Genomic DNA, 288,358 nt, shown 5'->3' with positions numbered 1-288,358 from the left:
TTATTATTAGCTAATGACAAAGCAATGCAGGGGTAAATAAACAAATACATGTTTTCAGGAAACGGTGTCCAAAACTTTGGAGGCCCCGGGATGAGACAGTGATTTGTGTAATGTTTGGCTTTAGCGAACTCTTTCAATTATGCTTTACATCACTTTTTACAGACACTGTAAACCATTGTCAACTGTAAACCATCTACTTATCCTAAAACGTATCCAAAACACACATGAGAGCAGCTTGGGACTAAAAAACTGTTGAACCCACCTGCCTGAATACGATAGTTGCTCCTTTTCGCTTTCAAAGCTGCTCATACTTGTCTTCTGAAATGGGTTAATCCATGATATTAAATGTAACAACTCAAACATCACTTCTGAGCTATGAACACAAAGCTATCAGTTCTCCCTCAGTACTCCAGTCCTGTAGTGCCTGTGCTTTACTAGATATTCAAATTACATATTGCATCTCAACAAGAAGATCAGGGCCGTTGTGCTGTCAGACCAACGGGGTAAAGTCTTCCCATCGTGTCCTTTCTAACTCAGCTTAATATGATTACAGGTCTGTTTACTCACAGCATGATACTCTATTAGTTATTGTTTAAATATATCACGTGGTATTAAGACCTGCCACAGAGTGACACATGCTGCATGAAAGCGTGTGTATTTAAGGATTAGACTGAGAGCTATTGTTAATTGTTTCTGTCAAAGGGGTTATATACTCATTAGCCCTGGAGTAGATTATCATGGTCTAGGAAATTTTTACTTCAGCCACAGCTGCTTCAGGCGTCTTCTTACTGTTTTGCTTCTTAAATGCTAAAAAAATGCATCAAAGAAGTGGAGACTATTGGGACATAGAACAAACACTCTTCCTGTGGTTTGTAACCAGCAAAAGTGGTCTAGAAACCAGTTAGCTTCATACGTAGTTCATACATACTGTTAAGTACAGTGGTACCTCAGTTTTCGAACGTCTCTAAATTCAAACAAAAAATTCGAGATTATTTTGCTTCGGATTTCGAACAAAAATCCAGAACTCAAACGCCCCCGAAAAAGCCGGAAAAAACATATCGTGCGCGGACCGATCAGCTGACCCACGACGCGCTTTGTTATTGTGTATAATGCAGCCTCTGTATGCAGACGTGTCCCGTTAGCTACATTTACTGACTGTTTTTTCTTCATATTGAGGTGTAAAACCTTTCCTGTCTCAGCACTGGACCGTGGTAGAGTGTCACAGGTGCTCGCTCTCCACACTCCAGGGTTTGATGTCCTGTTGTGGGCTGGAGCTGGGACAGGGATGAGGCGAGTCTGGGACAGAGCGTGACTTGGTTTATGACTTTGTCACAGCCAAACTGCACAGAAGCGCACATTCAGAGCTGGACACGCACCGGGCACCTCTTCACTTCTGGAGAGACGTCACTCACTCGGCAACCCCTCCCACATGCAGCGGCCACACACATAGAGGAACAGTGCACCTGCAGCAGACACGCTACATTCACTCCTACAAAAGACTATTTTAAGGCTTGGAACGCATTATTTCATTTTCCATTCATTGTAATGGGAAAAAACGATTCAGATTTCAAACAAATCGCTTCTCGAATGGCCGTCTGGAACGGATTGTGGTCGAGAACCGAGGTACCACTGTATATGCATTTTTGTCGTGATTAATGGCATTTTTTTATATGTTTTTTATGGAAGAATTTTATGAGGGCAACACAAAATAACAAGGCAAGACACTGACCACCTTTACATGGCGGCTCAGAAAACCAAATTATTGCATTAGTCCAACTAATTTCGGACTTTGAAATTGCATGTAAACAGCTTAGTCCAACTACTGGAGAGAATTCTCTTAGTCAGACTACATAAGATGCATAAGACAGAGATTTTATGTATACAAAATGGAAGTAAACAAATTCCCAAACTAATTGTGGTCTAGTGATCTAGTGTCTAATAACCTTCTACAGAACGAGAAGTTGTGTGTCTAACATAATGCAGTATGTGTCTTCGATGTGCGTTGTACGGTCTTCCTGTCTGCGGTGAATACACATAACCACCACTTTGCATGGTGGCCAAGTTAGTCGCTGCCCGCACTGGTGATCAAAAGCACGACTCTTTACTTTAGATACTATGGCTCTTGTGATACAACGAAAGCCTAATCCCTGGGATATTTCATTTTATTCGGAAGGAAGTGTGTTTGAATATGGCGACATGGTGGTGAGGGCGTTGGACCATTGCTTTGACGCACTGATTCTGGACCTCAGAAGTTAAACTAGTTCATCGTTCAGCTCAACCGCTGTCTACAGTGTTCAATATAACAGTCTGAAATGGCTCCTGCGCCACCCCTCATCACGGAGGTGAACTACTCTGATTTATACTTCACTGCATGTGAATCCAGCATGTGAACAGAACTGACTAATACATGTATTTTTGAACAAAAAAATGCTACATTAATTTGCATCACATAATACGTTTCATTTTTACTTCAGAATTTACATCAGAAAATACCATGATTGAATGAAAGATACAATAAAATACTGATGGATTTTTCTGTTGAAGCAGAAGTTTTGTTTTTTTTTCTTTTGTCTGCCTGTCATCTGAGTCTAAAGTCAATGGAACCCATCAATGGGTTTAGAATGTTCTTGGTGAAAAGAAGTATTCAGTGGTTTCCAGTTGAAAAGAAAAGAAATAAAAGCTTGCAAAAAGTAACAAAGCTGATACACATAAAAAGGAAAATCAATTATAAAAACTGGCACTTCTTATAAGATTAGCTTCTTTCTTCCTTCTGTGTATGAGTTTTATTTCAAAGCAGCCAATTTTCCACCAGAAATGAAATAGCACCATTTGACTCTATTCTAATGAAGTCACCTGTCAGTCTCCTGTTTTGACAGTCGGTTTTGTTTTCTGTCCTCACAGAAGGCCTTTTCACACATTTTGTCTCGAAACAAAGTGCGTTCGGCGGAGAAGTCCAACATCTGAACACAAGCGAACCGGGTTTTGGCCACAGACTTGATCCCGCCTGGTGAGCTTCTCGCCTCAGGGGAATCGACGCTAGACGCCGGAAACTACGTGTACCGCGTGACTCCACACAGACACGGTAAATGCCGGGCAGTAAAGGGTCTGATCGCTGGTGTTTGATATCTCACTTGTTATTAGACTGATAAACATCTGATTTTATTGACATATTTACTTAACTGAATAATGCTGCACTCTACAGCAACAGTTTTCACAGCTGGCAGCTGCGGTGCTGTCTTCATGAGGAGGACAGTGAATTGGAGAGACGCTGATTTTTCCCAAGTAATTGAAGATTACCAGACTATTCGTTGATCATATTTGACGTCTGGATCTTTGTTTAAATAGCTTCCCGCTCCAGACGGTAGTGTCCCACGGCTGATGACAACTTCCTTCAGAAATTAGATAAATCTGTACTTGAACCTGGAGGTATGAGTCTTGTTGATTCTGGTTTATTGGTTGTGAGAATTTGGCAGGAGATATCAAACATTTTGGTGGCTGGAAAACAATGTTCTTGGTGCAGCGATGTGTATCACCACTGATTTGACTACAAATGCCATATTTTTTTTTACTTTAAATTGTTACTTTTTTTCTCGTGGCCTTATCCATGATTTTTACAGACAAAAGAGCGCCATCACAGGCGTTTCATTGACCTTACATTTTTCACCTGCGTGTCTGTAGCGCCAGAGAATGTGCACACGAACCAGATCGTCGGGTCCCCCGGCCTCGACTGCCAACTAGTCATCTTTGCACCCGACCTCTATGACTCCCTCTGCGGGTGATGGGTCCACAGGAGGGACGGCCCATGTCGTTCTTTCGGGCTAGGCCCGGCCGGGCCCAATGGGCAGCTCGGGGTGGAGCCGCTGCTCCTCCACATCGAGAGGAACCAGCTGAGGTGGCTCGGGCATCTGATCCGGATGCCCCCTGGACGCCTCCCTGGGGAGGTGTTCCGGGCATGTCCTACCGGTAGGAGACCCCGGGGAAGACCCAGGACTCACCGGAGAGATTATGTCTCCGGTCTGGCCTGGGAACACCTCGGGAGGAGCTGGAGGAGGTTTGTGCGGATCGGGAAGTTTGGGCTTCCTTGCTCCGAATGCTGCCTCCGCGACCCGACCCCGGATAAGCGACTGAAGAAGGTGAAGGTGAAGGTGTCCGTAGCTCTGGAGCCCTGAGACGAGAAGCTGTGGTGTTGGAACCATGGACATGCAGTCGAAAGCGTCACATTTTGTAAACTTCAATGAAATAAGTGAGGAGTTCGATTTAAGATCAGAACACTGTTTCATGACTCAATCTCAATGCTGGACCCCCTTTTCAAGACTAGTTCACAACTGATCCTCATACACTTTTTAAGACGAGTGCTCCACTGACCTGTCAAATGAGGCAGACTGCACAACTGCTCCTGCGGCTTATGCATGAATAAGATCCCTTTTCCTTCATAAATGTAGTTGTTTGCGGCTTATGTTTTGGTCCGCTCTATCATCTTTATATATAATTAAGGGGACATGACTGTATGTAACAACCAATGGATTGTTTTACCTTCCCTTCCATTGACCCTTCGCCTTCCCTTCGTTGACAAACATTTACAGTTTTGAATTGTAAAATCTTGCTTGACTTTTTCATTTCCATATCCACTTCCAAAGCACTCTCACAGCTTAGCATGCGCCTGAATCTGTCTGCTTTGTTTTCATACTTCGTATTTGTCACCAATGTTCTGAAGTCCAAAAAGAAAAAAAAAATCTCTTGGCTGCCGTGGTTTTTGCTGAGTGTATTGATTTACTTTTAGACTCACATGTATCAAATCAATTCCACCTTGTTTGCTCCAGCCATTCTGGGTGGAGAAAACACCCCAAAAATGCTTTCCTCAGTTCAATCTGAAGTGACGCCTCATGGCAGTTTGTAAAAAAAAGATGAAAGGACCAGCTGCTGAGAGTAATGAAGTTGACTTGATTGATTGAGATATATCTATTTATATATATATTAATTGGCAGCGATCCGTTGAGACGTTTGCGTGACAGTCTGTCAATAACCTACAATAAATACATGATTAAAGGAACTAAAAACGAAAGAGTGAAAGAGTGTTTTGAATGCCAAGATGCTTCCTGGCGGCTTCATCCTTATAGAGATAACATGTCTGGAGTGGGCTTGACCTTTTTTGACAAACTATCGCAATAATGAGAAATAAAATCAATACATGCAGCCGAGCCATCTGCCAGTCACAGCATCCGCTTCAGTCATGAGTGAATCATTGCTGGATGTCAAAAATGCTACAGAGATCAGTCTAATGCACATTTTTGAAACCCCAGATTGAACCATGGTATCTATTGTCTCTGTATAGAGATTTTTGTTTCATGGACATCTGGCTTTATTATACAAATGTTGCTGTGTTGCTGCTCCGTTTTCCATTCTTGGTGGGGGGAACATCTGAATAGAACAGTTGGAGTCGAGGTAGAAGGTAGAGCAGGATGGAACTGATAAACAGTTGAGGAAAACAAAAATGAATGGATGTACTAGACTAGAAAATATATTCAATAATTGTTGCAATTTACAACTTTTTTTTCCTATTATGAACCACATTTGTGCTCCCTATTATCGTAGATATTTCTTTACTGTTCAACATCATTCCACCACAATACATTAAGGTGTCTTTCAGGAACATAAATGAAATAGTGCTCTTGTTTAAACATAAATACTATAAAGACTGTTATGTTTCTGACATGATCACATGACTTGACATTGAGTGATGTCAAAAAAATAGAGGCAAAAAATCAGTCTATTAGTGTGAAAATGCATCTGCCTATGTGTTTCTTTCTCTCCTCCTGCTTTCCATCTCTTTGCTTTTCTCACATATTAAAAAGAGCTGAGCTGCTATGATTATCATGGCCACAATACGCTGAGGCGCAGAGTTTCCTGTATCAGCAAAAATATTCCAATAAACAGAGCAGGAGTGTGAGCTGGAGTCGGCTGATTTTTCAGGACCTGCGACTGAAGGCTTTGTTAGTCACACACCTATTCATCACAAAGCCCAAGACAACCAGGTGGCTTTTTTTTTTACCCCAAATAAAAATGTTGACATGCATGAAAGAACTCTGGTATGGCAATCTGCACTCAAACATAGTGATCGATCACATTTTCACGGAACACAGGACGAATATTTGATTTGACTTTGAGGTAGGATAGAAAGGCCATGAAGCTTACCAGCAGACCAGGATTATTTTGCAGTATGTCATATAACACACCGTGAGTTGTCAAGTTGGTAAGCAATCTTGTTTAACTCTATGATTCCGTCCACTTGGACACAGAGTCGGTTGTATCTATGCAAGTCATGTGTTTAGAGTCACCCTACCGGACACTTTTTGAGATCATCTTTCATTTTCTCAAACCACAAAGAACCACAAAGATCTATTGGTGAACAGCAATACAAACACAAATAATGCATGGAAAAGCAAATATAAAAATAAAATTTAACTCAAACATTAACTCAGTTCATCGAAATAAAACTTGTTTTCATGCACATAATATTTTACTGCATTATCTGATTTTCCGTCTTAAAACTGTGACTCTTAACACATTGCAATGTATCGTATCACGACTCCTGTATCGTGATACGCATTGTATCGCAAGACGCCTGCCGATACACAGTTCTAGTTTGCACCTTTTTGAAACTGGCATGGAAAATGATCAGATAGGAAATTATGCGTTTCCATGTGGAAGTAGCCCAAAAGTACGTCGCAACACTGTCACATGGATGTTGTTCGATAGCCGGACAATTCAGTGAATAGTTCCTGACTGTTCAAGAATGTCCCACGTAGAAGATTTCTATTGTTGGAATCGGCAGTGAATGGTCTTTGGCCACAACTCTGCCACTGTAAATGTTTGCCCAAACATACTGATGGTACATTCTGACCGTGCCGCTCTTCCGCTCCTTATTCAGGCCTGTACGTTGATCAGAAGGACAGCACAGCAGATTCGTCAAAATAATGAATCTGGCGTCATCGAAGGTGCGAGATTCTCTTTACAACCTCCTGCGACTAATAAATCCCATTTAATGTCCAGGTTTGGGGAAAATATAACAGCATGTCACAGAGTTCCAGTCAATTGAACTGTTCCCTTGACTGACCCAAAGAAGCTGTTCATTTGCACTGTTTGTGGAGTCTCTGTGGCCCTCGACTCCTGCAGCGAGCCGACTTGTGTCCTCTTTCTCTGGATTATGAGCTTTTCCTTCGACTTCTCGGGGGGTTAGAAGTTCCTCACCTCGCAGTACAGGATGTATTCCGGAGCGGTGATGCCAGGAATCATTGTGTGTTTTGCACTTCCTCTTACAAGGATGGCTTTGTATGTGTGCCCATCTCCTACTCCATTTCAAATGAATGAGACCTCTTTAGATCTTACGTGTGGTTACGCTCCTTGACCTCAATAGTCAACACATAATAGAATATTCAACAACATTTTTTTTCCCCAAACCTTCCTCTTAAACTACCCCACTGAATCCCACAGAATGTTTTAACTCACAGAGGGTTCATGTTACCAGGGCTGTAGAACACTAGAGCCTTCTTTCTTCTTCCGGCATTTCCACCATGCATCACATCCATGCGCCTTATTGGTTGTCCATCCTTCATCCTCATCTACCAATCTTCAGCATCCTCTCCACTGTCTCTTCTCTCCCTACCATCTGACCTCTCAAAGTTCACCATGTGAGCTTCCTCTGAAACATCATCATATTGTTGCCCAACACTTGACTATCTTGTTTTCTGCATCCTAAACAAATGCATTTCTCTGTAGTTAGTTCAAAAAGAATTGTTCTTCACAATCTGCAATATTCTCTTCACACTACTGTCTCACCATCCAGAGCATGTAACTACTCTTCAAAATGAAAATACCCCCCAGCATGTTCACAGCTTATGTCTTTTTGCTTTTATTTATAAATCGCCTGTTCGCACCTAGCAGGGACATCCATCGCTGCCATGAAGCCGTCTTCTCTTTCATTGATCACATTTGGTGCAATCTCACAGCTGTCTTTGTCTGTTTGAACCTGGAGACGGGTCTCCCACTGTTGATGAAATACATTCCATCTCTGTTGTTGTGTGTGTTGAGGCTCTTTACTGCTTTACCACAGTTTATTCCCGCTGTCTTTAAAACATCATCCTTTTTCAGAAGTGACTTGAACCAGGTCCTCTCAGGGCAACAGCACACACCTGGACTTTTACATTTACATGACTTTACTTCAATGCAAGACGTGCTGGTGTGGGAAGATGAAAGGATCATACATGTGCAGAAGACTCTCCACAATAATATACAAGGTAAAAAACAATTTAAGATCTTGAATATCCCTATTTTCCAAAACCAACCAGGAGGAACCACTAAAATCTAGTGGCAACCAACAAAATCTGACTTCCAATAAGCCAAACAGTGATTATTTTGGCCCGTAAACCCAAGTTAAAAGACTCACTTGTTTGAATTTGTTAAAATCTGACCGGGTCAAAATGGGAGCAGCACAGGACTGGAAACCTGTAAATAGTGCCACTCTTGTTCATCAGCGAGCGACCTTGTGGCGCATGATGACAGATGCATCTGGGTGGTTTGAAGAAGGGATACACAGATTCGTGAGCTGCTCCAGAACTCTGAGCACAGTCTGTTCGCCTTCTACTTATTTAATGAACATTCACCATCCCTTGAGGAACCTTGAGCCAACGTTTGAAATATTTCAAACCTGCACTCTCCGATCAGCAACCGTGACACTGAACCGTAAATTCTTTGATAAATATTAAACTGGCAAATAATGCAGAATGAGACGTCTGTGTAACTTCCGATGATTCAATGCAGCGCCAAGTTTAGCCGATTTAAACATGTATAATCTATTGCAAAGTGCTCTCCTCCTCCAACACTCCTCTCAGCTGTTCTACTGGCGTTTCAGCATCAACACAGCGGTAGTGAGATACTCACAGTCGGCTTCATGCTGCAGTTAGTGAGCCGTCAAGTTTGACCACCTTGGAGCTGAAGACATATACAAAAGCAACTTTTTGTTTTTTTAAGTTAAATGGCTTTCATTCTCTGATAGCATACCTTTAAAACCAGCATGTTCACATGGCGGCTCAGGAGTATTAGGTTAGTCTGCCTATGTTCGGACTTTTAAAATCCATGAAAACAGCGTAGACATCGGAATTTCTCTTAGTCGGACTACACGACCTTAAGAGCTCAACTAGTCTAGCGTGTAGCCGTGTGCAGCTGATAGCAGCTGTGTAACTCGCAACAACGCCGGTTGGTAGATGTGTGGATTTGTCTTCAGGCGCATTCACACTGGGTGTTTGGATCTTTTGTTCTCAAAGGAAGAATACAAGAAGTGACTTGTTGCTTTACAGAAAGTAAAATTACCACCACGTTAGCATCCGTTAGCATGGTTGCTAAGTTTGTCTAGCCGCACACAGGTGCTCAAAAGCATGACCTATCTATCATTCTTGTAATACAAAGAAAACGCACGTTAAACTAGTGAATCAGTCTGCACGATCGCTGTCTACAGAGTTCAGTGTAACAGTCTGAAACGGCTTCTTGCTACCCTGCTCAACATCAAGTGCTCTTGCTCTACAGAGAAAGCAGCTATGTGAGACCAGCGCTCGGCAAACCTGCTCAAGGTCCACTCATTCAAGTGTATTTGTAGACACCAGCCTTGCTACAAATGCATTACTTTTCAGATTTCCACAGGCAATAATATTGTTTATTTTGGTTACTGTGTTCATCATAAAAATGTGTTTGAGAGAGTGAGTGTTTTGGATGATGGCACGAACTAGTTGATCATGACAGACATGAAACATTAACAATAAATACCCCGACCCCCCAAAAATAGGCTTTGAACTTTAAAAAGTGCAAAGAAACATCTGCTGTTGGAGTCCGTTGTAGTTACACGTTCCTGAAACCTTAATGATTGGTTCCATAGGACACAGAATAAAATCTTTGGATCACATATTGCACGACGGAGCTTCTGTGCGTCCTCATGTGTGATAATCCATTTGGATGTACTGACACTGACAGCCCATCTATCCCTCCCGCTGACTTTAGTGCTTTATTGCGCAAAGCTCAGTGTGGATTTTGGATCTCAAATTTGAAGCAAGTGTGTAATAAGCCAACCATGAATGGCGTAAGCTGTCTTCCTCCACAATCTCGCTCTCGCTCTCCCTCGCGCCCTCCTTGTTGCTATGATGAGCCGCAGTGAAGGGAGAAGGACTTTGATCCCGTAGCTTGACAGCCGCCTGCCAAATTCCCTCCCCCCGCACTAAAATGCACAGATCGTGCCTTCTATCTGTTGGGCACACTCATTTGTAATCGTATAGATTACCTTCCCCACATGTGAGCACAATGAGCCACAGACATCTGAGGAAAAACATGCTATTTTCTTTCTCCAAACTTCAAGATGACGGAAGCTAAAACCAACTTTCCTCTGAATCACGCCATAACACCGAGAGAGATCCACAGCAGGGGGTGCTGATCAGAGAGCAGTACACCGTGGCTCATCTTTTCTCCTGAATTATTATTTTCATCCTCTACTCCTTTGAGAAGTGTTGAACAAACACTGTTAGCGGAGCAGCTCAGAGACTTTATCTCTGTTTGAACAGTGTACTCATTGGATGGAATTATTATTATTGTTTTTTTTATTTTTACAAGAAGGGTACTGTTTTCACATTACAATGATTATTAGGACTGAGAAATAAATAGATTCTGAAATATATACATATATATATATATATATATATATATATATATATAGAGAGAGAGAGAGAGAGATTTTTTTGCACTTGGCTACCAAACGCCTCTTTTGCGAGAGTTTCATGCTGGTTACAAGAGAAGTGGCAGCCATGCGCTAACATGTCATCGCTCTCTGCTAACTGTTGCTCAGTACAGCTCTGAAAGGCTGTAGATACTGGCGCAACACCATCTATGTGATGGATGGTCGTCCTGGCCTGTAAAACTGGGGGAAAGTAGTTGGATATTGGTTTGATACAGGCACCAGGGTGTAGATATCCAAGAATGTCGATTAGCTGATCGAGGCCGGCCCTGTTGCCCGGAAAGGAACAAGGAAACGGAAACACACAAAACCGGAGGTAACAAAATAAAGCACGAGGAAACTGAAAGGTGACACATCGCACCTTTCTACAGAATGGTGCTGACCAAAGTTGCAGCAAAAACATTTTCAATTAATGAGTTCAAGATCAAAACAAGTTGTAAATAAATAAATCATAAAGTCTTATATTTAATGTGTTAAATAGAAATGAACATAAGTAAAATTATATTGTACTTTGTTATGTATTTAAGAATCTAATATGTTTTCTTTATTGGCTTTATTTTGTACTTGATGTTGACGAAGTTTTTTATCTGATGTATTTTGCGTTGTTTCACTTCGAGACGCGGACATGCGTTAAAAGACAATTATAATAATATAAGTATGGGAGCCCTTTCAATGGGGCTCCCCCCAAATACATCTTGACCCTTAATAAAGCAAAAAAAAAAACAGTTTTAAAAACAGTGTTATCTGAAATTTACAAAATAATCTTCAATGTTTTGTTTTTCCTTGGGGCAGCCAGAATATATCAATGAACTCATGACACTACTAGGTGACTAAATAACCTCTAACCTCTACCGATAACTTCTCTGACGTTCTGAACAAAGAGTTTGCAGCTCGAGCAGCTAGGTAAAAGTGCTGCAACATTTGAGAAGAAACACCTTTAAGATGCTCAAGCTTGTCTTGATGTCGACCTTAAGCACTTAGACTTCCCGCTGAGATAAAAGATCATATAAGTCTGACTCATCTTGAAACGAGTGGATTCAAATGGTTCCGGCATCTGACGGAGTACCTTCCGGCTGCCCATCATCATAAATGTTTGGTTCGATTCCGAGACAAGGACAGTCTCTGGGGGAGTCCCAGAACACTCAGCATCGGCTGGTTTCTATGTGAGGTGCTTACTGAGGGGAACATTTAGCTTCTGGTGATGTGACCGAAGCTTCCACTTCATTCTTGGTACACCCTGGACAGGTCACCAGGTCCATCGCATTTTAGAGTGCTCAGTTAACCTAGTGAGCCTGTGGAGCTGTGGGAGGAAACCAGAGAACATGCAGAAAGGTGGTCTGACCCAGGCATCGAACCCTCAACATTCTTGCTGCAAAGCAAAAGAGCTAACCACTATGCAGCTGTGTGGCCCCCTATATTCATTTTGTTAATGTAGTTTTAAAATGCAGCTCTATCCTTTTTTAGAGGGGAGTTATAGGGGAGGATTGACTGAGGGAAGCGGTCAAACATTTTGGGTCTTGAGCAAACATGTTTTGGATAATTCAACCGATTAAAATAAGAGGCTGTATCGAAAGCTTTGTTGGAAACCACCAACCTCTGCTGCTTTAATTCAAATACTTTGTTGTTCATTATTTACACATTTGCAGTGGTGATGGCTAAGTTCATCTGAAACCAGCCTGGAAAGAACAACATTTTGACCTCCTGGGTTCTAACTCTCCTCGGGATATATTCACTGGCCTCCTTGGATAGAATGAAAAAAAAAAGGAGGGGCGGAAATTCTCATAAACTCAAAGCTAGCATTTTTCATTTCCCTCAGCCCTTCCAGTCGCCCCTTGGAGCCAAATGTTAATGTCATGTAATAACAGATACAGTCAGAAACACCAACTGAGTATTTCACCAGCATCTAGAAAAAAAGAATAGCATAGGAAAATGCAACATTCAAGTGTTTTTTTTGTGTATATAGGCAGTATGTGTTCTGATCCACCAGCAGTTTCCTAGTGAACAATACATACAAGTGCATCTTAAGATTTAAATCAGACACTTCGAATCAACTTCGGGACGGCAACACAAGAAGTCCATTTCACATCTTTTGTCTACACTGAAGCGCTCAAAATGCACTGCTTTTGCCCGGGTGTCCGAAGTTCCAACACCACAGTGGACGTCAGCTTGTCTCACGTCCTCCAGGAGATCGGCTCTATTGGCGGAGCTGCAGACATGTGGGCGAAAACAGCACATTTTGAACACTTTAAGGTAAATAAAACACCAGTGATTTCATCGGTCTGATGTGACGAAGCTCCGTATTTTGGCAGCATGACGCTCTTTAGCCTGTAAAAGTTGCATAAGCTGCTGGGTTCAGACTGCGAGAAAAATGTAGTGACTTATAGACTGGAAATGATGCTTCTTTTCAGGCCTTTTATTGACATACAGTATGTATAATATTATGACATACTGGTTATGGCCTGCAATCCTTGAGTTTTACATGCTGGCATAGACTATTATACAACTCTCTCCTGATGTGAAATGTTTGCCTTTGAATTTGCCTGTGGCAGTACTCAATGTTTAAAGTGTAGCAGAACTTTTGCTACTAAAACAAAAACAAACAAACGAAAATATAATATTGATTTAGTTCCTTCTCTGCATGTAAAGATTTACGGTCCAAACAAAAGATATATATTATTCTGCCACTTCTGTTTGTAGCCTGAATATTCCCTTATTTTACTGTAAAATGCAGACCCATTGTAAAACTTTCGTCATGTTAGAGAACTGACAGAGACACAAATGGCCAACATCAGGAGATTATATCATTTTTAGCCAATGTCTTAAACAATTCACGAGTTGCAGTGGATGACAGTATTGAGCGTGCCTCGCCAAATGAAGAGAAACTATCTTTTCTTTCCCTTTATGTCTTCAGTAAATGCTGTTTATGGGATGTTGATGGCAGCAGCAAATAGACCATTTCAATAAAATGATTCTGTGCAGAGCGGGGAGAGGCGCTGGCGCATGAACATCCTCACACTACTTAGATCCACTCAGCAAAATTTAGTTGTCCCGTTTTAGCAATAGACTCTGCTTTTGCCTGCTCAAAAGAGCGGAGAGAAGATTATGGAACATTATGGCTTCAATAATATGATTATGCTAGTGTGTCAGACGGATGTCCGCACATTTCATCTTTTTTTTTTAGACGCGAAAACACCAGCTTAAGGTTAATAGCATGGTTCATTATACTGATGAAAATGTGATTTTGTGAGGATCAATTTGACCCATTTGCCATATGCCTTTGCATCTCCATTTTATGGCTTTAATGTGTCAGGCACAGAAGAAAATGTTCTTTTCTTCCAACAATGCTATTTCCCTGGTGATGGTGTTGCTCTGTCAGAAGCTGTAACTTGAGGATTTACATTCATTAATGTACATGGAGGTTTAAACAGCCCGTATAGGATAACACAATTCAAGCGACAGGGTTTACAGTATGTTAAAGGATTTTTTTTTTTTTTTTAAACCATTTGAACATACGTTGTATGTCTCTCAGTTGCTCACCCTGACATTAACAGATGACGGACAGAGGCAGCAATTTCGCTTCAATAGCCCATCAGTCACTTCTCAATCCTGCTGTAGGTCTCGGACCCCGCCGCACGTGTGACTAATGGCTTGAGCAGAAGTGCAGTAAAAAGACCTTTGTCATTTCCCCCTTCAGCCGGAGTAAAAATTAGTCTCTGGCCTTGTTCGCCCTCATTCGACCACGACAAATTCAGGTGTGCACTCCAAGAAGCATGCACCACCTCTTGATCTGTGACATTGTGAAAGTTGGCCAAAAGAAATATGAACATTCTTGGCTGAAATACTACATCAAGATCCAGTATTATCTATTAGTGTTGCAGTTCTTGGTCTCAAGACCACTTTTTTTTTGGGTCTCGGTCTTGTCTCAGTCTCAAATGCATTTTTACTCAGACTCGGGCACAGGATTATTTATTTATCAGGGGGTCTCAAACTGATCCACAAAAGGGCCACAGTGGGTGCATGTTTTTGTTTCTAACTAATCAGGAGGAGAGCCAAACACAAATAATGTTTCTATTCTACTGTTGTTTGTCCGACTGGCGATGTTTTCAGTCGACACCAGTTAACCAATGTGTGCCTGCACCCTCTGCGGCTCAGTTGTGGATCAGTTTGAGACGCCATTTTTATACTTTCTTGGTTTTATCTCAGTCTCAACCTCCAAATGTCTGTGGACTCATCTTGGTCTTGATCTCCAAATGTTTCGGTCTTGGTACTCTCCAGTCTCGATAATGTCTTGGTCTCAGTTAGTGTGCTCTAGACTACGACACTAGGATCGATAAAAATAAATAACAACCTTTTTTCTATGGAAACAGGTTATGGGGATGAACGACGTCACTGCCGCGTCTGCCTCAACAGTTTTCTCGAAAGTCGCCGGTCAGATGTTGTGACAGATGCACTGTCATGGCTCCGCTTCCAGGCTCCGAGCCCTGGTTTTGCTTTTTTCCCTCTGTTCCTTTGGCACACGGCTGGAGCCGATTAACCCCTAATCAACGGAGTACTTAAGCACCTGGACTCTAGCAACAGGTGCCAGATCGTCACCTTTTCTCTGTTCCCCAGGATTGTCACTTCCAGTTCCTTGGACTAACCCATTGTTTCCCTTTCTTGGGATTTTGGACTTCTCGTTCGCCCGTGGTAACTCCCGAGTCGCGTGTCTCTCCCTCTCTGTTCGGCTTCTTGTTTTCTCATGCTAGCTAGCTCATTTAACTCCCGGTTCTCATTGTTTCGGTCTCTCATGCTAGCTAGCTCATTTAACTCCCGGTTCTCATTGTTTCGGTCTCTCATGCTAGCTAGCTGGTTCGCGTGTCTCTCCCTCTCTGTTCGGCTTGTTGTTCTGTGTGCTAGCTAGCTCATTTAACTCCCGGTTCTCATTGTTTCGGTCTCTCATGCTAGCTAGCTCATTTAACTCCCGGTTCGGTGACGCTTTCGGTTTGGACTTTGTTAGTTTGGTTACTCTGTTTTTTCATTCTGCGTTTGCTCTGTTTCTCCCGGTTCGGTGACGTTTTCCGTTTGTAGTTTGTTTAGTCATTAAATATTATAATTCGCTCCTGCCTCAGTGTGACTTTCACCATTTGCGCTTGGGTCCTGCTCCACGTCTTCTATACGTGGCTCTCATTCCCTCGTCCCTTCTCTTGATTCGTTACATGCACTTCGGATATGTGAGCAGCACATACGCTTCGGGAAAGCCAGAGTTTAATATTGCAAGCGAACGTTTATTTTGTCAAACATTAACTTATGGAATTTAAATTCAAGGCGAATGCTCGAATGCTATACCAGATGGGAAACACAAACAAACGTCAGTGTATTGTTTATTGTTTGACGCTCTTTGATGACATCATCTCATGGTGTTGTCTCCTCTGTGATCTCAAAAATAACAACAAATGGAAATGGGTATAAAGTCGCATTTTCTTTTTGCGCAATGTCAGAACATTGGGGTGGAAACCCCATCATTGAAGTGTGACTGTGTGGCATCCAAGTTTGAAGGAACAACTCTTTGTAATAGTTTTGCATTTCGGGCAAAAGGGGCCTTCAAAGCATCAGGGGCCTCGGCCATGGTCTATGGTTCAATGCTGATATGTTTTTACACAGTAATTCTGAGGATGAAGTCATTTTTGAAATTTCCGTCAGTATCAACACTGAAATCAAATCAGAGTGTGTGTGAGGGCTTTGCCTGCATAATGTCTTCAGCAGATACACAAGCCTCTCAGCGCTGTCATGTTTGTTATGAAATTACACAAAGCAGCGGTGAGCTATAGAAGGGAAACAAGAAATACGTCCCATCGTGGATGTGAGCCTTTTTGACAGAGGAACATCACAGTAACCAGAAAACAGGAAAACGTTGTACAGGTTGACAGCTGTGTTGAGAAAATGTGACAGTTACAATTCTGCCTCATGTTCTGTGTTTTCATGCTTTATTTGATGCGACTTCACATCATGTCCACAGATGAATTATTAACTTTAGTGTTTCCCATCATTCCCCATAAACATCAAAAGTACCCGTGAAATCTGCAGAGGTGTTGGATACGATCAGTAACCAAAAAAAACACTGAGATGTAACACGATGTCCAGATGTCAACACCTTGGTATTAAATATTAAAACATAGGGTAAAGTCATGACAGCCTGAGAGCACCTTGTTTGTTTTAGTGCAAACCTACCTTTTGCGCAAACAAGTCTGGGCTGGGTTTTTCATGACCCAACACATTCTCGCTCCCAAGTCGAGAATATTTTGAAGAGGAACGTCAGATGCCCAGTTGCATGGTGACAAGTGAGGCTGTGAATGAGGAGTAGAGCCACTGAAGTAAAAAAAAAAAGACAGAATTATCATTGTAAAGTCAGAATTCAGTCTTTAATCTCAGAATTCTGACTTCAAAGTTAGACTTTGCAGAAGGCAGAATTCTGAGATTAAAATCAGAATTTTCACCCTAATGTCAGAATTCTCATTTTGTGGTCAGATTGCTGAGATGTTTAAGAAATCAGAGGTTTTAAATCATAATTCTGAAATTTAGAATTCTGAGATTAATAAAGTGAGACTGACTTTAAAGATTGAATCAGAATTCTCACTTCAAAGTCAGAATTCTGCCTTTTTTTTCTTCTTCATTTGCCCTAATCCGTAGTCATGTAAAAAAGAAAAAAAAAACAAACACAGATGTTGTTGTCTTGTTTAAGTGGTTGGATCCTTTTCCCCTCTGAACAAAAAAGGTGCCACATTGTAGCTATAGCACCTCAAATTACAATGGATTTTCACTCAACCGTCTACATGCGTAGAATACAGTACCTAAGGTGCTACATCGAAACATCGAGGCAGAAGTATTTGTAGGATAATTTAGAGTGATTTGGTCAGTTGTGATGGGCAGATGAGATCTCATGAAACAGTCTTGCAGGGATGATGAAACAGTGTCCTAATTTTCAAGTGCCACTAGATGGCGCTCATGTCGGGTTTCACTGAATAAGTCTCAACATTTGGCACCAGACAGTGCCATCTGGTGGCCTTTGAAAATCTGGACACTGTTTCGTCAACCCACCACTATTGGTTATTGGCTGTTTTAGGACAGTTGATGGTTTTCCTCCATTCACCTCACACACATATCCAGCACTCTCCAACTCGTCCACCCTGAATGGCTTTGACACCAACCCCACCCCTCTAGTGACCATGGCACTCCCACTCAGCATGGACCTCCGTCTACTCTCCTCCTACCCTCTTTATCTTTTGTAGTGGAGATGGTGGTTGTTTCGCAGACTGGTGCAGTCCACGGCGTCCTCCCGGCACCGAATCGTGTCCATCATGCCATCGCAAGTTTGATCTGGAAAATGGAAAGATGTGGAGCCCAGTAAGACAAGGACTTGTGAAGTAGCAGCGCCAGGGTATTGGATGGGTTTGGCAACAGGGACAACATCTGATCTGCTGTAATGGTGCGGATGTTCGTTCTCTCCTTCTACTTATTGAAACAGCGACTGGCTATTTCACATAATTTTTAAAACCTGAGCGCCAGCTACTCATCTCTGAAAATGAGGAGGCTGTTTCACAAAATCCCTGTGAATATGTTGAGCCGTGTAACCAAGGTGACAAAAGCAATTGAGGCTAGTTGCATTCCCAGCAAGGCCTTGTCTTCAAACAACATTGGATCCATCAGTAGCAAGGAGACGCTCAAAATGCAGACAGATATCTTCTGCATTAGTCTGTGTTTCCATGACAAACACAAGTAGACTAGATTCTGCGCTTTGCTGATCTAGTTGCAAATGCTGATCAATTCACCGGGTCAAGGCTGAGATCCGTCGTGGGCGTTTGACAGAAAACACATTAGTGAAGTGTGTGACTTTGACCCCCCTGACGGTGACGTGAACCGAAAACAAGGAGCTGGCGCGGAGCCCTGCCCTGATTGACTTGTTTCCACAGTGGCTGAGATAAGTCTCTGTCAACAGCCTGTGAACTGTGCCAACACTGGAGCATTAGCATTGTTGTTCTTTCCCCTCACCACATTAAAATGCCATCAGCATGACTTATTGTGGTCAGTTGCACACAGAGAGAGGATCACCAGCAACTTTTCAGACCTTTTACTTGACACTGAACCACACTAGAATTGAAGGTCATTGAGATTTATATACTTGCGACAGCCATGGTCAGGCCAAGGAGTTAAAATACATCCATCGCTACACTGCTTTTGGATTTGCTGACTACCTCCTGATGCAAACATCAAGAGGTTATTGATGACTACAAATAGGTAAAGGTAGGTACTTTCCAGACTTTCCCGTAATTTCGGGACTACAAGCCGCCACTTTTTTTCTCGTGGTCTGAACACTGCGGCTTTTACAATGGCATGTCTAACATTTTTAGACTCATGCTGCACAAATTTTGAGCCTTATCACATCAAACCGATGAAAGCACAGGCATTTTATTTACCTTAAAGCGCTCCGAATGCGTTGTTTTTGTCCACGTGTCGGCAGCTCTGCCCACAGAGCCGTTCTCCTGGAGGCATGTCCGGGTTAGAATGAAGGCGGACGCATGGAATAGTGAACCAAAAAACCTTGATAAACTCTCGGTGGCATGTGCGTAAGACTGCTTTCTTTGCTATCCCTGAAACTTTGATAAATTGTATGAGTTTGAGTGAGTATGAGTTGATCATCTTTTTGTATTTGAAATCAATTATTTGCTCAATTTCAATCTTACTCTCCTCTTAAATGATCAATATTTTTACAGTGAAGCAAATTTATTCTGGAATATCTAACATAATGCAGGATGGTTTTAGCTTTCATGTGAACCATTTCTAAAACTAATGGAATAATTGTTACAGAATATACAATAGTTGTTTCAACAAGATGGATAAGCGACAAAGACTTTTGGTTCCTGAAAACAGTGAAAAGTGCTTGAAAATTAACCAAAAATTGCTAGTAAAAGTTTAACAAACAGGGACCATGAAGTGACTGTACTGCAAGTATGTCGTGACACAATGTAAACATAGAAAGATAAGCAGCATTTTGGTGTTACGTTGGGTTGGAATCAATCGCCGCTACTGGGCCTGAGGCAGACACTATCAGCTGTCGCCATCCCAGTGCAAAAGTATGAAGGAGCAGAGACAGGTTGCTGTCGCTGCTATTCTTCAGTGTCCTGGTTGGCAACAGTTTTGACATATCCTGGCAGCAGCCAGGCGCAGGTTGGCATGAACACATTATTTTCTGTAAACAGATACATGTGCATGGGTGAATTATTTTTGAAAACGGAAAGGGAGAAATGTCCCCCTCTGAAAATAGCCAGCTGCATATGAATGTTACAAAAGACACTGCTGCTAGCAACACATTCTCCCTCCACAGGCAGGAGTCACTATTTCAATAGTTGACACTTCAGTCAGCCTTCCAATTGCATGTTGCCGGTTTGATGTTATGCTGGGGTCAGATGTTTTCCATCCCACATGCCGAACCAGAAATGGCGACACATCCTCACTCCCATGGCGTTGGGACTGTGGAGTTTTGCGTGCTATGCTGACAAGAATGGCAGCCTTCAGCGGTGCCACTTTCCCAACGTCAATATCTTACGGCTGTTTAAAAAGGACAGGGTTGAGCTCTGACCACCGCTTTGACTTGTATGTTACATATAGCACATGATGTGACTGGAGTACAGGATAAGAGTAGAGGATGAGGAAGATTTTAAGACTTTTCGGGGCGAGCTATTACTTTTGCATTTGTCGAAATTCACACTTTCACAAATCCAAGGAAGGAGATGCTGCTCCCTACGAAGCGGAATTGATTGAGTTTACTTGTTGCTTATAACCCCAGTCACCTTAGTGATCTCCTTGGAAGGACTCGCAGCATGACTTTAATATGCCTGGCCCCATCACGAGTCACCTCATGGCACCAGTTCTCTGAACAATAATTTACTCTGAGTTGTTTCATCTTCTAAACCAATGGCTGACTAACACCTTGTGTTCAGCAACATAATGCACTCTCCATCTTCTTCTCGCTGGCCGCTCACCGGCTCCTGGATTGAGAGGCTTCACTTGCAATTTGCAAAAAATAATGTCATCTCCGAATGTGAAGAATTGCAGAGGCCTCTCTGAGATTACTCTTTCCTGTCTGCCTCAGTGATCAGATGAAACAAAAGAAAGCCTTCCTTCTGTCGTGCGTTTCCATTTTCATTTTCACCTCATCCATCTGGCAAGTTATTTTCAATAGGTTTCGAAAATTGGCACTCTCCACCATTCTCATTTCTTATTTTCAGCCAAGGTGTCTGGCAGTGTTTTAAAGTCTCTTGTGTTTGTGATTCTTCCTCAGCACTTTTTAGCGTTGCAGTGTCTTTGTGCAAAATCTTTGGTACAAAAAAATGAATATGAAGAATGAAGAGCTTTCACTCTAAAAAATGTTATCCGATGACATTATTCATTCACATTTATAAAATACAATTAACATCCATGAATCTGTGTTCACTGAGGAGCAATATCTCCACTGCTGCAAGATTTGTGATGGCAAAGGAGACCAGATGGCTTAAACTCCACCCATTGGACAACTGTAATTCTGCATGTACTGATTATTCTCAAATATTTTTCTTACTTTCTTCACTACTTTCACTTTCAGCATGAGGGCAAAATAGTCTCTCTAAACCCAGAAACCTGGGATTTAATCCCGGTCAGAAAGGTAGCTTGAACATTAAAGGGTTGTGTTTTCAACTATTAACAATGTTACTATTTTTTCTTTTTTATTCAGGTTTGTCAAAATGTTATGTTGAGTAATCTCCAAAAAAATAATGTTCTTTGAACATTCATAGCTGTAGACACGCATTCAGAGCGATATCACAACTAAACTGCAATATGTGTCAAATAAAATGTATTTTTTTCAATGTGAAATTAACAAAACAGCAGTATGTCTTGGTGTTTAGAAGGAGAAATAATTGTAACAATTGTGCTTGAAATGTAATTTCTGAAGTGCTATATGTTTAATGTGACTGGCTCCGATCTCCCAGACCACACAACCCTGTTTGGACACAGGGGACAATCGATAGCCAGCAAAAAAGGCACTTCGATACAGACTCTCCACCACAAGCTACAGTCAGACATATGCAGGAACATATTACTAGTGTTGTCCAGCCAGCGGGTTATACACATCTCCGGGCGTCGAGTCGGGAGCAGAAAGAACCACAGAAGCAGTGGGATGCAGGCTTTGGTGTACTCCAGATAGTACAGACACATGAGGGCGTTCCTCTTACAAGATACACAATATCACACACATACATGTCCAGATTTAGAATTGTAGGCTGTTCGATGACTGGAAGTTTAACGTCTACTTTTTCCCAGGATTCAGGACACTTGACTGAGTCGCCATGACATGAACTTCAGCAAACACTGGGCGAGACAGATATCCCTGTTTACACCCGAAGAGAGCCATCTCTGGCGTATTTGGAAACTTGGCCGGACTTTCTGTTTGCACAAAAGTGAATGTTTAAAGTGACCAAATCCAGCATGAGCGGATATCGATCCAACATTCCGTTGGTGTTAGGAATCAAGTTATCATTTGAGTAAACGTTGCACATTTTCCGATTGATACAACAAGAGAAGGATCAGACATAGTGATGGGTAGATGATAGTGACGGGTACATGGGGATTCATGACACTATTGAAGGGTAGATGAGTTTCTCTTCAAAATAGGACACTGTTTCATCAACCTTGCAACACTGATACCTCATCTACCCATCACTTGGAGATGAGGTTTCATGAAACAGTGTCCTGGTTTTCAGATGCCACTGGATGGCCTATGAAAATAAGGACCCTGTTTCATCAACTCTGCAATACTGTTTCATGACACCTCATCTATCCATCGTTTATCAGAGGGATCTGGGTCTCCTTCTTGTCTGTGTTTCAAATTGATATTCATCATTCAAGGCATGACGCGGTCAACCTGTCTGATGAAAGTATCCACTGGTGCGGGTACATGGAGGTCTGCATGAGAGAGATGACAGGTTCCTGTCTGGCTGGAGGTTTGAGGGGGTCAACCTCATTTATTTGGATTGCTGTTGGTCGATTGGAAGGAGGCATGGTGGATGGTCCTCATATGGGAATGTGTTATGGGGCCTTGATCTCCACTGTCCGGATGAGAAAGTCACTGCCAACTTTGAGCGGATACTATGCTTCACATTCTGACAAGCCCATTTTGAATTTGGAACTTCACACAACTGACACAACGTGTTAGCGATTCTTTTGTTCATATATGATGCATCTTAACAAGTTCGGCTGAAAGAGGTTTGAAACTTGCAGTGTGCGTTTTTGAGGCCACAGAAACTTCAAACCCAAATATCAGAAATGGTCTTCTTTTAATGGCCTTCTTCAAATGTCTGCCACTGTGACAAATTCCTTTCACGGTGAATCCCCTCGACTCCTCCATGCCAAGGAGAGAAAACATAACCATTGGCTCCTATGAATAAACAATCTCTGGTGTTGGGGATTCCGGTGATGAATAGAGGGGGTTTAGCAGGGATGAGAGGGGAGGGGAGACAGAATGGCAGCCTTGCATCAACGTAGACCATAGAGGGAAGAGAAAAAGTGGCCATTACTGCAACTGACAAGCTGAGATGGATGCCACTCTGATTTGCTATCAGATTAGAGCAGGCGGTCGAGGTGTAACCCTCGGCCAGTACATCACATAGTCATAATTAAATGAGTGAATGCACCGACTGCTCCTCTGAGTCCCATACTAGTACCTGAACAAAAATGCCTGTAACACATGGGAAATGCGCTATGATAGATGCTCCCACTTGAAGCAAAGAAAAATCTGCTTCCTGCTGCTGCTGAAAGAAGAGGAACAAATGAAATTGAGGGGAAAGGGACATTTTACAGGCACTGTTATTGCTTAAGAGAAAACAATACAAAACAAAAACAAATGTCATTTGGTCCTTCTACTGCAGTGTAGTGGATTAGAATGGCGTAGAATCGGCAAAATATGAAGCTATTCAGTAAAAATAAATAAATAAATAAAATACAGTCATTTCAGGACTATAAACTGCTGCTTTTTTTTTTCATGATCTGAACCCGGTGGTTTATGCAGAAATGTAGCTAATCCATGGATTTTTACAAGCTAAAGAGCAGCATGAGGTTTCCGTCTGACAAAGTGCTGCATTGTTGTCAGTGTACAGAAAACTTGAACCACGAGAGCAAAAGTTAACAATAAATGTAATACAAAAAACCCAAATTATACACAAACAGGAATGAATAATGAAGGAGAACTAAGACATAGGCAAGGTGTGAAAACCTGAAAACAGAAAAGCAGGCGAATGAAGCTCAAACCCGATTAACGGGAGGACAGAAACACACTCGGAAACAAAACTCACAAGGCCTGAATAACTCAAAGCGCTTGGTGGTGGTTATACACACACACACCAAAAAAAAAGGGATTGGAGGGTCACGACATAATTTTACCGTCGGAGCACCAAGTGACCATCTGGCAGCGCAGACTGGAACCCAGGTGTAGAAATCAGTGGAGTCTGTCCAGCTGCGCTGCTGTCAAGCTAAAACGAAGGAAGGAAAAGGAAACAACACAGAGGAAAAAGCACACAAAAGACAAAACACTACATCTGACTTTGGATACGCATGTGAAAACACATTTTAAGCACTTCAATGCAAATAAAATGTTATATAAGTTTAGAGGTGATCCTCATGTATTTTTAAGACAGGAGCGCCACTGACTTTCTAAAGCACACAGCACCACTGCACTCGCGGCTTTTGTATGAACAAGATCTATTTTCCTTCTTAAATTAAGTGGGTGTGGCCAATATTCGGGCGCTCTCTATAGTCCGGAATTTGCAATGACTCACCCTAAATTGTTCCAGAACCTAGTTACAAAAGACATTAAACAGGGACAGGCGAAGTCACGGCTGCATTCTCCAATCCAAACATATAATGGAGGTTGAAGTTCTCTTCATCGCTGGAATCTGTCACAAATTAGTAAAGAGTGATTTAGTGTCTGACACTGAGCAGAGGCCATTCGGTTCTGAGTGTCTGTTGTCAATAGACAGATCGTACAACATATATGCTACAACAGACTCAAAATAGGTTTAAGGGGAAACTAGTGTCGATGTTTTTAAATCAAAGGTAACGACATCTGAAATACATTTTTAAACATTTAAGTTTCAAAGTTGAGACAAATTGTAGTGCATGCTGGGAACATTACCTTTACACTGAATGACCATCAAGAACTACAAATGTGTCTGTGAGTTCCTCGTGGTTTCAACTGCTCACAAATGACAATCGCCGCAGCTTTTCAAGCAGCACCAATGAATCTGTTTGTTAATAAAACCAAAATCTAGTCAGGCGTCGTGAATGCTCATCTCGCGGACACCTCACAATTTTATTCATACAAGAGTTAATGTTTTTGCATGTTGCAAAATCACAGTATTCAGTTCAGTGGCAGCAGCCTCAGAGAAGAGATTCACAGATTCTGATATCAAAGGTCAGATTGAGGACAGGTCTACTAATTGACTCGACAAAACGTGTAATGGAGCTGGTCATGTTTTTCAGTCTTCAGTGTGTTTGCACCACAAATGTTGCTGCTGCTGCACGAGGGACGTCCAGCAGCAGCACTGCCTGACCAATTCATGGAGCCAGCATACTGCGTTGTTTAAATGCATTCTTCCCCCCTCAAAGCTAAAAGAAACACTTTTCTCAGGCCATGGTTAAAAGGTGCTGGGTGTTCACATAACAGTTTGTCGCCAATCGCTCTGTCAGTTGACTTCACGAGACAAACAGATCATGTATGGGGTAGCTATACTTCAGGCTTATTTTTAGAACTAAACAACTCAGAAATGGATGGACGTTTTTTTTCACACTTCATCATATATTAAACTGGGATTTTATTTTGATAACACTGGTGTTTATAACTCTTGGGATATGATATGCGGCCCTCCCTCAGTGTTAAATCACAGTTTTGGCATTTTCACACGACCTTGAGGGGTAAGGTAGTAACATAAGGACCTTTGGAACAGACAATGCTGTGGAGTTGGGGAAAAAAGGGACTCAGATCCATTAGATATGGTTCCTGCTGCGCAAACATATATTGGAAAGAAAAACGTTCCAAACTTGCTGTTGTTATCGATGTCTAGATGCGTACAGTTATTTGACCCAAATAATGGTGATAATATATATTGTATTTTGTAATATATATTGTATATATTGTAATACAATGTCACATCAGAAGAAAGTGCAAAAAATTAGTTCAACTGTAAAAATAAGAAAATAATTGCCATATGTTTATTTGCGTAATTACATAGCTGGACCAGTCTACAATCTACTGTTCTATGAACTGTCTTTCTGTTGAATAACTGAACATCAAACTCAGGATACATCACACCAGGCTACATGTCAGGCATTCAAGACCACTGGATGACCAGCCAAAGTCTGACGTTAGTTATAGGGCGGTGATCAAAAGTGCGACTTAGTACTTCTAATGTTCTAGTGATACATAGAAAACACTGTCTCCTGAGTTCATTTTATTCAGAAACGAACAAGTGTTGAACCAAAACTTCTGGGTCGAAAGAAGAGGAACAATCCGCCCACAGATGGGTGTTGGCAGTTCGAAAAATTGGTCGGGTCATTTCTGAAGTTTTGGCTGGGGCAGTCCCTCAATAGAAGGAACAGCAGCACCGTCTTTTATCGCTTGAATTAAAGCGGCATGCATCTTGAAAAGCCCACATATATCCCCCACTGTTCCAGACACGACGGCTGTGTACATGTTATTTTCACCCCCCTCTCTCGCGATTTCACTGCTACAATCAGTTTTCTTCAGTGATGTGTTGACAGGAATCAATATCTCATTAAAGAGCCGCTTACTTTTTTTTATTCCAAAAAAAACCCACAGCTATATCATTTTGAAAGTGATTTATGACGTACAGCCGTTTGTTTTGAGAGGCTGGTTATAAATGTAGTTGATGCACTGCCACAGCAGGACCACTGTGGGTCAAGCTGAAGTTGATGAGAGGGGTTGTGTGTTTGCTGGAAACCATGTGAGGAAATGTTATTATGGCAAAATATGTTTTTTTTGTGTGTGTGAGAAAGTTGCAATATGATGAGAAGAAGACTTTTACAGTCGATGATACTGTACAACTCTCGACCCATCAAATGTTGAGACCACGCACTGTTCAAGTTTGGCTTTCCTCAGGGTGCTTTCCAGCAACATCAGATTATAAATGTCAAGCATTTAACAGAAAATAGTTGATGGAGAATATATTTGTGCTGCCAAGAGAAAACAACAGTATCTCCAGTGTAAAGAGCCCAATCGGTGGTGAGGAACAGTGAACTTTTTTATGCTTAAATTTGCCTTCAGCAATTGGAAGGGAGAGTTGCAATCTTTTTTTTAGTCTCTTGCACAACTGAGCTGTGGCTCAGACACGAGACAAAGATCAATTGAGGTAAATAACCTTGAGAAGATAGTTTAATGAGAGAAAATATAATCTATGTGAGGACAGAAAAAAGACTCAAATGTTAAAAGAACAAACATCTAACAGTTAAAATGTCATCAAAATATGAGGAAAGTGCTCACGCTTTGGAGGGGCAAAAATATTATTGAAATTGACAGTTATGTTTCAGGGTTTTGTTTTTTTTTTGCACTTATTTTTCAAGTATTTAATTATTTTAATATTAATTCATATTGGAAATGGACGACTATCTCTTGGGCTTTTATCACTTCCAATATTCAATTATTTTTGTGATAAATCTAAAAATGATGAGATATGAACTCAAACAACACAGTTATATTTTTGTATTTCATTTTAATATTACCAAATGAAGGTCCCTCACAGACTCAAGAGGAGTCACCCGTCGTAATATTTTGATGAAGACGAAAGCGGTGCAGTTAAAAAATCCCACCTGCACAATCCAAATGTTAATATCATCGTATTGTATTCAGCACAGATTATCACTGCCTTTAGAAACGTACTGTGGAGAGCTGCTTCCTAAATTAAAAATGGCTGCTCCTCATTTGAGTGTCACTTTTATTGATAAATATCTGGATACCTCCTTTATTGAAGGAGGTAATAATTAAATAAGAAAGCAATAATAGATTCCACAATTATTTCTTTCGACGCCTCATAAAAATTTATAAAAGCTATAAATCCGACTTTCTTCCTCTTGTCAAGTGAAACGCAGGCTGCAATAGTGTCCTCACAGCTCCCCTGTTCCCATGTGGCAGAGTAAATCAAACTCACTTCTATCAGCTTTTGTCCGAGGTGGGTATTAGTGAAAAGTCATTTCTTTTGCTCAGTCATGGCTCCATGGAGCTTGTGAGGTGTATATTTTCTCCCACCGCTGTCACACCGCATCCCCGTCTCTTTATGCCGGATGAGAGTGTGACTGCAAACCTCAGGCATTTACACAATCCCTCAGCCACCAATGTGTGGTAATTTGTCGCTAACAAAGTCGGATAGCTCTCATCTGCATTAATTACACCCGGGCAGTTACTTGTTTTATTGTCCTAATCACCATTATTCAAATTAGAAACCAACAACGGAGATTACGGCGTGGAGTAGGTTTGCGGTAGTTAAACTGCGCTTTGAAAATATCCCCACACTGTTCTGGCAACATGGAGGACACCAAAAACTGCTTGTCATTTCCAGTATAAATAGCTAAACTGGTGGATCAAATAGAATACGTTTAATTCGTGACAGCATGGAGAAATGAGCATTTACTCGATATACTGACAACAGCCCCTTTGTGTGTCCAGGTCAAAGATGGGTCAAGGCACATAAAGGGTGAATTCCAGTTCCTCCCTCAATGTTCAATTCTTAACACACAAGCTCAAAACTCAATCTTAACCCTCAACCTTGTCATGGCTGCCTGAGGATGGACCCAGGTGCAAATGATCGAGTTACACACAGGCGAACAGTAATGAAAAACAAAAGGCACCAGAACCAGAACGCAAACCGGGAACTCCAGGTAGGGACTGGGGAAGAGTCTGAAACAAAAGAGAGGTGAATTACTATCAAGCCTGTATAACATGGAGAACACAAACACCCTCGGAGGTAAGCTCGCGATAAACGAAAAGCGCTCGGTGGTGGACAACACACACTCACACGAGGATAAAACGACATCAACAAGAAATGAAAAGTGAGACTAGTAAAACGCTCACATGCGGGCAGAATTTGTTTGAAAAGGAGTTCGAGCATGCACAGGAATTTAGGATATTCAGAGGAGCAAATGAGAGAGTGAAGTCTTGGGAGAGTTTACCATTGAACACTATGTGACCATCTGGCCCCGCAAGCTGGAACCCGTGTGTAGAAATCAGTGGGGGTTGATCATTTGATGAGTACCACAGCCATTAAGCTATTGAGAAAGCAGGAAACAAACGACACGCAATAACAAAATAAAAGCACAAGAGAAGACGCGGAAAACGGAAAAACAACAAAACAAAGTGTGAACATGACAAACCTTAGCCCTCAAAAGATGACTCAGAAATGGGCCCTGAAACAGAGGTACGTAACCATACTGTTGGGGGCAGCATTGCGCAAAAGTGGCATTCATACTTAGCCATGAGGACTCGCCATGACAACAATCGAAGTTGGTACTTGATACCGTGGACAAGAAAAACAAATGATCAGAAAGAGAGGAAACGTGTGAGACATGGGTCGGAATATGAAAATAATTTTGACTTGTGTTGTTCAGTCACCAGTCCACTCGGCAGGGAGCGGCATAGTCAGTGCTGTCACCACAGAAGTACTAAGCTTGTTTCACATGATTTGAAAAACCCATTCAATCACATCACGTTGTCGATTTGAAGCGAAAATCATCATTCCGACCTGCTCTGTTTTTTTACAGGTATGTTGTATAGGCTGCTATCTTGCTAAAACAACTGCATCCCAACCAAGAAAAATGAGCATTTTGTTTTGTTAACAAACTTAAATGAAAGCAACATGGCTTTGTCTCCATCCACACAGAAAATACATTTGTAGTTTGCTTTCTTCAGTGCCTTCAATGTCATTTTTTACAGGCAGAAAACGAAGGTGCCGGCGAATCTCAAAATTGAGGAAAATACTTAGTAAGTAATACTTGTAAGTAAGGCCAGAAATTTATTGAAAAACAATTGTACAATTGGAGAGCTATCCTCAGATCCTGTGTGCACAGAATCCAGTGAGGCTCTGACTTCTCAGAGCTCAGAATACAAGCATAAAACAACGATAACACCTTTCATTGATGTCATGCAGACAAATGAATTGAAGCAAATTCCATCTATAGCCTCATGGCCTTGGATGCATTTCATCTCACACCTTCATTTCTTTCTGCCCACATCCGGCACCCATCCTGTCCTCCCGATTTCCTTTCTGCCACCCTGCAGGTGGTTCCCATACTCAAGGAAAGTCATCAACCAATCATTTGAGTTGTTCAGGACTGAGGTTGAGGATTAAGGACACAATTGAAATTCAACCATAGACCACTCACATACTCATTTACACATCCAAACAAGTTACCCTGATGACCCAAGATCTGGTTTCAGTTCTGCTTGGATGAGGCTGCACGTGACCAGTTCGCTCAGTGGCACATAACAGCAGCTCTGTGGGGTTGTTGAATTATTTAAAGAGCCCAATGTCTCAAGAAAAGGTGACAGGACAAGCCCAAGACATGTCTCTGCTGAGCTTGTATTGTGTTAGACAACTTCTTGCTGTATTTCCTGCCATCTTCCGCCTCTGTTCGAGCAGTGACTGGAGTCCCTCTTGTGGGGGCAAGGAGCATCAGATCATCGCCAAGATTCAGTCTGGATGCAGGACCCCATTTTCTTGTGCAGTAATGATGATATCTTTTTAAGACAGTACATGGTAATCACAGCCCATTTCCTGAGCTCAAACACCTCAAACAACTGTGTTTACTCTTTTTGTACCACATATATTACACAAATAACCATGATCAAATGTTTACGTACTGGAGATTTTGACCTGATAACCTGCACACATTCTGTTGAAACCAAACCAATGTCAGGTCAACCAACAAAAATCTCTCCCCAAACAGCCAGGGAAGCTGAACAATCCCAAATGCAGGACTCTTTTAAAAAAAGTGTTGATGTTCCAACACACAAAAAGGAGGCACTTGGACTGCATGGTCAAGTCGGCAGAAGAAAGCCAAAAAATGAAATAAAAATTTAAAAAAACACGCTTACAATGTGCAAAACACAACAGCGACAAACCTCAGAACGTCTGGAACCAGATCATTTGGAGTGAACTTTTGGGCCACAAACATTTGGAGTGGAGTCAACAAGGTATGCCATTCCAACGTTGAAACATAGAGGTGGATCGCTCACATTTCTGGGATGTGTACAGGACATTCCAACAGGATCATGAGCCAAAGCCAAGTCAGTCTGTCTGGCGGTTCCCTGCCTTGCGCATTCCCAGTCCCTCTCAGCGTGTGGCGCTCCTCGCTCTCACCACGTCTGCTACTGCATATAAGCACAACAGAACGCAGACACATGAATCACTTATAGGCTATTTTCTATTAATCCATTGTCCTGACTCTGAGTTTTTTTTTAAGTCTACTCAAATGTTCTTTTGAAGCACGATACTTTCGAGTTACCTTAATTCATTGACTGGAGGAAGTAGGCTCCTTCACTTTGCCACGTCTTTAGAATGCATCCTGGACGTGAGTTGCTGCAGATCTAGCGAGGCTTTTGACTCTGACATTGTTCTGCGAGTCACTCTCTGTCTGTATAACTGTATGAAAGGAAGATAGCTTCGCCCTCTGTGTTGAACCAGGGTGGAAACAATACATCAAATAATGCCTGTTCCAACGTGAAATGTAAACAGAGGTAATATCTGAACACACTTCAAATCACTTGTACCATCTCTGAGTGAGTGGGAATCAAGACTTAAGTGAGCTGCAGTCCAGCTATAATTGTTTCCATGGCAAAATGAAGTGTTGCCAAGTCCTCCACCATGGCATGCCGTCTATACTTCCTTCTAATTCTACTTTTGTAATCAATGCAAGTCCTTGAAAAGTGTTTCAGCTCTTTATAGCTGTCAGCAGTGGTTAAACATGATTAAACGGAGTATTGCCCAGCATCAGGCGCAAAATAAAATCCCCACCCAACTCTTCCACAGACTGATCAGATCTGGCATGAGGACAAGATCAACAACATTCTACCAAGTAAATCCTGAATATACACTTTAAAAGGATGATGTGTCAACCACTGACGGACAGCTGAAAAGCTGCAGGTTGTTTGTCACCGGTGGACCGACCTCTGGTCTGAACTCTGTCACTGCGATCAGTCTTTAGATTTAATGGGGAATACAAACTCAATGATGGATTTGTTCTGTCCACAAACGGCACAACAATTTGGAAGAATCATCATGTCACATCACAGAAATACTCTATGCTGAAATACGTTTTAGGAGACATTTATATATTCAAATAAAGGATCTGAATTCATGGTCAACATACTAACAAAATATGCGTTTGGGGAATGATTCATACATACATGTTCTATCACAATAGAGCTAAAACCTAGAACTTGCTGCAAGATATCTTTGCTACATGGGCTACACGTAAGCAGAGTCAAGAGTTCACATAGTTTTAGTTGCACAAACTGTCCTGTTCCCTACCTTTCGTCCAGATTTCCTCAAAAGTCATCACATTCTTTTAGACCAAACATGTTGGGGCCTGCAGGCCACTTGATATCATTATGTATTGCATGGGCCATCATTGAATTAGTTCCAGGAGTATTGAAGGATTGATGTTGAGAAACCCTCAAACAATTCCTAGTACATGCACTGCAAAAACTCAAAATCCAAAGTCGTTTTTGGTTTGTTTTAGACTTACTTTTCGACAACAATGTGGTTGGATTAGACTTTGGAGGGACCCAAACTCAAAGCCAATGTGAGGCAGAGTAGAGCGTCATTGTTTTCAATTTGACTACTGTATGATGACGGAAGAAGTTCAGCTCACACAAAACTCTCTGATTTCAATTCAAAATCAGTAGTTTCTCTCACTGCAGTGAGAAACTGAGAGGCCTGATCAACCCTTTCATCTGGGTTGTTGACAGTCACTTAAAGTAAAGGCCCAGTTATGCTCAACGTTACGAGGGGGTTTGTGCTATGCATTCTCTTCCTCAATATTTCTGTACATTTTCACATAGCTTACGGATACGTACCTAATGGAGCAGTATCACCGGTCTTCAGTGCAGAAGTATATTACAGTGGTACCTCGGTTCTTGACTACAATCCGTTCCAGATGGCCGTTTGAGAAGCGATTTGTTCGAAATCTGAATCGATTTTTCCCATTACAATGAATGGAAAAAGAAAGAATGCGTTCCAAGCCTTAAAATAGTCTTTTGTAGGAGTGAATGTAGAGTGTCTGCTGCAGGTGCGCTGTTCCTCTATGTGTGTGGCCGCTGCATGTGGGAGGGGTTGCCAAGTGAGTGAGGTCTCTCCAGAAGTGAAGAGGTGCCCGGTGCGTGTCCAGCTCTGAATGTGCGCTTCTGTGCAGTTTGGCTGTGACAAAGTCATAAACCAAGTCACGCTCTGTCCCAGACTCGCCTCATCCCTGTCCCAGCTCCAGCCCACAACAGGACATCAAACCCTGGAGTGGAGGTGTGGAGAGCGAGCACCTCCCCTGTGACACTCTACCACGGTCCAGTGCGGAGACAGGAAAGGTTTGACACCTCAATTGACGAAAAAACAGTCAGTAAATGTAGCTAACGGGACACGTCTGCATACAGAGGCTGCGTTATACACAATAACAAAGCGCGTCGTGGGTCAGCTGATCGGTCCGCGCACGTTATGTTTTTGTCCAGCTTGTTTCGGGGCCGTTCGAGTCCTGGATTTTCGTTTGAAATCCCAAGAAAAAAAATCACGAAATTTTTGTTCAAATTCCGGGACGTTCGAAAGGTACCACCACTGTATTACTATATATTATTAGAGTTTCTTGTTGTCATAAACTTTAGACTCTTGGCTGCTCACGCTGGTGGATATATGGTTTCACCATAATATCAATGTAAAGAACCACCTACACCTCCTACACAACACAACATGCTGGTAATCCCGCCTGCAGATGAGTCCTCATCTTGGCCAGCTTTGCATCTGCTCCTGTCTCCACATCCACTCCATCTGCCACCGATGCTGATAAAACAAGACCAGATGACAACATCCCCGATATCAGATGGTACATAAGCGGTTGACAATGACGGTCAATTAATTTCATGCTGGCAGTAAATAATAGATTGTGCAAGCAGAAGGAAAAATTCCGATTCCATCGACCACTGGTGATTAACTTGGATTCAAGTTGAAGCAAGTCATTGTGGCCATGGCAAATGTTTCAGAATGATTCCAAATACATTTGAGAAAATAGTTTTTAAGCAAAACTTTTTTACTCTTCAAATATCAAATTGGAACATTTCAGAACTTTTTCATAGTGTCGTAATGATTCACACCCAAGTTCAAAGTCAGGAAATAGTTTTTACCCTCCTTTTTGTGGATCTACTTTTGTTCATCCTTTTACCCTTTTGGAATAAACCTTTGTTCCTCATGGTCCATCACCTGCATCGGGGTCTTCTCAAAGACAAACTTTAACAAACTCCTACATCTGGTGATGTCACCTTTAGGGAAATCGAATTCGTCATATTCGAGCATTGCTCATTATGGAAAACACTGAGTTTCAGAAGCTGATAGTATTATTGAGATTTTGTGTTTAAAATACTTGCTACAAAAGTCTGACTCTTTTTTACATGAACATAAACGCTTTATGACTCATAAGCTAAGGTGCGCAGGCTGCCACGTTCTCTGTGGTGAGATGGTTAAAATAAAGTGCTGAAACAACACAAGTAAAAGTGCTCTTTGTTGCGGTAAAGTAACGACCAACATGACCTTCATCTCAACCTCTACAATCCTTGTATTTTGACCAGTAAAATTACAGCCCTTCTTTTGCATTTCATAGTCAATTGGATACATGTGTTTCTTTCAAATTGCAATAACCAGCCAGATGTTTTCTCATTTCAGAAATTGGTGTTTTATTCTTGTTCAATATCCTTGTCTCAGATCCATTTTTCTGATGGGGAAGACCAATTTCTACAGAAGCATCGCAGACAAATGAGAAAATACAGGCTGTCGTCCTTTTGTGTCGAAACATAAACTTCTGCTGTGAGAGTAGAAGCAGCACATGTAATTGTGAATAGTTTCGTCCTTTTTTTTATCTATAATTCATGTCACCTGTCAGACCTTTTCAAGACATCCAGTCACACAGTCCATCAACCATCTCGACTGCACGCTGAACATCCATCTGGATGATGATGAAAATGCTTGCAAGCATGACAAGTGTAATTCTGCTGCAAGGTGCTCGCTTTACAAAATGCACGGCTCTTTTTAGCAGGAAGAGCTTAATGGCTTCATGAGGAAACATCAGAACATGAAACAATCATCAAGGCGGAAAAACCGATTCCAAGCATTCAGTGTACTTCATTTTCAAAGCTTGTGTTAGTAGTGGTTATGAGCCAAAAGAGTCAAACTACAAATTGATTTTTTATTTCCTCAGAGAATATTGATGTTTTATGTAGATGATGGAAATATTTAGATCCTCCCTCTTGTGGTGACCCAGAACCTGAATTAAGGTCCTGTTTTATGCAGCTGGTGGAAACGCCAGAATCACTCTTTTGTGTTGGATGCTGCGTTTGTCAACACCATGGCGTCGCCACCACCTGAATCTGACAGGTCGTGGAAATGTGGGAAATTTTGGCTGGGGTGTAAACGGACACAGCTGTTTGATGTGAGCACACTCTCTTCCAGCGCATCGCAAGCCCACATCAGTAGAGTATCATGCACCACTCTGATACAGAGTTACTGTGATATTTTCTTGTCGGAGCTGTCAGTCAGATTAGGAAGCATCTGCTTATTATCCACACGCAAAGTGTGGTTGGGAGCCACTGTAGCCCGTTGCCTGCCTTCTCTCATTTAGTCAATATTTGATTCATTTATTTCATTATACATTACAATGTATTTATTTGACTATATTTGAACTCCATAAGAAATGAATCACGTTCAATAACAATCTGCACATAAGTTTAAACATCAGGTTGGAAGTGCATTTGTTCTATATAAATTAACTGGATATATACGTAATACGTCAAGTATATTTTCATCACTGTTTACACAAATTGTAAGACACTGAAATTCATCTTTCCATTTTCTTTTCAACTGAACTTTATATTGTTGGAGACGTGTCTCCTTAGAAGCGTGCAACAGTTGTCACGCCAACGGAATGTTGGGTCAAGTTTCCAGTGCTATCATGAGCATGTCATGTCATGATAAATGGACAGCTTACAACACTAAATATGGACATGTGTGTGTGTGTGTGTGTTTGTGATATTGTGTATTGGATTGTGCAATGGATCCGAGGAACACTGTCCGTCCAGTCTCAATTTAATGTTTTGACTTCTTTGGTGCCAAGCGAGACAAAGAGATGTGAGGTGATGCCAAGCGAAACAACTTGATGTTAAGTGATGCTGTTATGCTGATCTGGAACAAACCGACGCTTGCATCCCACTTCGTCTGTTCTCTTCCATTCATGAGTTTGAATTTGTGTTGCACAGTTATTACTTGCATAATATAGGTGTCAGCTATATCATATTATATGTCATATTTTCAGTCATATTTGATTCTTTTAATACTTTGTGTTGATTTCCTTTCCCAACCTTTAAACTGTGTTTAAAGGAAATTATTTTGAATGTCTTTCCTCTTATTTCTTATTTGCCCCCATCTGAGCTCATCCATGGGTTACACTCGAGTCTGGATTTTTCCTGTCGAGGCTTGTGGTCAGCAGTATGAAATGTTCTGGTGCATCATTGTAACCATGTAGATCCATCTAAGACAGCTGTTATGGCAACAAGCACGTAAAACTTGATCGACGTTTCTGTCAGACAAGAATGAAGAATTGAAAGCCTTAATTCTAAAATGTAGTTTATGAAAAATGTGGCTTATGATACCAAATGTAATGTGCTAAGTTACGAATCAGTCATATAATCTGCCTTGATGCTTCTTTCTGTCAACTAAAAATTATGTTGCGTTTATGTTATCTGGTCGTGTCTGCGACTTTGTCTGGTTGAGGCAATGTGGTCAACGCTAAGAAAGTGGATTCCACTGAAGTTTGAGAGCAACTTTCAAGGTAAAAAAACAATCTCATCTCCAGTTGAACAGGTTGGACTTCAGAGGAAACTAAGCCCTTCAATTTCTGACTGAATTATTATTATATATTATTAATAATAATTATTATTATTATTAAATGTCCTTACATGTTCCACCAAACATCTTTCTCTTTGCTGCTGCTCAAATGTGACGCTACAAAAGCTAAAAATGCCACGGCATCCAAGCTGCGTCGACATGGTTCGAAACGCTTCCAAAGCTGTCACCTTGAGCTCCATGCCCCGTCTTCTCCTGATCCAACCTGCCATTACAATGACAAATGTATAGAAAATCCTCTGGGGAACAGACTGGTGAGCATCACTGATAACAGAATCTGCTGTCAACTGAATACTTTCTCTTGTGTATATATATTCCAGTGCCTTGGGACTACCACCTCAAAGGCTCTATCACCCCTTGTTTGGAGCCCACTGGAGCAACCAACAACCAAGAGGTCTTGGTCCACTAAGCTCAGTGATCTGGAAGGGTTGTATTCATACAAGAGGTTGGAAATGTAGTTCGGCGCCCCTCCATGCAGGGCTCTGTGAGTAATGACCAGGACCTTGAATTGGATTTGGAAATTAACAGGAAGCCAGTGAGGTGTGGCCAAGATGGGAGCAATGTGGCATGTTTTACTGGTCAACAGTCCAGCGACTAGTTGGAGATGATCAAGGCGTCATAGTCATTTTTGTATGCTTTTATTTTGTTGCCTTTTGGTCGAGGTTTTTTTTTGTCCTTGAGCATTGTGTAGTTGTTCTCCGAGTGCGTTTTTGTTCCCTTTGTTTTACAGTTGTGTTTGATTCTTCCCAGTTGTACTGTTCCATCTATGTGTTGCGTGAACATAGAATCAACAGTGAGCCAAACTCGTTTCACGAGCCAGGTACTTGAGCGCCTTGCTCCTTTATTTTCCGTAGGTACAGGTGAAAGCGAGTAAAACTGAAACAACAAAAGCAAAAAAGACCCTTACAGCCCGATCAGCAAGTTCAGCACTACCGAAGTAAAACAAACATGCATCGAGAGTGAATTTACAATGAAGTTAAGCACTTACAGACGTTGCTGCCTTAGTCGTAGGAAAACGGAAACTTATCTCGAGGCCGAACGACCTGATCCGCCATGCCGCAAGCCGACTTCTGACAGCTTCTGACACGCCCCAGCCGGTTTATACGGAAGCGGAAACAAATGGTTTAAATGAAAATAAATACACCCATTGTCAAAAATAAAAATCCACTTCTATATTACAAAACACCTATGAATTACCTTAAACAATTTAAACTTATACCGAAACACAAAACCGTGCGTCTTAACCGGAGAACAGAACAGCGCTTGTCGTTCGTCACCGTTGCCATCTAGTGGTCGGCAACCATATCACGGCAGCAAAAACACCCCTCATGCACTTTAGCCCCAGGACATAACACCAGTTTTCTGCAACACTGCAAAGCTTCCATCCCCACACCAGAGGTTTAATCCGGGCTTTTGCAAACCTTTTTTGTTTTAATTCACTGCTCGCTTGTGTTTGAAATACAACTGTCCCTTTGTCAGAATCTTAGCCGCTGAGGCAAACAGGAATGAGCATGCCCACATGTTGGCAATCCTCCATGGTCTGCCCCCTGAAATCAAGGACGAGTTATCCACTCGTGATGATCCCAGTTCTCTTGAAGAGCTTATCACCGCAGCCATCTGAATCGACAAGGGGATAAGGGAGCGAACCTGTGAGAGACGGACCACTCGACACTCAGCGCCGTCCACTCTATTCTTGGCCCCTGAGTTAGCTGAAAACTCTATCTTGTTTCTAACATTGATGCTTTCGAGCCAATGCTGGTGGGGAGAACAAGACTCACCTCTGAGGAGCACCAGCTCTGTCTATCCGAGGATTTGTGTCTGTATTGAGCCCTACCTGTCCATGTTATTTGATGCGTGTCCAGTTCATTCCAGGGGCCCAAGTCCTCCTGTCGACACTTGCTGGTACTGGAGAGCTATATTAACGAATTGTTGGCTAACAGGGTGCATTTGTGTCCAGCCCACTGTGCCACTGTACTGTGTGAGGATTTATTGAAGTGAAGAGCAAGTTGCGGAAGTCTGAACGGGACGAAACAACAGCATATATAAGTGTTTCTAATTCAGACGATGACTCTAAATGGCCACTCCCTGGAACTGCAACCTTATCATGGTGGGTAAGTTTGTGTACCTTGAATGTTCCTATGTTGTCGGGAGCGTTATGCCCCTGGTAGGGTCTCCCATGGCAAACAGGTCCTAGGTGATGGGTCAGACAAAGAGCAGTTCAGAAGCCCTTATGAAAAGACTACCAACAAGGACTGTGACGTCTCCCGCCATGGTGCAGCTGGGGCCCCACCCTGGAGCCAGCCCTGGGGTTAGGGCTTGAATGCAAGTGCCAGGTGGTCGTGCCTTTGCCCATGGGGCCCGGCTGGGGGTAGCCGGAAAAGACGACATGGGCCGGACCTCCTGCGGACCCACCACCCGCAGAGGGAATCATAGGGGTCGGGTGCAAAGAGGACTAGGTGGCAGTCGGGGGCCTGGGAACGCCTTGGGATCCCCCGTGATGAGCTGGAGGAGGTTTGTGCGGATCGTGAAGTTTGGGTTTCCTTGCTCCGAATGCTGCCTCCGCGACCCAACCCCGGAGAAGCGGCAGAAGAACGAAGAAGGACAAGGACTCTAAATGGCAGAGGTTGACAATGCTTCAAATGTTTTGAAGGTGGTACAGGCTCCAAGAGCCAGTCTGCGATGAACTATGGTTGTGCCCTCGCTTTTAGGAGCCCATTTGACAGAATGCCAAATGCAGGTGATCTACTTCCCATCGGTATCTGCAAGAACCAAAAAATGTGTTCCAATAATGCTTTCCTCATGCAAACATTTGTTTACGCCAACAACCCAACACAACAGATACTGCCATGAACATTCTTTAAAACAACCTCAGAGGCTCTGAAGAGGCTCAACAACATGCTAACAGCACAGCATTGTAAGCATGAATGGTCCCACTTGTGCTGATTAAATGTTCCTTTAAGTTACAGTACAGATACAAAATACGTGGGTAAATCGTGTGTTCACTCACCACTAGAGAATTCATTGAGATTGAAAACTGTAATGTATTGCCAGCCCTCATATACATTATCAGTAGGCAAGGGTCAGTGTGGTAAATATGCAATTCTTCTCGGCAGCCGAAAGGCCGTCAGCCCATGCCAGTGGGTTTCAGAATAGAGGCACAGCAAGGGGATATAGCAGCACATGTTATTAATCATCAGAAATTCACTCACAGACGCTTATAAGCACTGTACTCTTGAGACTTGGCTGTGGCAAAATCCACCAGCTTAATTACACTCTGCCCAACAGCAAGAAAATGCAATAAAGATCATTACCACTTTCCAGGTTTTTAATCAAAAGTTATAGCACTAAAATATGCATCGCCCACTTTTGTATACCACAGATTTATTGGTATTTGCATCCATTCTCAGGAAAACTGCTGCTGCGCTTCCACATTGTATTTCTTTGGCGAAGCAAGACTGATGTAAACAGTTGTTTACATGATAAGGGAGCCGCTTACTGCGAATGGGGTGGTTATGTAGCAATTTTGCAAATAGTGAGAGCAGCGTCTGCTCTCACTCGGTCGGTAAAACCCATAAGAAAATGCCAGGACCAGGAGACATGTCGCTGCTGCTAATGGCAGTTGCTATTGTTCATGCTGAATAGCTGTGTAACTAACTTTCACCCCCCAGGTCTTGCCAGGTAACGGAGAATATGCCCAAGTATAAGAGTTTTTCTGCTTTTATGAGGGGTTGTCAACACTTAACTTTGAGGGCTGGTTGAAAGGCCCGGATGCTAGGTTATGAATGTTAGCTTCTCACGAAAAAGACAATGTGAATCAATCTTCAGTCGTGCATCATGGTGCCTCTGTAATCTCTTTGTGTATATAGACGACTTTTTATTTGACTTCAAAAGTCCATCCAGATCTGAAAGAAGTGCATTTTCATTTTCAGTTTATCTTTGTAGAGTTAGCTGTTAATGTGCTTCAACAGAGTGATATGCAATTTGTCCAGTCATTTGAAATAGTAAATATGATTGAGTCAAACAGCATCATTAGCTAAATGTGATCATCTCTGCTTGAAAATTATTGTTATTGTTCAGACTAAGGGGCTTTTCACAGTGCGCACTCTGTCTCGATATGAAGTGCGTTCGGCTCAAAGGTCCGAGATATGAACACAAGCGAGTCGAGTTTTGGCCGCGGACTTGATCTTGCCTGGAGAACTGCACCTTGCAGGGGGTGGGCTTCTCGGCTCAGGTGACTCACTGCAAAATGCCGGAAACCACGTGTATGTCATGTGCCGTGTTTTCTCTCATGCTTTTTTTTTGTTGTTACTTGTTAGCTACTTTTTCCTTGTTTATTTCCAGCTTCCCAAGCGACACTGCTTGGACTCATTTTCGAATCAAGCCCACATGGATTTCAACACCTCAATTCCAGCTTGTGTCGCCAGATGGTTGCTTCACGTCCTCACGGTAAACCTTCCCGACCCTCGCTCCTCTCGTGTTTCTACATATCTAAATTCTGCGTGTGCTTGACGTCTTTTCTCAGCCAGCTCCTGAGTCTCTCTAGTTGCTTCGTATTCTTACATTGCTGTTCGAGTTTTTTTGGCTTGACTCACTTTCTCTGTTTCCCCGCGTTACCGTTATTCCTGGTGTGTGTGTGTGTGTGTAGATCCGCCACTGAGCGCCTTTCGTTACTAGAGCCTCGTGAGCAACCACAGAGTGCGTCTACTGTTGTCCCTCTTAGTCAGGCTTCCTATTAGTTGCCTGTTTCTGCTTGTGTTTCCTCACTCCACGTTTGGTGTCGACGTCAGTCACACATCAGCGAAAACACATTTGGCCACTTGTATACAGAATCTCGTTCTTTCTGTCATGACTCACAGCTCATGATCGAGTCGACTCAAATATAGACCTTTGTCTTTCAGATCTCTCTTTTTTACAACAGTTCGGTGGAGGGACTGTAATATCGTCCCTGCTGCGTCGATTTTTACTGATGTTTATCTGATACAGCAGAGGTGCTCGTCCTCATCTCTCAAAGAATAATGATGGTGGTTGAACACCGTTGTTCACCGTGACTGTGTGCAGCAGCCTCATCGCTATTTGCAGCACATTTTCCTCCACTTCTGCTGTCATTTCGTCATTTCTTTCCCTCAGATAGCATTGTCACCATGCTTCCACCAAGACCCAGGACACATTGTAGCGCCAATATGTGATGCTGACGGCAAATTAGTGTGCTGCCACTACACACCGAAGCAGAGCTGCTTCTGCGTGTCCTTTTGTGTGTCTCTCTCTATGATTTCCTTTAGTCCTATTCATAATCCGTGTCAGTCAAATTCGCTCTGTTATGCTCTTGCTACGAAACTACAACCTCCTTTGTCTCAAAATTTGAGAAACACATGGCCACAAATGTTGCTCTATTTAAAGTTAGAATTGTCTGCCACCTGCTTGTGGAAAGAACTAACTACACCAGGCGTCATATATGCAGCTTTGCTTGTTTAAATGCCACGATGTCTCTGGTCGTCATTTTGCAACTTTGGCAGGCAAAGCTTCAAGATAAACAAGAGTAAATACTGATCAACGGAAAAAATAGAAGAAATAAAAATCCATTCCAAACTATTTTCTAAACTTTGAAAGTATGGTATCAGACATGTGTTGAAAGTTAAAATTGAAATCCCAAAGACATGGTCTCAGTAACGGAATATGCCACACGAAAACACAAAAATGAGCATATATTATCACTTCAACAAATCCACATCTCTTCCACTGAGGAGTCAAGCTCATGAAAACTTCAAGTCAGTCAAGAAAAGGCCAGATCATATCATATTAAAATTGCTGTGGACTTTGACTCGTGATGACAGGTTCAGGAACGTTTTTCCCTAGATTAAAGTGCACTTAAGTATTTCAATGAGCGTAATAAAGGGTAATAACCCGAACCACTTGACGGTGATGAGTCAAGTCTGAACACTGAATTTCCTTAGAACAAACAGAATTGGCTTTACAGAATTGGTTGCTTTAGCTAAGGATCAAATAATATGGGTGTAAATATTTTGGGGTAACGGCAACAGACTAATGACTTGTTCAGCAAAGGGACTACATGAAAAACACAGGGCCACACTGTTCATTCTGCAGATGCTCAATTCCATTTCGTCAAGCCTTGATGCCACGTTGCCCCACTTTCACAGATGGCCTTAATCTCTGCCCTTAGCTGAGGCAGATTAATCCCGACAGCACTGACATTATCTCCTGTTCTACACAGTAGCGCTGGACACAGGAGGAACTCCCTGCGTCCTCACTTCTCCAGTCGGAAACGTCAACTCCGATGACACAGGAACATGGCCTGAATCCCCCTCCCCCCAAAAAAATGTAACCGGATTTGTCACAGTCTCAACTGAATTCCCAGAAATGTCTTACTTATTGGATGGGTTTAAAGGCCGGCCTGTGCAATACTTCTCAGTGTTTACTGCGACATATTTGGCATCAAATGAATTAGCGAGTGATAAGAAATTAATGAGCCGCAGATTCTTCTTCTGAATCTCAACTGTTTCACTGCCTCAAACACCAACAACAGGTGGATTCTGAATCCTACTGTTTTCATATATTATTCACAGAATTGTAACATAGGATTTTCTGTTGTATTCTGTTTTAACTGAACAGTCAAACATCTGTTACAGAACATTAGATGTAAGGGTTTACCGTTACTGTGCAAATATGTAACTGTACACACATCTATTTAAACTTGACTAAAATAAAATTGTGTAGGTCGAAGAATAAAGTGGATTACAAGTCACACAGCTCATGTTCCTCAGGAGATAGTTGAAAGAACATGAGAGATACCTTGTGAAGAAGAAGAGGACGGCAACCAGAGGTTTGCAGCTGTGCTAAATGAAGAGGACTGGTGTGACTAGAAGGGTTGCTCAAGTTAGTTCATTCTCGCAACTGGTGATCGCAAAAAAACATGCCAATACATCTTCTGAAAACAGGTTTGAACGCGTTGATAAATGTCTCTATAGACATTTATCAACCCGTTCGTTCAGACATGCAATTCGACTTGAAATCTTGCAGATGGAAAACTGACCAGCGTCCCACTGCATCTTCGGGATTAGTGTTTGCTGCATGTAGCGGATTTAAGTACGTCACAGTTAGGATGTTGATTGATGGGATGATGTGGAGCGCTTGAGTGATGATTTCACTCATCTAATATTCACCTTCACAGTCCATCATTCTGTCATGTGGTGCTGTAAGTGGTGTTCAAGCAGTGTATGTTTAAAAAAATGACACTTCAAAAGAACAGAATCATCACAGAATGTCATGATATTTTAATATAATCCGTACATTCGTGTGGCTGTTTGCGAGACACATCCCCACGACCACATTGTTTTTGAAAGACAGAACTACAAATGTTAATATCAAACAATTCACTGACCTAAAAGTGCGAGGCCTCAAACTGCTTGAGCTATAAATATATTTGTGAATACCTCACGGGTGCTCACCGCGAAAAACGCCTCATTCACAGGCAAACTGTAAAAAACTTGAACTGATTCAATGTCATTGCTGTGATACTCAATACTGTAGTTTCATCTAAATCCATTTAGTCAGAGCCCGGACTGGTTGAATATGCAGGTAGAGTACTTCCATCTTTAGTAGAAGCGTCCATTAAGATAAGTGTTTCACAATCCTGACCGAAGACAATGTAAAACTGGGAACATGCTTTTCTTATACGGTTGGTTGTTGGTTGTTGTTTGGAGGTTGAATATGCCTCTAGCTGACTTTTTCCTGTGTGAGGAACTCATATTTTCAGGATGAAGTTGTTGCTTTTCTTGCTACTCTTTTCTTCTTTTGTTCTTCTTTTATGACCCAAATGTTTTTATCCAAAATGTACGATGTGGCCAATATTCAAATATCTGTTTAAAAACCATAAATATTTTACAAAGGATATTGTGCTGAGTAAATTGCTACGTAAATCTGGTGGTTGAAATGATGTCTATTATGGATTTCATGTCAAGGTTGTGATGTGTCAGAAGGGCACCGGCTACAATCCAGCTCCAAATGAATATTTGAGGAGACAGGTTTGAGCAAGGAAAGGACAGACATGTTTGATCTCTCAATCGAGCATGAAATCTAGAACACACACTCACGCACACAAACACACATCTGAAGCAGTCATTTAAAATTGAACTTGCCAAGAAAAACACAACTTCTTCAGTCGTGGTTTGACCTTATAGTTTCCACAGCATTCTTAGTTTGATAGCATCTTGGCTCGGATCTTGTGGGCTTCTCCCTCAGAGGTGTCAAAGTTAGTCAGAGTAGGGTCCAACAAAAATAACAGCGGTCTTCGCGGCTTTTCACACTTTTTTTGGGGTGGCCTGAGTGCGACTGTCCCGCTCCTGCACAGACACACACCTCTGTGCTTCAGGCAACGTCCTTTTTTTTCTTTGCAAAATAGCTGGTTTGTGACCCACGACAAAGCACGTCTCAAGGAAGGCATGATCAACCAGGTGATACAAGCCCAAACCTATTTAGGACTATCAGCTTGACCACCTTATTTCTCTGGTCCTGGCCATGAGGCAACTTCCATGTCCCCGTTGACTTCCATTCATTTTTTCACGATGGCAAAAATCCAAACTTTCAATTTACTGCTCTACCTGCATTCCTACTCTAACCTTCTATGTGGCCCTTGAGTTCAAACCAGCTGTAAGATGGTGCTGAAATTGCAGGTTAATTAACCCCTCTGATCACCGATGATGGACAGGTGGAGGCTATGCATTTTTTTGGATACAAATGTCAGGGCGAGTCGGCTAACTTGAAAGTGATTTGATTTTGGTTCAAAAGTTCAATGGTTCATATATTGAATATATAATATTTTCATTGAATCCTATTGGACAGTAGCACCACGTGACCGAAATCCAGTGAATCAGTGAAAAACTTTGAATATATATATATATATATATATATATATATATATATATATATATATGTATATATATATAGTGGTGCCTCGGTGTTCGAACAAATTGGAATTCGAACAAATCAGATTTCGAACCAAAATCCAGGCCTCGAACGCCCCCAAAAAAAGAAGGAAAAACCATAATGTGCGCGGACCGATCAGTTGACCCATGACGCGCTTTGTTATTGTTTATAACGCAGCCTCTGTATGCAGACGTGTCCCGTCCTCCCCTACATTTACTGACTGTTTCCTGTCTCCGCACTGGACCGTGGTAGAGTGTCACAGGGGAGGTGCTCGCTCTCCACACCTCCACTCCAGGGTTTGATGTCCTGTTGTGGGCTGGAGCTGGGACAGGGATGAGGCGAGTCTGGGACAGAGCGTGACTTGGTTTATGACTTTGTCACAGCCAAACTGCACAGAAGCGCACATTCAGAGCTGGACACGCACCGGGCACCTCTTCCCTTCTGGAGAGACGTCACTCACTCGGCAACCCCTCCCACATGCAGCGGCCACACACATAGAGGAACAGCGCACCTGCAGCAGACACTCTACATTCACTCCTACAAAAGACTATTTTAAGGCTTGGAACGCATTATTTTTTTTATCCATTCACTGTAATGGGAAAAATTGTTTCGGATTTTGAACACTTTGCTGCTCGAACGGCCGTCTGGAACGGATTGTGGTTGAGAACCGAAGTCCCACTGTATATATATATATATATATATATATATATATATATATATATCTCATGGAATTGTGGGTTTTTATATGTGGGTGTATTTCGCCTCTTTCAGTGAAAAAAGTTCCAGCACCCTGATTTACAGCATCAGGTATTCAGGAAGCTTAACATCCCGAGTTTCAATGCAGAAATGGTACAACTGAGCACCAACACAACCATATGAAGATTGCAACCATCTGCTGTCTGATTGAGCGCAGTCTGAATTAAATCAATACAACAGATGCAGGGTAATAATTATGGGTTTAAAAAAAAGACTTCCTTTGAAGGCCATTCACATGTTCACGTACATTAATGAATGCTTTAAAAAAAAAAAGAAAAATAAAAAAGCAATTAATTGTGCTATTTAGTACAGATCACCCATGCAAATGGTCCAGTAAGCTCCAAGGTTGAACCGTGGTTTTTCTTCAGCAACTCAGCTCCGGAATATCATGTAGTCATGATGCATACATTGCCGGATTGGAGGCGTCTGTGATGAAGTATCATAAACGTTTTGGCCACCCTGACTGAAGCACACAGCTAAATGAGGTAGCATATATTTAAGCCACATCCCAATTTCAAAACAAGTGTGATGAAATTGGTATCAGCGTCCTCCACCTCCGTACACAGAGCCCACGGTCCAAAGCGACATTCCAGCATTCAGCATGAAAACCCCACAAACCTAACAAAATGACTCAGTCTGTTCAGTCCTTTCGTGCTTTTATTTTGTTATTTCCGGTTTGGTTGTGTGTGTCTGCTGCCTGCTTCTGTTCCAGCTGCCCAAGCAACACGGCTGGCATTCATCAGCTCATCAATCTTTCCCGGTTATATACACGTCGGTGCCAGTTTGTGTTGCCAGATGGTTACTTTGCGTTCCTACGGTAAACTCTCTCATGACTGCTTTTCGTTATTTGGGCCTCATGAGTTATTTGCGAGTGCGTTTTCATTGTCCCCCTTAGTCAGGCTTGAGTGATTTATTCACCTGTTTTCTGTTTCAGGTTCTTTCCCTGCCCATGTGTGTTCTCCTCGCTCGTTTTGGTTTATTCATTCCTCTTTCATACATCTTTGTGTTTTTGTCGTATTGTAAATAAATCTATTAATTTACTCTCAATCTCCCGAGTCAAAAAACGCTGCAAACCGTCATATCTTCTACATGTCCAACAGAACTTTTGTAGTTTGTTGAGAGAAACATTTGTCTTGATCAATACGCAACATTTTAGTTTCACACAACCACTTCTCCGAAAAATAGGGAAGGTGGGAATCCACAAAAGGAATGTTAGGAAGTGTTCTACACACGCTCCATTTCAATCTCTGTATAGTGGAATGCAACAATAATGAAGCCATGTGATGCAGTAGGTATTGAAGTGTCTTATAATCGCTGTGGTTCTCACACTGTTTTGAGGAAACGCAGGAGAACAGTGGGCCTCCGTCTATAGCTGCATCCCTTCAGGAGCTGAGGAGAATTCATTTAAGTCTCACTTGTTCATATTTTAAAACAATTTTTAATAAGGGGGGAGTTGTCATCGGTATGTCAAGCCATGCAGGGTTAGCCTCCAGAAAAACAACACGGCTCCCTCCCAGAGGTGTTTCCATGTATGCTGCCTCTGAGCCCTGTAACACATCTCCACCTGTCTGTGCAACATAGCCAACTGCTGTTTCCACGCTGTGCAGTAACTGGCTTTTACTGAAGCTGTCCTTTGTGCGTGGGGCATATCACACCAGCGTGAGCTGCCATGGCTGGACTCTGTCGACAGCAACAACACAGGAGGAGGTGCGGCACCTTCCCCAGCTCTCAGCTATGGGAAAGGGCAGGGCAGGGGCAGGACATCAACAATATCAACACAGGATACCTGCTTATACCTGCAGGACTTAAAGCACTTCATCCATGGCACAACACTCATCCTCTTCTTTAGCTTCGATGATATTGACTATGTGAGCAGCGCTACCTTATGTCTCACATCAACTGGAATCGCCAGACCTCGACCACGACAGTCACGTAATTTTCAGCGATCATTTCTGTTCCCAAATCTTCTGTAGAATGTGGCCACTTTTCCTTTGCAGGGCATCTACTTCAGCAGGTCCAACTTGTTCCTGTATAGCACATTTCAAACATAAAATAGCTCCTGAAATTATTCATGTTTGTCTGGACATGAGAACTTCTGCTTCTTTTCCAAAGCTATTTTTAGCTTATAACAAGCAGTTGAATTGGTACTAATGTCTTTAACATATCTGAATGTCAGACGTACAGTATGATGACAACAGTTGCTGTGAATTAAGTCCGCAGCGAGAAATTTTCTTTTTTACAATTTGAGTTTCAAAGTGAAAAAATCTGCACTTAAAAGCATGACAGACATGGAAGTGTGGACCATTTCATTGAACCAAAGACTGAGGCACAAGTGGCAATCCTTTTTGCTGCTGTGCAGGAACCTTTTGGCCTGAAAGTTCACCTCAAATGGCCTTTGAAATCACATGCTTTCACATGTTAACAGCTTTGCGCGTGTCTGCATCACCGTGTACTTTATGGCAGTACATAAAGTACAGTGGTATCTTGGTTTTCGAACGTCCCAGAATTCGAACAAATCGGAGTTCGAACAAAAAGTTTGAGATTTTACTACTTTTACTTCTATTACTTTGTCACAGCCAAACTGCACAGAAGCGCACATTCAGAGCTGGACACGCACCGGGCACCTCTTCACTTCTGGAGAGACGTCACTCACTCGGCAACCCCTCCCACATGCAGCGGCCACACACATAGAGGAACAGTGCACCTGCAGCAGACACTCTACATTCACTCCTACAAAAGACTATTTTAAGGCTTGGAACGCATTATTTCTTTTTCCATTCATTGTAATGGGAAAAATCGATTCAGATTTCGCACAAATCTTTCTCCAACGGCCGTCTGGAACGGATTGTGGTCGAGAACCGAGGTACCACTGTAAATGGAAAGTGGATGGATTGTACTTTTTTTCTTTACTTTTCTGAAAGCATAGATTGAAAACATGGCATTTCTTCTTTCTAATTATCACTCTGTTGACTTGATGTCGCTGACCCTTGAACTCACTTTGTAGCCATTTCAATGAGGCCGATGCACTCCATTGGTAGTGCGTTACACATCAGGTGCAGCTCTGGCTGTACATTCAAATCTGGGGGAAAACAATAGGATGCAATGGGTACGGACGATGACCATGAAGACCACTTAGCTCACATTGAAGTCAGTCCTTTCCCTTGATATTTGTCCAAAGAATCCCCCCTGCAAAAAACCAAAAAAAAAAACACAGTCCATCACGGTCACTGTAAGTATGTTGTTTTGTTTTTTCGAAGCTTATCAGAAGAAATGCAGTTTCATAGTACACCAGTTTTTAGAAGTTTATTCAATACCAATTGAAATAATGCAAGACAGAAATCCCGCTCAAATAGAAATGAACTCACTGAGTTCACAGTGTTCACACTTTGCCATTCAACAGGCTGTTTCTGTTAAGCAGAGACGTTCAATGTCAACTGCTGATAGAAGGGATTTTGATGAAAAACGTTGCGTATGCTTTGTGCTGGATGTACCCTTGCAGAATAACCACGAAGAAGAGATGTTTAGAGTTTTTGGCATGACAAGTTTGGCAGCCCTTAACATGAGAATTCATATTCGAGGCTCCTGTAATTGTCTACTTCTGCATCACTTTTAAAGCCATGGGAAGGGATGATGCAAGCAGATGTCGATCCTTTGGACCTTAGGGCTCATTTAGAAAAGTATAATTTAACTGCTGTTAATCGTAACAAAACACCACAATTGCAATGTCAGTGAAGTGGTGCAATCACACAGAACAAGAAAGCAAAACTGTGTCTTGTTTGATTCAACAGTTCATTTCACAGCTTCAATTGGTTTACCTGGGAAAACCTCTGCTCCAAAGTTGCACACACGTTTCAGCATAAAACAGTCAGCCCGACACAAAGCTTGTGGATGAGAAAGTTTTCGGGAATTTGGATTTTCAGTGCTGCGTTACATCACAAACCTCAGGAGCATCCTCACACTTGTACGTCTCTCTGATCCGAAACATGACGCCGCTTCAGACTTCAGATGATAATAGATCTCCTCTTCACTGGCTACTTCAAAAAACATCTTTGAGTAAGATGATTATACAATCCGCATGCATCAACGTAACAAATCAGAGACGCTGGAACAGTATGACTTGTGTCGCTTATACAGTTTATTCTTGAAGGAGATTTAACCCTAACCCAACAGACTGCACTGTGTCCCAAGATAAACAACCAGCGACAACAACAAGACTTGTGTGGCATTTAAGAAGACAACTACAGACAACTACATGCAGTCGATGTCGAATTGAAGATATAAATTGATGTACTTTTTCTTTTCACACCCTCTTTTAAAAATAGAAATGAGCCATGTGACTCAGATTCTCTCCTCTGTCACATTCAGAAATTTGAAATAGAACTATTTCACCCAGAGGAAACGATGACGGAGGGGACAAAGGCACATTCCAGAGTTGAACCTGGAATCAGCAGAGTGAAAGTCTGTCTATTCCTACTGTCTCGTGGTGAGCGAGCTGGATATTGTTTTCCAAACACGCTTGACATCGACCTTGCTGAATTGATGATTTGTCAGTTTAACATGGGTCACCACATCTGTTGTTGGTCGTCTTGTACCGTCGAAAAACCCCAACCACTCAACAAAAGACTGAGCAAGCTAATATGTCATGCTAAATGGCAAGTTATAGATCAATGTTTAGAATTAACATGAATTGATCATCATGCAGGTGCAGGCTCTATGACATGGAACATGGAAATGATTCAGCCACATCACGCGCTTTCATGTTGCTCCTCCTTCCACATGCCAAGGCAAACATCTTGAAAAACAATAACAGCGTGGACACTGTAATGAGTGTCACTACATAAACACATATATACATTAACCACTGCTTGGTCCTGTTCAGGGTTGCAGGGAGAGTGGGAGCCTATCCCAGCATTGACTCTTTATATTGCAGCGCACCAGTCATCTGATATGTCAGCCTTTGTTGGCGCCCATATGATAAATAAATAGCGTCCTCTGGCTTTAACACGACAATCTCAGAGGACACTTCACATGGACGTAACAAGATAAAAAGGATCCTTCCTCCATTTCCCACTCATGAATATTCAACAAGCCGGTCTTAGATGTGTCTTCAATGAGTAGGAGTCCAGGTATATGAGGCACTGGGCTTGAAAGAAGAATGAATGAAAGCATAAACATCTCTAGGGTTTTACTTTCCATCTTCAGCATCAGCTCGGCCTTGAGGCGAAGTGATTGAAAACTGTAGACCTCAGAAGTGAATAGGAATCGAAGACGCGCTCTGTAATCACCCGAGGTTTGCTTGTGTATCAACCTGTAAATGAGATTGTTCTGTAATATATGGGGCAGCTCCTATGTTTTTTAACTAATCCGTATATCCGTATCCGGGATTTTTTTCTTTTCCTTTTGATAGGGAGGCTGCAATAGCACTCGCTGAAGACATCCACGGACTCTTCACAGGGATTTCAGATGTGTCAGTCTTCATGACTGGAACCCACCTTCACAACAGCGCTCTGACTGAGATTCGTCCTCGACACCAGTGAAGCTCTGTCGCAGCTCACCACATATACACCATGAAGTTGTCCAACAAATGAATTTCTTGAGTTTGTCTGTGTACATCTCTTACATATTTGCATTAACTTGAAACCAGAGTGACACTTCGGTGATGCTTCTCTTGTTTTTGAGGAGTTCTCTTCAGTTCGGATGCATTCGCAGAGTAACCATAGCAATAAGACTGATCCCCATGTTGTTCCTTGAACTTCCCATGATACAAATTTGAAAAAGCTCCTTTTAAAAACTAGTTACTGAACTTGGCAGCGAGTCATTTTCGTAGCTTGTTCATTCTCCTGACAGCAAGTTCAAACCATCCTGCACGTTGAGATTTTGAATCTTGGGCATCTTAAGCATTCCTTCATTCCGTTGACAATGAAGTTTGACATTGTGGGACTCGTAAAGTCATCAATTTGTCTTGGTCCCTCTGGTACCTCTCACAGAGAATCTGGAGGTTGACTCCCGTTCTGAACAATACAGATTTTTTTTCATGGTATTTTTACTCACTACTTTACTTGTTTCTTAGTTCTTCATCACTCGTGCCTGACCTGTCGGCGTCCCATTTGTTCCTGCTCTTGGGTTCTCCTCCTTCTTTACATTGGTATTTCATTTCATTTCGTTGTCCAAGTTTGTATGTTTTCATGTTGGATTGTGACTGTGTTGGACTGTAAACACAGTGAGCGTTCCAATTCAATTCCAACACGGACAGTGCCACCGGGGTTTGACTGTCTAAATCTTCATTTTCATTATTACCATTGAGACCAAAAATCAATTTCTCCTCACCCTATCTTCAAAACCCACTTCATCCAGGTCATATGGAAAATCTCCAATTATACGGTTCTGCTTTCAAGTGTGCAGACAACTATTGAAGTGGACACGTCACCTCCTGCGGAAGATGGATTTTTTTTCTTCCTCTGGAACTAATTAGCCAGCATGTTCAGGCAATATGTTCAAATGCCAAGCCCTGAAGCTTCATCACTGCTGGGGCAGATGACCAAAGAAGGCTTCACAAGACTGGGAGAGGCACAAAGGCGCTGGAAATTGTCCATTAAGGCTTCTCAAATCAACTCAATGTTTTTGTGCCTTCTTGAATCAAACGTGACGGGTCACATGACAGAGGAGTGTGTGAGATTTGTCAATGGCACTTCATGTTCCTGAACGCAGAGTGCACAAAGGTCTCACTATAACAAATGTCCTTTAAGGGGAAAACAAACAAAAAAACATTATAAACACTGATCACATTTCTTATACACTGCACTTGAGCAGAATGTGACTCGAGTCAGTATATAATAGTGTTCTGGTCTAGACCACCTAACCCAAGGTGAGTCCGGAGACCTTGAAACTGTGGCCTTGAAACCTTACACACACACACAGATAGACACACAGTCATGTTTTTTTTTGTTTTGTTTTGTGAGGACCGCTCATTGACTTTCATGCTTTCCCCAGCCTTAGGGTGATCAAGTACAGAGTGACAACAGAAGTGTGTTGGGAAGATGGACAGAGTGCTTTGAAGAGCTGATGAATGAGGAAAATGAGAGAGAACAAAGAGTAGAAGGAGAGACCATCGTAGATCAGGACATAGCAAAGATTAGTGAGGCTGAAGTGAGAAGGGCATTGAAGAGGATGAAGAGTGGAAAGGCAGTGGGTCCTGATGATATATACCTGTGGAGGTGTGGAAGTGTTTAGGAGAGGTGGCAGTAGACTTTTTGTCTAGAACATTAAACAAGTCCTTTGAGAGTGAGAAGATTCCTGAGGAATGGAGGAGAAGCGTGTTGGTGCCCATCTTCAAGAACAAGGGAGATGTCCAGTGTTGTGGCAACTATTGAGGGATAAAGTTGATGAGCCATACGAGGAAGTTGTGGGAAAGAGTGGTGGAAAGAAGACTAAGGGCAGAAGCAACACTTTGGCTTCATGCCGAAAAAGAGCACCACAGATGCAGTGTTTGCTTTGAGGATGTTCATGGCGAAGTACAGAGAAGGTCAGAAGGAGCTCCATTGTGTCTTTGTGGACCTGGAGAACGTGTACGACAGAGTGCCAAGACAAGAGTTGTGGTATTGTATGAGGAAGTCTGGAGTGGCAGAGGAGTGTGTTGGAGTGGTGCAGGACATGTATGTCAGGTGTGAGACAGTGGTGAGGTGTGCTGCAGGTGGAACACAGGAGCTCAAGGTGGAGGTGGGACTGCACCAAGGCTCAGCTCTGAGCCCCTTCTTGTTGGTCATGGTGATGGACAGGTTGGATGATGAGGTTAGACAAGAAGGCAATTGGACGATGATGTTTGCAGATGACATTGTGATCTGTGGTGAGAGCAGGGAGCAAGTGGAAGATAAGCTAGAGAGGTGGTTTGTCTCAGAAAATAGAGGAATGAAGGTTAGTCACAGTCAAGTGGACAGGTGAAGTTTATGCAGAGATAAAGAAGGTGGAGGATTTTAAGTACTTAGAGTCAATTTCACGTAACATTCTTCAACTTGCTAGTGCCAGGCAACAGCCAGTCCTTGGACATTATCATCTGTGCTACGGCAGCTCTGTTGATCTTGAACATGACGTTCAGGCTGTCAATAAACTAATGTCAAAGTGTTTTACAACACGCTGTATAATACAACATATTTTCAGTGGGTGACTGACAGCCACAGACAACCCAACTCAGCAAACACCCTTCTCGACTTCAGCTGTACTCTTGCCATTTTCATGAGTCCCAGCATATAATTGTATTGTTTTCCACAGGACCACAAAACTGCTTTTAGTGAAGAAACAGCTGACCTCAAACAACAGATTAACCCTTTCATTGACAGGTCTACACAAAATCTTCAAATATTTGAGGGGGAAAAAAAGACATTGTCGGCAGAGAACAAGGCAAAATAATCATCAATAGGATCACAATGAACACACTGAATAACTTTGTGTGAGTGCAAGCTGGAATGCTCCATTCATTGAATTCAAGCTTTGATTTAATTTGAACTCAGTGTGTGTGCACTCTGTTTCCTTCTAATGTGAAATTATCTAAAAGCTTGTTTTTGTTGGCAAAACTTGGGGTGGAGCAAGTCGTGCATAAGTAATGAGATGAGCAAAATCCATGTTTTTGAAATTTGAATGTTTGTCAAAACCAGTTCTTTCATTTAACAGAGAATTCAACCACTGGTTTGTTTGTCGAAATATCAAGTGGTTTGAATGATTCCTAGCCAGAGCTGATTCGACATCTATTCAGAGCTGGGTGTCAAGATGTGCCAGTTGTTCCTCCTGTTTATTCCCAGACCTGGTCTAACTTGTTTATCTATCCCAGCTACCTTGGGTGAGAGACGGAAAAGGAAACAGGAAACCACAGGAGGCACACAAGGGTCATGTTCACCAAGTAATGTGTGTTATGTTGTTTTTTTTTTTTTCCTCTTATTTTGTAATGTCCAACTCTAACTTCTCATACCCTGAGTTTTCAGTTTCAGAATAGGGGTTAACAGTTTACTTAAACAACCTCAATGTTTTCCCATGCTCTGAGCTCATGCATGAAGGAATACGAAAGGCCTCCTCAATGCAAGGCAGATAAACACTAATCCACCAACTCAACATGTCAAACACCCACAGATAGATTCTTACGGTGGTCGGGAAAGCTCACAGCAAATAAAAATGCTGCAACAAATGTAGACACCTAAACACAACACCACTAACATAACGCATCTGCAAAGCCCAGACAAATGCAGAGGGTACACCTCAACAACATCTGCAAAAGCCGGGACAAATTCATACGCTACAGCGACACAACATCTGTATCTAGTATCTGCACTTCACCTGGTAAAACACAGGATTAGCTGAAGCACAGCTATTTATTGCCCAGTTGCATTGAACCTGTTTTTGTGAAACCAAAACAACAGGAGTTGCCGCTCTCTTATGGAATGCTGAGCAGCACTTGAGAACTTGAGATGATTCTCAGGGCTTCACTTTTCGGTATTTGCCTGCACCTCCAACACAGCATCACTCCCATGACGTTGTATGATGACGTTGGGAAAGTTGCGTTTTGCGTCCTATACTGACAAAAAAGGCAGCCTTCAGTGTTACATGTTGAGACATCAGGAAGGTTGGGGTTAGGTAAGCCGTGGGATTCTTCATTCTACATTTAATAATGTGTTAAATTGCTGTGTTTTAGACACAGTTACTTTCAGTAGTCACTGAGGAGGAGAGCCTCAGCACGTCATCCAGCGAGCCCCTGTCTTGCACATTCCACGTCGTTCCTCTCCACGACGTGTGATCCACATCCGTGCCAAGAGCATTATGGAAGTGTGTTTTTTGTTTTTGTTTCTTTCTTTCTTTCTTTTTTTTCTTTCTTTCCCCCTGTACATGATGTGCCGTGCGGCCCTGTACAATGTACAATCCACACTGCCCCGCCTGGAACGCTATGGAAGGAAAACGTTCTTGTAGTCACACATCTATATTCCACGCTGAAGGCTGCCTTTTTCACCAGCATAGTATGCAAAAGTCCACTTTCCCAACGTCAATATATTTTGCCGTGGGAGCGAGGATGGGTTGGCACCTCTGTGCCTTGTACTTGGAGTGGGATTGCCATTTCCTCCCTTTATTTGCTTTATTTTTTCATCCCTGTTGTCTTTGTTTAATGTCTCTTTTAGCTAGCCTAAATAAATAATTTATCTTTGTTCACTTTTATCATCTCTCCATGGTCCTGCAATCACTCTGTGGAAGGAAACTGGAGTACGTGAAATGTTAGACGAAGCTCCAAACAGAAAGGAGAGACCAGGACTTACCTCAAGCCGGAATCAAACCAGCAGCTGACCTGCTAATGCCGGAGCACTTACTGCTGCTTTTGGGTGCAATTTATCAGCATTTTAAAAGTATTATATTTACATGCTTAATCATTGTAAGTATAGATGTAACTGTAAGTATAGATGAGTTCATGTTCAGAATTTCCTTTTCAACAAGTTATACTCGAGAGCTACACATGCGACCGCTGTGTCCTCACAATGCCTCGGGCGATGAATCTAAAAGCAGCAGGAGGATCCATACTATTGTATTTCAAACTCTACACGCTGCGCGCCTCCCCACCTTCAACACAACTGCAAAGTTTGAAGCGATGTTAATTTCATCTGCCATTAATGTTGTCTCACTGCATGCGTGGGCGTGCGGGAGGGAGACGGGCGGCAGCATAATTGCATGCTTTCAGGCATAAACAAGGAAAGTGGTTACATCATTGCTTTGGTGGAAGTGAATTAATAATACTTCTCTTGACTTCTTCCTCACCGGCCTGACACAAAATGATTTACACACACTCACAAAAAAAAAAGACATGCATATGCTTTGGCAGTCTTGTTGTTGGCACTGGGACTCTTGCGATACAGCCTGCAAATCTGTCCGCCTGAATTATAGGTCAGGAGCTTGTTGTCTAAAAGTCAATATCCTCCGTTATTATTCCAGATAGATTTATGGAAACAAGTTAATAACTGGCTTTGGTGGCAGATTACCGCATTTCACAGATTTCACAGAGGATAAATGTGAAGGAAGTGGTCATTTTAAACCCATTACAGGTTTGTCATGTCTGCCACGTCGGCCTTAGGCGGCGTTGGAGGAATCATATACACTGTTAAATAGTAAACATCTCGTCCGATGAGATTCATTTCTCTTTGATATGCTGAGCCTGAATTTTAATGAGGATGGTTTAAAGTATCTTCATTTCAACAGAAAAATGTGTTGATGTGTAAATGATGTTGGAGTCATTCAATAGAGTTGAAAAAAAATAAATAAAATTAAATAAAAATCAAAGCATGGGGGAAGCAAAAACGTTTTTGAGATCTGAAATTCTATCATCAAGAAAGTTTGTGTCGTTTTTCATTTTTAACTGGACTTCACCAATCGCATTCCCCACCTCCATGTCTTCATGCTTCACGACGCACTATCCACCCCACATTTGCATCAGAAAGTATTGCTTCAAGTCATAAAAACAGGGAATAAATTCATTCAGATAGAGGGAACAAATTCCCCTTATACTGCAGCTAGTGATGAATCCTTCAAAACCTTCTTGGATCCAGGTGGAGGTCACCAAAATGTCATCATCGATCCCCTATCCCATTATGAACATTTCCTGAAAAAGGTATTGAAGAAAATACTCCGAACTTTTCAGGTTATTTTGCGATGAGATGGATAGTTCCCAAACCTCCATGGCAGAGGAACCAAAACACAGATTTGTTTATGCAGTTGGTAAAAACACCGTCCAAAAAACCTCAGTAGAGCGCAAGGTAAAGCACAGCGTGTTCAGGACACGGCGGCAAATCGAGCATGGGAACAGGCGATCTGGCGATGAAGGTCAGTCACGCTGCTATTAAGAGGGGGCTCCCTGATGCAACCGTGTTGCAACGTCCTCTGTTCAGTACGTCACAGCCCACCTTTCCCATCTAGAAAGAAAAATCACAGTTCAAGTGGCCGAGCATGTTATGCAAATTTGTGGGTGAACTCTTGGACAGCCATGTATTAAGGCGTTACTAACAACAACAACAAAAAAAAAGAAATGTAACATGAATATGACACAGTAAAGACACGCACAGCAACTGGATCCAACCAGTCTCGACCATTACATTCTCTGTTCTTCAGTCACAAGGTTGCTCCTGACATTGTCATCATGGAAATGATTCAATATTTCAAACCGTAAAAGCTCTCATTAAATTTTCTTCACTCTGGTCATGAAAGGCATTCCAATGGAGTAATGAAGATAATTAAAACCAGCGGTACTGTACCTGAGCCTTTAAGCTTGTCAAGTGTACTGAATGAATAATGGCCGACCAGTTAATGGACTTGACAACGGAACAGGCTTGGATCTTGCTCAGGACACCTTGACACATATGTGAATAGAGATTCAACGGCAGTTATTATCTTAGTCGTTTAATGGGTTGATGGAAATTTCACTTCCGCAACTAGAACTTTCAGATCAGCAGGGAATTATTTGGAGCGCCAGCTTGAAGTCTGCATGTGTTACAATGTCGCCCTGGATTCTAGTGATGTTCGATTCCACTGATTTTCTTCTATCCGCAGCTGAGTAATATTGAGGCTGGTATCGGCAATACTGATACCTACATTTATGCAAAGATATTTCGCTTCCATAAGAATACAAGGATGAGTAGCTTGTTTATGGCTTATGTATTTACTCTGAAAAAAAAAAAAAAAACTCAAGAAAAAAGTCAGGGAGGAAATCGAGAGCATGGAAGTCTTGATAGAGTTACCGTAACGGAGCGAGAAGCAACCATCTGGCAACAGGAGCTGGCGTTGACAGGATCATATCCTTGGAAGGTTTGATGAGGGAATGAACGCCAGCTGTGTTGCCTGTGAAGCTGGAGAGAGAGAAGGAACAGGAAACGAGGACAACCGCGGATAACAAAAGAAAAGCACGAGACAGAAATGGAGGAAATACAAAAATGAATAGACAGATAAATGTAACATATATATATATATATATATATATATATATATATATATATATATATATATATATACACACATTACATTTATCTATCCATTCATTTTTGTGTGTGTGTATATATATATATATATATATATATATATATATAACGTTAATTTCATAGTTGAATGATTGAAAATAATTATAAATATGTGGTAGATTAACTGCTTTAATGCTTTATTCATCTTTTCCAGTATGTCTTTCCCTAAGGCTGTTTTATTGTCATTGCGTTTTTAAAGATTTCCTTAAAATGGTGAGCTATCTAGGAATCCTTATGAATGAATAGGCTAAAGTTAGGATTGTTGAGATTAGTTTTGTGATTATCTCAGCGATACACATGCCATTACTTTATTATTATTATTATTGATAATAATAATAATAATAATATGTATATTATTTATTACTTTACTTAACCTGGATATTGGCTGCCTGCTGCATGGATCGATTCTGGTGTTTAACTAGGTTTGTTTTCCACAACTTCTTATCTTATGCTTTTTTTTTTTTTTTTTTTTACATATGTCACACACCGCTTCTTGGCTGTTAGTGGCACTGAAGTAGCTCCAGACATTGCTCTGTGACTGTCTGCCATTCCACAGCGCTGACAGCAATAGAGTAGTGACTGAGCGTGGAGCAGAGTTCTGCTGAGCTTATACATCATGCACCTACCCAGGCGGAAGAAAAGTAGTTCCCACCAACCGCGTGTCTAGACAGGATCACAATAGTTACTTTTCACCATGTCCATGTTAAGGATACATTTTACCTCAGACTTACTTAAGTGTCAAAAGTATTGATATTTTGGTTTGAGAATCGAATGCAGAGTACTGATATTTCAGGGTCGATCCACACATCACTACTGGATTGTTACAAGATGTTTGGGCTCCCGATGGAAGAGCGAGCTGAGAGGGACTCGGAGTTAACTGCAGAGTGAGGTAATGTGGGCTGAGGCCACAGTGAGAGAGCGACTTTGCATGTTGGCAGAGGAATGAGAAATCTGTCAGAGATCAACCATGCAGGTGAGCAGGGCTGCCAAGGTAAAGACTTATGAGGCAGGAGGTTGGCAGATGATTCGGCTGGTAGGGAAATAGTACGCTGATGAATAAAGGGGCTTAATATTGATGAGGTTTTGTCTACAAGCACAGCAGTCTGACAGCATGGGTACATTGATTTGTTCAAAAATTGAATAAACAGGCGACCTGGGGTCTAACACTGTGAAATAAATGACTTTGGTTTCATTTAACTGCCTGTGGGGGCAAGATGGCATAGACGTTCTGAACTTCCTCAAAATGTTTGTATCAAATCTGTCATAGACAGTCAATATGTTGTTTTATATATATATATATATATATATATATATATATATATATATATATATATATATATATATATATATATATATATATATATTCATGAAGACCTTTATATAATGGCTGCTTCTCTGCAAAAAGGCAGTTAAATCCAGAAGTGTAAACATGAAAGTGAGTCATCCGCATTGATGCATTACTACATTTCAATGTCATAAAATGTTTCCTCTCCTGCATGGTGTTACCAAATGTTTCCAACAGCACCTCTTGCACAAAAGAGGAAACTGGAAGCAGCCTTGTCGGAAGCATGTCGGGACTGGAAGATGGAGAATGGCCACCGCTGTTGTCGTGTCTCACCACGCTGAAATAAAAATGAAATGAACACAGAGCACAGACAGAAAGCTCTGTCTGTATCCAGATCTGTATCTAACGCTGAGTACTTATATATAAATGGTCCTTTACTCCAACCCTCTTTCTATTCACGTGATGTGCTGCCTATTGTGTCAGGATATGCCACCAAAGGCCAAACATGTGTGTCAATTGTAACTCTAATGCGTCTAGACATGACGCACACAGCCGAGTCGCCTGGGATGCAAAAGTCCACCTTAAAAACAATCGCTATCTGATGCCTTTGGAGTTAGTGCCTTGCCAAAACACCATTCTTTCAAATTGTTAAACACGTTAAACACCATTGAATACCAATGGAAGTCATGGAAAAGTGTTATCGGGCCCCTTTAATACGATATTTTCTCCCTCAGTGGTCAAAAATTTAATTCAAGGGAAGTGTATTATCACACAAAGTTCATTTGGTTCTCAACAAAAGAATGTTTCCGCTGCTGGATCAGCTCCTTTTTGGTTAGTCTGCACAGAATGAGTGCGCTGATAGGGATACTTCCTACCGAGTCATGCTTTTCAACAGAAATCTGTGCACTTAAACCTGCGCACAGGGGGACAATGACTCGCGCAGAGAAAAGACAAAAGCCATAGCCAAGTTCATCATCTCTGAATTCATATTATAAATGCGTTTCTTTGCACACAGGGTGAGCTGAAATGAGAAATAATGTGCTATTGCTCCATCTATTAAAGCAGCCTTACTATTATTTCACACTTGAAGGTTGTTCTCCTTTCAGCTATTAGGCGTCTTCAATTATTTGAGTCTGTTGCATGTTTGAAATCTCCCAGTGGCATTCACCCTCTGAGAAAAAGATCTTCCAAACATATTTACACAGTTTAATGAGACCCAATATTTATTTTGGTGATATGCTGGAGGCAATAATCCTATGTGCCCTGGAAGCTACATGGATTCATTTCACGGCCACATCAGAGCGTCAGTTTGAAAAGACTGACCCAGGTTTCAAAGACTGTTTTGGCTCCTGGAACCCTCATTTCAAAAAATGCCTGGGACGGCATTTGTCATATGTGCATGTGTATGCATTTGCATTTGTCAGCTTTATACCACGAGTGAAAAATACAACTTACGCACACATGAATTTGCTTTGATGTTTTGTTTTTTTTTTTGTTTGTATCATAGAAGCACACCAGAAATATGAGTGAAATTTGAGTTCTTCACATCCAAAAGAGTTTTTTAAATTCCCCAATGGATATTTGTCCATGAAAATAGTGAGCAACTGCATTGTCTGTTTACAAAACTAAAAAGAAAAAAAAAACTGAAATTATTGAGAAACTGTCTTTGTCTTTATTTATAAAGTGGATTTTGAGATGATTTAAAATCCATCTATTTTCCCACGGCCGGTTTTTACGCCAGCTGTCGGCATGTCAAGGTCTGTGATGTCAAGGTCTGACAACGCTGACTAGCATGAAGGTAGTAGTTGGGTAAAAGCATCAGCTTTCCAAACTTTTTTGCACGGTGTCTTTTGTTGAGTTTTTGTGACTGGCTATTTTTCTGACCTATGTCAATCTTCAGTCTTGTTCCAATCCACCATATTGAAGAAAAAAAGCAAAAACAAAAACAAAAAAAAATCGAAAGATTAAAGCCAACACCAAAAGTAATAAGAAAAACTAAGGTGAAAATAACCATTTTTTCAAAAACTACAACAAATTCAAATTAGCCAACCCACTCTCAATACTAAACTAACTCAGTTTGAAAGACAAAAAAAATCTAAGCCAAAAAAATAAAAAAAATACATGAAACCCTTTCAAATCAACCAGAAACCCCGCCATGTTTTTGTTTTCACTTTAGTCACAGCTTTATATTGTATAACTAACATTAAGTCCAAAACATGGACTGATCCATGAGTCCATAACTACACAGCACATGCACTTTGTTCATTTATAATCACTAGTGTACGACGACACCCATCATTTCATCAGTTGGTTATTGATAACTTTTATTCATAGACGCTGCATTGTCTCTCTTACCCACCGACAATGACATCCTCTTTTGTGTCCCACTCATGACAAGTGGTTTACACTGCTTCATCAAGTCTGTCTTGTCATACATGAAGAACACTTGCTTTATGGAGCAAAGATATAAATGGTTTTAAGCAGATGTTGTCTGGCGTCTGAAATGAATTTGGGTGTAATTCTTTTGAGTGATTCATAAACAGGGGTGGAACAAGTCCACATACCTGCATTGTGTAATTTGTAAAACATATATGTAGCTACATATTTGTAGCCACATAATATTAGGTAGGTAGCAGCATTAGACCCTTAGCAGCGGTAAAACAACACTAAAAATTGTTTTGCTTTGACGGATGCAAGTTACTAAACACAGGCTCTTGTGAGGCACAGATTTGTTCTGCATGACATTCACTGGAAAAAAACGAGTGAAGAGCACTTCATCAATTATTTCATATCATCATCATCACCATCATCATCATCATCATTAGTGATGACATCTGGGGTCGGTCGAGCGCTCATCCAATCAGCTCGCATGTGACAAGGCTGCTGAACGATCCTGATCACATTTCTTTGTTTCTTTCTCACTTGCAGACCAATAAAAACAGGAAAACAGAGGTTACATTCACTGGTTTAAATGAAATGTCAGAGTTTAGTTTGCAGGATTCATGTTCAAGGGTGGAAATGTCAAAATACAGAGGATATTGCTTTTCTAAAAATATAGTCATCGGAATCCATATTGTGAACATGCTGCCATTTGTACATACAACACAACGGTATACAGTAGTTTTTGGCCAATAACAGCTAATACTTGGATTTTTACTGGCAAGAGAGCATCATGCTGCCAAAATATTGAGCCTCGTCTGAGCAAACCAATGAAATCACAAGCGTTTTATTTACCATAAAGTGCTTCAAATGCGCTGTTTTCGCCCGCGTGTCTGCAGCTCCGCCAGCAGAGCCGATCTCCTGCAGGACCGTAGATGAGAAGCAGCAGCTGAGACCAGCTGTGGTGACGGAACCTCAGACATGAGCGGAACATTTTTTGACCACTTTAATGTCAATAAAAGATGTTCAAGTCAAGTTCAGAACATTGCCGATTTTGTTTCATGAATAAGTGTTGATGCTGGACTCCGCTTTCCAAACTCGTTTAGATGGGTTAATTTAGTGGGTGGGGCTAATATTCCGGTGCACTCTATAGTCTGGAATTTACGGTAAGGAACAAAAATGGTAATGAAGGACAATGAATTATTTTAAATATAATTCTCTATTTTAAAGCAAAAAGCCACTTCCTAACAATTGATTCTTTGATAATGCAGCATAAAAATGTAAGCACACAGAACAGTTGATGGGAACTTGGTACTGTTTGCTCAAGCGTCTGATGCCATATGGACAGAAACACGTTCAGCTCTGTTAACCCAATAAATTGCTGTTGACACTGCCCTCTAGAGATGTGTGCAAGTGCATTAGCGCCGCAGACCTCAACCCAAGCAGCATGGAAGACATGCGAAGGAGCGTTTTTTATGAGCCGATCTGTGCAGGTTTCATTTCAGAAGTAGCATTTGGTTCTCTCAGGCGACATTGGCAGTTCCACCTGAACATTTGCAAACCTGCAGCAATGACAAAAAATACACAATGAATGCCATATTATAATAACCGAGTGCCGTGACAGACAACAGCATGAAGCAGAAGAGACTTGGATTTGAGACAAATGTCAGTACAAATCATACAGTGAATCGCTGTGACATTTGCGAGGACTTTCTTATCCATTAAAGTGACGACAATCACGTACTGTAGTTCCAAATTTCAGCTGCTTGCTCATGAAACGTACACTTGCCAGTCTTCAATATCCCATTCTTTCATTCAAACACCTGACTCTTGTGTTCCGTTTTTCAAGGGAGATAACCAAGAAGCAAGCCTGAGTTTAAGTGGTGTACAGCGCTCTACTTCTGCTTATATGGGTTTTGTCCAAAAGGAAAAGACATGAGTTCATATCCACATAAAAACAGTCAGGGATGAGTCGAGAGTCAAGACTCTCTATAGAGACACTCTATAGAGTTTGACAAGATGCTGTTTTATGTCCACCACCTTTTCACTGCACATCAAAATAGCAAATTAAAATCATTGAGATATTCATTTTGAATTTATAATTATTTCAGTCACATTTATGTTGAGATTGTGGAGAATATGACTTTTTTTAAATGTAAATGCTCATGGCCACATTGATGAATAGAAAGACCTTAGAGCTGATAACCATGGCATGTCACATGTCTTAATAAAAATACTGCATTCATTTAAATGAATACAACATCTTCCATGACTAAATCATAGTATTGATTTATAACTGATGAATTATCCTCCACTATAGACGAACAAGTGTCCTTAGGATGCACATTCCCATGCTCTAACTATAACGCAACAGTGGACTTCTGCAGTACAGTATAGTGAAGTCCTTAGAATCAGAATAGAATTTATTGCCATGGTCAGTGGGGCTTCCACCAACTAGGAAAGTGCTTCAAAGTGCTGTTAATAAAATAAAATAAAATCGCTAACTGGTGTCTTAAAAAGATGTGCACATTTTGAGCGCTTTAAGGTTAATAAAGCATGTGTAATTTTGGAAGCATGACGCTCTTTAACCTGCAATATATATTAGCTGTGTCGTTGTATAAGCATCAGGGTTCTGACCGCGAGGAAGAAGTAACAGCTTATAGTCCAGAAATTACAGCATATACACCTGAGATGAATGAGTAAGAGCTAGAGTGTAATATTGCAACAACCCAAAAATCATTCCATCAATATCCGTAATTCATGAAGGTTTAGTATTGGGAGTCTCATCTATTTATAAGCAGATAAAAACCAAGGTATTTCAGTGAAAGGCAAAAGGTTGGTTGTAAATCAGTTGAATGGAAAGGATTTGATTTTGGTGGTTTGTTTGGGAAATAAAGTCATGTAATGTGCTTGGTCTCTGGTATGGAGGTCACGACAACCAAACCACATGTAGCTCACAAACAGTCGTCCAACCTTTATTCGTAGGACATGACGCAACTCGGGATGCTTTATAAATCAGTAACAAGAAGAAATGTCTCCATACAATAATCCAATATGTAACTGAGAGAAGGTTTCTGAGGTGTTCTGGGGTGTGTCTCTTTGCTCTAGGTAGTGGATATTCAATAGTGAAAAATCACTTAAAAAAGCACAATCTTTATCAGATATGGCAGACATTTCCTCCATGCTGTGAACTACAGGCAGACTTTTTGTCATTTCAGTCTTGATCCGGTGTATGCTCCCTGTAAGTTCATCTTCCTGCATATTTCTGTCAGACTGTCAGCTTTTATTTTCAAACTGAAGCTTCAGTTGGCCAACACCTGCTACATGGGAGCTGCTTTTGGGTCTCAGCCACTCGCCATAAGGCAATTTTTTCATTCAAAAGCCTTGTAAACACATGTACCTTACCGATGACATAAGTGTCTGAACACACTGTACATGTTAGCATGCATGTTAAGATACAAAAATCTTAAAGCGCATACTTCCTGGCGAAAAAGGGGCCACACAAGGTGGTGCAACAATCCAGAATCCACGACCAAGAGCAATAGATGGTGACGATTTCTGACAGTTTTTACTGAGGATTGCTTTCTTCCTGTTTGGTAACAGGTTATCTCCTGAGAGCAACTGGTAACAGTCACTTACTTCTAAAGCAATATGAGTCCACGCATGTGCCACAGACCATGTTTCCGCATTTAGAAACATTTGAGCCCTGGATGCTGAATAAGTGACTTGCAGGATGGTTGTTGTAGAAGTCGATCAAAAGGTCAACATTCGATTGTGGCTGGATGTACGTTTATGTAAATAATGTGGGATGTTTGTATATGCGTTTCTATAAATACCTTGTTGCTGTAATCTGAGTATTAACACATATGGATTAAGGTCATTGCTGGGTCAGTGTGCTCCGGGGATACAGGAGCACAACAGCTTGTTGATTTGAACGTGTGCTGTATTCTAGATGTACATATTACCTTTCATATATTGCGTACATGAATTATAATGTTGTGTTTTTTTCTATTAAGAGTGTTAGTTTTCTCATCTGCAGTCCCATGTTCCACTTGTCTGTTTTTTTTTTGCAGGCCCAAGAACCAAAGTGGCCCAAAGTTTCCTCACCTTGGAAACGTCTTCTACAGCTCCAGGAGGAATGACAGGTGTTTTCTGGGTCTGCCACAGGGTCTCCACCTACCCCGAACACTGAGCCACCGCCACTGACTTCCTTTGATATGCAGGAGCAGTGGTCCTAACTTTCATCCTCTGCTCGGTGAGACCCTCACCCTTCATCATGAGGACAAAGCCCGGACACCCTGTGGTCACCCTGTGGAACCTTTGCCATCCAAGTCAAACTACTCTTCACTTGAAAAATGTTTGTCCCTTACTTCAAACCAAAATCCTCATGAGACAGTGCCACATAGCTTGTTGCAAGAAATTGGGTGAAGTTAATGTAAGGAGCGACCTAGCGGAACATACACAAGCATACACATCATTACACAATCAATAGTAAAAAATTTTTTTTAATATTAAATATCTTAGTTGAAAAAAATACTTAAGTCGTAACAAAGCAAGAATTTTATTGTTACTCAGGCCACAGTTTGGACTGTACAGGTGTAACTGAGACTGGACCGTGGTAGAGTGTCACAGGGGAGGTGCTCGCTCTCCACACTCCAGGGTGTGATGTCCTGTTGTGGGCTGGAGCTGGGACAGGGATGAGGCGAGTCTGGGACAGAGCGTTACTTGGTTTATGATTTTGTCACAGCCAAACTGCACAGAAGCGCACATTCAGAGCTGGACACGCACTGGGCACCTCTTCACTTCTGGAGAGACGTCACTCACTCCCAACCCCTCCCACATGCAGCGGCCACACACATAGAGGAACAGCGCACCTGCAGCAGACACTCTACATTCACTCCTACAAAAGACTATTTTAAGGCTTGGAACGCATTGTTTCTTTTTCCATTCATTGTAATGGGAAAAATTGATTCAGATTTCCAACAAATGGCTTCTTGAACGGCCGTCCGGAACGGATTGTGGTCGAGAACCGAGGTACCACTGTACTTCAGTAAAGTGTTATCACATCCGACACAAAACAATGCCGGATTCAGTCATTCAGCCGTTTTTGTAAATGGTTCATAAATCATCAGCTCTTAACTTCTCAGGCTTTTTCCCTCCTTGGCCCAGGTAATGAGAGCACAGGGGGCTCAGGGATGACGGAGAAATGCTCTCACTTCTTCTTTTGCGATATGTTATAGCCTACTGACCTTGTACTTTCCAAATCCTGACCTTTTCACCATTCCATTGGCTTCTGGAACAATATGAGTTCTGGAGTCCAGAGTTCGATCGTAAAATGGGTCTTGCTGAAGCACATTCATAACTCATTTGGCTTTATTAATTGGGGTTTTCCTCGCTGGATGTGAACGTCTGAATTCCTCCCTTCCTCACTGTGATCCCATGCGTGTTTGTTCTTGCACTAGTCTGTGACATTGGCAGCTGAAGGACATCAAAATAAAAACACCATTGAAGGAAGAGGACAGTCAAGCAGATCGCCGACTGGCCTGAATAAGAGCGGTCAGAATCCAGGGTGGGATTAAGGAAATTGTGTGAAATAAAAGAGCGAGTGATCAGAAATGACTGCGCGTCTGTCTGGAGGGCGGGAGAGAGAGAGTGGGGGCGAGAGGAGGGGGGAGCAGAGCGAGTGAGAGAGAGAGCGAGTGCATTTCCATCCAAACCTTTACGCTGTCTCCATCACAGCAGCGCGGATCCGCTCCGCTCTCCATTGTTTAAACGGCATGATAGAAGATTCCGCCGCGCCTGACACACTGCCGCTCTTTTGACGCCTGTTTTCTCGTCGCCTCGGTCCCTGCCGTGCGTGTCTCTGAATGCTGCAGCCAGTCAACTTCTGCGATTTCTCCACCACTTGGACTTCGGCTGCATCATGAATAGTTTGCGGGTCCCTTTCCAGCGCATCCCCGTGGAATGGTGGGGATTACACGGCCGACACCCGGAGCGCATGTAAACGCCGATGGAGTTTGGGATTTATTGGCAAATACGGGAAAGATGACCGTCTTCTTGTTGTGCTTGCTGCTGTGCGCCGATCTCCTGGATTTAGCCTTCGGTGAGTCCCGGTTTTCTTGACAAACTGCGGGAACTGGGGGCGACTTGATTGATATGTGCACGCCACCTCGGATGCGCGGTCATGGATGGAGGCGACCTGTGCCAAGCAGGTCTCCCTCCGCCATCCCAAATCACAGCTCAGATCCCAACGCTGGTATGATTTTTGAGTGGAAAAAGGGGCAAAATCCAAATGACGCACGGCAATCGGTGCCATCTCGGAGGGTGTCCTTTCCGTGTGAGTGCTGATCGGTGATGCTGGCACGGCTGCGGCGTGACAGGACAACAGTCAGTCGATGGAATTGCCAACTTTGTCAGAGATTTGGGGTCTGATTGTATCATACATCACGCAAGCGCCAGAAAAAAAGCAGAGCATATTCACGTTCTTCCTCAGGAAAGTTGTCCGGCGACACGCTCTCTCTCTCTATAACCCCTGATGTTAGGGAAGGATTGTGCTGTTTTGAAGTGTGGCTGACCTTTGCTGACCCACAAGAAGTCGTTGTAAGCGGGATTTAACCCAACGTAGGATAAATAAGCCGGGTGGCACATGAGCATTGGAAGAAGGATTTGCTAAGGATGGGGAAGCGGTTGCAGATTTGAGGTCAATTCAGATTGAAAGTAACATTTGGCTGTTATTAAAAAGTGTGATTTCATCTCCTGTTGTGCACGTTTTTAGCAATATTAAGTAGTGACCAGTCTGTTCTGCTTGGTGAATTGATGTTGTCAATCCAAATTGATTTAAAAAAAAATAAATAAAAGAATGAATGGTAGAATGCAGAGATGCTCCCCATCTTTTTTTTTTTTTTTTTGCAAGTGCAAGCCAAGTCTCAAGTCTTTGCTCACAGATCCAATTCAAGTCTCAAGTCTTTGGTCAAGCCATCCTCACTTCTATGGCGTGAAATATTGAGGTTGGGAAGGTGGACTTTTACTGACTCCGAAGGCAGCCTTCAGCCTTGCATGTTGACGCATACGGAATTCCATTCAAGCACATGTCCCTCCTGATGCTGCCGGCAGCGCATCTCTTAAAAAAGGAGGTTGGAGTTAGCTTAACCACGGGATTGCACTCCTGTCATTCTACATGTAGCCACTCAAATGGCCATGCAAGGGGTTATAAATAGCAATGCAATTCAATTACGCAGGGATCTGACTGTCTCCCTGCGCCTTGCAGCAGCCGTACTGATTGTTATAAATATACTTTATTGACATATTATTGGCAACATTTTAACAACTTTGGACTTGTGACTATATATGGTGCGGTGACAGGCACGCTCCGACTGATGCCGCGAGACCTCGAGAGGCGGCTGGGGGCCAGCCCTCCTGTGAAATTTTGAACCTCCTTGAAACTCTGTTTCCTGCCTTCTGTGTGGCAGATTCTGTGGAGTTAAGGCAGTAACTTGCTAAAAGCCTGGCTGAAATGTTTTGTTTGAGACGCTTGGATGTTTAGATTTTTTGTTAAAGTGATGTTGCTGAGATGTGACCACTTTCTGGGAGACAGCCAAGACAGACATGTCCACTGTCCAGCATTGGATGCGGTCAGTGAAAACGCCAGATCTGCGCGTGTGAAAGGTGTAGCCTCCCGAACCTGTGTCAACCCACTCCGTCAGTTCATGCTAACACTGCGCCAGCAAGTACCATTGGCTTGCTCTTGTTTTTCATCTGGCCTACACAACTGTTTTATATTGAAACAAATTCCAGTTGTCAATATTTGCCTTCTTGGCTAGTGTAGACATGAGTATGTTTCGAATGAATGACGTGTCACGTATTGAAACCGAGCTTCAAATACCACCTGTCTTGGAGATGCCGGATCCTGCAGTCAACTTTACATTTACAGTCAGAACCAATGACAGTCGTGTATCATTCAGAGGCTGATTCTTCATGGAAAATTATGCAATGGGTCCTTTTTGCTGGTCTATAGGTTTTTTCAGCATTGAAGACATTAAATCAAGTGGTGCGTCACACTCAGAATAAACACCAGTTATTTTGTTGCGCATTGAAAACTGCAATTATTATCAAAGTCAACATCAACACTTTCTCTTTAAAACAATCCATTGACATTTCTCAGCAAGGCAAAGTGTTGCTTTGTGTGACATTGGCGTAATTGTTGGTGCACGGCTCAATATCCTTCATCCTTCATGTTGATAAATGGTAGTCACTTTATTCTTCTGAGCCTTGAATAGGAAAAATCTTCTTTGATAAGTATTTTAGATTGATTAAATGCTTTGACAATTTGAAAATTGATTACATGTTCACTGTTAGTTTTGGCATCACACTCCTCTGGGGGAGGTGGAGGCGGAGGACAGTTTCTACTATATGGAACTGTGTTAAATCTTGTGGAAAATATCACCTGGAGAGAAGAATGGAAAGAACATTTGTGTAAGTGAGAGGAAAGTAGGAGGAATGATGGCGGTCTAGTCTTAGCCTGTGTCCCATTTCTCACCCCAACACTGGTTTTTGACCCTGGGTTTTATGTGTTCACGTGTCAGTGTAGTGTGTATCAACACTGCTAAGACTGAGGGCACTCCCTGTTCACCACTTGAAACGATCCCTTCGAACCTGTGGGAACATGAAGTGAGGATAGATTTCCAGGATACCGAAGTACTTTATTTAAATACAATGTCGGATAGGACACCAGGGTGGTTGACATTCTCTCATATTACATCTACAGTGTACAACGTGAACAATACAACATGTATGGACAACAGTATGTGTATATTTCTTCTTAACCAACAACGGTCAACTAGCATCCAGACAGTAGCCGGAGACGCACATGGGATGGACATGGTGTCATGTAAAAAAAGAAGATTAAGATGAACAATGGGTGGGGATGTGAGTGGGGTGGATGCACCTGATTTAAGGTGGAGGAGACTTATTTTCTGTGGCACTCCATGATGGGAAATACTGAAACACTGAGAGAAGAAGCCCATATAGATACACCACATTCAGAACATACAACTCCTTCCATTTTCCTTGGTGTGGAGAAAACATCTATATCCATTCAGAAGACATGAGGACATCTGATTCAAAACAGTAAATAGCAAAACAGTACATATTATCACACTTATGAATTCAACAGCGACACAGTTATACTCCTCTGAATTCTGAAATTCAGATCCTTTTTCGCTGACTTGATGTTGAAATAGTCATTTTTAACCAGAATCCACAGCAGCTTACATCTGCTTTCTATGTGAAAGCAAAGCACACTTATCTATTTGTCTCTTCATATAAATCTAAAATTCGTATTCTCCTTAAGATTTCCTTTCATCTCAGCAAAACATTTCATGTAGACTGCTGTTTTTATCCTCTGCTCTGCTACTGCAATGCCAGTGGACTACAGACGTATCGTGGCCACTTCACTCCACGCCAGCCTCAACAAGGGATGTTCAGCAGTTCAGGAATTATATTTAGCTGTATTTAGCAGTGTCACTTCATACCGGCGACTCTCTCTCTTTGTGTTTTCCAGCAGCAGACCACATAGCCCAGGGCTGCATGCTTGATGTGTCCTCAGAGGTGTTGCTTGTAAATACTTGCTTCATGCATGCATAGGGCAAATTGCCTCCCAACCAGGAACACAACATGAACAAAAGCAAATTTGGAAACAGTCTGGAGTATTACTAAGTCCTCTTTAAAGTATTTGGTTTGCTTGGGAGCGGGTCTGTTAGTCAGGTAGCCAGCAATAACAATTCAGTCTGGCAGCAGCAAGGGAGCCTTCTGAGGGGAACTGTGCGACTGCGATGAAAGTGAAATTGCATTTCTAAATGCAGTCCATGTGTTTTTGATTGAGAGTGATATGAGATCTTCGAAAGTGATTTTCATCAAAACTACGTACACCTTCAGATTGAGTCTCAGTTTAGCAATAAACAGCTTATTTTGTTGTCTTTTTTGGGGGGGGATTTCCCATCAGGCAAGTCAGGTCACCCTCTGATTTTCCGATCTTGTCACTCCCAGTGACAGCCACAGTATCTTCATCCATGTTGGTATTCACTACACTGTAATTCTATATAAGACGCTACTTTTATTTCGCAGTCTGAACCCTGCAGCTTATACAAATACACGAGTAATAGATGGATGTTTGCTGGCTAAAGAGTGTCATGCTGCCAAAATATTGAGCCTTGTCACATCATACCGATGAAATCAAAGCCATTTTATTTACCTCAAAATGTGCTGTTTTTGCAAGCTGCAGCTAAGACAGGCAGTGGTGTTGGGTCTTAGGACACTTAGGACACATTTTGAGCACTTTAATGCCAATAAAAGATGTGAGGAGTTCATGATTCAAGTACAGAACATTGCCAAGTTTTGTTTTCTTTTTCATGCGTTGGTCTCGATGCTGGACAAAACTAGCCACCACTGTTCACCACTGACTGTTCTACTGCACCACTGCACCCGTGGCTTAGAGACTGGTGTGACTTGTGTGTGAATTGTCCTTTAATGGGTGTGGCTAATATTCCGAAGCAGTCCAAAGTCAGAAATTGCTGGTACTTGTTGCCATCTGTGAATCGTGGTGGACCACTTCCAGTAAATGATCAAGACTAGATGCAAAATGACCTTCATAGTTCCCTTTTTGTCTCCAACTATTCTTGACAACAAAGTGGCGAACAACTTACTGAAGGTTACCTGAGGTTATTACATGATCCCTGCCAATGAAGGATTGGTGAATGATGATGAAAATAAGCAGCTGGTCGAGACCTCCTGACTGCCTTCCTCATGCTCATTTGATAATACAACTCTGTGACGCGATGGCACTCAGCACCATAAATAATGCAGCATCTCACTGTACCAGTATAAAACATTGACAATTGACGGTAAGTGAATCATTGCTGAGATGACTTGATAGTGCTGGGATCATCTGCAGATGTGCAAGTTACGGCAATGGGCATATTGAGTGTCGCTATTAGGCCTATCACATGGCCATGTTTGTAAGAGGACTGTCTACATGCTTTAAAAATGTATATGATCAGAAGACAATGAACAGTTTATTTGTGGATGGATTTAGATTCATTGACAAAGATACATTGTACTGGACCTATTCAGAGGTAAGAACATCGCAGATGTTAATATTGCAAAATCGACAATATCGATGTCTCTGGCTGGTCCTGCATGCAAAGCTGTGGCAGTGGCAAAGATCAATTTTGCCCTTTCGTTCAATGTACAGATAGGAGGGCCTCAGAAGAAAACCTTTTTCCTTTACTACTGCACCCCAGGACAACCTTGATCATATTGTTGGTGTTAAACCAGCATCTACAACACCAGAGGAAGGATACTGAGCAGCTCTGTTGAAGTTAGCATTGCGCAGCTAACAGTGATTAGCATTCCCTGCGTGGATCCTTGTACGAGTTTGCAGTAAACGTCACCTCAAGTTATTGTTTGATTTAGGTCTGAAAATTGAACATGTTTTGATAGTCTTTACTTACGTGGGCATGACGTTGGTTATAGTGGTAAATTTTAGCAATGGTAAGTGTGGAACTGATCTGCGTTTCCTCCTGTCTTCACCGTCTGACAGCCCATGGGAAATGATAGCACGCTGCCATGCTGCATCTCGCGTCAAATCGCGAGATGTGAATAATTGTGAGATTGTGCCGGTAAACAAACATGGCGACCACGATCGCCAAGGTACAGCTGCAAAAGGGTGGAGAATCTGCGAAATTCTAAAATATTCGTTGGAAGTACGGGGGTAGAAACACCGTTTTCATGGAAACCAGTGTGGTGACACGACGAGTTGGGCATTGTACTACTACTACTAATAATTTAGGGCGCCGTACTGAAGAAACTCGCCATCCAATTTTTCATGTTTTTCAGTCCTGGTGACACACAGACGCCCTCGTAGCTATAAAAGCCTCATCTGGGTCAATGACGTATCACATGGTCTTTAGATAACCTCACAACATGTTCTTTTGTGACAGATATGAGAGGCTGTTTTTTAATAATATTGATCTGTCAATATTTATTTCAAAGTCCACGCATGCCGACTGTTGGAATTAAAAATGTAGATTGAAGCCTTGCGGCTGGCACAGGAGCAGCGGCGCCGCCAACTATCACTCTTAATTAAAGTGCAACTCTTGCGATGACCATCCTTTATTCTGGACCCATTGTAGCCTAAAATTTTCATTAAACGTGATAAAGGAGTCACATTAAAACTCGAAACAGGTCAGTGACCCAGAAATGACAGCTTTTGTCGAAGGACTTTTAAGGGGCTTTTAGGGGCCGTGCTGTTGAGTCCTTTTCTGCTGCCTTATGATATGATTAAAAGGGGGGAGAGCATTACACTCGCCGCTTCAGATTTCCAAGGGGAACTGAATACGTGCGCGGGAAGAAGACAAGGGTGGGATTCCATTAAATCTTTAAAGTTCAAATCGATTTTTCAAATGTGGGAGTAGACGTGGGGCAGTCGTACGCCCACTTTGTCAAACTCTTTCAACTGAATCCAAAGCTTATGTGCTCAAAACTCACTATACTGTAACACGTGCATCGTATCTTTTTAAGTTTAGGTGCATTTCGAATGAAATGATGATCTCCAGCTGTTCCATCATGACGAACAGAAAAGAGGCCAACCTTTATAGAAGAAAGGACATGCTAGATACCACTGTGACTCAAGTACAGAGCATTTGTTTCATGTTAGGAATCAGACCTTTAATGTCTATTCATCGTCTCCGAAAATATGCTGCTGAGTAAAAATCCAGATTTGACTTGCAAAAATGAATCCACTTTATTTCCTGCAACAAAACACTGACTAATATTTGTCCAGCGTATCCCACAGTCTCTGCCGTTGCTCTCGGCGCTGATATAAAAATGACGCATAAAGAAGTTGTTTGTCAGCATAAAAGCGTCTTAAATGTTATGCACTGAGTACCACTTTAAGGCAACAGTAAAACATCAGCTAAGCTCAGCACTGGGAGGTGTAAATACCATAAAACCGCCACAAAAACACAATAAAGCAAACACCTGAGCAGTTTAGTTTATGTTCGCTTGCACTGAGTAGCCAAGTTGAAAGGTTCTCTTGAGTGTTGTGCTGGAATAGGATTCAAAAGCCTCCTTTTAAAAGCCTTTTTCAATGAGCTGTTAATCACACAAAAGCTTACGGTGAAATAAGAAGGACACAATCCATGGAGAAACTGATTTCAAACGGGATGTATGTCGAATGTTCAAAAGCGCAAGTTGTTCCCGTAATTTAGTGTCAAAAGTTCCTATCTTCTCGCCCCTAAAAGTTGGATGCAGACCAATACGTTTTTAGATGTGATGTTAACACAGCATTTTCTCCCCTGTTTGCTTGTGTTTTCCCTTTGCACTCTGAGTTCCTCCAACAGTCTAAACATATGAAAAGATGTAATGATGAGAACGAAATTATGTGGAGGTGTTGGTGAATGTGTGTTTGTTCAAGATCAATATTCCCTCAAATTTCGTGTCACAGTAGGGATGGGCAATAACTTATGGTGCATGAAATATCTCCAATAACAATTTCCGCGTTGGGAATTCTGCATACCACGCTAAATTTGATAAACACGCAACACACTCGCTGCATTTGACTTGCATACATGAATTAGATGAGACCGTGATGGCGCCCTCGAGCTCCGTGGTGTTTGACAGCCGACACCAGCGTGTGACAGTTGTGCAGAGTGTGGTGGACCGTGGTTCATGATCGTAGTTTTAAACTTATTTTTAATACAATAAACTATTGATGATGACACTGGTGAACTCTGAGACTCTGGATCGGTGTTTGTATTATTAGATGGAGTGGTCCTTGCCTTGGTTCCCATCAACACATGCAGGTCTCCCCCTTGCGCTGGCGCCTCAGCAAAACACCCAGGTGAAAATAGTTGGATATTGGACGGACATCCGCTCTGGCGTTGGCGGGAGCGTCCTCTTCCGTTTTCCCTATTAGGATTCTGTGATCGCAGACACACTCTCACAGGCAGCGCTGATGCTACAACCCAGTTAGGGACCATCAGCAAATTCTGAAGCAGTCGAAGTATTTGTTAATAAGCCAATGAAAAACAACCTTTTAGGGGAGAGAATTGTCAAAAGGTTTTTCTTCCCCCAAGACAAAGGACTGGTACTTTGTATAATGATTTTGATAAATGATAATTTATTAACATTATTTCTTCAATAGCATGTAGGAAATGCGTCCGTAAACTGTTAAGAGATACAGCAGACAATTTAATCCCTAAACAAAGCTGGCAGAGCAGTCTGTCAGACACCAGCGGGTTCTACCAGAGTACCACACGGTCGAACAGCGCAATGAGCGCTTAACTTCATTGGTCTGATGTGATGAACAGTTGTTTAAGCCTAGGGATTCAGGCCATGGGAGAAAAAGCAATGGCTTATAGCCTGGTAATTACAGTATTTTATTTTCAATTCAGGATGGATTTTTTTTTTTTGTGCATGGAGAACGTATGTAGCGTGCAACTGAGAGAACAGTTTTCAAGTTGAACTGTCATAGCTCTGGGTGATGGACCCAAGTACAGGGAGTGTTGGTCGGCAGAAGGCACGGGAGACGAGGTTAAATTATAAAGATTTATTCGTCGGGGCGAACAAATAAATACAGACAGACAAATATCTAGAAACTATGGACGCCGGGAACCAAAACGCAGACCGGGAACAACACACAGGGAACGGGGTGAATCTGGAAAACAAGAGAGGTGGATTAGAATCAACGACCTACTATATAAATGGGAGAACAGAAAACACACACCTGGAGTTAAGCTCAACGTGGTGGTGGGACTAAACTGAAAGCGCTCGGTGGCGGCGGCTAATCACACTCACGCACACGAGGAGTAAACTAACGGATCTATAACTAAGAAGTGAGGCTTAGATAAACAGCTCACACGCGGACTGAATTGAGAGTAGGGAAGTAAACACAGGAGTAGCAAGGAAGAACAAAAGGCGGCGACAGAATAGGAATTCAGCGCGGAGGAAAAATCTGGAAAAGGTCAGGGAGTAAAGCGAACGCACAGGAGTCTTGAAAGAGTTTTACCTTGACAAAGCGAGAAGCAACAATCTGGCAAACAGGACGGACGTTCACAGGTTTGTATCCAAGAGGAATCTGACCAGGAGATTAACGACAGCTGTGTTGCCAGCGAAGCTAGAGACAAAGCAGGAACAGGATACAAAGGCAACTGAGGGTAATAAAAAAAGCACGAGAAAAAAACACAAGAAGTGCAGACATGACATGAACTGTCAAGAAATTCTCACTTGTTTTTCAAGTGGACGTTTGTGTCACCGAAGTGAGCCTTCAGTCATGTGAAAAAATACTGAGGTTATGGCCAGGGCTAGTGAAGGGTTGAAGGGTTTCATGAAACAGTGTCCTGATTTTCAGTGGCCACCAGGTGGCACTGTCTGCTGCCAAATGCTTGGATTAGAATGGCTAATTCAATGAGAGCTAAACCAAGAGCGCCGGTTAGCACATCATTAGTTGCGTCAACCCTGCAATATGGTTTCATACCTCATCTACTATCATTAATAATGGTTAACCCATGAGATGGCACTCCTTTTGCTCACCACAGCTCATTGCATCACTTGGTATATGAAGCACTTCAAGTGGCTCGGTCATCCAGGCGGAGGCCTGTGTACGCACTATATATACCAAGTGTATACTGTATTGAAATAGTGATAATTCGGCATTTTAATAGAGGAGTGATCGGATCACCACTCTACAAAAATACATGCGCTCACATTCAATGCAGCAGGCTGACTTCGCTGTCAACATGGGATACTCCTGTATATAGACAATACTATATAGGGAGAGAGAATGGATGGATGGTGACTTGACAAGGGTCAACAGCAAACATTTGTCTGGTTTTGTTCTCTACAAACAGACACTGTACCACCTCAGTCACACTCACATTGGTTTGATACTATGTGAGTTTTTTTTGTGTTTTTTTTTTTCTCTGAAACACTTAAGAACTGTTATTCCGGCGGCTTAAATCCAAAATGTTTGATGTTGTTATGCTTTAATAGAGCTTTTTGCTGAGAGGTCATCACACTGTACTGAATCCTAAACATTGTTGCTCAGCTTTTTTTTTGTAATGGAGCAGGTCTTATGAGACCTTTTCCAAGCAAAGCTTCCACACTTTCATTCTGATCTTAGTGAACCGCTGGCTTCTGAGAGAATCGGAGTTGCTTCAAACTCCCACACAAGCCAAAGACATCCGCAAGGAAACCTATGTCTGCGCCGAGAGAGGACTTCAAGGCTAGAAAGGGGAGTTACAGTGCTGTTTGAACTTCAACGCCCCAAACCGCAAGTTGTCTGCACTAATCAAGGGTTTGATCATGTGATCATTTGGAACACATCTGCGAGAGCAAGCGCGTGTATTTGGCCAAGAGAGAAATATATTTTCCTTTTGATTTCATCCAGATTTTGTGCTTCTTGTTGTGGTTGGGCAGAAATGTGACAAGGGAAGGCTATTGTGAAGTGCAGGTCTGTTCCTGGAATTAAGTTTGAAACTTGTCTCAGAGTCATGAAAATGTGTGGTGGTTAACCGTCGTTCAGCCATGTTAATGAAATGCTAATTCTCTATTTCAGGAGCATTTAAATGCTTTTAATGTATTCAAATGTAACCGAGCCAAAGCAAATGGCTCTGAGAAATATTCCTGCAGCTGAACAAGTGTTGTCATTTGCAGCCTCAGGAATTGTGAGACATTAATTCTGATCAAAGACTGCGAATGGAGCCCTGATGCGACGTCATATCAAAGTGGATGTCAAGTGAAGAAAAGGATTTATTTAATTCATTTTAAAGTTGGAGTGGTTTTGGTTTCCACTAGGGCTGGGGCGATATGCATTTGGCCCGATCCAATATATTCCACACACTTGGGTGCCGGTTCGGTTTATAATGCAATTTATTAATTTCAAAATAAATAATAATAAAAATTCACGTCGCAGACATTTGGCCACTTCTCAGGTAACCGGCTTAACACTGTCACAGAAGAGGCTTCTGTCAGGTCACACTTCCCATGACTTTCAAATGCATATATATTATGAATGAGTCCGTCAGCTGCGCTAACAGCTGCTGAGGAACCGGCGCTCTCACTTTCATGACCATGGAACACTCTCCATGCTCCGTCCTTTTTCTCGTTTTGAGGCCCGGTTTGTCATCCATATTCCTTCAGTTTCTATCCTGTCGCCGACCTACCAAATCCCTACCGCATTCACGTCACCAGTGAAGCACGTGACTACAAGGCGCTTCGTCATTGGTTGAAGGAGAAGTCACGAGCATTGTGGGAACTCAGAATGTAGTAGCTAGCAGCAGTAGCTTGGGAGCGTAAAACTCACCAAAGAAAGTAGCATTTGTGATGCAAATCCAGTCGGTTTGTAAATTAAATGTGAATCGAAGTGAATTGAAAATTTTATCGGACGCAAGGTTGAATCGAAATCGCGATTTGTCGTGCAGGCCTAGTCAATAGTATTAAACTTCAGTGTTCGATCGACTCATCTGTCAAGCAGGAGACACACTTGAACTTGCCTTCATAAGGGTCTAGCAGCAAATGGATATGACGTTGCCTATTGCTAGCGTCCTAATGTGGGAAAAAAAATCAATTCCGGCCAGAAAATTCAATACTGTAGCTAAAAAAAAAATCACCAAATATTTGAGAATTTCTTTTCTCTCTCCAGCCCTAGTTTCCACCCATTTATTGTTTGTCTAAGCCAGGAAACAGAGGGTGTTTGTTCCACCCTCTCTAGACACCTGTCCAGCGAGAAGACCCAGATGTTCCCTGTACACTACGCCCGAACAAGTTGGCCATTATTGACACACCTCAGTGGGGATCATACCTCAACCCAATGAGCTCGCTTTATTTATTCATTTTTTTAAATATAGACTACAGAGATTCTCAACTTACTTGATTTAACAGTCTTGCTGTGAGACCGGAAGAGAAAGAGAAGAAGAAAAGCTACGCTGTGGATGTACCTCCACGTGTCATTGGCTGTCTTATCAAAGCAGTGCTTCTATTCTTAGACTGATGTACGTCGGGACGTTTTATTCACAACTCAACCTTGTAACTTGTGTATTCTACTCTTGCAATGAGCATCCATGAACAGCTAAGGCAATTTAATAACTCAAAAGGAAATGAAAAAAAAAAATGATCTGGACAATTTTGGCAATTCTTGTAGTGCATGAATGGATGTTATTTGGAGTTTGGAGGTTCACTGCACTCTTCAGACCTTCAATACCTTTTGCTTGAATGACATAAATAAATAGCTAGACAGGCATTGAACATTCAGAGACATTGTGAATCATAAAAATTAAACAAAGTGTAAAGAAAGAAGCCTGCGGTTGTCCGAACATCAACACACCATCAGAGGCAAACTCAAATTGTGTTCTTTTTCCTCCTAGTTCATAAGTCGGTTCATAGCATTCCTTCTATTAGAACATCACTAGAAATGATTGCTTCCAGAGTGTGCTTGGTTTATGATATCAAAAGTGCAGAGCGGAGAAGAAACTGCATTAATCTGGCTGCTGACGTCACACTGGATCTGCCAGAGCGCTGCAGATGGAAGGAGAGGAGGATTGTGTGGGCTACGCATTTTCTGACAACAGATTATGTCCTTTCATGCATGCCAACTTCCTACATATAAGCCACAGAGAGATTTCCCTCCTGTGGGATAAGCAACCCCCCCCTCTCACCCAATTCTTATCACTGCAGGAATCAAAAGATGCCAGAAATATATGTGCAAGAAAGATAAGAACCAGCCATTCTTTAATGTCCCTGCACTTAATCATTGCTATGTTCCATCTCATACATGAGAGCAACTTTTATCGTATGTTTTAAGTACCTGTATTGGACTAGTGACCCCAGGTAACAGGGATAGGTTTCATACTCCTGGTCAGCCTTTTATGGGAGAAATAGTAGAAAATTGTCTTTTTGTTTTACATTAATGTGCATTTAAATCTTGTATGTCCTCTTTAAGTATTTATACATTTTCTGCTCTTTACTGCAGTGATTCTTAACCGTACGGTGGTTGGGCTGCAAGCGCCTCCTAGAGGACCACTGAAAAAAGCTGAATTTCAATGCACCACCCTGCTTTTTTGGTGGCAGCAGCTCATCAATCGTCTACAGAGTAATAATGGTCACATTTTTCATGTAGATTTTGGTCCTTCCTGATCGGCAATGGTAGATGCACGATAAACTCTTATAAGGTTAAGAAGATTCTGAGGTGTGTGGAGGGTGAATTTGCAGCAGAGATAACATTAGGTTTTCAGTATTTACTGACAGAAATCTTTGTGTGTGTGAGAGCCGATTGTGACACAGGAATCCTCCTCTTCATCGAGACCAGTCCTTCTCGAATAGTGGGGCGGGCCAACCTGGGGGGGTGCTGTGGGGCGATGCCGTGCCAAGGGCAGCTCTTTGGCCCTACTAGAATAAAGTGTAATTGCACAGCCACTCATTGTTATTATTATTTTTTCATTATTTTTTCTTCTCTTTAATGTTAACAATGATACAATGCTGTGCAGAGGTGCACTTTTTTAAGTTTACAGACAAATCATACTATTTACAGATGCGGCAGAGAGTTGGGGGGGTCACACTCAAGACTCACACTCTTTGAATTTTGCAGGACTGAACACTAAGCAGCACAAAACTAAACAGGTCCATGGAATTAGTTATCGCACCAAGGGAGCGTGGTGTGTATGTTATATGTACTTGGGATGGGAGATAACTTATCGCACACGATACACCGCCAAACACAATTTCCGTGATGATAATTCGATAAATTCGATAAACACGCGACACACTGGCTGCATGACGGCGCGCCACGCTCTCCAGCTCAGCAGTGTTTGACAGCCGACACCGGCGTGTGACAGTTTGGTGGACTTCGTGTGGTAGTATATACTAGTGATGGGTAAGTGAGGTATAATGAAACAGTATTGCAAGGTTGATGAAACAGTGTCCTAATTTGCAGAGGCCAATAGATGGCGTTCTTGGTTATGAAATGATGTGAGGTTTCATTGAATTTGTTGTTCAGTGCCATTTGGTGGCCCCTGAAAATCAGCACGCTTTTTCATGAAACTTGAAACAAAACTCATGAAACAATCTTTCAGTACCACGTCATGAAATTATCTACCTGTCACGAGGATACACGATGCACAATTGGTCCTCTGTAGAGGTTTGTACTCTTGTTGACATTAATACTAAGGTATTAATACTACAGTATTACATGATTAAGGCAATGCACCGCAATTTTGTCTTGACCTGTTGTCAAAATCCAACACATCGAGACAAGAATCTTGGGAAAAGAATCTTGGGGAGAACATTGAAACCATTAAAAAATGCAGTTATAGATGCTAAAGCCAGTTTATTTAATTTTGCTGATTATCATTTATAATGGTAATGATATCGGTATCAGCCGATAATCAAATTCAGGATCAGATCGGACGTGGCATTGAGTGCTGCAAGTGCTGTGGTGAAGACCGGGCATCATTTCAACAAGTAAAGAAAGAAAGTGTTTCTGATAAAAATATTGAAACGTATCACTTTTTGCAAATCATGACGAAGCTGACATAAAGCTAAGTTACAAACGTTCTACTCTGCGAACAGGCCCAAAAACTACAATCGATTTGTTGTGTTTTTTAAATTATTTTTTCCATCATATATTCGAGTCTGAAGGTGAATTACTCGGCATACCTTTAACTGACTTGGCGAGCCTCGCAAGTGAGTCAGACATAGTGGCGGTTCCCTTGCTTCTGAAAGGTGTGGCGTAAGGCACTTGTGATGTTCTCGTGTTTGAAAAAGAGCTCAGTCTAATTTAATACATCAGTTTTAATAATTACGTTGGTTTTTCAAAGCACATGCTCAGCGATTTAACATGTTTTGGTATTTATTTTCTTCAGAGTCTGTTTTCAAGGTAGAGAAAATCATCTGGGTTTCCAATGATCTCCCGCAACAGTCAACTTTACTGAGAGCAGTTAACATCACTTGCAAATCCTGACATTTGTGAGTTGTTGAAACTAACAGAACAACTAACAGAATGTGAGGATATGATGAACAGGGCGAACAGAAGGTTGTGACTAGTTCTTGCGTTGGAAGTGTTACATCCATCAAGCATCATTAGACGTTGCTGTTATTCATCTATTATCGTTGAATGTTTATTGCAAGTCAACAGGACTTGTTCAACGCTGCCACTCACAGTTCTGGATGGGATACAGGACGTGTCTGCCGTGAGGATACTTTCAGCCAACATTGGCAGCACTTCACCTTCACCCTGGCTCACCTTCGCTGGCTCCACGTCAAGTCCTGGATTCTTTACAAAATTCCTCCTCCTCAATGTCAGAGAACCTTGGTGCGTGAGAAGCCTCCTGGTGTAATGCTTGGTTCGACTACTACAACAATAGGCACTTTCACAAGATGTGTCACGTGTTCACTACTTAAAAAGGACTTGAGTTGAAGTAGAAATATGAATGATGAGTCTTGATCAAGGTGACATCAGGCATCTCTAGACTGCTCTTTGGGTTGTATTTAATCCACATTAACAACGTACAGTATGCAGCAAAAAGGTCACTGAGGCAGTCACTCATCTCCAAACACACTATGTCATTGACTGAACTTGTGACTTGCGTTATAAAAAACAAGCTGTAAACATCGATTTGTACCAAAATAACAACAAACATCAGAGTCAAATAATCCTTAACTGAGATGAACTGAGTAGCTGGTGCCACAATAACAGATGCAGAGGGTCTCCTGGGCAGCTGTTTTACTCAGGTGACCCTGATATTTTTTATGATTCTTTACCTTACAACAGCTAAATGTCAACAGTTTTGTTCAGCGCCTTTTGTACATTTATGCAAGAGAAGCATACTGCCGTATCAGTCAACAAAATACTGTATATAAGAAGGCTTGCCTCTGGATTAAATAAATAGAGCCACGTGAATTTTGATCCCTGGTAAACTATTTTGCTCAGTGCAGTTAATAATAGCTATAAATTTTATTTTTTTTAAACAATTGTTTAAAGTTTGCAACCTATCATTAGTATCATGTGTGGGGATGGTTCGATATGCCCAAATATCCGCAATTTCTCTGTGAATGTAATGTGTATTTATTTTTTATTGTGGTGTCTCAAAAAAGTTTTATAGCCAAGTATTTTTTATTTTGATTCAGATATGGTTGCCATGTTGCACTTCTATTAATTCCACTGAAGTTTTCATAAAGTCATAGCAGTTGATTGTTGAGTGTTTTCAGGTGTAACTGTGAAGCATTGAGGCCCATTTATGATCCGTTTATGTACAAAATTGTCACTGATCACATGCTTCCCAATGCTTCACCAATATATCCACCAGGGGGAGCAGCCCAACTCCAAAACAAACATGGCGACTGTGGAAGAAATATTGATAATGTACCTCTTACACATTTTGCAATGCCATTCAGCCGTTGTTGTTTTCATCATGTCTCATTAGAGCTACGTATACGGTCGTAACAGCAACACCGCCTGCGGTACTGCTCCGTTTGGTCCATATCGTTAGGTAAGGTAACTTTATTGTCAAACATGCTACAGTACGAGACATATAGCATGGATGAAATATCTGCTAATAGCTTTGTGGAAACGTGCGTCAAATACAGTGGTACCTCGGTTGTCAACCACAATCCGTTCCAGACGGCCGTTCGAGAAGCGATTTGTTCGAAATCTGAATCGATTTTTCCCATTACAATGAATGGAAAAAGAAATAATGTGTTCCAAGCCTTAAAATAGTCTTTTGTAGGAGTGAATGTAGAGTGTCTGCTGCAGGTGGCTGTTCCTCTATGTGTGTGGCCGCTGCATGTGGGAGGGGTTGCCGAGTGAGTGACGTCTCTCCAGAAGTGAAGAGGTGCCCGGTGCGTGTCCAGCTCTGAATGTGCGCTTCTGTGCAGTTTGGCTGTGACAAAGTCATAAACCAAGTCACGCTCTGTCCCAGACTCGCCTCATCCCTGTCCCAGCTCCAGCCCACAACAGGACGTCAAACCCTGGAGTGCACGCTCCAGCACCTCCAGTGTGACACTCGGGACACGTCTGCATACAGAGGCTGCGTTAAACACAATAACAAAGCGCGTTGTGGGTCAGCTGATCGGTACGCACACATTGTGTTTTTTTCCAGCTTTTTTCTGGGGCGTTCAAGTTCTGGATTTTCATTTGAAATCCAAAGCAAAAAAATCTCAAAATTTTTGTTCGAATTCCGGGATGTTCGAAAACCGAGGTTCCACTGTACAGACGAAATGAATGGAGAGCATTAGAAGGCTCCATCCATGTCCAACTGAAAAAGTTGTTCAAAGAGGCACATATGACATAGAAATAGTTAAGAAGTAGAAGTGTTCAGATAAAAGTGCTGTAATCCTCTAGCCTAGTCTCATGCTGATTCTTTGCAGTCGACAGGTGGATCCTCCACCTGGCTCCGGAGCCCAGTCATCCTTCTCATTTCTCATCGATTCCTATATATTCAGCCAATAATGAATGTGATTAACCGGAGGAGAGGCAGGGATCATGGAGAAATAATTACTGCAGAATAGCACCTGCTTTTGTTTTGCTGGCGCACAAACTGAAGGAATGAACGCCGGGCGTGTAAAAAGTAACTATTCTTAGATCTAACTGATGCAGAGTGAAGCGGAAATCAGTTTCCAGTTGAAGTCATAGGAATTCAACAACAAATTCTGGGCAGTAAAATAGAAAAAATGTCTTTTTAATTAATGAAAATAATTTAAAATATATCTTTTTTTGGAGACAAACGTAGAAAGGCCAGCATGTTGAGAAAAGAGAAAACAAAAAGACAACCAATGAGGTTCATGAAGAGGTCGATGTGATTGGAGATAAACATTCATCGCCTTCGTCTGAGTCATCGAGCCAATGTATTTTCTCCTATTTTTCTTCTCCTTGACTTGTTAAAATTTTGTACTGTTGACTATTCTTAAGAGACTATAACACCTATTTTTTTTTATCCTTATTTCACTGTTATGGATGCAACCAATGTTCGTCACTAAGGCCGGGGCCCCAGCATCACTTCCACAGCAATGTAGTTTGAACAAAAATAAGTCCTTGGGTAAGGTTTATTACAAAAACGGCAGAGCCGACACAAATGGGACGTGGCCCAAGTCCAAGGCAGACAACTGAGAGAGACTCCAACGGAGCAAGCTCAACCAAAATGCAGGGAGCAATCACAAGAGTCTAAAAACACACTGAAGACAGGTCAGGCACGAGGAACTAAGAAACAGGAAAAAATAAATCAGAATAAACTGACGGAAATTCTCAGGTACAAAGGTAAAACACAGGGCAAACCAGGAGGTAAAAATACAAGGAAGCAAAAAGTCCAGAACATTCAGAACAGGAGTCCAAAGCCTAAAACCACGACATAGAAACATTCACAATCTGGCGCTGAACAACCTCCAGCTTCTCCTTTGGCGGAGGTGGTTCCTCCGTGAATATTGACTGCAGCTGCCGATTGTGCTTGACACTCTCAAGAGAGACAAAGACACACACACAGGAGCAGGAAGTAACTGACAAAAATAAAAGCATGGTGGGAGGGGCCACGGCAAAAAAAGGCAATAAAATAATTATAAAGCAAGTGATTTAATTCGCTCAGTAACTGCAGAAATGCAACATAACCCCAACAAATTGTAAAATAATTAAATAAAAAATAAAAAAAGACAACAAAAGATTGAATTGTAAACCATCAATTACACAACCATGTGTTTGAAAAAACAGCCAACTCTCAACTATTTTGATCTGATGAGCCCCCTGTGGGGATGTACGCTAATTGTATATATTCCTTATTATCAAAAAAAACTATCTGTAAATAGAGGGACAGAAAGAGCAGGCAGTGTGTATGTGCGTACGTGGAGATGCGTGTGTGTCTGTCTGTGTGATCCAAAGTATTCACATTCACAGGGTTTGCTTGCGTTCATGTTGTTGACCTCGGTGGCATTTTCTCTTTGCTTTCAGTCAACTCTCCGGGAATAGAAAACATGTATAAGTGGAATTTAAATCATCCCCCCTCATTTCAGCTGTGTGAGTTACGCGGCCACTCAGTCTCTTCGTGTGGCTGCTTTTTTTCCCCTTCAAACGGGAGTTGAAAAGAGGAGATGGCTCACATTAGTCCTTGACATAGCTGACTGAGCATTAGGCTCCATTCTGCCGGATAGTGAGACCTTTATCATGTGACACTTCAAGGATGGAATGTTTGCCGTATGCTGCGAGACCAGAGTGCATCATCAGTGTTGTTTCACACCTCAAACTAAAAGGCTTTGTCAAACACAACCGCTGAGTTTGTGGGTGTGGCTTATTTCCAGAGAGCAGGATGAGCTTGAGAGATTCTAGAAGCCATGTCAGAGTCAGAATCACAATCAAATTCATTGCCATGGTCAGTGGGGATCCCACCAACTAGGAAAGTGTTTTGGAATAAAGTGCTGACAGAAAAAATAAAATAAACAACACTGATCACGAATTCAACAGTCTGACGGCCGAGGGGAAGAAGCTGTTCCTGTGACGGGAGGTTCTGGTCTGGATGGACCGTAGCCTCCTGCCAGAGGGAAGAGGAACAAACAGTCCATGTCCAGGGTGAGAAGGGTCGGCTCTGATCCGGCCTGCATGTCTCTGGGTCCTAGAGGCATAGAGGTCCTGAAGAGGTGGCAGGCTGCAACCAATCACCTTCTCAGCAGAACGTACGATGCGCTGCAGTCTGCTCTTGTCCCTGGAGGTGGCGTGTTGTACCAGACGGTGATAGAGGAGGTGAGGATGGACTGGATGATGGCCGTGTAGAACTCCACCAGCAACTTCGTCGACAGTCGTAGTTTTCGTAGCTGCCTCAGGAAGAACATTCTCTGCTGGACCTTCCTGATGAGGGACCTGATGGTTGGCTCCTATTTGAGGTCCTCAGTGATGGTGGTTCCCGGGAAGAAGAAGGAGTCCACAATAGGAATAGGTAAACCAGCCAACGTGAGAGGGGACAGAGAAACTGTTACTCTCCTCTAGTATATGACCATCTCCACATCTCCATGTAAGCAGTAATAGTTGAAAAATATTGTGGCTGCACTGATCTGCCAGCAACCCGATTTTCAGTCACAGACAGCAGGCCACAATGGCGGTCATTCTACAATACTTCTCAGTCAAGGAAAATCACAAATGGAAATGCAGTTCGCAACATGAGCATCCATGGACATTTTTTTGCGTGAAATCGCTGCACCGAATTCAACCGCGACCAAGAGACTAACAAACAAAAGCTAAGCTAGGAACGGACTGTCCAGTTATAAGGCAGCATTCTGGTATTTAACAAGTGATGACTGAAGTTTTCATGGTGGGTTTGATCTGTTCATTGATCATTGAAAAGGGAATAAAAGTGAATTATTTTATGTTGATCACTTTGCCTACTGTATTGTTTATTTGTTGTTTCTATTATTTATATTACTATGAATAGGTTAGAGTAAAAAAGAGAGAATTATGTGTGTATTTAGCTGGGGGGGAAAAAAGGAATTGTCAAATCATCCAAAACCACTATAGGTCTATTGGGGCTTTCAAAATATCGGCAAACATGGCACAACGGGGTACAATAACAGTCCAAGACTTAACAAAACTCCTGAAGACTTAATGACACTGGGGAATGCAAAACACCACACTAAACCACACAAAAGGCAAGAAAATGAGTGTGGACATGCAAGGCTCAGTGGTGCCAGTTCGAGTCATGAGGGAATAGTCCCAAGGCTGTAAGCACTGTCTCACTGGGAGGTGTCACAAACCTCGCCCAGTCCGACCTCGTGTGGATCCATTTGAGAACCACGGCTTTTTGCAGAAAACCCGACGTGTCGACAACAAGGTCAGAAACCAGAACCAAAATCTTGCCAAACCTTTTGGTTCATTCTGAAGTTTGTTGACAAAGTTGTCTTCTGCATCTTTCTGTACTTGAACTGTAAAGTGGTTCATTAACTGCAGCTAAAAAACAAAACAGTCTTCTTTTTGATGCTGCTGCATTCGGAGAGAATATTGAAGCAGAGCTCCAACGTGGTGAAAAATTATTAACCCCGGTGTTTGTTATGACTCAACTGCGAAGTCAGTAAGATGAAACCGTGTCACTTCTATTGTTTGTGGTAATGCACACGTGGGACCGGAACAACGGATAATTATAGAAGACCTACTTGCGATGAGTGCAGGTGAAACCCACAGCCGACGGTGTTCCACATTCTTCTCTTTCACAGTGAGCTGCCATTAAAGCATCATGACAAACGCTGCCATCAAGGCAAACAGTGAGAAAACACTGTCGGTAATAGAAAACCACATGTGACAAAACCTGAGTTAAAAGGTGATGAAAGAAGAGACGAGGCGACCCGCAGCTTTATGCCATTCCACTCTGCGGAAAGAGATGATAAACACAACACAAACCCTCCTGTGACAACTCATAATCTTGTTTCAAGATTTCCAGGTAGAATTTAATGGCTTCATACATGTCTGGAGTGTCGAACATCACCTGGTTAAAAAGGTGGATGGAGGGTTAGGTGGATTTGGTTTTTGTAAAAGGTAGCAAAAAATAGGTTTATAAAAATGAAAAACTCTGGCATCAGGTCTGTATTCCTTCCTTCTTCGTAGTTCTCAGAAACTAAAATTGTTGCCAAGGTCCTATGTTTATCTGAATTCATCCACTCTATACAAGAGTCTGACCGATATATTGGTTTGCCAGATATATCGGCCGTTTTCGGGCCGTGTTTTCACTTGTCGTCCACATTGCTATCGGCCTCCATTATATCTGTGCTTGCCTATATTTTTCCAAGTGCATGTCCTTGTGTTAAGAATATAGCTTGTCGCTCTTTCATCGCTTTGGCAAAGTCCAAGTGAAATCTACTGCGTTTTTTATCTTTTTTTAAATTCATGTGTTCATCAATGACAGATTTATGTCTGTCTTTCTCTTTTATCTGTCGGCTAGGTCACTGACTGCATTGCATGTTGTTTGTAATGGTTATTGAACCACTTTTGCAAACTAGTCAGTCAACATTTTTCCAGTCAACTTGAGCAATAAAACCATTCCGTATAAGAATGTCAACTGTCTATTTTTTCATGGAAGGTTTGCAAACAAATGAATGTCTCCATAATGTAATATTCTTAACTGAAAAGCTAAATCTGACAAATATCGGCACGGAACATCGGCCTGATATTGGTGATTGGCTTCCCTAAGCCGCCGGATATCGACACCAGTGTGACCCCTACGACCTGCATGTTAGACTGAGACAAAGAGGAATCTGCAAGATTTCAACATTGATGCAGAACACCGAAAGTATTCCCCTTCAGTGTGCGCAACAGTATCCATCACCAGTGTAGAGATACACTATATGACCAACAGCATTTGTTGACCTGCCTTGACTCACATATGAGTGCCTCCCATTCCTCATCCTTAGGGTTCAATATGATGTCGGTCCACCTTTTGCAGCTATTACAGCTTCAACTCTTCTGGAAAGGCTGTCCACAAGGTTGAGGAGTGTGTTTATGGGAATTTTTCAGCATTCTTCCAAAAGCACATTGAGGTGGTGAGGTCATCATACACTGATGTTGATGGAGAAGGCCTGGCTCTCAGTGGCGCTCTAATTCATCCCGAAGGTGTTCTATCGGGTTCAGGTCAGGACTCTGTCATCCATGTCTTTATGGACTTTGCTTTGTGCACTGGTGCACTGTCATGTTGGAAGAGGAAGGGGCCCACTCCAAACTGTTCCCACGAGGTTGGGGACATGGAATTGTCCATAATGTTTTGGTATCCTGAAGCATTCAATGTTCCTCTCACTGGAACTAAGGGGCCAAGCCCAACTCCTGAAAAACAACTCCTCCTGCACCAAATTTCACACTTGGCATAATGTGACTTGTCCATCTGTCAGCACGGAGAAGCAGCAGCTCTACTCTGAGTCTCTCCTGAGTGACAACCTCTGAACTGAGCTACCCGTCAGACAAAACTAGCTTCAACCACTACGGGATCTCGTTCTTTCGGTCATGACCCACAGCTCATGACCCTCGGTGACGGTCAGAAATAAGACTGATCGGTAAATAAAAAGCTTTGCCTTTCAGCTCAGCTCTCTCTTACATATAACATGACTATCACCCTTTATCAAACCCATATTTTCTTATTTCTCATCATCATATTGTTCCTGTAGTTTAATTTTATCCTCTATTTACATGCATTATTATTATTATTATTATCATTATTATTGTGACAATTTTGTCCAGGCTCTTTCATTCATTTTCCTGACTGCTGAGTGTATTGATGTACCAAGAAGAGAGGGCTACTTTTTTTTCAGACTGGCAGAAATAACTAGCCTGGACTGCATGACTCTTTCATCTAACCCTTTGTAAAGAGCCGCACACAATTGAATCAGCAGGATACATGCCGCCTTGCCTCAGCCCGTGGGTTGAATGCTTGGCGGCCCACCCATCTTAAGTAGCCTCCCTGCTGGGTGCAGACATTAGGGATATAAAAAGCTAAATGAGGGATGTGTAGCAGCAGAGCCAATGTGATGTCCATCATGCAGTGGGAACGTCGACTCCATCGCATGGCTTTTCAACACTTCACTCAGCTTTTCTTGTTTACATTTGGCCCAGTTGTGAAATGGTTTTGTTATGTTTCTGTTTTACTGTGGAAACAATCTTGGGTACTTTTTATGTATTTTCCCCCTTATTAATTTACTTATATCACACTTTGCTAAATCTTTATTTGAAAAATGCTTTTCCTATTTTTTTTTCCATTTGACGTTTGACGTTTGACATTTTATTTCAACACATTTTAGTAAAATTCTCTCATTTATATTTTTGGATCTTGAATACATCTTTAATATAGTGCCATCCTTTGTTTACATATCACAGTTTATTGCCTTTTAAGCATTTTAATATTGACTATTATATATTATTATATATGATTATTATTTTATGACAATCATCCAACTTTTGTACAGTGTTCAAGATGAGTTAAAAAAAACAATCACACATAAGTGTCCAGGTAGACCATGCAATGATTTTTGTGTGTGTGTTCTTAAAATTCTTTATCAATGTGAAACCTTTCATAAATGAGCAAATAGAGACGGCCAGAAAAGCCTCTGTTTTGTCGTGACTCCCTCAAGATAGGAGGAGCACACAAAGTAGCAGTGGCCATGTGATACATTAAAAATACTCTTGTCCTTGTGCCCTTAAAGCGGAAACAGCAGAATTATCATGTGAATGCAGGACTTGCTGTGTCCTTGCTTGCCACTGTGTTCACAACTGTATTTTAATGTGGGTTGTATATTCCTCAGGCTTGGCTCAAGGTAAGCCGCGTCACTGTAAGAGAAAGCAGCGTGCAGTTTGGCATTCAGTGAGCTGAAATAACACAGACTTTACTTTCATTGATGAAAAGAATCACAACAATTGTAATGCACCTCCTTCAACCTCCTCAGCGTCTTCACCTTTCTCCAAAGGTTTGTGTTCAGATGTTCACTTGTTCGTCTGCTGATCCACTTTGCATGATCCACTTGCAGCAGAAACTCACAAGTATTCAAAGGGTGATCGATAAAGGCCCATTTCCAAGCCACCATTCTGAGACATCCCCACTGTCCCTTCAAGTCAAGCAAAATGAAATTGTGGCTTTGTGAAAAAGTGTGTGGAGGTGATATTGATCGATACTCATGGACCGTCGATGGTGTCGTCCACTGAATTGTGGCATTTCTGTGAGTGTTGTGGATGTGATTGTGGAAGTTGGTCTGGCATCAGTTGTAGTGAAGGTGGTGGTCTTGGGTCACCTGTCTTTTCATCTGCTTGGTCTGATGTTGGTCATCTTTCTATAGCGTTCATCACTCCTAAAGTTGATACTGTTTTCGAGGAGCATTTCACCCTGCGGACTCATCTGCAGATCGAAGTTTGCTTCACCCTGAGATGAGAACATAAAATAACTAGGCTTTGAGCAAGACTTCAGTCTTCATGGAGAGCTGGATTTTGTCACAGGCTACTCAGTGGGGTCGTAATACTTTGCCGCAGAAATTAGCGTAACTGGTGGAGTGGGTAAATTGGTTGTTGACCTGGACAGGATTGAACACAGAGGTCCTTATTTTGCAGCAGCAGCAGCGAACAGTTCATGGAGATCCAGTTGTTAGCAACGACTGCTACTTGTTGTAGAGCGAGTCTGAGCCCCAGCTGGCCATGTGAGTACAGAAAAAAGACTCAGGTGGAATGTGGCACAGCGCGGGGTCAAACATCCGACTCAGGCCTGTTTTCTGGAAGCCCCTGTCGGCTACATTTGGCAAATACTGGTGCGGGCTAGACAATCGTTGGCGCCCTCTGAAACCTGCAGAGAGATTCTATAATCTTCCAGAATCTAACAGACTGTTGAGACTCAAATTTTTGGTTGAGGATCACAAGTTATGGGGAAAATAGACATGTGAGGCTTCAAGTCAGATGTATCTGGGCTGTGGGGGACTTCTGCCAGCCCTATTAAAATCCCTCCCCGGGATCATCCGAAACCATAGCAGGGAGCCTTTGAAATCTTTACTGATCCCTGAGCTGAGAACTATGCAATATATGGAGCTGATCCATGTATTTTTCATACTTCTGCCATTAGTTAAATCCCATCCTGTCAGGATCGTGGACCCAGAGTCTCTGCCGGCTGTAAGGGCAATAAGAGATAGTCACTGGGCACCACCACTCACCCACAGGCAACACTAAGGAACAACTAAGAACCAGCTTAACTGGAGGAGACCTGTGGAAGCACGAGGAGAACAAACTGGGCTTGGGTTGTACTACACTCTCTGCGTACCAGGGACCATCTTGCTGTGAATTCCTGCTATGTTTCATTGAAAACCTCTGCAAACCTACTGGGGAAGGCTTGTCTTCTTATGCCACTCTGTTGGCTTACGTCTGTGACACCGTAACCAAGTTAGTCTTGACGTTACAATGCACAACACGACTGACTAGCTTCATCTGCTTGGCAAAGAATCCAGGTCTGCCCGCGCAGAAAGGTTGCCTGACATTAGTGAGAGTGAAATTAGGGCTTCTGCCCAGCTGTATGCGGGGAATTGATTAAACGCTTGATTAAACGCTAGGCGGAGGAGTCTGCCAGTATAATTCGAAAGCATATGCAAATAATCCTGTTTTGTAGATTGTTGCCTTTATGCACACTTTCACGCACAAGCCTTTTGCAATCTGGCGAGTGCATTTTTATACACAGGCGACACGCGCGGTTTATATTTGATGACGGCGACAGTGGCGTTTGGAAATGTGCCGTGTAACGCGGAAGTGTCTTCGCATTTATGTTTTCTTGAAGATTGTTCTCAAAGTTTCAATGCTGTAAACACCCCAGGGCTGTTTTTCTCTTGCTGCTGTGTCAGTATTGCAGTGAACCATATAGTGCAGGACTGTTTGTTTTGGTCACATTTTCAACCCGTATCGTGGCATCGTGTATTCACATTTGGAGGAAGACAAAGTTCTTTTTTTTATTTCATTTTGTCTTTACAACTCGAAACTTAGGATTCATCATATTTTGTTTAAATTTGTGACACAATGAGTGACAGCTCTATCTTGTAATAATAATGTGTTGATTGAAGAGAATTTGGATGGTTAGCTGGCAGACTTTTTAGTTTCTTGCATTAGCTTTAAGCTATGCAAAAAAAAGTACCCTGAATCCGTCCATCCACCTATTGTCTTCTGTTTATCTGGAGTTATATTGTAGGGGTAGCTTTCACAGTAATGGCCCATTTATGCTCAACATGAAGTACGAATTCGGATACAGAAGGAGCCTTCTGGCCATGCTCTGCATACATGTCTGTATTTCTGCACGCGTCCACAAAGCTTACAGATGCGGACCAAACAGAGCAGCACTACAATACAATATACAAGTCTGTTGAGAAGACACGACAATGGCGGCAATTCTCCGTCCTCCAGTGGCGATATATTTAACGCCCTCACCGACCACCGCCTCGTACAACGCTGCCTCCGTCTTGTCAATACTTCTGTTGGAGAACAATCTGATAACCGGCATCTTTATTCTGGAGTTTGTTTGTGTCAAAAACGTTTGACTCTGAGCTGCTCCCACTGGTGCCCTTCAACCACCCTCATGATGGTCATTTGTATACATTCACTGTAGGCAAGGTGGGTACGATATTTATACGACTACAGCGATTGGGATGGAGCAGGATTCGATCTGCCAACCCTGATTTTTGGAGCGATATCTAATAACTGCGGCCTAATAACTGTCTTTCCTGAGGCCCCAGTTTGACATGCCAGGACGGTTTCAGGCTTCTCTCAATGCAGAGGAGTAACTGTTCTACTTGGTGTGCTCCTCCTATCTTGAGGGAGTCACGACAAAACAGAGCTCAGCTCTTTCTGTGCTCAATATAGATTCATCATGACTGAAGATGTGGCACAGACCCACGTGTTGATATCACCATCCATTCCTCACTTACTTCATGAATGTGAATCAAGAAGCTGGAGCAAGAGGACCACATGCTGAAGCACCAGCACATTCCCTCAGGTTGGGGTTCTGACTGACTTAGCAGTGCCACGCATGCATCCCTGGGAAACCCTCGGTAACCAAACTCAAAGCCCTGATCCCTGGATGTATCAAGAAATAGTCTAGGACAGTGGTTCCCAAGTTTTTTCTCTTTTTTAAACTGGGGATCAAGCGCATCCCAAATGCCGTTCAATGATCTACTTGTGACGCACACACCAAACAGATGCAAGTACAACACAAATAAACAGTACAGTAGTGAGTGAGATGCTGAATTCTGACAACTAATGTCGCAACGTTGGCGGCAGACCTTCGCTGAAGTATGAGAAGAGAAATGGATTGTGAGCTGCTGAGTAGAGAACGGCTCTGTCATTGCTCTTATATATTGCGTTTTTTCTTAAGTTTATCTTCATCTGGATCATTTCATTTTGTTTTTTTCTTCAACTATCATCATCTTATCTTGCGACACAAGACCTCACAATACATTTCCATCTTTGTTTATTTACATTTTGGGTGCACTTTTATTTGAAACAGCATTTACAAGGAGGAAGCCATGTATGCTGTATGTTTGTAAATAGAGTTTAGAAATTAAACGTGAGCCGTTAGCTCTGCGATGTAGTGAGTCTTTGGTGGCATGTTTTGAACAAGGAACACGGCATCATTTAGTCAGTGCATGTACAGTGGGCAGAGGAGTTTCATCTGCCAGGGACTTCTGAGGTCTCAGAAGAAGAACGGTTAAATGTCTTGGTGACTGTAGCGGAATAACAAGACAGCCAGCAAGACTGCGGCGAGTATAACTCATCCCTCAGTCCAGCAACAGAATGCGAGGAGCTGCCATGACGGCTGCTTGCGACCCTACCCAGGATCGGTGTGAATAGACCCAATAGTATTTGTTGAATCGCTGGTTCAAAGGTTCACAAAAAGCATGAAATAAGGCACTATATTAGCCGAGTGTTGGAGCAGGCGTCAGCACACTCTATACACAGCCATTTATTGCGAAACAAAAGGAACAGAGGAAGCAATCCCACAGAGCTTGCAGCTCATCAGCACGAGTGAAAGGAATGTGAGGTTTATCTAGGCGTCTTTTTTAAATCCAAAGGCTAAAGTGTGAGTCATGTTAGTGTTGTATGACAGCTGCTGCATCACATTTCACTGCAAAGAATGATCTGGGTATAACTTAACATTCATTTGAAAATCACTGCTTATTCAGTGCTGTTAGGTTGGAGGCAAAAAAAAAGGCATCTGCAACATCATTCAAGATGAAACGGTGTGTTTTATAAGACACTGTTGGGTCACGCATTACATCGCATCAAAGCACTTGGGGCTTTTGCTTACACGAGCGCTCAAATATCCTGCAATGACTGGAACAAAATGTGATCCAAGAATAATGCTGAGAAGTAATGAAAAGCAAAGCGGTCACGGTGGCTCGGAAGTGGGGTTGGGAGAGGCCCTGGGGCCGACCCAGGTCATGCACAAGAGCCTCTGTATTGGTGGATGTTTTTGAAGAGAGAGAAGTCTGGGCCTCTTCACTTCCACCGCAGACAAAAATGGATGGCCAAATCGAAATATAATTTCCTTTTCTCACCAGTTAATTTGTATTTTTAATCATTTTTATGAAAGCTTAAACAAGTGCTAATTTGAATGTCTAAATGTGTATCTATGGGAAGCTAACAGATGAAGCGGCGCCTACATATAAGAGCCGTTTCGGCAGCTAAAGGATCGATTTCATTTGCATTTAGATGAAGTACCAAATAAAACAGGTTAAATAACGTGTGCTTGAAATTACAGCCCGATAAGTGAAAATGTCATCAGACCCTCAATGGATTCCTCTATACGTACGCAATCCTTTTAATAATCATTCAAGGACCTGTTGTTCCATTTAATTCCTGTGGCTGTTTAAGGCCATTTCAACTCGGCTCTTTGGTTTACACTGTAAAAGACTATGGAGGGAAATCTCCAGCCCAAGATGGAGATGGATTTCTCTCAACCATAGTGTATAATGAACCATTATTGCGGTCAGCCACTGAAAATAGATGAGATAAAAATGTTATCCTGATGAACACAGCTAATGGGTTTGCTTATAAAACCCAAGAGTTCCGTCAGCGATGCATGGCCGGCGTCTCCGTCTTCCATATTTTCCACTTGATCATGCAGCTGCTAATCCATCAGGATTGACAGTGATCATTAGAATAATAAGGGGAGCAGATATTCGATATGAACTCGCTGGATGTGAACAAGACTCCCCCACAGGCGGCGGAAACCTTGTCAGCCAGTGACTCTGAAATAAAACCTTCATTTCGCAAAAGCTCAGATTAAGTTTTCCGTTTGCCAACTCAAACATGGATGCAGTGTTGTCTGACTCCAGAAGTCAAAATAGTTTGAGGGCATTGTGTCGGTGTATTTTGAGGCATGGCTCTTAATGTTCAACCTATGAACAATCTATATTTGCCAAAGTGTTATCAAGCCATGCTGAGGGCATAAACACAATTTGTTATGCAGCGAAGAAGTTTTCGGCTTGATGTGTGTGTGTGTGTGTGTGTTGTTGCTGTTTCAGGTGTCTGTATGCAAATGTTGCTTTAGATTATCTGCCAAACTGAGAAACAAATGTGTGCATATCTGTGAGCATATTTTAAGTTCTGAACCTTATTAGAAGGCACACACGTCTTGAATTTTGAATATTTTAAATATTACCGGTGTAAACAGCCAACTGAAATAAACTAGCAAACTCTCTCCAGACGTGAGCAATGGAATATGGATATGAAAGTAAAACCAGTTGTTTGTCACACATATTGTCATTTTAACTATCTGCAATTAATAAACAAATTATTAGTACGACAAGGGGTGTAAGAAAATATAATGCTCAAATTTTGCGAGACCTACAGCTCACGCTGGATCGGTTTGAGTGTGAAGCGGCTGGGATGAGGATCAGCACCTCTAAGTCCGAGACCATGGTTCTCAACCGGAAACGGATGGATTGCTCTCTCCGGGTACGGACTGAGATCTTGCCCCAAGTGGAGAAGTTTAAGTATCTCGGGGTGTTGTTCTCATGTGAGGGGATTAGGGATTTGGAGATTGGTCGGCGAATTGGGGCAGCAGGGGCGGTATTGCAATCCCTTTGCCGCACTGTTGTCCATAAGAGAGAGCTGAGCCAGAAGGCAAAGCTCTCTATATACCGATCAATCTTCGTCCCGACCATCACCTACGGTCATGAGCTTTGGGTCATGACCGAGAGAGCAAGGTGCCAGATACAAGCGGCTGAAATGGGTTTTCTCCGAAGGGTGGCAGGAGTCTCCCTTAGAGATAGGGTGAGAAGTTCTGTCACTCGGGAGAGGCTCGGAGTAGAGCCGCTGTTTCTCCACATTGAGAGGAGTCAGTTGAGGTGGTTCGGGCATCTCATGAGGACGCCCGCTGGACGCCTCCCTTTGGAGGTGTTCCAGACACGTCCAGTTGGGAGGAGACCGAGGGGTAGACCCAGGACCAGGTGGAGAGATAACAGCTCTACATTGGCCTGGGAGTGTCTCGGGATCCCCCAGTCGGAGCTGGTGGATGTCGCTCGGGAGAAGGGTGTTTGGCCTGACCTCCTGAAGCTGCTGCCCCCGCTGAAATATTATGATACTTGATTGTGTGATAGGGTCATGATATTTTATGTTGGCTATATCAATATTTAATACGTAGATACTGCTGCATTTGTGACGTGTTTAATACGAGCATTTACATTTATTTTGTTATTATTTTTTGTTAATAATTTTATTTTTATTCCTCTGGTCGACTGCATTTTTTTTCTGAATGTCTACCCGGTCTGACATAACAATAAACTTGTTTTCATGCCTATAATATTTTACTACATTATCTGATTTTCCATATTTAAATGGTGGCTCTTGTGGCAATATATTGCTGAACTTACAGCATCGCAATATATCACAATGTATCGTATCATGACTCCTGTATAAGGATATGTATTATAAGATAACTGCCAATAAACAGCCCTAACTACTACTACAACAACTACTGCTACGACAATTCTCTCCATTCTCGCCTTGCAGCAATAAGGTTGCAGGGGGTCCCTAGGTGTGAGATGGAATGGCGTCCTGTCTCGCCCAAAGACTGCTGGGCTCCACCACTCCCCGCAGTCCTGAACAGGATTAAGTGATGGTTAACTGATGATATATGTTTGTAAAATAACAATAATACAATAACATGTTACATGTCTAAGAACAGTAACAACACAATGTTACTTACAATAATGTATTCTTTGTTTTAGTTTTGTGTAGAAGTCGATCCACTCGACGCATGATCCTCGCTGTCCCGCCAGGATTGCTATGCAAGGATAACGTACTTTTCGTCCACTGAAACACATATTGCGCATGCGTCAACATTCAAAAGGACTGCAAAGTCCACTTTTCCAATGTCGATGTATTACGCTATGGTAGTGAGGATGGGTTGACAGTTTAGTAAAAGTAAAAAAATTCTGCCTCCTCATTTTCTATCACTCATTTATTGGCTTTTTTTTGAAACTTTTGTGGGGTGGTTGGAGGATAATCAGGAAGGGCATCCAACGTAAAACAAAGGATCTCATACTGGATCAGGAAAAGCTAAATTACAAGTATTTCATTCATTTCTTCAAAAAAGAAAAATGTATGTACGATCCCACCAAAAAGCACCACTTGAACTCGTGTTTTTTTGAGATTGACGACTTGTCCAGGGTGCCCCTTCCTGCGGTCGCCTCTATCCCACTGTCACGGTCCGAGACGCGGGGAGGGACCCAAGTGCACTGATGGAAGTGACAGCAGGCGGATGCGAGTCAAATACACTGATTTAATAAGAAAACACCAAAATATTTAATAGAAGGCATCACCGAACTGGGAGAAGAACACAGAGAATAAATGCAGAGCGTCACCGAAACCGGGAAGACAACAGAATGAGTCCAAATAAAAGCATCACCGAACCGGGAGAAAGAATGCAAGAAGAGTCTGTAACAAGAGAACAAGCACACGAGGAGCAACAAAACACAACATAAACTATAGAGGTTGTCAATACAAACGCACAAGTAGGGATTAACAGATACAGAGAGAAAACCCAGAAGCCACGCGGAGCAGGGAGAACAAGGGGAGTCAAAATACAAAAACTCAGAGCACCAGGAGACAATATACATGACGGATAAATGTGCGACGGCAGAGAAGAGCGAACGGCCACACAAACAGGAAGGAAGGAGGGAGTCAAGGGAACAAAATAAAAGCGGAATCATGACACAGATTACTGGTTAGGGAGCAGAAGAGAACGCATGAATGGATGATAAAAGTTGCTTGCTATTGATAATTTCTCAAATAGTTACTTCAAATGTGTTGTCACGACAAGCCTCACTCACAGCTTGCCTTCAACACCACCCTCGACAAACTTGGCGTCGCCTGGCTAAATCAATGATCAAGGCCATTTAGCGCTAATGCAGAAATAGACCATTGCATAATTTCATGACTGAGGTCGGCATTAGAGATTCATTGATGGCATAATGAAACTAATGGAATCAGCCCCCATCCGTCTCTCTTAGTGGGAACTTGGATTAGCAAATGAAGCTTACACAGATTTATGAACCAGCCTCGCCAAAGCACGGTAAAATACATCTGCGATGGGGCGTTGAGGCTGCTGGACTGAAAACGTCCTGGCGTGAAATGTCGTTTGAGGTCGAGGTAAAGACATAAAATAACAACAGGGAATCCTGAGTCTTGTTAGATGGAATTTACTGAGAGACATATCTAGAGGTACCGTAGGTGAAGAACATTCCTACACAGAGCGATTGAGTGGGTAAGTGTCGCCTTGTTGGTGACCATTGTAAGAGCGTTCATCTCTTTTTCTCTCGCTAACATAGCGAAACTGCTCTCAACCGGTCTTTAATGTTACTTTGAAGAGCTCGGCGGATGGAGTGGGAAACACACAACACAGCCGCATGATCACGCCGGTCTTTCTGTGAGTTTAGATTGTTCGATACCTGCAAACATGCTTTTCTTTACTTCCTGTGTAGCTTACTTCCAAAGGCTATGATCGGGTTTGGGATTCTCATTGTTGCAGCCTGGGCTGCAATTTGTGTTGCCAGTTTGAAGAGAGAAAAACAGTATATTTCAGGGATAAAGCCAGAGCTGCTCAGGCTCATTTGCGTTAGTCATCAACGTCGCCAACACCAACTGTTTGTTTCTTTGTTCATAAAAGCGCTGATTGTGTTCAAACTGGACCATCTCATTTGAGACAACAAAATGATCTGCAAATTGTGTTTTTGTGTCTCTGCTTCAAAACTATTCACCAGCTTATCGCAGTGATCATGTTCGTAAAGGGCTGGGCGACGACATGATAATGTTCTGGTCTCGATCATCGCCTGAGACGCCTGTCTCTCAATAAAACGTAGACCAGCAGAGTTTGTGTTTTGAATTAGACTCACGCATCAAATCGAAGTGGAAACATTGAAACAAGAGGAAAACACAAAAGGCATCACGGTGGTGAATATGAACACGATGGTTTTAGACGTGTTATTCACAGATTCACACATTCTGGCCGGACATATGAGGAGATAGTCCGCTGCTGACTGGAGAGAGATTTACTTCTCATGATGAAAAGCGTTTTTATTGTCACCAATTCAGTAAATGTCAAGACTTTCCTGTCTGCCTCATTGTTTCTCCAGAGTTTTTGATTGGCTGCATTCAGATCATTTTTTCTGCCACAGTTTCAAAAACTCCTGGTGGAAACCATGTATTTTATGTATTTTTAGATTTTTTTTAATGTCTTTTAACTATTTAAATAACTATAGTTTGTACAGTTTTTTTTCATTTCAAATGTTGCCACTACCGTGTAATGCTTCTATTAAAGTTGCACTACTTTTAGTCCAATTTCAACATTGCATTCTGCATCTGTTGAATAGACTTATTCATCTCGAAAACTTCTTCATCTTCAAAACTTCTTCATGGACCAGAATTTAAATATGGTGTGGTTGTTTTGGTGTGTCCTTGACGAAGTGAAGTGGACATGAACATTAGCACACAGAACAGAAACTTAATGCAGTATCTTTGGTAACCAACAGTTGCCATCACAAATGACTATGAATCCATAAGACACAATCTGAATGACTCCTGACCATGGAGTGCCTGAGAAGCATCTTGGTGATGTATGAAGGGAGACCTTTTCTGAAAGCCAAAATAATGGCAGGCATCCTAAAAATAACAGGGAAGGCCAGTCATTCGTCCCTGCTCACTTTTCACGTCATGTGTCACCTGCAGCTGTGGTGCCAGGTTATTAGACCACACACACACACAGGTTTGTTTTATATCCTAGTGATGGCACGTGGGGTTTTGCATTAACATAACCCTTTCCCCAGCCTCACACCGTAAACGTAACCATCCAAAACAAGTGGCTACTGTTAACCATGACTCCGAACCAAATTTAAACCGAATTATAATGACCCAGTTATTTTGAAGTCTTCATCCTCAAATTGAGGCTTAATCTTGTGGGGACCAGCCAAATGTCCCCACAATGTCATACGGCCCTCACAAGGATAATGTTTTGTCAATAATTGGTCCCTACAAAGTCGGCTAAACAAGCTCACACACATGCACATGATTATCCTACCTGCACTATTATTCCTTAGTTTTTTATTTGTATGCTGGCAAAATGAATAACTGATGTGCAAGTCACACTCCATTGTCCCGGAATCTTAGCTTTAGATTTTACATTTTCTTTTTGCACACTTATTTTGGTGATCGATGGAGTGATTCACTCCTCTCTGAAGACTGCGAAATTTTACAGAAAGTCGAACTGGACGGACATAAATTTGTTTTCATGCACGTGATATTGTAGTGCATTATCTGATTTTCCCCCTTAAAACGATACATTTCTAAGCTTGACAGTATCACAATGTATTGTATCACCATTCTTGCATTCGGATATTTATCGTATTGCGAAATACACAGCCCCAGACATAACATGAAAATGAACTGCACTTCTTGTTTGTGAAGCAAATCTAAATTTTACATCTGTCTAAATTAATGCGTTAAAAAGTGTGCTAACTATAGTGAGCATGGAGTATAGGGAGTAGATTTTGACGTGCGATCGAAGCGTTCGCATTTTGAACCGTACCAGGAGGCTGAGCAGTAGTGAGCGGTAAATAAGTCCTGCCAACTCTAGTTAGTCACATTTGCTGCAGATGTGAACTGAGTTACCATCAGAGAGCCGAGTGTCATGCGGAGTATTTACACTCTGATGTAGCCGCCATTGCCGCTGAAGTTTTTCACTCTGGGCTTATGTTTACCAACGCTGTCAAATTCAATCAGCACCCATGCTCTCGCTGGATGAACGAGCACTGCATTCAGTCAGCTACATTGGTCTGACCTAATGTACATGAGCTGCATTCATCCTCAAACATTAAGAAATAAAACTCGACAATGTACCATAACAGGGCGTTTGCCCTTTCCATGACCATCAGTTGTTTAAAGACAGAGTACGTAGCTTTATATATTTCAATTAACACAGTGTAAAACAACAAAACAAGAAAGATAAGAATCCTTTCAGAGTCTGTTCTCTATCCTTGTTGTCCTGCTCTCTGGGGCATGTATTCAATCATGCTTTTAGGACGTGTTTGGGCTTTCAGCGCCTCTTCTAAAGAATATCCTTGACAGTATCTGTGATGTTGGGTTGTTGGAGTGACAAATGTTTGCACTCTTGCATTGATACAGTACAGTCTGCCCATGACATACGTTTAGAACAGATGCAAAAGGTGTGAATAATTTGAGATTAACTGTAAGTTAACTACAGCTGTAGTGCGATTGAAAGCCTTTATTCATTTTAATTTCAAGATATTATTTTGGATGCAGATGATCTGTTTTGTCCGATGAATTAGTGAGACCTGGCTGGAGAATCACCTGACCTCATACATGTGAACTTCATAAAGACGTTACAGTCATCTGCATTGACTGTATTTGCACAAGTCTTACAAGTCGACTCCACGGCTTTTCTGTGCTCTGATGTCAATGCTTCTGATAACCAAAGCAGATTCATGATTCTCTCACGTCCCTGGTGCTCAGTAACGTATTAGCTGAATTTTCTGAACGTTTCCGACATAGTGTCCCTCAGCAGTGGTGATGTGTCAGACACACGGCTTCAATGAATGATTAGTATTGTAAATGAGTAGTGAAATACATCAGACAGCTTAATCCATCACCAAGTCCGAGTGACCCTTTTGCCTCTGGTCTCCGATGAAGCCACTCTACCTTTTAAGACTGACTCATAGCTTTAATGTTCAGCTTTAATTCCAAAGAATTTGACTTTATTTCCAGTCTGTACTCAAATGATAGAACATCCCACAGCCATAAGTCATGAGCCGAGATTATGTGGGAGCTTGTGCTGTTCCACCCGAAAGATTTATGGCCAACGCAAGACTATTAGTCCTTCCACTCTATCACTTTTTATGCTGGCGTCAGGCTGAGTCCAACTGTGATACAATCTCTAAAGCCGTGTAATATTCTTGTTTGAATATGTTCATTATGATGCAGGTATGTCCAACAATATGATGTGTTGGTGAGGAGGAGAACCCAGACGTGGAAGTGGGATCACCACCAGATGCAGAATAATAATATAATAATCCACAAAGGCAAGGTAAATCCAAAACATAGTCCAAATCCACAATGTTGTAGAACTGACAACTAAGGAAGATCCGAGCCGCAAGAAAGGAGGTGGGGCATGGCAGGAGACGGGACTCGCACGGGCAAAAGAAGAACTCAAATAGCTGACAACGGTCAGTCGGCTTGTTCTGGGTTGGGGTGTTCTATAAATAGGAAGAAAAGCTGCCACTCAGATCACGTTGATTTGATCCAGCCGTGCACACTGGCCGACTCTGTCAAAAAGCAAGAACAGAAAGAGGAAAAAAAACGGAAATACAAAAGCAAAATAAAATGCAGCAAACACAAGGTCGAGATGTGGTGGCAAAAACAATCTTATAATTCTCCTTTATTTCACAAAGATCGTGTTGATGCTTTCCAAATTGATTGTCAATGTTACATCAAACCTTTGAAAATCCAAGGTTTTATGACTATGTGTATGTCTTTCAAATTGTTGACATGTTGTGACTGAAGTGTGACATTTTGAGAACAAGAGTAATAAAAACTGGAAAATAGTGAAAACAATCTGGGACAAAAAATCAGAATTGTGTGTCAACAAGCAAAAAAAACTTGCCAGTTAAACACCTATTGATGTCAACACCCCCCACATGAAGTGTTAATATTTACAGTCACTGTGTGAGACAAAGTGGGAGAATAGCACCTGATGGAATTGTTTTCAAGCTGCTTTTATGAGCGACCTTGTACTTGTTTATTTATTAACTGTGACTAACAGTGAGTTGGCTATCAGACTGTTTATTATGCCAGGCCAGTTTAAAAACTAATTTCACATACCACACATGGTACTGCAGAGTCCCAGACTAATATCACGAGCTTCCAGAGGTTTGTTAGACCTCTAAACTCGATATGCCTCTCACTGTGCACAGAACATTGCCTGCTGCCAAGCTTTTTCAAAGAGTGAGATAAGATTATATTCTCATCTCGATGTCTGTGTCCTGTCCTTCTGCTACATGACCAAGATATAAAAAAAACTATCAAATTCAAACTCTATATATATATATATATATATATATATATATATATATATATATAGATAGATAGATAGATAGATAGATAGATAGATATAGACTCTCTGTTGTCGTATATATATATATATATAGATAGATAGATAGATAGATAGATAGATAGATACAGATCTATATCTATATCTATATATATTTCTTTCATATATATATATTATTCTTTCAAATATAGATAGATAGATAGATAGATAGATACATAGATAGATACAGATCTATATCTATATCTATATATAATTCTTTCAAATATATATATATATTATTCTTTCAAATATATATATATATATATAGATAGATACATAGATAGATATAGATAAAGATATAGATATAGAGATAGATAGATAGATAGATACAGATCTATATCTATATATATTATTCTTTTAAATATATATATAGATAGATAGATAGATAGATAGAGATCTATATCTATATATATTATTCTTTCAAATATATATATATATAGCTAGATAGATAGATAGATAGATAGATATAGATATAGATAGATAGATATATAGATAGATAGATAGATAGATAGATAGATAGATATAGATATAGATAGATAGATAGATAGATAGATAGATAGATAGATACAGATCTATATCTATATATATATTATTCTTTCAAATATATATATAGATATATAGATAGATAGATAGATAGATAGATAAATAGATAGATAGATAGATGCTTGTACAAACATTGTGACATTGTCCTGAAACGAACAAACTTTCTCCAATATAATAGATTTGAAAGAATGAAAAGACGGAAAGAATGAAAAACGGAGCGATGTCTCAATCTGTTATGTCTCCATGGCAACGCATTTGGGTGGAATTAGCTGTGTGATGTAACTAGAGCCGTGTTGGGCCTCTGCTCCTGCAGGACGTGCCAGGCTGCTGACTGCCACTGATATAGACTGCACAGAATCATCAGGCATCCATTCATGTATCTCGCCAGCAACACAGAGGTCATTTCCTGCTCATTAGAGACACACTTACGCACTAATGAGGAAGCAGGAGGGGTGTTGGCCACGGGGTGGAGACACTCAGCGGTCAATTTATTTTGGTTTGAAGGTGACCAGAGGGTTTCAGGTCTATCGCACTCGGCATGCGATCCATCGCCGCTGTGTTGTTAAACTCTGCGACGCTTCTGCCTTCTACACTTGTTGTCTCCTTGTCTATGTCTTTGTCTGATGTGCAGGGGCAACGGAATAATGTCAGTCTAATTCAAACAACGGGACCGGCCAGGCCAGCGTGCAAAAAATAAAAATTAAAAAATAAATAAAAATAATAAAAATGAATCTGTCAAAAAATAGTCTGTGCCCAAAACACTGTGTTCCCGTATGTCAATGGGAGTTATTACAAAGTTATTTTCTGGTCCACTTTTCCTCGTGTCCTGGATCACATGTATGAAGTACCTCAATTTAAATGATAAATAATGAGGTGAATTTCGACTACGTTTGTTGTGAAATTTATGATTTATTTGCTTGTGAAAATACAAAATTAATTTGACTGCAATGTATGACGTCACAGCAGAATCTGACTGCTCCGGCGCTAGGGCCGATGCTAAAGGTACTAAACTATCGAAAGTAGGAACTAGCAAACATTAGCTGACAGTGTTTAACACTTGATACTGTAGAGCTTGTCTCACATTCTGGCTCGCATTCTACAGACGATGGAGTGGGAGCCTGCGATGAGCATTGTATTTTGATCCTAGATTTCACACAAAACCTGAAGTAACTTTGGGGCCCGGTCGAAAAGCAGTGCTCTCACGACAATAGAATGTTATCATATGTGCGATCCATGGCATATTTCAAGCTAGATCAGGAAATAACTTTATCTCTCCATTGACTCCTCTTCTGTAGAAGTAGTAGAATATTTGGGATGCACTGAGGGAAGGTGGTTCAACTCTCCCATCATCATTGCAAGAGCTTGGTGAAAACGCATGAGAGGTTTCATTGTCACATTTTTTTTTTTTCAGCCTGGCACTGTAGCATATGTTAGCAGTGATAGCAAAGAGGTCCCAGTACATCTGGAGAAGTATCCCCAGAAGAACCTGTAAATGTGTCGCTTGTTTGACTTCCAGACTACATCGATGTAGCCTCTCGTTCCCACCTGAGGGAGGTTCCTCCTGCCTACCGTTGGAGAACTTCCCTTCCACTCTAGCTGTCACTCTTCTGCGCTCTCCACTTCACCCTCTCTAATACCAAATACTTGTCCCCTTCCTCCTCCATTCATTTGCACACATGTATTCAGTCTTGTTTAAAAGACTGAGATCATTCACGCTAAAAATACCGAATGCACTTTCTGCTCACCCACCTGGTGCTGGTTGCTGCTCGGCCTGTCGTAAATAATACGCTTCATCCACAGAGGTCATCGATGGTAATGGGGCTCCCCCTGATCGCAGAGTATCTGAGCTTGTCACAAAGTGTCAAGGGAGGACGCTGGATGACCGCTGTCTCCTTTAAGCATCATGGATGTAAGAAAAAAAAAATAACAATGTCACAAATGGTTTTGCATCATGGGCTTATGCTCCTTTTTATTTGGCAGCGGCAATGTCGTTTTTTCATCGCAGTTCATCTATAGGTCACACATTCTTGTTTGTCTTCTACAAACTTAATCCTGGACTGGGCGACAGCCACAGCCGACAATCATCTCACACGTGCCGCATAAAAGCCAATATTTATTGCATCTGTCTTCTTGTCATTGAATGACTTTGATGTCTCTTTTCCACCATAACAGAGTCCACGATTGAGCCTTATTTCAGTCAGGGCCCGTGGTATCTACTTGAGATTTACAGCTCCACTGACTGCGCTCCTCTCTCCCTTCCTAAAGCTGCATTTAATACCCGACAAAACGTCACATGTTCAGGGACTCGGTGACTCTCTTTCTACCTTGAGATTATCGGTCGAAATTGAATCCCATTAAAAGTCAATGAGCCATTCTTGTATGATTATAGGCAAAGGCATTGATGGTGCACGGAATAATCTTTTGAACCCATGAGTCAGTGTTTGCAGTGACTGAACGACACACACTTTGATGTTGTGGGCATCTGTCTTTGAGAGAGTCGTCCTATAGGAAATAGAAAGGCTGGCGACATTTATATTCACAATTACATTCAAGTCATGTCTAATAGAGTCAAATAGAGTCTTTTAGTACATTCAAAGAAGTGCAGCATAGTAGTAATTTTGACTAATCTACCCGTTGAAAGGAGTCAGTTGTGTTGGTTTGGGCATCCCGTGAGGGCGCCCCCCTTTGGGGGTGTTTCAGGCACGGCCAGCTGGATGGAAACCAAGGTATTGACCCAGGACCAGGTGGAGGGATTATATCTCTTCACTGGCCTGTGAGTGTCTCGGTGGATTTTGCCCGAGAGAAGGGCGTTTGCCGCGACATCCTTAAGCTGCTGCCCCTGCGACCCGGCAACAGATAAGCGAATGAGGATGGATGGATTTGAGTATTGTATGTATTTATTTCCCTATTGTTTTGAATTAAATGTCAGCATGCGGCTCACCGATTATTGCTCAAAGCCTCCACCCGCATGAATACCTGAATACATTATCTCAAAGTTCTCTTCTGTCATGGACAGACTTGTGAGCTGTTTGGAATTTGGTGTTTTAAATCGCGCTTTAAATTTGCATAATTATGTGCAGTGTATTCATATCAACAACCTCTTCCAGACAAGGTCATCGTGTTCAATTGAATTATCTCCTGTGTCCCTCAGGGTGACCACTGTTGCTCCTCCTAGTCCTGCAGCGATAGTGAAATTGGAATCTCTCGTGTCTCCAAGGGCAGTAACCCCAGTCCCCGGTGAGGTTGCCAACCTTGTGGACGGGTTCACAGATTTGCCAAGGATGCCACTTGCTTTCCTGATTTAGACTGTTTTACTGAAGTAAAGGGGTTAGACGGATGCAAGTCATCAGCACAGCTGCTGCAGGGTCCAGGGGTGACAGCAGGGATTTTTGTCACTTCAGTCTTTCCCAGTATAAACCCACTGGTACACACCATGACCCCATGGACTGATGAATAAGTGGTTACTTTGTTTGATCCATATTATCAGTATTTTCAGCTTTAATTCTGCAGTTGAAACGGTGAAATAAAATTAGCAAGTAAAGCAAGACACAAAACAGTGTGAGTGTCGAAGTGTTAATCGGCGTCTACACAACACATGTGTAGTGGTGCCTTGGTTCTCGACCACAATCCGTTCCAGACGGCCGTTCGAGAAGCGATTTGTTCGAAATCTGAATCGTTTTTTCCCATTACAATGAATGAAAAAAGAAATAATGCCTTCCAAGCCTTAAAATAGTCTTTTGTAGGAGTGAATGTAGAGTGTCTGCTGCAGGTGCGCTGTTCCTCTATGTGTGTGGCCGCTGCATGTGGGAGGGGTTGCCGAGTGAGTGACGTCTCTCCAGAAGTGAAGAGGTGCCCGGTGCGTGTCCAGCTCTGAATGTGCGCTTCTGTGCAGTTTGGCTGTGACAAAGTCATAAACCAAGTCACGCTCTGTCCCAGACTCGCCTCATCCCTGTCCCACAACAGGACATCAAACCCTGGAGTGTGCGCTCCAGCAAGTCCCCTGTGACACCCTACCACGGTCCAGTAAATGTAGCTAACGGGACACGTCTGCATACAGAGGCTGCGTTATACACAGTAACAAAGTGCGTCGTGGGTCAGCTGTTTGGTCCGCGCTCCTTAGGTTTTTTCCAGCTTTTTTTCTGAGGCATTCGAGTTCTGGATTTTCGTTGGAAATCAGAAGCAAAAAAATCTTTGTTCAAACTCCGATTTGTTCAAAGTCCGAGGCGTTCGAAAACCTAGGTACCACTTATTATATTACTATTATTATATTATAATGATGCTAGTTTTGGTTAGGGTTAGGGTCCAAAGAGCTTGTCAGCAGTATGAGTCTCAGAACCACTTGTTTGTCTCTCCCAAAATCCACAGCTCACAGTTTTGTCACGCACGAGTCAGAGCAAGATGTCTCTGGCCAAAGTGCATGTGTCTGAAGCAGGTTTTGACCACCTCAAATGTGTCAAACTCTTCTGACAGACACTGAAAACAATGCAATGTGAGGCATCAGCAGTAGCTTTGTAGTATCTGTGTGGCGCTTTCATTCGACTCACCAAATTACTTTTAAATAGCTTTTTTGTTTTCCTTGTGGGAGGTCATTTTATACTCATTGACTTGTGAGTTTTAAGTAATACAGGGACACTTATGAGGTCTTTTTTTTTTTTTTTTGCAGCATAGAGGTTGTCTCTTCTCAACGGGGTAGGTGAGGTTCCCCTCAGTGTATCATGTCTCAAAAACAGCGGAAAACACCTCTTATTCAGGGGAAAACCCTGGGGAGTTTTTTTTTGTGTTTAGCTTGAAAAAAAATCAGATTTTGTCCCAGAAAATGCACTGTTTCTTTATCAAGAGCTGAACTCTGTGGCATGGTAATAGAAAATGTCCAGCTCTGATACAAAAACACCAGTGCTTAAATGTGTTCCCTCATCGAAAAAAAAGCCCATGCTTGTGACGTATCACTGTTTGACCCCGGTGCTGGGTGCTTTCCTCGCAATTTGTCGAAGGGCATCATGTTTTATCTTCCGCCATCGCTCCCCCAGATACGGCGCTTGATGCCTGACTTAACCACCTCAAGGCTCCGTTATGAGGAGGTGGTCCTTGGAGAGCTAATATAGTCATAAATCTGCCCTGCAATCACTGGGGTGGTTCTATTAATTAATTTCCAAATGTAATGGCCATTGACTTTGCGAGGATCAGCGAGCATAATGTCAGCGACTCGTTACTTGTCAGGGCTCTCATGATAACAACAGCGCTCCTGGAGTGTCGCCGCGGAAAGACGGAGCGCTCGCATAATGGCGAAGTACAGTCGCATCTGCGGAATCTGTGTTCACAGTGACATTCATTTGACACATTGATCTTCAAGCTGCAGTGTTTGACTATTGAGACATTTGCAGAGGGATTGAGAGGAAATCTGTTCCTGCAATGCCGCAATTGGAAATGAAATGTCAAGAATTGTGGATTTTACTGGAGCTCTGCAGAGCCAAAATAAAAGCACAAACCGAAGCCTTTTTTTAAATTTACGTTACAGTTTCAACAATTTCTTCTTGTCCTTTCCGTTTTTTTTCCGTGTGATGTTCGGTATTCCTTGGTATTTGCTTTTGCTCTTAGTGATTCCTGGAGGTCCTCATGACTCCTTGGATAAGATCCACCAGGCCTTGAATGCCACAGTCCTGTGTAAAACTCCAGATTGTCTGTGCTCCAAGGCGAAATAAATGCCAGCAAACAACCCACGTTTATATATAATTGGCTTCACGGGCAGTCGCTTTCACTATCACTTAGACATATGCAGGGAAAAAAAAATACATATGACACATTTGCCTGCTTTGATCTCATGAACCTGACAGATGTGATATATCCACGTCTGTTTACTGTTGTGAATGAATTCCCCGCTGCAGTGGCTAACTCGCACAATTAACACGGTAGCTCTTTTACCAACAGTGTGCGATGAGGAGAGCGTGTGCATGTGTCACACTCGCACAGTCTGCTGCAGCCAAGTGCCGAGCGAAAATGGAGGGAATGGAGTGAATACCAATGGCTCCGACTTCGCCTCCGTCAGGAAGAGTGATGGCTTGTGTTCTTTGTCCCTCGCTGTTTCTCCTGTGTTTGCTTTCCTGCTATTGCTTTCCTTTTATTTTAGAGTTTGAAGAAAGGAGGTGAGAAATTACTGTTAAGGGAAGCAAAAGTGCTCTGTCAGAAATAGTAGGCCTTGGCGGTATTGTGGGATTCTATACGTTTGAGGAAGCAAAATGAGTCAGGAAGATCCACTTGCTATGAATGAGAGGTGTAATTCTGGAGTATTTTGCATCCAGCTGTCTCGAAGTACTTAAATTTAAAATGACAGATGCCTGTATTCCAGCTACAAAAGAGCAGATAAATGGACGGATTTTCTCTGGCAAAGCCATGAAATAGGGGGGTTGTTTCCTGACTCATGGTGAGTCTGAAGAGATTATCTTGTGTTCGGGCTTTAGAGGACACTCAACAAATTGGGTCCCCATATGTGTCAGAGCTCGATTATAGCACTTTTTCAGTCATGTGGTTGAATGGGGTGCACATATATTTAGACATGAGTCGCAGGTGCACTCGCCTTAATTTGACTTCCACCACGCTCTTTTAGAGAAGACAGACATGAAAAGAGGATGCAGAAATGAACCCGTATTGTCTGGAGCGACTCTCTCAGATGAGTGCGATTCAACATATCCGTGACTTCCGTTCAGGGTTCCATTAGTGAGAAAAGAATTCCAACCAAGGCGGTAGATTCCCAGCGGCAGCTGAGGACTTGTGGAGACTAAGCTAACATGGGGGGGTCATGTGTATGCGAACGCCATCACAAGTCCTTCATTGGCCGAGAGAAATGCGATAAGCTAGTCCTTTATACCACCCACAATTTAGCCTGTCACAGCAGCACAGTAAACACTGAGAATTAATGATGTTCAGTAGAGTAACAACATCAATTACAAAAAAACTGCTGCCTCTCAGCGAGAAGGTTCAGGGTTCGAATCCAGATCTGGCCCTTTCAAGGTGGAGTTTGAGTGTACTCTGGTTTCATCCCAAAGCTCACTAGTTTAATAGGACACTGTCCGTGTGAATGGTGTGTGTCCTGCGATGTACTGGTGACCTGTCCAGTGTGTATGCCTGTCTCTCGCCCAATGACTGCTGGGATAGACTCCAGCACTCCTCCGCAAGAGGAGTATGAATATGTAAGTTAGGGTGGTTTCACACTGCGGGTTCTGTCTCAGGGCCTGAGCCCCCTGCTGTGCAGCCTCGCACCACTGCGCCTCAGGTGATGTCCATTTTTTCTCTTCACCATCGGCTTGACCACTTTATCTCTGTGTCACTTCTCAGCACTACGAGTTGTCGTCACCTCAGATATTAACTGATGACGGACCTCTGCCATATCTGTTACAGAATGTGTCACTGAAAGATGGTTGTCATGCTTATTTTACAAGGAAATAATGGAAACAAGCTACGTAATATGGAGCATCTTGATTTATTCACGCTGCTCTCACAACCCCAAAGTGAGCGAGATTACTGACGATCGAGAAGATTTTAGTCAGTGAAGTACAGATCCAGACGTCTGAAATGATCAATGAATAGTCTGGTGATCTTCAGTATCTAGGGAAAAATCAGTGTCATTCCTCCTCGCAGTCCTCCTCATGCAGTCAGCTGCGCTGCAGCGGGACCACAACAGTGAAAACAGTGCAGCATTTTTAATTTGAGCAAATCTGTCGGTCAATAAAACCAGATGTTTATCATCCTAATAAAGGCGAAAACACATGAGTTATCAAACACCCGCACACATCGAGTCCCGGACTGCTGCGCTGCGCTTTTCTCTCCCACAGCTGCCGGCATCACACTGCAGTGTTCAGGGAGTTTGAGACGTTGTTTTTGAACCATGTTGTCCAGCCAAACAGCGATCAGACCCTTTACTGCCTGGCATCTATCATGTTTGTGTGTAGTCGCGCTGTACACGTAGAAAACGGCATCTAGCGCCGAGTCGCCTGAGGCGAGAAGCTCACCCCCCTGCGAACAGTTTCCAGAGACAAGGTGCAGCTCTCCAGCCAGGATGAAGTCCACTGCCAAAACTGGAGTCGCTTGTGCTCACATCTCGGACTCCTGAGCAAACAGTGAGTGTGGCGTCTGAAACTGCCCTAAAGTACTATAACAAATAAATAAATGAGATGGACGAGAAACGTAGCAATAATATTCTTAACAAAGTTCATTGTTACACAGAGTCCAGTAAGAGTTTATTATTCTCCAACCTGACAGCAGTTGCTCCTTCATTCAGCAAGGTGGATCAGTCTGACATTGAACGTTCTGCCCAGTGCCAACAGATGGATATGTGTGTAAATGCAGTGTGTCCTCTGAATGATCAAAATAATCTGATGAAGCAGCAACTTAATTTGGTATCTTTACTTTTAATTTTGAGTAGAATGTATCGTCATATCACTATACAGTATATTGCTACGACTCTACTGTGTAGCTAACACCATGTGCAATAACCTCTGGACCTGCTGACCACCTGTAACCAGCAACCATCACCATATACACCTGACATGAACATACTTTTGCTAAATATTGGACCGATGTTACCTGTTTGCAACTACTTATTTCTGCACCTTTTTGTAACTTTTGCACCACACAGTGTGTTCCAAGAGCTCATGTAACAGTGAATCTCCTTTGTGAGATTAATAAAGTCTTGTCTTATTACGATAATATCGTATCGTGATCCAAGTATCATGATGCTTATCGTATTGCAAGGTCCTATATTGTGCCATATCTATCTGTGTTTCTGGCATGATATCATAGTTGAGGTTCCGATATATTATATCAGGTAAAAAATAATAATAATAACAACTTGATAAAGGATGACATTTATCAATGACTTATGGAAAATGCTGATGGAATTTAAAGGTTAAGTCAATGCAATGAGCTTGAGCTCAGCACAGGGACCTTTAAGTTAAAGGCAAAGCCGGGGCTTAAACGCAATGTGGACGCACGTTTGCATGTTTTTTTTCCAAATGCTGACCCAAATAAACAGATTAACAGGAGCCTGAGGAAGCACCATGGCTGCACCACTATCGTAGGGAAACTGGCCAAGACGGCAAGAATGCACGGGCCATGATTTTTCCGCATGATACATACATACATATATACATATATATATATATACATACATTCTTAACTAAACGTGTATTGTGTATTTTATTATTTATAATCTATCACTCAACTAAGCACTTCACTCAACACACACAGGCAGCTGCTGCAGATTCATTCAAGTTTGCGATAAATAATGAACCACGATTGTACGGTGAGCCCAAATATACGTGGGTTACCTGATCATTGATTTACTGAGTGATGTCATCCTCGATTACTGGTCTCTTTAGATGCATCAAACATCTCGCGATTCAGCCGCTCCACTCAGCTTCAGGTGAGAATTGACAACAGTGCTGCAGCAACGCTGTACCTGCTGTCAGCTGCTGCCATGTTATCGTCATGACAGGTGCCGCGTGTGACGTCAATGTGAGCACTAAACATAGAGTGTCAATGTCAGGATTGGCTCCTGGATCGGCAATTTTTCACCATTGCCCGATGCCACTTTAAGAGGCTGGATCGGGTTGATGGCCAATATGTATCCCACAGACCTCTCTGTCTTTTTTTTCCGCAATTTCTCAGCTCCTTCTTTCCTTTTTGCCTTCGGCATTTTACCTAATGAAATTTCATGGACTCACCTCAGGGCAACGAAGTGTTCCGATGCAATTCCGATTGGTCCAGATCACTGACAGTTTGCTGGTTTGTTTGTAGTTTGTTTGAGTTGTAAAAGCACATGGAAATAGGCATGACTGTGGTTTAAAATTATCACCACTCTCTGCTGCCCCGGCAGCTAGATTCACAAATTTAGCACAGCTGACTCGCACATCTGCTCATTAGTTTTCCCTCTTGCGATTCAGAAAATGAATTTCATTGTGTTTTTTGTTTGGTTTTTAAAGTAACAATAGTTTTCAGTTTTCAAAATAGATGTACTGTAGAGTGGAACAAAACAGTTTTAATACGTTTTGTGTCCTGTGAACAACATAGACACATAAGGAGAACCCGAAATGCTGAGAAATGCACATTTCATGACTGTTTTATTCATCATAGAGGCATTTCTGCAGACTCTGCGACCTAATGGTTGTCCAATTCGCCTGTGCATGGGATAGGAAGTCATGAAGGTCACCATTTGGACCATAAGGACGCCATCCCAGGACATGGAGGACAGGAGCTGCAGTCTCTAATCCTCTTTAATTTGTTTTCAGGCAGGGGGGTTGGAATTGCAGGAAGCTCCCTAAGCAGAGATCTCATAGGAACGTGGTACAGGGACAACTGTCTCCTCTGCTGCCTGTTTATTTATTAAAGCTCTACTGGTCTCCATCCAAACCAACTCCTCTGTTTTTGGAGGAAACAAACCAAAATATCACCCTAAGTCGTGCAGGAAAGGTTTGAGAATGCATGAAGGAATTAACACGATTGTATAATATCCACAGTTGAGTTGTATCCAAAAATTATTATACACATGGTACAAGAAAACCAACATTTATTCCTTACTGTCTGATTTTAAATCACTTTTTTGACAGTCCGTAGGTTTGGCTGTCCCAGTATTTGTGTGAATTTCACCAAACTTGGTGTCACTGAGCTCTGTTTGTTTGTGACTTGCTCACAAATGCTTTTACATTGCTGCCCAGGACTTCCCTATTTCAGGTCAGGGAACTCCAAAATATACACTTTGTTATTCTGATGCCACTTTGTAGCACCTTTGGGGTTGACTTTTGTTGGCCTAACAGGACATGTGGCCAAAAAATCATGGTAGTTCCTCTTCATGTGTTTGCAAACTGCTTCTTTGACTGTGGATAATAACACTATGTCCAGCTTTAACATCTTCACAAGGTCCTTTGCTTTTTCTTGGATCAACATGGCAGTCCAGAAGCATCTCTGGGACATAAAAGCCATCTTCTTCCTGTCCTGTACCATGACTGGATTTAGTGCAATAGTGTTGTGCCAGAGGATGGACAACACAAACGTACACAAAACGTTTGTGTTGTCCCAGTGTTCAAAGCCATGACAACAACATGGTGCATTTAAGACCATTACTTCTACTGTCAGGAAAATAAAGAAAAAACATGGTGTTGTTGAATGGTATAGATAAAGCTTCGGGAGCAGGGACAAGTCAGTGATGTAACTTTTTCAGTAATTGAGAACCAAGAAATACAGAACCTGAGCCCAGGATATACTGCAGAGACTCGCCTCATCCCTGTCCCAGCTCCAGCCCACAACAGGACATCAAACCCTGGAGTGAGCGCTCCAGCCTCGGAGGTGTGTGTGTGTGGTCTGTGACACTCTACCACGGTCCAGTGCGGAGACAGGAAAGGTTTTACACCTCAATATGAAGAAAAAACAGTCAGTAAATGTAGCTAACGGGACACGTCTGCATACAGAGGCTGCGTTATACACAATAACAAAGCGCGTCGTGGGTCAGCTGATCGGTCCGCGCACGTTATGTTTTTTCCGGCTTTTTTCGGGGGCGTTCGAGTTCTGGATTTTCGTTCGAAATCCCAACTAAAAAAATCTCAAAATTTTTGTTCGAACTCCGATTTGTTTGAAGTCCGGGACGTTCGAAAACCGAGGTTCCACTGTACTTATAATTGGGAAAAAAAACATCTGCTTTTCAAAAATTGGTGATCAGTGATCGGAAAATATGAATATATGGAAGTATGTCTACTCATTTCATAGTGACACAACTGTTGCTACTTCATTGAAAAACACAACAAGACCAGACAAAAAGGGGTAGGATGTTGCTGTATAATGAGAAATGTCAATATATAAGAATTCCAAATTTTAAGCTTATCCTAATGTTTCCTTTGAGGCGCAATTTGAAGCTTTCGTCGCTGCTGTCTCAGGATGTCTTTTTTACTCCATCACACCACACAACACAGTCTATGCTTTTATTGAAATATGCTCATTTCAGAGGGGATGGATCACAGCAAAATAAAAATAAAACGATGGTCAATACTGACCACAAAAAAAAAAAAGGAATTTGTTTCATATCAGCATCTAACGTTGTCGTGTGGAGCACCTCCGATGGAAAGCAAGTGGTGTGTTTGTTTTGTGTTTTGTGTCTTTGGCACTCATGCAGTCACCTTGTCCTCCTTTGACTATCTCAGAAACGCTGTTTTGTAACTGGGTTTGGGCGTGTAGCCTTTCTCCTTTGTCTGATGGCAAAGGTTGAACTGAAACACAGGAACACTTCCAGGAGTTTTGCCTCAGTTGCAGCAAAACGCTCCAATATCTGGTCCATCTGCTCCAAAATGCCCATTGAAGTGATGAAGTGCATCTTGAAAGGAAGAGGGAGGTTTTAAGCTGTTAAAACAAGGCGCGCAGTCAGTGGGTTGGGGATGCTGGCAGGAAGGTGGCAGTCCTTTAATCCTTGCCAAAGTGCTGATAAATCGGCATGTGAGTTTCATTTTTATCCCACTTGCCAGTTTGCTTGGCTCCTGAGTGAGGCATGAACCCCCCACTTGCCTCTGAGGCCCTTTGATGTAAAAATCCAATTATGCATTATGCCCACTGCTCTGCGTCTGATTGGTGCAGAGAAATTGGGCTAACAGGTGGGTTAGCAGACATGTCACCTTCAAATGCCCACCTAAGCGAAGTTTAAATGAGTCCTTTTCAAGCACGGAGCCTCATTGCTTTGTCAGGCAGAACACCGAGACTCGTGGACTTAATACGTTAGAAAAATTAAAAAAAATACAATTAATGTTCGGATGAGAATTGACATCATAAAAAAATAAAATAAAATAAATGATAAAAAAAAAACACATGAATATATATGTTAGTAGTAGAAGGCTTTTCATGCTACAATGAGCATCTTGTGCATACGCAGTTTAACAATTTCGCACTCACCTGATGGCCCTAACTGCATCATCGCTGTCCCACACTGTTTGACAAGTGTGTTCCCTCTCTTGTAGTTTCAGTCATTGGTCGCTGAGTGATCTGTTAGTTGAGAATACATGTAATGTTTGCTCAAACTAAGCTCACCAGCATTTGAATCCTTGTGTTCCAGTCGTGTTTTCCCAAATCCACCTGTTTAAAATCCCAAATGGCACTTGCTCTGCTCTCTTCCCATTATTGAAGGACTTTACAGATAGACCTTCCACCCACCTGCTGCTGAAACAACACATTGTGATTTGGAGTGTTGCATGCTCAGACTATGCAGCAAAATCAACTTGTGGTTTTCTACTGTTTGTTGATTTAAAAATGGGTAAGTAAAAGTTAAGTGAAAATTGTGCAGTTGGGTCTCAGGTGTGAAGGGAGGAAGGGGTGAGGGAGAGCTCCTTTACTTGCGGTTCATTGTTGTTGTCAGTCACAACAACGTGTTGATCGTCCATTGATGCTGCTGAAGATCTACGACGCTGAAGAGGCAGAATAATGGCTCTAGTGAATAGTGTGCGTGGCTTGAAGTGCTTTGACCGGAGGATAGACTGTGTGGATCAGTGAGACAGTTGACATCTCACTGGACCTTTGTTCCTGAGACACACTGTTGTCATTGTTAAAGTAACTGTACATTGCACAGGTTTTGTTTCTGACAATTGTGAGATTGTGAGGACGATCTGAATTTAGAGCCAAACCGTCTGCGACGTGACCGTGTCTCGGTACGCGCCACTCCCTCCTCCGCCAGCGTGAAGTTCTGGACTCCAGATCGATAGAAAAGCCTTGTTTGTGCTCGGATCATTTGGGATCTCTGCACATTGAGCAACTGGTGACCATCAATAGTTCTCAGACATTAATGAATGAATGTGGCGAGTGGTGCGCTCCGTGCATTGAGGAGCCCGGTTTTGCTGTGCATGGCTGTCAAGTACAGTCACATGCTATTTTGTTTGGTAAGCGATCTGTGACACATTAAGCAGAAAGGTACAGTCCCACGACTGAATTCGCTGTGGATAAACAAGGCGTTGCAGCTCAGGCTGTTTGGGGGCGATCCCTGCTGACTTCGTCATCCCTGCAGGGGTCCATGAAAGGAGTGGTCATGAACCGCTCTCCAAAGCAGTCAAGTCAGCTGCTGCTTCTCATCTCCGCTTCTCCAGGAAATTGGCTCTGTTGGTGGAGCTGCGGACACGCTGCGAAAGCAGAGCATTTTGAGCGCTTTAGGTCAAGAAAATGCCTGTGAATTCATTGTTTGATTTGACAAAGCTCAATATTTTGGCAGCATGATGCTCTTTAGCCTATACTATGATCCGCAGGGTTAAGACCAAGAAAAAAAAAAAAAAAAATAGCGGTTTATAATCCGGATATTATGAGAATTTTTTAACCCAAATAATATGTCCAAAAGGTTGAACTTTAAGGTAAAAATAAAAAGTAGCAGTCAGAATGAAATTCCAAATTTTCATGCATGCTTCTGTCCACTTCCTGCCAGACACTTGCCTGAGGACTAGACTGATGGTTCCTCTATGTCCATTGTGGACCATATTTCTCGGGAGATGTATAACTGACCGCATTGCATTTCCATTGGCCTTGAGCTCTTCAAACTTAAAGGCAGCCGTGAACGTTGTCTCCTTGAACTTCTCCTGTCCTGTCACAGACGTACTGCTGCATTAGGATTACGCAACAAATAAAAACAGAGGTATGCCGGTTCACATACTAAAATCTGCTGAGCTGGGCGCTTCTCTCACAAAGTGGTGGAGAAGTACATGAAATAGTGAGTCAGGCGGTTTGCGCTCTATCCATCAGCAAAGGTGAGGAGTCAGCTTTTCAAACACCTGTGTCATTTTTACTGCAGCCCTCCAGAGAAGTGAGATCCACATGCATATCGCGCCCGTCAAAGGGATGTTGATTTAGCTGCCGTTATATAAGTTGGAAATTTGTCAGTCCACAAAGGAATGACTTCGCCATGAACTCCCTCGACCATCCACAGTGATGCTCATATCACTTAATACTCAGCTGCAGGAGCCTTTCCAGGCACTCATTTTTTATTCTTTTTTTCTCGCCGAACTGAGAGTGAACTACAATGTGGAGGTATAAGGTGGGTGCTTAGAAATTAGTATACAAGGTTTTTAAATGTTGTTTTGTTTAAATATTTTTAAATCAAGTCCCACCGACAGTTATATAATAATAGTTAACATATATATCATGTCAGTTTGTTCGAGCAAGAGTACACAATAAAATATTAGTCATAAAATAAATGGACACCCAACTGGGATTGGAGTCTATTTACATATTTATTACTTAAAAAATAGAATGTTTTCATATTTAATATCTTTTATACCTAGCGTGTTGCTATTCTGTGCCACGCTACTGGAATTACAATTTTTCTTCTTCCTCAGGGATCAATAAAGTTCTCTCTCATCTAATAATTACTTTAGAATTTGAAATGAAATGAAACTCAGAAAAGCCATCTGACAATAAAAAAAGATAAAATCAACACAATGATCACAAATGAAATTTAATGCAATGTTGTTGCATGTGATGAAATAAAAGTCATTTATTAGACAGCAATAAGAAAGACATAATGTAAAAATAAACATAATCAGTAACTGAATATATTTCGCCTAGTAGTGGAAAAATTGCTGATGATCTTGAATGGATATTTCAGATGGTAGTGAATCTGCTTATTCAGTCATAGCTTCACTGACATATTGTGTACTCCCTTAAAGGCACGTCTCGCTTTTTAACTGTCCATTAAATGCGAACAATCCACAGCAGGTTCAGGTTATCACCTCACTGCAGTCAACGCATTTCTATCAATCATGCAGTTGGTGTCCGATCAGAACATTTCGACCTTGCATACTGGACCATGGGTATGCTGTCTGCATCCTACAGTACTCTGTGTGTCATATTTTCTTATGACGTGACCGTGAATTTCCTCTCTCATGGGGCCTCTTGCATGGTCCGATGTCGCTCTTTTATTATATTATATTTATTTATTATGCATCCAGGGTTGCTGCAGTGGAAAGCATTTAAACTATATATATATATATATATATATATATATATATATATATATATATATATATATATATATATGTGTGTGTGTGTTAGTCATGAAAGCCACGCAGAGCTGATGACTGGTTGGTAAGATAAGAAGCAAGTTTCCTGCATTTTGAGATGAAGGCATCCTGTTTGCCTTTATACTGCAAGACTGAGTTACAGGCAGAGCAGCCCGACTAAGACAATAGCTCAAGTAAGCCACTCAGTCTGGTCATGTTGTTCCAGTTGACATGCAGTGCAGTGAACATCATCCTGAGTAGTTCACCTCCGTGATGAGGGGAGGCGCCCTGAGCTCTTCAGGCCTTTCAGTTCCTGTCCCCATAGAGGAAGAGCAGTCAAAGTAGCCAGGAGTCATTTCAGAGTTACATTGAACTCTGTAGATAGTGATCGTGCTGACTCATTCAATAGTTTAACTTCAGAGGTCCAGAATCTGCGCAATGGGTCGACGCTATCAGCATTGTCAACATACTTCCTTCGCCAGATTTTGCAAAGAAACTTGCAGTGTCAGAATGAAAATAAAGAATCCAGAGTTTGTTATTGTCTCTATATGGAGTATGTAAAGTACAGAGTTGCGCTTGCGATGAATGTAAGCCTCCGACTAACTTGACGGTTGCCAACATGGATGTAATGTCATCGCCTTAAACCAACTAACCCCCCGAGTGAATGCGGCTTGCGGATCGGCGTGGCAAGTTACAGCAGTTGTCCTGTGCTCACCGTAGACATCGGCTAAGACCGAGGAACACACGTGCTGCACTTCAGGCTACACCCACAAACATTTATTTTAGTTTTTATTTACTTTTTTTTTGTATATTTTATTTGTGATTTTTACAGTCTGCTACTTACAAAATCAACAATCTTCCAGCGAGAGCACAATGATAAGTAGATCAACTCACACACCAAAATTTCTCTCCAGTTGTCGGACTTATCTGTTTGCATACGTTTTGAAAGTCTGAACGTTGCCAGACTTACACAATAATTTGGTTGTCTGAGCTGCCGTGTAAACATGCAAAGAAAGAGCATAAAAAAAACCCTAAATATATATATATATATATATATATATATATATATATATATATATATATATATATATATATATATATATATATATAATTTTTTTTTTTTTTTTTTTTTTTTTAATTTATTTATTTTTTGGAATGCTGCCATGATATCTGCAGACGTAGAGAGATGTAGGACAATAAACCATTTCCCCTTGTATGTGGGAACCGTGGCACTGGAAAGGATCTAGATTTGTCATCTTGTTTTTTCGCAGATTTACTCGACAAAAGTGGTGCAATTACATGTAAATTATATGCGTATTTTTGGTATATTATTGAAATCAAACGGTAAAGCGCTCAGTGCGGTTGACGATTGTTGAAATCTTCCTCTTTTAGTTCTTGTCTCCTTGAATCGGTTATGATGCATCAGTTTATTTCGTCATTCTTTTGTGAATTTTAGCCTCTGCAAGGCATTGGAGAGGTGTAAATGTAGCACCCCACTGACGGAAGACTAAATGTACGGTGCATGAAACTCGCACGACAAGAAAATGTAATAGCTTCACGTCAAGTCCGGGAAAATGAGCAGACTCGCCGACATGATAAGCACAAACACGGTGAAAAAGAGAGCGTGGGATGCAGCGGAGATTAATTGCTTTAGTCAGCGAGCTAACTGCGCCTGTGATATACACCCCACTGCATCTGACTAACTCTGTGTGGGAAGACTGGCTACATTTTCTCCCTGGCTCCGACTTTACTCAACAATGACATGATAATTCCACATGCCTGGGGCCCTTCAAATTGAAGAGCCACTGATAGAGTTCCCTGTGACTGTGTGAGCTTGTGGGAGGCCAGTGGATTACAGCAGCCGGGCGATGACACACTTGAAGCAGAGGCATGTCATTAAACAGTAAATCACTCGGATTGCAAAACGGTGTTGGCCCCTGCTGTTTGTGCGTGGCAAAGGGCCTTCTCTGGAAGCGTGTATTCAGTTCCTGGCTTCAGCAGACGACATACTCAGTTTAGATTCTCCTTTATGATGCATATTTGTTGTAGTGACAAAGCATTAGCTGTTACGAGGCTGCCTGGAATTTGTCATCAGATGAGGTGCCTTTAGAATACTTCTCCTGTCATCATCTGGATTTATGATCCTCCCGAGTCACACCTCCTCCCTGCCATGCTCTCATGGACACCTGTGGTGGTGTGATTTGGGTGATGTTCTCATGGATTTCAACACAGCAAATGTTAATATTAATCAAACGTTTCCATCGAGTCAAGTGCTTATATAGTTAAAGTAGTACCATAACTTCTGGACTATAAGCTATATGCACTTTTTTTCTCGACTGAACCTTGCAGCTTAGCTAGCGACACGGCTAATATATGGATTTTTACAGGCTAAAAAGTAAAGTACAGTGGTGCCTTGGTTTTCAAACGTCCCAGACTTCGCACAAATTGGAGTTCGAACAAAAATTTCGACTTTTTTTTTTTTTTTTGATTTCAAACAAAAACTCAAACTCCCCCGAAAAAAGCTGGAAAAACATAACACGCACGGACCGACCAGCTGACCCACAATATTGTTATATTGTGTATAACGCAGCCTCTGTATGCAGACGTGTCCCGTTAGCTACATCTACTGACTGTTTTTTCTTCATATTGAGGTGTAAAACCTTTCCTGTCTCCGCACTGGACCGTGGTGGACCGTCGGTAGTCCAGGGTTTGATGTCCTGTTGTGGGCTGGAGCTGGGACACGGATGAGGCGAGTCTGGGACAGAGCGTGACTTGGTTTATGACTTTGTCACAGCCAAACTGCACAGAAGCGCACATTCAGAGCTGGACACGCACCGGGCACCTCTTCCCTTCTGGAGAGACGTCGCTCACTCGGCAACCCCTCCCACATGCAGCGGCCACACACATAGAGGAACAGCGCACCTGCAGCAGACACTCTACATTCACTCCTACAAAAGACTGTTTTAAGGCTTGGTACGCATTATTTCTTTTTCCATTCATTGTAATGGGAAAAATCCATTACAAAATTTGAACAAATAGCTTCTCGAACAGCCGTCTGGAACGGATTGTGGTCGAGAACCGAGGTACCACTGTATTGAGCCTCATCACATCCAGCCGCTAAATTGACAGGCGTTTTATTTACCTTAAAACGCTTAAAATGCGCTGTTTTCTACTGCATATCTGCAGCTCCGGCAACGGAGCCTGGACGAACAGAGACGAGAAGCAGCACCAGAGACCAGCTGTGGTCTCGGAACTTCGGACACGCAGGTGAAAAAGCGCATTTTGAGCCATTCAATGTGAATAAAAGAAGTGGGGAATTCATGATTGAAGTTCAGAACATTGCCGAGTCGGCTTCATGAGTCAGTCTCGATGCTGCACCCCATTTTCAACTAGTTCAGAAGTGATCCTCATGCATCTTTCAGATTGATGTATGGATTCCTGTGATCCAACAATATTGATCTGTGCTCAATTGGTTGACCTTCAGAACAGCATACATTAATCTTACATGATCATATATATATATATATATATATATATATATATATATATATATATATATATATATATATATATATATATATATATATATATATATATATATATATATATATATGGGTTGCTTGAATTGTAGCTGTGACCTTCATATCATATCTTGAGATATGTCTTATCTGAGAAATTTCCATCAGCTGAGATGCCTGAATGACTTGAGCAACTTCATGTTTTTTTTCCTCATATATTTCGTTTCATTGACATCCAGGCAAAGGTAGACCGGGGACATAAATCATGGCATGCAATAACCGCCGCATTTGTGGTCAGTCCATCACTGGACTGCTTTGTTTTCTCATCGCATCTTGGCAAATTGCTGTTATTAATGAGAGAAAGCCTACTTTGCAGCCCTCATTAGATGTTGCTCCAACAGCGCCTCTGATGGATTAAGACAAGCCGCCGGCCAGGTCTGCCTCTGCAACCAACTAATATGAGCCAATTAAAAGCCTTGCTCACTCTGGGCACTCGGCCCCTCGCCATGACCGTCCGATATTCCGCCAAATAGATTCTCAATAAATAGATTGTTTTTGGCTGCGTGGATTTCCAGCCCTGAAATTCAAGATAGATTGAATTGCAGCTGTGACGCTCCCTCTGATCAAAAATGAATTCTTTTTAATTGTTATTTTTCTCATCTTGTCTTTGTGATTTCAGGTATTTGTTACGCAGCAGCATTTCAGCGTGAGCTAGTGTCACCGTCATTTCTCACTCATGGCAAATCCACTTTTGTGGAGGATGATATGCATGTTAGAATAACACACCCCACCACCACTCTGCAGCTGGTGAAGGGCTGGAGGAAACACGGGAAGGATCGATATTGTTCAGCGCAAACACAATACAGGTATTTCTGCCTGTGAAATTTAAGCTCAGCTGAACTAATGGCTGAATGCCGCCTGCGCAGGGCCATTTCTAGCTCCGTGGGGGAGATATTCCAATCCTTTTAGATGGTCTACGAAGATGCCACAATCTGTTATGATTCAGAAGCAAAACAGACAACAGGTAAAATTGACCGTCTTAAGTTGAGTGAGGCGATCCTGTCCCATGGATATGAGCCTCAGCTTTGAGAAGCTCTTCTCTTCTGAGGCCGCAGTCACGGACCGAGTGCAGGCAACTCCAAAGGCAAATCCACGGATTTGGAGCATTTGGAGTTTCTCCAGATGTTTGGTGTGAATAAAAGTGAGAAGCTCAAGAACGGTCATTATCATTAGACGGCAAGTTTTTGACCTCCACAGCCAAGTCCTTCCATCAGTGTTTTACCCAGTTACAGAATCAGTTTTGACAATGATGCACTGCCACCATCCATCGGGCTTCTAGCTATGAGGGCATCTGGGTGTTTGCAAAACATGAAAAAATGGACGCCCAAGTCTTGACTGTAGCTTGGCCGCCAGATGCCGCCATATACCAGCATAATCTGACAGCCAAGCTACGGTCGAGAATCGGGCGTCCATTTTTTCATGTTTTGCAGACGCCCAGACGCCCTGCTAGCTAAAAGCCTGCCATCCATTCATCCATTCTCATCCCTGTATCCGTTGACGGGTCACGGGTGCAGCACCTTCAGAGAGCCATGCCAAATGCCCTTCTCCTGGGCAACATCCACCCGCTCCCACTGGGGGATCCTGGGTCGACCCCTCGGTCTCCTCCCAGCTGGCCATGTCTCTCCTGAACTACTCCCCCTATCTCTAAGGGAGACGCCTCAGAAGAAAACTCATTTCAGCCGCTTGTATCCGGGATTCTCATGACCATCGGTGAGGGTTGGGATGAAGATTGATCGGTAAATAGAGAGCATTGCCTGTTCTCTGTTACAACAATGCGGCAGAGCGACTGCAATACTGGCCCTTGCAGCGCTGATTCGCCGACCAATCACCAACTTCCTTACCCCCGACTCGAGAACAAGACCCCAAGATACTTAAACTTCACCACTTGAGGCAGCGACCCGTTCCTTACCTGGAGAGAGCAAGTCACCCTGTTTGGGTTGAGGACCATGGCCTCAGACTTAGAAATGCCAGGTATGTTCATAAAGGCGAGGGGCACTCAAATTTCCATTACAATTACTTTATACTTCGGCTTGTTTGGGTCGAGCCGCCTGAGTGGATTCCATTGATGAATGTCCCACATGGAGGATTTCTTCTGGAAGCCATGATGCCACTAGTCCAGTATACAGGGCAACATGCTTCTGTAACAGTTGTAACATATGCCTATGTAATGGCGCAGTTGTGATCACCATGTTCTAGCTGAGAAAAAAACCCAGTTGAATAACTCTAGTACAGGGCCAACCGCCAAAACTGAGTTGCTTGATCTCATTTCAACGCAGAAGACAAGATTCGATTTTCGAGTTTCAATGCTTTTAAATGAACTGGCTTATTTAGTTGTATGTTGACAGGACACGCAGCATGTGAGGATCCATCACTCTCCAACAATAAACTCAGTTACGGTTGACTTGAACCTTAACAGTTCCCGTGAAGCTTAGCAACCCAGTAGACCAGTCACTGTGCATGATCAGTAGTATACGGAATTTACCGGCACACAAGCTGGACGTGGCAAAAATCGAACTTTGTCACATCAGACCATTGAAATTACAGGCGTTTTATTTACAAACATTCAAATGTACTGTTTTCAGCCATGAGTATAACACCGGCCAACTCTCTGGCGTCCCCGCAGTTGAGCTGGTCCGTAGAGGAGGAACTTTGGTCTCAGTGGAGAATTAACTGGGACGAAAAATATCAATAAAACATCTGTAATTCCATCGGTTTATTGCCGTCTTGTTTTCAAAACGTCAGACGTGATGCCACGTATTCCTGCACGTTTTTAAGTTGGTATACGGAATACCTGGTTTTTCTATGACATAGCTTCTAGGCCACTGGGAAAAAAGATCTGACTTGCATTGTGTAATATGGATTCATGTAACCTCCTGTTTTAACAGAGCTATGTGAAGAAAGATATTTGTCTTCTTCCTTTGTTTTACAACTGTATTAGACAAAAACATCTGCTTTTTCTGAACCAGCTGCAGATAGAGAAAGAATTACGAACAAGACCAGTTCAGAAAAAAAAACAACATATACATTTTTTTTTTGCATTTTTATAGTGCAGTACATCTTTGTGACTTGTTCATTTATAAGAATTTGAACAGCCCTGCTGTAGAAGGCCACGCAGCACCCCAAGGGCGAGAAGTGAATTTGGTACCTGGGCCTTCAGTGGGGAACTGTTTTACCTAATCACTGTTCTGTCATTCTTCTGTATTTTGGGTAACACCCTAATTCAATGAAGCAGTTAAGGTGGGAACTGTTTGACATTGAGAAGTTTATAAAAAAATAATAATAATAATAACACATAATGTGGTGGATGGCTGTACTGCAGGGTTGCTTTAGTGTGTATTTTTATTCTGAAGTGTCACTCTTGCTGCATAAAATCGTGCTTGTTCTGGCGGGAAACAGTTACCTGGTAATAACTGCAGTTCTATGAATTTGTGTGAAGCCCACAAATAGACTTCACTATTGAATGACTGTTGAAAATTGACTTGACTGACTATTTGCCCAGGTAGGTTCCACCTCCCCCATAAATCACCCTGCTACCTGCCCCTGAACTTGAAAGCCAGCAGCAACTGATGCCACTGTTATTACGGAGTGTCTTTTTGCACAAAAAATATTATGCTGAGTTTGTTTCATGCGTCAGTCTCAATGCTGGAACCTGTTTTCCAAACTAGTTTAGAATTGATCCTCATGCATTTCCAGTGCACCACTGACCTTTCTACGGTGCAGACAGCGTCACTGCACCCGCAGCTTATAGCCCCCTGCGGCTTATGTATGAACAAGATCTATTTTCCCTCTTAAGTTTAGTGGGTGTGGCTAATACCGTCAATTATGTTATCGTTGTGTATAGCCTTAGAATGAACTCTGGGCCTGTCAGAAGGTGTATTTCACAACCTTGCTGCCACCTGCTTATCCTCTCGTGAGTAACGTTCCACACAAAAGAGGAGCATTTTCAGGGCCACATTTTCTCTAAGATCGTCTGCTCCGTGTTAAGAGCTTACAGCCGACATCCTCCTTCATCCTGCTGATTCAATTAAGATTCTTTAATTAGCATATTGAGGTGCACTGACACGAGACTCGCGCTCAGCTTTGTCAACCGATCCGAGTTTCTGCCCTGATTATTGCTTGTTAGTCACTGTATCGCGGAAGGTGAACGTGGAACGGAGACAGATCCCTTCAGGTGCTGTTGGTTTGACTATCACGAGGCTAGTGAGTGGGACGGAGAGCCAGTCACCGGGGTGAGGTGCCATGGCTTCAGGCTAAGTAGTAAACGTGTACTGAAACAGAAGTGCCGTAACATTATTCCACCTGGTGATGAAGATGATGTGGCGATGCAAGCTATGGTAAGCTATAATATAAGAGTGTTGCTTCCTCCCTATGGTCCTGTTTGCATAGCGATTTGTGGATGTTACTTATTAAAGTCACTTAAAATACCATTAACTAAAAGCTTACTACAAACCTTTGGAGTATTTTGGTCTGCAGTGCTTCATTTCTGGGGGTGACACCTGAAAGTCACTTATCACTGTTCGCTATGATTTTGCACTTGTCTTAGTGCAACAGCCTTGTCAACAAAATACACACCTTAGTAGTTTGTCAACAGCATTTGCTCCTGGTTGCTAAAAATATGTAATGGTACGAGCGGAGCGGGACCCAAATGCCTTAATGCAAAGACTCCCAGGAGACCAGAGTAATAAACTATTATTAAACTATTATTAAACTATTATTATTAAATATTTAATCTAAACTAAGATATCACAATAATCAAACAAATGGTCACAAAATCCAAATAGAAAGTGTCACTGAACTGGGAGATCAAACAAAAATAGAAAGTCCAAAAACTGAGGGCGTCACCGAACCGGGAGGAGTACACAAACGGAAATAAGTCCAACCAAAAGTGTCACCGAACCGGGAGATCACGAGCGAAGAAACTGGAAATACATCAGAATAAAATAAATAAATCAGAGGGAATAAGAAACACGCAGAGATCGGAAACAAACTACAGTTCGAAACGACAATGACTCAGGCACCAGAGGAAAAACCAAAAGATCAGAAAACACGCAATGCTTAGACCATTGCTGGAACCATGGTGCTTTAAAAAGGGGTGGATGATGATCTGTAGATCAGTTCCAGCTGTGTGCCAAATCCAAGGTGAAGCTCCAACAAATCAGAGAAGGAGAAAGAGGTGAAAAAAGGAAGTGGAGCAAAATAAAAGCGATGACAAATTGTCATGTGAGAGCCTGGGCATCTTGTTGGATGTGGAATGGTCTTGGAGGTTCACAATGTGTTTAATAAGGACATGAAGAGTGGATGTGACTCAGAGAAGCATTATGTGATAATAAAATATTAACTATGAACCGATGCAGGCAATTAAAACTTGCATCTATTAAAGGGTGTTTTTTGTTGTTTGGCCCTCATTGCTAATTGATTCCAACAGCCTCCTCTCCTCTCTTATAAACAGTAAAAAAAAAATACAGCGAGGGAATGTGACCATCACTCGTCTGCATCATCTGTCGTAGTAATAGGACCAAATTATCGGCAGTCATCTGTTTGTGTTTGCCTCCACCTTGTGCCATCAATTAGAAAAATTAAGCACTTATTTAAATGATATTTCCAGAAGAGAAGTGAAAAAAAACCCACATCAGAGTAGGGCAATAAACAAACACAAAGTGGTGTGAAAATCTCAGGTCACTTTGTGAAGCAAGCTGCCCAAATATTTACGAGCGTTTGTTGGCACTTTAAAATGTTAAATGTCTCCTTTGATTTATCCATCTTGAAGTTAGAAGTTTAAATGTGACCTGTGTGGTGCCTTGAGGACCCTCAGCGTTGAGTGCGGGACCAATGACATGATCTGGCTTTATACGCCTTTTATCGAGACCATTATCTGTTGTGAGCACTTCTTTTTTTATACTGCAATTTCAAGGTGACGGGCTTCTATTTCACCAGCTGCAGTTCCCTCATTAAATGCTGGAAGTGTTGAAAGTGTTATTGTAGCTTATTTCTTCAGAGGAAGTCCACACAGCTGCCGCCTGCCAACAACCATGGGTCAGACATAAAGGGATAAATCATTGTCCGATGTTTCTAAATTGGCAGTTTACTGTGGATTAGCACTGCATAGGAAGAGTGTGCGGTTTTGTTTCCTGGGGTCACAATGGATGCATGTTCAAAACTGCAAAGGAACTTGGACGTATCACTGCAGTTTTTTCATGCTGTTTTCTACTGGATTTATGATTCACTTTGCATCGCCATTGTTTTAGACCACAGCTAGTCCAATCCCAAAAAGAGAAGATGAGCCCCAAAGACTGAGGCTTTAAACTAAGAGGACTCCATATCAATCCTAATAATAATCCAGGTACATCCAGTCCAATCCTAATCTTCTACACCAAGGAAGCACAATGATACAGTCGGTTGGTGCTGCATCGTCAAAGAAAAAACAAAAAAAAAGATGAAGAAGCAATAGAGAAACAATGAAGAAGAGGGGCAGGTTGTGACATTTATTGAATTGGTGACAATAAAAAACGTTTTTAATCATGTGAATCTGCAGCCGAACTCAGGTGGTCTGTATTTTTTATGTCTGTCTGGAATGCACGACTTGAGTTCCATGAGCAACAGACTTTATTCAATACGATGTTTCTCTCTGGATTATTCAGTGAAAAACATACTGAAAACTGTCATGTTCCTGTCCACCTCCATGATGTGTTATGTGTTGTTTGTTTCCGTGTTTCCACTTTGCTTAAATACGTTTGTTCACATTAAATTCGATATTTTTTTGAAGGCGCCTTCAGAAAAAAATTAGATATTTCTCTGAAGGCGTCATTTATGTTGTGTCGGAGCGTCACGCTCGCCTACATGTCGCAGAAACCTTATGAATGATCGTACAAATGGGTGGCCTGACTGTAAAGCAACCATTTCTGGCTGTCCCCCATCACCCCATTTGGGCTCAAACACAAATACAAAAAAAATGATGAAAGGATTAATGAATAGCTGTGGCCCAAGTGGTCTATTTGGAAAGTTGTTTTTTTTTTTGTTTTAAATCCTACCAACTTAGAGAGGATTGCTGGAGACTTATGAACATATGACCTTGGATGCTCTGACCTTGGTTGAGTGAGTTCCCGCCCCTCTGCTGAACTAATGTATTACTTTATGCGTCCGGAAAGCGAACACTATCCGACTTTTGAATTAGATTTTTTGAGTCCATTCATGGCAAATCGTCTCATCCACAGTGACCTCAAACATCCTCAGCATTCTTTGTTCATGATGCAGCAAAAGGACTCTTTCTTTTTTTTGTGTTAAAACTAGGTTCTGGTGGGCACCTGGTTCAGACGTTGCCTTTCCAAAAGATGGTACATGGATTACCCCCCCGTCCAACTCTGAAGCTGCTCGATAAACCAGTCATTTGAAAGTCGTAGCAGCTTCTTGCTTTGATGAATGAAACTATAGACTGCGAAGCCAGTCAATGTTCCATCGATAGATAAAAACAACAAAGAAAACAGTTTAACCTTTTCCTGTTCTATTTTCAGGATATTTGACAGTTACCATTGAGCCGCTGCCTCCTGTTGTTGTGGGAGAGACCGTTACCCTCAAGTGTAACTTCAAAACAGATGGAAGGCTCAGAGAAATCGTTTGGTACAGGGTGAGTAGACTATTTATATTTTCACGCTTTGAGGCAATTGCTTTGTTTGGAGTTGCGTTTGATGTTGCCGCATCAGAGCGTTCTATCTGTTAATAGCTGCTCAGAGTTCTTAAATAAAAATTTGGTACATGCAAAAACGCACCTTTTTCATATATATATATATATATATATATATATATATATATATATATATATATATATAAAATGAAATGGAAATTTCCCTCCATTACGTGTTTTTAGTGTTTCATATTTGACTACATTCCTCAGGTTTCTGTTGCAACATATCTGCTTTTAAAAAAGGAAACAATATGATGTGAATGTGATGTGAATACAGCACTGCTAGCAAGTTAGAAAATGACATCTTTTTAACACCATAAATGTGTCTCAGGAAATGAACCCAATTCTTTTGAAGCACTCTTGGCTGCTTTCTATCACAGATGTTCGACATTCAAGAAAGTTTTTATGCCCGTATGAATGTTTTTCTTTTATTAAATGAATATAAAAGTCTTCCTTTGACTCCTTCCAAGACATTCAACACGGAAGAACTTGACAGTCCTCCTCTCAAGGTTTTCCACTTGCTGCGCACTTTAAAAACAACTTAACATGCCGAGCAAAATTGGTACATCATCAGTTTTAATGCAGGAGAGGTGGTGATGGTCCCAGTGGGAGTTTGACGGGCCCCATTCTGTCATCAGGCAGGATGCTGAGATTCTGGCCAGCTGTACAGGAAGCAACGTTGGTTTTGGGAAAATAGGATTTCTCAAGCCACTGGTCATCGTCATTATTCCTTCACAGCTGGTGTCTCCGGAGTTATTAAAATCCCACTTGGTTTACTTGTCTGCCTAACTGCCGCTGATAATTAAATCGCTGTGTATGGAAAATAATTAAATTTGTGTGTGTGCAAGACTTCATTTGATCCATGAAGCAGCCATACTTCTGGCCGCGGGTGAACGATAACATTCATTTACTTCACATTAAGCCATTTACTGTCCGGCTAGTTAAAAGCCTGAGCAGATGTTGATGTTATTCCTGTTCTAGTCAGAAGTTCTTCCGTCGTCTCAGATTTCGAAGAGCGGATGACACGTAAATTAAAATGAGAGGGTGAAATTGCTGAATTAATTTACGCATTAATGTCAATAACGTCAAGCATTTAATCTTAGGGAATATCTTGCTTACACTTTTTGATCTTGTAACTTTCAAAAATCCTGCACCAAGCTTTAATAGGAGAATTTTCGTACTGATGAAGCCTCAAAAGGAGTGACTGCAACTAGTATATATATTTACAAAAAAACAACTTTCACTCATGGCCTTTTCATATCCACTTAATCTACCATTATTACTTCATATTTCTACTGAAAAAAGTACGGTAAATCTCTTTCCCTTAGCTCCACAGATTATTTTAATGGCTGTGAAGTTGCGGTATTTATGTTGTTCACGTGCCGTCTTGTTGGAGTCTTTCTGATACCAAACTGAGACTCTGCAAATGAGGGTTTCCGACAAGTAAAAACTAGCCTGGCGGCTTACATGAGAGCCGCCACGCCATCAGAAAACTGATCTATTTCCAACGATGAAATCTCACGTGATCTATGCGCTGATCAATTGCTGCTGTCTGTATCAATGGTTGAAAATAAACGTCATCCACTGCAGACCTGAAATCCAACTTATGGTCAGTGTGATGGAAGTGGTTTAGCAATGTCTGCTGCAGAGCTGGAATTGAAATGATATGACATGAACACGGATTCCAATAAGGACTGGAAAGCCTTGTGGTCAAAGCACAGCGCTCTAACTCCAGTGATTTTCTTGAAATACTCACATTAAAGTAGATTTGTATTAGTGATTTGAGTGTGTGCTGTGCCTTACAAGTCTAGTTTTCCCATTTCTGTTCAAGCACGACACGAGACCATTAGAGAAACCAGTTCCCCATAGAAATCAACGGGGCATTTTCTTCCTTTATTTTTCTTTTAGTAGTCGAAATTCCGAACATAATATCAGGCAATGAAATCTTCTCAAACAAAAATGTATCAACACAGAGATAGATGCCGTTCATCTAATGCATGTAAATCATAACTGAGTTATGCCTGACAAGAACAAAAACTAAATGTGTCAGCGAGACGACATGACTCGCGTTCGTTCTCGACATAGTGTCTGTCAGCCATGTGAGTGGAGCTTTCTCCTGCCACGATCAGCGCAGTGCAGCCGTGTCCAATTAAAGTGAGAGCTGGATTATAAACACAGGTGAGTATCAGTCAATATAATGAAATGGGCAAAAGTGGGCTGGAGGTTGTGATGGAAAGAGGAGCAGGGAGTCTGCTCACAGTCCTGACAGGCAAGCGCTAAATTAAGGAAGTGTCTAGGTAAAGACTCCTGGTGAGCTGGAGGATCCCGGAAGAGTTATGTTGGCAGAGATGGAGAGAGTCTGTGATGGAGCGAGTGAAGAGAGAGCAGGCGAAGAGCAGCAGTTGATCCAGTCATTAAAATTAAGCAGAGTGCCGAGCCTTGCTCAACAGGTAACAGACAACTGCATGCACAACGGATGAAGCTGAACAGTGAACCTTCTGCTTTTTACGGCTGCAAGCTCAGTGGCACTGGATTCTCAAGGAAAAAGCCTCAGGACATTTCTTGCCCTCCTATTCCTCTGTAGTGTAGTCTCCTCGGGCCTCATCTATCAACTGTTACCTACCAGTGGTACCTCGGTTTTCGAACGTCCCGGAGTTCGAACAAAAATTTTGAGATTTTTTTGCTTCGGATTTCGAACGTAAATCCAGAACTCGAACGCCCCCGAAAGAAGCCAGAAAAAACGTAACGTGCGCGGACCGATCAGCTGACCCACGACGCGCTTTGTTATTGTGTATAACGCAGCCTCTGTATGTAGACGTGTCCGTTAGCTACATTTACTGACTGTTTTTTCTTCATATTGAGGTGTAAAACCTTTCCTGTCTCCGCAGTGGACCGTGGTAGAGTGTCACAGGGGAGGTGCTCGCTTTCCACACCTCCACTCCAGGGTTTGATGTCCTGTTGTGGGCTGGAGCTGGGACAGGGATGAGGCGAGTCTGGGACAGAGCGTGACTTGGTTTATGACTTTGTCACAGCCAAACTGCACAGAAGCGCACATTCAGAGCTGGACACGCACCGGGCACCTCTTCACTTCTGGAGAGACGTCACTCACTCGGCAACCCCTCCCACATGCAGCGGCCACACACATAGAGGAACAGCTCAGCTGCAGCAGACACTCTACATTCACTCCTACAAAAGACTATTTTAAGGCTTGGAACACATTATTTCTTTTTCCATTCATTGTAATGGGAGAAATGGATACGGATTATGGTCGAGAACCACTGTTCCTGGTCCCTGTACTACTGTATATGCCTTTTAACATAGCTGGTTGAGTGAAAAAAAAAATATTGGGGGTAACCAAATTCAAATGAAGCTTCTTGGCACAGTGTGGCGCAGAAATCATCAAATTTCAGGTGCATGCTGTGGCATGGAAGAGAAGATAGCAACCCAAATACCTATAAATGTCAGTTTTGCATAATACGGGACCTTTAAACATCAAGCATCACTCTGGAATATGGCACCGTTCTCTATTACCATGCAGGCATTTGAACTTTATTTGTGAGGAAAGAAAATGCAATTCTCCGTCATCATTGCACAATCCATAACCTTGTGTTCTGGTAGCAATTTTGCCAACACACACACAAAAACCAAAGAAACAATTTGCCACAAAATAAATCTGTCTCGCTCAATTCTTTTTAGCCTCAAATTGGTGACTGTCATCATCTGCAAACTGATTGTCACAGGGCCATTTGACTTGATGTCAAATACATGACACTTTGGATCGATGACACTCCTCCATTAAAGAAGTCTCAGCTTTAAACACTTGGCTTGTGTGTATTTTCACTGTCTGAAAAGACTAAAGTTATCCATTAGGATGCATTTAGAAACTCCTTCTGAAGCATTAACTCAGCACTCCGAGGTCAACGCTGTTACATTAAGAACTTGCGGTGCCTCGAAAAGTCTCCCCTGGGTGCGCTGCTGAATCTCTGAAAGTTTCAACACAAGTTCGGTTGAAGAGAGAAGACGATTCTGCGCACGATGATCACTGAACACTGTACACTGCTGGACTTAATGAGGAGCAAAGGCATGCAGCTGGAATTTATGAATATAATTTCTTGTGTTACACAGACACCAGACACCCGCCGGAGAAAATACTGTATAATTTTGCTGCTAACCTTCCTCTTCTAGTCCTCTTAGATTTGCAAGGTGTGAACACGTTCTGACTCAGAGTTAATCTTGATATTACATGAGCTGACTGCAGCTCTTAGTGTCTTTGCGGGAGTTCTTACATCTAAATGAACGCACACTTGAAGTACTGGTATTATCTTAGCGGCACAGAAGGCTGGTATATGTGGACTTAAGTGTTCGCCAGCTGTGTTTGGACACAAGCCAGCTGCCTTCTTTGCTTCGAGAATATGCTGTTCATATTTGGAAGTAGGGTAGCATCTCTGCGAATAAACCACTGACCCAGCAGACTCTTACTGTGGGAATGTATTACTGGATAATACCAAGACACTTGATGCCCACACAAGTTCTGGTCTAATACTTCCAGCTTCTATGACGCCTCTGGTGGTGTTTCTCAGATTTATATTTTGGCCCACATTTTGACAAATCCCATTAAATCTGCTCAGGGTGTCAAAGCACAATATAACAGCTATGTAAATGACTTATCTCTTGTCACAGTGTGTCAGAAAGTGAGGGAGGGAACTTCACCTGAGGGCACTGTGACGCCGGATTTACTGTTGACTTTTTGCAGCTGCTCATTTCCTGAAAGTGCAACGGGAAATATTTGTTACCAGCTCATGGCTTTTTTTGCCCCCCATTTTTAAAAAAAAATAATCCTGCTTCTTCACAGTGAACAGACACAGGCGGCAACAAACACTCACAATTCGACTTTTAAAATCTTCAAGACAGGGTTGCCAGGGAAACAGAACTCTGTACCAACAGAAGAGTGCTCACTATCTGTGTTCCTGCAGCTCGCTCCTGTGGGGGTTTTCAGTTTCTAAGTTTCTGCTGCTGTATCCCCATGTGGTGTTGTAGGAGGTAAAATATTCTGCAATGTTTTTGGGTGTGATTGCTGACATTTTTCTTTTTAAGCAAAGTTTAAAAAGTTGTTAACCCCGAGGTAATTATTTTCACTTTTTTGGTGATATATATTTTTTATCTGGCTTATAAATTATATACACAACCCTGCTTTCCGAGAGCTGTCCTTTACTCTAAGTAGTGATGTGTGGTGTCAGTGGCTACTCTCAGATGCACAACTCTCTCGCGAAGCTGTAGAGAGGAGTTGGAGGAGAAGCTGGAGTGATGGAGATATGAGTTGGAATGAAGGTCAGTCAAAGCCGGGCAGATGAACAAGAGGGGCGAAGGAGGTTGTGAAGACAGTTCAGTCATTTGGGACCAGCCATCCGGAGTGCTTGAGTGGAGGTAAAGAAAATGCACTTGGTTTGTTGGTTGAAAAATTGACATTTTGAAAAGAGTCTTTCAAAAAACAAAAACAATATGAACAATATGAACCTTACCTTGTAATAGTACTATGCTTGTATATCTTCACACTCGTAAAAAAATTGCAAAACCTATTGAAAAAAAAAGTGCATTATCTGCATTACTGTTTTATTATTATTATTATTGTTTTTTATTTTTCGTAAATTGACCTCATGATTTCTTTAGCAGAGGTTTCGACTGCCCTCAATGACAGAACAAGTCGGCTTTATAAAAACCCACAAGAGCCGTGTGAGGTATAATGATAATTTTGAAGTCAGTAGCCCAAGTTATTACCATGCATCCTATTTAAACACAATTTGTACTTTACTATCACATTTTTTTACAATGCACTCCGGGGCTATTAGACTGGTGTTTCTTATTGTGGAGAGATCTCACGTGTACAGTCTCACTTGTCTCATTAAATCCAAAACAAGAGTCACTGTTGAGTAAAGAGCCAATGAATGTACTGCAGCTCATCGTAAAAGCAACTAGAGGACCGTCCTTCCTCCAGTGGGGACAGCTTTGACTCCAGTCTTAAATTGTTTCACTTAGATTTTCTCTGACTGCATCATTTTATGCTGCTGCGGAATGTGCTCTGCCTCTTTAAACGGCGGCATAAACCTCATCTTTTCTCATAAGCCGGCTGGTCTATGCCGAATATGGTGCCCTTAGGGAGTTGCGGATAAGGCGATATGGATCGCTGCACCACGACCTTCCCCTTTGAGGATGTCACCCAGGCAAATAGGCAGCCTGTAATACACAGAATGATAATTGTACACATCTTGTCAGCAAACTTGGGCACCTTTTTATGCACAAATGCTAATAGCGACTGAGGCACAGTTCCATTCCCGCCTGAGAGGGATGCAAATGGCTGAAGCTGCAACGACACTGGGATGTTTTCTTTCTCAGCTGCATAGGGTGAATAATGACTCCTCCTTGTTGGCGTCTCCAACTAAAGTAAGCCGTCAAAGAAACACTGGCGAATTCGCTTTGTACTTCACCACAGAGAGAAAAAGAAATACTTCAATTATGAATTGTGTTTCGTCTTCAACGTGTGCAGAATATTAGAATGTATTGGAGTCTGTATTTATCTCCAAATCTCCATCTGTGCTCTACATTTTTTTTTTTTTTTGGGCGCTTGTGTAATCTTCCAAAAAGATTAAGACTGGATTTTTGAAATCCATTTTCAGCATCACACCAGTCAAACAAGAAACCGATTGCTTAGCGATTAGAATCAAGTCTTTTTTTTTGTGAAGTTTTCATGAGAGAGTTTTTCTTGGAATGGGGCTCTTGGCAGTCGCCCTCAGTCGTAGGCTGGCTTGAGAATCAGGGAGTTCATTCCTCTATCTAAAAAAAAAAAAGCAGGATAGCTGAGAAGTAACTGTTTTAAATTGCAAGTTCCTATTAGACTCGTCTTTTATGTTTATTTATGTCTCCCATTGAACGTTTTCTTCAGTGGATTATTCATCAGAGGATTATTGACTTTGTTTAGGGCTAAACAATAAATGAAAAAATAAAGAAATAAAAGACAGAAAGAAAGCCTGGAGTCCTCAATGGTCTCTGTGATTGCATGTATGATTGATGTGTGAATGCAGCTGAACAAAACATTAGCAGCCTGTGATGTAACGCTTGCGTGGGAGCTTGCTAGACAGAACATATCTTTTATCATTAGATTCATGCTCAAGGGCGTTGAAGAAACAGCAGCAACCAAAGAAGAAAAAAAAATGTGTATTGACAAAGTTATGAATTAATCAAAATTTCCATTTCAATTTATTTCAACAGTTTCTCTGCCTTTCCTTGGACAAAAACTTTTTATTGCTATTTATTTAAGGCTCTATATGTGAAGCTTCCTGTGGATGATGTTAGTTTTAGGGAACAGTTTTCTTCAGATGGTTATATAGTTTTTTTTTTGGTTTTTTTTTTTAAAGAAAGAAAGCATTCGATCAGTTGCTCTGTGATTGTTTTCTGCTGAGCCAAACAAGGTGCTGACCCCACTGAGAAGTGCCAGCCAAGGTCAGGCCTGAGTCCAAAATCTGTTACAGCTTCATTCTTACTGGTCAAACAGTAACCATGTTTCCCGCTTCAAGTGTTATCTATCATTTTATCGCATTATAGATTAGATTATACTCCCTTTATTCTATCCACAATGGACGTTTTTATGGAGGTATGATAACACTGTGATGATCTGTGTTTTGACTCTGGTGCCCAAACATTGCGTGAACTGCTTTCTTTATAACCTCGTGGGCACGATCTGCTGTCTGGCTGTTGTGGTCTAAGAACACAGCCTCCTTAGCGCTCATCTGCGCTCTCAGCAGTTGATATCCATTGCTTCCGCCTCCACTTTGCGCAGTGACTTGCCCACATAATCGACTGCAATCGACTATTACATTTGTCACCGGTTGTTTCATGTGTCGACGAGTCGCGATGCTATCGGTGTCGTTCCATTAAGAAAGTCAGTAAGTAAGGTGAGTGGTGGAGGCTGAAGTCAGGAGGAGGACATTTCCCAATGTCAACGCAACAACTGCTGAACATCCCTGTCAAAACAAAATATTGAGCATTTAAAATGTTCAGATTGACAACAGCATTTAACACGACGCAACAAGTCGACTAATGGTTAAGATAAACAGTGACTAGTGGACTATCGAAGTACCGTAAATTCTGTAGTACAGATTCCAAGTGCAAACAGATCCAATACAATCATTGAAATTCATAAAAAAAAACTTTGGATTATATTAGAGAAAAAAAAAATTTTGTTCATAAAAAAAAAAAAAAGACATTTCCTGCAGGATATTTAAATACAGTGATACAGTTGATTTTCAAACGTCCCAGACTTCGAACAAAAATTTCTGGATTTTTTTGCTTCTGATTTCGAACAAAAGTCCAGAACTCGAACAGAAAATACATACCGTGCGCGGAGCGATCAGCTGACCCACGACGCGCTTTGTTATTGTGTATAATGCAGCCTCTGTATGCAGACGTGTCCCGTTAGCTACATTTACTGACTGTTTTTTCTTCATATTGAGGTGGAAAACCTTTCCTGTCTCCGCACTGGACCGTGGTAGAGTGTCACAGGGGAGGTGCTCGCTCTCCACACCTCCGAGGCTGGAGCGCTCACTCCAGGGTTTGATGTCCTGTTGTGGGCTGGAGCTGGGACAGGGATGAGGCGAGTCTGGGACAGAGCGTGACTTGGTTTATGACTTTGTCACAGCCAAACTGCACAGAAGCGCACATTCAGAGCTGGACACGCACCGGGCACCTCTTCACTTCTGGAGAGACGTCACTCACTCGGCAACCCCTCCCACATGCAGCGGCCACACACATAGAGGAACGGATTGTGGTCGAAAACCGAGTTACCACTGTACATGATTAAAATCTGATTCAGCATTGCTTTGAACAGGGCTTACAGCTCAACCCAAAAGTCTCCCTCTCTGTCAGTCTGTCTTAATCATTTCCACCGCCTTTTAACAGAACTAATGCAGCAGTGTGTAATGAGAGTGAAGTTCATGGAGTTCAGTTCCAAGTGACCTCGTCACCATCAGGCCCATTAGCCGGAACCTGGTTCACTTACAACAAGGCCTGTTCTGCAGCCCAGGGAAAAAGAAAAAGGAAAAAAAAAAAAAAACAATGAATGAAAGGCCTCTCTTTTCCCTTGTGGGTTTCATGCTCATTGCGAGAGATAAGTTCGGTAATAGATTTTTGGTGGTGTAAAATGAGAAGCTGACCTCCAGGGCCCAGACACTCAAAGACATCAGAGGAGCTAGACGACACTCTCCCAGTGGGGCTAAAGGATATTCATCCAGGACATCAGCCTCACTGTTGGTGTGAGTCATGCTCTCTGCAATGACAAGGTAATTATCATCCGAGAGCCACTAAGGATGCTGGTGTCAAGATTGCATCTATGTAATCAAGTTTTCCCACAATTGGCACTTGCTTTTTCAATATTTGTCTCACTGCCGAGTTGTAAATCATGTCAGTATTTTTGCCTACAGGAAAATAGATTCATACCTCTGTCGGTGAAGGCCGACAGTGTTAGCAGGTCTACATTCTTCATGCTTTCATGTTTCAAGAGTTTTCAATGGATTGCATTGGTTTTACACACACACACACACATATATATATATATATATATATATATATATATATATATATATATAATAACACTATAATACGACTGTCCTGAATGCACTGAGAGCTGCCAAGAACGGCAGTCCATGTTTGCTTCAAGAAGATGAGCGTTTTTTTTCTTGTATTTATGTTCATAAGCTGTGATCTGTTCTTCAAGTTTTTGTGGTCAATATCACATTTAACATGATGTTTGAAGTGTCTGTGGCCAGTTTCAATATCTTCATCTGTCATGTTAAGGTTTGTGTATAATAATTGCTCCTTGAAGCAATGCTACTGTACTGTATTATATTGTATCCTTTTAGGCCTAATTATGGAAAAAAAGATAAAATATATGAAATACATAATACAATAAATAAATATATGAAATATAGATAGATATGAAATAGAATAATGCGTTTATTTCTGACCTGCGATCACACTGGTGCGTTAAATTTCAATTCAAACAGAACAAAAATATAGCGTGACACTATCATAATAGAATATGACGTATCACATTTATACTATAGTCAGGATCCCTTTTTGTAGTATTGAGCTGGTACAGAGTCATTAAACTTGTTCCGTCTTGGCAGTAGTCGGCCGGTCCAACTTGCGAAAAATCCTCAGCTATTCTCAATGAAGCAAAGTACTTTATTATGTAGTGACGGGTAGATGATGCATCATGAAACAGTATTGCAGGGTAGATGAAACAGTGTCCTCATTTTCAGCCACTAGATGGCGCCCTTGCTTTCATTTTACAGCAGACAGTGCCACCTAGTGGCCTCTGAAAACACTCATTCATGGAGCCTCATCCAGCCATCACCGTTATTAAGAATCGATGAAGATTTTTATTTCAATTTCTTTCATTTGAATAAGGATTAACGCCCTGCATGCCACTGGACATTGAGAAAGAGCAACCAGGTGCATCCTCAGAACCCTGGTTCGCCCAATTGTCCCAAAGTGTCCCTTTTTTTGCGACATGAAAGGTGGCTTATCTCGCTAGTGCTAGAGAGCGTTACATACAGCAGTCACCCATGGTAGATTCCTTCCTACCCGTCACTATATATATATATATATATATATATATATATATATATATATATATATATATATAGAGGGAGAGAGAGAGAGAGGCAGTTAGACTTACTAGTTGTTCGATCTCTGAATTGAATTTTAGATATTGTATTACGAAGATATAAAAGATATACAGTGTTGAGTGGAGGATTTATTTCGCCTTACCCAAGGAGTGTTGTCCTGATATTCCCTGACTGTAGCTACCCCTGTTATTTAAGATATAGAATGCAGAAAAGTGCTGCTTAAATGAACGAATCCGCAAACTGTTTCTATAATTCGCCTTCATTAACTTGGAGGAATAGCTACTGGCTTTTAATCTTCCCTTTTTGCCCGCAGAAGCTGTAGATGCCCACAGCTTTGTAGCATCCTGCTTTGATCCAAACGTTTAGGATAACAGGCCAACAGAGGAATCTGGGCACTTTAGGTATTCACAGCCTCTGATTCCCCCGCTGACCTCAGCAGATCTGCAGAACCAAATCAATCCTGTCAGCCTTTATAAGTCACAGAATGTGAGTGGTCCCACTCCAGATCCACACTATCGGCACTTGGATAATCTTCCTTTTAGCGGTGCTCGTACCAAGATGCTAATTGCCATTGATGCTGAGCGTTTGTAATTCATAAAATATCACGGCAAGTTCTCCGTAATCGCTTTCTAAATGATCGGCGATAAATCATTGATACGGTGGTGTAAATGACAACCAGCCGCCTTGAAATAATGTGCTCTCATTGTACTCATGTCGTGCGAGGACCTTCCAAAAATCGACGGGGAAGGATTTCACCATCGCTGACTTTGAACGATCCGTCAAAATAAATAGGGCGACATTCCATCTCAAGCCTTTTCCAGTCTTCAGAGTCAGTTCATTGAGGAACGCAAAATAAAGCAACAGCCTGCGAAGTACCTTAGAAATATAAAAGGCTATTCTTCCAAACTGTAACTAACTGTAACTCTCTTGCAGATTGTCATGGTGTCAATTTCCAGGTTTGTTCATGACAAGTATTCGATATCTTCTTAGTTCGACCTGTGAATAATGATGATGCATTATAGAACAAACGTTCATATGGAGAAAGCTGTTGTACTTGAGAAACTTGAAGCTCTTCACGGAGACTGATCCTTCACCAATTTCTTTTTGCTTTAGTTATACCTTTTTTGTATGGATAAGGATGAAAGTCTGACAAACCTTTTGCCTCTTCTTGTTTTGCTGAACCCCCTTACTCAGTTGACAAAAAGGTTGGTTGTCATATGCATCTAAAATTAAGATTATGACCTTGCTACCCAACAAATTTCCACTCCTCTACTATATTGGTACTTACTAAAACCAAAGTGCCTGTGCAACTGACTCACATGTACCAAGTAATGCATTATTTTTCCTGGTGCAACTAATATTGAGGTAATGTCTGACGTGCTCACAACACGCTCAGATCTGCCACAGCCTCCAAATCAATGAGTCGCTCTAGCTTTATTTTTTTTCATGAGAAAGAACCCCGTGGAATCATCCACGCCAGCTTATGCATTTCGACATGGCCAGTATGTTTCCGCGATTCACTGACTTAGCACGCACAAATTGAGGAGACAGCTAAGGGTCATGCGTAGCCATCAGTGAGGCCTTTTGTGGGCATCAGTGTCACCTCCTATATGTACTACTTTATAACAAACAGAATGCATGATTTGTCTTGTCACTGAATGACTCACAAAATATGAGCCAGTGGAAAGCGAATTGGTGACTCACAATGCTAAGTTTATAGTTTAGCTGTCATAGGAAAACTAAAGAAAACTAGGATTGTGACTGCCAAACATGAAGGAGGAAAAACACTACCATCAAAATTAGTATTAAAGAGGCAGGTCAACATTTTTTTGGAAATATGTTCAGAACACTCCAAAAGTTTGGACACATCTCTCATTCAATGTGGTTTTTTTTATTTCCTATGAACTATTTACATTGAAGATTCTCACTGAAGGCATCAATATATGAGTGAGCACACCTATGTAGTAAACAAAGAAGTGTGTACTTACTCAAAACATCTTTCAATTTTACGTTCTTTAAAACAACGGTCCATTCGCTCACTCTTGACATTCACGCAATGAGCTTCATGATGTAGTGACCTGATAAGGTTTTTCAGTAGGTGACTCCATCATGAAGCGCATTAAGAAGGCCAAAGGTTTGCAGTGCTGCCAACTAAGTGAAAGTTGGCTACTTTGAGTCGTCTAAAATATTAAAAGATATTTACAGTTATTCACACCATTTTTTCTCTTGTCTTCAGTTTGTATCTAGAAGGAAGAAAGTTGTAAAAATGAAGAAAAAACACTGAATCAGAAGGACTCTCCAAACATTTGGCATGTACTGTATATTTGAATGAAATTTGAAGTTGGTACAAACGAAGATATTTGATACACAGTACCAGGGTTCAAAAGTTGACGAAACTAAAAGCCCTCCCCAAAAAACTTTTCATAAACAAATATAGAGAACATTTGTGTGTGTGTTGGTGTGTGTGTGTGTATGTGTGTGTGAGCACACAGCAGAAAGATCACGGGATCAGATTTACAGAGCTGTAGCTGTAGAGCTGCTTTCAACATGTTAAGTCTACAAATGTATGATGATGTTTTCTAAGTTACTTTTTTTTGCCAGAGGACTTCACTTCAGACAAATGAAAGTTCCTCCTGAAAAGCCACTTCACTTGTAATAACTGTGTTTGTCTTTGTTTCGCTCATGAATGATATATTCACATTCACAACCTCACAATGTTTCATGCAACCAATAACACACTTGAATGATCAAATAATTCTGTTTACCGTGAACTTGAGCATGAAAATCCAAGAACAAAATTAAAAAACAAAAAATCAAAATCCCTCCCATGAAAGGACTACTGCACTGTTGGGAGGTACAGGGGTTGGACAAAATAATGGAAACAATATTGCATTTGTCATTTCATATGTGATCCTAGCAATTTATTTGTTTATTTTTTATGATATTGTTATCTGGTGGCTTGGGAAAGCCGATAATCGATATTGGGCCGATATTCTGGGCCAATATGAGATTTGGCTTTGGTATGAACAAAATGTAATTGAGGAGATATTCATTTGTTTGAAAACCTTCCATGGGAAAAAAAAATAGACAGTGTACATTCTCATTCATAATTGTTTATATATTTATTTTATTTATTTATTTTTATTGCTTAAGTTGAACAGTCAGTTGTGTACATGTAATGTAATTACATGTGTACAACATGTAATGCAGTCAGTGGCCTCAGATTAAAGGAGTTAAGTAGAAATGCAATGGCTGGCTATATTCTTAACACAAGAGTGCACAATCGGACAAATATGTGCGGGACTGATATAAAGAAGGTTGGTAGCGATGTGGACTGGTAAGTGAAAAATGGCCCAAAAACGGCCGATATGTTGGTCGACCTCTAGATGCTAGTGTCCACCTGAAGGAGTCCTGGTTTGGGACAGTGCATATACTACATAAGAGACGGTCTTGAATTTTCTTCCCTCTGTCTTGACACTTGTGTAGTCCGTAATTCATATGTTCTCACTCAGTTACCAGATCAGGCTGGAAGACGTGACCCGAGCAAAGACTGCTTTCCTATTTGCTTCTTAACCTGAACTACATTAGCGACCCACTAGGAACTGAGGCAGGCCGTTTTCGATCATTTAACATATCAGACCATCACGCGAGACAGCGGGTAATATGCTTGGTCTCCACGGCACCTTGCCAGGCCCCTGTTGACACGTGCACTCGGGGGGATTCTCAATTAAATACTGCGTGTTCTCATTTTCTTTGATGCATCCCTGACCAAACTAGCCTGACGTGTACACTCCAGCGTGAAATCGCTCACTGATGACTTTCCAGCGATGGATGGCGTGATTCGGATTTTTGATGCTGGGAGAAAACATGCAGCTGAAGAATTATATCACAGGACTGATGCGTATGCTCTCAGGTCCCGTGTCCACATGCTGAGGACACTACCTTCTTCCTGTCTGCACCATTCTACTTTGTTAATCTTGCAGCTACATATAGGGACACTGCCCACACTGCTGGACAGAAAATGGTATCCAGATTTAGAGAATGAATCCAGTTTACACACAATAAAACTATAAAATATCATATGACTTTGAATGTTAGTTTTCGTGGTAATATAGTAATACATGCCCCGTTTCTAATAGCATTTTATATTTATTTTAGGTATATTTTTATATTTATTTTAGGTATTTATTTATTGATTTGTTATTTTTTTGTGAATAAAACTTTCCTATTCAATGGAAATCTGTGATGTCATATTGCCCCTGTGTTAATTTCCATCTTGTATAAACAGAATGAATCTATATATATATATATATATATATATATATATATATATATATATAACTTTATTAATCCCTAGGGAAATTGTGTTTGTAACGTGCTCTGTACACAACATATCACAATAAATTAAAAAGATATAATTGTATGTTTTTCTTGCCACAGGAAGAAAGGAGCTCCTGTGGCACTCGGTCTTTGAGTTGGGTAGTCTCAGTCTCTTGGTCCATGTGCTTTTGTATATGCTTAAACGGTAAAATAATGATCATTTTCAATGGTGTACACATTGTCACGGCACCTTGAGTGGATGTTTTCAGAAATTATGCATCAATGTCGGCAACTACCGTAATTTCCGGACTATATACTATCAAAATAGCAAAGTGTGGCGCTGTACGATATTGAAAAAAATGGACATTGCAATTCATTTTTAATGATGGCATATATTGCGACATGAACATAAACTAACAGTAATTCCCACCTGATAACATGAGCAGTACCTTACCTTCTTCTACCGCATATCCGGGGTCGAGTCGCGGAGGCAGCATTCGGAGCAGGGAAGCCCAAACTTCCCGGTCCGCACAAACCTCCTCCAGCTCTTCCAATAAATATTCAGTAATGATATAATAATAAATCCATGCTTATTATATTATTGTTGTTATTAGTAGTAGTGGTTGTAGTAGTAGTTTTGAACAGCAAAGGACTCATGTTCATGCAACAGATCAAGTGTAGATTATTCAGGTTATATATGAGATGTATAACTTCAGACTGTTTCTGACATATTCTGTGACCCAAACAACTGCAGCCTGGGGGCACGTCACTTTCAAGTTGAAAAGTTGAAGTATTGAAAAGTTAGTATTGTGCACCGTTTGGTTGTTTTGTCACTGCACCATTATTATTATTCGTATTATTGTTGTTGTTGTGGCACAGCAGCGTGTCGGACCTTGCTTAACATAAAGAAAATGACAGCCGATTCATTTATTTTATTCTTGAGTGATGTGTTTAAACAAACACTGTATTCATGGTGCTCTAATGAATAATCCTAATGCTTTGAATTCAAAACATTTTACATTTGACTTGGTGCTGTCCAACGTCCTGACAGTGCAGATTAGGTATTTAAGATGTCTTGTTGTTTACTGGTCCAATTACAGTGTTCAAATAGGCACATAAAAGCAGGGGACACATAAAAACCTGACACAATTTATTGTGCGAGATAAATCTGTCAGCTGATTTCTTTATGCTTCCTGGGGAGGCTGTTAAGATATCTCCGAGGCAAGCCATTTCCACCCAGTATCAGGAAGATGCTCTGCATGCACGGCTCAAACAACTTCCAGAATAAATTGACTTGGGAGCAGTGACAGGGAGATAAACTGTGGTGTAAAGTAAGTGGGAGCTACTGATAAAGCACACAGAGACCTGAAGCTCTTTGGACATTTTCTTTCTGGGGATATAAAAAAATAAATAAATAAAATACACGATCTGATCAGTCACTGTTGCTGTACTCCTCTCTGGTGCTTTAAAAACTGTCAAAGCTTCATCTCCCTGGGTGTTTAACATGATGAACCATATTACTCATTTTACAGTGCACCTTGCAATTCTCAAAGTCACATGCAACATAGGAATCAACAGCAAAATGCAGATTATTTTGTTTATTATGACTTAACTATTGATGGTGTAAGGACCCGGAAATATAACAGAAATAAGACACTGAACTCATGTTGGCCGTAACAGCTTTTTTTAATGTTGATCAATGTCACCGAAGTAAGCATCAAACTGTCAGTGGAGTTCCTGCATACTTCCAGCTATGTCCCAGCTAAGTGCCCACTTGTGTGCCTCTTACCAACTTCTTGAGGTACAAGTTACGACCTGGCGCTTTCAAATAATAGACAGAGTTTTGTCTGATAAGAGGTATCTTCAAGAGACAACTTCATGTTGCCATCCAGCATTACAGCGGAATGGCTCAACCCAATTGCAGCTAGCTTATCATTGCCGAGGTCACGCTGCACCCAAGTGCATGCCGGCGACCATCCAAGGATCAGCTCATGTTGAATACTGCTTATTTTGCTTTGATGCTTTTCCTGGATCTACTTGCTTTAATTGCTTGAATTGAACAGGTTTCTTTTCCCCGAGCCAAGGACACTTAACATCAGTGTTCAAGCCTCTTCAACCTTCATTGAAACGGTGAAATCATTCAAGTCAGTCACCAAAATGACAGTTTGTTTATAGCTAAACAGAAACTTTACTGCGTTTACTGCACAATAAAACGTGCTTTCAGCCCCGCACTGGACCTTCAGGTACAGTGAATAGCCAGAGGAAAACATTATGGATATCTGCCTGAGACGAAGGAATTACAGTAATTCCTGGGCTATTAGCCACTACTGTTTTCTCGCGGTCTGAACCCTGTGGCCTACACAACGACGCAGCTAATATATGGATTTTTACAGGCGAAAGAGTGTCATTCTGCCAACATATTTCTTTATATAAATATTTTTGCCGGCGTGTTTGCAGTTCCGCCAAGTAGGCCAGTCTGCTGGAGGACCGGAGAGCAGCTGAGACTGGCCGTGGAGCCCGATTTTTTGCCAAGTTTGTTTCATGAATCAGTCTCGATGCTGACCCCATTTTCCAAACTAGTTTAGAAGTGATACTCATGCGTTTTTAAGCCAGGTGCACCACTGACCTTTCTACGGTGCAGACAGCACCACTGCACCTGCAGCTAACAGACCTCTTAAATTTAGAGGGTGCGGCTAATTCCGTTGTGCTCTGTAGTCCAGGATTTACGGTAACCATCCGTTGACTGGACAATGGAAGCTCAGACGAGTTATGATGTTAGCTGTGTTGTGATTTTGAACTTCAAAAACGTTGTAATCGGTGCCCTTGAAGTGACTTGTTTCTATTGTCAATTCGCCGTTGGATGTTATTGTGTCAATCGTTTGTGAACGTGGAAGCAAGACTTGGTTTCCCAAGAGTTCAAGGTTCTCGATGATCAAGATTTGTTTAGTTTTTAGTCATTTAACTACGTGCAGTTTTATCCTCTTTGCAGTTGTTCAAGTTGATTTTACATTGTACGCATTTGTCATCAGTAAATGAGCGTCACTGGGTAAATTCACTGAAGACAAAATGATTTCCTGAAGGACACAGGCATGTTCACAGCTGTCATAATGTAAAAACTAATGGGAGCTGAGTTGTGGCAGCAGAAGTGAGGAAGAAGGAGGAAGTGACAGATTAATATTTTCTCATCGCTGCCAGCTCTTTCCTCCTCATATTTTGAAATGTTTTTTTTTTTTTGCCAGTGTTGTTACAGCTTATCAAACAGCAACAAGACAAGTCAACTTCTGGCTGTGACACGGTGTCACCGTGACCGCACAGCATGTTGGTCATTGTTCCACGGCTTCTCATCCCAAACAGCACTCGGTTAAAAATATAAGCCTAACCCAAGAAGCAATGTGCTTTATTCTGGAGCATACAGGCCACAATATGAAGCAAATTGTACACAGAAAATACACTGGTGCTTAGACTGTCAGTGTCATCTCTTTTTAAGGTTAATAAAATTCCCTGGTTTGATGAAGTCAACCATGAAGAGAGATGCTGCTTTAACCTTCATAAACTCCATGCTGTGTTCTAATTTTCTGCACAGATTTCTGCTTTCAACCAGTTTCTGTCACAGTTTGCTCAGGTGATGAATGTTGGAATGGTCTGAAGATGTAAAAACCTTTATCATAATAAACTCACGGTTGCCATTTGCACCGCAAAACAAAAAGCTTTTCTAGTCTAGTTAAGCAGTGAGACAACAGCCATGCTCTGTTCCTCAGCACATTAGGTGATTTATGAGTTACTCAAAGAAAAACATTACTTATAAACTCATCGTGCACCAGCTGGCTGGTTGATGCGGTAGGGAAGAAAGACAGCTCGCTTGAGTTGCTAACATCAGCAGATATGTATTGTCCATCACTGAGCTTGTGTTTTGTCCATGACCATCTGTTTCTCCACAGGTGCAAAATCCATGAGCCGGAATGCTTTGAACAGAAATAGGGATTGATTCCTACACTCCAATAAGTGTCTGTACAAAAGATAGTGTTTTAGTTAATTGACTGTGCACACATTTTTTACACATGATTATTGTCCTACATGTATTTTATCTTACACGTTATTTGTGTTCCAAATATCAGTAGGTGGTACACACACATGTTCATATTTCTATGCTTTTGGACTTTTGGAGGTTTCTCAATGACGTATTGTTTTCCACTGCCTCTCCCCCTGAACATAACCACCCGAAACTAATGTCTCAACGCAACCAGAACTCTTAACCAAACTGAAACACAATCATAATGACCTTGTTATTTTGATGCTTTAACCCTCAAATGTAGGCTCAACCTTACACACTGGTGACACGAAGAAGATGTGCTGCAAGGAGTGAGTAAGAAGAAGTGGACGGGGGTTATCTGTTGGTTCTCAGCTTCTCAGAACGCCACAACTTTCACTCAAGATTTTACAATTGCCATCTGTCTGCCGCTTTGCCTTTTTACTTGCCCATTTTTGAAAGAAATAAATTGAAAACTAACCACTTAAACGGCAATGCCTTGTTTTGACAGCATGTTTGACTGTGTTTTAAACAAAATGCATTACATTTCCATGGAAATTTTGACCTTTCGTGATGACTGTACTTTAATTCCACTAGCCATAAATCTGTTTGACGCATCAAAAATTGTCTATTTGTCATCTATGTACCTTCATCTGTTCATGAGCAAGGGGCTCTCAGGTTACCCATAACAAAAGTGTTTGGAGACATCAATTGCACTCACATAGAACTGTTCAAGTGCCACAGGCATTGTTGTAGGATGTTTTCATATAATGTATAATATTTCCAAATTGTGATGACTTCGGACTGAAGAGCCCGTCATAGCTTTAAAATTACGTCTTGAACATAAATCAATGATCAGCTGTGCACCATATGACAACGTATACTGGACAGCTGCTGTTACGTCTGAGGATGGAAAGGAGCAGGATGAATAATAGTAGGAGAATATCTTAAAAATCATTGAAACATTCTCTCATTTGCACCTTTTACTCTTCCTAAGATTCATAGTAAATGAACCTGTTGTGATTTCGGAAGGATGGATGCAAGTACAGGAAGTGCTGGTCAACAGACGGCACGGGAGAATAAACAAGAAAATGGACAGACAAGTAACGATAACGAAAGACGCCAGAACCAGAACGCGGACCGGGAACAACACAGAGGGACTAAGGAAGAATTTGAAAACACAAGAGAGGCGAATTAGAAGAGAGAAATGAAAAGTGTTACTATAAAACTGCTCACACACGGGCTGAATGGCGAAGGGGAGAAACAGAAGTGCAGCGCGGAGGAACGAGGGACTAAAGGAGGCGGCTGAATAGGGATTCAAGCCCCCAGAGAACTCAAGACAAAGGTCAGGGAGGAAATCATGGAAGTCTTGATAGAGTTACCGTAAAGGAGCGAAAAGCAACCATCCGGCATCATGAGCTGGCGTTGACGGGTTCATATCCTTGGAAGGCTTGATGAGGGAATGAACGCCCGCTGTGTTGCCCGTGAAGCTGGAGAGAAAGGAGGAACAGGAAACAAGAACAACTGAGAGCAACAAAATAAAAGCATGAGACGCTCTACGGAGGAAAATGTGACAGAATCACTTATAACAGATGCAAAGGGTGAGTGAATACAGCATGTTAACGTTGTACATTACTGGTTATAAATACTTGAGTCTGATGATACACTATGACTAAAAATGATATGGAGGTATACAGTGTACAACAAGTAGACCAGACCAAACCATGTGATCCTAGCTCAATAGATTTCTGTTTTGCACAGGGTCTTTGATATCATCATGTGACCAAGGTTGGTAGGGCATGTTAAATAACAACGTGTTCGAACACAGTTCCTAGTTTCCTGTTCCCAGTACCATGATGTGAAAGTCATGTTACTTGATTATTTTCTAAATTACTGAGGGATACGAAATAAGCCAAAAATAATAACATCAACAAAAATATCTAAATATCTAATATATATATATATCTAAATGGCGTGTTCTGTTTGACAGCTGAACAATGTAGAATTTTGAGATTTTTGAGGAACCCAAGTTTAGGCAACAGCGTTGATGAAAAGAAGGTCTTGACCACCTGTTTCTTTCTTGTAAAGATTTTCCAGGAGACACAGATCAAGTCTACACCTGATGGCAGAGACAGTATCTAGCATCTCTAATGTATTCACCATAAAAAAAGTGTGAAAGAAGACAACTGACTCTACTCGAAGCTCTACATGTCTCCCATTCACACAACACCCAAACGTTCATGCTCTCCACAACTCTACATACAAACCTTGTCAGTTAACCACATATGCATTTTAGCCGAAGAGCTGACAGTTGTTACCATCACACTAGAAGTAATGCAGGTTCTTGGGGTTCTCAGAGAGTCACATCTGGCCTGCTGGCTATCTGTTGCCCATCACTGCCAGAGAACATCAAATCACACTGGGCTTTATGTAAAAAGAGAGAGCGGCACCCTCAGTTCGAAAATCGTAGCGCAATGAGTAGGTGGGGTTCACATTATTCAAAGACCCTCCAGCCGCCTTCCCAGCCGCCTGGGAAGCGAACATATGAATGGCTACTGCTGTATATGTTTTTAGCTTACAAAAAAATAAAACAAAAAGCAAGGAAAAAAAGGTCCCTGAGATCAGGCGATGGAGATAGTCATGGTGTTGTCACTGGCAATATCTCCGCATGGTCTGTCAAGTGTCAGCCTCTTACATATCACTCATCCAGTCTGAATATGATCCATCAACTCTGTTGCCTAGCAATGACGACAATGCTGCTGCGAAGAAGTGCCCATTGAAACACTGGAGCATTTGTCTGTCCCCAAAATCGTGATGAGAAAAAAGCTTCAATGCAAGAGGTGATGTTTTTTTTCCTCCAGGCCACTGGCAAATGGGTTCAGGGAGACTCTGCCATGTCACACAGCCTCTGCAGAGGCCAATGCTGGAGGGCGCGTCCCATATGTGTAACTATCTGACAAGCTGTCGGTTGTCATTGACAGTTGTATTGGTCCACTACATTTGGCTTTGCTGCTGGCGGGTGTGAATGACGTCACACCCGCATCGCGTGGTTGTTTGGTTGACGTCAAAGAATGTGTTTTAGAGAGTACAACAAACAGCATCATGCCAATGTTTGTGTTTAATCATCATCCAACTGTCATACAAATAATAAATAATCCAATAATATTTTGGTACTAAAATACTAATGCTACTCAAAATATGTGATTCACTTCATTTGCGGTCATATCATACTCTCTGCTTTTTTATGAGGCACCAAGGTTGGATCCCAGAAGTGAGCCCCATGTCCAGAGGATAGCGTTTTTTACGTCTATTGAGGTACTGTAGACAATGAATTAATATACCTTATTCGGGGTGAGATGGTTTTCATTTGACACATCATCTATTGGCTTGTTGACTTTTCACCACCTGTGCGAGTCTAGAATGTACTTACCACCACAAATTTTACAAGGTGCAGGCCTTTATTTGTTTTGATACTTTTCATGCAGACCTGGAGAAAGTTTTTTTTTTCTTTATTTGTCCCCATTACAAACGCTACCAGGCTATTTCCTTGAATTGAAATGTGTGATGTACTGTGGGTAGCTCGATGGGTACATTTTTTTTACTTATAAACCATATCTAACATATTTGGGAAAGGTTAAGTTTCACACATTCCCTTCTTAAAAGTGCAATGGAGAACAAAAAACTTAAACTTAAGTGACAAGGAACTTATTTATTGTATTTATTTTTACCATATTTGTGCAGCCCTTCTGGAGCCAGATTAAAACTACAAAACAATTTCATGTACTGTTTTCAATTTGTAATTTTTGTATGAGTGCAACTCAAATATAACTTTCTTGTTTTATTAATTTATTTTCCTTACCATTTGGCTATTTTATTTTTTGTCCCTTAAAATTCATAGGAATTTAAACTAGAGCTCATCCACATATCGATGATGTTTTCATGGAGTGCATTTTAAACGTGACACAAAAAACAACTTTATGATTTGTATTTATTTATTCATTCATTTAGTGTTCTGTTTATTTGTTGCCTCCTTTCTTTTGGCTTCCCGGCACCTCTCAACAGTCACAGTATCTAATGTGGCCCCTGAGGAAATAATAAATGAATTAAATGAGTTACATGTATAAATGTAAAAAAGTGTCAAATGAGTTCAACTCAGCAGTTGATTTTTGTTGTCATTCGTGTGACTGTTGCTGGAGTATGAGTGGAAGGGATTCAAGTCAAAGAACTATATTTAGCTGCAGAGTTTTACATAATGACTGGAGCAGTGCACATGGAACTGAATCTGACATGAAGACACAAGCAGCAACTGCTGTAAGCTAAATTAGCCAAATTTGCCATCCAAACACCTCAACGCTTCTTGAGTTGATGAAGACCGCTGACCAGTCGTGTGCGGTACGTCTTGTTACCGCTGTGTGTTTCCATGACTTGTTGAGGCAGCACTTCATTATCGGCCACGCCGCTCCTCTGTTGCTCCCAGTCTGTTCAACAACAAGAGCTGGTGCAACGTTACTAATTTCCAGTGCGACATGAATGAGCATTAATGGGGAGAAAAGTATGGGTAATGTGAGGATAGATTCGCCTCCCGGTCAGTGCAGCACAACAGCAATGCCGTCATAGAAGACGACAGCTGAAAGAAAAAGGGGGAGTGAGAGACTGGGTGTAGTGACTTGAAGCACATGTGAGTGGAATAGAACACAATTGAAATTAATGCAAATCAAAATAAGTACGCAATTGAATTAGATACGGGACATGGGCACTGAATTAAGTTTTGCTTCTGGACCCTTTTCGTACAACTAAAATGTACATTACAAGCATTTTATTCCTGCTTCTGTACAGTTAAGTCTGTGTCAATATAGACTTATGTAACATGCTTTAATTATTATGGATAAATGTTATTTAATTTCAGATATTTAGTCGTGCTTTTACAATTCAAACAATGATCCGCTTATGGAGATGATGAATGGTGGTGACCGATCCGGGCGTTGAAGATTCCAGAATCCTATAAGTCGGTCTCTCTTGCGTTCACTCTTGCTTTGTCTGCTTCAAGGGGAATTTGTGCCTGCTAGAAATGGACTCCCTCGCATGGCCTGTGGGCTACAAGCAGGGAGTCAATGCAGCACATGTGTACGCTTTAGGGCAGGGGTGGACAACCAGTCAGAGGCTAAGAGCCACATTGTTTTACTTTGTTGCTGAAAAGAGCTCAACCTGAACAGCTGGTCACGTGACTGAGCATCAGTATAGCAGTTAAAGCACATCCGTGTGTGTCACAAGGTTGATGGTTCACGTCCAGCGTATGTCTCTTGTGCATGTATTTTTAAAATTCATACTTTTTACCATGATCCTCCTTGAAATATCAAGCGACGTAGATAGAAATGTGTGCACAATTTATTTTACTTGTATATTTTTTTACGTGGCTCATGCCACCAATAACATGACGCCCCGGTCTGTGGGTGTGAGCGACGCTGCAGACTGGAGCGTCTCATCTTCACTTCACTGAATTACACAACAATGAATAAGAGGTGAAACACATGCCATACCTTTAGTTTAGGGAATGACAAACTTTGGTGAAGAGCCGCATGAAACTGGGAAAAGAGCCGCATGTTCCTCGGGAGCCACGGGTTGGCCAGGCCTGCTTTAGGGGAATTTATTTTGTCAAATACAGAATATAAAAAGAAGGTTTTACTCCACTTTCGCAGTTCTGAAGGTCACGTTAGCTTGAGATGAATTGACCATCCTTCTAAAAACAAGCTTGCCGAGTTCAGCACCTGGTAACCCTTACAATCCTTACTTTTTTTTTTAACTGCCCTTCTACTTCCTTCCATTTAAAAACATACATGATACGGTCTGTAACTCACAGCTATCGATGAACTGGACTACCGTTCTCTCAGTGCATTTCCTCCGGATCTCGCCATGTCTCTGACAGTAGCTGCCTGAATTCCCACCCCAGAGGTCACAGACCCTCGCCTTGCATTCTCCGGGGTGCAGCAAAATACAGCTGCTCTCTAACTGTTGGTGACATCATTCTGTTGAGGTAGGGCCCTGCTCTAATCCCCTGTCCAGAATCTGGCAGTCTCAGCAGCAGCAGCCAGTCCCAACCTGTTTGTGTGGCTGGATTAGGAGCTTTGATAGCAGAGACGTGACAGTCACAACGTGTATCAGTTAAGTTTTTGGTTGTTGTTAGGTTGTCTCGAGCGTGACTGGGTTGGAATGTGCATGCTCACTTGGCTTGTGACAGACTGATGCCAAAGAAGTAAAAATTACTAAATGACTCTGGAAGTAAAATGTGTTTGATATTAATGAAGTTATATTACATATAGTATTTATGTGTGTATTTTTTGTTTCTTAAATAAGCAAAATACCTTTAAAATATTGTGATATAAGTAGCGAGGATTCTGCACTTAAACTGCTGTTAAAAGAACAGAGTGCTTTGGAAGATAACAAACACCTCAGACAATTGTGGTAACAATAAACTCAGAATTATGATGTGTATTCTAGATATACAATAATGTTTCAGTAAAGCACGAATCACATGCACAGACTAGTTCCCAAATGTGGCAGACACATTTGTCAGTTGCATGGTGCTGTGCCTGTGATGGTGTGGTTCAATTCATGACAGTATTTAGAATTGTTCTCATCTTTTCTTTCAAACACTACTGAGGTTCTTCTTTCATTCCAGTTGCATATAATCTGTCGTAGAAATGTTTTGTGTCCTAAATAATAATGAGAAGGTGAGCGTAGTTGTGTTCTGTGTCACAAGTCCAGGACTTCATGATCATTTTCATCAGATTCTGGATGTCCTGGAACAAGCAACACTTTACCAAGTGCATTCATTCATTCCTCGTGGGTTGAGCATAGCATCAATGGGATACATAAAGACAACCACATGCAACAGTGAAGACATAGCGAAGAACATAGCGAGCCAATTCTTTCATCCTCAAAATGTGACAGAATGAATCATTGTGGGTTTGAAGCAAGTTGGGTCAAATATTCTTAAAGATATGTCTGGAAATTCTCAAATTGAAATCATACGAACAACGTTGTGATAAATTCGGAATAAATAAAAATCTAAATGAAAATAAATCATGATGTTCTTTTGCCATATTGCTCACCCCTATCTACATTTTCTGCAATTTGTTCCTGGATATAAAGTGGCAAAATCACAGAGTGTCAGTAGCTGAGGCGGTGAAAGTCAGGGCTTTCCAGCTCTTTAATTTGTCACACATGGATGTGCTGCATGCAGAGGTATAAAATCACAGGTAAAGAGACTGTACCATTGATACCGCCCACACAGATCTACACAGCTACTGTAGATCAGCAAAACGCAAACCACTCAAGGATCCACAGCTCAGCAGCTGGACTCTCCACGCCTCAAACTCACACAGATAATGTGGTATTTTGGCCACTTTTTGCAACACTTTATTGTGTCTCTTCTGAGACGTGTCACCCTCTTGCTTCATGAATGCAGTGACAAATAATGTAATCGCTTTTCATTTGATGCAACCTGACCTCTGATGGTGTTTTGCTTTGACTCTAGGACTTCAGGTCATGACCAAGTCAGTCGTTCTCCTTTCAGGTTTATAACCTTCTTCAGCCTCTTTCCGTAACTGACTCATACGCCAACATATATGTGACTTCTTTTTTTCTATGTGATCAGCCAACTATTGTACAGTTACTTGTGGACATGCCCTTTCTGATGTGTGAACTCACTGACAACGGTAATATATTCTTGGGGAGTCCTCAACTGGTTTGACTTGAGAGGCAGTAAGGTGGACATAATAAATGACTGGACCTCTGGCAAATCTAGTGGCTAGCCATCGATTGTTAGTGCAGTAATCCACACATCTTTTCAATGACATCTTTCTTGGTCCTCCATTATAGGCTGCCTTGAAAGGCAGAGTCCTTCAGGTTGACTTCAGGTTGACAAAAACATGTAAAAATTCTGGGAGGTTTTTCTTTCCTATGCTGTTAAAACGCTGGGTATAACTCAGGAACTTTTAATAACAAATGCACACGGTCAAAAGTGACTTGGTTCAGTGCTGCTGTCAAGACCTATTTATGTTCAATGTTGTGCTGATCCAGATATGGACAGAGCCTTCTGTCCGTGCTCTGCATTCATTTCTGCGCGTTTCCACAAAGCTTACGGACCAAAGGGAGCAGTACCACTGGAAACCATGGGGGGCAGTGTTGCTCTTACTACCCGATACGCAGTTCAAATGACACATGAAGAAGACATAACAATGGTGCAAATTCTCCGTCCTAGTGGTCCAGGTGGATATATTGGAGAACAGCAATACCAACATGAAGAAGGCATGAAAGCATGTGAGCAGTGACGGTAACATTGTTGGAAATGGACTGGTTCAATGTTTAAGGTAGCTAAACAAAACACTGCATGATTCATGGTATTTTGTTTCAATATGTGCATATTTAATTCAATCGGAGGCAAAGGTTTGAGGTTTTTCTTTGAAAGTAAACACCTCTTCTCCTTAACTGAGGACTGGGCAGCCCTTTCTAGACTGTAGACCAAACCAGAAAACCCGATGATGTGCCTACATTGAATTGCATTTGCCAGTTTGCATGTTCAAGACAGGCTGCTTAGAAAGACACCATTGTTGTGAGCGAATGATCATCTCCTTTGTTGCTGACAGACTCAGTCTTTTAATGAGTCAGTGGAAAGAAGACTATCTTATGAAGATGTCCATTTAGTGGATGTTCAAATGATCTACATGACAAAGAACTGCAGCTGTATTCCAGTGCACATCTTTCATCAATCGTGTCTCATAGACCATTGAATCAAGAGCAACTGTCGACATTTTATTTTCACCATTGGACTTCATGAGGTTCTTAAATATTTTTATAACCTACCCTAAAAGACAGCTTCTCTGCCGTGCTCCATCCTCACCATCTTATACAAGTTCTATCGAGGATGTGCTGTAATGATTTTACGTCTGCTGCCTAGAATATCGAAGCTGGATTCAGGTTGGATCTTTCCGAGTTTGCCTGCAGTCTGTTAGTTGAATTTCCTTCTGTGGCTGCTGATGCAGCTGCAGCCTAAAAATAGGCTCCACCACAGACGGGCACTTTGAGGAGGTTTTTGGTTAACCCCTGAGACCGAGTCCTAATCAGACCCTGACTATGGGAAGCATCATTAGAGACTCGGCTCAGCATCCACAATGAAGTGTTTTTGTGTGTCTCAGAGAAAAAAAAAAAAAGCTGAGATTTGAGCATGGAACAGCTGAGGCTTCTGATCTGAAGATAAAATCTATTACCACAAGACAATGAAATTGCTATTAAAAGATCAGATGTTCTTTGAGAACCCTTTCAAGGAGTTGAATGGATGGTTGTTTATTCTGCTGTACCATGAAAACATGGACGTCCTAGAGACTGGTGGCGCCATGCTCATCGTGTCATCACACTGGCTGCCATGAAAAGGGTGTTTCTGGCTGGCAATTTTGTCGAATATGATGTAAATTCACCTACTCTCGACCCTTTTGTTTGTTTGTCCATTGCTGTCGCCATATTGGTTTCCCGGCGTAATCTCGCGGTTATACACATGTCGCGAGTTGTTGATGGGATGTCTGACGCTGATGACAGGAGGAAACGCAGATAAGTTCCACATTTTAAACAATTCTTTACATAACAAACTCATAGCTTTTTAAGTTTTAGTATTTTGGCATCAAGCCCGCTTTCCCTACTTCTCCCACTCCCCAGCGACAGGCAGTCATGCAACTGCTCTGGGGAGTGGAGGATCACATGCTTGCCGATTATGAGTAAAATAGATTAAAATTCATGTGGTGCTGTTGATTTAATCGAGCAGCAGACATTTATATATGTACCGTTTGAATAAATCACGTGCAAAAATTTAAAAGAAAACATCACAGACACACAGCTGGTACAACTGCATGCTTATTTTGCATAAATATGTGAAAGAAGTTGAACAAAACTCACACAATAGCTTGTAGTAAGGGGAAGAATCATTATGAAAACAAAAAAAAAAATTTAATTGTGCATGGTCAGCCAAGTAAAACATCTGCCCAGGAGAGCCCAAGCATATGAAAGTGACACTGAAAGTGTCATTGTGGTAGCAGCTACTAGTTCTTTTCTGTTCTGTTATTTGACTCACGTTTGTTTCTATAAAACAATATTATTGTACAGCTTATTTTTTTTCAAAGCAAGTTTGACATGGTGTGTCAGGAATGGGCCGGGGATCGGCACTTTTGCCCCTCTGTTTCAAAATCCTGGCTAAAAGACTGCATGAAAAGCACTAGTACGTGATTTTTTTTTTTTTTTTTTTACACAATAACAGACATATAGCTCAGTCAGTCCGACAGCATCAAGTGAGCTGCACAGTTTGACTTTATAGTTAGCTCAAGCATAGAGTGTGTGTGAACAGTCAACAACTGGTAGGTTTGATTCTCATGCGTACGGCACGTTAACAATAGTCGAACGTTGTAAATCCCTTCAAATGTAACTTAAGCTATTTAAGCAGATAGTTTTTATGATCTAAATAAATGATAAAATGTAACAAGTGGAGGGTACATTTATGGTCAGAATGGTGAGACGGCCGTGTAGTTTAAAGAGCTTATGGTCAAATCTTTTCTGACTGATGCATATGTTACAAATGTTGAAGTCTTTCACTCCATGATGCAGCAAGTCGCCCATCATGATGATGCTCCCTATTGCAGTTCTTACTTTATAAAGTCTGAAATCTCTGCAAATGAGACATTACGAGAGGGAAGCCCACAGTGGATTGAATCAGCCTGCCTTAAATCAGCTCTTTTGGGCTGACAAGAAAGTGGGGCTTTGGCTTTTAGTGACTTTAGCTCTCAGACTTGCAGTTAAAGAGCTCCTTTTTCAAGGGGTTCCTGAGTAGAGCAGTGATTTGAGTCGCACTGAAGGTTTCCTCCTGACCAATCACAACAGAGGAAGGTGGCTGGGGAGGACAAGATTTCAGCTCCCCACGAAACAGTGTTTTTGATGGGCAGTGCTTATGCACATTTTCTAATGTAGAAATTTCTAGTCACAGCGAGTTTGGTGTCTCATAGGGGGTCCAATACCATCTTAAAAGACATGTTCCTCAAATATTGACCGTGACGGAGACATTGAATGACGACTTTTCCACAACTGCTGATAGACTTTGGAGCAAGCTGGATGAACGATAACACCTGATAAATGCTGTCCATGCCTGCATATTAATACATTTTCTGCCACCATCCCTTCAGGCATGAATTGCGTGTCCTTAAATCTACAGCAAAGCGTTGCCTCCATGATCTGTGGCAGCAAATGAAGCCATTACGAAGCATATCTACGTAAACCACGAGCCATTTTTTATTTCCCTCCCCGAGTCAAACAGAAGCAGATCTCTCCATGGCATCAGGGGAAGGCTTATGATGTGCTGATTCTTTTGCATTTATCTCACAGGGGATTAAGGGTCAGTATTAATCAAGGTTTGCTATCATTAAGTCGGATAGATTAGGGGGCTGTTTAAACAGCGATGGCCTGCCAGCTCAGGAGATCTCATCTCTTTGAATGCCGGTTGGCCTGACACCTGCAAGGACTTGACAGGGATTCAAACTGCCATACATTGTCATGTCTGTTCATGAATCCTATAAAGAGGTTTTTGTCGCCGATTTCAAATGGGACATTTTGAGGTACATGTATGGTCAAGTGAGCTTTGGCTTCAACCGGAATGAATGGAATTAGTGAGGGAAGCACCAAGGATGAAAGGGAAGGTGTACAAGACGGTGGTGAGGCCAGCAATGTTGTATGGTTTGGAAACAGTGGCACTGAGGAAAAGACAAGAGGCAGAGCTGGAGGTAGCAGGGATGAAGATACTGAGCTTCTCTCTGGGAGTGAGCTGGATGGATAGGATCAGAGGGACAGCACATGTGCTCAGGTGTTTAGGAGACCAAGTCAGAGAGGCTAGATGGAGATGGTTTGGACATGTACAGAGGAGAGAGAGCCACTACATTGGTAGGAAGATGTTGAGGTTGGAACTGCCAGGCAGAAGGTGGAGAGGAAGGCCAAAGAGGAGATTGATGGAGGTGGTGAAGGAGGACATGAGGTCTGTAGGTTTGAGAGAAGAGGAAGCAGAGGACAGGGTGAGATGGAGGAGGATGATCCGCTGTGGCCACCCCTGAAGGGAGAGAAGAGTGAGGGAAGCACCAGAGCGCCCCCCCATGTGTGTTGGAGTTCTTTCCGGTGGACCAGAGGGTTGTGAAGAAGAGGTTGTGAAGAAGATTGGTGCCGCTCATGTATTCACCTCGAGATGAGTGTCTGCCTCTAAGTAGTACTGACCTCGCCAGAGGACCAGCTGTGAAACCTGCCGCCTCATCTTTCACATGCATCTTGTTTGAGTCATGTAGCACTCATGTCAAAATCAATTCAACATGAGGATTATCATATGTCTCAGACATTTACTAAGGTGGCTGAAAGGTCAAGGATTGGAATCATCTTGTACTTGTGGTTAAGAGTTAATGTTGCAGCATAGGTAATGTAAATCAATATCATTGCTCCAGGAGGGGCCGTTTTTGGTTTCCAGATTTCTTCACTGCGGCGACTGTAACTGCTTCATATATGTATGGAAATTATTTTGGAAGGCAATTCTTTTGAGAGGCTATTATCAATCTATTGCTGAGAGAATATGTTTTCAGGATGCGTTGCCCGTCATTTCTTTTCAGTGGCAGACTCCGTCCGACAATATCCTCAGTATTTCCAAGTCCATCCTCCATTTGAAGAGTACTCGTGCAAAATGCCATTGAAGTTGTCCTTCAGGTCTCTCCATCTTCCGACCTCTCCTTCTCCAGCTCCAGTCTGAACACTGTATTGTGCATGTTGGTGAAGAAAGAAGTCACACACTGCAGAGTGTATCCTTTCACAGGTCTTTTTGGAGCTGACGTAAAGACAGATAAAGCAAAATTATTCATATATATTACTTAGACTTAGACTTTCTTTATTGTGATTGCACAAAAACATATCACTGTATTATGGCAACGGAATTTCGGTCTGAGGCTTCCGGTTTCCAAAAACTATGACCAAAATAAATGAATATCAGATAAATACTAACAAAATAAAATAAAATAAAATAAACAGTACTGCAGCTATTGTCCAACGTTCAGCAACCTGACAGCACCAGGAACAAAACTGTTCCTGAATCTGGTGGTTCTGCGTCGGATGCTACGGAACCGTCTGCCGGATGGCGGGAGGGAGAACAGTGCTGGGGATGAGTAGAGTATGTTGGTAGTAGTTATCAAGAGGCACATACAGTATGGTTATTTTTATTTAGTCTGCTGTTGTATTTTTGTCTTGTTTTTGTTTGAATACTGGATATCGGAACTCTGCTCTTTGCTATTGTGCCATTGTCCGCGCTCTGGATCACAGTTAGCATTACGTGCTAACTCTATGCTGGTGATGCGAGGGATAGAAATTGATAAGATTTGTAGGATTCCGATTCTGTTATCGATACTGCTTAACAATCTGACTCCTTAGTGATTCTCTTATAAATTTTCATTCAGAAAAAAGGAAGAGATATAGATCAGGATCAAAGAAGATGTTTTTAGCCTTCTGGATTGGTTTACTGTGTTGCACAAATGACAAGGGAACATCAGAGCATCACTGAAACAGGAATGAGTTGTGTTGTCTGATCTCGAACAGCAATGAACCCTGTGAAGTCTGAACAATGAAACAGTTGACAGTGAGCTTCAGTTCTTTTAAAATTTGGTCTTTATTGGTCCATGTGAGCAATTTAAAATATCAATGTACACGTATGTATCTCATTTTATATATCTGCTCATTGTGCTTTAATGGTCTTAACTGAATAACAATATAAACATGACATCCAAAATGATGTCTTCAGGGCAGGTGAGAGTTCGGTTCTGGTTATCATTATTGGTGCCGGGCACTACATGTGCTTCCCCAGGAAACATACTGCACAGACATGGCTACATCACTGTAAAAACAACCATGGTAGTAATGCAAATCCTGGCATGGCAAGAAAAAAGAAAAAAACATGGCCACGAGTAAAATGTGCAAAGTACCCAAAGTAACAAAGTACTAATTGGTGGGAATGAAATACTTATAAGAAGGAACAAAGGACAAATTTGCGGGAACAAACAAACATACTTATTTCATGGCCACGATTGCATTGTTTTTTTTGCCATGTCAGGTCTGAGCCTCAAAAAAACCATCGACAATAACAGTTTGTACCATGCTAACCATCAACGTAGCTGTCAGCTGAGGGTTGTCGACTTCACAGTCGGGAAAGTGATGAAAGGAATTCTTAAGGATTCCAGAGAAAACTGCCAATTTTGAATCGGCTCTGACTAAGAACCATCCCTACCAATGCAACAACATGCAATGCTGCTCGTACAAAGGGCGGAAGATTGTCTGTAGTCATCATATTTGTAAGCCTGAAATGCCAAATCAAATATCCCAATTATGGGTCGCAAAACATTAAAATTTATCCGTTTCCCCACTTAAGCCTTTGGTTGTAGCAGCACTGTCAACTCCCTTTGTAGCACCACTTACAAAACATAGCTGGAGGCGAGCAAGCTTTCTCTAGAGGCGAGAGGTTATTTGAGTTATTCTACATTTCATGGGAAACTACTGTTTACTCACATAAGTGCTGCTTAGCAATGTGTCCCAACGTGGGACTGTATACAGCATATGAGAAAAAAAAACAAAAAAACACTTGTTTACCTCAGAGAGGATTCTGCTGGATCAGAACCTTCACCCCGTGAAAAGTTTACTGGGCCAAATTATCCATTAGAATCCTGTCAAGAGGCTTTTGGTGGAGAAGCGATCTCAGTCATTCAAATGCTAAATGACGTCCTTGTGAATATCAAAACACAAAGCAGGTCCTGCATATTTAACTGTCCTCGCGAACTCGATCGTACCAATGTTTTTGGCATCCCTCCCCGCCCCGCGGTGTCTCGTCACAAGTCATTACTCCTGCCTGGAGCGGAATGCCTGACATGGCACAGAACACCGTGCCGTGTCAGTCTTCATTGAGACCTAACCATGTGCACACTCCTAAGGCTGCCAAAGTGACTGTCTGGCTGATGCACAGTCAGCATGTTTTCGGCAGAAGCTTATCATCGTGGCGAAGGAAATCAATCACGTAATTGCTGCCCGGAGTATATCTCCATCCAAGCCCAGGAGACAGCAGTCGCTGATTCGGGAGAAGCTGGAGGAGTCAAGCTCATGATTGTTTTTCTGTGCTCCGCAGGTCACAGATGGCGGGACAATCAAGCAAAAAATATTTACCTACGATGCCATGTTTAATACCAATTACTCACACATGGAGGATTATCGCAGACGTGAGGATCTCGTATACCAGTCAACCGTCAGGTGAGTCTCCACCTCTCTTTATAAGTGTGTTCCTTTAAGGTTAAAAAGTCATGTTAAACCCCTCCGTCTGACTTTGGCTATTTCACGACAAGCTTGCTGAACCAACAGCCGAACATCCCTCAGGTTATATTGACACTTTTGTTTGGTTGCCCTACGCAGCGAGGTATCAAATCCACAAGTTATAAAAAATGTATTGTCGTCACCTAGCTGAGGAAAACTCTGCTAAAATAGAGAGCCAACGTGAAAGACAAAGCGTTCACGCTGACTGACAGAGCGTACAACTGCATTAAATATTTCACTGCAGGCCGCACCACGAGTGAAGGCTTGGCAAGTAGCGTGGTGGGTGACAGGTGGCGGATAAAGAGTTCAGAATTAAAGGTTTAGCGGACATCTGGCTGTGGTTTTCATAATGGCATTATTTTTGAAAAAGGCATTTTCGGAACGTAGGAGTTGGAGTGTTCTGGTTCTTGTACTTAACAGCCACTTGACACTTTGTGCATACTGTCATATTCATGCTCTCTCTGCCGCTTAGGCTGCTGCTTCCCATTTTATTACACCCAGGATTTTGTTGAGCAATATGTGTTTCATGAAGAACACGACCATTTTCTGCTGAACACTCACTAATGGGGTTTCCATCCAAACGTTTCCACTTTTTTAGTGAAACTGTGCAAAACGAAAACGTGACTTTATGCCCCTTTCCAATTGTTGTTTTGCGATTAATGAGTCTGACAAAACAAACAATGCACTCGACTGAAGTTTCCTTTGCTGTTGCCCATTGAGAATAGCGTCAGGCTTACACCCACACAGAGCCGCACATTTTCCTACCAGACCATTTTCCATGCCATGTTTCAAAAAAACCCCTCGGTAAAAACGAAAAATATTCAACTTATGTTTGTGAGTGGCTTCTCTGAAGAGTGTGTGCTGGTCACATGTTCGAAGCATCTCTGTCTCGACAATGGTTCGCTGCTTATAATGACAGAGTAGCGAAAGATTCTGTCCTAATGTTAACAATAATTTTGCAGAATGTATGCCAGCGTTGTTGTGAAGTGGCGACTTTCAGGGAGTCGATTTATCTGCAAAAGCTGTTTCTACAGCACAACTTGTAATTTGTTGATATGCAGACACATCCACCGCCGCCAAGCATGGAAACTTCTTCCTAATGTGTTCCTTTTTTCCATTTTCTAGCGTTTCCATTAGGGTTTCTTTCCGCTATTTGTGAAAATTTGAATAAGAATAGGTGGATGGAAACCCCATCATTGATGTCGACCAAGAAAGTTTTACTTTCACAGCAATATACTGGCACAGTGGATTTGTCGTGTTCGCAGTGATGCCGCTTTTGTAGCCCTGTTTCAGTTGCTTAAACCGTATTTTCAGCTCCCTGTTTTTAGAAGTTCTTTTTGTCCTGGTTTTGGCACTTGGAAGTCTGAGGGAGTCAGATCTGCTGTGGGGGTACTCACTCAGCATTCAGGTCACAGACATTAACTCAAGCGCAACATGAAAACTAGCAACATGATTTTTTTTTTTTTTCTCTCAGGACTTCTATAGCGACTGAACTTGTATCAGTATTGCAGAATAAATATAATCACTGCCAAATAAATGTTTACTTGCTATGAACTTTGACATGATACTGGCATCCTGACAGGAGGGTAAATTATTGAGCGATTGACTAAGCAACAACCAGTGCACACGTTTACATTAATGCATTCTAAACACAACTACTGCTGGTAATTATGGAGAGTGGCACTTCCATTAGTCCCCACGCAGAAAAGCAAGGAACTGATGTAATTCAACACACCATGTGAAAGAAAAGGATTTGTCTGGGTAGAGTCATGTTAACTGGCATCAAAAAAAAACATTTTTCTTCTTCAAATAACACATACCGTGAAGACAAGTGACTTGTATTCTTGACTTTAATGGAGCAAAAGTGAGTGTTCATATTCTGCACTTCTGATCAAGTCAAGCCATATTTCACACTGTCAAACCTCAACTTTAGGGTCGCTTCACCATGTAATATGGAAAGATGACTTTGGCGTCAACTTTGCATGCAAAAGTACACTTACTGTAGTACAAACTATTATCGTAAATTCTGAACGATTCAGTACAGTAAAGTACAGTACACTAAAGTTCACTGGAATATTAGCCCCCCCCACTAGATTTAAGAAGGAAAGTCGCTCTTGTTCATACATAAGCTGCAGCGGTCTATAAGCCTCAGAACTAACATGAACTCCTCAGATCTTTTATTTACATCAAATGTGCTTTCTCCTGCATGTGTGGAGTTCCGACCCCACAGCCAGTCTCAGCTGCTGGTTCTCCTCCTGGCTCCTCCAGGGGATCAGCTCTGTTGGCGGAGCTGCGGACACACGAGTGAAAACACTGCATTTTGAGCAGTTTATGGTAAATAAAACGCTTGCGATTTCATCAGTTTGATGTGACAAGGCAGCATGAGGCTCTTTAGCCTGTCAAAATCCATATATTAGACACGTTGTACAGATGAAGCCAGTCTCAGTTTTCAATGGCGGCTCTGTGACAGGTCTGTTCTGTCAATGTGGCAGTTGTACAATTATTTTAACACTGACAACAGAGCATTTGAGGCACAAAGCTCCGGTGAGATGTTGACTTTTCGTGTCTCGCAGACAGTTCGACACAGTCTCTCCCCCGGTCAGACAGCATCCAGCCATAGGCACGATTCTTTAGCATCAAGGACCTTCAGCAGCAGCAATAGACAATGCGAGTAGAGAGCTTGTTGTAACTGACAACATCAATGGAACCCCAATAAAGGAGCTCCCCCATGCTCCTTCACCCTCAACATTTTACAGTCTGCCCACTTTGCCTTTTGTACTTGACCATAACTAAATAGTATAAAACTGCAAGTTAATTTTGCTGCAGAGTCTGAGCATGCTGAGGCTTTTCATGATGTATGACTGCACTTTAGTTCCACTGGCCTGTCACCATCAAGCCACACACTCACGAAGTCTGTTGGATGTCATTGAGACAGATGTGTGTCACAAACCTGAGACTAGCCGTAAATCTGTTTGGCCAAATCAAAAGGTAATATTGTGCAGTACTGTGTATCTATTTATTATCTCTGTTCTCTTATCTGTTCATGAGCAAGGAGCTCTCAGGCAACCCAAAACATAAGTGTCTCCTGATTCTGAGGCTAATATTTGTCAGAGGGAGGCCGAGCAGCGGCTTGTCTCCCCCGCTCTGCCAACGGTTCAGCAGCAAAGACTTGAAGGAGACCGGCGCTGGAAACAAAGCTCCAGACACAGGGATGAAAACGCTTCATGTTAACTAAATTACTGGTTCATTGGGCTGATGTGATGAGTCTAATAACGATAATAATCATCATCATGTTGATGATTATTTTTAAACCAAGTTGGTGTGCCATTCACCCTGCGCAGAAACACTGCTCCTCTGGAATCTCAGCAACAGCATTTAACAATCAGCATGTGAATAGTGGGCTTCTTGGGACAGACGGGAGTAGAAGGCTCAGAACAAAAGAGCTTCCCAAACTCCACTTTTATTTAAGAATGAGAAATGTAAGAATGGGAAGAGCATGAAAGAAGAAGTCATGACATGAACACAAACTTGCCACAGGTGTGTGTCGGCCTCCTCAAGTAACCTCTTCCTGAGACATGGAAGTCTTGGAAGTGGAGTGGAGGGAGGATGTGTGGAGCCCAAATCCAACTCTCAAAACACAACCGAAGTTGGTGTCAGACCAGCTTTCACTTGTCACACTGGGCTTTGTGTATGAAGAGAAAGCGCCACCTTGACTTCACACCTCGCAATGTGTAGGTGGGGTTTACATTATTCAAAGACATTCCCCGAGAAAAGGGTGGCCACTCCAGCGGCTGGAAGAGTGCTGAATGTTGGCTGGAAATGTGCTGGGAGGAGAGCTACTGTATAAGCTGCAGGGCTCAGCGAAAAAATAAATAATAATAAAATAAATTACAGTAGTCACCTTAAGACACTACTATATGATGTAAAACATCATGTTTAATGCAGCTCTGTACACACTGCTTCTGTCAGTCAGGACCCTAACCTTTACCACTGCGCAAAGGAGCTACTTAGATCAATGGCTTTATAGTCTAAAACCCGAAGACTATGTTTGTTCACCCTCTCGAATGACCAGGCGATTTTACCTGATGTGGAACCAGTCATTTCAGACAGCCTGTGTGGTGTTGGTACCTCTCAAAACCATCGTCCTCTCAGACCTTCCTGCTCTTGTGTGGATGCTGGGGTGTTTGTGATTTTCCAATTGCATCATGTTTACATGTCTATGTGCATGTAAGTGTGTACAACAATCCATTGTGATGATGTGAACACTCTCCCAAAGGGGTAGTAGGATTGTCCAGATAAATCATCCTCAGATGAGCAGCCTCACTGCACATGAGGGAGGGGGGGAGACGAGGAAAGGCTGAGACGAAAATGCGGTCAAAATTACTGAGTCGCAACAGCATTTAGAGCAGATGGAACGGACTGATGGAAAGAGTCAAGGTCACGTGATGCATCATGTTGTGGATGTTATTATCTGGAAGAATGAACAACAACAACAAAAAATCGACGGAAACGTTTCATTAAATGTCAAACAAGTGTTCCGGAGACAGTTGTCTATTTACATTGCTCATGCATGTGGTTCCTACCGTCGACAACACACAACAGTCCTGATTGAAGTGTGTAAATATATTTTTCATTCTGCATCATTGGACATAATCTCTGATGAATCACATGTTTTGAGAGAGGATCACACGCCTGCTTACTAAGTATGGGGGGTTTGTCCAGTCTGGATCAAAACTGAAGCTGAAAACCTTTTTCTGAACTTCCCCACTCGCACTTAAAAGTGAGTGTAACACTCTTCTATTTATGATGTTTGTTGCTTGGAATTCTCATCAGTTGGAGCAGAGTTTTAAACATGAATCACAATGTATAGACTTTTAACCACATTTCTTTCTGAAACATATCTGATACGTCATTACCGGCACGGACACTAAATCCAAGACAACCTCATCTTATACCTGACACCATGGACGACAAGGACAAGTTCTCAAATGCTGGTTGTGCACCAACTCGTGCGATGTTGCAATCCTCGCGAGTGGCGAGTCCAGAGTGCACAGCTGCAACACTTTTGTAACATAACAGAAACATTTCGGTGGAGACATGCTGTGCTATAGATTGAATATTACAGCTGCCTGTACAGCTGCTTTTTGCCAATATATCCACCAGGGGGAGCAGCCCACAGTCAAAAATGTATGACAACAACAAACTTCAAAACAAATATGGCGACTGTGGAAGAAGCATTGATAATGCACTCCTTGCACAATAGAGGAAAACGGAGGCAGTGTTGCTGAAACATTTCAGTGGAGAGTTTCTGTGCTATAGATTGAATATTACAGCTGAGTACATCAGATTTTAGGTCAGGTTCATGAGCCAGTTCCTATCTTTTTTTATTTGGAGTAACCAGCAATTCACTTTGACAGACTTGCTTGCTGTCCTGAAGATGGCAACAAATACGACAAGACTCATTCTGCAGCGATGCTAGACATGTCGGCAACTGTTCAGGAGCTTAACAGTGGTTTTAGTCCCCTCTGTGTCCACACTGGTTTGGTTCAATGGATGCACAGCAGAGCGATAAAAGAAGCGCTTTGCGGATTCATGGCCACAAAAACAATCACTCCTCCCTCGGCATGATGTAAATCCCTGGGTGATCCTCGTCCTTTTTGTTTCATTCTGCTTCCTCCCGGACTCACAGATGATTACATTCATCTTTCTGCATCCAGTCCTCTCGGCCATTCGTCTCACTCTCTCAAAATGCTGATTTTCAGAGGTCCAGCTTGACCCGTTCACCCGTGCTGCTCAAAGCTAGAGGGAATGCCTTATCATGCGCTAGTTAATTCGATGCAGGAATTGACTGAACGAGTGATCAGACAATGCTCTGTCAAGACTGCTCTTATTCATACTATTGCATTTGTAAGCAGAATGAGTTCGGGAGGAAGGCGTGCGTTACAGTAAAGGGGTTTCACATGCTACGCCTCTGGGGGCGATCAATCTCTCTTTACAGTGTGATGTTGTTGCCGCCTCTCCAGCGGGACCTGCTGCCATCGATCCTATCGTGCACATGCATTTTTTCCCTCCTTTTTCTTTTGCTGCGTGTGGGACCTATGCATTGCATTGTGATAGCTGAAAAACTGTTTAGCCTGGCCACAGATACATGCATACATTTGTTCCTCTTCCCTCTGGCAGGAGGCTACGGTCCATCTCGACCAGAACCTCCTGTCACAGGAACAGCTTCTTCCCCTCAGCCATCAGACTGTTGCTTTTGTGATCAGCCTTTGTTATTTTATTTTATTTTATTTTAACAGCACTTTATTTCGGAGCACTTTCCTAGTTGGTGAACCCCCACTGACCATGGCAATAAATTCTATTCTGATTCATACATACATCTTCAACTAACCACCGCTTAGTTCTGTCTGGGGTTGCGAGGAGCGCCGGAGCCTATCTCAGCGGTCATTGGACCCTGGACAGGGCACACACACACACACTCACACCACACACCTAGGAATTGTAGAGTGTCCAGTTAAGCTAGTGAGAATGTCTTTGGACTGTGGGAGGAAACCGGAGAACATGCGAACGTGCAGAAAGGTGGCATCAAACCCGCCACCGTCTTGCTACGAGGCGAGAGTGCTAACCACTAGGCCGCCGTGTGGCCCTGTACAGATATTAACTGCAATTGTAAAACACTTTTTTTTCGCAAGTTTAGCTGTTGTGTCTACCTTTTGTTTGTGTCAGAACTAATTTAGGTTTTCGCTCAGATTAATGAGTTCCGTCGTTGCCGAACAAAGTAAATGGCAAAAATGATTAATGCAACGTCTGGAGCAATTAACTGTGGAATTACAGAGTAGGGAAATGTTAAAAGATTAACAGGCAATGCAGGTGAAATGCATTTCACGTCTTGCTGGATCAGGCTAATGTCGAAGATCGATAATAAACAAACAAGAACAATGTGAAGTTGATTTCCTTACAAAAGCCCATTGAGACGCAGACGTGACAACTGACAAATTCTTATAAAAGCTGAAATACTGCAATAGATTTTCACTCACGTTTGATGAATTGACAAATATGGTGGTCAGTTTTGCTGTACATATATATATATATATATATATATAGATATAGATATATATATATACATATATATATATATATATATATATATATATATATATATATATATGTATATATGTATATATGCTTCTCCATTTCAAACAGTGTTACAGTCACTGATCACGTGCTTCGTGCACGTGTGTTTTCTGCATTGCTATTGCTTTTTGCCAATATATCCACTAGGGGGAGCAGCCCACAGACAAAAATTTATGACAACAACAAACTTCAAAACAAATATGGCGGCTGTGGAAGAAGCATTGATAATGCACCCCTTGCACAATAGAGGAAAACGGTGGCAGCGTTGTTGGAGGCAGTGGTTGGTGAGGCTGTTGTAGGTATCAAATCTGACAAACGATACGACTTGGCTCCCATCTCTTTTTTTAGGGCAACAGAGGACAAGTGTGGCTGCATTTTAGTGGGATTTCTATGCCAAAGTTTGAAGCAGCTGCGAGCCGTTGAAGTAGAGGCAAATTTGTTGAATCCTCTTCCCTGTCATTTTCAATGGGAAATCGAGCCGCACATTTTGGCTTTGGAGCATTCGGAAAATTGCAGCGGAAAAAAAATGGCGACAAACAATAGCGCAAGTGCATTCACACTAACAATACCCTGGCAAACCCGGAAGTGGTAGTACCGATTCGATAAAGGTTAAAACTCCTTCATGGATGCACATTTCCCCCTGGCAAATGGATAAAAATATCTTCTGAGGTGTATAATTGTCTGCGGATGAATAGATTCTGTTTTTGCATCATCAAATAAAAGCTATGACCAATTCCTATTCACCAATCATGACACATCATCCGAAGAACGGACAGATACTTCACAATTATTTTGCACATATAAATGTGACGCATGTGGTAGAAAGTGACATCAAATCCGTCATTTCAATTTTCTCTAGCTCATGAAAACATTTGAAAACAAAAACTATTGTATCTACTTGATATTACGTCATCATCTTGTGGCAGGTAGGACACAAGCGTTAAATATACCGTAACTGGAAGACGGAGAATTTCTACCGTGTCTTCTTTGCGTCTCATTGGAGCTACATATCGGGTAGACACTTCCCCCACGGTTTCCGGCGGTACTGCTCCGTTTCAGTATCTGTAAGCTTTGTAGACACGTGCAGAAATAAGGAGGACAGTCACGCAGAGCACGGACAGTAACCTCTGTCCGTATCCGGATCCGTACGCAATGTTGTGGATGAATTGGCATGTATACTATTCAGAGAAAAATGACTGCATCTGTATAATTTACCACCATATCAATATAGCAACAATATAGCAACAACCTCTCCTGGTTTCTTCATAATATTCAAAGTTCTGAATTTATCGTTGTTATTTTGAGTGAGGGCTTACAATCAGAACCCGGTAAAAGCATGGATCCATCCTGCCTTGGCTCAACAGTTCAGCCAGGTGAACAAACATGGCAAAATAAATGATTTACTAGCCATAAATGATAGGCGTCATCTTATCTGACAGTCAAAACTAAATATCTGACGGTTAAAAAAAAAACATCGTGTAAATGAGCGTTGATAACTGACAAGTTTCTGAACTGTGAAAACGGCAGTCAGCCCGATGTTGGAGGAGGTGATATTAAGTTCACTACATTTAACTGTGTTTTAATTATTGAAGCAAAAAAAAAAAAAAAAACGCAGACCTCACTCCTTTTCCCCTCGCAATCCATCCGCTTTGGTTTCAACAAGCTATGGAAGCGTGAGCTGTAGCACAGGGCCAGTCAAAAGATTATTTTTATCTGATTCAAAACCTTCAGGGAGATTCTCAGAATGAAGTTATGACCAAGTAATCTGCAGGAAGAGACGAGCACTGGGGGAAATGTTTCTGAAGATGACACGGATTTGATTTTTAACCTGAGTGAGGAGAGACCAGACATTACCAGAGGAATTGTGTCGACCAAGGAGGCAGGTTCTAGCAAGCGTTTTCTTTGTCTCTGTCAATAAAAATCTCTGCCAACCTTGTGACACTCAAAAATAATCGTGGTTCTGGTGGAGATGCTTCTTTTTTTGTGCGTTTCATTTGCTGTTTAGCAGGAAATCATGACGTGAATATTGACAATATTAAACTATCCCTGCATAGCTTCAAGCAACAAATGAGCTGAACTGATCTTTTGAATACCCCCTTTCACAACAAGTGCTAATTGCTAATTGTTATTCATAAAATTGCTTTGAGCGAATTAAGCATGCGGGTGACAGCATCTGTGTTTTTTTCTATTTGCATCTACTCATAATGTGTGCAGGCTGACATTTATTTTTGCACCTCAAAGGACACTGACGCACATCACATATTGTAACTTTGGATTCAAGGTAACTAGAAATACTGTTATTATTTGCATTGTAAATTCAAACAAATTTAATGTCACACAACTTGTATTGCTACTGATACTACCACTCTGACTACTATAATAATAATAATAATAATAATAATAATAATAATATTTACCCATTATTTACCCAATCTACGTCAGGAAAAACATTTGTTATTTGTTACCAATTCTCTTATTTCGTGAAATGAAGTGTTCATTTTTGGTCAAACAAACTGGGTCGAGCCCAGTGGCGGATGTAACTCCTGTTCTATGAGCACATGCACTGTCCTCTAACAGACTTAGCTATTGGTTTATCCCTTATAAGGCATTGCCTTTGCCATGAAAGATCTTTTATATACTGTCCGCCCAACTGGGGGAAGGGTAGCCCCCCGTTAAAGCCCACCACTACTGTACACCGTCTCTTTTTTATCGCTCAGGTGCCTTGAATTGATTCAAATACGATTGTACTCTCACTATCCGGTGTCTCTATGGAATCTGAAGAAGAACCTCCATCTCATGTGCAGCCCCCTGGCCGACAACAATCTCCATTCTTCCTCCTTTCTCTGTCTGGGTCAGGAGCATCTGAAGGCAGTTATGTGACTACCATGATCGGGGCCGTTTCTAGTCCTGTGGGGGCCCTAGGCAAGATGCTGTTTGGGGACCTCTAGTTTGTTGAATAGTGATGAAGAGTTTGCTATCCCTCTTCAAGGTCTACATATGATGCCACAATCTATTATGAGCAAAACAGGCAACAGGTAAAACTCATCAAAAAAGAATCATTTATTTATTAGAACGGATTGAGTATTTATGAAACATGTTTATTTTAGATAAGAGAATCACACAAGTGCAGCAATAAAAAAACGAACCAATGATTAAATAATGCTTAATAAACGAAACAACACCTCATGATAACACAGAGTATTTGGGGCTCTTAACCTTTTGGATCTCGGGGGCCCACTTTCCCCAGAACAAATGAGCTCATGTGATCATCGCAAAGATATGTATTTGTCAATGAAAAGTCCATTCAGCAGCAGAAGCAGGTGCAAGTCATGTTCATCAAATTTACTAAAGAAAAAAAAAACAAAACTCTTGATGCAAACAGTTGAGAAAATTGGAAAAACTAAATCAAATTCTGAATAAAATAAATATGTCTAAACATCATAAAATAAAAATTATATGTTTTATTTGATCTCCAAAGAAGATACAAGTGTAAATGAAAGTATTAGTTTTCAAAACTGCTACAGGTGCTTTCTTGAACTGTTTTTACTGTTTCACTTTTAGCAGCCCTCAAAGAGTCGCTCGGGGCCTCTGCCCTACGGTTAAGAATCACTGATCTAGAGAAGCAGTCCAGTGTGTTGTCGGCTTCCTGGCTTTTTTCTTTGAAAAGTCATGGTTGATGTCCACATATGAGAGTTGCTTGCCAGTCTTGTGGTGAATAGTGGTTACTGCAGGACCAGGGAGCCACATCTTGTTTTATTTTATTTTATTTATGACCAATGTTTATTTGTAAACATATAAGAGGTGTAATAAACACATAACCACAGACCAAACCAGGCAGTTCACCTTATAAGATGTTGAGCATTTGCTTTGGGGCCCTAAGTGTTCGCCTAGTTCACCTATAGCAAGAAATAGCCTTGACTATGATCTAAGATATGTGACATTGCTTTTGGCAGTTCCAAGCTCAGTCAAATGCTCCTTTTTTAACCACAAATTACATGACTCTCGACTCACATTTAATGTGAACAATCCCTTTTTAATGACACTTAAGTCAGTTTAGATCGAAAATTGATAAATATGCTCATACTTTTTTTCATTTCTTTCGAGTTGTGGTGTTCCGGACATTTTCTGCTCGGTGTTATTCCGGATAGGCAATGGCGCTGGAGCCCCGCATTATCGCCAAGCACTTATCTGATTGTCTGATTCGACGTTTGTGTGCACGATCATGTTATGTGCATGGTCCGTGAAAGCAGGAGGTCCACTCTAAATTTAGCCTCGGCTGGCATGACTTTAAGCGTTGGACAGGTTGACTCCAGATTCTCCTGGTAGAGCAACATTTGGCTGTGGCTTGTTCATTCTGAACCCCACACTGAGTCGTGTCAGTTCTGAGTTTAAGCGTGAGTGTATTAAACCGTGATAACTCATCTCATCGGGGCGCTGATGCCTTTATAGTTGTTTGACCGCAGCTTGTAATTATTACTTGTTTTGACGATTTCCTAAACACGAAAAAACACAGTCATTCCTCCACTCCAGACAATAAAGTGAGTGAGTCAAGCAGGCCACTTGAGAAGCGATCGTACTTGTGACTCTGCCGGCAGCCCATTCAGAGAGCATGAGAGATTCTCCAAATTTCAAAATACAGAGTTGGATAATTGTGACACTTAAATGCTTAAATAAAAATCAACTTCAGCTACCAAACAAGTGCTTCAGAATCAGAGTCAGAATCAAATTTATTGCCGTGGTCAGTGGGGATCCCACCAACTAGGAAAAATAAAATAAAATAAAATAACAGTCTGATGGCCGAGGGGAAGGAGCTGTTCCTGTGAAAAGCTTAATCTTAATAATTACTTAAACTTAATAAGAATCAATCTAGATTATTAACTCAGTATTTGGTACTTTGTTTTAGTCAGGATTTCCAATTGTCTGTCAAATATATTTCATTTTCCTCTTTTAGTCCTTGAGTCAATCAACCTTTAAGGGCCAATTCAGCCAGAGTTACCAATAAAAGTAGCAGGGAGTCTTATTTATTTGACTTGACAGGACTAACCACTGCAACTTCATGATGATGTTAAATCTCAATTCTGAGGCTGGTGGAGTTCATGCACCTGTTTAACATATGCCTTGTGCTGGCTGAATGAAAACCTCCATCGTAATGCGTCATGACTCTCCTTGTCAAAGTAGTTTCCTGTAAAAGATGTAATGCTGCCATGAGTCAAGGATAGTCCACTGCACTCCCGCTCTCCGACTATATTACACCCAAATCCAATAACGGAGATGACTGGCTCCTCATCGGCATGCATGATTTTCACCTTTGCTGGAGCAGGGAACGTCATTGATACGAATTTAGCTGATCAAATGAACGTGTCATATGGTCCTTTCTGTTACTCTTAAATATATAAGAGAGCATCCAGTGTGGAACCCTGTCTGGTTGCTCCATGTCAAAACTGTTTCCAGGGTAAAGCCACAGTTTACATGCAGTACACAGACAATGGAAGTATGAGCAATGAAGAGTGGCGCTCTTCAGTCCTTCCGGCTCCTATGACCGTGGAAGAAGAGTCTCTGGATAAAATAAAAATATTCAAGAGACTCTGATGTCTTTGTATCACAAGGAACTAAAGCACACTTTTGATCAACCATGCTAAGGATTGCTCGCGTGGTGATAATGTCATCTCCTTAAACACATCTTAAAAACATCTTGTGGTCTTCTTGTGAGAACTGAACTTTGGCTGAAGACAAATTTACACATCTGCAGACCAGCGTCGTCGCAAGTCACGAAACCCAGCTGATATCAGGTTTCTTATGTCTTCACCGCAGACACCGGCTAAGACAGAGGAACAACTTCTCAATTGTATAGACGGTTATTAGATTAGACTGCGATTAGCTTATTTTGTTTATTTTTGCTGCGTAGCTGAAGCTTGCGCAGCCGCACATCGCCCAAGCCGGTGACAGTCGACCAACTCGGCAACATGCTAGCTTAGTCGAAACATTAAACACATCATTCAGGTCGTGTAGTGCAACTAAGAGAAATTCCAATTTCTCTCCAGTGGTCAGACTACGCTGTTTACATGCATTTTAAAAGTCCGAACTCAGACGGACTAACTCAGTATTTCGGTTTTTTGAGCCTTCACGTATTTTTTTCCGTGCGTTCCCTCTTTCTTTAGCATACAGAGTCAAAATTTTGAAATGAATATTTGAGCGCTTGTGATCAGGTCTTTCATCTTTTTTTGCGTTGTTCCGTCCTCCATAGATCCCCGCCAGTCACAAACTGCCTTGTCACGTTGCCAACGTACAAACCCAACGTTATTATCAGAGGCTGTTCCTGAGTCACTCAGATTGGTTTACTCAGTATAGTTGCAGCTGAATCTTGGTCACCGGTGAGGGTGAGACCTCTGGAAGCCTAGACGGGTTTGGAAAAGTTGTTTTGGGTTTTTTTTTGGTCACTCCTGAAAGCCTTGAATGAACCTTTGGTGGGATCATGAGGTGATGGGGGACATGTTTCTTGGTTTGTCCGGTAGCACCTGAAGTTATTTTCAGAAATGGAAATTGGACTCAGGCTGTTTACAAAATAAATCTTGATTCATTTTCCATATTGGAATCAGATCTTGGGGAAATTGGATTTGGTTTTCAGTCTTTTGTTTTTGTTTCAAATAGGAATGAGAAAACCATAGAGGGATTACTGATGTGTTTCTGCTGCCCGGATTTAAGTCTGTGAAAGCCACAATCAGGATTTGTCCGACAAAGCAACATGCTACATCAGCACTTAAAAACTGTGAAAATGCTTGCCAAGACAAAGGCAATCCCCTCATCCCTTTCATTATCAGGAAGAGGAACACTGGCGGAGGAAAAAAAAAGAAGCTTGTTTTATGCTTATCCCTCAAGGACTTGCTGGTGGAGAATCTCACTTCATATCTGGAGGTGCTTGCTTCTTTTTATGTACACTTAGCTTTTTCAAATGTTTGTTCGTGCTGGGGATTTTCAGCCAAGCGTGCGCTGCTTTTGAAATCAGTGACCCCCGACTTCAAAAATTTCACAGGGCAAACAAACTGACTTTCAAATGTTCACTGAAAGACAATATTTGTGGAGAGCAAAAATCTGCTTCGATGACGAATAAGAAATGTATCGTCCGATTTCCCCAACGTGAAGTTCACCTTAAAGCAGTGCTTCTCAATTATTTTCTATAGCGCCCCCCCACAGGAGGAAGTAAATGTTTCCCACCCCCTGACTCTCTGCCGCCTCTGTAAATAGTATCATCTGTCTATAAAATTATTATAAGTACACCTCAGCATATCATTGTACCCTTAAGATTAAAGAAAATAAAATAGGAATATAAACCAATTTACAGTAAAGAATAAGTTTATTAACATTGTTTTTTTTCTGTAACAGAAAAGACTTGCATCAATTTGCCTGAAATAAAAAAAAATATATATATATATATATATATATATATATATATATATATATATATATATATATATATATATATATATATATATATGTATATATATGTGTGGATGTGAAATTACACTTTATTCCAGTAAAGTAACCTGAGATCTAAAGGGACCTGCCTCACTATTTGAGAAGGACTACCTGAAAGAGTCATGAATGTAAATTGAAAACCACAATTCCATCATTCCGTGTTGAAATATAGATAAAATCTCTGTCGGTGAACCATCACAAGGATGTCATTTCAAGTTGGAATCTCTCACTGGTGCTTTACGTTTAAAGAGAAAATGGAGAGAAACCACTATCTAACAACAATAGTGAGGGAACCCAGCCGTAGACAAACAGCAAGTCTGAAGACTGAAGCCATTTTAAACTGAAGCAGAGTGATGTGTTTTGCCGGTTTGATGTGTTTTCGCCGTGAGGGTTGTAGGAGAACAAGTACCCGTTGATTGTGCTGCCCACATCGTTGCGCCTGACTGCTTCTTCAGTTGACACAACCATCTGACAGAAAAAGGGGAAAATCTCTAAAAATCACCTGCATTCAGCCCATGTTTGAAAGTGCTTTATGCCACTGACTCATATTATTTATTTTACTTAAACAACTTTTTTAACAAGAACATTTCTGAATGTAAAGATTATGGCCACGTTTGAGAGCAAGTAAAGCAACTGGTGAAGAAAAATGATTGTGCATCGTATTGTGAGCTATGGGGAAATTGTGCACACATTATTAATCACACTGGTACTTGGCTTCTCTGTACAGTTAAGAAGAGGCCCAAAGCTCGCCCTCGTACCAACATATGGGAGAAAGTGAAGAAAGTTTGAGGGAAGAGGGCTCTGATTCTTTTTGACATTTCCCATCAGGGTTTGCTACATCAAGTCAGTTAACATCATTGTATGTCCTCCCAAACCAACTGGCCTTCCTGTCTTAGTCGCAGACTTGGCCCCAAGTTAAGGAGTCTTACTTCTTCTGTCTAGATAGAAGGGATCAATGCGACTGCTCCAGCAAACCCTATCCATGCATTAGGGTGTCGAATCATCATCCTGTCACAATTGGAATTATGCCATGGGTTTTGATTCAACTGAAATGCATTTTGTGTTTTGTAGGCTCCCAGAGGTTCGGATTTCAGACAACGGGCCGTATGAATGCCATGTGGGGATCTATGACCGGGCAACAAGAGAGAAAGTGGTCCTGGCTTCAGGGAATGTCTATCTTACGGTCATGTGTGAGTACAACCTTTTGGAAATTGAACCTACATGGACTGTGTGTATTGTCACTGGATTTTAATCTATTGAAATCCAATGAAGTTGGTTCGTAATGGTTGGTATCACAGAACCAGCTAATGCTGTTTTTATTTTCATTTTTACTGCACCTTCGCGACAGGTCTCACAGTGCCGAATATATTCCGTGTTAGCCAGTAAATCCCATTTTAACCCCTCAATGCCGCGATTCCGTGAATGTGAAAATCTTCAGCTTTCACCTGCTTCACACAACAAGTCATCCCCACAAATGCGCATCACACTCATTGCCACTTTATCGTCGTGTTGGTCACTGTTTTTTTCTTGACAGCATGCACTGCTGGGCTGAACGGCTGCACCGCCCTTCAGTTTGTATATTTCACTCTAGCACCCATGCTATAGTCGGGCGTCTAGTGGTTGGCCACTGGATTTAGTCCGACAGGCCACAAAAGGCCCGCAGGACATGAGTTTGAGACCCCTGCAATAAACCTACAATTTCATGGCCACACCATTGTAGCATTGCTGCTAACATGGAACAAGAGTAATGCTACTCAGGTAACTCTGGTAGCATTACTCTTCTCTATTATTTATGTACTTTTCTTGCTAAAAAGAAAATATAAAGTATTGCCATACTTTCAGTATCACAGGTTGTCATGATATTTTATCGGCACACATTGGGATTTGTAGCACTGCGAATACCTCAAAACTGTTATCTTTGCTCTGTTATGCGTTCATTCCTCCAATCAGGAAGTTCCAAGTGGTCCATGTTTATTACATGTAATTACATACACTTGCATTGACCGGTCACACAATCTGAATTCATGACACATGTTCTTTATGGGTGGGATGATATGGGTAGCTCAGGATTCTATAGCGATACCATGGCAATATTTGTCCCACGATAACGACAATATTACAATACACAATATCTGTGATATGTCGTATATTACAAGAAATTTCATCAATGATATATCACAATATGTGTAATTGAAGCAGAAAAAATACCCTTAAAAGGAGAATGTCATGAAATGATGCATTTATTCAATGTACCATGAACAAAGAAAACTGAGCTCAAAGAAACAAAGCATTTGCACAGTGCCTCACTGCCTCCAGTCTTGTCAATATAAGCGATGGAGAGGTGGACAACTTAAAGTGCATGATCATGAATAACATGACATGAGTGAGAAACAGTGCTTCTCCCATCTAGTGTTGAGAGCTTATGTTGCCACCACACAATTCAAAGAACGGACATGTCCAGCTACAATAGCCTTCACCGATCCAGAAGCAAAAATGCAATTGTTTTATACCCATCAATAGGGTTTGAAGTGGTGACGCCACAGTGAAAAAAACGCAATGCATTGTAGGCCAACTGGAAAGTTTTTTTTGACATTTCGCATTTCACAACGTGCTTTAACCAAATAAGGAATCAAATGTGTGTGTTGTGCTTCTTCACAAGTGTCACATAGTGGCAGCACTCTGAGTATCTTGCAGATGTTGATCATCTTAATTTGGAGTTTATTGAATATTTTCTAACATCTAGAGTTCATGGTATGACTTCATCAAATTATGTCTGTCAGTCCGTGTTCTTGATTTAAACTTGGAAGCCATTAGCAGTACCGTTGTTGTGTGTCACTTGACAGCAGAAATGTGTGTTTTATCCATTATTTATTGCAACACAAACGGCAAGAATAAATTGCAATATCAATTTTTCCACCACCCCTACTGTACATGCTTAGTGTGCAGTTGTTCCTCGGCCCACATCGCAACACCTTTTTGGACTTCTTATCTAAGAGCTAGGTGAGGGGTGAAAAGGAATGATAGAGTGATGAGAGAGCACCCAAACTCAGCTGGCTCTTAAACCACCACTCTCCAGCAAACAGGAAGCAGAACGGCCTCTGGCAATGTGGCTAATTGCTGTCTAAACTGAAACAGAATTATTCATAACCCATTAGTGTGTGAATTCCAGTGAAGACCCAACATAAAAAAATGTGGAAAGGAAGAAGATGAGAGAGAAAAAAAAGTTAATTAATAGGAAGTACCAAGATCTCATTTTTTAATGAATCTTCATGAAAAAAAGTATCATTGCTGAAGTTATTTCACATTCACAAAATAATTCTTCTGCTTGTTATTATTAGCTATTTTCCTTTTCAAATGTGATCATTTATCCTGCAATTTATTTTAAAAAAAAGAAAAAATTATATATATATATATATACATATATATATATATATATATATATATATATATATATATATATATATATATATATATATATATATATATATATATATATATATATATATATATATATATATATATATAAAGATTTTTTTTGAAATTATCCTATATATGCTTTTCAAATTTTATCTTTAATCCTGCAACTTATTTTGGAAAAAAAACATATTTTATATATATATATATATATATATATACACTAAATGTCTTGATGGTACCAAAGGTATATTAACTGCAACATATTTCTCTCTCCATCTCTCTCAGGAAGTCTACCAAGAATTTCAAATAGCTTCTTAATCACATTAAAGCGCTCGTTTTAACAGGTTTTAGCATCAAAGAACCTTTTTTTTTTCCCCTCCTGGAAATGGCTTCAAGATCAAAAGCCCAAAACGGAGTTTATCGTTGTTTCTCCAGCAACTCTGTATTTAAAAGGCATCCTCTGCAAACTAAGAATGACTCTACAGAATGTTCAATAAAGCAAAGTGTGTTCTCCCGCTATACTTTTAATCCCAAAGCCTTGGTTCTAAGTAAGACGGGGAAAAATTCATCGAAAGCCAAGAAAGGCAGCGATGTCAGGATATGTGTTTCATCAAAAGGCTTGTCGAGCAACTTAACCGAAATTATGATTATGATACTGACCAAACCCAACGGAACCCTCTTTTTATTTGAGGAAATGTATGTTGTGATGGATAGCTCATCTCTTATATACTTGATTTTATTGGTCACCATATTGTTGCCACAGATGAAACGCTGGCTCTTGGTTGTGTCGGATTCTGCTTCACCTCAAACTAGTCATTTTACCTGCTTACCCCGTAACTCAAGTGATTTCGATCTGTCTCCACTCACCTCTGCTGACATGTCTTTGACACACTTCCACTCCAGCTTTATCCTTCCACTTTTATCTCCGGCAGTCTCTTAATCTGCTCATGCTGTGTGACTGCTAAAACTTTCTTCCTCCAGAATACATGCTAAACCTGTCTACATCTTCTCCCTCTTCTCCTCCATGTTTGGTCCAATTTAAGAATCATTATATATGAGAATGAAGTGTCTGCTTACCACACCGTAGGACTCTCATATATATATATATATATATATATATATATATATATATATATATATATATATACACATACACAGTGGTGCCTCGGTTCTCGACCACAATCCGTTCCAGACGGCCGTTTGACAAGCGATTTGTTCGAAATCTGAATTGATTTTTCCCATGACAATGAATGGAAAAAGACATAATGCGTTCCAAGCCTTAAAATAGTCTTTTGTAGGAGTGAATGTAGAGTGTCTGCTGCAGGTGCGCTGTTCCTCTATGTGTGTGGCCGCTGCATGTGGGAGGGGTTGCCGAGTGAGTGAGGTCTCTCCAGAAGTGAAGAGGTGCCCGGTGCGTGTCCAGCTCTGAATGTGCGCTTCTGTGCAGTTTGGCTGTGACAAAGTCATAAACCAAGTCACACTCTGTCCCAGACTCGCCTCATCCCTGTCCCAGCTCCAGCCCACAACAGGACATCAAACCCTGGAGTGAGCGCTGCAGCACCTCCCCTGTGACACTCTACCACGGTCCAGTGTGGAGACAGGAAAGGTTTTACACCTCAATATGAAGAAAAAACAGCCAGTAAATGTAGCTAACGGGACACGTCTGCATACAAAGGCTGCGTTATACACAATAACAAAGCGCGTCATGGGTCAGCTGATCGGTCCGCGCGCGGTATGTTTTTTTCCGGCTAATTTCGGGGGAGTTCGAGTTCTGGATTTCTGTTCGAAATCCGAAGCAAAATCGAGAAATTTTTGTTCGAATTCCGATTTGTTCAAAGACGTTCGAAAACCAAGGTACCACTGTAATCTCAAACACAGCACTTCTGAACACACAACCACCAAGTCACATTTAATTTAATTCCATGCAAAGGCACCCATTAGCTACTTGCTACTGAAGCTAAAGCAACCAAACAATGCAACACGCAAATGTGAAATCGTACTTCATCATGTTTGGAGCCTTTTCCTCTGACCCATCTTTAGTGTTGACATCACCATCTGTGCAAAATAAGGTCATAATATGAGGCTGGCGGAAATCAATATGTCTCTTCCCAACAGCTCAGATTGGGCCATTGTTTTTGATTACCAGGCGATTTCGCTGCGTCGTCTCCAAGTTTATTGGTCTTCTCCGGACTCACCTTGAGAAGCCAGCGTCTTGATGATTTGTGCTGGTTGTATGCTCCAGACATGTGTTGTGTCGATCAGATGAGCATCGGGCTTTAAATCCTCCGCCATGAATGTTGTATTTATATTCAAACATTTTATCACGTATTCTCAGAAACCAATTTTGTCCCAACCTTTTTTTTTTTGTTCGGAGTGGAGATGTAATTTAAATGAAAGCCTCCAGGAGAGAATGAGTCTGGTGTTTACAGCCACTGGAAACAGAGATGAGAGCAAAGGTGTAGAGGGACTAATTACCTTCTCATCCCATAAAATGGGGCTGCGCTTCAATAATAGATGCCAGACTTTAATGAAGTTTTGCAGATCTGCTGTGGCTTGTTTATAAAGGTGAAGGATTAATGGCACGAGACCGACCCCAGATAGTACTTTCAGATGCCCAGATAGGTTCTTTCTGTTTGGGCAGAGAGGACGGCCATTTATTACCAGGAGCCTCTCGCCAGCCTTCACAGTCATAAATAAAAATGTTTTTTTTTTCTCAGGTGTGAAAAAGTAACTTGAACCACCCAGAAATTAATAATAACGTACACAGCACAGACCAAAGGTTTGGACACAGCTTCTGATTCAGTGGTTTTTTTTCTTTGTTTTTATGACTTTCTGCATTGTAGACAGCCACAGAAGACATGAAATATATGAAGCAGGACATATGGAATTATCTAGCAAAGAAAAAATGTTGAATAACTGAATATGTGCAGACAGTTAGTAGCCACCTTTTGCTTTGTTGGCAGCGCTGCAAACCCTTGCCCTTCTTAAATAGCGTCATGATGCAGTCAACCTTATCAGGCGACTACATCATGTTTTTAGTAATTACACACTTCTTTATTTACATAATTTTTTAAATTTATTTATTTATGTTTTGATGCCTAGTGAGATTATAGAATGAAAATAGTTGTGGAAAAACTTTTGGCCTGAACTATGTCTCCAGTTACTGTGTAGCATTCGGTGTCAAAATGTGGAAAAGTTCAACTTTTCATTGTAGCTGGACAAGCAACAGCTCACTGGTGAGCAGTTGTAGAACCCATTCTGACTTATAACTATGAATATGGATAGGATTTTCTAAAGCTGTGAATCCCTTATCTTGGAGACCGTATTTGACTCTCTTATTTGGGAGTAGTCTACACACAGTGCTCAGGGAGTTAGGAATTTTTGGTCGACAAATCTCCCGACAATTACATCAACTTAAATATTACACAGCTCCCCTATTGTCCTTCGACAGGTCAAATGAGTCAAATCCTCCTCTTCACTTGCATAAGTTATTGTTAAATTCATGATCCTAAAACGTTATCTTCCTTTACTGAACAACTCAACTGATGATCATAAATACAAGAACAATCTAGTGGTTGAAAACTCAAATTTAGTGCTAGAAGTCAATCAATATATCGGCCGTTTTCGGACCATTTTTCGCATGGTCCAGGCTTGATCATACAGTATTTGCCCCGCCAATATTGCCGCCTCTTGTATTCAGAATATAGCCTGGTGCTCATTCGTGCTTTTGGAAAAGTGCAAGTGAAATCAAAATATCTGCCTTATATTGGTTATTGGCTTTCCCAAGCCACCTGATAGCATATCGGCCCAAAAAAAAAGCATGCCTGTCGACCCATACTTGAAGGCATTTTTATTCCTTCGTTTTGTACTTGAGCACTAACAGTGACATGCTAACATCAAAGTCATGGGCCAAACACAACCTATATCTCTACCTCATAACATCCATCTTTCTGTCAAATTCCCTTCACCTCAAGCTTTCTTATTTTCGAAGTTTGAAGGTGACGTCGAATTTGACACATTTGAATCAATGTGCCGTTAACATTACCACAAGCCTACATTGACTTGAATGATGAGCTATCTGTCTTATTGACCATGAAAAAATGACTTGAGAGGCCAGATCAGGCCCCTGGGCCTTGAATTTGATGCATGCATTTTGGACCTTATTGGAAAATGTGGGTCCTTTCAGAGTGGAGTTTGCGTGTTCTCCCAGTGCTTCCACACCTTTCCTTTGGCCGCTCTGGTTTCCTCCTACATCCCCAAAACATACAGAGGTCATTAGGTGTGATGTGAGTGATTGTATTTTTGTGCCATGTGATGGACTGGCGATCTGTTCAGCGTGTCCTCACTTTTTTGCCTTCCATAACAGGGCTACCGTAGGTTGCACATAACCTCAAAAAGCATTTGCTGTTACAGGAAGCCTGGCTGGTCTTCTTTTGGGACATAGCGAAGGCATTGACCATTAACCTCCGTGAATTTTGTCTCTGGAAACTGCAACCTTCCAGACTAAAACAAAGTTAAGCAGATCCAATTTGGGGGAACGGTAGGGAATACTGTGGGTGACTGCAAATGGATTAAAGGTCTTTTGATCAGAAACCACAGGAGGACAAGTGAGTTGTCTGTTGCTGCCACAGATGATTTCAGGAGTTGAAATAAAGACCTGTTTTTTTGTGTTATCTGCTCGTGTAAGCAGGGTGGGCTGATAAAGGCCAGAGGCGACTTCAGTTCCACTTTGGGATAAGTAGTGCTTCCATCCTTCACCTACAGTATTAAGAGGCATTCATGAGTGGAAGCACTGCAATGTCAGGTGAAAGTTCTGAGAAGCAAAACCAACCTCTCCCCTTCCTCAAATTCCAACTCCAGTCATCATTATTTGGGCTTCTTCCCCCTTTTTTAAACTTGAAATGTCAAAAGCAAATGATTCCAATATGGGGCTCTGGAAAACAATTGGTATTCGCATCAGTAGCCAAATGAAGTGTTTACCCTTTCCCAGCACACCCTGGGTCACCGTGGGGGTCTTCTCCGTTCTGCTCACTTTACTTCAGGTCCCACTGTGTTCCCTATCATCTTGCCATGAGACATTGATGACATGCAGACATGTTTTATGCATCGCGGCATTTGTGACATGATTTAGCCACTCTCTAATCTGATTTATTTTGTATCCTCTTCATGTTCACCACGTCATGTTTTCTCCCTTTCAAATGTGCATCACCCGTCCTCTGACTTTCTTTTGCACTTTTACTAATCAGGTTTCATGATTTAAAGTTGAGACAGCCACTGTCGAATATTTAGTCTCACACGACTAGAATAAGGGATAAAAATGAATTATTTAATGTCTGACTTTGAGTTAAACCCTGGGGTGATAATTCAGGGAAAAAATAAACAAGCCAACGGCTTCCTCCAGGTTTTTATGGCTTCAAATAGAACAAGCTCAGCATCACTGAAGATTCTTTCATCATAATATAATTTAACATTATTTTATGTATGTGTTATCCAGAAGATTCATGAGATGTGATTTGACACTACTTCCTAAAGTAACAAGAAAAAGTAGCTACATGAACTACGTGATATTTCTCTTGTAGAATTCATGAAGGTAGTTTGTCCTTTTTACTATTACAGTTAATGTACAGTACTGGTTCATTCTCATTTCACCACACCTCTAAGACAAAAGAGATGGTGGTGGACTTCTTGACCTCACCCTGAGGCCTGTCTACACTGACAGAGTGGAGGTGAGGACGACAGACTGGACTGGTCTGAGACCATCAACAACATTCACAAGAACGGACAGAGTCGACTATACTTTCTTTGGAGGCTCTGCTTCTTTTAGATCTGTTAGAAACTGATGCTGCTGTTCTACCAGATGGTTGTGGCCAGTGTCCCTTTTTATGCTGTGGTGTGCTGTGGAGGCAGCACTAGGAAAAGGGATGGAGCATGGCTGGACATACTCCAAGAGCAACGGCTGTGGTAGGTACACAGCTGTACTTTGATCACTGTAACGGAGAGAAGAACAGTGGACAAGATCCTGATGATCCTGTATAACACGTCCCTTCCCGTGCACAGGACTCTGATCAAACAGAGAGTGTTTTTAGCCCCGTGTTACTGTCGTTCACCAGCTCCAACAGACTCAAAAACTCAATAATACCTCTGGTCATTCCTCTCTACAGCTCTGCACTGAGGCCTGGGTGGTTGTGACTGCATTACACTATCTTTAAGTATCCCTGTCTCTCTCTCTATCTGAGTGCATGTTGGGAGTGAGGTGTGTGAGTGGATTTTTCATACTTTATTACATTTATTAACAGTTACTAGTAGTGTTTTCATGGGTGTAGCAGTTCTAGATCGCCTTCTCAGTAAACCTAGGGTTCTTCTGTGGGCAGTTTGCCGGGTTACAGGTTTGAAGTCCAACTGTTGGTGTCTTGCCACAAGCGCGTCTCGTGCCATGGCGAGAGTGGAGTTCAACTCTTTAACCCCAAAACGTGGGATAAAAGTGGCAGTGACTTTTTTAAAAAAAGCAGCATTAGATCGGCTGCTTGGATGAACAGGAGCGTGGTGTTGTTCCTGGTGGAGTTGGAGAAGGTTCACTGTGTGGTCAAGTCAGGGATCGATGTGAACGGCTGCTCCATTGCCGTGCAGCCGCTCGCACTGCTGGCCAATGAACTAATGAGCAGGGCGCTGTCCAGACACGGTGAAGTGCTGTCTCTGGTCCTGTTTGGATGTAAATCTCCTCTGCTGAAACATGTGGCGTCTCACCGCCACGTTTCACAGCTGTAAATCATACTCAATAATCCTGGTGAGAGTAGATTAGAGACACTCGGAAGGGACACACGGTGGATTCCTGTCCGAACCCCTGAAACATCTCGTGGAGGTGGTGGCCTCGAGGCTGAGGGATGTCCAGAAAATATAGGAGTTGTGGACCCGGAGGAGCACAGACAAAAAAAGAGCCTAGCATAAGACTGTGGAGAGCAACGAAAAACCCCAGACCCAAGACCCAAGACCACTTTCCAGACATCGTCCTGAGCCCAGGGCTTGGAGAACACAGCGCCCCCCTTTTAAAAGTCACTGAGTAAGATAAACTAACGCTGTGTAAAGTCAAGAAGAAAACCATATACGGTGTATAAAGACCATCGATAGGTTGGACTGAGCAACAGAGCCTCCAAGAAACTGGGAGATGATTGTAGACCACCTGCTTTTAGTGATTGTCCCTTTTTACTGGACTGTATATCATGTTTTTTATGGAGTGGGAGACGCTTAGTTGTTTCTTCTCTCTTGTAAAAACTTGTTTTTAGTCTCTTTAATGTAAATTTTACTCGGGGAATTTTGATCATGAGTGCGGGGTACAACAAAAATAAAAATTCTAGTAGTTAAATTTTATCTCAGGTGATCTATAAGAGCAGGAGAAACAGAATTGAACACAAGGATGGTCAGGAGGCCAAGGCAATATGGCTCATTCGCATCAGGGGGAGGCTTTGGCTGGAGTGCAGATTTTATAAACACATGAATGTTTTTAATGGTTTAAAATCAATACGTTTTTTTTTTTTTTTTTAATACACTGTATATGTTAAATATTAAAAATGGAGAACTGAACTTTGCACACTTTTTAAAATAATGTGATTTTATTATGATTGACTTTAACTTGTAATACGCACTTCACGAAACTATTTGAATAAGGAAAATGTCAATTGTGTTTTGCAAATTGCGTTTGAAGAAGAAAAAAAAAACAATACAATGAGTGTCAGCATTGAATCTGGTTAGAGTTGGCGGTGCTGCTCCAGAAGTGCTCGGAGCTGCTGGGGAGAGTCCCAGTTCTCTGCTCTCAGATGGAGTTAGATTTTTTTTTTGGTCGTGTAAACTTAAGTGGGACATCGTGTCGGTGGAGACTGAATTGTCAATAAAGGGTTTACAAGATTTGCTTACATTACCATCATTGCCAGAAAAATAATGACGCCTCGGAGCATTTAAACCGACTGTCCTCTTCTTGAGCCTGGAGCCAAGCTGAATGATCTCGCTGCCAAACACTTTCTCACCATATGCCATTAGTTGTTCTGGTTGAATTGCATTGATGTGCCAAAAGAGTCGGTAAAGGAAATGTACAAACACAAACCAGCGCTGCAATACAATACCATCCACATTGATCACATATGGCAGAGAGAAAACTAAACAATGCAAAATGCTGAATGCCAAGAAAGGCGACTCACTGCTGCAACTTCCCCGAGCCATTCAGCACCCAGGATGCTGAACCGCATGTTCCGATTTTTCTGTCTCTTCCGTCAGCCAGTAATGTGGTACGTACGAAAAAATCTGGAGAATTTAAACATAATTTTTTTTTTCACGAAATTGTTCAAAAAATGTGTGTCGCAACATGTAGGTTTTTATACATAGATGTTGGAGTCATTGAGTTTATTATGAAGCCATTTTTGCCCTTTCCAACCAGTCCTTTTTTCTTACTGTCTATTTTTGAATCCATTTTATCATTTTCTGGCGAGGCTCTTGATGACCTTGGTACACCCTAGAAAAAGGTCGTCTAGCATTTACCTTTATAAATTACGGCTCAAAATACCTGTTAAGATTGACTTTTAACATCCAGCATCATAACTCAATTATTTAGTTTTAATTATTGTTGTTAACTATTGTTCATTATTTTACTCTCCTTTCTAATTCATTTTCAGTGTTTAAATGTGGTCTGCATTATACCTTACCATTATACCGCCATTGACTGTTTTGCGTTCCAGTATATGCCACAAGTTTAATACTCGTGACAAGCTTTTATTTTTAAAAACCAAATATTGTCAAATGTAGACCAAAGACTCATTGCTTTTATTTTCAAACACCAAGTATTGTCAAATGTTGACCAAAGACTCAGTGCTGGATTCACGTAGATACTGGAATAACACCATCTTTGCTATGGATGGTTGTCCTGGGGTTTAAAACTGCAGAGTAAGTAGTTGGATATTGGTTATTTAATCCAGCTCTCACAGTGTCTCCCTCCTGCGCATTGGTCTGTGATAATGCAGGCTCTCAAAATATTACTGTCAGAACCTGTTCTGGCCTCTTCCACAATGACAATGATGATGCCCTACTACTGACATTTTTCCTTGAGAGAGCTTATCAGATCGACATCTGTAAACCTTATGTTGTTCATTGTAACCTCCGCCTGGTGACGTAGAGTTACTTCCATCGAAGACTTCGAGCCATGCTGAAGTTTGTTTGCCTTTAGATGCGATCTACAGCCTTTGATATGAGAGATATCAAAGTTGAATACGTCACTGAAAAAACTAAATGTCCTAATGCTCTATATATATATATATATATATATATATATGTTTTGAAGGCAGAGATCTCACATTGATCGGCAAACTTACATAAAACCAAAAAATGGTGCAGATGGAAGGGAATTTGATGATGGATGGGAAAGTGGACGTATGTATGAGAGGTGGTGAAGGATGACAAGTTGTGTATTTTTGCACCAAACGGACGCATGCCTTATTCAACCTCCCAGCGACTGATGGTATTCAAATCGGGAGTGTCAATAAATATACATGTTGTTTGGCTACAGCTTGGACTGCGTGTAACATTTTGACCCAGTAGAGTAGCAACTAAAGTGAAAGGACGGCTTTCTAGCACAGTGGTCAGGCCAGCCATGTATGGTTTTGTTTTAGTAACACTGACGCATTGAGAAGAGGCGGAGATCATCGAGAAGTTTAGAGAAAAGGTTCAGGAGACCAGACTCAGGTGGTTTAGACTTCTGGGGAAAAAAAAGTGGAGGCATCTGTTAAAAGAAAAAGAGGATGACTATTGACTTTCATGGCTGTGGAAAGAAGACTTGAAGAGGAGAGGTGTGACTTGGAGAAGAAGAGTGATTGAGGTTGACTCATGTAGCTTCATTATGACCTGACCAGTATCATGACTATACATAGCATTATGTTTGCAACCTTGGATGTAAAGCAATGGAAACAATTTGATGCGTGGTCGGCGTTAAGACACGTTGACTACTCACGTTTTTTCGCTGTGAAATCCACAAATAAAAGGAAGCTGTGACCTGAGACAACTCATGTTGCTGTCATAATGTGCGTCCGCTTCATAAATCTGGCACCACCAGTCTTTGTTGTGAAACAAAATGCGCATTCTTCTGTTTGACATTGAGAGACATTTATTAAACCTCACCGGACACTGAGCCTCCTGGCTGTCATTCATTAATCATGTAGAAATGTCAGTCGGTAATTCCGCAGCAGCATAAGAGATGAACATCATGCAGGCATCGTTCTTGACTATTCAGTCTGTCCAGTGCCGTGATGTTTTAGTCCGGGGGTAAAAATGAGGTCACATACTAGTTTGTTTCTCTGCTAGAAGGCATGAGATATGGCATCAAGCAGTCACCAGTCAGTGTCAGCCAGATTAACATACAATTCATAATGCTAGAAAATAGGACAGTAGTGAGTCCTGCTGAGATAGATAGACGCTATTGATCTATGCTGCTGCATTCACTCGTCCACAACTATTCACACGCACGCTCACAGTGAAGAATCCGGTCAAATGCGCAAATTCAAGTTGGTTTTTAAACCTCATGTGCCTCTAACCCGAAGAGGGTGGCAGTGTTGAGGAGCGACGAGGAAGAACTATCTTAGAAATGAGCTTTACAAGTCCGGGGAGGCCAGAGGTTTGGATCCGTGAAGAGAAGAGACTTGTTGTACGAAGAATGTTGGCAACAGGGAAAGAAGAAGAGGAGTTTTGATGAGGTTTATGGATGAGCCAAGTTAGGATTTCAACTATGAGACTTAAGGGTGGAGGTGACTAGGGTGCAGTGACATCCAGTGATGGGGAATTACCAGTGAAGAAGAATGCATCTTTCTGCATAGTTGCCCAGTAGATAAATCGCAGTCTGTCTGAGGCGTCTTCGTTGGAGCAAAGAAAACACGAGTGACGCAGGAAACTTCATTTATTTGTACAAACAGCAAAGGTTTGGTATCACTCATCGAGCATGCTCACGATTTTTGAAAAAATCTTCTACTGGTGGTGGAAACTAGTAGGTTGAACTATGCAGTCAAAGTGGACCTGAAAATGTGTGCTCTTTATTGTAGCATTTCAGAATCTATGTGATTCGGAAAAACACCACTCTGTTTGTATAGATGAGTAAAATCCTTAAGGAAGGTACCTCATCATTGTGCCACTCAAGGTTGTTGTTTACTCAGAGGTTTTTTTAGGTTTTTCTTTCCTTTTTTTTTGGCAATTCAGCATTTTTTTTTTTTTTAGCGGCACATGTTGAAATGACTAAAGGAAGCATCTTCAAATGGTTCCACTGGCCTTTCAAGCATCACTTTGGAATAACCTTGTGAAGTCTTTCATAGTCGTGCTTTCTTTTTCTTTTTTTCCCGGGGTAGTGTTTACTCCTTCATCCGAAGACGTGGCTGTTTGATATTGAACACATTGTCTCCCCTGATGTCTCTTTGTGGGCATCACCCCTCCCTCCCGGGTTCAGCTAAGTAAGTCTTCATCACTTTTTGTGCATCGCGAACCCTCCAAGGTCCCTTCTTTTGAGCGAGGAGACAACAGAGGAGAAACAGCTTTGCCTCCCTAGAGACATGCTGCTGATTGCTCCAAAGCCTGAGAGAACCTCTTTGTCTCTCAGTCTGTTACCTCCATGTCACCTTGCTGGAGAAGTCATCTTTCTCTGACAGAGTGACGGCCCTACAAATAGTTTAAGATTGCACTTTTCTCAACAGGACTAAGCGGTGGTTATCTGGAGATGTATGTATGTTTCGTGAAACATTATATGACACTGTCTGCCGTGTAACATTTGGCTTTGAACAACACCTACAGATCTTTGAAATGAGGAACACACTGTTTCATGAAACCTCATAAGCCCATCGCGAGTGTCCAGATGTCTTGAAAAAATTGGGACATTTCCGCCGGGTAAGCAGTACGGCGGCGGAGCTGTGCAGAGGTTTTTCCAAAAGAATAAATAGTTTCCATGTTGTCGATTTCCACTGCCTGCGGTGCTCTGCTTCGATTCCGTTCTACTTTTGTGGCTCTCCGCACCGCACCACAGCGGGGAGACTCTTTCAGAAAGGAACTCAGCCAGTGAAAAGCAATGTGAATCAGATAAATGTGTAGAAGTGATTCACATTTTACGATGAAAGAGCAGTGTATACATTCCATTCTTACCCACGTTTGTGACCCTGAAGCGGTCAACGCGCGCTTCTTTCGTGTCCACATAGAGGAAAAGAAAGAAGGAGTTGTTGATTTTGAAGGTTGAGCACCGGCCCAATTCTTATAAACTCGATAAAGACATTACCACTTTCAATACGTGAAGGACCGACAAATCTCGTATAACCGGCAGAAATTGACAGCTGCGCTGTGGTTCTGCATCAACTCCGTGTTCCTCTGCTAACGTACCTGGTGGGAATTTGGGTTTAAATGATCGTATTTCAGTGGGTTCTATCCACTGGTGACAAGCATCAAACACGCAGATGGTGATTTTAAACAGGCGAGTCTCCCTCACCCTCAGTCTGTGGTTCAAGCCAAACAAACTTGTACTGTGTGTTTGAGCTACAGCATTGGGAGCAAAGCGTGTGGCCATGTTTCAGACAAGTCAAGCATCCCTCTATAAGGTGTTGCTTTACATCATGTGCATCGGATGGAGCTGAAAATCATAGCTTTAAAATGTAGTGTATACCTAACTGACTTGACATGACGTGTGTACGCAGCCAGGAAAGTGCTTAAATGGTGCTGACCTTTTTCTCTCTTTGACCAAACACATCACTAGAAGGATTGCCAGCTAATCTCAAAGCAGAATAACTCACTGTGTGACCTTTCCTTGCTGATTTGAATTACGGAAAACCACCAAGCCATTTCGCTGTCGCACCAGCATGTCCCCGTCTCGGAGGAACTCCATTTCAACCTTCTTGCTCTTAATTACCAATTATGCTCCAGTTATTTTTGAATTATTTGGACTCATATTAGAGTCGTTTTTTTTTCTGTTTCCATCGAGAACGGTGTCACTTCCCTGGAAATGCAAAGCGTAGAATTTGTCACTTCGGATTTACCTCCCCGAGAGACACTCATCTCATATGCCACGCAAAAGACTTTTAAGACATGAAAAGAATTCATAGAAAAAAAAGAAGATAGACAGATTTAGGAGCTGTCTGCAAACTGCCCACAGGCCCGGATGAAATTGATTTCCTCCCAGTGTGGCCATTTATCCAAACTTGACCAGAGTTTTGGAAGTGGAGAAGCTGACAGAGAAAATGAAATTCAGCTTGTATTCTGAGTTGGGCTGTGTCAAATCAAACATCCAGAGAATGCATTTTAAGTGTTTTGTTCTTGTCAGATTTATTCCCGCTGGGTTTGTTGTTGGTTGCCTAAAAATGATACATGGCACGTCTTTGTTTGTATATCGGCGTGGGTGAAATGGCTGTATTACACTTGTGCTGTTGAAGCAGATGGGAACATGCCGTCAACAAAACTTATCTGCCAGAACCAACTCTTGGTATTATCAAAGCTAATACTGTATTAACATCATTATCATACACTATATTAAATTATCACTCATTCCGGTGGGATTATGTCATCCTCCCGGTGCAATAATATCATTTTTGATCACTTTAACTTCTGTATCAGAGCCAAGCTTTGTGTGGCCCAACATCTCCATCACCTGAGCATGTAAAACAAATAGATGGTTAAATATATGGTTAAAAAATATGTAAGTTTACAAGAATGTAGGATAAACATGAAAATGTAACAATAAGTTTTTGTACATTTTTATTTTTCACATTTCAAAATTGAATATGTATGCTTGTCAGTTTCATTATTTCATTGATATACGGATGAAACACACAATCTCTCCATCTTTAAATGTGTCCTTTACGTACAAAGAATGGTCAGCTGCATTTGTCCAACGCTTCTGTGCTGGTACAGTACGCACAGTAGCATGCGACCCACTTTCATGGTGAGGTGCAAGCGTTCCTAAGTACGATTTCAAAAACAATCCTCAGTGAGTAGAACTGCTGACTTGCCCACTAAATATATTATTACAAGTAATTCATCTACATGTTCAAACATTCCAAAGGGTAAATGCAAATGCAGGGATTATAAATAGATACAAACGTTGTGTGCTACATTGAACTTTGGAAAGAAAATAAATAAATTATGGGTCAAATTCAAATTCTTTTTATGAGAGCTAAGTTACTGCTATTATTATTATTATTGTTGTTGTTGTTGTTGTTGTTGTTATTATTGGCAATAAAGCTGATTCTGATTCTGAAGTTCAAGCTTCAATAAAGCATATCTTAAAACTAATGGTGGGACTAAGGTTCTGTCGAAGGTTGAATATTTTTTTTTAAATCTAAATAGTTATGACATTTTGAACCAATCGGACAATTTCATATTTATCACAATGATGACTGTTCAAGTTTCCATATGGTTTTGTTTCGACTTGAACTGTTGAATTTAAGGGTGAACACAGGACAGTGTAACCACTGACAAAGTTCTGTCTCCAGTGAACACATGACTCATTGAGTCAGATGATGTAGTTCATTGTGTGCCAACTTTTGAATATTTAAATAATTAATAATAATAAACAAGTAGTTTAAATCTCAAATGAGCAACATTGTAAATCGACAAACATAACATAACACACACATATATATTTATATGGCGTATGTACAGTAAATATCACCTTGTTATTGTGAAGTGTAAAGCTGGATAATCTGTAGCTTATTAATGTACATGTTCATGCATTTCAAAGCGCTGTACAGGAGCAACACTGGAAACTATAGGAACAGAATCCTTAAACTTCACAGCCTTGGCAGAAAGCCACTAATTGGCAAAGTAGCTGTACAAGAGGTACTTTTTTATCTCTCTGGTAATTGCAGCAGCAGGGATTTTCCTCAAACATATTCAGTCTAATATTATCTCCGAGCAGATTTTGTCAAAGGAAAGACAATATGCGACACAGAGCATTGATTGAAATCTCGCCAGCGAGTCTCAAGACAAATGTTTCGCTCTGCCATCGTACGTGGCGCTGAGTGAGCGCCAGTGAATTTGTGTTTATCGTACGATGCTTGCAGTGATAGCAGGCGGGCGGGCTGCCTTCAACTCATTGGTTTCGCATCGCGCAGGCTTTTACACACTTGTTTCTCTCACCTCCGCCAGTCGAAAGAGGATGGGCTGTTTATGGAAATGTGGCCACATGTGCTTACATTTTACCCATATTTATTAGACTGCGGCGGTGTGAGCTCAAGCAGGAAGGAGGCTTCCATGCTGTGGAGAAGTGAACTTCATTGACTTCTGTCTCAACCTTGCAAACCATACAACTGAATGCCAGAGAGGAGTTCAATGGATGTAGAATAACTGTCAAACACGTGCTGTTCTATCCTATTCTGCCAGGATTAGTCGGCCAAAATTCGTGTGTATGATGTGAGTGTGACGTTTACACACAAATATATTGCTGTTATACGTGTCACTACAGCCTTCTATTTTTTTTACTTTTGTCGGCCATATTGAAATCAATAAAGTGACAATAAGTAACTTCATGGAATACAGAGGACGAGAAGCAAGAAAGAGCCAATGGTTTTACGGTGTAAACCAAAGCAATATTTGTACAGATGACTGAGACCCACATCCTCATGATGCATCCATTTTTGAAAGTGACAGCAACAGTGGATTATGAACATGTGCAGTGCGACAGTATCTTCACTTTCTCTTGATTTGAGTCACTCAATCTCAGTGACTCAAATCTGGCAAACTCCAATAGTTTCCAACCTTGTTGCTTAAGATGATGCTTCGTCTCTGACTCCTTCCACCTTTGTCCTGCTAGTTTGTCAATGAGAACTCCACCACTTCTTCATTCTGTTGCGGTCAACAGCACAGCTGTACCAACGTTTTTCTTGTGCTTGGCTCCGTCAGGAATCCAAATAAGCCATTTCACACTCAAAAACCTGTGCGATCACATCGTCTAAGAAAACCTAAAACTCAAAACAAAACTCAGTACATGTACTGTCAACCCCAAAAGACAGCAATGGCCTTCAAATCAACATCTGTATGCATATGCACAAAAGCACAAACAAAACCTGTAATTGTCAAAACATGACTAAATGAAAACACAACAGCAGAAAACAATGTTATTTCTGTTTATTGTGTTTGTGTTATTTATTTATTTATTGTCTGAGCACTTTACTGTCGCTCCTGTGAAGTTGCAGAGGCTGGTGATCAATCTGGGGTATAAAGGTGCAATAGAGTTAGTGGTATGTTCAGTCCAGATCTTACCCCTTTTTATTCTGCTGTCTCTGAAGCAGAGGCAGAAAGTTCAGTTAATCCTGACTTTTATTTTTGCCAGAATCGCCTCGCCATACCTCCAAGATTGTCACCTTTAAATCTGAATAACCATTTAATACATGTTATAGCGTGTAATAAATATTAATGAATACATTTGGATATCAAAAGTACCCATTTGCATAAGGAAATATCCAATTTACATGGTAAATTGAACTTTCATGCTGCAGTGGATTATTTTTACGCAGTCTAAACTTTCTCTGCTGGTGCAGCAATATTAATATACATTTAGCCAATTTGAATTTAGTAATTTAAAATTTTCATTTTCCTCTCTCAATTGAATTTCTGACCGAGACATTCCATGGAGCTCATCGTGACATTCCAGCAGCGGCTAATTTTGTTGTATTACTGTGGCCAAAAGCCCCATTTTCTACTTCAGCTGTTCCAGACTCTGGCGGAAACTCAATTAAATCAGAGACGCTCAATTCTTAGCAACTCTCGATGGCTGTTCCATCATGGCACTATCAAGCTGGGGACGTGTAGTGCTAAGGAATGTAAATGGCAACATTAAATGCCTTGTGTTGTGTTATGCACCATCCAGAATGTAACAACTGAGTGTCATTCTCATGTTGAGACTGAGAGCCAAATGAAATGGGAAGTAGAATCGTGATTAATCCATATAAATTCTTACTTAAAATGTATATATCAATGAATAAAAATGTTTTTTTCTGTTGTTTTTCAAAAAGTTTACATGTCCATCACTAGTATGAAGCTGCACTCGATCACTCAGTACTTCCTGTTTCTACAGTGATTTTCTCAAAATAACAGAAGCACTCAAAAAACATTCATAATAGATAACATTCATACAGTATTTCATTTTTAACCCCTTATTTCGGATGAAGTGAAGCCTCTTTTGTTTCCTCATGTAATGAGCGAGCAATGTATCAGGTGCCTGTGCTTGCATATATCATGTTGTAGAGACCATAGAATCCCAGAACTTGGGTCCCAGCACAACTCAATCGACAAACAAGACAATAGGACGATAATACAGGAGAGGGCAGTGCATGCGAGTGGAAAACAGATTTGTGAGTGTTGGGCTTACAGATTATGTTCAGGAGCAAGCCAGGGTTTCTTCCAAAGAAGATATAAATAAACTTTAAATTTACTTTAAATTTTCAAATTAAAAAAGCTGCTTCAACAAGTGCTTTCATGTGAGTGTTTTTTTTACTGTTGGGGGGCAGTAGCACTCGCGGCCCAGCTTTGGGCCGGGGTCGTACTATTAAGAATTACTGTCCTAAAGGACTGTGAAAGCTGCTGAAATGCTTTGGTGGTTGTTGTTTGTTTTGGAGGTGATCTGGTTTTAAAAAAATAAATCATTTAAAACTCTTGTTTCCCCCAAAATAATCACTTAACCCTCCTCATGTTGCCTTTGTGATGCCATTGTGCTCAACAACCCAGTGACAAAAAAAAATCTATTTCTGACTTGAATTGGTTCTGCGTTTCCTCATTTTTCTCCGATCCGATCTGCATCGCAACTCTATTCATGATTCAATAAATTGCCACGGTAGATGAAGTGTCGTCTCTGGCAGTCAGGTTACACAGCGCTGAGTGCTGCCTTCATTGTCTGCGTGCCCTGAAAGATGTCTTCTCTACAAGCCCACATTATGATTTAATATCAACCCTCAGTGTTCACGTCTGCCTTCGGCTCACACCACCTCGGCAGTTGACTTTGTTACAGATTGAATTATTCAGAGGTGAGATTTACAATGCAGCATCTTCAAGTATGTTACACAAAGGCAGCAACGTTTCGATCTGAAAAGCATTAAATGTAAGCGGCGTTTCGGCAGCGTGAGTCATGTATTCGTGAATGATGATTCTGCATCATTATCAAAATGAAGTGTGTGCGGTTTCACTAAATTATGGGAATCCAAATCCAACTTGATGCTGCTGTGGATTATTTTTTTAGTTTGTTGACCTGAACTCTGGATGATTGACAGCTTCTGATGTGCCACATCTTTTTGAGAATATTTTACTATTTTACACATTTTATTTATTTTTTTCAACACTAAAGTATGACTAAAAAATATCTGTCGCAAGTGTGTTGCCCTCATTTTCCACACTACAGCGTCTTACACTTCATGTTTTTACATCAGAATATATACGCTAAATAATTTGAATAATGAGCATCGATCCTCATGTTTTATCTGTATCTGTAGAACATTGATGCATCAGGTGTCTTTGGCTTTCATCCAGCAGCTGTTATTGAGTAAAGGTGGATATATGCATTGGAGCAAAAGAATGCTGAAGTATTGTGGGACTTATACAAATGTAAAAAAAAAAAAAAAAAAATCCAAAATTTTATTACAAAAACACAAATTACTATTATGCAATTATGAAATTACATTTATTAAAAAAAACATAAACATACAAAATATTCTAAAAAATGCCCTTTGTTCTTGGACTTCAATTGCTGTATTTATTTATTGTACTTTTGAAAATATAAATACGTTTCTCTCCTTCCTTTTTCTGACTCAAATGTCCAAAATGTGATATAACAAACAATAAAATAAAATAAAGAGACTCCAAGCAGAATCAAATTTTCTGGATTTGTTAATATGTTGAATTATATTCAGACACTGAAATCCAATTCTTGGTTCCTGGACGCAAGGAGGTTTGTCAGCTTTGCTGACTGACACACCTGCTTTGGCTGTTCTTCAAGCTCTGCTGCAGTACTGTTCTCTTTGACTTCGATCTCCCCACAGTTATTCACCAATAAACTGATCGAGGGAAGAAAGATGCGTGTGTTTTGGCTCCGTTTCATCCTAACACAGTGATTTTGTGAAATGAAACCATTGGCAGTTTTGTTGTTTCTGCAAGCGTTTGCTATATTTGTTGTAAGCTGTAAATATGGATGTATGCAAATCTGTGATGAAGCTGAAGAAAATCCAGGTGTTGCATTGCTGTGGGATGGAACACCTAAATTGAAAAGTAGGATTTGTCCGCCTGTAAAACTTTCACTCTGATTGTCTTCGAGGAGCCCCTCCGATGTTTGAAATAGTGAAACAAATCCTGTAAAAATGCAAATCAACATCAAATATTGTAGTTAATTATAGGATAGAGGAGACTGTGATGATCCAGCCGTGGGGAAATTTCACAGCTGCAAAAACAGTGCGGGACGAAGTGAAGGAAGAAATTGAAATGGTGATAATACATGACTTCATGTTGTTATAATTGACTTGAGGACAGGGCGATGAAGGAAGCGAAGGATGCAAAACAGAGAGAGAGAGAGAGAGAGAGAGAGAGAGAGAGAGAGAGAGAGAGAGAGAGAGAGAGAGAGAGAGAGAGAGAGAGAGAGAGAGAGAGAGAGAGAGAGAGAGAGAGAGAGAGAGAGAGAGAGAGAGAGAGAGAGAGAGAGAGAGAGAGAGAGAGAGAGAGAGAGAGAGAGAGAGAGAGAGAGAGAGAGAGAGAGAGAGAGAGAGAGAGAGAAACTTTGGTTGCATTTTTTTCAGCAGTTATTCACTATATTGACCTTAAAGAAATGCAAAAAAAAAAAGATTGTCCTCCAAACAAATGAATCCGGGCAACATATATGACAGACATTCACACAGGCTCTATACCATCTGAACTAATGAAATGAACACAGTGTTGACCCGCTATCTACAAAATCCAAACTACTCAGACACTCAACAGCCCAACAATAAAGCAGTGTTGAACGGCTACAGCACCCACTGCAAGGAGCCACTGAGGTTCTCACCCTTGTAAAGTGATGGCAAGCAGCTGGTGGTGCAGGCTACCTCAATAAACGGAAAAAGGTGCACACAATGTGGATGTCACAAACACACACTACGCCTGAGGATACGGCAGGTTAAGAGCATAACAGAGTCCAAATAGCTTTAGCACACCAGTTGCCACAGAAGGGAACTCATTGAGGACTTCCACACCATCAGTGATGATCTCCGTCTCTCTGGGCTGTTGTCGAAGTCTCTTCATACAAAGACCGCCATGGTAGTGCTCCTCAGTTGCTGTTATGATCATTATGATCATAACATAACTTCATTTTTTTCCCTTTATTAATTTAACTCTTAGTTAATTTACTTTCTTACTCCAGTGTGTCATTCAGTCAGTTGCCAAAAATCACAAGTTATATTCATAATATATCTAATTTTTCATACACCGTAAATATATGCCTCAATGATCCTTTAGGTCCCATTAGAATCCATCAGCCATCAGACTGTGTTTTGGTTATGATCTATTACTTAATGAACATTTTATTGAGTAGTACTTTCAAACAAAATAACAATTTTGATGGAAATTAATGCTTTTACTAGTCTCTTCCTTGTGGCTATAGTTGGTGTGAAAGGGTCTACCTCTTCCATTTGGATTGGCAGCTGGCCGTCTTCCCATGATGTGCTCAGTGGAAGTCTACTGATCCACAACCTGAAGCCTCCTGAACTCGAAGATCCTGGTCATCTTCTCCTGTATTGTTTTCCCATTATTTTTCATCTTTATTTCAGTCTTGTTCAAGGCTTTCTGGGGCCTCAATACTGGGCTGAGGACACCTCTTCTTGCATGTTTGTTGCTCTTTGCAAGGCGAGGATCAAGACCTACTTGTGACTTGGATTTCAGTGTGTTCACCGTGAGCTCAGATGCAAGTCCATGAGACTTCAGCTGAGTGCGATAATTTCACATCCTACCATCCGTAGCTCTCATTCTATGAGCCTGGTTGCCTCAGGCGGGGATGCTTTCTTGTCCGGGCCTCTGCGCCACATCAGACAGATCTGCATCAGTGGGGTACGCCTTGTATGTGAACATCTCCTCTGACAATCTTTCCAGTATGTCAGGCTGCATTTTAGACGTAGGTGTCAGTCTGGTTTGGTTCCTTATGTATTCAACATTCCCTTTCTCAAGTTGACCTTCCGTTTCAAAGGACAAGTGCGGAATGTTGAATTACTTTGCCCGGTACTAGAGATGCTGCTGCTGAGTATGAATGACAATAGTATCAGGAATGGTCTGTATGACCTTGGTGGTGGTAGGAACTTTGATCAAGGAGGTTGAGTTCAAGTGCACAACAACCCAGTGTGACTGAAAAACGTGCAATAACGACGTTTGTCCACTGTGCAGAACAAAGCCATTTGACGGAAATCCCTCCAAAAACGTTACCTTCTTCTTCTTTTCCTTTCGGCTTCTCCCTTCAGGGGTGGCCACACTCCATCTCACCCTGTCCTCTGCTTCCTCTTCTCTCAAACCTACAAACCTCATGTCCTCCTTCACTACCTCCATAACTCTCCTCTTTGGCCTTCCTCTCCACCTTCTGCCTGGCAGTTCCAACCTCAACATCTTCCTACCACTGTAGTGGCTCTCTCTCCTCTGTACATGTCCAAACCATCTCCATCTGGCCTCTCTGACTTGGTCTCCTAAACACTCTGATCTACTGCTTCCTCATCCTATCTGTCCATCTTCCAAAAACGTTACCTCGGTACATTTTATTTCACAATAGCTTTCTGAAGGACTTGCCTTTGGTCACGTGACTGACAGGTTTCTCTTCTGTCTGAACAAAAAAATGGCAGACATCTGTTCTATTTTTGCTCTAAATTGCGAGATTTTAAAACAATTGAAAGCTTTTGGTGAGAGTAGTAGTATTGTGACGTTTGACCATCTCGCAAATCTGCTATAAATTGTGGGATTTTAAAAGTTTTTGTTGAGGTTTGATGGAATTTCTAGCGATAAATATAATCCTTAATATGATATTATCTGCTGTAACACTGTATGACCTCTGCTTCCCAACAGTGGGCCTTGTTTCACTTTTGCCTTTAGAACTGGAAGTGAAGATCAAATAAACATGGTAATCGTCATTTCCCAAAAGCACAGTGCATGACTGACGTTTACTCCATTTATGGGTCCAAAAACTGCTGAATATCTTTGTTTTATACAAACAATCCCGAAACATACAATTTTTTTTTCAAATGTTGATTGATATGAGGAAAAAAAAGAGATTGTAGCACTAGAATAAAGAGAGCTTTGGTGTGGAGCGAGAAAGGTGGCTCCTAGTAAGGTGTTTTTGTATACCACTCCATGTCTTGGACAAACAGGGACAATTTGCATGGATGCATTGGTACCATGAATCCGGCGGTCGATGCAGTGGCGCTTTAGTGGCTCAGAAGTTTTGAAAATGACTGACTGCTGAACCTAGTAACAAATGATACACTGGATTTGTACTGGTTCAACCAACAGAACTAAATATTTATTTATTTTTTTTAGTCCTGCAATTTCATTTGTACTGGATGTCCTGCATTCAGTATTCATAACAATGAAGTTAACTTTAAACTTTGAAAAATGCCAGTCTACCTGCTACTAAAAAAATGGATAGATGAGTGAAGGTCCTGTACACAGTTATTTGAGAAATGGTTTAAAAAAATGTGATGTACTGTGTAGATACAAGACATTTTCGGCTGAAAATGTAAGTGGTTCCGAAAGGATGCAAAATAAAAAAACAATTACAATTCAGTGATCAGATATAACAGAAATGCCGACAATGCAGTTCCCGCAAAATAGTGGTTAAATATCAAATGAGAATTGATATGCAGGTTATATAATGTATAAAAAAATATTAGTCCTGATGACAAGCGCTAGTACGTCTCCATTTCTCTCTCAGCAGGAGTACTCACCTGCTCAGTAACTTACTGCTAAACACTCGAGGCACTTGTTGTTATCAGCCCACGGCTTCAGCTTCATGAGGACTGTAATTTCCTTTCCTTTTTTTATTTGTTTTGACAACTGCTGTAAGGGGACGGAGGCTGCGCAACTGAACGTTCGAGTTGAATTCATTCGCCAACAAACGCCAACAATAGCTTACCAGACAGCGAGCTGTTCTTTGCTATTGTAACAACAAAAAACAAAAATGAATAAATAAGGAACCTCTTTACTTAGGATTCCCTTTTGACCTTGTTGACGTCAAATGGCGCAATGAGCTGACTCTGACGTCTTGGATACGCAGGCGTAATTCTAGTTTTACTCAAACCAAATACATTACCTACAGGACATGAAGAAATCAAAAACTTCTTTTTTGGTCCTTTGGACGATTATTCAGTTTGGTATAAGTTAAACTTGATGCCTGTAAAAGTAAAATGAATGTTTTTAACTATCGAATCAATGACTTAATCCCTTTTTAAATGACAATTATTGGTTAAAATGAACCATGGCATGCAACACTTTTTTAGAGTGAACAGTTTTATGAACTTTTTTTTTTCTCTTACAAACCAGTTGCAGGAGTCAAATTCAACATGTCTACCAATAAAGAGGCCATAGCTTTTGAACTGTCTCTTTCTCTTATGTGAGAGAAATGACTAATGACTTATTTGGACAAGTCATTCTACTACCCATTTTTTTTTTTTTCTTTTTTTTGTGAGTTTCCTCATGAATCTTCGTTATTTTTTTGGCTCTTACGGCTACAAATCATCCCCTCCATTTTATCTATGTTCTCTGTCAAACACATTCAAATGAACCAGGAAAATCAGCTGTTCTATTGTAGGAGCAAGTCAGAGGAATAGTCTTTTTTTTCCCTCTTACTGTGGTCACATTCTATTTCCATTGAACATGCCAATGTACTCCCACTCACGGAATGTCTGGAAAACCGAGCCCTTTTTGTATGGTTCATGGGAGACCTGCAGTGAAAGCTGTCAGTCAATACCTTCTCTACCTACAGATAAAAATACTTCTGTGGAGGTGGTGGCTATTCCATAAAAATGTACTTCAGCAAAAGCTAAGATTGGTGCATGTGTTTAGAATTAAGTTCTGTGCACAGGTTGTTTGACATTCTCTCTCTCTCTCTTACTCTCTCTCTCTTTCTATATACATACATATATATATATATATATATATATATATATATATATATATGTATATATATATATATATATATGTATGTATGTATGTATGTATGTATGTATGTATGTATGTATGTATGTATGTATGTATGTATATATATGGAACTGCAACCTTATCGTGGTGGGGGAGTTTGTGTACCTTGAATGATCCTAGGAGCTATGTTGTCGGGGGCGTTATGCTCCTGGTAGGGTCTCCCATGGCAAACAGGTCCTAGGTGACGGGTCAGACTAAGAGCAGTTCAGAAGCCCCGATGACAAAACCAAAAACATCGAGGACCGTGACGTCGCCCGGCATGGCGCAGCCGGGGCCCCACCCTGGAGCCAGGCCTGGGGTTGGGGCTCGAATGCGAGCGCCTGGTGGCCGGGCCTCTGCCCATGGGGCCCGGCCGGGCCAAGCCCGAACGAATGACATGGGCCGTCCCTCCTGCGGACCCACCACCCACAGAGGGAGTCATAGGGGTCGGGTGCAAAGAGAACTAGGTAGCAGTCGAGGCCGGGGGGCCCGACGACCTGGTTCGTGTGGACATTCTCTGGCTCTTGGGACATGGAATGTCACTTCGCTGGGGGGGAAAGAGCCTGAGCTTGTGCGGGAGGTTGAGAGGTACCGGCTAGATATAGTCGGGCTCTCCTCCACGCACAGCCTGGGCTCTGGAACCCAACTCCTTGAGAAAGGCTGGACCCTCTACTTTTCTGGAGTTGTCCGCGGGGAGAGGCGGCGGGCTGGCGTAGGCTTGCTCATAGCCCCGCAGCTCTGCAGCTTCGTGTTGGGGTTTACCCCGGTGAACGAGAGGGTCGCGTCCCTACGCCTACGGGTTGGGGACAGGTGTCTCACAGCGGTTGCGGCTTACGGGCCGAACAGCAGTGTAGACTACCCGGCTTTCTTGGAGTCACTGGGAGGGGTACTCGACAGTGCCCCAACCGGGGACTCCATTGTTCTACTGGGAGACTTCAACGCCCACGTGGGCAATGACAGCAAGACTTGGAGGGGCGTGATTGGGAAGAACGGCCTACCCGATCTGAACCTGAGCGGTGTTCTATTACTGGACTTCTGTGCCACCCACAGTTTGTCCATAACGAACACCATGTTTGAGCACAAGGGTGTCCATAAGTGCTCATGGCACCAGGACACCCTTGGCCGGAGGTCTATGATAGACTTTGTGATCGTGTCATCTGACCTTCGGCCACGTGTCTCGGACACTCGGGTGAAGAGAGGGGCAGAGCTGTCAACCGATCACCACCTGGTGGTGAGTGCGATCCGCTGGCAGGGGAGGAAGCCGGTCAGACCGGGCAGGCCCAAACGTATTGTGAGGGTCTGCTGGGAACGCCTGGCGGAACCCACTGTCAGTGGGGTCTTTAACTCCCACCTTCGGGAGAGTTTCTCCCAGATCCCGAGGGAGGTAGGTGACATGGAGTCTGAGTGGTCCATGTTCTCCTCCTCCATTGTCAGTGCGGCTGCACGCAGTTGTGGTCGCAAGGTCTCCGGTGCCTGTCGCGGCGGCAATCCCCGAACCCGGTGGTGGACACCGAAAGTAAGGGATGCCGTCAGGCTGAAGAAGGAGTCCTATCGGGTCTTGATGGCCTGTGGGACTCCTGAGGCAGCTGACGTGTACCGGCAGGCCAGGCGTGCCGCTTCCCGTGCAGTCTTGGAGGCAAAAACTCGGGTCTGGGAGGAGTTCGGAGAAGCCATGGAGGAGGACTATTGGTCGGCCTCGAAGAAATTCTGGCAAACCGTCCGTCGCATCAGAAGGGGGAAGCAGTGCCTCACCAGTGCTGTTTACAGCGAGGGTGGGAGACTGCTGACCTCGACTGGTGATGTTGTCGGGCGGTGGAAAGAATACTTCGAGGGTCTCCTCAATCCCGTCGTCACGTCTTCCACTCAGGAAGCGGGGACTGAGGGCTCGGATGGCTCTCTCATCACCCGGGCCGAAGTCACCGAGGTTGTTCGTAAGCTCCTCGGTGGTAGGGCCCCGGGAGTGGATGAGATTCGTCCGGAGTATCTGAAATCCCTGGATGTTGTAGGGCTGTCGTGGCTGACACGTCTCTGCAACATCGCGTGGCAGTCGAGGACAGTGCCTCTGGATTGGCAGACCGGGGTGGTGGTCCCCCTGTTTAAGAAGGGGGACCGGAGGGTGTGTTCCAACTATAGGGGGATCACACTCCTCAGCCTCCCTGGAAAGGTCTATTCCAGGGTACTAGAGAGGAGACTTCGGCCAATAGTCGAACCTCGGATCCAGGAGGAACAGTGTGGTTTTCGTCCCGGTCGTGGAACACTGGACCAGCTCTATACCCTCCACCGGGTGCTCGAGGGTTCATGGGAGTTCGCCCAACCAGTCCACATGTGCTTTGTGGATTTGGAGAAGGCGTTCCACCGTGTCCCTCGCGATGTCCTGTGGGGGGTGCTCCGGGAATATGGGGTGCGGGACCCTCTGCTAGGGGCTGTCCGCTCCTTGTATGACCGGAGCAGGAGCATGGTTCGCATTGCCGGCAGGAAATCAGACCTGTTCCCGGTGCATGTTGGTCTCCGCCAGGGCTGCCCTTTGTCACCGGTTCTGTTCATCACTTTTATGGACAGAATTTCTAGGCGTAGCCAGGGGTCGGAGGGGATCCGGTTCGGGAACCACAGAATTTCATCTCTGCTATTTGCGGACGATGTTGTTCTGCTGGCCTCATCGGACCGGGACCTTCAGCATGCACTGGGTCGGTTTGCAGCCGAGTGTGAAGCGGCCGGGATGAGGATCAGTACCTCCAAGTCTGAGGCCATGGTTCTCGACCGGAACACGGTGGTTTGCTCTCTCCAGGTTGGTGGAGAGTTCTTTCCTCAAGTGGCGGAGTTTAAGTATCTCGGGGTCTTGTTCTCGAGTGAGGGAAAAAGGGAGCATGAGATTGATAGACAGGTTGGTGCAGCGGCAGCAGTGATGCGGTCGCTGTATCGGACCGTCGTGGTGAAGAGAGAGCTGAGTCACAAGACGAAGCTCTCGATTTACCGATCGATCTACGTTCCCACCCTCACCTATGGTCACGAGCTTTGGGTAGTGACCGAAAGGATGAGATCGCGGATACAAGCGGCTGAGATGAGTTTCCTCCGCAGGGTGGCTGGGCGCACCCTTAGAGATAGGGTGAGGAGTTCGGTCATCCGGGAGGAGCTCGGGGTGGAGCCGCTGCTCCTCCACATCGAGAGGAACCAGCTGAGGTGGCTCGGGCATCTGACCCGGATGCCCCCTGGACGCCTCCCTGGGGAGGTGTTCCGGGCATGTCCTACCGGGAGGAGACCTCGGGGAAGACCCAGGACTCGCTGGAGAGATTATGTCTCCTGTCTGGCCTGGGAACGCCTCGGGATCCCCCGGGAGGAGCTGGAGGAGGTTTGTGCGGACCGGGAAGTTTGGGCTTCCTTGCTCCGAATGCTGCCTCCGCGACCCGACCCCGGATAAGCGGCAAAAGAAGGTGAAGGTGAAGGTATATATGTGTATATATATATATATATATATATATATATATATATATATATATATATATATATATATATATATATATATGTTTGGCACAAATGGATAATGAATGCATGTCGTTTTTAAATTTCCATACAAAATAAAGTCAGGATTATTCCTATTTTATCCTACCAGGTCCAACATCTGCTGCATTGTAAAGAGCCTTTTGGAACTTCCACATCTTCCATCATTCCTTCCAGAGTAGATTACTCCCTGCAAAAAGGACCCATCAATCAAACAGAACACAAGAGACATTATTCACACTTTATAAACCTCTTTATCTGAGTTACGTGAGAAGTTAGACTCTTCAAACGTTCCCTTCTACTTACGTCCCGGAGGAATGGACCGAGACTATGGAACTCACACTTGCAAGCTGCTCTGCATTTTTCTTTCTCCGTCAATTTGCTTCCAATCTGAAACTTAATGTGAACCACTGACTGACTCAGGAATTGGTTTATTTCATCTGTTGCCTTTGTCGGCTTGTGGTTGTTGTGGAAAACAATTTGGGCCGAAAGAAAGTAGTTCTCACAAGCTTGAAGGTCGGAGTCTGAATACAAAGTATTTGATGAGAACAATGAACTTAGATGACGTCGGATTTTGTTCACTCAAAAAACACAGTCAAACAAACTTAACAGAACTTATTTCAACATCTCTCCGGAACTGATGGGCACAGATGCTATAATAAAGACCATAGTGCCTCAGTACTGGTAGATAGATCCAGGCATCAGATTGCCCCAACATCCTCTTACTCTGTCTCTCCACGGACCAAAGCCTTATTTCTGCGCCAGCACCAGAAGGAGACACCAGGGGATTCTCTCGTCTCTTCACTTTACTGTTTTGAACCGTCGCTATGGTTAGAGGGTTGGAATGAGGCAACAACTAAGGGCCTGACTCATTTCTAATCTCGCCCTTTCTAGTCACGACCAATGTGGGCCTGAGCATTGTACGATGTGAAATAGATACAGGATGTGCAGCTCCTCATTTGAAGTGTACAAGTATACGTACAGTGTACGAGAAAGCTGTTGCACAAGCAGGGATTTCTGGGGTCACTCAGTCTTCTTCATGATTCCATGGCATTCATTGTGGTTATTAAGGTTGTCACACATTACACATTCATCCATTTTAAAAACTCCCTAACCAGGGACAACCATCGATCTTGCTGCATCAACAACCTTTGCATGTCAGCTTGAAATATGAATTCTCCTCTCTGTCCCAGAATGGAGTGAATGAACTATATTGACATTTGTGGAGCTCCCCGCCTTCTGGCTGCTGCATTTTTTCTTCCAAGGTGTCATTGAGGGCTCCGCTCATACGGTGCAGAATTTGACTGATGGCTGCTCCAACGCCTCAAGTGCTTCTATTTGACTCCAGTGATTCATTTAACCCCTTTGGTCTGTAAATGATTCGTGATAAGGGATGAGATAGTCAGAGGAGTACACCATGAAAGAAAAAGTAAAAGGTCAATATTTGTCCTCATATTGTTCATTCATTTTCTTTCCCAGATGGACAGTCATTCAGTAAGTCAGTCAGTGAGTCCAACAAGATATTCTCTCAAAATGTCTCTGTGGCCTCAGTGGGTACGTGTTGTCTTCTCATACTGTATAGAGAGCCTAAGTCGCTGCCCCGTCCGGTTGGTCCATGAGCGTGACTTGGTTTATGACTTTGTCACAGCCAAACTGCACAGAAGCGCACATTCAGAGCTGGACACGCACCGGGCACCTCTTCACTTCTGGAGAGACGTCACTCACTCGGCAACCCCTCCCACATGCAGCGGCCACACACATAGAGGAACAGCGCACCTGCAGCAGACACTCTACATTCACTCCTGCAAAAGAATATTTTAAGGCTTGGAACACATTATTTCTTTTTCAATTCATTGTAATGGGAAAAATCGATTCAGATTTCGCTTCTCAAACGGCCGTCTGGAACGGATTGTGGTCGAGAACCGAGGTACCACTGTTTAGTATAGTATCAACTATCAAAGGTGGAAGCTAGTAAATATTAGTTGACATTGTTAAACACTCACCATGAACCTGTAGAGCCAATCCCGCATGCTAGCACTCACACAACTGACTATCGAGTGAGAGCCAGCGACAAGCATTGTAGTTCACTACTACATATCCCCCATAACCTAATGCAACTTTAGATGTTGGTCGGACTAAATCAGAAAAATAACTTATGTCGCTCCTTTCGACTCCCGTTCAAATTTTTTGTTAATTTTGGTCCCATGCGACAGAAGTAGTTGGGTGTGACTTGTGATCCCCAAGGTTGTGTGAGTGCATGAATTCCATCCATGTTAGTGAAGTGGGCGGAGTTACAGTAGCTGCCACTGAAGATGACAAACGCCTCGATTTCTTCAGTATTTCTTTAAGGCTTCTTTAAGGTTGACACTCTTTCATGATAACTCTTGAATGAATGATGAATCTGTTTAACTTAGATGACTTGGAATAACAAACAAAAACATTTTAAAAAGCCTTGTTTCTGCCTGGTCCGGCGCAACCTTTAGAACCATTTGTTGGCGAATTCCGATCCTTTGTCCCTCTTGTCCTCATTAGCAGCACCATGTCCAAGCGTGGCGCACGTTTCCGTCAGAGAGTGGCGTCCTTCAGAGAGGCTGGTAAGAGCTGGTAATGTTGCACTGGGACCAAATAGAAAACTAAAACCAATTGTCTGTGTTCCCTGAGGGCTCCATTTATATGTTAAAACTGTTTGTGTTTCCTCTTATTTTCCAGTAAATGGACCTCTCAGGTGTCAGGGATTGTTCAGGCAAGAAGATAGGCAGTTTGTGTTGCAAATAAAAAGCCATTGTAAGACAGAACAGTGTCAAGAGATGATTCAGGATAAAGTGATAACAAATTAAAATTGATGTGAGGTTTCACTGTTCAGCCATAAAGTTATGACCGCGGAGTAGCGTTGGCTGCTTTCAGCTCATCTTTCCAGCAGTCAGTGGCTCAGAGATGTGCAATCCAAAGTGTCAGATCAATAGAGATTCTGACACTCGTCTCTGAATGATCCGGCCCCTCTAATGCATACATTCAGAGATAAAACATGACTCACACTTCCATTGGAGCTTGATGTGCTTGCTGGGTTTTTCAGCAAAATTGGGACGATTAATGGACTGTGAGAGCCGTAAACTTGTTAAATTTGACACCAGCTTTTGTTTCCGCGTCTCATCATCTTTTGCGTTTTCTGACAGGCAACAGTCTCTCATAGGTAGCCAGTGGACATCTTTAGCAGGAGGTTGTGATGTGCGCTGGCAGCGCTGTAATAACACATGCAAATGAATGCGATGCTGGCTGAATGCTGATGCTAAGAACACAATAGAAAAGGGATTAAAACCCATTTTGACTCTGGAATCAACTGGTGCAGGGGGGCGATGCTTCCAAAATCTTCAGAGTGTGACTCTTAATACTTGAGCAAAGGCTCATTTCAATATTTGTCCAGCGGCGTTCAATTGTTTTGTGCGTCACTTACGCTGTGATCGAATGTCCCGTGGATCTACATTAATGTGACAAAATTCTATTCTTAAATGTGTCAAGTTACGTTTGCTCCTTTTCAACCAGGAATATTGAATGGCCTGTTCGATTAAACTAGAGATGGAAGGACAATTAAAAATGAATTACTTTTTGGCAGAGTGAATAATGTAGTTTTATTTTTTTATACCTGTCAACTGGACATTGCAGGGTTGGATAATTATGCAAATGGACTGGAACAATTCATATGTAAATCAATATATATTTTTAGCTTAGCATAAAGTTAAATAATTGAAAAATAATTTTCTGTTCCTTGTCTCATCATTTCATTTTAATTTTTTAGTCCAAATATTTTGGTGGGTGTTATAATGTCATTATGAATGCTGCACATTATGTATTTATGTATTTATTTATTATTGCTTGTAAGAGATAGGGATAAGTCGAGTTGTCAGACGTGTGTTTATAAGAATTGTGTTGAGTTATAACAGTGTTTTTCAAGCTAAGGCACATTTCATTCATTGAAAAAAATCCAGAGGCCCACCACCAACGGTACCTCGGCCAGAGCGCAGTTGTGCTTTGTCAAAAGTCCTGTAGAAAATCCCTTTATATTTGTCTTTTGTGTGATTTTATTGAAGTTTTTTTAAACATTAGTGAACATTTTTCATCTTGCTTCATAACAACAATGATTCAGTCTGTCAACAAATTTTGGATCGCATTTATTTGGTTCTGCATTTAGTTCGTAGCTAAGTTTCAAACCACAAACCAAATTTTGACAGGCCACGAGTGTCAATAAAGTTTTGAAGGGAGACGTCCTGCCATTAGCTCTGTGGGGCAGACTGTCTTTGGCGTTGCGTGTCAGTCCACTAAGGATCATGCCGTCATTCTGTCATGAAGGTGTGTGATAACGTAACAACAAGTTGTGCATTTGACCGGCTTCGTCGCTGTGAGTGTGTTTGAAGAGGAGCATTGCGCACAACACTGCGCAGCAAGTGATGATGGACAGAAAGAATATGACCGAATTGACTCATGACCGCAGTCATTACAGTGTTAATAACATTAGTAATAACACATACTAATATTATAAGATTTATACTTTTAACTGACTCAAGAACTGACAGATCCTTTTGATGGTAACACTTTAGATCAGGGCTCACATATTAATACATAATACATTTATAGTATTCTATTATATTTTATAGTATATTTATATTATATTATATTACTTGTTGATTTAAGATTAACTCTCAGTAATTATGATGGTATTTGGAGTGAACTTTCGATGACTCTTCCAGGGTAAAATTGTGTCAGTCGTAACCAGACACTCATCAATACTATGTACTACATATAAGAAGGAAAGTGGATCTTGTTCACACACAGGTTTATAAGTAGCGGGTGCAGTGGTGCTGTCTGTGCCGTAGAAAGGTCAGTGGTGCACCTGGATTAAAAAAAGCACAAGGATCACTTCTGAACTAGTTTAGAAGACGGGCTCCGGCATCAAGACTGACTCATGAAACAAACTCTGCAACGGTCTGAACTTGAATCATGAACTCCTCACATCTTATGCGTTCCAAGTTCCGACATCAGAGACGATTAAAACGGCAAACGATTTTATCAGTTTGATGTGACGATGCTCAATATTTTGGCAGCAGCCTGTAATAAAATCCATACCCTCGCTGTGTTTTTGGATAAGACAAGGTTCAGACTGTGAGAAAAAGTAGTGTCTTATAGTCCTGAAATTACGGTAATTTATATATGTTAATAAATGTTCTTTAATCCAAAGTGTCACACTTTTAAATAATCCAGAGAATTGCTTTTTTTTCCTAATATGACTCTGAGTTAATATGGATGGACTGGACTGAAGCTTTCTGAGCGCCGCCGTTACTCACCATTTGAATTAGCGGCGGTGCTCTGGAGTCAGTACTCATCTCCTTGGCAGCGTTGGTGTTCCTCGTGCGGGGAATCCCTTGACTTCTGACCCCTACTATACATTTATACAGAGCTCCCTGAGAAATATCACCTCAATGCAAATGGCTGTATTCGCGGGCCGTCTCTTGCCTCCATCTGTATTCTCTCTGGCTTTTGCATCTGATCTGCATGCTGTAGATATTTTCCACTGAGAAATATAATGCACTCTGTCCACACAGGCTGTGTGATCATCAGCTACAATTTTCTTTTCTTTCAGACACCCGATAACTGTCTTTGTTTATCTTTTATCCCTTCAGTAATCACGCATGTATTACATGGAGGGCAACAGTTTAGACACTGTAACTGCTGAGTCTTCTTCATCGTTGTTGAGAAAAAGGTGAATTAAAGTGGGAAGTGAGGCGAATACCAAGCAGGTACATACTGTACTGGAATCGCCGGTCCTTTAATACACTCTGTTTTGTGTCTGAGCTTCATCTGGCTGTCTTTGCTGCTCGCATCCTTGTGTCACTCACTCCCCCTGTTTTTCCCTTTCATTGCCTCGGTCCTTGCTTCAGAGTACACTGGTTGCCTGAAAGGGATTTAAGGCAGCACTGTTTTAATGTGTATGATTTATTATAGTATAAGAATCCATTATTGTTTCAAGCCCACAAACCTGGTTCTCAAGCTCGTATCGGTATACTATATTTCTCTTCTTTTTTGTTTCCTCAGATTGCATAGTGCTAGTTTTAGTAATTGTTGCAGTGGATAGTGTGTTGGATAACAACTAAGGCAGTCACACGTTTTAACCCTCTGTTTCACCGTAGAAGCGTGGGCGAGTCTCCTGCCTGAGACCCTATCCAACCATGGGTATTTCAAAACCGTGTTTTTCTTGAAACACTCTGCGATAGTTGGGGCAATATGGACATTAAAACGGAATAGTAAAATAGCTAATGGTGGGTAGGATCAATGCCATTTATATCTTGCAGACCTTTTCGGTGAAGCCATGATCTTGTGTGTGGTTCAAGTGGACTTTTGCATCCCATCTTAACACTAAAATAAGCTCGCCATGTTCTATGATTTGCCATTAAAGGCTGAATATGTTTCGACTGAAAAGCTTAAGGCCCATTTATGTTCACTTTTTGGACTAAATTGTACTAAATGTTACCATCACTGATCACTTACTTTCATGCATTCTTTGCATTAGTATTGCTTTTCACCAAAATATCCACCAGGGGGAGCAGACCAGAGTCAAAAGTTTACGATCTCCAAAACCAGCATGGCAAAGTATTGATATTGCACCTCTTGCACAAAGGAAAACATCTGCAGCGTTGTAGGGGGCCGGTGAAGCCATAAAATATATTGCTGGAGGACTAACTGGAGGATGGAGAATTTCCGCCTTATTTGAGTCTCTTGTTAGGGTTGTAATAGCAACACTGCCCCCGCAGTTTCCGGTGGTCTGCTCTGTTTGCTTCGTATCCGGTAAGCTTTGTGGAAACATGCAGAAATATGCACTAAATGAAGGCTGTGCATGGACAGAAGGCTCTGTCCGTATTCGGATCCGGACGTAATATTGAGTATGAATGGGCCTTTATACATCACATGCAACGCAGAAGGCCCACTTCAGCATCACTCTGAAATGCAAACGTGCACTTCAAATACTTGCTATTTGACGCCTAGGGAGTAAAGGATGAGTAGGAAGAGAATCGGAGTGACTGAAGACGATGATCAAAAGGGCTGAGCAGGCAGACTTGCTGCGCAACCACTGAAGGGAAATGATGAAAAACATAATAATTGATAAAAGTTTGGATCAAACGGGTATTTCTCCCCGCATCACACAAATCTGATCATCCTATATAGCCATATCCCAGAAGATGTGGCCTTGAGGTCAGTAAGTTAAGTGTGAATGCTGTTCGTGTTTCATGTGTCTCCAGAGCTCTAACTCCCATAATTATGTAGCTGGGGGAAAACAGTCCCCTGAGAACATTAAACGTGCTCCGGCTCTGCGCAGTCTCCCGTCGCATTTACGCCATTAATTCCCTTTATTTCATAATTTGCGTGATAGTGGCAGAATGTCGGCGCTCGAGGACACGTGGGAGGTTGTTGAGCACGTTTTATTGGGGGAGATTGTTATTGATGTAACTGGAACGGTGGTGCAACAGTGTGACAAAAAGAACTTAATGCTGCGTTTAACAAGGCAATGTGCGGCTGGTGGGTTTCTGTCGTTCCGGTTTTCCCTCATCTGCTGTGTTCTGCCTCAGACTTTTAAGATCCTTGTTCAAGGAAGAGATTAATAATACTTGTTACAAAGCTCTCCAAGAATTAATTTACGTCGCACAAAAGGAATTACAAATCAGAAGACGCAGGTGAATTGTTTAAATGCGGAGCAGGCCTTGCCTCTGGTGAAATACGCCACCTTGCCTATACCTGTCATCCCTCCCTCTGTCAGCACAATGAACTAAGAGCTGACTTCACAGCACAATTGCTGAAGCACATTCATTTCAAGTGGCTGTCTTTGATTCTAAAAACCAAAAATAATAATAATAAAAAAAAGAAAAAGAAAGTGTCACGTGGTTGCTTTTTCTTTTTTCTCAAGGACTTGGTCCTGATTTGATTTTAGACAACTACTCTTATTTTAAATATGTTATTATGACACAAATACTCTCACATTTTACTGAATTTACCAAACGTTCTGTTTGAATCATTGAAACTTTTCGTCTTCATGCCACGCACAAAGTGGGAAATATTCTTCTTTATATTTTGCCAAACATTTGGCAGTGCTGAGTCAGAAGTGCCTTTGAATTACATGTCTGCACTTTCAAGTAACTTCTTGAGGAATATTAAAGATATGTTGATGTTTCTGCTCCTTCTTTGAAAGGCAGACGTTTTAGAGGGGCTCATTGTTCAGCAGACCAAACAGTGCTGCCCTATTGCATCCTTCGCAAATTCTCTGTCTTTGTGTGATATTTCAGCTCAGATACATGAGACAATTACCTCGTGAATGAAAAGTCAATAATTTATCAGTTGTTTTACAAGTGCTTTGACTTGCAGGCCTCGGTAAATGGTTGGAAGCGGAGGCAAACAGTGAGATGAATAAAGAACGGTGCTGCCCGGCCGGCGTATTAAGCACTTCTCAGGGCGTAGAGTCGGGTGCAGAAGGAACCACGGAAGTTTTATTCCATATCAGCGTCAGCATATCAACGTATCATCGATTGGCTTCACTTTGCCTTGCTTAGAGGCAAAACTGGAACAAAGAGAAAGATCTGTACATCTCAAAACCACCTAAGGCCATTTCATTCCTGTGATGTGTGCGTTGGCAACCGGAGCCAAGAGGCAGAGCGCGCAACCGTCATCACCACAGCATCTAAGCAGCCCTTCACAGTCAGCATTACATTGTGCAAACAAGGCCTCTCACACATGATTTCCATTTTATTTAATCATGTTTTATTTAAATTAAATCTTACTTTAATAAAAAAATATTTTTGGGGCAGTGTATATATATATATATATATGGTTTTCGGCCCGGTTGTGGAACACTGGACCAGCTATACTATACCCTCCATCGGGTGCTCGAGGGTTCATGGGAGTTCGGCCAACCAGTCCACATGTGCTTTGTGGATTTGGAGAAGGCGTCCGACCGTGTCCCTCGTGGTGTCCTGTGGGGGGTGCTCCAGGAATATGGAGTATGGGGCCCTCTGCGAGGGGCTGTCCGCTCCCTGTATGACCGGAGCAGGAGCATGGTTCGCGTTGCCGGCAGTAAATCACTTGTTCCCGGTGCATGTTGGCCAAAATGTATGGACAGAATTTCTAGGCACATCTCTGCTATTTGCGGACAATGTTGTTCTGCTAGCCTCATCGGACCGGGACCTTCAGCATGCAATGGGGCGGTTTGCAGCCGAGTGTGAAGTGGCTGGGATGAGGATCAGCACCTCCAAGTCTGAGGCCATGATTCTCGACTGGAATAAGGTGGTTTGCTCTCTCCGGGTCAGTGGAGAATTCTTGCCCCAAGTGGTGGAGTTTAAGTAAGTCTCGGGGTCTTGTTCTCAAGTGAGGGAGCGTGAGATTGATAGACGGGTTGGTGCAGCGGCAGCAATGATGCGGTCGCTGTATCGGACCGTTGTGGTGAAGAGGGAGCTGGGTCACAAGACAAAGCTCTCGATTTACCGATCGATCTACGTTCCCACCCTCACCTATGGTCACGAGCTTTGGGTAATGACCGAAAGGATGAGATCGCGGATACAAGCGGCTGAGATGAGTTTCCTCCGCAGGGTGGCTGGGCGCACCCTTAGAGATAGGGTGAAGAGTTCAGTCATCCGGGAGGAGCTCGGGGTGGAGCCGCTGCTCCTCCACATCCAGAGGAACCAGCTGAGGTGGCTCGGGCATCTGATCCGGATGCCCCCTGGACGCCTCCCTGGGGAGGTGTTCCAGGCATGTCCTACCGGGAGGAGACCCCGGGGAAGACCCAGGACTCGCTGGATAGATGATGTCTCAGGTCTGGCCTGGGAACGCCTCGGGATCCCCCAGGAGGAGCTGGAGGAGGTTTGTGCGGATCGGGAAGTTTGGGCTTCCTTGCTCCGAATGCTGCCTCTGCGACCCAAACCCACATAAGCGGCAGAAGAAGGTGAAGGTGATATATATATATATATATATATATATATATATATATATATATATATATATATATATATATATATATATATATATATATATATATATATATATATATAACAACCGTCCAACAAGCAATGACATGATTCGCTTATGAGACTGAGTGAAAGTAACTCCACATTTGCAATTGTAGCTGGATGAAAGTCGATGTGGGACCCGGGATAATTATGTGACCAACCGACGAGCTCTCAAAAGTGTGGCACACGTTTTTTTACAAATGTATTAAATTCATTTCTTTCCTTCAATTTTATTTTGCAGCTCAAATTGAAGACTTAACCAAAGTGAACTGAGCAAACAGCATCTCCTTCGATGACAGTGTCAGCAACTTTTCCTTTCATGGACACCAAACACACTCACGCTAAATACATCAGCACTTAAGATAAGCACTTGCAGCAGCTTTCCTTCCTGTCTTTGCCTTTCAACAGAAAATTGGGAAACTCGTCGGGTATAAGTCGGTTTTTTTTTTTCTTTTTTTTTTTCCATTTGCTCTTGATGGGCGTCACTGACAGGTGTGACTGGTCAGGAACAGATGTGACAGCTCACCTTACACAGGCTTGTCAAAAGGCTAATGGGGTGTTCTAAGGTTAATTTACAACTCTGTGAATCCCATCAATAAGCAATGAAGATGTGTGTGGAGCGACTCGCGCGCTGAGGCCTGCAGCTTAAGAATTGAATCAATTAATTGCTGTGGTGTTCAAAATCCCTGGATAGATGAATACTTGGTGGATGGGGTTTAACGGTGATCCCAGCATGACCCCATGTAACCTTTGCCAGTTTAGAGGCCGAAATGTTTCCAGTGATATTCATACGCTGGCTTATTTTGAGAACCAATATCTTTGCATTTTTCCCAAAATGCTGTGACACTTGACATGTTGTTTTCTAGCCAAAGAGGTGTCCTGATGCCAGGTATTCATCTAACTTGGATCCTGACATTTTGCAAGCTGTGGATAAATAAGTCAGAGGATTTTTCCAAGGTTAAACATCATGTGGTGTTGCAACACCAACGCATCATAAATTGACGTTGGGAAAGTGGCCTTTTGCATGCAATACTGACACATAAGGCGGCCTCCTGCCATGCACGTTGACACATTATGCTTTCAATTGAAGCACATATTCTGCCTTCCATGGCACATCCTGACAGTGTGCGCAGCACGCCATGTAAAAGAAAGATGGGCGTAGTAAGCCATTGGGTGGCACTCCTGTCATTCTTCATGTAATGACATGTCAATGACTATTTAAAGCAAGGAGGAGAGCTGCATAAGGGGTTATAAAGAGCCACCGTACATGTGTAGCTAAGCGTTTTGCCATTGAAATGCCTGTGTATAAAGCCTGTGTAGGCCGCCTTTGGCGCCAGTATGCGACGCAAAAGTACACTTTCCTTACATCACTATATAGTATGACACAATGGGAGTGAGGATGGGTTATGGTACATGTACACAGCATCCAGATATTCAGCATAATTCCCAGTCCCCTCATTTTTTTTCAGTTCAACTTGGATTCCAAATTTCCAATACATAAAAACAAAAACATTCATATCCTGTTTATAAATGACAAAACATTCCATGCGAACAAGTGATTTTGTGGAGGGTTCCATAGATTCCCTGACCTTCCCTTCCCTTCCTCCCAGATAAGCTTTGTGAACTCCTGTTCACATTTTTGCGCTTGTATGACGGACTCGCTGAGCTCCCCAGAGAGATCCCAACAGAGGGCGAGTGAAATGATATGGATGAGATTTTCCACCTCATCAGACTCACATGAGCCTGCGGGAATTTTGAACATATTGTCTGGACCAATCAGTTACCATTTTCCGAAGAGAGACTCTCAGCGGGAGCTCGCTTTCTTGTTAAACTAGATTGATACAGTCGAGCTGAGAGCGAGTGTCGTCTCTCTGTTATATATTCCCTCAGTGAATTTTTTCGACTTTCTTTTCATTAAATGTGTAGTTTGAGAATATTTGCTTTGGGTGGCGTCACAGGTAAATGAGTGTCATTGCAAGCTGTCGTAAAGCTGGGTGTCTGGTCCCGCCCCCCATCCCATGTTTATTTGTTTATGAGGGAACACCGTGCCAAAAATGCAATTACAGATGGCAAAACACTGTCCAGCTTATACTTGCAAAGATACTCTAGAAACATCTATCATTCAACATCAGAGATCAAACTCTGTCATGCAGCCAGTGAGGAGAAGCTGAAGCAGCTGCAAGACCAACGGACCCAGATAAGAAAACTTTATTTCGACAGCACGTTTCAGAATGAAGCAAAGGGGGAAAGTTCGAATATTTACTGACTTGGTGACAACAAACCGCTATCTTTTAGTTATGGGATATAAATCTGTAAGCTGCAGCCGTCATCACGGATCTGTCTTGCATATAAAACAACAAGCATATACACATTTGTTTCCCTTTAAAATGATTTGGCAACACAACAGAGACAGTGAACACAAAACTGACTTGCAAGTCGACGAGAAACATCGCCACTTCAGGATCAGAAGAAAAGCCTTTTGTAGCTCTCAATTGTTGCCAGGCTGTAAATGCGTCTCCTGTATTGACACTTGTCCAGGATCTTGCTCTGTCATTCCATTCTTCTGCCATGATGCAGACCAAGGAACTCAGCTTGCTGCCCTAATGTGTCGTGGTGGGGGTGGAGTTGGGGCTGTGATGCCTTAGATCAGAACATGCCTCCTGGGGGCTCGCCAGAGAAAGTTACTTAGTCTAAGAGAGCTGGGATTTTGGACTGTTCATACTCAAACCTGTCATCTCAGAGAATATGAAAATTGCAAATGTTTTCCTCACAGTGATGAGTGTGGGAAACCTGTTGAACAAGTGGTTCTTTTCTTTTGCTGTGTACTAGATATTAGTTTCTTAGTGATTCCCGAATAGGGCAACGCACAACGGATCTGGATGAAGATCTCTTGCCGATCATCGTAGGCAACCTTTTTTTTTTTAACTGTTTATTCATCATTTATTATATTGTTTTAAAATGCAAAAGGCTGTGCAATATTTTTCAATAATTCATAAGTGTGTAAGCCTGCAGTCTGTTCCAAGTGATCTACCCACTAGTGTTGTTGTCGACGCTCCCTAGTTGAGAATACAGAGTCCAATTCCAATATCAAGACTTTGAGGGTCCAAGACCAGTGAAGGGATGAGACCAAGACTGAGAACAAAAAGTATGAAAATGAAGTCTTATCTGACTTCGGGCAAGATCTTTCGATTGGTCTTGGACTCGACTCGGTCTTGATTCCAGCACCACCGCGTTGCCACCTGGCAAATTACTTCAAATTATCTTTGATCTCTCTCACCCTTAGTGTTGTAGTCAAGATCACACCAACTGAGACTAAAACGTTATCGAGACTGGAGAGGGTTGAGATGGAAACAAGACCAAGACTTGAGAGAGATTATTCTATCTGATCCACAAATGAGTTGAATATAAATTCTACATAGTGTATAGTCCTCGGGATTGGTCTTGGTATCATGGTCGGTCTCAGTCTCATCTCAGTTTTGAATGCATTTTTACTGGGCGGACTCAGGATTTTTATACAATACCGGTCAGGATGGAAAGAGAAGACTGTCAAAATCAAATTAATTGTCAGGTATTGTTATAGACAGGTATTGCTTGTTTCAGCTGACGCCTGATTGGTTAACCAATGTGCGCCTGCACCTACTGCGGCTCAATTGTGGGTCAGTTTTAGACTCCTTATAGATACTGTCCTGGTCTTGATCTCTAAATATCTTGGTCTTGTCTCAGTCTCAATACTTGCCAGATGTGATCATGTCTTGGTCTTGATCGGCGTGGTCTTGTCTACACACTGGAGATTGAAACCCTAAAAAAGTGGGGCCTTGAGACCAAGATCAATCTCAAGTACTACAACACTGCTCACTCTCTGAGTCATGATTGGTGTGCTTTAACCTTGAAGTAAGTGAAAGAACAACTGCATTGTCTGAAAAGAATCCTTCCGTCTTGCTGAAATGTCATTTAAAAGTAAATGTATCATAAATCAAGGGGAATGAGATAGTTTGACTCAAAATAAGGTTATATAAGCGAGGTAAGATTTTGTCTATCTGCAGAGCATGATTCACAACCGCCTCCAGCAGGTCTAAGACCGCAGTACAGTCACGGAATCAATGGTACATTTGGTATTTTGGGGAGAAAATGATTGTACTGTTTCTTCTGTCAAATTCAAGTGGTTTTATCTATCATCATGTATAAATGTGATTTAGGTATAAATGTCCCAAGGACAACGTTGAATGATCTACGTCATCACTCGAGGGCACAAATGTTACCACATACAGCAATAGCCATTTTAAAGTTCTCAGTTTTCCATGGTGAAAAGTTCTGCGACTGGTTCTTGACCACTGGTTTCATGGACAGTGTCATTATATTCAATGACTCAGTGATGATACGGCAAAAGCAAGAATGACTACCTTGAGCAAATTAGAATATTGCAGAGCAGGATGCGGCATTAACTGGAGAAAAAGAAAGTTTTTGACAGGTTTTGTATAGACATGGTAAGAAATGCCGACATCATCAATCATAAAACAGATGTTTCATGGGAGATACTAAGCTTTTAAATGGTGCACTAAACCTGGCCTATAGGTCCTGAGTTTGCTTCAGAGACTTGTTCATCTCACCTCTTGTCAGGAAAGTTCAAGACAATTTAGAAACAAAGTAAGAATGTTTCTTTTTATACCTGAATGGTATGGTGTTGCATGTGTATTCTGTGAACATGAAACAAATTTCTGTTCTTCTCTTTTACCAAACAGCGCCTCCGAACAACATATCCGTAGTGGCGGAAAACACTCCGGCTCCATTCAGCCGATACCAAGCTCAGAATTTCACCCTTCTCTGCACTGCGAAAGGAGGAAAACCAGCCCCATCGGTGAGTCACTGTAAAAGATGCACCACAGTACGTGTTTGCATGGGACGTGCCTCTTGCTCCCCATGTGTGTGTCACGCTTCATCGTACTGCTCAAATCCAAGATTATCTAAAATGAGGTAGAGCGATATGCATTTTCAGTACTTCCATTTGACAGACCTAAATTAATAAACAAACAAGCCATCCAAATCGCTACAGTTATCGGTGGGAATTGGTTGACTATGGTGATCGTTGAAATTGTTTATATACATTCAAAACAGTGATGGGAATTTAGCATTTTGCATAATTTGACAAATGGAAAATAAATAAAAGCTTTTAGACCTTTATCCTTATTGTTTATTCTTTCTCTCATCTCAAAAGATTGAAGGACCTCATTCATCCGTCGATTGTGAGAATTGGATTTTGCCCACTAAAGCGCCACCTGCCTGTGTTGTTGAGGCTAAAATGAATGGTGAATACATTTCTTTCACAGACTACTATTATGGCCTCTCTCAATTTCTTCAGTTGACCAGCGTGTAGTCCCTGAAAAATGTAACCAGTACGGTCACAGTGAAAAAAAAAAAAACGTGACCAGTACGCTGCCATTCAGGCACAATAGGGATAAGAAGGGACAAGGAAAAAAAATGAAAATGTAAACTTGCGCACAGGTATTTTCCTCAAATGTTTGGTTCCCCCACATTATAATGTTATGCTCAAATAAACTGAAAGAATGAGTAACTTTGGGCAGGGAAAAAAAAGAATCCCTGACTTGTTTTGGATGTGATTCATCGGGTGTCCACTTTGCAAGAGCAAAGCAAATAAACTGTTGGCCTTCTTCACATCACCACCACTGAGAAAGGTAAAGTAAGTGGAGTGTTGTAACCACTGTACTGAGAACTGCCGCGAATTAAAACAAGGAATGTATTCATTACAAGTATATCACTCTTTGGGATGCAGGCGTGTTTACACGTCACTCATGGTCACGCATGAATAAGCCGCCCAGTCACTGTGACATTGCAATAATGTTTGTACACAGATCTGTCACTGTTCGTTCTTACACACACAAACATCAATCAATCAGACCTCACAAGAATCACGTGTTCTGGATGCAGCACAGAGAAACACTGAGTTAGCCAAAGATATTGCTGTGTCTTCTGAATATATATATATATATATATATATATATATATATATATATATATATATATATATATATATATATATCAGTTGCACTGTTGACACTCATCTGAATGTCAGCGGTGCCTCGAGGAGCTGCAACCCTGGTCAACACCCGGGGTGAGGGAGGCCTTTTCAAATGAAGAAGAAAGCCTCCAGGGACAAATGATCCTCACAGAACTTAAGTAATGGCAGTGTGGAGATTAAACCAAAGGACTGCAGCCTCAGCCATGACAGAAGCAAAAGCAGCTTGTGTGGGAGGAATCATTTGCAAGCTCTAGGAGAGAGAGACAGAATGATCCGAGGCGGATGGAGAGAGCAGTGCTCGCCTCATCCTTACGATGAAGGGTGCTGATGCTTCAATAGAATATTAAATGGTACATTTTAATTCCTAAAATCTTGTTTACTAATTGTCCTCAGCCAGAAACAAGGCCGTCTGCTCTCCACTTAAAAGCAGTAAAAATGAAAACTACTGATTTTTTTTTTTTCTTTTTTCTTGCTTTTTTGCTGGTGGACTCTATTCAGCAGGGAATTGCATCAAGTTCAGAGTCATCGTAACTTCTTTCTTCCCCTCTTTCCTCTCGACTTTGAATTCCCAAACTGAAGTGGAATTTCAAGGCCTTGGAAAGATTCACTACGTTTGGCAGTAAACTGTTCGGGTGATTGATCGATGTAGCTTGTTATCGTTGGGGCCTCATCATGAGGCTAGAAATCCGATTCACTTTGATGATATCTGTCCACAAAATGTGAACAAAACAATGACAAAGGCACAGTCGAACTTCATCCATCGATAAATGAATAGATATTTTTGGTGAAACCACTGGAAAAGGTTCCATTTAATGGCAAATAAAATCTATCAGACTGTTCTCCCATTGACGGAGATAATGTTAGACTGTGTCCCATTTCTTCCCCTAACACTAGCACTTAACACTAGCACTTGGTTCTGAGTGCCCTCCATTATGAAGTGCTCTCCGACGACCAAGTGAAGTGATGTCCCTAAGAATGGGGACTTCACGTGTCACGCGTAAAGACGACGTGTCATTGGCTGCCGTGTTTTGCTTTGTTCCCTGTAAATCCAGTGTTGGAGAGGTTTTGGAAATGCCGCTGATCATCTCACTTGGTTTGGGGAACCAGCGGAGAAGAAATGGGCGGAGACAAAGTCGGAAAAAACATAACGTGCGCGGACCGATCAGCTGACCCACGACGCGCTTTGTTATTGTGTATGACGCAGCCTCTGTATGCAGATGTGTCCCGTTAGCTACATTTACTGACTGTTTTTTCTTCATATTGAGGTGTAAAACCTTTCCTGTCTCCACACTGGACCGTGGTAGAGTGTCACAGGGGAGGTGCTCGCTCTCCACACCTCCACTCCAGGGTTTGATGTCCTGTTGTGGGCTGGAGCTGGGACAGGGATGAGGCGAGTCTGGGACAGAGCGTGACTTGGTTTATGACTTTGTCACAGCCAAACTGCACAGAAGCGCACATTCAGAGCTGGACACGCACCGGGCACCTCTTCACTTCTGGAGAGACGTCACTCACTCGGCAACCCCTCCCACATGCAGCGGCCACACACATAGAGGAACAGCGCACCTGCAGCAGACACTCTACATTCACTCCGACAAAAGACTATTTTAAGGCTTGGAACGCATTATTTCTTTTTCCATTCATTGTAATGGGAAAAATCGATTCAGATTTCAAACAAAAAAACAAACGGCCGTCTGGAACAGATTGTGGTTGAGAACCGCGGTACCACTGTACTTTGATATCCTGGAGATCTATCCACACTTCATATTCCCACTTGGTTTCAAGTCAGATCCGGAGCCCCGTCGGTTTGAAGGGATCACTTCAAGTGAAAACGCCACGTGCGTGGGACACGCTACACTTACACGTGAACGTGTCTCAAAAATGAGAAATGGGACGCAGCCTAAAACTCTTCAACGAAGCTCTTGTTGCTTCATTTGGCAGAAAGCACTCGCATGCTAACTTCCCCCCCGGGTCATTCATCATTGTCCAGAGGTGGATGCTGATGGACTCCAGAAACACAGCATACGTGTCACCTGCAATCATGAACTCAGCAAGAGGTGAACACAAGGTGAACAGGATCTCAGTCTCCCAGGCTCTTCTGAGTTGATGCATGACGTCCGTCGAGACTCATGAGCAACAGTTTTCGACTCCAAGTATCAGAAAAATTTCAGAAAGCGTCTGACGCACTCTTCATGTTGGCTAATAAGTTACGTAACAGGTGACAGTGATCAGACGGATGAACATCCTCGGTGATAATCGGGTTTGATATGGGGAGACTCTGCGCTCCCGGCTGGGGACTGAAAACTCACAGTTTGACCTTCCTCGACAAATGCGGGAGTCAAGAAGGGACGTCTCATGGGATTCTGCCCTGGACTGCAGCATTGTAATGTGAGATTGATTTGACATAAGCGTTTTACATTTTCCTTTACTTGAGGGCTGTCAGTGAAGCTTTAAATCATAGCAGCTACAGCTGTGAATAAAATATGTGTGCATTTTGTTGCAGGAAAAAGAGCTCCAAACGCAATTACTCACGCAGCTGAAGCTGTTATTCGCTATGCTATCACTTTCTTCAACTGTTATTTAAGTTATTCACTTCGCCTTTTCAGACAAATTATGCACCTGCTGAACTCAGTTGAAAATAGTTTAGCTGCCTTTTGCAGTTTAAAGGCTCATTAATGTTCTTCCCGTGCATTTCAAACGACATTACCGTCACACATCACACGCTTCCATCCGTTCTTTTTTGCGTTGGTATTGCTGTTCATCGATCAGAGGGAGTCAATACTTTAGGACAACGACAAACTCCAAAACCATGACAGTGTGGATAATGTACTTTTTGCTGGAAAGAGGAAAGGGAGACAGCTTTTTAAGAGGCGGAGGTGAGGTTGTTAGGGTTAGGGTTAGGGTTAGGGTTTTGCTGGAAAGAGGAAAGGGAGACAGCTTTTTAAGAGGCGGAGGTGAGGTTGTTAAATATATCGCGACCGGAGGATGGAGAATTTCCACCATTGCTATGTCTTCTTCGTGTCAACATTACGGGTAGCAACTGCAAGACTGCCCCCCACGGATTCGGGTGGTACTCATCTCAGCATATATCAGCTCAGTTTATGTATGAATTATTGGTTATATCTTATAATATCTTATATATCTTTGTATATATTTGCGGAATGTTACACCCTTAGACAGGGTGTAGGCCTTAGGTATGACATACAGTGCTCAGAGACACAATGTACGTTGGATGGACATTTCCATTCTATCCATTCATATTCCATTCTTTCTCATTTTCAGCTCCAGGTGTTGAGATTTCAAACGGGGTAATAATTCAGCACTTCCAGAAAGTGTGCTCTCAAAAGGAAAACACAATTTCCTTAAAGCAAGGAAAATGTGCCTGAAACAATATTTGGCTTGTTACGATTCAACAATTTGAACCAATTCCATTTGCAGAAAGCAAAACACTCAGCAATTCCCTTTGAACCTGGAGACTTTAAGCATCCAGAAAGTATGCAAAATTCAACTCACTCCACTCAAAAAAAAAAAAAAATCCCACTGTTAGGAAAGAAAAACGACTGTGCGTCGATCTAGTTCCTCAGCTTGAGCAGATCAAACAAAACAAAGAAGAGTCAGATGTTCGTGGAATGCATCTCGCCCCCACCGAATTTCCGGTAAGGGGTTTAATCAGCCTTTTGAGTGAAAACACCTGCTTGCAAGTGCCACTTTCATTTGGAGCAGCCACACAGTTTTGTTCTCATGAATCATGGAAATGAGTCACCTCAAACTTAGCGGAAGCTCCAGTGAATATCTGCTTTTCTTGTTCCATCACACAAATGCATTTTGAGTCACTTTCTTTGCCAGACACATTTGGTTTTAGCTAGATAAATTAAGACAATTTTGAAGGCGAGACATGTTTTTTTAAGAGCCAAATGACCACTGAAATGGACATGCGGTATCAGCAAATCAACTAGTAAGTGTGATAACAAAATGTAAATAAACTTAAAAAATATTTGAGGAAGATGTGAGTAGAAGTGTGGAGGACAACAAAGGGCTGCTTGATCACCCGAAGAAGAGCCAGTTGTGCATGGGTGTGCTTCTCAGCAGGACCCACAAGCCTTATTTGAAGATGAAGTAGTGAACCTAACCCAGGCCCCAACATCTGTCTTTCTTTTTAGCAACCCATGGCATCAGTGCGTGCCGTGGAGGGTGGCTCATGTGCCTCAATTGAAAGCTTAATGTGCTATGCAACACTGAAAGAGGACCCCGGCATCATTCTGAGAAGCAAAAGCACACTTGAACTTAGTCGCTATTTGATGCTCTGGGAGTTAACCAGTTGAGATTTATTTTTCACTGCCTCACCAGCGACCGCCTCCAGCACTGCCTCTGTTTTGTCTTTTGTGCAAGTGTTTTATTATCAATGCTTCTTCCACAATCACCATGTTGGTTTTGGAGTGTTGGTGAACAGCAAAACCAATGTAAAGAACACATGGAAGTATATGATCAATGACAGTAACTTAACGTAAACGGAGGTGTTCACTTTTGTTTGTAGAAAGGGGATAAATGAGCGTCTTTTATGTGAGTATTAATATCTGGACTGGAATCATTCTGTAGCACGTGGTTGTTCACTGTCATGCTTTACAACAGCAGCTCATTATTTGTTTTTTCAGTATTTACACCAATGTTGATGCTCCACTCCGACTTGAAATGACTCCCGTTGCCATTTAGATAAACCATATCTTTACCATTTAGATGAGCTACACCATCAGGTCTCAGTCATTGTAGCTGCCCAGGGGCTTGTTGTGAAATGAGTGTTGTGAGAGCCATTTTCAGTGGTCATATTGTTACGAATCCACTGGTAATAATGGGGAAAACAACCAGAAGCTGGCGTGTCTTTGAGGGCACTTTGAGAGTGACTTTTGATTGTGGTAGTTATCCATGTCATCATTTTCTATAATAATCTCAAGCAGGAAATGCCTACAGTATTTTTTCAATTGCCAATTTCGTTCAAAGCTTTGTTCATATTCATAAAACAAACTATGTAGATTCAACAAATATTTGTCAGGAATTTCCGAACGCGGAAACCTGATGCATCTTTGAGTTTTGCCAAGTTCTAGAGCACAACAACTTGTGCTCACAGATATTACCTTTGGTTTGCTTTCGTCTGTTAACTGTTCCAGCCCATGCTTCCTTTTCAGTGTATATGTATGTGGTGTATAGTCAAAGAGATCTATATTTCAAATATTGCATTTCATATTTGGAATTTTCTGTTTTGACCCACTCAATAGAGTTGTTCGCTCCTCATTCATTTCTAGCTTAATAAATGCAGTAGTATTTTAAATAGTGTTGAGTTGGTGATAGGTTTCGTGTTGCGACATGTTTCAACTGTCAGATGAAGTATTCAGCTTAAAATAATGATCTGTCTGCATCCAATCCCCCACCATTGACATGTCACTAACAGCCTCCCAGTACCACTCATGAGAACATCTTCAGAGCACAAGCGAGCTCTGATTGAAAAGAGGGAAGAAAATAACAGTTCATAAAAAGAAGGCAGGCTGATGAAACTGTCCCATCAACTCCTTTGTACTCATCTTCAGGTTGTGCTCTCGCCCTGAATCATCTTGGCCTTGTGTTTTATTAGGATCATTTGACGGCGATGCAGCTGCTTTTGTTTAATTTTCTGACGGTGTAATTGTTGAGACGTTGTCATGAGAGAGTGAGGGGTGTTTTTGGGGGGCAGCATCAGGTCGTTTCATTGAACTCTATTTTCCAGGAAAATGAAGCTCTCTGAAGCACAGCTTTAGTCCAGAAATTTGTTTCAGCTTGGTGATTTTTTTTATTTTATTTGTGACACATTCTCACTCCTAAGGCTTCAAATAGCGACAATCTTCACGTGATGTTCGCGTCCCATGTTGACACAGAGGTCAGCGCTGAAGCTGGCGGTGTTTCGTACTTTTCGTACAGTGCCTGACCTCAAAGAAGTCGCTGAATTTGTCACTCAATACATGTCGCCAGGAGGGTTTGGATGCATCCAAATTTAGGTTGCCAAACTGCCAACCCAGCGAGCTTCTCCCACTCAACATGACTGCACCCGAATCGATAATGTGGATAGCTTAACAAAGCCCAGTCACACGGTGCAGCTTTGTTTTGTTTAAACACGCAAACACCCCAAACAATTCATATTGTTTTTGAAAGATTTCCTCAAGTTTTTATGTTCGTCGTGTGCATCTTCCTCTCCTGCTTGAGCTGAAGTTATGCCATTGTCCGTCCGACAAAATTAGATGCCACCCAGTGAGACTATATAAACTTGACTCAGGAGTCAATGTGATAGCCTTTCCAGCATTTTAAAGTCGCCAGCACCACAGTTTGTGAAATATATTATTATGAGAATCAAGACTATATACAGAGAGACGGATCATGCACAAGTTCAGGCTTCCAGATCAGCAATGATTCATGGTTTTATAGCAAAGGGGATTTTACATTTATTTTTATTCTAAAAAGGAGAGACAAAATGATCCTGAATCAGAGTCCATGCAGAGACTCTCAAAAGAGTCATATATGCGGTGGCTTACTGCGTCTCCAGCACAGACCGAGTGTGCCAGAGACCTTTCAGGTTTCACGGCTGGTTAGCTCCGACTACAAGCGCTATGCTGTTATTCATGGCACACTGAGCAGTGGTCAGTCTGGGAGGTGGACTGCACCCATCTTTACACACACAAGTTTCTTCCAGCACTTGTAGGCTCTAATAACAGCCATGGCAAAGTAGTTCGAAAAGACTTTCTGTTTAAAAATGATATGTTGCTGTTCTTCAAAGTCATGAGAAACAGTTTTAGATCCCCATTGTGTTGAGAGAGAAGAGTTTAGCAGCAGCATTTCCATCCTAGAGGAGGTTGCTGTCGTGGATTCCAGGTTCAATAGAGAACCAAAATGGTGTACATGAATGAGCCCATGAAAAAATCTGTAATCATTGTGACAAAAATGTCTGTTTCAGACAAGCATTTTGTTCCCATTATGGCTAACAGATGGAGCAGCCTTTGCCACTTTTTTTTTTCTTCAAGAAAAGAATAATTATTAAACACCATTGTTCATTTATTATTATTATTCGCTGAAAAGACTCCAAATTTAGCTACGCACAAATTCTATTACTGGATAAAAAAAAATCATGATTTCCAGGGCTCAGGAGGAGAAATCCGGGTTTCAAAATGATACAAGATTTTGTTGTACTTGTGAAAAGTATTACTGGGTTTATGAAGCTTCATAAAGCACGGTCATAATCTTTAGAACACCGAAGAAATACTGAGTTTGTGCTTTTGTGAACACGATGAAATGCCACTGTGAGGAAGCATGACTCACTTATGTGAGAGCCCTTTCAGTTCCTGCTGAGGTATTGTTTAAACCTATGTTCTAGACCAGCGTTTTCCAACTGGTGTGACACGGCACACAAGTGTGCGGTGACAAACTGGCGGGTGAGCCGTGGCAAATGATCCAGCTTCACCTAACTTCACCTAAGACAGGGGTGGGAAATATGATTACTTTAAATCATGAACAATTAGAACGTGTTGACCATATTACATGGTTTCGTTCACATTCTTTTTATACACTATAGATCTGTGCTGAAGCGCTGACTCATCCGTCACTCGCTGTAGTGCTCCTCTGCCCACACACTCACAGTGAAGAAGCCGGTTAAATGAGCAACCTGGAGTTGTTTTTAAACATAGTGCGCCTTTAACTTGACCACACATCTTTACGAAAGACGATGGAGTTCTTCTTGTCGGAACGACGACACACTGCAGTGCGTCTAGTTTCAACTAGAAAGATATTTGCCCTAAATTGTCAGATTCTTGTTTTTTCCTTCAGGACTAACACTCACCAGAAACGTGCAAGTCAGTCTCAAAACATAAAATACATTTTATGTATAAACAGTTATTTTAAATAAATAACTAGTGATATATTTTTGCCATATTGCCCCACCCCTTTCTGGAGACATTTGTTTCTGCAATTTCTTTCTGCAAATATAATGCCAGAATAGCCGAGTGTCAGTAGCGAAATATTTTCACAAATGAAAATGGATTTTCTACAGGACTTTGGAGTTAACACAATTGCTCTTTAGCCAAGGTTCTTTTGGTTGGGTGCCTCAGGATTTTTTCACGTGGTTTAAAAATGGTGGAAAAACACTGCTTTGGGCAAAGGTGGCCATGAAAGAAGCGTACTGTGCTAGTAGTTGTGTGTCTGCATGAATATTTTCCTTGTTACGTACAGTCCTCTGGAGCTTCATAGAAAAGATAGGGCTTTTAATACTGTAGCATCTCAAGATAAGCGCGAGTATCGGTACAGCAGATTGAGTTAAAAGTGCACTGCTGATGTTCTGCATCAGTGGTGTGTTGCCTTGTTCCCTTTTGCTTTGAATCTTATCAAGAATTAAAGCGACAAGAATCATGAAAGGCGCTGATTCGAAGCAGCAAAGCACAAAATAACCGTGTCACCTTGTGATGTGCAGCTGTTTGTGGGAGACGCAGCGCGCCTCACCCTCCGTGTTGTTTTGGCAGCTCTATAATCACTTGTCGAAATTGAATCAGTGATTTGCGTTTGAGCAGTGTGAAAGACAAAATGCATATTCTCTTATCTCTGGCTGTCAAACCTGGCAAATCTGAGAAAATTAGATTTGGCATCATTAGCGGGTGGATAGAAAAAAATATATGAACCTCTCCAATTTCTCTCCGCAAAGAATCACAGACATCAAATGAGGTGTTCTGGCTGTAACAGGTGACACACAGGTGTAGAAATGTGACGACTAGTTGGCAGTGTTAAAGAAAAATAAGGCAATCTCCTTCAATCTGAAACCGCAGTAAGGCTGAGACTAGGGAACCGGAAGAGTGGGACCCTCAAGGACCTTGCACCTTGCACTTATTTTGAATATTTACCATACTTTCTGGACTGTAAGCTGCAACTTTTTATCAGGTGGGGTAAACCTTGTGGCACAGGCAGCGCCGCAGAGTATTTTGGTTGGTTCATTCTCAAATTTTGGTTCTCTTGTTCTCAGTTCCTGCTCCTCGTGCCTGACCCATCGAGTGAATTTCTGTTTGGACTTCTTGGACATTTATCACCCTGTTTTTCTCTGATGGAGACTCCCTTGGTTCTTGTTTTTGGACACTGGGTCCCTTCCCATTAGTGTTGTTTGATTCAATGCATTTTTGGACTTTGTTTGTACCATTTCCTACTTCCTGCTCCTGGGTCTCCACCCTCGTCTAAGCCCTCGCAGGAGGGTTATTTTCGCTTTAGTAAACCTGGTAGTTTTTGTTCATTTTGATGGTGACTTGCATTGGTGAATAATAATAACATGATTTTGTCTGCTGGCAAAATACCAACAGTTACAATCCAAAAACTTTTGTATTTATTTTTATAAAAATCCAATTTTATATTGGATTTTTCAGGAACAACATATAATTTAGATGAAGTGGTTGGACCATTTTTTGCTCTGTTTCCCAGAGGCGGAGCTATGTGGTGGCATCTCTCAGCCATCTCTCAGCAACCCACCCACATGCAATGGCAATTCTAAGCATGGGCGAACAGGGAAGGACAAAATGGCACTACTTTTGGGATTAAAGCTGGACCTTAACTGTCATCACATGTGTCATCCACGTTATCCACTGTTTCTACTTGGTTGTGCAGATGACATCCTGAACTATCATAACAAACTTTTGTTGAAGAATTGCCATTTCAGTTTGCAGTTGACTTACCTACTTTTTGTCGTCTCTATATAAACACTGTTTTCACATTGACACAGCTTATTCTACAATATACAATTTCAATATACAGTGGTATCTCGGTTTTCGAACGTCCTGGACTTTGAACAAATCGGAGTTCGAACAAAAAATTCGAGATTTTTTCGCTTCGGATTTCGAACAAAAATCCAGAACTCGAACGTCCCAAAAAAAGACGGAAAAAACATAACGTGCGTGGACCGATCAGCTGACCCACGACGCGCTTTGTTATTGTCTATAACACAGCTTCTGTATGCAGACGTGTCCCGTTAGCTACATTTACTGACTGTTTCATATTGAGGTGTAAAACCTTTCCTGTCTCCGCACTGGACCCGTGGTAGAGTGTCACAGGGGAGGTGCTGGAGCGCTCACTCCAGGGTTTGATGTCCTGTTGTGGGCTGGAGCTGGGACAGGGATGAGGCGAGTCTGGGACAGAGCGTGACTTGGTTTATGACTTTGTCACAGCCAAACTGCACAGAAGCGCACATTCAGAGCTGGACACGCACCGGGCACCTCTTCACTTCTGGAGAGACGTCACTCACTCAGCAACCCCTCCCACATGCAGCGGCCACACACATAGAGGAACAGCGCACCTGCAGCAGACACTCTACATTCACTCCTACAAAAGCCTGTTTTAAGGCTTGGAACGCATTATGTCTTTTTCCATTCATTGTAATGGGGAAAATCCATTCAGATTTAGAACAAATCGCTTCTCGAATGGCCGTCTGCAACGGATTGTGGTGGAGAACCGAGGTTCCACTGTGCTTAATTCATTGCGTTCATCTGGTATTCAAATCTTTTCATCTAAACTATGTTTTTTTGTCCTGCTCTGTTTGTATGAGGGAAGTAGCTTCATGCTGTCTACACAACTAGGCGCCCACATTATTATTTCTAACAGAAGCGACACAACAGGTGCTTCCTATTTGCGTTGCTCTCGCTCTACCAGCTTTGATAATTAATGAAGGCTTTTGAATCACAGTTGAATAAACCGTTTTGTGTGCCACTGGGGATGGCTGGATGTGTCCTCTTTCACCGTTTTTACAATCGAATTCTGACCTTCTAGCCTCTTGGTGAGACACAAGTGATGATGGATGTTGAAAGCGCATCAGCCAGTGAACCGTGTGGTAATTGGTGTTCCGCTACTTAAGTAAATATGAAAGTGCAAATCAATACACAACAGTGACACAGAGAATCAATAGTGCAGCACAGTTAAATTATTGTGACAGTGAATTGCTTGTTTTGTTTGTATACCACTCTCTTTCACTTCAACTTCCATGTGGGCCACAGGACGTTCAGTACCAAACTGAGCGAGCAATTGCTATTTTGCGTTTGCTAACGTCATGACAAATGCGAGTTGTAGCTGTCAGAAAGCAAACTCTGGAAACTGAGCTTGAAAAAAGAAATAAATAAAAACACTAGCACAAATCAAGCAGGTGTGCAGGTCAGTGTTAACTTGTTCATGTGTCTGCGATTTTGAGACCAGTCCTCAAGAGGAATGAACTCACTCCTCGGTCACACATCAATATTGTGGCTCTACAAGTGAAAATAAAAATTGCTTAAACATGGCCAACGACCAATCCCTGCCAAGCACTCAATGTACTTCCCTGGCTTTCACTAAAGGGACCCTTTAGGATATCCTATATTGCATATCCTAATGGGTCAACACCGATGGATAGGACCAGATAGCGTGATCCGTAACTGTTATTTCTGCTTGAGCATCCTATAAATTCACAGCCCCATTATTGGAGATCAAATCCGGTTGGTGCTGAGCAAGTCGATGGGACCACAGAGCTGCTGCTTCTGCTGCTCAAACTATCTCCTGCTCTACCTTTGAGCAAGGGCACTTCACCCCACGCGGATGTGAACCAGCTGTGATGCAGGCATTACATTTTTTAGAGTCGGCTATAAATACTGCAGTACAACCCAGTAACAGAAAACAGTTTGTTATGTAATGATGTTGCAGCTGCTCTGGCAAACAACCTACGCAGTGAAAGGGCACAGAACGGGCTCCAACTGACTTTGTTTTAGAATAAAGTTGATGTGAATACAAAGGTTAGATTGAACAAGCTTCTGGAGAATCACCAATCTTCTTCCAGGGTTGGATCTCTCTGTTTTTAAATTGACCCTATCGAAGTTTGCTTGTGTGAATTGATCTGGTTTCGTGTATATAATACATTACCTTCTGTGTGAATGGCAGCCTAATTCACATGAGGAATGCACTACAACATTGCATTTCTAATGTGTATAATGCATATATAATATATATTATATTCATCCTGTTTTCTGTGAGGATTAAAACTCTGTGTTTGAGGTTGGATATTCAGCTTTTAATGACTGCAAGGTGGCTTTTTATTTCTGCAAGGTCCTCCTTGGACACTGTGTCAGAGATGGGGACACTAGTCTGCAACTTAGACTCCAGTCGCACCGAGTAGTGACTTGAGACTTGATTTGGACTCGAGGACAAAAGACTTGAGACTCGACTCGGACTCTTTTGTTTGTGACTTGTGCAGTGTTGTATGTCTCCATTGCTGATCCCCAACACGTGTGTGCACCCAGCGGCCCGCAGCCTTCAACCTGACAATCTCCAACAGTGGCTGCGGCAGTGCCCTTTTTTTTGGTGACGGCAACTACCTGCAATGACAGCGAGTGTAGAATCAAAGACACTGCATTAACCACGTCAAGTTGATCAGACATCTAATCCATCATCCATCCAGATAAGTCTGCCGCGTAATGGCTGGAGCATTAGCATTAGCACCGGTGAACTGTCAGCTAACTTACTGTCCAACAACACGTCTGTGTTGGATAGACCTTTCAACTTTGCGTTTTCAGTCAGCGATACTTAAAACAATGATGTGACTATCCCGTCTGTCTCGACTCTCTCCTGGAAAGTCTTCCCATCACAACGCTAACGTCAGACAACAGAGTGATTCTCATTTGGCTACAGCTGTTCTTTATTGTAAATATTATTAATATACATTGCATCTTCAGCAACTTTACCATGAAAATGAGCAGGAAATTACTATTGTAAACACAGAGATGAAAACCTAGTTGTTTGCAGCATCTACAATTTCATGCTAAATGTAGCAGAGTAGCAAAAGTATATGTCAATAAAGTTTAGTATTTCAAAGCAATCGCTATGGATCCTGGTGATGTCGTAGACATGCCTCGATTTCCTCAGATATAACATTGCAGTGGTCTAAGTAGGATGGATACTGACTGCAAAACATAGCAAGCTAGCTCCAATTGTAGGACTTGGGATTTGACTTGGACTTGCTAAAAATCTACTGTGCGACCCAAAGGCCAACAAAATAAAATATGGAAAATGACTTTTACACAGCTGTAGCTCTTGCCGGGGTAATAGAATTCACGTTTTTGCCCGCCTCACAATCAAAACTGAGCAGAGGTTTGAAGACTGAGTGACAGTGAGTTTCATCTGAAGTACCTCATTTATGACCGGGGGCCATTTCTGACTCAGAATCCTGACTCAATCACCGTCTTCAGACAGACTTTCACAATTGCTTATGACAGGAAACATTGATCCTGTCTAACAGCCATATTAGCCATCATCAAACGTTCACTATGACGGATGTATTATACAGTTTAGCACTTGACAACACGCTTTCTGTTAAAATGCCGACTGTGACGTCAGCCAACTAGTCTCATGTGCTGCCGATATCAGAGGGCCTGACTTCTCTTTAGTCCACCCTCACTGTACAGTATAGCTATGAGACTTCTGTGACTCAGCGTGAACGTGGGGACCGAGAGAGCTTGTCATGGCCTTCAGGAGTTTTGCCCTATTTTGCAGACCATGGTTCGTCAGCCTACTGCAAAACACGGCCAACAAATCTCACTTCACGAGCAAAGTTTGTTTTGATTTCCATCTCCATCTCACTGTTTCGCTTCTGCTTGTTTCCAGGTCTATTTCAAGCGTGACGGAGAGCTCATCGAGGTGATTTCTTACACCCTACCCTCCACCAGTGAGCAAGGTGGAGGCTCTGCCGGAGTGAGGGGAGCCCGGCCACTCATCAGCCGGGACCTGGACGACACCAAGCTGCAGCGCTCCCTCTCCCTGCTTGACCCTGAAGGACGTTCGTCGCGTCTCTACACAGAGCCTCCGAAGCGTAGCCACACTCAGGGCCAGCAACCTTCTGAGCCAAGTCCCGCCACAGAGGTCATCCCGGAGACGGTGGTCAGCCGGGAGTTCCCTCGCTGGGTGCACAGCACAGACCCACTCTACTACTTTAGCCACACTCAATTCCCTCAAAGTGACGGATCTGTGGTGGTGCAGGCCCGACTCACTTGGACCCTCAACCCCCAGCTGGATAATGATGCCTTGTTTAGCTGTGAGGTCAAACACCCGGCGTTGTCCATGCCCATGCAGACTGAGGTCACTCTTGGTGAGTCAGATGCTTTCACCTCATTTTTACCTTTGCTCACCTGCTGTCTTTCCTCTGACTGAAACACCCTTTTCTCCAGTTCTTCTTGTCTGACGATAACCTGATTTGTCCTTACATCCCTTTGCGACAGTCGCTAGCCGCCTGGGTGTCCTTATGTCTGCCTCGCAAATGTACACAGAAAAACACTGAGTCTCATGTGATGCTGTTGAATTGTGTTACAGCTGATACAAGTTTAGTGGTGAATGCTTGAAAGCACTATGAAAATGAAATGAAAGCAGTGAGTGACTGAGAGGCCGATTCATTTAACAGATATTGCAAGATAACTCTGACAAGACAAGTGCTGATATTGACACAGTCAGCCCGAATTAGAGTCAGGTGAGAATTCAGACACTGACCAATGTTATATCGTTGGAAATGAGGATTTTCAACAAGTTATACCACTGCTCTCCAGTCATACGTAAGTGTGTGAATGGACAGGAGCCATCCCAAGTTGTTTTACAGTTGTTGTGGAGATGATTCCATGATTTGTAAAACACAACTCCACTTGTGTTTCCAGTGGTCCCTTCCTTCTCTGTAAGAGGAGAGAAGCATCTCCCATGGATAGTTTTTAGGTTCCCCTTGATGCCTTTGTATATGCCCATTTCCGGTTTCCAGTTTGTCACGTCTTTGGAGTTGGTATTATCAAGTAACTTTTTCGCAGATTCATAGAGAGACGTAGAGAGGAAAGACACTGCAGGGTTTCTGCTAGGATTTTTCAAAACTGTGGCAAAGCACTCCCCCACCAAAAAAAAAAAAAGTACAAAAAGACACTCCAAATAGAACACAGCTAAAAAAGAAGCAGTAGAGAAACAAATCAGAGGGGAACGTTTTTGACATTTACTGAATCGTCACAAAAAAACACTAGTTTTTAATCATCTGTCTCTATTACAGTCTATTAAACTTTTACATACATTGAAAAAATACCTTGGAACATAGTGCCCTTATAGCGAACATGATTTACTCATCGTTGTTCCCAAGGTTTTCACCTCTAAGAAGGCGATTCCTGTGTTTATGATTTATTTTAAGTATTTATTTTAAAATTTCTATGATGAAAATATAAACATAGAAATCAGGATATATGCTGCATCCCATAATGCCTGCATGCTCTGGCAAAACTGACAAATTCCTAAAACACAGTGGCATCACATCGTTCTAACCCTCGCAGGATTCAGGGTCACAACAAGGCAGATTCAGACACAATTTGTCAAGATTTATTTGCTCTTTTTGGTCGTTGGATAAAGCTGAACCATAACACTGAATTTTGACTTTATCATTCTTTTTTTTTTTGACATACATTTTGAAACTATCATTTCTATGGATTATGGGGGGAAAGACTGTTATTCTGCCCTACCTATTGTGAATTTCTCATCGTAGTTTCTTTTAAATGCAATTTGGAAATGGAAGCAGTTTTGAACCATAGATCCTGATTTATTACAACTAACGTTATAATGTTGTTATGCTACTGTGTTTCTCCATATGTTTTTGCGTTTTTCCAAAAACGTGATGCCAAAGGTAGGGTGCTACAACAGCCAATGTGAGTGAGCAGGCAGCATAGATGTGGTCATGTGAACGGAACAAAGCAATGGACTGGCATGAAGGAAGAGACCCTTGCTGGATCATCATCTTATCACTTACAGAGTTCAGAAAAGTACACTTACTGCACTCTTTACTCTTTGCAAAATACATCTCTCATGGAAACTAAAATATTTACCCAATCGTTTTATTTTGACTTCACACTTTTCACCAGGTATTTTTCAACTCCTGTTGGACAGCTGTACAACTTCCCTTTATTTCCCTGATCCAAATATTTCCTATATTGTATTTGGTTGTGTTGGTCCAAACAGATTCGCTGCGGGACTCCATATGTTTATCTGGGTAATGAGGGTGAATCTACAGAGTATCAATTAGTCGGAATGGGCTACTCCATCATGTCGCAGTTTTGGACTGAAAAGCTGATATTGACAGATGGAGGGACACAGGAAATTTGGCACCAGCAGGCCCCATAAAGTTGGCTAGAAACAATGGATTTATTAACCCTTCCAATAAGTCCCAAATGGGAACCAACTATGCAATACAAAAACTATCTTTTGTTCTTTTTTTTTTGGTCATTTCCGATGTTTTCCTTTCTGATGGATCATTTCTTTCAAATATAATGCAGTGAAAGAAATGCAGGGTGTCACAGAACATGACACTGATGTCCGTTTGTTTTGTGTTTCTGATCCTATTCGAATATTAGAACTGAAGTGGTAATGTCACACTTGATTTATTTTAATCTAAATTACTATCTAATGAACGTACAGTTTTACAAGCTCAAACCTTGCCAAATGACACAAAACCATAGATATTTGCATTTAAACTTAAACCAGAACCACAGCGAGACTACACGAAGCGTGCAAACTAAATATTCTAAAGGCAATAGATGAGTAATTTCCACCCTCTAAGCTGCTTCTTTTTTCTCACGGTTTGAACACTGTGGCTTTCAAAGTGATGCAGCTAAGATATGGATTTTTATATTTTTATGAATATTGAGCCTTTAAATTTAGTGCGTGTGGCAAATATTGTGGTGCGCTCTACTGTGCGGAACTTACTGTAACTAAATATATAACTCTTGATTTACCAATCGATCTACGTTCCCACCTTCACCTATGGTCACGAGCTTTGGGTCATGACCGAAAGGATGAGATGGCGGATACAAGCGGCTGAGATGAGTTTCCTCCGCACGGTGGCTGGACGCACCCTTAGAGATAGGGTGAGGAGTTCGGTCATCCGGGAGGAGCTCGGGGTGGAGCCGCTGCTCCTCCACATCGAGAGGAACCAGCTCAGGCATCTGATCCGGATGCCCTCTGGACGCCTCCCTGGGGAGGTGTTCCGGGCATGTCCTACCGGGAGGAGACCCCGGGGAAGACCCAGGACTCGCTGGATAGATGATGTCTCAGGTCTGGCCTGGGAACGCCTCGGGAAGAGCTGGAGGAGGTTTGTGCGGACCGGGAAGTTTGGGCTTCCTTGCTCCGAATGCTGCCTCCGCGACCCGACCCCGGATAAGCGGCAGAAGAAGGTGAAGGTGAAGGTGAAGGTGAATATATAGGTCAGGCAAATTAAATTATATAAACTGATGACAAAAAGTGGACATGTAGTGAATACAGCAGTGAAAAAGAAATATTCAAATGAAATACTGCAAACAGGATTCCTGTAAATTGAAAATTAAAGTACTGCTATTTCAATTTCAAATGAATTAAAAGTTGCTGATGTAAATAAATATCGACAAAGAGCAACAATGTCCACAACATTCACTACTCATAAACTTAAGAGGTGATTTTATTATTGTTATGTTAAATATCTTTGTTTATCTTTTAATTTATCTCAATCCCTCAGAAACCCCACACACGAAAATAAAAACAATAAACTGCCATTGATCGAAATGCCTGTGATGGGCTCTGTACACCACAAACATAATAAAGATCCTGTCTCAGCACTGAGCGAGAAACTCTCTCTCCACACTCCAGGTATGTGTGACACTGCCCGTCTCCTCAACCCGAAGGAGCCGTTTTCAATCTCTGTTTACGCCAAACTTCGATAGACGCACACAGACAAATGCAACTCTGATTCAGTTACAGATGGCCGCCATCTCCTTTTGAAAAGTAGGAACTACATCAGGCTTCATATTTGCCGCTCGGCTTGTTGAATGCAGTGATGCTGACTGTCATTGCAATGGCCCAGGTGGTTATTACCGAGCACTTGAACCTAGCAGCCCTTTTTTTTAGCAGCCCACTACAGGCTGTTAGCACCACTAATATAGAGGTCACCCCAGTGCAGAAAGATTAATGGCCAATGTACGTGTAGTTTTAACAAGTGACTTTGCATGCCGAGATGGAGATTTAGAAGATGGATTACCCTCATAAAAAAACCCTCATGATCCCGGGAACTTCAGTACTGCATCTAAGTATTAGAATTATTATATTGAGGAAGCTACGCGAATGAATCGGCAAAAATATGAAGGGATAGACTGTTCCCATCGTGTCACATTACTGGTGCACAGCAACAGAGGGATTCACTAAGGGTGGGAAGTCCAATTCTAGCTGCTGTATTATGTATATATTATTGGGTATATTATGTATATTATGTCACGTTTGTGTGAGTTGACAACCTCCAAAAAATGTCCCTCAACTGTTGCTTTGTTATTGTATTGGAATTTTTTTCTGAAATATGAATAGATCTAATCCTAACAAATGTCTTGCAGACTGTGATACCTGGGTCTCTGGTGGATTGTAAAGCGTGTACATGATGCGCAAATAAATACAAGTACTATCAGTAAAATGTATATCAGTGCATGCTGTTTTCACAAGGTTGTGCCTTGGTTTTTGGGACAAGTGATCCAGTCACATTCTCATGTTGGTATGGGTGTTGTTGGACAGGAGTCTAAAAAGTGCTGTTGATATTTGAAGAAGCTTTCAACTGCTTTGTTTGAGGTCTGGACCACATATTGGATAAGCAGGGTTTTCGCTGCATAATAACTAGCATGGCGCACCGCCATGAGTGAGAGCCACCGTATCATTAGATGACAGATGAAATCTCACATCTTGGAGGTGGACATGAACATGGTTTTCACTTAGTTATTCATGGAAAAATCCCGAAAGAAACATCATAATGACTGACGTCTGTTGCTTGGGGAACATAAGTTGTCCATTCCAGCCGGATATGAAGAGTTTGACCACGTCAGGACGGCTTGGACAGGACACAGATTTGCTTCTCATGATAAAAAAATAGCGTTTTTACCAATTCAGTGAACGACAAAACATTTGGTTCAGTTTTTAAAAAAGTTATCCGCAGTGATTTATAATGTCGCATTTATGATGTCTTTACGATCAGTTAATCAAATAACAAATATACACAGATTTATTAAATTTTTTTGAAAGATTATATTTATATTCATCATAGCAATGTAATTACTCTTAAAACTGACTACAAGGCAGTCATTTCTCACTAAAATCACCCTGCTTGTTGTGAAGCTGCAGATCTGCTGCCTTAGCCAAATGACTGGACTCAAGTTGAGCGCATGAAAGCTAAGATTACCGGAGCGAACCACGCTGCTAATGGAGTTATTTTTATTGTTTCGGACGAGCAGCAGTGTTCTGTTGTTGAACACCGGAGCGTTCAGCCGCTCATAAAGCACATGGAGCCCAGATACTGATTCCCTGGACATGAAGTCAATGAAAAGAGAAGTGGGCTGTCAGATTATAAGGCAACATTCCGGCATTTAACAAGTGATGACTGAAGTTATCTATTCTATATTAAATGTGTTGACTTTGGTATTGTGTAATAGATATTTATTTTTGCTCTAAAATAATGTAATGTTTTGTATTACACTGTTGATCATCTGACTTTGTGTGTGATTTATTTATGGAAAAAAATGTGGCCTGTTGGGGCTTTGAAAAAAATCAGTGTGAATCATTCAGCATGACATGCCATTGCAATATCTACTGAAGATGTGCCAGTGCAGATGCACACACCCTCGCCTCTCTCAGGTGTGCCATGTCAGGAAATGAACAGGCTTTTGCAGCGACCATTAAAGATAAATCTTTTAGATATTTAATATTGCCACAGGAGACGGAGCTGCAGTCTTGACAATCGACCAACGTTGTATTACACAACATGAATATTCATCAAAGCTTCTGTGTTCCCCATATAAATGGAAATGAAGCTGGCACCGAGCAGTGGGAGTCGAAAGGCAGCAGGAAAAAAAAGTCAGATCATGGTGTCAAGATCTTTTGAATGAGATAGCGAGTCTGGTGTTGCTCCAGTCCAGTGTGTATCTCAATAGAAATGGAGAACCGACTGCAAAATACTCTTTTCATATTAAATATTTTTCATTTATAAATTGGCTGCTGTCACAATGAAATCGCCAGAAACCCTTTCATCTGCATCGAGGCTGTTGAGAAAGGCAAAGTGCATATGATTGATCACACTTTTGGCAAACCAGGATGCATAAATGTAGTGACCACGGAAATCTCTTTTGTTCTATGTTCTCCCATGATGGTCACACACCGAGCTCTGAGAGCTCCTCTTAATATTTAAGCGTCGTTCTTTGCTTTGGATCTAGGAGCGCAGCTATGTTTATTATTTAAACTCATTGCTTAAGTGGGGGGATTTTTATAAGCAGTTTCCAGAGATCTGAGAGCAGATGTTTTGCTGCAGAACAGCATCTGTGGATTTCACCTCATGTGTGTAGCCATGACTTGTTTGTATGTAGATTCATGTGTTTATTTTTGGAGCCTATATGGTGTGAGAAAGTCTATATGGATGTCTATGTGGCATGTTTTTCACAGATGCTTGTCTTCACATAGTGTTGTGTCTTTTCTGTGCTTCTGCCCACTGTGCTTGTCTGTTTGTTGGTCATGAGAGAGGTGCTTGGTAACTTGGAAACAAACATTGTGGTAGAGGAAAGCTTTACAATATAGATTCTATTATTAAAAGGTAACTCTTTGATTTCCCATCTGCTTCGTATTGTCTCTCGACTCAGCACAGACCAAAATGTCAGGTTGTCGGTGGTGGAATCCATGAGACGCAGACATGCGTCCGTTTGAGCTCCCAAAAATGGAAATATAAAGAGAAGCTATTCCAAAACTACTATACATTATATATGAATTACAGTGAATTAACTTAGACTTCCACTTGTACTTCAGTACTAAACTGTATATATGTGAATACATTGAGTTCAATAATGAGCTAGATATTGAAATAGTTTCAAATATTCTTTAGTATGCAACTCTGACAATGGTGTTATATAGAGTGCAGGATTTCCGGCTGTGGTGGAGCAGAGGGGAACATTTAGGAATTTACTGAATTGGTGGCAGTATATACGCTAGTTTTTAATCATGAGAGGTAATTCTGGATGAAATCTGGAACCGTCCTGTCCTCACAAGGTTCGTCTTTACTCATGTCCGGATCAAGTGTGCGACAAGCAATCTGGATTTTGCGATTCAAATAACAATGAGACATAATGTTCATGTCCACCTGATGTGGTATGTGTCATCCATTTGTTTCGATGTTTCCACTTTGTTTTAATACGTCACGTGAGATTTCATCTTTAAAAGGACATTTTCTGATGGTAAGGTGGCCGTGGTGGTGCACCACGCTAGTTTATATGTGGGGGAATCCCCGGAGTGTGTTTGTGTACTTTTGTAAACTTTCAATGTTCCAATTATTTTTCAAATTGGTTTGCTTTCAAGTCGACTCCAATTAAATGTATACTTCCTTCCTTGCGTCTTTATACTCAAGACTATGAACTTCAAGCATACGAGTTTTTTGATTGAGGCAATTCATTTTCTGTAAATGGAGACACCTTAGACTTAGACTTAGACTTGACTTTATTGATCCCTTTGGGATGACTCCCTCCAGGAAATTTACATTTCCAGCAGCAATAGAGGCAAGAGTCAGGAAGGGCATCACACAGAGAATAAAAAAAAATACAAATAAAATAAAATAATAATACCAATAACCTAAAAGTAAAAATAAAATTGAAAATAAAATAAGATTATATATATATATACATATATATATATATATATATATATATATATATATATATATATATATATATATAATGGACCTGCTTCTAAAGTGAGGACAAGAACCACAGAGGGGTTCATAATCAAGTGCCATTTATGATCAGCGCTTCTATCCGTGCTCTGCATTCTTTAGATCCATATTTCTCCACAAAACTTACGGATGGAGGACAGATAAACGGAGCAGTACCGCCGGAAACCATGGGGTGGCAGTGTTGCTATTTACTACCCGATTCTTGGCTCTAATGAGACAGGAAGAAGACATAGCTATGGTGGAAATTCTTCGTAGTCCAGTGGCGATATACTTCACAATCTCACCCACCACAACTCACCGACCACATCTGGTCCGCCCGCCTGATGTGGTCCAGCGGAAAATGCTCATTTCAAATGTGTTAGTCTCAATTTATAATTCATGTTTTATTATACATGAGGGTCATGACTTTGCTTTGGCCGAGGTTTGACTGCTAACTGATGAAAGGTTTTGTCATTTTTGTCTCATTTTACAGCATGGGTTTGCACATCTGCATCATAAAAACATAGTATTCAGAGTCGTGTACTTTGACATGAGTACTCAACACAGAAGGGTTAGAAGATCATATCTGCGACCTTCCAACTGCTCCACTGAGTGTTCTGTTGATACACCTTCATGAAGAACTCTAAAAATGTGCTTAAGTGTGAATGGTCACTGTCAGAAAGGAGGTACTGAAATGTTTCACAGTTTCACAAACCATCTATGATAGGTGAGGCTTTAATGTTTAATCCCCCTAACAACCAGTGTCATTCATCCTTTTTGAATTTCTTTGATTCCCCTCCAACATTTACTTTTCTTACACAAGAGCGACTCACCCCTTTCATGTGCTGAAGACAGCGATGCAGCTGGCCAACCTGTTGATGTGTTGGCATGGTATGAGAGCACACCTGATGCACTGCACTTTTTCAGGCCGACATGTTTATTCATTGACCTTGCCACGAGTGATCACAGCTCTGCATTCACAACCTGAAGGTGTCGGAGTATAGGATGGCTTTTTCCTGAGACCGCAGCTCTTTTTCTCCGTGTGGCTCTTTGGCCTTTCAGAAATATGTCCCTCTCCTCGGCTTGCTGCCCTAATCTAAGTCGGTGACGTAGGATGCCAACTGTTAATTTTGGAGAATGTCCCAGAAATGAGCTGTAATCTTGCATGGCCATATGCCTTCTGAGAAGTATTCTGAGGTATTACTCTGAGGGTTGGCGGAATGTTGCTCGTCTTTGTCCTGTCAAGGCTCAACAAACCCATATTCTCTTTACCCTTGATGAGAACTGTGCTGACATTAATTCTCACGCCTAGTACACAAGAGGTGCTTAAAGGGACTGTTTTCTTTGGATGTTGCCATATGACCAGTGTTGCAGTATTGTATTATTGGCTTGAATGAACAGTAGTCGAATTCTGTGGTCACCTCACCTTCAACATTACAACACATCTGCTATGTATGACAGGTCAATTTTATCAAAAGTTTTCCCTCCCTTGGCATTTAGTGACATTCTAAGGCGATGGTGTGGGGTGATGCTCGTAAACTGTACTTCTTATATTACAGACAAGGAGCACAGACAAGAATACAGTGGTGGATGGTGAGCGAATAGTTACTACTTGCGTGCGGGGAATACACAAACTTGGTTTCAGCTGTTTTAACACAACAAAGCTGGTAGCTCTCACACACAAGTCAGAGGTAATGCTTCGTTGCGTGAATATATTATGACATTGAAACCAAATCTAACTGTGCTTCCGACATTTTTGAACTCCTGTTCGCCTGAATTCACGACACCACCCCTCATCATGGAGGGAAATTCCTCTCTTCGTAAAGACTCGACAGCGGTTGCTTATGATAGTCTGACTGTTGTCAGCATGAAATGCGGCCTGTATGTGTCTGTGACTATTGTATATATTTTGTTTTTCTTGGGTGTCATTCATGTGAAATTGACTGTTTATGTAGATGGCTTCAGTCTTGGCAATAAAATATGAATTTCTAAAGAGACACATATCATGGATGAAATTTCTTGCAATAATTTAATAGTCGCAGAATTGCTGTATTGTCATATTACTGTTATTACGGCCAGCAGCTCAGCACTATTTGGCCCTAAGCCCAACCCCTGACTTTTTTTTTTTGCTGAACAACCCAGTGATCGATGCCGGTGGTGTCAGGAAATGCTGTGGCAGAGGAAACATTTGATTGAATTGGAACCCAAATGGGTTAAGATTCATCATGGAAGGGTGACTTCAGTGTCACGAGGGCACATAAGTGCACGTGAGGATGTTACGTGGACTTGTGAGTTGGGATGTGTTGAACTTGAACATGCTTTTTCATTTGTCGAAAGCCATCTTGGATTTCACCCAAGAAACATTTCACTGTAAATCGACCCAAAAAATTCAAGATTCATACAAGGTATTTTGAAAGTCTGAGCTGAGTAAACTTTTAAAATTGTTATGGAAAATAGTGGTGACACTTTTGCTAGCTAAGATTGTTTTTTTCCATGAGCAACCCGCCAGCCCAGTCCCTGTATTAGTGTGTGCAGACAGTATCAGTGGTGTTGCTTTGGAAGAGCAGAGAAAAAACAATTCATGCCACTACTGAATTGTTGCCGGTTGCTTTTGTAAATAAGTGAGCCAATTTTTTCACTTTGATCAGCTGAACTACAGGTTGCTCGGTTTCACGTTTAATCCACTGATGTTGCCGTCTGTGTAGATCTGTCCGTTTGAGGGGTTTAATGTCACTTCATGTGATTTGTCTTCATCTGCAGCTGTGTTTTTATCCAAGTGGAGTGAGCCACTTCCTCTGTCCTGCTGCAGTTTAAACGTTTAAACCAACAGCTCTCACATTAGCTTGACGCCGGCCTGTACTTAATGGCTGTCCAAGAAAAGACTCAGCTCCATTAGCTCCCATTTCTGCCCGACTGCTATCAAGCTGACCGCATTTGTTTGATGATACGTTTGGGGTTTTATGACGCGTATTTTCCCAATGTATTCGATGAAATGCATGCAGTATACTGAACATTTCAATTCGATAAAACTACCAATGCAATACCAATACATTTTATTTTGACTATTTTATCAAGTTATTTTGAAAATTGAAGTAAGTGGCGATGTGAGGCCCCGCCTCACCTGCCTCCCCTGACTGCACGTCGACATTGATTTCACAGATCTACACCTGATGTTGATCCATTCTCACTCCACTGGCCCAGTATGAGAAACTATTGAGATGACTCCTAAATCCAGTCATAGACAAATATGTGTGCAACTATCAAAATCAACACTCTTATCATGCAATACGCAGCATGGAATCACCGTCCTGCTCAGAACAGTCAATTGTTGCTCTCGTGTCCATTGTTTCCCAGAGTCTAAATGGTCCGAGTGAGACGAGGGAATTCGATCTTTGCAGGTCCCCATATCTCTCTGCCTCCACTCTCCACCCCTTTGCTCTCCCCATTCTCCCAGTGTAATGACTAACACCTCTTTTTTTTCACTCTAAGGAAAAATAAATCAAGCACAGTCTTTTAGATGAAAGTGCTGCCAGGCCACCAGCCTTTTGCCCACTGCCCTTAATTGACAAGAAATAGAATTTGTCTCTGTGTCTCTGGCAAAAACAGGCTTGCTATCTCATGCTCCATGTGCTGACTTTTGCCTGTTTTCTCATTTCAGCGGCTCCCAAGGGTCCTAAACTCATGATGTCCCCATCTCGGGCAAAGGTAGGGGACACTGTGCGCATCACAGTGCAAGGATTCCAGGTAGGATCTCCTGGGGTAAGTGCATGGGGATTTGAGAAAGTGATGAGCACAGATGTGTCCGGGGTTAAGCGAAAGATGTGTCGTAGAAGTCAAGCCTAGTTATTGAAATCAAACACAATGGCCACAGTGTAAACACAGTGTTGCCTCAAAAGTTGCGATGAATGCTCTGGTCTCTTCCGGTCAGCAGTCCAACATAGCAGTGTAATGTTGGCTTGTAAATGCATCAGAAGGTACAGCCCCGCAGACCTGACGTGGTAAAAATAAAATGTACATAATATTACACAATAAAAAAAAGAAAAGAAGCAAACAAACAGTTGAGGTCTTCCAGTCATTTCTTCTTCACTGCAAGTGCAATGCATCTAAACGCACATAAAATATTTTTTTTTTGTTGTGTATGGCTTGACTGCGATCACGGACAAGTCGGATAGCTTGACTCCAGTCTGTGAACAGTGGCCATCGCACACACACTCGCATTCCCCAATCGTTCTGTTACCATGACTCCTTCAAATTGCTCCCTAACATATTCTGATAAGCACAGCATCTTGTCAAAGTCAAGTCCCATTGGTTCTTCTTTATCAATCTAACAGGTTGCACGCTGGGTAACCAAGCGACTAGTGGAGGAATTGTCAAAGTAGCAAACATATGAACGTTGCTAAATGGGGTTAGAGGTGGAGCTCGCTGGTCTTCGTGCCCACACATTGGCATTTCGTGCGCATGTTTTACTTGTCTCCTTATTCCTTATTTCCTTCCCTTGAGTTACTAATGCGTGGACACAAAATACTGCGCACATTTTACTTGCTTCGTGGGGACAATTTACTAAATTGTGTGCACGCTTTCATTTTTACCCTGTCAGGTCTGGGGCTCCATAAGAAGGAGTTAAAGGTAACAGCAGTCAGAAAGTCTTTGTGTCACTGTCATCGCCTGTCAAACGTCCGCCTGCCTCAGTGGGCTTTAGATGCTCCTGATCTCCTGGACAGCAGTGGCACGTCGAGACCAGGCAGCTGCAGTCAGTCGAGCGAACGAGATGTTTCACACATGTCTAGAGAAGATGCAGATGGTTCACAGAGCACATTTTTAATGCCTCACGCATCTCAAAAATGGAGGGGGACAGCCAGATAGTGATGAAGGTAAACAAATTGCGAAGAGTTTTGGGAGGGTTCAATGAACAAAGCTGTTAGACTTGACTTGTTTAAAAAGGTCCATTTCACCCGAACAACTTAAATGTTTGGGTTGTATCACGGCCCGTTTTCTTCATGAAAATAGGTGATTGTTAGCAAATAAAAGAAACAAAAAAAAAGCCCAGAGACAGCTCCTTATTTTTAGTTCATAAAAACACAGCATACAATTCAATAAAAAATAAAACTCGACACCAATTTAGTCAACTAAAATATGTGAATGACTAAATGTGAATTGACTTGGCACAAGATTATGACTAAATGAAAAATGGACAACAAAGTGAACACTACTGGTGAGATACTGGTTGTCTGGTTTTCTCATGAAGGTGTGGAACTCAGCATTAAACTAGTATAAAAAACTATAAAAATTAGCTGAAAGCATTTTTAATGAGTCTGGATCTGGCTGAGTCAATACTGAGCAAACACAATGGTACGAAAATACAAAATACAAGCGCGGCAGCAAACAAAAGGAAGTCCGTCAAACTACCCTTATGAGTGGAGAGGTTTTCTTAAATTTGTATTGTTATTATTATTTGGTGAAATTGTTGATAAGCTGCAGGAAGAGATTGGGAAATGGGAAATTTTGACTTTTTTGACTATTTTAATTCCTTCAACAAAGACACAGCAGCCACCCTTTTCCGCCTGCATCATTATGCACAGCTGCAGATATTTCAGACACCTGCCATTCGGAAGTACAGTCATCTTTTTTTAACATGCTGAATTTTGCTTTGCGTCATTCATGTTTAAAGAGGGAAGCAGATGCAGTGGCATAACGTCTACGATGTAGAAATTGTGTAAATACTTCTTAAATGGTAGCCATGAATAGTAGCCATGAAGCAAATCCTGTGTCTTTTTCCTGTCTTATAAAATGAGCAAATCTGAAGATGTTGAAGTTATTGCCACAAGTTGTGACAGACACATTGAAAAAAGCACTGAGTGAGGGTCGCATGCCGAGACGCAGTTAGCCCTAGTATTGGTGGGTTAAGGCTGTCTAGCTCAAAGTGGATCTGCTGCAGCAGTTCCACAGTGTAGGTGAACAAAGTTCAGCCCTTCGCCTGTATTTTTCTGTGGCTGTCATGAGCAAAGCAACAAAAGATACCTTTATCATGATTTGTTGCTTATCAAGTTCTAAATAGAAAGTATTCGGGCTTGGTTTATTTGTTTATGAGGAAAGACCGTGGCGAAACACCAGAAAATGTAATCACAGATGACAGTATACACAACACTGTCCAGCTGATACTTGCAAAGGCAACTCTAGAAACATCTATCATTCAACAGATCGAACTCCGTCATGCAGCCAGTGAGGAGAGGCAGGATCCAGCGAGAGGCTAAAGCAGCCGCGAGACCAACAGACCCAGACAATTCAATTTTAATTCGACTGCATGTTTCAGAATGAAGTAAAGGGGAAAGTTTGAGCATTTATTGAATTAGTGACAACAAACCGCTTTCTTTTAGTTATGAGAAATAAATCTGTTTGTGAGATGCAGCCATCATCAGGGGTCCGTCTCCTTCTGGAATGCACTACTTCAGTTGCCATTTCATACGGGATTCTTCTGTGAAAAACATGCAGAAAACTGTCATGTTCATCTCCACCTGCATGGTGCGTTATGTGCTTGTTTCGGTTTTTCCACTTCATTTAAATACGATCACGTGAGAGTACATCTTTGGCGGCTCTCATTTGAGCCATAGCGATGCGCCACCATCGTTTACAGCACTGTAGAATAATAAAGACGAATTTTCCCCTCTCGCTTTATTACATCATGAGTTTGTGTTTCAACAAGGAGCATACAGAGCAGAGCGTCAAAACGCCTGTTCACACGTGTCCACAGTTGACTGTGGACACAGACGTCAGAGTTAAAACTATTCTTCTCCAATCAGTTCCAGAACAGTCGCCAGGGATGATGAAATGTGGCGCTAGTTGCGTCTCTCACCAGCTCTGAGCAGGTCTGCAGATCACATCAGCTACAGATAGAACACGAGAAATGATGTGCAAACCAGATGGACCATAAACACTGCTAATGACAATGAATCGACTATTTTTCTGTCTGATAAATGCAAGCGGATGTTAGCTGCAAGCGGCTAATGTCAGACTAATCCGTTTTGCAGGCTGTAGCTACACTGCAAATTCTGTTGCTTGCTAGCAAGTAGGTAGTAAACAGCTACATAAAATAAAATAGAATCGTGTGAATGTTTAATATGTTAAAAAGGAAAGACCAGAATTTTCCGCCCGAAACAGTTTCCCAAGTTTGGAACTCAAAGTGTTGGATGTTCTGCGAGAGATTCTCAGTGAATACGACTCTAAATCCTGCGATGAAGCCGCCGTAACGACGTTTAGCCAAGTCTTGTGTCCTCTTATTATTATGAATGTCGACATGATCTGCATGAGACGGCGCTTGGTGTAGGGTTGTATTTTTAGAATGGGGGCTGGGAGGGGGAGAAGATATCTCTCAGGGGCTAAGAACTGTGAGAGGATAAAACTGTTGTAAAGCCAAGTGTTGATTATTAATGCATGTTGTTAACTTACTCTCGCATTAGGAGGAAAAATCAGAGCATGCATTATTCATCCCTCCTTTGCTCTTAATCTCTTGGCTGAGGCTCACAGACTTTTGCCGTGCCGCCTTCTCACCACTCCCTGTCTGTCTCCCGCTTTGCTTCTGTTACTCCCACTTTAGAACGAGGTGTTTCCTGAGCCTCTCTTCACCTGGACGCGAGTCGGCGGTCGCCTGCTGGACGGCAGCACAGAGCGGGAGGGGAAGGAGCTGATCCTAGAGCGGGTTCCAGCTGAGCTCAACGGCTCCATGTACCGCTGCACAGCCCAGAATCCGCTGGGTTCTACAGACACACACACTCGCCTCATAGTCTTTGGTACGTACGCTGCATCTGCAAGCATGAATTACGTATGGACTTTAAACATAACTTGATAATTCTAGAGCTCTGACGGTTATCTCTGAGAAGTGTCACTAAAAATGACATAATTCCACACGTTCCTTTTGATGCATCGTGAAAAATACTTTAGAGAGTTATGACCACTTTTGGTGATAAATCATTCATGCGGCAGCAAGTGGGTGCTTAATAAGAAACAATGACACTTCTTTTGAGGCTTCACTTAAAGAGATTACACTCGTACATGGAATTTAGAGGCGACTGAGTTTAGGGGGTGGAAAAAAAAAATCATCAAACAGACAAATCAAAGCGGCAGTTGTTGTCTCGTTCAAAAAGAGCTGATTTCATAGAGACAGCACGTCGGATCCCGAAATTAATTTATGGGATTTACAAGAAAACCGGATCCGTATCAAACGCGATAATCAAACATTCAGTCTCGCTCCTCCGGATCTGTTTTTTTTAAGCATTCGCAAAAAAATACAAATAAATATCAGCGCTGTTTTATAGATGGGTTGACAAAAGTATGTGTGGATCAAACCTCACTGGCTGCTGTGAGGTCAGACTGAAGCTCAATTTTATGCATTCTGACTGAAATTTTTAAGTTACTGTTGTGATACATAAACAGCCATGAAGAAGAATTTATTTTTGTTGTACTGAGATTAAATTTGGTTTCAAATTAAATTTTTATATAATGAATATGATTTGCATAGTGAATTGTTTATTTATTGTAATTTGTATATTTTTTCCATCATGTCTAGTATGCTTATTTTTATTATACCTCTTTTGACTTTTATAACTTCTTCTGTAAACTTGTTTTATTTTTTATGTTCAAAGTCCTGCCGTAAAAATTCTATAATTTAGCACAACATTTTTAATCATAATAATAAACATACTTTTTAGTCATATACTTGAATCATATTGAAATTAATATCATTCACATTAGCAATTTAATTATCATCATTTCCAGACTATAAGCCACTGTTTTTTTCTTGCGGCCTGAAACCTGCGACTTATACGACGCGTGTAATATATGGATTTTTTTCAGGCTAAAGAGCGTCATGCTCCCAAAATATTGAGTTGATGAAATCACAGGCGTTTTATTTACCTTAAAGTGCTTCAAATGCGCTGTTTTCACCCGCTTGTCCGCAACAGAGCGAGCAACAGCGATCTCTTGAAGGACCAGGGACAAGAAGCAGCAGCTGAGACCGGCTGTGCTGGAACTTCAGACACAAATTTGAGTCAGTCTCCATGCTGGACCCCATTTTAAAAACTCATTTAGAAGTGATCCTCGTGCATTTTTAAGATGGGTGCACCACTTACCTCTCGACAGCGGCCTATAAAGTTGTTGTGTACGTATACAAGATCTATTCAGATCCAAGAAGACGTCGATCAACAACAGCCTCTAATAGAACCTCCTGGTTCTATTAGTCTTTTGCCCTGAGAACTAGTTCAAATGATGATGGACCTGTACCAGAGCTTCCTCTGACTTTAATGTCGTATTATAATGCACATATATTGTATGTGTAATGCTGGTTGCAGAGGCAGTTTAATTTCACAGAACAACTCTTTCACACCCATTTTCATTTTCACATTCTTGGTACCGGCATCTCATGAACATTCTGTCAGTCTGAATGCATGTGGCAGATCTAGTGTTTAAAAGCGGGAGATAAATGTCGCTCATCATTAATTAAACCATGACATCCTTTTCTGTCATCGCCATACAGCGGCGATCATCTCCCTCTTGTATTCGAAATACTTGCCTAAACAATGCAATAGCACTTCTGTCATGTTTCAATTGAGCTATTATGATTCGTTTATGAATCAGAAGTCCTTTGTTTGACAGCCCAGAGCGTATTTCCGCGATGAAGACGTTTCACTTTCCATGCTAGTACAGAACAGCGCTCAGATCAAATGGAAATGATGCTCTCTTAAAAAAAAAAAAGGGGGAGAAATGCTGGGAGGGAAATGTGTTTAGCTACCACGCAGTCGGCCATGATGTGTTGAAAAAGTGACATTGATAGTCATTTCCTTTCAGGAGGATAAAGTAGTGCGCTTCACGCGTTTATTCATTTTCAACTACTTTTCAGTTGCCTGGTTACAAGGGTATCACAAGGGATGATCAGGTACTGCTGCTCTGACCTTGGCGTCCGAGACAGGCCGGATCAGAGCTGCTCTCATTCACACGTTCAATTCCTCCCTTTTTTCTCAAAAATGGTGGGGCATTATTTCACTGGTCATACATGTTGAGACCGGAGACGTAATCTCTCCAGCGAGTCCTGGGTCTTCGCCGGGGTCTCCTCCCGGTAGGACATGCCCGGAACACCTCCCCAGGGAGGCGTCCAGGGGGCATCCGGATCAGATGCCCGAGCCACCTCAGCTGGTTCCTCTTGATGTGGAGGAGCACCTGGGAGTCTTCGGGGAAAAAATAAGCCATTTCACTTCATGCCACTTGATGTCCGCGTGTGGACTGTTAGTTCAGAGAGTGAGCACCACTACGCTGTTTTGCTAACACATGTTTACCGTGCTGACCTCCAGTTGCCTTTGCAAATGGAATCAAATGGAGTGGGATATGACATCATCGCCACAGGCGACAGACACGACACTCAATATGAACACATCAACTTCCAACATCTCCCACTTCAAGGTTAGCGACTGTCCTGAATAGAGGTCACATGCCCAAATCCAACATAACGTCTAACGTGCGTATTTAAATCTGCTGATAAAATGGTAGAAGAGGTACCTGACCCAGCACAGACCCTGGTTGGTTTGACAACAACACAAAATGAGTCAATATTTAGTCAAAAGAGATCAATCAAAATGGTATGAAGAAATTGGTATATGTTGCCATATCAAGGTTAAGTTATGGCTGGACAGATCGTAAGTTGGTATTTTTAGTTTCATAACAGCCATGCTTGTTTTATTGAGCTTTTTTTCTGATTATTTATTAGCAAAGGAGAGACTGACTCTTTAGACTTGAGGCTTTGGCAAAATTGAAAATACAGAGCCGACCAGTCTTCCCAAATTTGTCGCGCCTATTTCCGGCCTGAGAAGTTCTGAACTGACTCTCCAGGCCTTTTTCCGTTGTGCCAATTTTCGAAAACACTTATTGCGCCTCCTCTGTGACTGTGAGGCGTCTGCTTACCAATATAAATTACGGGGTGTGTCTAATGAGGAAGAGTGACTCGAGGGGATGCGTTACCTTGGGAGACGTTTTACTCAAAAAGCCACTAACGTTTATTTAACGCTGCGATTCAGCCTCAGGTGTCATCGGCTATGTGCCTGCTGTGGCCCATCTGTCTCACTGCTCCTCGTGGATTGCCCCTACTCTCGCTCCGGGGGAGTAAATGGTGATTAAATGACCTTGGCACTGTCCCTGGTGGCCTTGAGATGAAACACGTCTCTTTCTGCCAGCGGTGAAGAAGAGATAGGAGTGTTCAGGGGCTGCGCTCACTTGGCGCAGTCCTTGATATACATCATGAAGAATAATAGAGTATAATGACTGCAGCTCTGGAGTCCGTTGGCGAGCAGCATTTATGTCTTCGGAGTTCGGACCCGATGAGATAATAGTGAACTATGAGCCAGGTTCTATCATTCACCAAACCCCTCAGAGTCTGCCGAACATTGTTCGTTTCAAAATGTGTTATTCTTTTAGTATTTGTACCGTTTGATTTTGAATCAGTGATTTATTGTTATCCAACTCTAAATACAGTGGTACCTCGGTTCTCGCACACAATCCGTTCCGACGGCTGTTCGAAATCTGAATGGATTTTTCCCATTACAATGACTTGAAAAAGAAACAATGCGTTCCAAGCCTTAAAGTAGGCTTTTGTAGGAGTGAATGGAGAGTGTCTGCTGCAGGTGCGCTGTTCCGCTATGTGTGTGGCCGCTGCATGTGGGAGGGGTTGCCGAGTGAGTGAGGTCTCTCCAGAAGTGAAGAGGTGCCCGGTGCGTGTCCAGCTCTGAATGTGCGCTTCTGTGCAGTTTGGCTGTGACAAAGTCATCAACCAAGTCACGCTCTGTCCCAGACTCGCCTCATCCCTGTCCCAGCTCCAGCCCACAACAGGACATCAAATCCTGGAGTGGAGGTGTGGAGAGCGAGCACCTCCCCTGTGACACCCTACCACGGTCCAGTGTGGAGACAGGAAAGGTTTTACACCTCAATATGAAGAAAAAACAGTCAGTAAATGTAGCTAACGGACACGTCTGCATACAGAGGCTGCGTTATACACAATAACAAAGCGTGTCGTGGGTCAGCTGATCGGTCCACGCACGTTATGTTTTTTCCGTTTTTTTCCGAGGGCGTTCGAGTTCTGGATTTTCATTCGAAATCCGAAGCAAAAGAATCTAGAAATTTTAGTTCAAATTCCGAGATGTTCGAAAACCGAGGCACCACTGTACAATAAGTCTGTGTTCTGTTGAGACTAACACATGTTGTCTTCAACAACATTACAATGGAACCTCCAACATGACGACTTCCAGTTTTGATGACGCAGCGTGAAAATCCTCTATATCAAACCACAACATAACATACCGCCGCCAAGGCACTCATTGTACATGACCAGCTCATGACAAAAAGGAAGAACCTGAGCGCGTCGCAACCATTAATAGCGCTAAAGCTAAACCGAAACAGTACCAAGACCATGCAGATGTGGTCTCAAGATCAGTCACTCACAGAGAACCAGTCAATTATTACATTAATGAAACATGAAATATGAGCGAGCTTGGCAGTTTCTTATTCTCATGTTTACATTCCATGTGACTGTCGCTGCGGCCCAAGCTTCTGAGGGCTTTTTCATTACAGGCGGTTTGCTCTTTATGATTACAATATGCAAATTGAATTGTTGTTGACTCTGAAGACAGAGCTGCTGCTGTGAGCTCTCCTGTCTGTCTTCTTTATATGACGTCAAAATGGAGCGCTGATATTGGCAGGTGTCAGATGTTGCAAAGAGTCACGATTTTTCAAGCCAAGAGACTTATTAGGTTTAAACCTAACACTTGTCGTGTTTTTAAAAAATCGGAGTTGCTGCGGTCTTGACTGGTTTGGACATAAAATCCAGCACATCTGAGTCTAGACCATGTCCAGATGCAGTCTATTCTGAGCCGAGGCCTTGTAAATTGCATGGACTCACACCATCACATGCAAGTGCTCATTTCAACAATTGGATTTCTTTAAATTACATTTTACAGCAGCAATAAAAAGCCGTACATGCTAGTGACCTTCAAAAGCGTCCTGAATTCATATAGAACTTTTGTATCATAACTTTATCATTTTCTAAAAAATAAAAATACATAAAAATCCTTTAAATATGTTGGTAATGTGACAAATTATTTTACAGACCGACAGCAAATTCTGTGTCATGTATGTATCAAATATGATATTTCATCATATCATTCGCTATAGTGCTAACTCGCTTGTGACATGCTTGACTGATGCACATTCATCTGCACGCATCCTGGGGGGCAAACTGTCGCAACCCTTGTGTCCAGGTAAAGTACAGTTAAGTAAATTGTCTACAATATATTCTGGGTTTTTTTTCATCAACTGCTGGTTTTTACTTATTTCTCTCGCTGCAATGTGACATAAAGAGAATGTTTATTTATCTTTCTAATTCTTGACAATAATTTATACATAAAAAATATTTTTTATGGTTTCACTTTTTAAACTTAAAGCATATGTAAAACTGTTATTATGTCTCAATCTTCTGATTCATTACAGCCTGACAATAACTCATATGTGAATTGTACAGAAAGTGAGTCTATTCTTTTCATGTTCATCATTGGACAAGAACACTGCAGATTTGGTTTGCAACACAAACCATTTAGCCTGAAAGGAAGAATAGACACAGCGTCACTGGTGGACATATTGTTGAGGATGATATGACTCGATATGAATGTTATAATTCTATAATAAATATATAATTATAAGTATAAAATAATTCTGAACAGCTTGACTGGTGAATAGATTCAGAAGATGCAGTCGTGCATAAATACTGTATATGCTAACACAAAACCATCCCGGTCGGCTTCTCGCTCTTATACGGTTTCAGTGTGACTGGCCAGTCAGTTAAACACAAGCCACCCAGGTTCCTGCCTTGTTTGAAGTGACTCCTGCACCATTGTGTTGTCTGGTTGTTGTGTGTGTTTGAGACGCTGCTCTGCTTATTAAAGGTGGAAATGGTGGATGCAAAAACCTGGTGACAGACTGTTTTCTTCCAGTCACTAGTCACTGTGCGCTCGCTTTGCTGCAGCATTCTGTTTTCCCTCTTCTATTAACAGAGCCGCTCTTTCACACCGGGGATCTGCCATTTAACATTCACTTCATGAACTTTGGGCCTCATCACAGCACTGCAGTCTGACATGATTGCAGTTTCTAAGTTGCTCCGACATCTTTTTATCAAGCTCATGCTTTTCCCTTTCTCTCTTTGTGTCTCGCAGAAAACCCGAGCATGATGAAAAACACACAGAATCCAAACAGTAAGTGTTTTCACTACAGCATCAGTGCATTTGTGTGTGTGTGTGTGTGTGTGTGTGTGTGTGTGTGTGTGTGTGTGTGTGTGTGTGTGTGTGTGTGTGTGTGTGTGTGTGTGTGTGTGTGTGTGTGTGTGTGTGTGTGTGTGTGTGTGTGTGTGTGTGTGTGTGTGTGTGTGTGTGTGTGTGTGTGAAATGATGAAACATGTTCCACCATCTGAGCAGGTGTGTATGTTTTTTTTTAAGTAGTTCTCATTCCACCAAACCATTGCACACTTTTCAAAATGCTTCTTTCAATGGAATATATATATATATATATATATATATATATATATATATATATATATATATATATATGTGTGTGTGTGTGTGTGTGTGTGTGTGTGTGTGTGTGTCGCGCACACGTGAGGAAGCGAAAGAAGTGGTTAGCATCTTGTGCCTGGATCGTGGTTTGTGCCTAGTTTGTGAAGACAGCCAGTACAATTTAAAACAAGAGAAACATTTCTGTTAAAACGCTGCAGGGCCAGTTTGGACGGAAGCAATGATGCTCTAAAACAGTCATCCTTTACCATAGGGCCGAGGCCCATGGTTGGGCCGTGAGCGCCTCCTAGAGGGCCACTAAAAGTCTTTATGTTTTACACCTTTGGGTCGTGAGGGACAAAGAGAGAGACACTGGGCTTGGTGGCAACAGTGTGCCATTATATTTACTTGACAGCTGCAAATCTGTGATAGCTGGCAAGTTTTTGGGAAACACAAAATGATGCCACCTCGACAAAAGTAAAACCTGTTCATGAAAGCAACTGTCAAAGCTGTTTTTGAAAATAATTCCAAAATTTTATGGCCAAAAAAAAAAAAAAAAGATCTGTCAGAAATGTATTGCGATGTCACTCAATACATTTTTGTTAAACCTCGTAATACTGTGACGTTCTGAGTTTACGCTACTGTTCCTTTAAGAGTTCAGTGGTGACAAGTGAGTGAGGGTGGAGTGAGATGCTGCGCTGGGGGTGAGACAGAGTTCTGTTTTTTGGGAGTTGTTGAGGAGAACGAGGAGCTGCCATTGTTTCTGTTTTCTGTAGACCACTACACTGTAAAACTAAACGACGGAACGGCTGTTTTTGTCTACTTCCAGCAGACGCTACGATACTTTTGCAACATCTCACGCCGTTCAAATGTATTGGTTCTGCTGCGAGAAGTAGAGGATTCATGGAGGATGACCAAAACCATGCTTGCAACAAAGCACGAACTGTATGTCCTCATATATTAGTCCAATTTCAAAATAAAATTCAGTGAAAATTCCCCACGGCTGCTGACTCGCCATCACTATGGTTGTTTGATCCGGAAGTAGTTACGTTGTCACTTCAAACTAGTATTGCGAGATCTTGCAAAAGTATATATATATATATGTATATATATGTGTATATATATATATATATATATATATATATATATATATTCCTTAGCATGAACCCTTTTTAACAATGAGATGTGATGTAGCAGAATGTAGTCTTGCATTTTATTTATAAAGCGCATTTTGCAGCGACATTGACTCAAGTGCTGCACAGCTTGACATTGTCGGTGCATCAATTCACAATGCTTCAGGTAGATTTAAAAAGACATCACAAAAGGAATGACTCATTCACCAGAAGCCTAAAAAATGAGTTGTACTGAGTATGAAGTCTGGTTTAAAAACAGCAAATGAGGAGTTCTGTCAAGTGCACGATCTTTGCCAGGTCAGTTTGTCCCGCTTACCCTCTACAATTCCAAACCTTTAGGACAGTGATTCTTAACCATAGGGCCGGGGCCCATGGTTGGGCCGTGAGCGCCTCCTAGAGGGCGGCTAAAAGTTTTTTTTTTTGTTGCTGAGTTTTGATACATTAGCCTCATATAGTGGCTGTAGTGTGTCACTGAATTGACTTGACAGTGGCAAATCTGTGATAGTTAACAACTATGGAGAAGTTCTTTAAAAGACAAAAATTAGTCCACGAAAGCACCTGTTGAAGCAGTTCTGAAATGGCGATACTTTTATTTACACTTCATTTTTATCTTCTTAGGAGTTTTTTTTAATTATATATAGACATGGTTTTATTATAGTTATTTTATTCAGAATTTTATTCTTTTTTTTCCAATTTTCTCAACACTTTCCATCAAGTGTATTTTCTTCCTATTTTTCTTGACTAAATTTGATGAACATGACTTGCACCTGGTTGTGCTGCTGGTTGGACTTTTCGATGACAAATATCTTTGCGATGCTCACGTGGTTTCATGTCATTTCACAAGGTTTTGGTTTGTTGGTGTAGGTAGATTGTTATTGTACATCATTGTTGGAGTAATGAATCTATTCTATTACTTGAATTGGCCCGGGCCCCATTTGTTTTGGGAAAGGTGGGTCCCGAGATCAAAAAGGTTAAGAGCCGCTGATTTCGGAGACCTGCATGGTTCAACAAACTTCTGTTGAGAGGTGAAAACATGCCGGTGTTTTGGTCATGCCAGACACGTGATCTGTGAAAGTGCTGGGCATGTATTGCGCAGGTTCAGAGATGCTGTGTCCCCATAAAGCCTCATGTCTCGCTGGATCCCCACGCTACCACAAAATTGTTCCACATAAAATGAGATGTGAGAGTGATTCTATCAGGAAATATGAATAGAAAATTTGACACCATTGTGCAACAAATCCCTCTGCGGTTGCAGTGCTCCGAGTATTGACAGGTGGATGTTTCTCATCCCGTCCTGAGCACCGTGCCCCAGATAGACGATTCAGTCAGGATTAATCTTCGACAGCGTTCACTCGTAACCTCCTCCGTGACTAACCAAGCCTGTCACTTTTGCTTGAGTGTGAGATTACTGCTGCGCTGTGTGTGTGGCAGAGGCTCATTTGCAGTTTAGGAGATTATCATATGTAAAAAATGAGAGATTGTCAGGAGAAACTGTAGGACAACATTTCCATCTTGCCTCCTCTCCCTCGTAGCCACCTGGATCCTTCTGTGTTTTCTCAACGCCGACCTCAGCTTCCTGGATTCGTGGATTTGCTGTTTTATCACCGGTGTAATAACCTCATCTGCCCTTTTAAAGTGTATTTTTTAAAGGCAATAGAAGACATCAGTACATGACTTCAAGTCACAGGAAAAAAAATGATATATTGAGAATAATTTCAGCCCACAAAGTCATCACAAGAGACGTACAGAGACCAAACATTTTTTTTTTTCTGTTGACTTATTTGTAACTGTTTCACTTGAGAGACATCCACTTCCTATTGTGAACCAACCATTCATCCCACAACGATAACAGACTGATAATTGCAGCTCTTTGTCACAATCCATTAGCAATAAGCACCAAATATGAACTCTGAATCTGAACAAGAGAAACATTACGGTGTATACACGATGAAGGAACACATGGGTTCGAGGTGATGAAGTGGAAAATCCATTTGAATGGTATAACTACACTGTGTAATCTCCCACGCGTGTGTGTGCGATGCCCTTATTTGCCCCACTGTACACTCTTGCGAAGCAGATGGCGTGCGGAGATGTCTTAAAGCTCCACTAATATGATGCAGGTGTCGCTGTTTTCCACATTTTAATCTCACTCTTCGCTTTCACTTCGTCCTCCCTCACTCATCGCAATTCAATTTGTATTTTACGGATGCAATTCTGAATATGCAAATGCCACCTCGAGCGCAGGAGCAGGTGTGTCTCGGTAAGGACATATTCAGGTCAGCCTGGTCGCACAATCACGCCGCGCATGCAATTCAGATTTGTGTACACAGCAGCCCCGGGAGGTTAGCGAGTGCCCGTGCACGCCTGCCGAATGAGGTCAGGTCTGCCTCAATATTTGGAGTCGGAAATTACGATTTTTGTTTCGTTGACGTGATAATATGGAGAGAACTTGTACTTTAGATGATTGTTGATGCATTTTTTTTAGTGGGATCTGAAGCTTTTAGTGAGGAAAACACATCTTTGTGGGGTCCTTAGGTGTTTTTGAAGGTTCAAAATAAGTAGGTCCGTGTAATTGGCTTTACTTTGTTTCAGAGTCCATTTGTTTTGGATGGTTAAGTTAAGGCTGAGAGGCTGGGGAAAGGGTTATGGCAGTGAGAGGTCACCACAAAGACTGTGGGTGACAAAGCTGTGTGTGTGTCAGCTTTTTCCCAAATAAAACTGATGAACTGTTTAAAATGTAGTTTAAAAAGTCATTTCCTCAATTCGAAAGGTCAAAAAATTGAACAAAAAACTTGTGTATTTCGAGCAGAAATGCTGCACAAACTTAGCATTTTCATGTCCAGTGTGTCAGAGATAGTGTTATCGGTTTATTTAAAAAGTAAAAAAAGGCCATGCTACCACAGATATCAGCCTTAGCAGGAGTCTCAGAAATATGGTTGGCACAGATACAAGGAGGTATTTGCCAAAAAAAAAGAAAAAAAACAACAAATGTGAAGGCAAACAGATGGCGGAGAGACTTGCATCTCAAATAGTCGACGCGGACTCAGAAGATGATTTCACTGTACAGAATACGGAAGCAAATGAAGGGCAGCTTGAGAAGATCAAGTGTTGGTGAAAGTCTGTGATCTGAAATGTGCTTGACTTTGGTTTTTAAGTGTCATTTGCAGATCAAAAGAATTTGTTTGTTCAAGATCAAAAAGGATAGTTTCACTGTTGTCTTCTTGAGCCAATTTCAGCCGTAGCAACAACTTTTTTTACGTAAAGAAATCATCAATGTTGAATTAACCTAAATTTTTTTTATATATATATATATATATACATTTTTTTAAGAAATATATTTAAATTTTTTATAAATATAATTTTTTTTTTTTTTTTTTTTTTTTTTTTGAAACTGTGTTCTTAATTTTCAGAGGCCATATGCTGTAAAATGTTTGGACATGAACAACCAGTTCAATGAAACATTTCTCAACCAAGAGAAAATTAGGACACTGTTTCATCAACCCTTTAATGTTTCATCATACCTCATCTGCCATGACGAGTTAGACTTACACTAAGACTTAGACTTTCTTTATTGTCATTGCACAAAGACATATCACTATATTATGGCAACGGAATTTCAGTATATATATATATATTAGACATAAACAAATAAACAGTATTGCAGCTATTATCTAATAGTTGTGACTATTGCATATTGTTCAGGTGGTTCTTACCTTCTGATTTTGAAATGACATCAACAGCTGCTTCTGTACCTCCATGTGAATTTTTTTTTTTTTTTTTTAGCAGCTAAAATGAACACATTTGATCACAACTTATAGCCAGAGTTACCCAATAAGTCAAACTATGGAGAAGTAAATAAGCTCTGGAGAAAGTCATGTTAATGATAATTCAGGAATAAAAGTCAGTGTTGTATTGTAAGCAAATAAATACTAAATCCTGAGGGAAATAAATGATATAATACTATGGGAATTAAAGACAATTTCTAGTAGGTATGCGTGCAATTTTGGTTACTAAAGAAATAAAATGTATTACCAATTGAGCAATAAGGAAGTTTGATTATTAAATCTTTATTGTCATTCAAAAATACCTTACGTTGTTTACATATACCGTGGATATAAAGTGAACCATAAATGAGGCATGGCCCCGAGAAAAAAAGATTTTCATTGGACATGTGGCTGTATGAAGGGTAATAATTAAAGTGAAATTAAAATGCGATTAAAAAATCGCCAAAAAACAAGATGTGAAAATGTTACATGAGCAGTGACTAGTGATATGTCCATAGGGTTTCATCAAACTGTGTTCAGACTTCCAGAGGCCACAGCTGCTGTGTGACGCTTGGACTTGAACAACTATTTCAATGAAACATCACTTCATTTCTAAAACCAGAGCGCCATCTTGTGGCCTCTGAAAATGTGGACACTGTATCATGAAACGTCATCTCCACTTTTCAGCAACTGTAAATGGAGCTGGCACTGCAGCTCTAAACACTAAAAACAAATCTAGTCTTTGTCCCAGTGTTATTTCCTGGGAAAACACAGCTGTAGCTGTGTTGCCTGTGGCCCCCGAGCCACACAGCATGCTCAATTGAGCTGGACAGTAAACAGTTGAGATGCATGACAACTCCTCAAAATATGCTCAAATTAATATTTAATGAAGAAGCAACACAGTAACCTACAAAATTATGAGGCGTGTGATTTTTTTTTTTTTTTCCTTCAACACATCCCCCCCTTTGTTTGCTGGTACGACTTCCCATACACAGCCCTGCAGCCAGTGAAGAACAAGTCCCAGGAGAAGCTGGGCTTCTGTCCACACATCTTGTCCATGTCTGAAGGCTTTTTACATTCTGAGACATGATCTCACGTCACAACAGAAGCTGTGCTCACCTGTATGCAACCACACCAGCGAGACACATGGTGCCGTCGTGGGGTATTTCAGGGAGCAACACTCGTGGAAACATATGCTCTAAACCTTGTTCGACAAGTCTGCAGTATTTCTTTGTCCTGGTGCTGAATGGTGTAAAAACAGTGTCCATATTTCCAGGAGAGCAGCTAAAACTGTCTGCTGTGGAGTAAGATCCAGTTGATAAATTCAGTTTACTCAGTAAAGTCTTCACTGAAGGTCAGAGGATGGAGACGGAGCAGTGTCTGGTTGACCACTGCATGTTCCTTGTCATAAAGAAACCTGTATTTCCTCATAATGTTGACGCTAATTCAGTCTGTGCATGACTCTTTTTGCAATTGAAAATCATGGATAGAGAAAAATAGAATAGCCACTAATGTCAATGACAGTTCTTTACCAAGAAAAACAGTCTGTGTGCATCTGCTTTCTTGACTACAGGTTGTATAACTAGCAAAGCTCAGTAGGTGGCAGTGTCGCTTTAAAAGTCATGTGTTGTTTCATTGGAATAGTTGTTCGAAGTCAGAGGTTATAGAGCACACAGTGCCATCTAGTGGTCTCCAAAAACATCGACACTTGAAACCTCATCTGCCCATCAAGCATCATGTAGCAAGGTCTTCTCTTCTTGTGGTATTTTCTGGAGCTCCATGAGGTTTGCATAACCACGATATTAAAGTTGGTTGTGACTCAACACGTCGGATCAAGGAAGCTTCATGAAGCCTTTTTCAGTGCTTTATCGGTGGTGGTCTTGTTTTAAAAATCATCTGCAGTTTCATTGAAATTGTTTTTCAAACCTGAAGATTATGGTGCGCTTCGAAGTGAACCTACTTCATAAAGCTTCATTAGTTGTACTGATGAAGCATAGTCATGATAATAATAATATAATAATACATTAATATAATATAATAGCGCTCTTCACAAAGTGCTTTCCAGGCAAAACAGTGAGGAATGTTTGCACTCAGGCCCTCAGTGATCAAGAACTAAGGAATTGTTCGGTGGATGATACATGAATGCCAGCTGACAAAATGAGTTTTGAGCAGGGATTTGAAGCTGGTGGTGAACACTGTGTTTGGGATCTCCTGTGTCAGACTGTTCCTGAGTGGAGGAGCCCTGACAGAAAAGGCTCGGCCACCTAAGGTCCCTAAGTCTCAACTTGGGGACACCTGCGGATCTGACGGATCAGCTGTTCTACAATGTAGTCGGGGCCCAGAACAATTTTTCAAAGTACTCTAGCTACTATATCCTGCAACAATTGTGTGGCGCCAAAAAAAAGTCTTAAATTTCACTTAAATTATGTGATTTAAATATGTTCAATATCAGTTATTTTGATTAATTAAGAGGAAAATTTATGCAAAATAAATCAGATGAAATGGGTCTAAACTTCTCACTCCAATTCATTTTGATCTTTTTAGTCAATGAAATCAATTAAAATGCAATTAATTGTGATAAATACATTTCCATTTATTTATTTACTGCTTAATCAATCCCAACTGTAATTATAAAAGAAGGGAAATAATGTAATTATGCCATCAAATACTTAAATAAATGTCATTTAACTACACATTATTTCATTTTATATCTGTTTTATTAAATTATTTTTAATATAAATCATAAATATCGGAAGATATTTGGTGAGGTGGTTCATGTTTTTGTGAACTACTGTTTGGGTAAAACATACTATGATATAATGGAACTTTATTTCTTGGTATGTGTTTTTTTTTTTTTTTTTTTTCCAATTCAATAGCAATCGATTTCTTTGACCTCACTGGGGCGGCACAGATGCAGGTCTCTCCATCATCCTGTGACCTGTGAGAATTGAAAGTTTGGAGGTCTGTGTTCAGGGGTGGCAGTTGAATATGGCAGATTTTTTACATCTGTTGGACAACTGGCCGTACACATCACGCTGAAATAAACAAGCTCAAATCTTTTTCCTTTCCAACTTGTTCCCTTTTTCCTAGCCTGATGTCACACACGCTGTCGGAAAGTTCATCTCTGCTCACTCAAAATTGTGTTCAGCTGGAATTGGCATGAGGCTGTTTCTGGAAAAGTTGACCCACTTTCGACTGCCACGAGCCAGCGAAGGAAGGAGGGGAAAATAATTTGAATGGCTCAGGGCATTTTTTTTTTTCTCCGGAGGACAGAGTGCTGTCAACATGTGGAAGATATTGACATTTTCACTAGCAGGGGAAAACACGTCATTCGGACACAAACCCCGCAGCCGTGGTTGTTTGACCCGATATGCAAGTGAATGGCTGACAGAAATAATATTTCTATTTGTCCGGCCCTCAGTGAAAGCTGGGTGTATCAGCCTGAGCGGCTCGTGTCAGCATTTGGATAGCTCGCACGATGTTGGCATTAAATGTGTTGCTCCATCAAAGAGGCGCTTTCTTTCGCACTTCTATGCAACGCGTTGCAGCAGCAGCGCTGTGTATTGGGGATCTATCAGGAGAGTCTATCAGGCTGCGGCTTTGTCCTCAGCCGAACTTATCTCGCTTAAATGCCGAACACAAACTTCCAGTCAAAAGTGAAAATGAACTGTCAAGTGATTTGTGAATAAGTCAAATCCCCAAAATAATGCAATGAATAAATAATTCATTGTGACGCCGAATATGGACCTGAACAAAGCAGTAGCTAAACAAAATGATATAATGACTTCACATCTGCAGCTTCTATTGACTTTTGTGTTAAGACTTTTCATCATTGTTCAGTTATCTTCCAATTTTTTGGGGGGCGATTTGCAATCACGTAGAATATTGAGGTGGATCGATTGCCATCTTGTGGCAGGAGGCCATCACTTCACGAAGTTGCACTGCATTTTTGGGCCAGTGTGTGTTCTAAATTCAACGCAATTGTAGGCCGCTTTAAAATGAATTTCCTTGTCAGCTTTGAACTAATGGCATTGAGTTTGACGCAAATCTTTCACTGCATATTGGCAACCAAGATACCAACCAAGATACTTGGATATTATTGACTAAGATGTGCTGTTTCCCTTGTAAACCTGGGATTTGTGAGCGCTGTGCTATTTTCTAGAACAGTCTCCGCTTCCCTTGTTTTGTTGTTGTTGAAGGCGATGAGAACTGACTGGTCAGGTTGTGTCAGCAGTGTTTGTGATCGTTCATGAAAAAGCGCTTAGTCAGGCTTTGTCTGTTTAAAAAGAAGAATAACGCCTAACAATTTCTTCCACCGTGAAAGTTGAACAGGGGCAGAGAAATTTCTACTGTTTTGATGACCTCTGAACAGGAGGGGCAAGGTCATATTATGGAACTGGAGTCACTGGAAACAGGAACATATGCCACCGCTAAGCTGCGTAGTTTCACCTACACTATGATGATTTATATATATATATATATTTTTACTCAATATGATTTGTTACTATTGAACATTTATTGTATCCATGCCATTGGTAATGAGATTTGTCAACCTGCAGGTGGCAGTAGCATCACTGACCTCAAGCACACGAGGCATGCGAAGAAGAGGTTGCACCACAGCAGAGCAATACAAGCTGGTGGCTGTTATCTCCAGTCTTGAGCTTGTTCAAGCGCCGCGGCTCATTTTGTGTCTCGACTCAGGACTGCCAATATTCTGACCCCTTGATGCTGTAATGGTTTGGCCATGAGTTCAAGCCCCTCTTTCGGAAGTGAATTCGCGGAGGTAGTAGTTAATGAAATCCAAATCGCAACCTTTTGTACCTCACGTAAACTTTACTGCTGACACCATCTTTGTTACGCCGAAGGAGCGTCTTATATTCAAGAGCTCTCTGCTGACATCCATAGGGGCTTCTGAAGATCATTTATATCAAAATCGCCTGTTTCCTAGAACTATCTGATGTAATATTGATTCACTGATATTTTTCATGCAAATCCGTGGGGATTTTTTTAATTTTTTTCTGACGTTAGCCTCTTGAAGGATGACTTGCGCATCGCGTGCAGATAGTTGTTATATCACCAAACACTGCAGGTGCTCTAGTTTTTACTGCACAAATATGAATTGTAACACACACACACACGGCCTATAAGCTGTCAATATGCATGTAGAACACTGATGTACTCATGTTTCCAAGCCTTGCCAGCTACGCAGAGCTCCCCGTTCCTTTCTATTTTGAATGATCTGTTTCTTGTTATTAATCTTCACCAGTTCATCCAAAGTAAATATCTGTTTCTGCAACTACATTCCACTTGGACGGTGAAAGCCTTGAATATTGTGACTGTTCCATCATGCCAGTTAAAGAAACAGTTGCGGAGGAGCTACAGTTAAGTCCCTAATTATTGAAATACATTATCTTCTTAAATAAATAGAACGGTTATGAATTAAAATTGTGTTCACCTAGTCCTAAATTATGTGTTGTTTCAGTGGATTTAAAGTTGTTTACTCATAAAATTATTATTTTTAGATGTAATTCTGATTAAACAGTCGACACCACTGACTTCTACGTCGCTCAAACCTTCACACAGTTATTCAGGACGGTATTAGTGATTTTTTGTTCTTTGTCAGCTGGCAATCTTTCTGCCTGTTGGATGTCCCTTTTACCGTACATTCCAACATCATGGGTCTCTAATGTGCAGCCCTTGAGATGCACAGCGGTCCACATCCTCATCCTGTTTGTCCAATGTCAGGTGTTTTGGAAAAAAAATGTATAACTGAATCACAATAGATGACATTTGCGGTGAATTCCACTTCCTTCCTTAGTCCTCAACTTCAGTCCTCAACCTGAAAAATGTGCGCTACAACAGAGTGCAAGGACTGTCCCGATACTTCTGAAGTTAAGTTGAGGAGAAGGCGAAGGAAAGTAGCTTCCTCCATTTTGAGATTTGCCGGCACCTACTTCAGGATGGAGTGATACCCAGACTGTCCCACAAGGACGCACTGAACAATTGGTGGCCGACTAGTGAAAAAAACAAAAGCAATATTTGGCTTTGGTGGCGAAGAGTCACCAAGAGCCAGTTCTATAGATCTTCAAGAGGTTTGTATTGACATAAAGCGGAATTACCAACAAAGACTATGGATAGAAATACAACATCAGTTGTAAAAAAAAATGACCAATAACAATAGTTCCCCAGTCAATTGAGTTTGAGACCCTTACTCTACATGGTAGACTTTCTGTGGTTTTGCATACTTTTCATCTAGGCACTCTGGTTTCCTCCAACAGTCCAAAAACATGAGAAGCGGAATAAAATGGATGGTTCATTCTTTAGAGAAGCAAAACAAAAAAAGGAAATATCACTGCGACATATCAAGGGCATAAAACAGGATTCCACTTGTGTATCACCCGGAAAAATGTAGGAGGATTTTAAACCAGAAAATGAAATGTTTGTCAGTGCGTTGCTTGCACATGACCGCAGTCAGTGTGTACTCAAGTTGTACCAGGCCCTGTTAAACATCTCCACCCTGGCAGCAAGCCAAATCATATCACAAACATTTGATTTCTGTGATCATATGGAAGATCTGTGATGCCGATCCATGGGGTCAATGCTGCAATTCAGGATCTTTGACGTTACTATTTTCTATTTTACATGCTGCTGCTGTCACAATGTTTGTTTCATCTTTCAGACGGCGCCGCAAACATGCACATGCTGGGACTAACGTGGCTGACACTCGTCCTCACACTGACGGCGGAGCTGACGTGAAACCTCGAATCCAGGACATTGTTATTCCCACAGACCTGCTGCCTGACATCCAATAGACGCGGACTCACACATTGATATCTTGATCCTTACAAGCCTTCTCTGGGGCATTGACAGAACATCCATGTCATCGGGACACTGAGTTACCGAAGGGAGCGGTATTTGCTACCATGACAATAACCTGAAAAAAAAAAAAAAAACGGGAAAAAATAAAAAAAGATGACAATGCCTCCTGCTGTACAGCCCCCTCCCAGTTACACCTAATTTTTCTGTGTCTCTGTTGTCCCACATTTGCCTGTTGATCAATAAAAATAGTTGATTTTAAACAGTAAAAAAAAAAAACATTTTGGATTTTTCTTTTGAGGACGGAGGAATTCAAAGAAGGAACTGACCACTCCTCAAACGTTATGGGAATGACTGGCACAGACTTTCAAGCTCCCAGAGAACCTTTTTTTTTTTTTTTTCCATATTGATTTCTTTTCCTTTTAATGGCTTGGAATGTACAAGAGAATTATTTTAGTCCGTCAAGTAACTAGACAAGAAAAATGATCCTTTTTTTGTGTATTTTGTGTACATCTCTGTAAATACTGAAAATAATTAAAGAGGTTATATGGGCGAGGGAAGAAGGTGGTGGAGTTTCAGGTTCACTTTTGTTTCATGCAACACTTGTCCCAACTATGACTACGAATCATCCTTATCTTTTATTTTTTATTTTGCTTTATTTGGCATCTGTCTTTTTATATTCCCATGGCAGAATAATGTCAACATGTGTCTGCTTGGTTTTTAGGGTTGTGGTGCATGTGACATTAAAAGTCCACCCCCTGCAACCTCCCCTTATTTGAGCTGACTGCACAGCACCTCACATCTAACAGACTGATGTCTTCATGTGACATTCTGTCTCACTGATCTCCATCCTATACAACCCTGTGGCCAGGACTGACGCTGTTCTTGTAGGATCATTGGAGCCACCATTCCTGGGAGGAGCTCACCTGAAGTGTGCGCGTGTGTGTGTGTGTGTGTGCGTGTGCGTGTGTAGACAGGGTTGTTGTATTTGTTTCATCTCACCTGTATTAAAATGGATCGATGATTAAACATATGTCTTGACTTTAATTGTATCCCGATACAGTTAAAAGAAAAACAGTTCTCACCAGCGCCCTTGATGTAACTATTCCAAACATTTATCTACTTTTCTTTAATATTGTTTAGAAAAATTTTCGAAACAATTTCACGATAAAAACTGACATAGTTGCTATTGCTCATCAAAGTTAAAAAATCTAAATCTGTCTTTCCTCTGTTACATTTTAAATTGGCACCAAGGGCGCCTCCTCCTCACAAGGATATTCTCTGTGTTTGAAGATATGACTTTTTTTATGGCTATATTTATTGTAGTTTTCTTTGATGTTTTGGTTTTGGAATTTTTATGGAAACGTTGGTGGGTTGAATTTCAGTTTCCAGACACATTTTCTGCCTGTGGTTTTTCCGTCAGTACCAGAGAAAATCATTGAAAATGTGTGTAATGCTTAGAAATTGTTTATTTTGTTCAATCATAAATGTGCAGTTAAAGCTTCCCAGATCAGAGATGGCTTTTTGATACCTCAATATATGGCAGTTTCTGTGGTGAAATAGAGGGGGATGCTCTTATTTTTAGCAATTTCGTTTCACTTTTTTTGTGTTTTTTTAAACCTAAAAAATGAATAGAGATATAAATAAAAATACAATCTAGCTATAGACATAAGTTGTGTTCGTCGTGATGGGTTAATGAGGTCTTATGAAACACTGACCTAATTTCAAGTTCAAAGCTCTTTAGATGGCGCTCTTGGTTTGAAAAAATAATATAAAAAATAGTTGTTAGAAGCCAAAGATAGTGATCTACAGGGGTTGGACAAAATAATGGAAACACCTTAAAGCTAAAAGCTAATGCTACTGGCAGGATCAACATGGTAATTTGAGTATGTGTGAAGCCTGTGCAGGTGTAATTGATGAGATACAGTGAAGTGTGACTAAAGGAGAGCCGTGGGATAATGTGTGCAATATAAATATATAATATAATATAAATTCTTGAACAAAATGTCCTTGATCACAAATATCCATTTTCGCTGTGGAACTTAACCTGGGGACAATGACAGAGGTGTAATTACAGCCTTATTACACGACTGTTTGTCAGTCATTATTGGGGGCAGTTTCTTGGCATCCATGGTGAAAAAGATACCGATATCGGGTATCGGTCCGATACTGGGTTTCAGTACACTAATAGAATGGACACCGATACCAGTTTAGGGCAGCGCACAGATTTTGAATGAAAACAAATTGTACTGCAGTGAAACTACTGCCCACCCATGTGCAAGAAAAATATACTGATGAATGTTGTTTAAATAACGGTATATATTGAAAAAATAAGAAAAAACTCAAAGCAACTTTTGTGTCATGGTGAGTATTCAAATGCAAGTACTTGTGTACTCGGAAAAAAATGACATTGGTGGATCCCTAGTCATTGCTTTAATACTTCGAAGGATAAATGATGCAAATGAGAGATGTGCCATTACTAAGGGGGTGGAGGGCACTTTTTTCATGCGAGGAAAAAGGGGCCGGTCCACAAGTGTTGGAGCTAACACAATCCATTCACAAAGAAATTGTATCCCCCTACATCCTGTTAGAACTAGATTGAAAATGGAGTTCACTGTTAAATCAAAATGAATTTTGAATGTCCACATTCAGTCTCGAGCCTTTCCTGGATGGCTCCACAACCCCAAAGAGGAGAGAGGAGAATGAGAGATACAGTCTTGAATTCATTATTCCACTAACCTGGATGTGCAGCGTGTGGCTGACTAGTGTCTCTCGACACGATGAATGAGGTTGAATGGAATTAAAGAACCATGGATTGGCAGGATTGAAATGAACCTAGAGTTGTAATTCAGGTATGTCTGCTCACACTCACAGAGCCAATCGTCACCTTATCTGAGAAAATCCTCGCGTTCTTTCCCCCTTTTTTCTTTTTTTTCCCGCAATCGTACGAAGGACATGACATTGTATTAAGGGATTAAGGTTTAAACCAGGTGAGAGGTGAGAGCACAAGGCTTAGTTGGGTATAACAGATGAGCCTCAGATGGATTTCAGCACTCTGGTCGAGTATCTTGTCGTGTCTTTGTTGCTGTCCCACATTTCATGATTGCGGAAGCAAAACAGAAGCGTTACAAGCACGTTGCTGCAAGTGTTTGCAATTCATTTGCCAAAGTCCTATGTGCCTACTGAAATGATCAGGAAACTACTGGTGAATACGTCTATTAAAAGAAATGTGGAGCCAGTGTGGAATTTTACCCAACAAAAAGAAAGTTGGCATCTGATACCGAGTGTAGTTGCGCTACAGGCCAGTCACAATATTATTGTGTGTGTCACCTGAGCTGCACGCCGAGATGCTGCCTCACTTGTGAATTATTCAGCAGTCAGGCGGAGTGCAGTTTGATTCCCTTCATTCTGGCCGCGCCTGCTGCGAATGGGTGGCCAACCTGTGTCTTTGTCAGTCGCAATATCTGACATATCGCTGTCAAGAAAGACAATCTTGACACGGGCACATCTACACCGCAAGCACAAGGACAGCTTTCAAGAGCCTTGTGTGAAGTTGTGGTCAGAGTGCGGTGCTTTCAGAGCAACAAGTGAGTGAGAGTGACTGTTCCGAAAGTTCGGGAAAGTATCTTCCTCAGATTTGAGACTTGCAGGGACCCACCTTACCTGGAGTACCCAGAACATTTTGTGCATGTCCAAAGAGGCACAGAAAGCAAACCACAAATTTTCTTTTTAAAAAAAAACATTCTATTATCTGAGTTTATACCCATTGTATGTGTTATTTACCTTGTTGTTGTATAACATTTATTTTCATTTCTGGTGTTTATAACTGGTTTAGAATATCAAAATATGTGTGGAAACTGTGTTAGGATATTGGCAGGTCTGAAAGACGATTTTCACTTCAAATTAACAATGCGATGTAAAAGAATGTGTTTTTCAAACAATGTGACGCAGTGGTGAAACCAGCTCTGCACTTAAGCACCGATTCCCTGGCTCACTGCCCGATCAGCTGATGATCGAACTGTAGTATGTCAACACAAGTCGAAAATGTTATTGACTTTCCAACCCACGTCTCACATGTTACCTCTTTATTGGATCTTGTGGCATCACTCAGTTACTCCACCACCCAACTCTTTGCAAACCTGTTGCAGTATTTAATACTTTGTGTGAGTCAAAGCTGGAGGAAAAAATATTTTCCATTCTCCAAAAGTGCTACCTAACGTCTTACTTGGTCACGAAAACAAAACAAGTTTGTCAAAAGTTCGGGCAAGTCCAAGATTTTATTTGTTTAAAATTGCCTGCAACTTGTGAAGGTACTTCGCCAGAGACTGGAAGCTTTGAACAATGCAGGTGCAAACATCCTGTCTGTCTCTGATGCGCAGTTCTCCCACCAGCCCTTATTGAAACAAGCCTGTCCTTCAGTGCGTTGGCTTGTGCTTTTACTGACATTACTGTTGTTTTAAAAGAATGACACACTCGAGAGTGAACATAGGGAAATGATGTTGCATCAGAAATGAAGTTTTCAGGAAGTTATTTCGTAGCTGTCATTACTGCGAGAGCCTGTTTGAGCAGGCAAATATTGACCCATGGCGTATTTACATGCTCTTTGAATGGTTATTTAAACTATCTGGCTTCACTGCCAGCGCATGACAGTGCTCCACCCCCTGGCTGCCATGAATGCAAATACTTCTTCCAGCTGTATCAATTTTCACCTGATCCTCTGGGCAGTCATCAGATCACTGGAGCTCTCTGACAAAGGAGAGCAGACAGCATGCTGCCGTCAGGAGGGAGCGAGTGACGATATCATTCAACAGGATCATCCCAACCGTCGGCGGTGCTTCAACGATGCCTATTGCAGACCTTTTGGGCGTACAGTTCGACATGCAGCTGCTTCTGAAACTCAGCGTTTCTGCTGCTGTGGTGCTTTTCGTGTCACTGGCTTATCGATTCTACACATCCAGAGATCCGGCCAAACCACAGCAGCTTCTTGTTGAAGGCAACGCACAGCCACCGAGCACCACCTTCCGCAACTGTAAGACGGAGTTGCCTTCTCGGTGTGACAGTGAAAAGACGCCCAAGGCTACTGTCAGTCCTGAACTGACGCCTTCTTGGAACGCAGCTGGTAAGGATTCTGTTGACCGGGACTCAACTGTGAAAGACGGACATACTGCTCCCCAAAAGCAGGAAGAGGTCGCCTCCGCTGAAGTTTCAACCGAACCCAATGTGAGCCGTGTGCCCGCAGCACAGGCAGCGAATTCCACAAGGAGCCGGTCCCCATGCTTTTTACAGAAGTTAGAGAGCAGTGTTGGAGTGGGCCGAGAGCTGAGGCAGGACTTGGATCACCAGGGAACACACTCCACCTTCCTCTCTAAGGCTGAGATTAAAGTGGTAGACGCCAACCTGGTTCTGGATGGTAAAGGAGATCAGGTTTTACCTGGAAAGATTTACAATTACTATATACGCTCCAGCTCTCACTCCAGCTCTGACTCCAAAGCGGTTCTTGGACAGTCAGGTGAGTTACGAAAGCGCAAGTGCGGCGAAGATCCTGACACGCCCCAAGTTCTGAATCACAAAGACGAACCAAGATCGCCTGTCCGACGCAAGCAGAGCTACCTGTTTGCTACTGAAGAGACTGAGCTGCCAGCTTATGTTCAATTAGACCTAGTTACTGACTCTAATGTGCCCATTAAGACTGCAAACCTTGAAGTTCTTGATGTGGAAGAGCATACACCTAGTGCCCCAGAATCGGAAGCACTGAATCTAAACCTAGGAAACTGCTTGGAATCCCTCCTTATTGCCAAGCGAAATGGTCAAACGACCACGCAGCAGGCCGCCCTGGGGGTCTTGTCCGACAACTACCTCCAAGTGCTGAAGGAACCAAACCTTTTTGGGCGGCTGCTGTCCAGCGAACGTGAACTCATCCGGGAGCAGAGAATGAGAGGCAGGCAATATTTAATGGTGGCAGATATGGACCCCAGAGACTGTTCAGCAGGAGGGCAGCAGGCAGCGCTGAGAAAGAGAATGTCAAGTGCTGTGTACTATTATGATGATAACAAAAACGTGTGGCAAACGCTTTGCCTTATCCCGCCAGAGGTGGTCAGCAGAGCCTGTGCCATGTGTACAATGGATAACTACTTATTTGTGGCCCTGGGCTGCGAGGGCGCAGACAGCGAGAAGACACCCTCAAAGCGGGTATTTTGCTACAATCCTTTGACATCCATTTGGAAGGAGATCAGTCCAATGAATGAAGCCAGACCTCGATGCAAACTGGCAGCACTAGAAGGCTTTGTCTACGCCATCGGAGGAGAGTGCCTCTCCTCAGTGGAACGCTATGATCCTCGAGCCGACAGATGGACGTTCGTGGCACCACTGCCTTATGACACCTTTGCTGTGGCGCATCACGTCGCCGTTTGCAGCGGGGAGATTTTTGTCTCCGGAGGAAGTCTGAGATACATGCTGCTGCGCTACAGCCCCGCCACCAACACATGGAGACACACTCTGCTGGGGAGCAAAGACCGAACTGCGGATTTGGAAGCCGAGGGGAGATTTCTGTATCGTTTTGATGTCAACCCACAGCTCGGCATCAGCGTCTACCGCTACCACACCGTGGCCAAGCTATGGTACGAGTGCAGCAGCCGGCGGCTCCTCCGCTGCCCGACCTTCCAGTGCACCACCATGGACGGCACAATCTACTGCATCAGCCGTCAGTTCACAATGAGATTTCTGGCTGATGAGATTTCGCCGGCGTTCATAGATGAGGATTTGAGCGTCCTGTCTGAGGGGAAGGGCATGCTTTTCCCTTTTGTCCTCTCACTCCCCGATAAGAAGCTGCGCCAGACTAGCGTCTGAAGGTTTTTCAATAAGACGATGGCGATGGAAAATCCCCGCCCAAGCACGCTTGATAATGACTGTGTTGTTTTGCCTTGTACAGATCCATCCCAAAGCCATCACAATCCAAGTAAAACTGAAGCTAGATATGGGACTCCTGTGTCCTGAGGTACTTCATTAAATATCTGTTTGTCACGTCTCACTACTTGTCAATAGATGCAAAGTATTATCCCGCTAATTTCAGTCAAACTACAATTTGATTATATTTGTGCAAGCAGTGCAGACATGTAAATAGTTTGCTTCTATTATTCGCTGCATCGGCGCTGACAGTAAGTTCATTTTAGATCTCTGAAGGTCTTTAACCAATTTAGTTGAGCGAATATTTATGGATAATGACAGTCCAAAACATTCCAGAGTTGGGCCACTGTTGTCGCGACCCATCACAGCACTCTGCTTCCCGGGGCACAGACACTGTTAGACACTCTTGCTCTTTATATTTCCATGTTTATGGCCGCGTCAGACTATAGAAGCAGATGATGATGTGATTGTAACCTTCATGAGAGAGGTTATGGTCCTAAACAATTGCTGTTGAATATTGACCACTAATTCTACGCCCTGATGAAGTGTTTGAACATTAAACTGCACACAAAAAATATGAAGTCTGTTTCTCTGATTTTTCAGTGGTTAAAGTTAAATGGCTAATCCAGCAAAGAGGTGAAGCATGATATGATGTTGGTGACAACATTATCGGGATGACCGTATAGCCAGTCATTTCAACCTCAAAAAGAGTGACAAATGGGTCCAAAAACAGTGAAAAATGATAAGTGAAAGTTGTGGAAGAATTACCTATCTAACTTTAAAACACACACACACACACACACACACACACACACACACAGACACATATATATATATATATATATATATATATATATATATATATATATATATATAATCTCAATATTTTGAGAAAAGAAACATTTCAGAATAAACACAACACAATAGTTTCCAGAAAGAGTATAAATTCAACTAAAATAAATAAAATATAAAATGTTTATCAAAAAAATATATTGAAATAAAAAGTATATAGTAAAAAAATAGCCCATAAACAGTGACCAACAAATTCAAAAAATCTAAATTACTACAAAGAAAGAACAATTTGCATGTGATAAAACTGTGACATGAAATCCACATTGACACATCCAATTTTTTTTTAGGGCATTTCATGAGTAACGGTAAAACACAGAGAGAGAAAGGTTGCTCATTCTGCACAAAAACAGTGTCGTTCATAATATGTCATTCACTGGCAGGGTGGGTTGAATGAAGACTGAATCAAATGAAATATATTGTGTTAAATATTTTACTGCGACGACAACTGCTTAAAAAATAATAATAAAATAGACATCAAAGTGCATTTGAGAACTTGACTTCGTTTCTTGCATTCGAGGGTGACTACGAGAGCGTATTAACTGAAAATATGATGTCAGATCTATCATTTTTACCTTTTAATAACCGCCTGGAGGAAGAGCTCAGCCGTCACTGGAGCTTGTGCTGCTGCAGCACCACCATGTGGCGGAGGAAGTCACAGCCGCGCAGAGGCGGGGGATTCAAGAGCGCAGAGCGCTGACGACCTGCTTCAACATGGCTGACAGAAAGAAGCAGGCAGACGGGGAAAGAGTCAGACGCAGATGGCTGACCATCAAACATGAGCGTCTTTGATTCTTCCTAATGAAACACTTTCATTCCCTGTAATTAAACACCTAATGGGATGGGAGTCACATATCCCGTCGGTCGATGCCAAACTGCGGTCAATCTAATATATATATATATATATATATATATATAATTTTATTTTTTACTACATACTTTTATTTCAATTTTATTTATTTATTTATATTCATTGAATTTTTAACATTTGCCTCCTTCTGGAAACCACTGTGTTGTGTTTATTTTGAAATGTTTCTTTTTTCAAA

General features: G+C 41.8%; 2 protein-coding genes across 4 annotated transcripts; both read left to right on the top strand.

Moving 5' to 3' along the window:
• Positions 1 to 69,099: 69,099 nt before the first annotated feature.
• On the top strand, positions 69,100 to 281,201 carry igsf21a (immunoglobin superfamily, member 21a). 3 transcript variants are annotated; one of them, XM_053867446.1, is made up of 10 exons: positions 69,100 to 69,484; positions 135,180 to 135,292; positions 169,599 to 169,720; positions 185,459 to 185,577; positions 230,232 to 230,347; positions 245,183 to 245,663; positions 256,936 to 257,036; positions 260,869 to 261,061; positions 267,515 to 267,553; positions 279,424 to 281,194. In XM_053867446.1, the coding sequence occupies exons 1-10, from the start codon at positions 69,346 to 69,348 to the stop codon at positions 279,498 to 279,500; spliced, it is 1,500 nt and encodes a 499-aa protein (XP_053723421.1). In that variant the 5' UTR covers positions 69,100 to 69,345; the 3' UTR covers positions 279,501 to 281,194. The 3 variants fall into 3 exon arrangements, with proteins under 3 accessions (XP_053723421.1, XP_053723422.1, XP_053723423.1); XM_053867447.1 differs by having other exon boundaries at positions 256,936 to 257,021; positions 279,424 to 281,192; XM_053867448.1 differs by lacking the exons at positions 69,100 to 69,484; positions 135,180 to 135,292 and adding an exon at positions 161,344 to 162,744 and having other exon boundaries at positions 279,424 to 281,201.
• A 3,109-nt stretch (positions 281,202 to 284,310) lies between these two features.
• On the top strand, positions 284,311 to 286,992 carry klhdc7a (kelch domain containing 7A). The gene has a single exon (XM_053868614.1). It carries the CDS (start codon positions 284,403 to 284,405, stop codon positions 286,404 to 286,406), a length of 2,004 nt encoding a protein of 667 aa, XP_053724589.1. The 5' UTR covers positions 284,311 to 284,402; the 3' UTR covers positions 286,407 to 286,992.
• The last annotated feature ends 1,366 nt before the right edge of the window (positions 286,993 to 288,358 follow it).

The sequence above is a fragment of the Synchiropus splendidus genome, chromosome 6 (assembly GCF_027744825.2).
Source record: "Synchiropus splendidus isolate RoL2022-P1 chromosome 6, RoL_Sspl_1.0, whole genome shotgun sequence".
NCBI classification, from domain to species: Eukaryota; Metazoa; Chordata; class Actinopteri; order Syngnathiformes; family Callionymidae; genus Synchiropus; species Synchiropus splendidus.
This window is presented reverse-complemented; position numbering and strand designations above follow the sequence as displayed.

What these genes read in the sequence shown, in the direction of transcription:
- klhdc7a (XM_053868614.1), top strand. Translation starts at nt 284,403, where the DNA reads ATGCCTATTGCAGACCTTTTGGGCGTACAGTTCGACATGCAGCTGCTT.
- igsf21a (XM_053867446.1), top strand. Translation starts at nt 69,346, where the DNA reads ATGGTGGGGATTACACGGCCGACACCCGGAGCGCATGTAAACGCCGAT. An exon ending in TCTCCTGGATTTAGCCTTCG is followed by an intron (nt 69,485 to 135,179) that starts GTGAGTCCCGGT and finishes TTCTATTTTCAG; the next exon opens with GATATTTGACAGTTACCATT. An exon ending in GAGAAATCGTTTGGTACAGG is followed by an intron (nt 135,293 to 169,598) that starts GTGAGTAGACTA and finishes TGTGCTCCGCAG; the next exon opens with GTCACAGATGGCGGGACAAT.